The 281,622-nt window shown below is 46.6% G+C and overlaps 5 protein-coding genes across 9 annotated transcripts; all 5 read right to left on the reverse strand.

Annotated features, from left to right (window-relative positions):
• Nucleotides 1-227: 227 nt before the first annotated feature.
• On the reverse strand, nt 228-98,880 carry ARHGEF12 (Rho guanine nucleotide exchange factor 12). 3 transcript variants are annotated; one of them, XM_054005738.1, is made up of 41 exons: nt 97,573-98,880; nt 60,227-60,250; nt 59,357-59,445; nt 57,684-57,740; nt 47,155-47,253; nt 46,577-46,626; nt 45,599-45,656; nt 44,658-44,836; nt 44,024-44,101; nt 43,286-43,405; nt 42,064-42,198; nt 40,212-40,283; nt 38,421-38,513; nt 37,671-37,781; nt 37,213-37,311; nt 35,728-35,770; nt 35,181-35,286; nt 34,387-34,524; nt 33,835-33,867; nt 32,765-32,879; nt 32,146-32,251; nt 31,592-31,804; nt 31,045-31,177; nt 30,699-30,734; nt 28,709-28,863; nt 27,901-28,047; nt 27,036-27,121; nt 24,955-25,080; nt 24,047-24,161; nt 20,174-20,274; nt 19,931-20,008; nt 17,346-17,421; nt 16,777-16,944; nt 16,103-16,190; nt 14,023-14,112; nt 13,802-13,881; nt 13,199-13,408; nt 10,723-11,205; nt 6,471-6,781; nt 5,476-5,548; nt 228-4,665 (listed from the first exon to the last, which is right to left on the reverse strand). In XM_054005738.1, the coding sequence occupies exons 1-41, from the start codon at nt 97,602-97,604 to the stop codon at nt 4,655-4,657; spliced, it is 4,617 nt and encodes a 1,538-aa protein (XP_053861713.1). In that variant the 5' UTR covers nt 97,605-98,880; the 3' UTR covers nt 228-4,654. The 3 variants fall into 3 exon arrangements, with proteins under 3 accessions (XP_053861713.1, XP_053861715.1, XP_053861714.1); XM_054005740.1 differs by lacking the exon at nt 97,573-98,880 and adding an exon at nt 92,743-92,803; XM_054005739.1 differs by lacking the exon at nt 57,684-57,740.
• Nucleotides 98,881-109,741: 10,861 nt separating this feature from the next.
• On the reverse strand, nt 109,742-120,105 carry LOC128823504 (TLC domain-containing protein 5-like). Of its 2 annotated transcripts, none has more exons than XM_054005829.1 (3): nt 120,040-120,105; nt 115,515-115,714; nt 109,742-113,359 (listed from the first exon to the last, which is right to left on the reverse strand). In XM_054005829.1, the coding sequence occupies exons 2-3, from the start codon at nt 115,711-115,713 to the stop codon at nt 112,821-112,823; spliced, it is 738 nt and encodes a 245-aa protein (XP_053861804.1). In that variant the 5' UTR covers nt 115,714; nt 120,040-120,105; the 3' UTR covers nt 109,742-112,820. The 2 variants fall into 2 exon arrangements, with proteins under 2 accessions (XP_053861804.1, XP_053861803.1); XM_054005828.1 differs by having other exon boundaries at nt 116,376-120,067.
• A 2,370-nt stretch (nt 120,106-122,475) lies between these two features.
• On the reverse strand, nt 122,476-129,501 carry LOC128823284 (TLC domain-containing protein 5-like). Its single transcript, XM_054005507.1, has 2 exons — nt 129,303-129,501; nt 122,476-126,762 (listed from the first exon to the last, which is right to left on the reverse strand). Exons 1-2 carry the CDS (start codon nt 129,499-129,501, stop codon nt 126,224-126,226), a joined length of 738 nt encoding a protein of 245 aa, XP_053861482.1. The 3' UTR covers nt 122,476-126,223.
• Nucleotides 129,502-145,877: 16,376 nt separating this feature from the next.
• Nucleotides 145,878-208,645, reverse strand: POU2F3 (POU class 2 homeobox 3). 2 transcript variants are annotated; one of them, XM_054005517.1, is made up of 14 exons: nt 208,576-208,645; nt 201,977-202,030; nt 201,136-201,204; nt 184,777-184,811; nt 165,906-166,010; nt 164,402-164,504; nt 160,679-160,761; nt 158,954-159,136; nt 158,371-158,512; nt 156,661-156,797; nt 154,490-154,651; nt 149,968-150,034; nt 148,534-148,666; nt 145,878-147,567 (listed from the first exon to the last, which is right to left on the reverse strand). In XM_054005517.1, the coding sequence occupies exons 1-14, from the start codon at nt 208,601-208,603 to the stop codon at nt 147,528-147,530; spliced, it is 1,341 nt and encodes a 446-aa protein (XP_053861492.1). In that variant the 5' UTR covers nt 208,604-208,645; the 3' UTR covers nt 145,878-147,527. The 2 variants fall into 2 exon arrangements, with proteins under 2 accessions (XP_053861492.1, XP_053861493.1); XM_054005518.1 differs by lacking the exons at nt 184,777-184,811; nt 201,136-201,204; nt 201,977-202,030; nt 208,576-208,645 and adding an exon at nt 168,130-168,229.
• Nucleotides 208,646-216,194: 7,549 nt separating this feature from the next.
• Nucleotides 216,195-237,325, reverse strand: OAF (out at first homolog). The gene is made up of 4 exons (XM_054005580.1): nt 237,069-237,325; nt 219,999-220,133; nt 218,034-218,214; nt 216,195-217,277 (listed from the first exon to the last, which is right to left on the reverse strand). Exons 1-4 carry the CDS (start codon nt 237,306-237,308, stop codon nt 217,003-217,005), a joined length of 831 nt encoding a protein of 276 aa, XP_053861555.1. The 5' UTR covers nt 237,309-237,325; the 3' UTR covers nt 216,195-217,002.
• Between the last annotated feature and the right edge of the window lie 44,297 nt (nt 237,326-281,622).

The following is a 281,622-nucleotide window of genomic DNA, read 5'->3' on the forward strand; positions in this document are numbered from 1 at the left end:
AACAGGGGGCTCTGCAGGGAAGAGCTACTAATCAGTAAGAACAATAGTGTTAACTGTGAGAAAGAATCCACTCCCTAAGCAATTGCATCAATGAACTCTGATAGGTTATTTGTACCAAATAAAAGCTTCCACTCTCCATCAAGTTTTCTCTTTGGAACAGTTTGTACTGCCAAGTGCCAGGCAATAAAAAAAAAACAAAAACAAAAAGCAGCCAGTGATGGACTTGGTTCCTTTAAGCTTATTTAATGATATTTGAATGCTTAAATTTTCTATTTCCCAGCTCCTGAAAACAGAAATACTTTTAAAATGACCAATATTTAATTCCAGAAACATACAACCTTATCCGCTAAGTCATAAAAGAGCTATTTTACAAACATACATCTGGATAATTAGAACAATAGAGTCTTTTCTTAGACATTCAAACATGATCAGTAAAAATACAAGATTATTAATAAAGATATTTTTGTATTTTTTTAAAGAATATTTCCAGATTTGTTTTCCTTCTTCTCTTTAAAGTAAATCTCTGTTAAGAGTACATGATTGTATGGTGTACAAAGAAAATAAAAATATTCTAGTAGGAAGAGAGTTCCAAAAGACAATTCAAAATAAAAACAGTGTGTTGGCTGTAGTATCCCTTTTGCAGTACATCTGCTTGTCAGTTGGCACCTGGAAAAGAAAAGGGATTTCTTGGGGGAGCCCAGGGGGGGCAAAGGAAATACCAATTACCATCAGCACTGAGACTCTAATCAAGGATCACCTACACAGGTAACTGAAACACCTTTTCTAGCCAAAGGGACACAGTTTCTAGAACAGTCAGTGAGTATCTACGTTTTATAGATGATGTGTTTCTATTGGAAACACTGGAACTAGGCAGAGAGTTGTGGTGTAAAAGCTGACCAGGGCATCTAGGCTACTCAGGCCCTTGGGTTTTCACACCTGATCCTCCTTTCTGATCCTGCCCCTTGGATGTTTTAATCTCCTCTCTCTACAGAGAAAGCAAGATAGAGAAACCTGAGCAAATGTGGCCTAAACAGTATTGCCATCTGCATCACTCCCCTTTTTGTGGGACAAGACACTCTGTTACAAACCCACACAACCCAATTCTTTCTAGCCCTACGAACTAGATCCCATAACACCAGATGAACACACTTCTCAGAAGGGACTGCAGGGTGCATTGTAGCAATCTTTCCTCACTCTCAAAATGAGAAACGCTTGGTCATCTTTTTATTTAGAAAGACACAATGATATCAGAGAACACTGTGCCCTGCTGTCCAATCTGAACAAGGGAACATACAATCACGGGCCAGGTCATCTCGTGCTTGACTGGAAACTGGAATTTACAGAAGGGATAACCCATGGCTACTGAAGCAAATAAAAATGAGAAAACTGAAAAGTGCATTTGAACGTTAGCCCACCCCACCCCACTTCAAAATGAACCATGCCTGGGATCTGCGATACAGTAGATGTGCTAGGGAGTGAAATGGAATCCCAGTGATTTCAGGTTACGGTGCTGGGGAAATGAAGGGATCCCTTATCCCTCACCAAGGAATAATGCCCTTAACATGAGATTGATCAATATGGAAAAACAAATAGGACCAAGCACAACACAGCATGTCATTTCACGTCCCATAAAGCTGGGTCTCCGTAGTGTACCTTCCTTTGCTAGCTCAAGAAGATCTCTATTATCTCTTCTATGCCACTCCTACCAGCCAAATCATCCCACAGATTCATGTGTCACCCCCACTACCACAGCTGAGAATGGGACCGTCAACATTCCCCCTTATACGTCTGGAGAGGTTGCAGAGACAATATCCCATCCCATCCCACCTCCCACTGGACTAAAGGCTATGGCTAAGTTAGCATTTTAGGGGAACTCTCCCACCTCTGCAGCCCCAGTAGTGGTAACCTGAGTGCAAGTCTAGATGACACACTAAGGTCAATCTCTATCTTCACTAGCCCTTCCACCACCGCCACCTCTGGTGGAACTGCACTGACACTAATAGAGTGGTGGGGGATTTCCCCCCAAATGCTAGCACACATAAGGCAGAGGAGTCAGATAAGCCAGGACATGGAACTGCAGACCATTCCCCACTAGGCCATCATTACACACTCATCTCTCCGCTGCTTATGCGGCATGCTTCTCACCATGAACGTTAGGCTTCCTGCACCGAGTAAGGAGGCTGGAGACGTCAGGAGCCACAATGGCAAAGAGCTTGGCCAGGACGCTCTCCTAGACCCCATCATCTTCACTGGGCTTTGAACCTGTGTTTGGACAACGGGTCTGAACTCTGTTTATTAAACGCAGCCCAAAGTAGGGCGGGATCTACGCTCAAGCACAGCTTGGACAGCTCTGGAAACGGGTTATAAAGGCTAGTGCGGCAGGGCTATAGCAACTGCTCCAATTCATGCAGCGGGAAAAATCAGCTCTTCCATCCATCCCTGTAAGAGAGACACACACCATGCTGATAAAGAGAAGAGGCTAAGGGGGAAGAAACAGTAGCTATCAAATGAAAAGGGCATCCAAAAACCTAAGCTTGGCCATGGACCAAGAGATCTTTGTGGCAGGATTGGGTAAAAGGGAGACTCTACACAGCATCAGGCACCATTTGCTACAACAGTTTAATTTCTGGGTTCGTTAGAGCAAGTCTAGATGTTTAAAACTAACAGCACCATATGGCTGGGGCTGGGTGCAGAGCTCCTGCTTGTCTGACACTGGAAGCTCTTAACGGATGCTGATCGTATGTTCACACAAGCGTAACCCAGGAGCCCCTAGCTTGGCACCAGTGAGATGCCACTGCCAGTCTAGAAGGTAACATTTGGGCTTGTGTTGGGAACGTGGGGATCCTGCTCGGGAAGTGTTCCATGCACTTGGCTTCTACAAGAGAATCCTCCCTGCTCTCCAATGGTCCCAACTTGTAAAGTGGATCCAAAATCATCTCTGTTCAACCTATAACAACTTGGATAAGCTCTTTTATTAAGGAAAAGGACAAGAACTGGCTTTTGCGTCACAGGAGTGGAAAAGCAATTTTGATCCTCTGTCATTAGGGATAGGGAAAATGGAGCAGGGAGAACGACCTTTCCACTGACTAAAGATATTCTCTGCACATCATGGTCCATGCAGTAATGCACACTTTTTTGTAATGGTTCTAAGAGGGGAAGAGGATTTATTGGCTTGGCACGTTATTCAGTTCCATGGTAAAAGAGTCTAAAAAATCTTGGGTACCAGGTGCAGAAAGAATGTGTCACACACACACTTTAAATTAGCAGTTTGTGATTCCAGAAATTTGAGAGACTAAGAACGTCCTGAACCAAATGTCCCATAGCAGGTAGTGCCCATCCTAGTACCAATTTCAGAGCAGGCACTATCAATAACCCGTCTGGAGTGTCCAGAGTTAGTTCTGTTATGAGCTTGCATTTTGCAGGGTCAGTCTGGAATGAAGTCCAACAGAAAACTGTTGGAACTGGCCTATGGGAAGTGCTAGAGAACTGGGTCTGGTTCCAGTAGTTCTGCCTTCTCTGCAATGCACCTATCTGAGAGCACTTTGGTACAATCAGTGCAAAAAACCCCAGAACAACCCCCCCCCCCAATAAAAATAAACAAGCCTCACCCCCCATGAAACTCAGCAAGACATACCTCCAGGTACTAACATTTACTGGCCCTATCATCAGCAGTACCTGTGGCTAACTCAAATGGCAGCCAACGTTCATTCAGTAGTGATTTAGTGAGACCCCCCCCACCTGGCCCACATTTCTGGGTTTGCATTTTTTCCTGCTTGATCCGGTGAACGATTACACAAGTGCTGGAGCTCCAAACATTGTTGATCACTTTAAATAGGAGACAATTATCAAAGCCAACAAAGTCAAGAAAAAAAATTAAACCCAGCTTTCTCCTCTCCCTGTCAGAGACCCCCAAGTCAATGAAGGGGACCGTCAAGGGGAAAAATGGTTTGCTAATTTCAAGTGCCTGGCTATTTAGTGCATGGAGAATTCTCATTGCACATGAGCTACACAGAACAGGCAATCGCTCCAAATGGCACCAGTTCACAGGCTGTTGAATGTAGCCCGTTCCCACCAAAGGTCGTAAGAACACCTTTGCAAATAACTCTGTGTGGCAGTTGGGTTGCCAGCAGGGAGCATGGAGTCCAATCCAGTGAAATCAAGACACAAAATACACCCCTCCCCCCTCCCTTCTCAGATCTGAACTTTGCTTCTGGAGCAGCGGGATCCAGAGTGCACTAGATTCCAAGGGCTAGAACGGTCACTACCCAATTAAAACAAAAGCAAATAAAAAAAAATTAAAATGTGCTTTTGATACATGGAATGAAGTCAAATAAATACATTGATTTTTAAATGTCTAAATACATTTTTATATCCTACACCCAAAGCTCTGTACATTTGGTTTGGTTTTTTGTTGTTGTTCTGAATCAAAAACAAAATTTCCGGTAGCAAGAGGAGGAGGAGAGAATGGAAGAGATTCCCTCACTGACAAACTAGTGCAGATGCCCCACAGGGAAATCACCCCATCCCCACTCTGCTAGAGCATGGTTAGCACTTGGATGGTCCACAGACAGAACGCTCTCGTCTCAGAGTCTGCACGGAAGCTAGTAGGCGCTGACGCTCTCATCCAATTTTCAGCCACTTCCAGAAAACGTGACTAACTTTTGTCTGAAAAGGAAAGAGATGGTAAGGGAAAAACAGGCCACAAGAGAAGTGAGCATCACGAACCCTTCAAAACGCACAGCCAATTCAAGACAGCACTGTTTGTGGGGATAACTGTGTGCCACAGTTGACTTGGAGAACACACCTGCAGGCATCACAGGAATCTGCTCAAACCAAATTTAAAGGGAGTTGTGATGGCTGCGTTACACCGTGTCAATGGTGTGCATGGTGCTTTACACACAAAAGTAAGAGGGGCCTAACCCAGAAGATCTTACAATCTAACTCATAAGAACGGCCACACTGGGTCAGACCGAAGGTCCATCTAACCCAGTATCCTGTCTTCTGACAGTGGCCAGTGTCAGGTGCCCCAGAGAGAATGAACAGAACAGGAAAGCATCAAGTGATCCATCCCACTGCCCATTCCCAGCTTCTGGCAAACAGAGGCTAGGGACACCATCCTGGCCAACAGCCATAACTCATCTGACTTCAGTCCCTAAACTGACCCGAACCCCTTTGAAAGACAAGCCGAACACCTTATTCATGGGCTTGCAGTGGGGAAAAGGAAAGTGGAGGAGAGCTGCCTCCAACTTCACACATCCTCAGAGAAGGCAATACATGATCAGCAGATTTACGATGTTGTGGAACCAGCAGCTTTCAAAAGGCTGAAGCCATAATGACATCTCTCAAGGCTTTTGTTTGAAAGATTAATAACCGGCTTTGTTCATTGTCCTTGGTGCCAGAGTTCAATGATATTTTAACATACGTTACCATTTAGAAAGAAGCACTGGGAGAAGGGACGATGTGTTGTTCACATACCTGAATGCTCATCTGTGGGGGCTGAGCCAGCCAACCTTTGGCGAAGGAGAGTGGTGTAATTTTCCTCAACTTCCTGAAAGACAAAACCCATGTGGCCCTTTATTTCTGTTCCTAATGAACCTCCAGAGCGCTCTTCTCTTAGAATAGGAAACGTTTTAGTGGCGCTGACTGGATTGTAATTACACGTTACTAAACACATTCCATCGTCAGCTCTCAAACCATCACTAGCACCGATGAGACGTTCCTCCATCAGGGAAAAGTCTGTACAATTCTTTATTTCTTTTGGATCTTGGTTACAGTAGAACTAAGCAAGAAAGTCCTCGGTTGCCACAACGAGCTGGCAGGTCTCTCAGCAACCAGTACTCCAGGCCCCATTTCTTTGGGATAACCCTCAAGATGGGATAGAGAATCCCCAGAATGCAAGGAAAGTGACTTGGAAATTAGTGGGTTTGAAATACTTACTATTGGCACAATGGGGATTTTGACTCTGTTTTTACATTAGTGTCAATAAGTGATAATTGGGTAAGCATTTCCAGGTCAGTTATTCATATTCCCCAGGTGGTGGGTCGACCTCTCCAATCCCAATTTTTGCAGCCTTATTCTAACACCCACTAAATTAAATTTCCACTTCTCATAACTTTGGAGAAGGTCTGTATTTCCAAATTGTCTGCAGCTACATACATTTAACATCTGCCCATATTTATATAAAAAGAAGAACAGGAGTACTTGTGGCACCTTAGAGACTAACAAATTTATTAGAGCATAAGCTTTCGTGGACTACAGCCCACTTCTTCGGATGCATATTTATATAGAGTTCCTGGTTTCGCCTGTCCCTTCCCTGGAGATCGTCCAAGGATAGACAGACGTCTTATCACAGAAGCACTTGTATTCACAACTCTGTACTTTTCCTGGTTTGCTTTCTTCCCCCAAGCTTGCTCCTTTTAAACACAGTGAAGGCGAAATCTGAATAATTCAAATAAAAAAATGTGTTGTACCTTTAAGTGTTCAAGGTCAGCCTCTATCTTCTGAATGTACTGCATCATTTGGATACGCGACTCTACGGAGAGATGGGGGCTCGGTGCATCGGAGCACAATTCGTCCACTGGCCCCCAGCGCGAGGCCATAAATTCCTCAGCAAACGGGGAGCTCCCTTCATCTGATTGGGCATCTCGTGGGGAAATCGGCTGCTGGTGTGCTGAGTCCAAAGAGGAGTGGCCGGCAGTGCACTGTAGAACTAGAGAGGACACGTCCTCATCTGTAGAGCTCTCCTGCACAGTTCCATATCCATCAAGGATCAAATAATTTCCTGTTAAGAGAACAGTTTTGTACTAGCACCACCAGGTCAATAAAATCGCAAAGAGTCACTGAACTAGAGAGACAATTTAATTGGACTTTAAAAAACGATAACTGATGAAAGCTTCATCTCTCATTGTATTTTAAAACCGACTAGATAAAGCATCAGAGGATACCCTGCAGAGCCCACTCTGAACTGGTTTGGACTAGACTGGTTCTGAATGGGGAACACTAGAGGTGTATGTAGGGTCTGCTGTTTGAGAACCATAGGATTAGATAACCAAATAGGGTTTTTCTATCTCTTGTTCTGCATTTCTCTCATGAGAAGGTATCTTAAAAATATTCATGTGCATGCTACTAATTACTACAATGGAATCCATGCTAGCCATCAATCATACTGCTGGGCGTCTAATTGGAATTCACTATTCAGTTTCAGAGATTTTTTTGCTAGGTTACACTCAAATTTAGATTGCTAATAAAAGGTTCTATAAAATATGCAGTATTATTAATAGAAATAATGGGACACCAATTTTTAAAAAAGGCTCCAGAGTTGACTGTGGCAATTACAAGCCAGTAAGCCTGACTTCAGCATCAGGCAAATTGGTTGAAACTATAGTAAAGAATGGAATAATCAGACACAGATGAACACAATTTGCTGGGGAAGAGTCAACACACCTTTTGTAAAGGGAAATCATGCTGCACCAATCTGAGTTTTTAAGAGGGTCAAGAAACATTGATCCACTGGATATAGTGTGCTTGGACTTTCAGAAAGCCTTTGATAAGATCCCTCACCAAGGCTCTTAAGCAAAGTAAGGAGCCGTGGGATTAGAGGGAAGGTTCTCTCATGGACAAGTAATTGGTCAAAAGATAGAAAACAAAGCAGTTTTCACAATAGTGAGAGGTAAATAGCAGGGTCCACCAAGGATCTATATTGGGACCTGTGCTTTTCAACATATTCATCAACGATTCAGAAAAAGGGTAAACAGTGAGGTGGCAAAGTTTGCAGAGGATACAAAATTACTCAAGATAGTTATCAAGAGATCTCAAAGAACTGGGTGACTGGCCAACAAAATGGCAGATGAAATTCAACACAGATACACACAAAGTAATGCACACTAGGAAATATAATCCCAACTATCCATATAAAAATGCGTGTCTCTAAATTAGCTGTTACCACTCAAGAGATCATGGAGCCATTGTGGATAGTTCTCTGAAAACATCTGCTCAATATGCATTAGTAGTCAAAAAAAGCTAACAGCGTTAGGAACCATTAGGAAAGAGATAGATAACAAGACAGTAAATATCATAATGCCACTATATAAAAACCCATGGTTCGCCCACACCTTGAATACTGCATGCAGTTCTGGTTGCCCCATCTCAAAGAAGATCTATTAGAATTGGAAAAGATACAGAGAAGGGCTACAAAAAATATTGGGGTATGGAACAGCTTCCATAGGAGGAGAGGTTTAAAAGCCTGGGATAGTTCAGCTTGGAAAAGACAACTGAAGGGGATATGATAGAGGTCTATAAAATCATGAATGGTGGGGAGAAAGTGAGTTAAGGACATGTTATTTACCCCTTCACATAACAGAAACCAAGGGCCAGTCACCCAATGAAATTCAGAAGCAGCAGTTTTTAAAAAAAACAAACAAAAAGAAGTCCTTCTTCACACAACACACAGTCAACTTGTGGAACTCGTTGCCAGGGGATGTTGTTAAAAAGGTCAAAATTATAACTTGGTTCAAAAAAGAATTAGAAGTTCATGGAGGATAGGTCCATCAATGGCTATTAGCCAAGATGGTCAGGGATATAGGGATGCATGCTCCAGGTGTCCCTAAACATCTGGCTGCTAGAAGCTGGGACTGGACAACAGGAGATGGATCACTTGATAAAATTGCCCTGTTCTGTTCACTTCCTCTGAAGCATCTGGCTCTGGCTGCTGTTGGAAGCCAGGCTACTGGGCTAGATGGACCATTGGTTTGATCCAGTATGGCCAATGTTCTTAATTATTTTCACGATTTGCATGTGCCACTGGAATTTTGTCCTTAATTTCTCTGCAGTGTTGCAGCTATGCTAGTGCATGAAAACCAGAAGTATAAATTGATCAGAATGGGTATATCTCGTTTCAAAGTCCCTGCTTAGCTAAGCAAAAAGTGAACAGTACAAGAAGTGAAAAATAAATTCGATTTTTGAAGATGTTGGTTCACTTAATAATTTAAAGTGCTTTAACAACATAGAAAAGAAGGGACTAGGATTTTCAATATATGACTGGATGGCATCTTTCAGCCAGTCAGAAACAAGCTCATCATACAAAATCCAATTTTTAAATGAAGTACATTTATGGATAAGGTGTTCCAAGTCTGACAGCTACTTGCACTGCAACAGGCACATGACAAATTAACTGCACCTTCATTCATAAAGTGCAGCACCACTACTTCAGATGCCCAGCAGGATCCCAGGGCCATCCATCACAGAACCTGCAAAGCCCCAGGAAAGCACGTGCAGCCGCCATCTTGGACTACCATTCTAATGAGACCCAAACGCATACAACCTCTCCTCATGGCTAAAAAAGATCTGTTTCAAGGTGCCGCTCAGGAAACCATTACTTTATATATTGATATATAAACAAGAAAAGCTTTCAAGAGCTGGCGACAGGGAGTTTGTGGAGACTATTACCAAGCAAAGCCAAACTGGAGAAAGTTCCTTTTTGAAGCTTGAGCAAGAAAAACCAAAACAGTGGCCGTAGAGTGACACGTCTCACACAACTGTAAAATCGCCCCTGCACAGTTATCCCCAGGGGTCACACATTTAAAGTGACAACCCTGTATATGTTGCATTGTTGAGACTCATTGTAGAGCACCAAACCATCATTCCTATGTCCTTTGGAAACAAAACGTTGTGTGTCTGTATTTTTTCGTATCAAGAGGCGACAGATAATGAGACATTCTAGTCCACTGATGATTTCTGTAGATGATCCAGAAGGATCTCTGTATACATGTAATCATGCCTCAAAGGTTATTTCTATACAACCAGGAGTGTAATCTGCAGCTTGGGTAGATGTTCCTGTGATAGCTTTAAGCTACCTCACTATAAACAGCGGTGAAGACACAGCGACATGGGCTTCAGGTGGGAGCTGTACAAGGCAGCCTGACCCCCTGGGTACATACACACTTTGCTTCCCTACACTGACACCCGCACCTCTGTGTCCTCATTGCTATTTGTAGAGTTTTAGCTAGATTTCAAATTACATCGCCAGTTGCCATGTAGAACATAGCCAAGTCAGTACTTTGGGTGTATGGTGGAAAAACATTTCAGGAAGGGATATATTCAAGAAGGTTATTTTATAAGTTTGGGTATGCAGTCAAGTCCCCGTGGTGTTCTGGAGAGAGACAGAGGGTTGATAATGGGAAACAAGGATATATTTAGAGACTTGGGAGAGGAGTTATGCACCACCATTTGATGGGAGTCTAAAGTGGGAGACTGGGAGGGTACAGCTTTGGAGAGGTCCTTGGTACACGGATGCTGTATGCAGACTGTAATGGAACGCTCTCCCTTTTGATGCACCTGGGCTAGAGCCAGGAATTCTCAAATTTCTTCAGCTGTAGCCTACGATAAGCTATTAATTTAGCAGTATCTCAGTTTCTCTTTTAATCAGCCACCCTTCAGGGTGTTGAGGTAATAATTTAGTTCATGTCTGTACATCACTTTTCAAGTGTAGAGGACTAGCTATTTTGATACGTCCAAAGCCAAAAGCACTTCTAAAGACCAGAAGCGCTATGTTTAAAGTGTCTTGTACTGAGTCAGCAAGGGAGATTCCACCAGGAAAGCATAATTGTGCTTCTTTTATAATCACATAGTTCCTATTCATTTCTGTCTCTGAACACAATCAAGTCTCTGGCATTTGAGCTGAACTGGCCATAACTCAACGTACTGTGTAAAGTGGGATAAGCTCACCTGAGATCCGTAAGTGCACCTCCTCATCCTCCTTCCTCTCCATTACTTCAGCTTCCAATGGGTTCTCATCGCTGTGGGCATCACGAGCATCAAAGAAGTGCTCTCCACTGTCATCAGCACCCACCCCTTCCAGCTCCAGGGTAGGGGTCTCCAGGTTCATGTTCACATGGTCCATTACTAAATTGTTACTAAACCTGGCGTCTCTAGACCCCAGCTGCACAGCATCCTGTGAAGCTGGAAACTCGGTTGAAGTCCGGAGGCCATAACAAGCTGCAGATTCACTAGTTCCTGTTCCGGGAGGCATCTGGTCTGTTCCAGGCTGCTGCATCTTGTCGTCAGAATGCTGCAGTCCACGCTGGATACCACTCTCTGCCTGGGCCCCCTGGGAAACGGTCCTATACCTGGGAAAACATCGCCAGTCTTCAAGGGTCCCCTTCTCAGCCATGCCCAGTTGCTGCACCAACAACTGCTTCAGCAAGCCCACTGAAAGGAAAGGAAACATGGAACATTCACTGAACTATAGAAGCCATCTCCGTTGTACACTCAGTGAGACGGATGTTATGATGCCTCTTTCTGAAAGAGTTCACCCTATGACCAGCTCTCTCACTGTTACTGTTGCAAAGGTGGGGAGAGAGATACAAAGAAATGGTTGGAGCTCTGTTATACTACTTTGCGCCTTACATCACAGGATCTCAAATCATTTCACAAAGGTGAACAAGTACCATAGTATTATCCCCAATTTACTGATGGGGAAACTAAGGCACAGACTGGTTAGTAGCTTAGCTAAAATCATCCATCAAGTCAATGGCAGTCATGAGGAGAACCCAAATCCCCTGATTTCTAGTCCCAACTGCTACATAATGCTGGTAATGCTGAGCGTGCCGTCCCCACTCCCAATCTGAGGTTAAAGGTGTATTGGGAATGTTTAAATTATCAGAACATTAACATCACAGGCTGAAGCAAAGATCCTAATGCAGATTCAAGGGAAATTACCTTTCCATGGCATAACCTTCTAGTCTAAATGCTAGGATGCAAACTCTCCCTACAAGTTCATACAAACATTCAGAATCTCTAAATTATATGGGAGATTCTGATTTGGTCTTTGTTCTATGATGCTTTAGTTCTCACTCAAACTACTTAAGAACTAGCAGGTATAATGCAGTCCAAGTGCTTCATGTAGCTATAAGTGGACACCCGCATAGCATTTCTCACGCTGTGGGTGTTATCAGTTCCTAAAACAAAGCAGCCACACAGTTGAATGGAAGGCACTTGCAGAAACCTGAAGTGACCCATTACTATTGCTAGAGGGCGTCTCATTAAATCTTAGCAGTCAGGACAGACATTAGATCACTGATGTTATCTAATGCACCATCCACCCCCCCTAGAATGAGCTTCCATTAACAATCTAAGAGCCCAAGCACTAGAAATACTTGAAAACACCTAGCCCTAGAACAATGCTTTGAATTCTGTAAAAATCTGATATAGTATGGCTCAAAAGACCCAGGATAAATCTGTTAGACTGAAGAGACCTGTGTAGAGGCTAAACTCAGTCAAATCACCTATATGCCTTGAGCTAAGAGGGTCAATAAAGAAGTGATATAGCCCACGCCCAGTAAAGTTCAGTTTTATTTAGAGGCACCACATCCATCTCAGAGTTACTAAGGAAACACGTTTGTGTGTCACCTGAACATCAGTAAGGTAGCTGGGAGATCATATTTAGGATCATACGAATGACCATACTGGATCAGATCAGTTGTCCAGTGTTAGTCCTGGCTCTGATACAGGCCAATATCAGACTTCTCAGAGGAAGGTGCAAGATATCTCAAAGTGAGAAAATATGGAATAACCTGCTCAAAGGGGAAGTTCTTCCTAAATCCCTCAGCTAGAGGTTGGTTTACAGCCTAAGGCATAAGGTTCTAGATCACTTCCACACACTTTTTTTCCCCCGAACCTTACTAATTTTAACTCTAGGTGTTCTTGTTATCCAAATATACAATCCCTTTCTGAATACTGCTGAAAAATGGTGGCCTAGATAATATCTTGTGGCAATGAGTCTCACTGGTTAACTGTATGTTTATAAATAAAGAAAAAACCTTTGTGCCTGAAACAATAATACTTTGCATATCATGCATCAAGCTCCCAAGTGTTACTCCATCTCCCCAAAGCACTTCATGGACAAGAATGAAGAACTCCTCATAAATCAGTATTATTATTCCAGTCTGATAGATGGGCACACAAAGGCAGAGGAGGACTTGCTCACAGAAAGAGCCAGCATCTGCAATATAACGAAGCTCAGAAATTCCTGATTTCTAGCCCATTCTGCCTTGGAGCCCAGATGGGAACATAAGAGCTTCTACTACAAACAGACAGAAAATACTATTTTAGCCCATGGGATCAAATTGTCCACCTGAAAATTCCCAGATCCAAATCAAGACTCATCAGGGCCACTTCTGTCCATAGTATCATAATTACTTACAGTTTCTTAACGCATCCAATGCCCACCGCTCTTCTGAGATCTGGAAAGGGACTGGTGGTCCGTAGCACGCAGAAGATTCTTCTGCCCGTTGATCTTTCTCAAAATGTGTTTCAGTCCCAAGAAGATCTTCTACCTCGGACTTCTCAGCCATGATTGCTGAAGGAGACTGAGTCTTCAGCATCAAGGGAGACTCAAGTCCCAAATCTTTATCTAGCCAACAGAAAAGACATAATCAAGTTAGATGTCCCACTACATATTCTGAACTACCTACAGGGTGAAAAACTAAACCACATGGTACTCTCTTTCACAAGGATAAATTTGAGGATGCGTATCTGTTGCATGGGCTATTATTTTTAATTATCTGAACCTCTGCAGAATCTCCTTTCCCTGCAGTTTAAGGGTAGCTGGGAAAGACTAGCAGGTATACCTCAATAGACTGGGTTTCACTCTCACAGGGCTTCTAGTGAAGGCTTTTCTGAGCCAAAAAAACCAAAAACAAAAAACCACACACCAACTTTCACTGTAGCAGAAAGATCCCTATAATGTGAAAGACAAAGCCTATCACTCTTATACTGCGTCCAGCACGCTGACTTATGCTGTTACCTGGACTCTGCATACCGCTGGCAGGGATATCATGCTGTTCTTCTTTCAGCTTCTGCTGCTCCTCTTCCTCACGCTCCTCGCTGCAGGAAGGGGAAAAAAGGACCGAATTCTGTGAATCCCATGCATTTCTACCACTCTAACAGCATCAACGCTTTGGTGATCCCATTCAGGAATAGACAAAAGCCACTGGAAAACCAAAGCCGAAGGTGATTTTTACTTACTCGCCAGGTCCCGATTGTGGTAATGGAATCGGCCTTTTAGATGCCTCGACTTTTACTGTCCCTGCCATCCGAGCTATCAGGTCCTGCCATCTGCGAGAGGCCAAAAATGAGAGACAAGACACTTGAAGCATAAAAGGATGCTATCTCATGTAAGGTTTTTTAACCCAGCTAATATAACTGTGGATAGTCTTAAAGGAATAGACATTTTTTAAAAATCCTGCTACATTGTTTGCCTCAACATCTTGTGGCAGCGAGTTGAATTCCACAGGTTAACTATGGTGACCTCACCAGATACAAGGCAGATGCTCCAGCCCTGAGAAATGAATGCAACAACCTCAGCAGAAACCATACAGATGCAGAAGTGGGAGATTCAATCCAACAACAACAAATGAAACCAGAAGTAGAGCACTATATGCAATGGACTGAAGCGAACCTATTCCGCGGTGAATTGCGGGTGCCTGGGATTTTGTCATTTTACACAGAAAATCAGAAGAGAGATTTTATTTTTTTCCATAAAGTTCTCAAGGTAACAAAATACACTAAAGTTTGGGGGAGGGATTCCTGCAGTCTTAATGTGGTTCTTTATTACAGGATTTCTATTGGAATGAAACCAGTTCTATGAATATAGCCCTAGAAGCGTGCTTGGTCTCCAGACTTTTTTTTAAAACTGAAAATGCATTGAACAGAGACATTCCTGAAAGGCAGCTCTAATTTCTGCACTTCAGATTTAATATTCCACTCAATGAACAAAAGCTTGGTGACACCGAAGAAGTCTGTGTTATCCTAATTGCACCTCACTTGAAGGAAGGGCCCACAAATTTCTTTGTCCACATTGAACATTTAAAATTTCTAATTAATGTTTTACCTTTAAAGGGAATTGCAGTGCTCGTTAAGAGATGCCAGACTGAATCCTGGGAACTGAAATTCTCTCTCTATTGCCAAAGAGCAAGTACAGCACGGACAGCAGCAGTGAAAACTACCTCTCTACACGCACCATTTATAAATTCGGTTCTGGATGATTTTCTCTAGGGGGCAGGGGTGAGTTCACCCCAGGGCTCAGTCAATCCTCTGGCCTCTGTGCAGAGACAGCAGATAACAGTGGCCAGTTACTGCCAAAATTGCTGGTAGTTCACATGTTGCAACACCTGTCCACAATGAACTTGGGTGAGACCCACCAACTAATCTCACATAACGCAGGCCACTCAGCAATTGTATGGCAAGTTTTGCTTACTGGAGATGAGGGGTCAGTTTCAAATCCCTAACATAGCGACAGAAGGCACATAAATCTCATTACCAACCACTAAGAAGCCATCAAGTCTCCCAGGGCAGTATTTTCCTGAACTACAATGGTTACAAGACATAATATAGGGGTACCAGAATGTTACTGATGCAGCTAGTTTCAAACTTTCATGCACGCGAGCAGTTTGTATCACCACCTTTGTACCAAAGCTAGCAATCCTGGATTTTACCATTGACTATGCATTTTATATTACTGATATACATGGCACTGTGCAATATGTACAAAATACCATACAAACAAATCCACACCCTGTGGTGTTCACAGTCCAGAGACAAAGCACTCCTATCAAAGGCAGAATGAAGAACAGTTCAGACAGGGACTTGAATTCATAAATTATAGTGCTTTTGAGTTTTCTGCCACTCTAACATGTCCCAGAATCCTGAGGGTACCCAGGACAGATGTTAGGTTCTAGGACTCTGCATAGAGATGCAGGATTATGTCATTGATTCATCTGACAGTTAAACCACGTGGGTCTCATTAGCCCCAACTCACAAGGATTTTTAAAAAAAGAAGCACTTGTAAGGCAAGAGAAGGGCTAGGAGTGAGAGATGAGACATAACCGGGAAAATCTCTAGAAACAGCCTGAGCTGGCAAAGAGTTATTGTTCTTTTTAAGAATTAAGGAAAATTCCCAATGGGGCGACAGGTGAGAGTTTTGCACATTAGCTCTGTGTGTGAGCTGAGCTCAAGATAATTCACAACCCCCTCTAAAGTGAAACTACTACTCAGATGTAAGATTTCTCTCTCCACCACAGCAGAGATAACTGAGCCCATCACTTACACAGTCTTTTCAGAAACAGTCTGTGCCACCAATTCATAAATCTGGGCGCCGTTTTCTGACATGGAGATGACGAAGAAAGCTTTGTTATCTGGAGAGACACAAGAGAAGAGTAATTTAATCTGATGCCTCGTCCTGAACAATTGTATCTCAAGTTCACTGAAACCAGGCAGATACCCATACGTTATTACCACCCAATAAGGTATACTGCAGGAAGATTCTGTGAAGTAAACCAGCAGGCAAACTACATAAATACAAAGAAGTTTCATTCTCGAACACAAATGGGACTCTGGCTTCCAGGCCTGACAAAAAATAGTTATTGCTCCTCACACCTCTTTAAAGTCGGTTTATTTCCCCTCCCTCTTCCCGGGTCACCTGGCATTTCTAAAGCCCTTTTCTTCTGGGGATCACAGAGTACTTTATTTTACAAACATTAACTAGCGCTCACACCACCTCTGTAAAGATACTACCCCATTTTACAGAGGGGTAACCGATGTAGGCAGGTTAAACGGCTCATCCAAGGTAACACTGCAAATCAGAAGTGCAGCTGAGAATTAAATCCAGGAGTCGCGACTCCCAATGTCCTGCTCCAACTCCTAGACAAAAACTTCCTTCCTCAAATGGCCTTGCCTTTGCATTCCGCTTACTCCTAAGTTTTGCCCATTGGTTGCACTGACCTGTCGCCACCTGGCGAACCAGCACAGTGTTCAGCTTGATAACAGGACTGAATGTGTGTTTGCTGTCAGAAGTGGATGCCAGGATCTTACTGTGACACCTCAGCACCAGTTTATCATCTTGCTTTTGCAACAGCACTAGAATATCCTCCAAGAGTAGCGTGTAGAGATCTGTAAAGGGCAAAAACAGGCCTGGAATGGGTTAACGAGTCACTCCCTCACATCACACCTCATGGCACATAAGGGGTAAAAAAAGGCTGTATTTTCTATTATATATATACAGAGGCTGTGCCAGCCTAAGCAAAGCTTGCAAATCTCTCTCATCAGAACCACAGCAGAGGGCTACAGATGGGACTGGCTCATCTCCCAACAGACTGCGGGGCCCCAGCATGGTCCTAATGATACTCAGACACATTTCAGATTTGACAAGAATAACTGAATCCGCTTGAGGAGCAGACATGAAGTCATACAGGCAGCGGTACAGCTCATAATTGGGAATCACAGCTATGCCACATCTTTCCCCCCGTTGGTCACAAACCCAAGTTTAAGTTGACTGGTGGGATAAGTCTCACCAATAGTCTTGTCCCGATTAACTTTCCAGGTCAGAGGTCCTTCGTGAATCATCTTCTTCTTGGTTAAATCCAAATTCTGTCAATATGGGGGGAGAAGAAAAAAAAGTAGCTTTCATATGGGGTTCACTGCATGGGAACTTTGGAGGTCAAGGTAAAAGGCACTCCTGTCAGAAGACCAGTAGCTGAATTCAAAGAAGGTAAAATGAGATTTAGAATCTGTGGTATTTGTGTGAACCTAGAACCTGTGGGTCGTTTCACTCTTCAGCACTCACTGACCTCGTGCCATATGAAAGAAACTTCTGTTTTCCCTGTTGTGAAAGGATAGGATACTCCCACCCTGTATCAGGCACAGGGGGATGTCAGGACTGTAAAGGGTGAGAGAATGGAAGCTTTATGTGTAGGCACCGGAACCAGAAGGCCATGCCCCCTCCTACTTTTTAACATGGGCGTAGTTTGAAAGGGCAGCATGCCCCCCCGAAACTGCAAGCCTCAAGCAGGCATGGAGCAGCGCCAGCTGGGGCTGTGCTTCACAGCGGGGGAGCTTATCACTGTTACCAGCTCTCCAGCCTCAAAATGCAGCTCCAGCCAACGCTGCTCCACGCCTGCCTGAGGCTTGCAGTTTGCGGAAGGGGGGGGCACACCGCCCCATCCCCTAAACTATGCCCATGTTAAAGAGTGAGGTGCATGGCCTCCAGTGCCAGTGCCCCCCTCCCATCCTGTACTCTTGGTGAATGTGATAACATGGGGTCTCCTGCCAGTGGCAAGAGGGGGTTGGGAAGGTGAATGGTGTTCCCAGGGATAAGTGGGGCAGTGAAAGCTTCTGGGTAGTCTAGGTAAAGGACAATAGGGGAGAGGCTGTGGTCAGGGTATTTGATGACTGGATTTAGCTTCTAAGTAGTGGGTGGATGTATAGCATTTTTAGTAGAGGGGACAGTTTGTAAGTCTATATGGAAAGTTGGGTTTGATCCTGTGGCCTATGGTTTTGAAAATTAGACACAGCATGAAAGTAACAACGTAAGACTTTCTGACACGCATGTATCTTCAAGGTATAATGTTCTAATGAGGTTTTGTTTGGACGAGGGATTTGTGTGTACAGCCTTACACAACCTCAGACATTTTCAGGGGAGGATTTTCTTTTACATGAAATTCTGAGGCCTTATCATAACAATGATGGTTTCCAGCAGTATTTTGGCAACAATTCATACAAATGTTTGGAATTTATATTTTACTTCGTTAATGCTTCAAAATGTGGACTGTACGTTAAGAGTGCCTGCAGCACACTCTGAAGAATGAATTGTTTTGATGATCTGCTGGACTTTATAACATCACTGAGTTATTCAGGGCTCCTGACAGATGTCATGGCTCCTGACAGATCCGCAGGCAAGCTAGTAGAGGTAGTAATTTTCATTAGCCATTCCTTCCAAGTTTCAGAGTTGATATCAAGATGGCAGATTTTATATTTCCATGATTCCTTTATTTCTTAAAGAGTTTGCAAGCCTTTTTTAGTAGGCTGGCAGATCATACAAAAGAACTTTAGGGTGAACTCCATGAGCCTTGAAACAAAAATACCTCTTTGGATATTATAACATGTTAGAACTTCCACATGGTCACTAACAGTGCAAGAAACAGTATATACTACTATGAAAAGATGAACGTTGAGTGTATATCCTGACAATTTTTTGTACATTTATACCAAAAGGTGCAGCCCTGTCATAGAATCATAGAATATCAGGGTTGGAAGGGACCTCAGGAGGTCATCTAGTCCAACCCCCTGCTCAAAGCAGGACCAATCCCCTGACAGGTTTTTGCCCCAAATCCCTAAATGGCCCTCTCAAGTATTGAACTCAGAACCCTGGGTTTAGCAGGCCAATGCTCAAACCACTAAGCTATCCCTCCCTCCCTCAATATCTGTGCCCCTTCCCCCTAAACCAAACTATATCAGAAAAGTTACAAGCTCCACTCTGAGACCTGCTGGAATTTAAACAGGACATGAAGCATAGCACTCTAGCACTGGATTTAGAAGCTCGGCTACCTATACCATTGGATCTTCAATGTGAATCAAGCATAGCTACAAGTTCCACTTGTGAAGCCAACAGAATGTCTAAGCTTTGGTTCTCCCAAAGGACTTCCTTGTTCTGCCAGCAGTATTCTGAAGTAGGAGATAACGTAGAGCTACCCCACCACGAGGTGTACATACTCTATTGGTTGTTTCAGAAGGGGATATAAATGCCGTAAACCAGTTCTCTCTCATGTGACATACAAGTGAAAAACCTCGTATTCCATAGCAGTATTGTTCCATGACATTTACAAGTTCCACAGACACTCTCCGTTTTGCAAGATCAAGTTATTAAATTCATGGAGACCTTCCAAGAGCAACCGGAGATTCAGGTTTTCATATCTAATAAATGTTCCACTTAACCTTTATATAAAATAAATTCACCTCTCACCAGAGACGCTTCATGAGAAGTTTCAAGTGGAATGAGTTTTTTTTGACTTTACAATAAAGTTATAGCAGGAAGCGTCACCAGCTTAACTACAAGGGGTCACGATCATGGCTCAATAATCACTTCCGCTCCATCACTCACCCTGATCTCATCCAGCATAGGGTACTCTGACTGCTTCAAGTAGGACAGGTCAAGGCGACGCTGATAATCTTCCAAACGCTGGAAGACATGTGATGAAGTCATGGTTATACTGGTTTGGGACAACTTGGAAGAGTCCAAGTACATACAGGTGACTCCAACCACAGTGCTAGCGATTCTGGATTGTTTCTCTTCATCTCCCCATCATCCACCCTTGTCCAGCCTTCTCATTCCCTCCCCTCCTACCTGCTTATTCTCAGATTCTTTGACCGCCTGGTTCACATAGTTAAGGATCTGACGGCAGTGATCCGCTGCTTTCTTCACTCTCTCCTTCTCCTCAGGCCGTTCTACAACAGGGCAAAGAAATAAAGACGTGGTGAGCTCCAGGGGAGGAGTAAAAGGAGAATTAATTAAGAACATAACATAAGAATGGCCATCCTGGGTCAGACCAATGGACCATTTAGTCCAGTATCTAATGCAACACATCGGCCGCCCCCAAGATCAAAGAGGGAAGCTGGACTTTGTAAAACATTCAATTAGCTTCATCACTTCACAGATTAATGATGGAAATAGCTTCACGTCAGAGAGATCTAGGTTTGGATCACATTGGACACAGGTCCATGATACTGATCAAACAGTAGAGGCGGCATTCTATAACCTTCCCTGCCCAAAACAGGGACACAAAGACTTTCCAGAAAGTTTCTCCACTTCATCAATTCCTGCCCAAAGGGAATTCTGAGCTGAGAGAGAAGTTTGCAAGAATTCCATTCTAGTTCCCAGAGAGGTTGATCAGGGCAGGCTGAGGGTCGGGGGAAGAAACAGGAAAGATGCATTTTTTTTTTCCCCATGTGCTGTCTAATGTTTAAAGAGACGGAGAAGCTGGCTCAGTGGTGAATGCATAACATCTGATACAACTACTCATACTTTGAAACCAATGTGAAAAAGTGATAGATTGTTAACAGCAAGTAAACATGACTAAATAATTAGAGAGAGTAAAAGAAAAACTGCAGCTTCTAAGCTGCAGCCTTTTCTATAAAGGACAAACATTTTAGAAATAGGGAGGGGAAAAAAAAATTCTGTGCAAACATGAAAGTAATACTATGGATCAGGTCTCACTGCAGCCAGCATCTGTTATTAAACCTTTGTTAAGAAGGGTGCACGTGGGATTACCACCAAGCTTTTGTGCAGTTTCCAGGCTGAGCTAGGTGAAAAATGGATTTTTCTGTTTGTTGACAATCAAAAAAAATTGTTCTGGGTCAAATCCAAAATGGAATTTTTTGGAAATTCTCTCCGAATCAGAGAAATGCAGGACTGGAAGGGACACTCACGGCATCCTCTAGTCCATCCCCCCGATGCTGAGACAGGACCAAAGTAAACCTAGACCATCCCAACAGGTGTTTGTTTAACCTGTTCTTAAAAACCTCCAATGACGGGGATTCCACAACCTCTCTTGGAAGCCTGCTCCAGCCCTTAACTACACCTTTACTATTAAAGTTTTTCCTAATATCTAACTTGAATCTCCCTTGCTGTACACTCAACAGCTTACTTCTTGTCCTACCTTCAATGGACACGGAGAACAACTGATCACAGTCCTCTTTATAGAAGTCCTCAACATATTTGGTGACTACTATGAGGTCCCCCCGTCAGTCTTATTTTCTCAAGACTAAACATGCCCAGTTTTTAACCTTTTCTCATAAGTCAGGTTTTCTAAACCTTTTATCATTTTTGTTGCTCTTCCATGGACTTTTTCCAATCTGTCCATATCTTCCCTAAAGTGTGGTGCCCAGAACTGGACAGTATTCCAGTGGAGATCTCACCAGTACTGATTAGAGCAGGACAATTACCTCATGTGTCTTACATATGACACTCCTGCTAATATACTCCAGAATATTAGCCTTTTTTGTAACTGCATCACATTGGGGATTCATTCAATTGGTCATCTACTATAACCAAGATCCTTTTGAGCAGTACTACCACCTAGCCAGTTATTCCCCATTTTGTAGTGCTGCATTTGATTTTTCTTTCTCAGGTGAAGTAATTTCCATTTGTCTTTATTGAATTTCTCCTTGCAGATTTCAGATCTCTAATTTGTCAATGTCTTTTTGAATTCTAATCCTGTTCTTCAAAGTGCTAGGAACCCCTCCCAGTTTGATGGCATCTGCAAATTTTATAGGCATACTCTCCACTCCATTAACCTACTCATTAATGAAAATAATGACTAGTACTGGACCCAGGATGGGACCCCAGTAGATACACCCTCCAGTTAGACAGCGAACCACTGATAACGACTGAATAGTCATAGAATCATAGGAGATTAGTGTTGGAAGATACCTCAGGAGGTCATCTAGTCCAATCCCCAACTAAATCATCCCAGCCAGGGCTTTGTCAAGCTGGGCCTTAAAAACCTCTAAGGATGGAGATTCCGTCACCTCCTAGGTAACCCATTCCAGTGCTTCACCACACTCCTAGTGAAATAGTTTTTCCTAATATCCAATCTAGACCTCCCCCACTGCAACTTGAGACCATTGCTTCTTGTTCTAGTCTTTCAACCAGCTGTGCACCCACCTTGCAGTCATTTCATCTAGACCAAATTTCCCTAGTTTGCTTATGAAAATATCATGTGGGACTGGGTCAAAAGCCTTACTAAAATCAAGATACATCATATCTACAGTTTTGCCTCTATCCACTAGGCCAGCAACCCTGTCAAAAAGGTAATTGGGTTGGTTTGGCATGACTTGTTCTTCACAAATTCATCTTTCCAGGTATTGAAGTTAGGCTAACTCCCCGGGTCCTTTTTGTTCCTCTTTTAAAAAAGAAAGTGACTACATTTGCTCTTCTCACCATCTCCATGAATGCTTCCAGAGAATTGCTACAGTTCCAAGATTGAGACAGCTAGTTCCGTAAGTATCCTTGGATGAGTTTCATCTGCCCAGGTAACTTGCAAAAGTCTAATTAATCTAAATACTCTTTAACCTGTTCTTTCCCTATTTTGGCTTACATTCCTCCCTCTTGCTAATATTTAAATTTAAAGTGGTCATCCCTTGGTTACTCCCTCCACCTTCTGAAACAAAAAGTTGTCCCCAATACATTCCAAGAACTTCCAGATTAATTTTCCAACATCTGTTTAGTTCAAGTTCCCCATTATTACCAGATCTTGTGTTTTGGATATTTATATTTGTTCCAATTTGAAAAAATTCATTTATATTTCAGGCATTTTGACAAAAGCAAAGAGGACAAGATTCACAAAACAGGGGAGGAGCAACTCCCTCATAACCAAGCATATCACTAGTGTCAGGCTACTCTCCTGGGATGTGGGAGACCTGGGTTCTGACTGATGTGGAGAAGGGACCTGAATTTGGATCTCTCACATCCTAGTAGAGTCCCTTAGCCACAGGGCTATGGGATATTCTGTAGGAGTCTTTCTTAATTCATCCCACTGAAGATGTTCCATGTTGTATAAAAGAAAACAATAGTCATTGGAGCAGAGATTCAAACTGGATTCTCCCACATCCTGATTAGAATGCTACAGTTATCACGCTAGAGAGTCCACTGCCCAAAACCAGAATGAAATTTTTCTAATCAAGCAGAAAGAAAAAAGGTTGTGTTTCAACACGACCATTTTGGTCACTTTTTGGTTTGGTCGAAACTAGTTTCGGGTCAATCAAATCTGCATTTTAGTGACGTACAGGTGAGCAAGGTTCTGCTGTGTGTATCAACGTTACTACAACCCTCTGAAGATTTAAAGGGTGGTAAGAGTAGCAATATTAGATTCAAAGTCTATCAACATCCAGTGTGAAGAGAGAACCTCTAACATTCACACTATTTCCAGAACCTAGGTATTAACATGACAAATATATTAAAAATGCTTATGACAGAATGTTTAAGCTTGCAGGCATCAAACCTGTTTTGAACCTTATTTCCCAAGTGCATGCGCTTTTCTCATAGGGAGTGGATATTAGAAAAGGCATGAGAAAGGGTGGAGGACACATGCTGAGAACAGTCACTGACCCATGGCAGTGAACCGTCCATTATACATACATTTTTAAGAGTCAGATTTGTTTGGCAAAACCGCCAAGATGCGTGCACAAAGATAATGGCTCCCTCGTGGAGATGCTCTACCTGAGTACTTAGCGATATTATCCAGCAGAAGGGGGTACTTAGTCAGCCTCTGCATCTCAGTGGGAATGATATCTTTCAGCTGCAACCGGCGACACAGTGGATTGCTCTCAGCATCCTAAAATTGAACAGCGTAATAATGGCATTTGTCATTTTTATTAAGACTATAATTACCTGAACATGTACCATCTATTCATCATATAAATGTCTATTACTTCACATTTCCGGTAATTAAATACAAGACAAGAAATGCCTAGATTTATCACTCAGACTACACAGCCCAGTTTCATTTGCAATTACATATAAGAAAGGCTCATCACAAAAGCAATGGCTTCCTTCCCTCATTACTTCACACAGGCTGGTACCATCCATAATCAATCTCAGTCACTGCCATATAGGGAAGACATCAGCTTAGTCTTTCACACTACGTAGACACTACATTTTTCAAAATTACATCAGTCTTTGTATTACCAGAGTTCCCATCCAGTGGTAAGGCAGATAATGCTCTCCTCTTCAGATGGCACACATGCTGAGATCCTTCCCAGTGGGATAGGTATACCACGTCTCTTGCATTCAGGGCGCACACCCAACTGTTTACTGGGCCCTGCTGTGCTACACAGAACCCCTGTTCCCAATCGGGTATGTGCACAGTGTAACAGGTATGGGTATCTAAGTCCTGTAACTGAACATGCTTCTCTCTACCAGCACATTATCTTTAATCCTCAACATTAAAGGTTCACCTGTCCAGAAGTAATTAACAGAGACAATCTGGTGTTGGAAATAATCTCAATCCAACAGCAATGTCAGATATAATCCTGCTAATTGTATTAACCTTATTTACAGCCCCCGGTTATCCTTCACTGACCATCATCCCAACTTGGGACCAGTTCCAATTTTTGAGTGAAACTCACCTGCACAAAGGTTTGGAAGCGAGAGTCTTTCTTCTGCCGTGATTTGATCACCTCTAGAGCAAAAGGCTGGTTACTACAAAAGGTGGCAGTTGCGTGTTTCAGGTTCTCCTCGCCTGCTCCACTGAACTGTGCCAAGAAACCCAGAAGCCAAATTTAGACAGAGACAAACTGGGCACATGAGCTCTGGCACATGCTGGAATTGCTCTCAGAAAGCAAAAAAGCTGCCCAGACCCCCAAAATAGCCATGTTTACACCTCCTTGTCTCTAACGGATACAGACTGCCTTTAAGGCTTCTTCACCCCAACCCGCCGAGGAACCCTTTGCAGCTGAGAAGATCTCCGGTTAGGCCTGCTTTTACACAACCCACTTTTCACAATCACTTTCTTTCTATCAATACCAAAGGCAGAAGGTACTGCAAGGCACTGAGGTCACTGCTGACTCAGAAGAGGACACAATGCCATTGCTTTGTCCATCACGCCATTGAGTCAAAAATCAGCCTTGGTGTAAGCAGGTACAACTACACCGATTTAAATAATGAGGGACGAATTGGACCTATTTTACTTTGCCATTGGCCTGTACATGCAAGTCCAGGGTTGTCTGTGAAACCATGTGGTTGGGCCATCCACTACAAGCTCCCGGGATTCAACATGTGATCTTATTGCCTGCCCCAAACTTCTGCAGTGAGATGGCAGGTTGAGTTGGGGGAAAGAAAAAAAAACACAAACAATTAGCAGGGCTGATGACTGCAAGAGACTGCGCTGCAAACCCCTGTATCTGCTCTCCTTGGCACTCACCCTTGAGACAGCCTAGGGGTATGTCTTCACTAGCAACATTAAAGCGCTGTCGCGGCAGTACTTTAACGTGGCTGTGTAGTCGCAGCACCAGCGCTGGGAGAGCGCTTTCCCAGTGCTGTAAAAAACCACCCCGCAAGGGGAGTAGCTCCCAGTGCTGGGAGCACGGCTCCCAGTGCTGGTGCACAGTCTACACGGTCACATTACAGCACTGAAACTTGCAGTGCTCAGGGGGTGTTTTTTCACACCCTGAGCGAGAAAGTTGCAGCGCTATAAAGTGGCCGTGTCGAAAAGGCCACAGATTCCCTGAAAATGCCTACTACTTGGAATGAATTCCTGTTTTGGGTTTGCCCATTCAGCTGAAAAAATCTCAAGGGACTGCATTGGAATGGTGAAAAATGCCCAGCCTGCTGACATTCCAAGCCTTCCATCCACACACTTTAAAAGGTGACCTGCAAAGGAAAGGAACATGTGCGCAATTTTTTGCTTCTTTACAATAAACAGAGGAGACCCAAAAGGTTTGGGGCTTCCCTCCATCTGAAATAGCAGGCCTACGTTGCCTTCTTTTGGCTAGGGGAATGGAGCTCTGGTGGGATGAACACATCACAAGAGACTGAAAGCTGAACAACTGAAAAGGGAAGGAGTTTTAGCCAAACTCGGAAACTCTAAATTAAATAGGTTTCACAAGACAGCAACAGAAAGTCTGACCCTCGGGATACAAGCATTTTTTGAAGGACACAAACACTCCCAACTCCTTCCACTTGGGTCTGAGGAAACTCCCACTCCAATTGTCTAGTAGTTTTATGAATCCTCCAGCAGAAATACTTTATATTCTCAATATTTCCAAGGTAAAAATATAAGTAATCCAACCACCCAGCAAAAGCCATTCATTTTCACTCACTCACACACACACACACACACACACACACACACCCCTACACCTTTCTGTCCTTCACACATAATAAAGAAGCAAAAAAGGCAGACAAGTTTTCCCCACTAAGGAGGTCACCTTTAAAGAAATGACTCACGTATTTATCTTTAACTGAATAAAAGCACTCCACTAGATAAAGCACTCTGCAAAAACTCCATGTTGAGCTCCCTCCACCTTCTCACCATCCTGTGTCCCCACCTCCATATCAGCGCCACAGAAATAACCAATTTCAGATATTACGTTCTTGGTGGGTGCGAATTACACTGGTTTCCCTGGGGCTTTATTTACTATGGTTATTGGACTCTCACTTTCAGGAATATTTACATTTCTGAACAAAGAGAAAAAGAAATTCATCTTACCCAGGTTAGCAAGTCTTCCCCAATCTGATCAATAACAGAGGTCTCATTCCGTTTACGGACAGCTTTCATCTGATCATTCAAACCAGCTGGAGGGGGAAAAAGGCAAAAGAAGGGATAATTAATATGATCTAAATTGGTCATTTATTTCAAAATGCAAACAAACCAAAAAGGAGACTGGATTCGCAATAATCACCCGGCAAATTAAAGTGAAACAAGAGAAGTGCTAGATGGTAGGCTAATATTGATAAACAGGAATCATTAATAAGAATGAACAATAACCACCCACTCCAAGAATTTTCCCAACATTACTTTGTCTACTTCACAAGGAGGAGAGGGTTAATGCTATTCTAATTTTAAAATGTGGGGAAACAGACATAGTAAGGTTACAGCGAGTGGCTTGCCCAAAATCGGTGATACAGCTGGAATCCTAAACAGTCCCTTGCTCTAACCACTAGGAAACCCTGCTTTTCAGAAGCATCAGCATCCAAATATATATTGCTCCTTTTAGTAGCCCTCTGCCTATTATCCTCCTGGGCAGCACCTGTCTGGTTAGTTTTTTCGCACGTGCCTATGAGTATTCATCTCAGTATTGCTCTGTTTATGAAAAAGGGAGCGTACATCACCTCAAGACAGCTTGGGGATGTGGATGAGAACAAGAGTATCTGGCACCTTGGCAACAGATATGCTTGCAAACCAAGTGTGAAATGATTGCGTGCACGTAATTCAAGTGCTGTGTGTGGATGCTCACTATGTGCCGATATACTTATGCATACTTGCATCAGCAAGCATGTATATCTCAGATGTGTGCATCCATCACTGCTGTCGTGAGGCTAGCAGAGCTGAAAGGTGCCTCATCTGCCCTTACTGTGGAGCAGAAGGATATCCTCCAGGTTTGAAAAGATTTTGCGCAGGTCAGAGGGGGTCAGGATGCCTTCACGGAGTACACGCTGGTAGAAGACCTGATGCAGCACCTTCAGCGTGCGGACGTGAGCTCGCTCAGTGTAGAACAGCTCTGAAGAGAAATACGGGATTATTACTCATTTAACGCAGGAACAGTGTGTGGATTCCAATATTGTCCATAGCAGGAAGCCAGAAACTGCCAGCAATTGAGTTACTTAATAAATTAAGCAATTTAGAGAGCACGTATTAACTCTGGGGTCAGGAACCTGAATCTGCAAAAGTCTCTCCCCTCATCGGTGCCGTCCTTGCTGGCCCAGATTCTCGTGTACTAAGAAATCAGAAACCATGCTCCGTTACCCTAGATACAGGAACATGCAAGGAAGCAAACTTGTTACTGAATTAACCATCTACTTGGGGTAAATTTTAACACCTATCAGCTCACTCAGTCACACACAGAGCTCTGTAGACTTGTATGATTTGAGATCAAGGTGAAGTCTCCATGAGTGTGCTGGGATAGGAGCCATTCTCTTAGATCCTGCTTTTTCCAGCAAGCAGTATATAGTCCTCCCTGCCTCTTTACTCCTCCAAGCATGCTGTAAGCTGGTCCTTGTTTTGCCATATAAAATTGCTTGCTCTGCTTTGGGACTGAGCCAGTCTAGCATCTCTGCATGTTACCTACTGATAGATCAACTCTATACCAGCAGTTTGCACCTGCTTGAAGTTTGAAGGTTCCAGGAGTTGGTGGGTCAGCAAAGAGACACCCATGAACTCACCATTAATCACTTCCTGGCGTTTGATTTCGTGGGGTTTCAGCCCCAGCAGCACCTCTTGGCTCACCAGCTGCTGCCAGTTGGGAGGATCAGTCTCAGTGTCAAAATCAAACAGCTCATCCTCGCTCTGAATATCCCCAAAGCCCACACTGTCCATCCTGAAGGGAGAGAACACGCCAGTCAGACGCCTTCTGATTCAAGCACCAACACAGGGAAGAAAACGGCAAAGTGGAGGCAGAGGGGGGGAGAAACAGTTGTAAAATGTTAAGAAATACTCAGGGAAGCTGCCAGAAGCCTTCTGGTTACAGATGCAGTTTGGTACTTAGCCCTTTTACGGAGACCTTTATCTAAGGCTTAGCATTCACTCTTACAACACCCTCTGCATTGAGTATTATAATCCCCATTTTACGACATAGCTACACAGAGGTGAAGTCATTTGCTCAAGGTTACATAGTAAGACAGCAGAAGGGGAGTGTGTGTGTGTGGGGGGGAAATCATCTCTTCCCTCCATCTGCAGATACTACCACAAAGATTTAGGGCTTGTCTACATTGGCAAGTTTCTAAACAGAAAAGCAGCTTTTTGCGCTCAAACTGCAGATGCGTACATGGTGCCGAGCCACTTTGTGCACAGAAACTTCCCAGTTGCAGCGCTGAAAAAAACAAAAAAAAAAACAAAACAAAAAAACACACACACACCCCAGCTCAACAAGAGTCATAAGGCTATTTGTGCAGAGGCTCCAGCGCTCTATGGCCAGTGTAGACACTTGATTGCTTTCTGTGCTGTAATTTGGCCTCCAGAGCTGTCCCATAATGCCTCAAGTGACCGCTCTGCTCATTGTTTTTAACTTGGCTGCCTGGAGACATGCGCCCCTCCCCTTTCAATGTGGAATGCTCATGCTGTTGAACACAGAGGCAGGTGGGCATGTGTGTGCACGAGAGAAAGACGGGGGCTGATGTCGGGATTTCCCCCTCCCCCTGCCTCAGGACTGGTTGCTTCCTGACGCTGTCTGAACTTACAAGACAGCATGCTGCCAAACTCTGTCCCCCAAAACACAGTCTCTCCCCTCCATACACCCACACCCTCCCTGTCACACACTTTCCCCCACACACTGCAGTTGAAAAGCAGCTGGCAATGTAGTAGGCAGGGCCGGCTTTAGCTTTTTTACTGGCCCAAGCAAAAAAAAAAAAAAGGGGGGGGGGGGCTGGAATGTGCCGCCCCTTTCAATGGGCCGCCCCAGGGACGTTCTTCCTCGTCTGGTGCCTGGAGCCGGCCCTGGTAGTAGGATGCCCATGGAACAATTGGATTGGGAAACCTGCATCATGTGTCACTGTGCTTGCCCCATGGGGCATTGCAAACCCTTCTCAAAGCACCTGGCGGCCAGTTGCACAATGGAATAGCTATCACAATGCACTGCTTTCTTTGCTGTTGCAAGAGCTGCTAATGTGGATGCGCTCCAGCATCACAAGGAACGCAGTGTGAACAGGCAACAGCGTTTTAATAAAAGTGGTATAACTTGTGGCGCAGAAACTTGCCAGTGTAGACATACCCGTAGGAACAGAACCCAGTATTCTTAACTCCCAATCCAACCATTATAAGCAGTGGTAATAATAATTAGTGCTTTTCATCCAAACATCACACAGCGCTTCACAACGTGGGTATTAATAACCCCACTACCCAGTACTATTATCTAGGACGGTCATTGAAGCTATTTTGAACAGGGACAGATTACAAATATCACTGAGCTCTACTTTATAAGAATGTGGCTGGTGGACAGCACACTTGACTGGCACTCGAGACCTGGGTTCAAAGCCCAGGTCTGCCACTGGCCTGCTAAGTGCACCTGGTCAAGTCATTTCATTTCTCCATACTTCAGTCACCACCCTGTGGGAAATGGGGATAACTATGCTGACCTCCTTTGTAAAGTGCTACATCAGGTATTACCATAAAGTAAAGTAACGTCTTTAGTTCCAACTAGTTCACAGCCATACTCACTTTCGGAAAGGTTTTGGTGTTCCCAAGTCAGCTAATCTAAACAAAAACACAACACATTACAGGATTAACTTGAGTAATGGGATTTCATTCCATTCAGCGGAGCTCCAGAGTGAAATCTTAAGGACTGGTTTGTGTCTCTAGCCAAACTTGACATTCTAGCCCTGGTGCTGAAGAGAGAGTCTTCTAGTACAATTATAGTGGGAGGAAACTCAAGTTTCTCCCCCCTTCTCCCCTCACCCCGCCCCGAATAAATGTTCAAAATAGGCCATGCTGCCAATGTTGTTCTATAGACCCAATATAATTGCTACACCCTTCCCAGCTCCAAATAACCTGTGCCCATAAATACCTATCAAGTTCTCCTTCCTCCTCTTGCAGCTGGTCCAGCGGAGGGGATGGGAAATCAAAGATGGTGTTAGGTGTGCGGGGCGCGCCATCCATAGAGTCACTAGGAGGTGGAGCATCTCCAGACTGCTTGGGGCCTGAAAAAGAGAACGGTCAAGGGTTTCCAGGAAAGATCAAAACACAAAACTAGTGTTCAGAGCTCTCTTGGAAGCTGAGGGGGGACAAAAATAAAATAAACCCAACAATTCCTGATCTTTGAAAGAAAGAAGCCTTAACAGAGAAGCATTTAACATTGCATTCATCTGTTTTTGCAGGGCTGGGCACTTGAGCACTGAAGTTGGGGCTATTTCTTCCTCAGGATGATCAAACAATACAGAATTTGGAAGCCACATTCAAGGACCCAGTGACATAACTCAGCACAGATCACTGAACACGAAGAGTCAGCGTCTAAGGGCCTCAATGTTAGTAACATGCTCTTACAATGGGATGGCAATTTGCACATCCTGTCCGCAATACAGCCTTTAACCCTCCCCACTCCAGCATCCTCTCACCTGTCTCGCTGTCCTTGCTTCCCTCCGGGGAGGTAAAGGGCCCCATAGCTAAAGGAGACATAGGATTGGCAGGAGGGCATGTAGTGTCTGTACCATCGCTGGAGGACCCACTCTGGCGCATCTTGACCAAGTCTGGCGGCTCTGGACTAACTGAAGAGGCCGTGGATAAGTGCTTTGGATGGCGCTGCTTCTGAATTTCCATGGCTCTGCCAACTGAACAGAGAGAGACCAGACAGAGATTGCTGGAGGCCTTCCTGTCTCCAGAAACCCTCAGAGATTTCAACAAATAATTTCATTAGCTTGCTTTGTTTTTTTAAAATCACATCTCAAACCCAATGAGTCTCCAGTTAACGAATGGCTACTCAAGCTCTGATACGAGGATGTTGTTCAGAGAGTTTCTTTAGCCGACATCTAAAGTACTCTGTGCATTGTGGAGGTCACCTAAACAGATTTTAAGTCTCATTGGGGCATAGGGTGACGATGGGTGCAGAGACCAACTGATTTTTCAGACAGACAATTAGTAAGCAGAACGCACATTCCACAGTCCAACATACTTGCACTGCTGTCATGGCGACTCGGTCTCCGTGGTGGTCCCAGGATACTGGGGAAGCCTCTCCTCTTCACTTTTTCCTCCCCTTCTTTCTCTTTCTTTATACTTTGCTGTGGTTAATCCGCAACCAAAGAAAAACCAAATGAGTAACTCATTTCTTCAGGAGTCAGTTATAACTATACCTGCTACTACCTCAGAAGTTCAAGATGGTCGAGACCTATTCACACCAGTTGGTCTATCCCTATCCCTCTCTGTCAGCGCAGGACAGTTCACACCAGTATTTCGATTTCCAGCAGAGAGGAGTGGTTTCTAAGGGTCATTTCCTTACCCAGAGCTTTTATACGACTCGAAGTATGAGAAGAGGGTGACCAGGAGTCAGGCAGCCAAATGAGAGAGGAACAAAGCTAACGTGTCAAAACATAGGCTCTTAAATCCATCTTTAGACACCTGACACACTGGAGTGTGGAGCAGCCCCAGCTCCCACTGAAGCCAATGGAGGCTGCAGACACTCAGCACCACTGGAAGTCATGGCCACTTATATTTAGGCGCTTAAGTATGGAGTCTTACTTGAGGCACTCACGTTTGAGAAGGTTGGCCACAGACTCCGGATGTGCCGCTCTTACCTTTATCTTTGGCAGGAAACCAATACGTCCACGCTTCTGCTCCAGGCTCCGGGACTCCTTGACTTTCACACCCAAATATTTCATGTAGGTGAGAATCACATACTGCATGGTTGAACTGCAAGACAAATAAAAAAAGAGAGAGGGCAACTGGTAAAAACTGAGATTGGCAAGCCTCTTAATTAACAAGCTGGCATACAGAGGTTAACAACTGATTTTCTAATTAAAATCCTTCTCTGGCATTGGGGCACCAATTCCTTTTGATGTGACAGTCACAAGAGACCAGAAAACACCTTGCCCATCATAGAATCTGTCCTCTTGCAAGTGCAAAATATAGTCCCAGATACCTGCTGACTGATACATCCTCTGTAGCAGTGGTTCTCAACCAGGGGTACCCGTACCCCTCAGTGTACTTAGACCTCTTCCAGGGAGTACATCAGCTCATCTAGATATTTGCCTAGTTTTACAACAGGCTACATAAAAAGCTCTAGTGAAGTCAGTACAAACTAAAATTTCATACAGACAATGGCTTGTTTGTACTATACACCAAAATGTAAGTACAATAGATATATTCCAGTTGATCTATTTTATAAATATATGGTGGTAATGAGAATGCAAGCAATTTTTCAGTAATAGCGTGCTGTGATATTTTTGTATCTGTATGTCCGATTTTGAATGCAAGTAGTTTTTAAGTGAGGTGAAATTTGGAGGCAACGTCAAGACAAATCAGATTCCTACAAGGTGTACCGTAGTCTGGAAAGGTTGAGAACCACTGCCCTGTAACATCTAGGCAATTATTCAGAAAATGTTTCCAGAAGTTCTAGAACAGTAAACATACTAGTAATACCACAATGCAGATAAGTCTCAGCTGCAGTAAAACTTGCCCCGATACAGTAAGGCTCCATCCAGACTGATCTCCGACGGAGAGCACATCTAGAAAATGAAGTTTGCTGCTACAGCCAGCAGAGGGCTATCTTGTCCTGCTCAGCAAAAGTCATACATGGAGCCAAGCGACAGCACTTAGGTGAGGTGATCTTAGTCCACATGCAAACTCCACAAAACTGGTACATTACCTCTTGTCCTCTTCCAGAGGCTGAGAAGTCATCCTGAAAATGAGAGAGACAGTTTAAAGAACACAAACCAATCCCAAGCAAAAAAACACTCTCAGTCAAAACAATCCAGCACGACAGCACCTATTTGTATAGTGCCTCCTCCTTGAATCCTAACAAACCCAGCCAAACTCCATAGGGAGAAGCCAGTAGCTCTTCTAAAAAAATCAATTCTGAGGCTGCAAGTTTCTTTGAGCCAACTAAAAAAAATTCTGGGTCTGACACTCGAGATGCCAAGAATGGAAGCCCTGGAGCTGCTATTTAATATGTATTCCAGGAATAAGCAATTCCACTACAGACTATCTGGGGATATTTGCTCTGGATTCATTCTCTGATGGCCACCATTATACTGATGGGTAATCCAACAGCTGCCAGAAGCAAACTAGGGAGGAGGGGAAAGGTGATGACCCTGAATTGTTTTCAGTTCTCAACTCCTTTGCTTTGCTCTCATCAAGCCTTGAGTGGATAGAAGACAGTCTGCATGTTACCCCCACATTCACACACGCTGCTACTTACAACACCTCCTCAATTTTTATAATTATCTGCTCCGCACACGCTCGCTCTCTCTCCAACGTGATCCGGTCACGGACACGTTCTGCATCCAGCTTGGTCAGTTCATTTTCGGCCAGCGTCAATCCCATGCTACGCTTCTGTCTAAATAAGGAGAAAAAATAACCCCATGAAATAACATACCTGGGTGATGTGAACAAATGGCCTCCCAGCATTCAGAATGCTCGATAGTTCCAGTCCCACCTCTCCTACCAAAATGTTATATGGCCTTGGGAAAGTCACTTCACCTCTGTGCATCATTGGCCCAAGCAGTAAAGCAGAGCCCATACCACTTCACGGAGCAAGGAGGCTTCACAAACTGCAAATACAGCTTCATGAAACTGTAGCCTCTTCTGAGGTCAAGGGAGGCAGCCAGACTGCTGTACAATAAGCTGTGCCCCACATAGGAAGAGGCGGAGACGGGCAATAATGGCCAAGGAAGAGAGGAAGTCTGATCTGAGCACTGTGCACTCAGTGTCTGTGCCAATACAGAGGCCATTTGAAGAGCCCAGGGCTGGCCTTCCAAGCAATCACAGATTACCATGCAATTGCTCTGACTACACACAGCAGAGGAGCAAGTGAGCTCCAAAATTCTAGAGTATCCCCACAGTGACTTGCTAACATGGAGGATTCATCTAGGCCAAAGACGAATTACCAAGTCCTGGAAGTTTGAACTTCCCTCCATATTAACAGAATGTTAACTCGGAGCAGGGATGAAGTTTAGTGCTCAGTACAAACTGCAGTAAAAAGAGTCTACATACCTGAAATCTTCCAGATGCCTCTGGACATCTGGATAGACTTTATCTTGCATAGTTTGGATATAATGGCGGTGCAATTCCTCTGGAATGAGTTCTGGCCTTCTTTTTTCTGCCGGTGAAGGGAGGAAGAAGAGGCGGGGTTTCACTTTAGAACACTGTATTACAATAGTTACTCTGTATTAGGAGAAAGCCATCCACATGAGCTCTTCAGTCTACGTAGCAGTGACCTTTTACCTCCTGCTGTCTGCCACGTGAAAGTGCATTAAGCGCCAACAGCATTGGCTATACCCAATATCACACTAAACAAATACAAGATGTAGGTGCCCACGCCTCCCATCTAGCCATATACCAGAGCGTATAGAATGTTCTTCCCAATCAAACACCAACACGACCACCTACCTGTCTCTCCAAGTTTGACATGCAACACTGTCTAGGTGTCAAACACACACCTGAAGACATACCCCCAGAGAGATTTCTTTAAGAGATCCGTTAGGACTGTCTCAAACAGTAGGATCTATGCCAACGGACACTCAGTATAAAAGGACCTTACCTAGATCAATAGATATTTCATCTGGAACTGGAACCTTCAGATTCTGAAAAAGGAAAACAAATGTAAGAGTGAGACCATACGAGACAGGCTCTTCTCTCCCCATAGGCTGATCAAATCGGAGCACTTGCAGGAATCACAAAGGCAATTCCCTCTGCTCAGGACATATAGATTCTAAGGCCAGAAGGGACCATTGTGAACCCCTAGTCTGAACTCCTGTATAACACAGGCCATAGAGTTTCCCCAAAATAATTCCTACAACTGATATTTTAGATAGCATTGCACTGTTACTAGGTGCATCATGGAAGTGGTTTCACCTTCCTCCAAGGCATGTGGTACAGACCCCTGCTTTGGGCAGGATATCAGATGAGCCTGTCCATGGGTCTTATCCATTATGGAAAAATAGAGGCTCCTCGTCTTCGTAAAACAGATGCTAACGTGGGAATTTTGTGCAACTGTCGCATCAATTTAAGCGGCAGAATCCAACTCTACAGCAACGGATGACTGCCCCGGGTTATCTTGGATGTCAAACTCATTCCACTTCCTATCAAAGGACATGCTGCTCGCAAATCAGGGGGTTTCCAGAGTCCTGAGGTTGTGGCCAGCTTTATTCTCTTACTTTCAGTGCTAAGATTTTAACAAGGAACTACAGTAGTTACAGGAGACATATGGAAGAAGTGCCTCTGCCTGCGTACAGCTTTGGTGGGGGGGAAGGTTAGAAAACCAGGACTAACTTGATTTTTTTTTTGTTTAAATTACATTTGAAAAATCTTACTTCCGTTTTCAGATTTCTGAGCATTGGTGGCAATGCTATGACAGCACAGTCAATCCAGCCATTGAGTCGTTTCAGTTTACTCAACTATAAATAATGATCATACATTTTAAACTCGGCCGAAGTAAATCTCAACCTGATAGACCACAAATGATAAAGAACAGGGAAGCCATATATAATGTATAATGGCTGCGAGCAATAGATGAAACACTATGTAAACCCCCAGAAGTTTGAGGCACTGGAGAGAAGGCTGTATCAGCTTTAATCCATAGCAACAAAGAGCACGTGCACAGTACATGTCTGTAGTGCTTTTCATTGTGAAGCTCTAGTTACACACACACACACACACACACACACAGCGCCAGTGAAATGCAGCACCTGTAGGTTGGAAATCACCAAATAACTGGAGTGCAGAATACTTTACAATATGCGCAGAGTGGGGACCAAAGGGAGTTCTGGCCTACTCTTATGAAACCGGTCATGTGATCTTTCAGGAAGAGAGACAGTATTCTGGTATTTAAGACCCCCACAGACAACAGCTTTTACCCCAGAAAACAGAAGGCTAGGTCTACCCGGCCTGGATACGAACGAAGGTTCCACAGTGCCTATAGCATTTCTAAGAGCTCTCCAGCACATCAGAATGAGTAAGGTAAAAATCAGTTCCTTCAGAGTGGTTGCAGGGGGAGACAAAAGGGCACACTTGTCTTGGAACCTACCGCAGCTCGGTCCAGGAAGAACTGGTTAAACTCAAGGAAGACACGACGAGTCTCTTTGGAGTTGGTCTGTTTGTACAAGTCCGTGTAAAGATAGCAGAGCTGGAGGAAAGAGAGAGAGAGAGTGAATTTCTACCTGTGAATTTCCTCCCAAATGTTCAGAGGAGATAAGCCTCTCAAAACTCCAGTTACTGGCGAAGAACTTGTAACATGGCTGTGCTGAAGAGATGAATCAATACTTTTAGAGGCCATTTTATTTATCTGACATTTCCCTTCATTTATTCAAAAGCTTGACACACGCATGAGAGGTGAACCTTCACGCGAAGAGAGCTTCATTTTTCTCACTGCCAAAGCAGCTGCACTATCCGGGATTATGTTGCTTAAGAGAGAGGTGACTCCAGACCACTCAGGCCAACCCCGTAAATCTGGCCCAGCAGAACCATTCCAGAGTGACATCTTACCAGCGTTGCTGGGTCAAACTGGGACACCACATGATGCAGGAACACAGCCAGGTGAGCCGGGCGAGATTTCAGCAGCTCGATGTTCTGGAAACAGCTGCATTGCCCATTAATCTGTAAAGACACAGACAGTCCATTTCAATTGCACACAAAGGCCTGTGAGAAACCTGGAAGGCTTCTTCCCAGTCGAATGGCTTCTCCTTTCTTTGGTAAGCAACAGAGCAGAACCAGCCTAACTCCACGACTCATGGACTGCCATTCTAGCCCTTCAGGAACAGCTCAGCATCAGCCCACTTCCTGGTCTTTTCCATACAGTTTAGTACTTGAAAACACTTTCACACAAGACATAATGGAACAGAATCAAGAGCAAATTACTATTAAAACCCTTGAGTACAAAGGTATTAGAAGAGATCACTGCTGAAGCAACACTGCAGTTTACAAAAAGCCAATTAAAGCTAGGCAATACAATAAAGCAGATTAATTTCTGGTGAGGTTAAAGTTATGGGGAAAAGACAGGATAACAAAGAATCACAGACTATTTTAGCGCCAACTCTGAAAGTGCCATTTGCCGTTAGTTAGGGCCAACAGTGACAATGAATCCTCTCTTTTTTTTTATTAAAGTTTACTAGACAAGAACTGTCTGCTAACAATATGGCATGACGTGGTCATAACAGAGGCATAAGGAAAGTGTTTAGATGCAGCTGTGTCCCATCCCAAAGAAATGGCTTTGTGACAGAGAAGAGCGATACCCACCTGCTCCTGTTCAGTGTCAAAGTCGTCATCCTCTGCTCCGATGATCTGAGGTGCCATGCGGGAGGAGGGACTCCCAATACTGGATTGAGAATCCTGGGGTGTTGAGAGAGAAAAAAAAAATGCAGAGAGGTTAATGTCTCAGGGAAGGTTTCTCTTTGGCAACCGCCTATAAGGAGATTATGACAGTTTCATTTTTAAACAGTCACTCTTGAAACTCAGTCTGGTCTTTAGACCAAACAGCCCGAGTTTAAACTGACCCAGGCCTTCTTTCTGATGCAGCGAATGGACAGGACCCCTGGTCCAAGGAGGGCCCCAATCCTAAGGGAAGCATTGGAAGGACTTTGGCCCACTGAGGCACCAGAAGAACAAAAGCCCTTGTTCTGAGCTGAAGCTGTGATGAACTTGTGATCACAGAAAACCCCTGGGGTGGAGTCTGAAGGACTTTACACTGGTCAGAGCCCTTGGAGTCAGGGGGCGATCTCTGGGAAGCTGATTATCATGCATGTAGGTTCTTTTATTGTTTATAATTTTTCTGTAATGCGTTTACCTTAAGAATAAATGTGCTTGCTTATAAAGTGCTATGTGGTATCTTAACTATGGCAATTATACAGTTTACTGTCTGTGAGGAGAAAAGACAAGCAGGCCAGCTTTGAGCTGGGGAGCTCGAAGTGTAAGCAGGGAGCTGTGCAGTCTGGAAATACTCCAGTCAGGAGGGAGAGTGGCGCAGGTCCCGTCCCCCCCGTCCCGTCCCCCATGCAAGAGAGCTGTCAGCTGAGGAGCCTGGAGCCTACAGTGGGTGCCCTTGCTGGACCACAAGGGGGAAATGCAGGTTCCTGAATTGTGACATTAGGATCTTCCCCTTTTAAGATAAGAATGCTCAGAAAAGCCACAGTTAATAGGTTTCAAACCCACATTGAATGGCCTGTTTTTGTATTCTCTGAACGTCACCCATCAAAGTGAGAATACCTCCAACGAGGCATGCGGTGAGGTGGTATATGCCTAGCAACTTCTTTCTGAAAATGGGGGCATTTGACTTGCAGCAGTTCCCAAACTATATCAGGTTTCAGAGTAGCACCCATGTTAGTCTGTATCCGCAAAAGGAACAGGATGCACTCTGTATGCATCCGAAGAAGTGGGCTGTAGTCCACGAAAGCTTATGCTCTAATAAATTTGTTAGTCTCTAAGGTGCCACAAGTACTCCTGTTCTTTTTGCAAACTATATCAGTTCATGTATCACCCTCTTAAACTGTTGCGAACTGAAGGAGCATCAGGCGGACATATCGCCAGTGGTGTATGCACCACAATTTGGGAACCAATTGAGAACTAATGGGTAAGAGGCATACCCTTTAGAATTCTTCCTCAGGAAAATTATTCATTCGAATAACCAATAACTACTGCTGACAAAAGTTTCTTTTCCCCATTCACAATGACATCCCTGAGGTCCCAGTTACACAGTGATTGAGTGTCCCAAGGCAAGAAAGCCTTCCTCCATTTAGGGCGGGGCTGAAGGAATACAGACATAGGTGACAGCTCCAGCCATTTGAGAGACAGTTGTTTTGCAGCAGATTATATACTTCTGATCCTTTAATGGACCCCCTTTTAAGCTCCATAAATATTTATTTGGCCAATTAAAGTTTCCTGCACAATTCTTAATTGCATTTTATTTTCTATGGCAAAAAGTCAATTTGTGTTCCATTTAGACAACAGGGGGGAAAAAAAAAAAAAAGGATTTTAATGGACTCATTACAGAAGCAGCAGCAGCTATGGTCACACTGCTGCTTTTGGACTCACAGTATCTTGAATCTCACTCTTATCAGGACTCTCCTCCAGGGAAATCCGTTCCTTCAGGCCACTCCGGGGACTCTGGGAAGGAAGGAAGGGCAATCCTGGTGAGTATCAGCAGGCTCAGAAAAATAAGAACTGTAGAGTAAGTTCTTGAGTAACAGACAAATTTTACATGGCTCACATTCAGTGGATTGCTAAGTAGCTGCCAGAAATAGCCAAGAAAAGTTAAACCCTAAATAGACACCCATAGACACACTATCTAAAACCAGTAACTTAATATGTTTCTAGGACACATGAAAGGAACTGAGTAAATTAAGCTAATATTGACAGAATTTCTTTCCTTACAAAGGCTACTACCTCAAATGGTAATTTTGCCCTGCCTAGTCCCCTTAAAATGCAGTTCTCACTGATGTTATATTGCAGTGGTTTTCAACCTTTTTTCATTTGTGGACCTCAAACATTTCAAATGGAGGTAGGACCCATTTGGAAATCTTTGGCATAGTCTGCAGATCCCCAGGGGTCTGTGCACCACAGGTTGAAAACCACTATTATATTGCATAAAAATGAGAGGGAGCAAACCGACTATCTTGATCTTTTTCTGGTCCCTGTTCCTTTAATTTCCAATTGCAGATTGAAACCCCACCCAGCTAGACTCCTACATCATCGCTAATAATCAAGAAGAAAAGGGAGAGGGGGCAGCTGAGATTCTTCAAGCATCAAACAACAATACAATTCCCACTCTTCCCTGATCCCCGCAAAATAAAAGGAAACCCATGCCACAGTTCCCTTACTGACAATGGCCTTCCACTTAATAGGTGAAGATTTTGAAGCCTGTGAAAACAGAAGGGGATAATGGAAACTCATTTGCTACCTTAACTATAATAGGTGTGACTACTGCTGGCTGTCATTAATAAAAACAGACCCCCTTCAAAGCCTTGCATTTCTTGGGCTCAGCTCCCCTGTAAGGGTGCGAGAGCCCCACGGCCCACCATTCCCCTCTATAAGTCAATTTTCAATTCTGCAAAGATTGTCTGTTTCAGGAGTTTTTGTCTAGAGTTTTTATAAAGTCTTCTTTCAACTTTACATTTCAGTGAGATTTTGTTCATATAAACCTAAAACCGGAAACTCAGACTACAACTACATGATTAATTTTTCATGGCAGTTTTCTCTCAGGGATATCAAATTATTTACAGAACTATCAAACCTCACACAACCCACTAGGAGGTAGAAATCATCATATCCCCAATACACAGCTCAGAAAAATGGCCCATAAGTTCTATAACAGCCCCAGTCCCAATTCCCCAGTACTAACCAGACAATGCATTAATTAAAGGTTAGGTGCTAAAACACTGCAGCAATGGGGTCTTATTAGTACCTAGATAGTTAGCTGATGGATTAATAAAAGAAAAGACTAACTACTGGTTAATGACTGATGTGTATCTGGTAGGAGTGATGCTTTTCCTCACACTCATGGCAACTTGCCCTGTGACTGTCTGAGTCATTCTAACCACATACGGAACATTAACGTGTTCTTCCAGATACTGTAGTTTGTCTCATTTCTGTAAGACACTGGCATTCATCTTTCTCAGCCTGGTAACAGGGAATGTGCCAGGAAAACCCAACCCTGAAAAACATGGTATTTTCCTTCCCCAGTGCCTCAGGGAAGACTAGCACTGCAAGCTTCCTCACAACAGTGTCTTTGGTACATCCCTCAAAGCGCTGTCCTAGTATTGTGTGCGTGAGAGAGCGAACATATGCATAACACATGGAGGACAGAGCTGTCAACCTAAAACCCATTATGGGAAAAACAAAACGCAAAAGGGACAAAGGTGGAGCTTCGGAGCTACCCTATACTCACATCAGCAATGTCACTGTTCGGCCGTGAGCCGTCACCACTGCTGTAGTCTATTTTGCTCAGCCCATCCCCACTCTCAGCCTCTACTTCACTGATCTGCAGTGACTCCGTCACAGATCTGGAGGCCAAAACTCCATCCTAAGAAAGAGAAAATGTATTAAGAGACTGCCCGAAGCAGGGCAATGAGGTGTTTAAGGAGTAGAACACTTATGATGATAAAGCCCTGGCTGGCATAATTTAGCTGGTCCTGCTTTGAGCAGGAGGTTGGACTAGATGACCTCCTGAGGTCTCTTCCAACCCTAATCTTCTATGATTTTATGACTATGATTAGCAGGTTCAAAATTTGACCTAATCTGCTTGATCTATAAAACTCCACATTTTTTAAATGGCGGTAGATGCTTTTCTAAGCAATAACATCAAGAGCACGGTGCTCATGAACAGCCTTACAACATGCAATGGGGAAAAATTTGCTTCTACTGGTCAACAGGCAATGGGGAAAAAATCCCTTCAGTAAAGACACTTTCTATTTTAGAGCTTCAACTAATTTATTCTTAACTATAAGGATAGAAGAACAAACATAAGAACGGCCATACTGGGGTTTGACCAAAGGTCCACCTAGCCCAGTATCCTATCTTTCAACAGTGGCCAATGCCAGGTACTTCAGAGGAAATGAACAGAACAGGTAATCATCAAGCAATCCATCCCCTGTTGCCCATTCCCAGCTTCTGACAAACAGAGGCTAGTGACACCATCCCTGTCCATTCTGGTTAATAGCCATTGATGGACCTGTCCTCCATGAACTTCCCTAGTTCTTTTTTGAACCTGGTTATAGTCCATAGGATAATTTTACAGATTTCATTTCACTTTTACTTAAGATACAGAAATAAGTTAGAGATCAAATCACTAACACACAATTAGATCTTATTGCTTTAAACACAGCCTCTCAATCTCCTAGGACACAGAGCAATGGTGCATTAGAACTATCATATCCACCATATACAGAACCTGTAAGTTATCAACTTTGTGAGCCTAACTGCAAATAATAATTAAAAAAAAAAGTCACTTATGCCTGCATCTAGACAGCTCCTGAAAGTAGGTGGTGCAGATCTGCTTGTGGAAATTGGCAAGAACATGGCAGGGAACACCCTGCTCCCACCCACATACAACTTTCCCTACAGCACGTCCAGCTGGAGTTGACGGACAGGATTCTCAACACTCCCATTACCTGAGTAGAGCCAGTGGCTTTGGACAGCTGCTCTTGCAGCTGAGGGATGTGCTTCTTAGTTTCCTGTATCTCCTTAAGCAGGCGCGAGGTGGGCGCTCGGCTGTAATCTTCTTGCAAGGACTGAAAAGTTTAATGAGCATTTGGTGAGCTATCCCTGCAACACTGATGTCTAGAGCTGCAGTCACTGACTCATCTGCATATCAGCGATACGTCTATTAAATGGAATTATTTGTACATCCCTTGCTGTTGCAACTGGGTGCTACAGCACCTATATTAATACAGAGCTCCTCCCTCTTCTCCCCGACCCAACTGTAAGAAAAAATTCCCCGTCATAGCCATATTCAGACAGACATTCACATAGTTGCTCAACTAAAGAGATGCACCTTCTACCATAGCCAGAGGTAAGCACATTTGGAGCTTAATCCTGAGAAGTGCTGCAAACCCACAACTCCTGTTTTCTTCCAAAAGACTCAGATGCTCACATCTCTCAGGATTAGACCAGAGGGGATGAGATGCACATAGAAGCCTCCCGAAGAGAAGACTTCTTCCACTCTTAAGCATTCAACTGTCAAGCATGAGCACCTTGACAGGTCTCTGCTGTTGTGCTGGGATAGAGGCAATCTCTTAGGCAGTCATGTTACAGACCACATGGAAAGTGATCAAGACAGTACTAATGAAAGATTCAAAAGCTGGTCTCTATTTTCAACTCTTCCCTCTGCAGACCCCGCTCTCCAGTACCTGCAGCCGCTCCTGCTCTTTCTGCAGCATCTTTCTCAGAATCTCCACTTTCTGGTTATGAACAATATTGTTCTCCTCCTGGGAAAAATGGAGAAATGTTAATGACTTGGAAAGGAAAATATGGAGATGCTCACTGACCCCCCATCTTAAATATAGAATCTCTACACACCCTTCCAAATGGGTTCTTAAGTTTCCTCAGGTCATTATCCTACACTGACCGTATCCACCCGCCTCTCTATCTGAACATAGTTGCCACAACTCTTTCTTAAAAGTGATTCACCCAAACCAGTTACTCATTTTCTCGTCCTTAAACGCCTGTTTCTCTTGCAGTTGGATGCTAATAAATGTTATGGAATGATGGCCATTGCTAGAGCCGGCCGTTGTGCAAACATTCATCACACAATTTTCTTAGCAAATCTCAAAGCGGACGACACTGCCCTCCTGCTATTCCAGCCCTGCTCTCTCAAATAAGACATGATGCTTAGCTGAACGGTAGTTTTGCCATTGGCATGTGTCCACTATGAATACAAGTTCCATTTGATCAAGAATGGAAAATAGGTCTCCAGAGATTGAACATTAGCATATTTTCCCATTGCACAACCAACCCTGCTCCAAAAGCCTATTTGAATCTTACCCCCATCAGCACCGGGCTAGTAATTCTCTCTGCATTTCCAGATGTGCCAGGCGAATGGGGAGATGTCATGATGGGAGACATATGCCCAAATGCTGCTGGATCCACTTCAGAATCAGCTAATGGAATCTGGGACGACCCTGGTGGGCGCCCCTGCACAGTGAGAGCTACATAGGAACCCGCTGTGCGGAGAAAGAACAATTTGCATTTCACATACATTTACATTGGACTATTCATGGCCCTTTCTGTCCCCAAGAGACAAGCAGCAGACTATACTTCATCTGTTAATCTGTCCAATGGTGTTTACTCACACCAAAGAGCCTGAAAATGCTGTTAGCTCCACTCGAGAGATTGCTTTTAAACTTCAGGTAGCCCAAAAAAATCAGTTAAGCAGTGACAAAATACTTTTTTTAGTCTGCTAGATAAATGTATGTTTAAGATAGATGTCTGTAGTCACCAAAGAATTAACATGGGCTACATTGGGAAGAACTAGTAACATCCCTTTCCTGCATGAAGGAACCAGCCCAACTCCACTACCCCTTTATGACAATCTGCAGGAGATACAGCTCGAATGACAACTATTAGTGACATACAAAGACACTGACATTAGAGAGGCAAAACAAGGGGAGATGCAGGAGATCGGTTGTGGGGGGTAGGGTAATTTCAGCCATTGGACAATGGTAGAAAAGAGTAAAATTCCATAGCTGCTGAAGTATGGATTAAACCTTCCCCTGCCCCTCAAAGCTATTTCAAACTCCACTTCACTATCTCTACTTTGAACGCACTCAGCACTATCAGACAGGTGGAATAATGGTCAATAGCAGAGCTTGACTCCACTAGTAACTGCCTGATGGCTGAACTGGTAGTTTGACCTCTTAAACAGTCATCCCTTTAATGGTTTCAAGGAGTGCACTGAAAATAAGCAACAACCTGCATTGACTTACACTTGATCAGCTTCACCACATCCCCATGGTTTGAGTTCGTTACAAGGGTCCCATTCACCTAGGGGAGGATGGGGGGTGGGGGGGGAAGAGGAAGAGCATTAAACTTTTTGGTCTCTGACCTTGGAGAAACTGCTTCATCATGTCTCAACACCAACTCAGAGAGAGAAGCAACTAGACCCATGTTTGCTCTCACTTTCTTCATGCCCTTTAATGTACTAACCGGATACTCCCACCTTTGGATGCCACACTACAGAGAAAATCTGATAAGCCCTCCCTCTCACTATAGACTTGTTAAAAATGCAGCGTTGGTTTGAAAGGAGAAATATGATGCTTCCTCTATGCTGATGAATCTCATGCACAGGGAAGCAGAAGCCCAGTGCACCAGAGCAAATCTAGGTGAAGAAAATAGCAGGGAAGTACAGTAAAAATCTAGCCTTGGCTCATTTAACTCACTAGTTAATTCACTTGGGGTGAAATCCCAGCTGGATCAGAGTCAGTGGGAGTTTTGCCATTGACTTCAATGGAGGTAGGATTTTTTGCACTGGTTCCCTGGAGAATTTCACAGCCAATACCTAGGTTTCTTATTTGTTTGATACCAAAAGGGAGCATGGATTTAGGATACATGGGGAAATCAAAAAGTGTGTTCCAATTTACAGCTAAGTATCATTGGCTCTCCCTCTTGCCACATTTATTGGCCTTTCTATGTATGTGAAATTTGAACCATTTGAGGCATATAAGCTTGCAGGGGACATTCAGAAATGAGAGTCATCTCCATTAAAAAATTATCATCTGCCAACAGACATTACACAGTTACTGGCTATCAGTGAAATAAGGAAATAGAGGATTTCCTAGATCTAGTATATAGTAGTAACTGCTATTAACTTTTGACAAATGCAGATGTTTTAATGGGGACCACTGAACTGCACATTTCTCTAATGCACGTGATCCATTTCACTGAAAACACTAAAGCACCCTTACCTTGATGATTCGATCACCTGTCTGCACTCCAGCCCGCATGGCTGCTCCATCTAGAGAAGGAGAGAATTAGTCATTTACAATTGTATCTATTTCGGCTTCCAGTAATTTTCCATTTCAGTGACTAGAGAAACGTCATCCTCTTTCTAACCCTGTGCAAAAACCATTCCTCTCATACTTGCCCTAGCCCCCTCTCAACTCCCCCAGAACCCAGGTATCCACAGATTACAATCTCATGAGTCTCCAGATTCCAGGAGTTATGGTTTCACATTGCAGGTGACACATCATGATCACAATCCCACAACTTTATAAACACAGACCTCATTTATTTCCTGGCCTGCACAGGATATGAAACTGCTTCTGATTAGTTCAGACACTGGAGAGGGGAGGCCCCATGCAATCCAGCAATGCAATGCTACCCTTGTCCTCATGCATCTGATCATCCATCTGTGATGGCTACAGCTCCTTGCCCTGGAGGATTACTATTCGAATCTTCTCCCTTCCCCTCTCACATGCTCCCCTGCCCTAGACAGAAGCCCTGTGGACTGCTGTGTGCTAGCATATTTAGCAAGTTAGCTTACCTTCTTTGACTGACTGCACAAAGACTGGATTGTCTCCACTAACTGTCAGCCCAAATCCATTTTCATCCCGCTGGATGATAACGCAGCGCTGAACAAGACCTGCACAAGTAAGGTGGGGAAAGGGGAGAAGAGAGAGAGGGGAGAAAAAATACAAAACGACACAAGCTCGGCATCAGTCCAGAAGCTTATTCTGCTAGAACACCGCAAAGCACTGAATGAAACCTGTACTAGAAGACACAAATAGGGCATCAGTCCAGAAACAGATAAGTATGTCAAGACAGGTCAAGCTCACTGAATTGGTTACACGACACAGATATATAGCAGAGATGCAGACAGCTCTGGCACATCAGACGAGACTGGAGGTAAAAGCGACCTTTAAGGAAAGCAGCTATGAACATGAATCATTGTGCACAATCGCCTTCTCCCCACCCCAATAATTCTCTGTACACCACCTGTATCCGCGATAATTCTCTAGGCACCTGGCAAATATAAACAGTACCAAATATATTTACATATGACCAAATTAACACACACAAAAAACACAGATAGCTCAAACTAAAGTCAGTAGATTTGATTTGTAAAAGTTTATAGCACAAACAAGTCTTCATAGAAACGTAGGGCAGGAAGGAACCTTCAAAGGGTCATCTAATCCTTCCCCCCCATATTAAGGCAGGAGCAAGTAAACCTAGAGCAGTGGTTTTCAACCGGTGGTCCCGCAGACCCCTGCAGGTCTGCAGACTATATCTAAAATTTCCAAAGGGGTCTGCACTTCCATTCAACATTTTTTTGGGGGGAGGGGGTCTGCAAATGGAGAGTTTGAAAACCACTGACCTAAACCATCCCTGACAAGTGTTTGTCCAACATGTTTTAAAAAACCTGAAAACGATGGCGATTCCACAACTTCCCTTGGTAGCCTATTCCAGAACTTAACTATCCTTCTAATTAGAATGTTTTTTCTAATGTCTAACCTAAACCTTCCTTGACGCAGATTAAGCCCATTACCTCTTGTCCTACCTTCAGTGAACGCAGAGAACAATTATCAGGGGGTAGCCGTGTTAGTCTGTATCTACAAACACAACAAAGAGTCTGGTGGCACCTTAAAGACTAACATCCGAAGAAGTGAGGTTTATACTCACGAAAGCTTATGCCCAAATAAATCTGTTAGTCTTTAAGGTGCCACCAGACACAGAGAACAATTGATCACCATCCTCTCTGTATCAGCCCTTAACATTTTTGAAAACTTATCAGGTTCCCCCCTTCAGTCTTCTTTTCTCAAGACTAAACACGCTCAGTTTTGTTTTGTTTCCAACTTCTCCTCACAGGTCTGATTTTCTAAACCTTTTTTTCCTTTTTGTTGCTCTCCTCTGGATTCTCTCCAATTTGTCCACATCTTTCCTAAAGCCTGGCGCCTAGGATCGGACACAGTACTCCAGCTGAGGCCTCACCAGTGTCGAGCAGAGTGTGACAATTACCTCCCATGTCTTACATACAACATGTCCCTTAATACACTCCAGAATAGTAGCCCTTTTTGCTAATAGTTGACTCATTCAATTTGTGATCCACTCTAACCCCCAGATCCTTTTCAGCAGTACTACCACTCACCCAGCCAGGTATTCCCCATTCTGTAGGTGCACATTTGATTTTTCTCTCCCAAGTGAAGTACTTTGCACTTGTCTTTATTAAGTTATGTCTTGCTGATGTCAGCTCAATTATCCAATTTGTCAAGGTCTTTATGAATTCTAATCCTGTTCTCCGAAGTGCTTGTAACCCCATTGGCACATGTTATGAAGATATACTCTCCAGTATTTTTATGAATTATTCGGACAATGGAGTGAATAGTACCAGACCCAGATCTGACTCCTGCAGGAGCCCACTAGATACCAATGGTTAGCTGTCAAACCAGTAGAGTGTAACTGCTCTATTAAGTATGGTCTTTCAACCAGTTGTGCATCCACTTTATAGTAATTTCATCTAGACTCCATCTCCCTACGTTGCTTACAAAAATGTAGGACTGTGTGAAAAGCCTTACTAAAAATCACGATATATCATGTCTACTGCTTCCCCCAATCCACTAGGCCAGCAACCCTGTCAAAGAAAGAATTAGGTTCCTTTGGCATGATTTGTTCTTGACAAATCCATGATGGCTACTCCTTATAACCTTATTATCCTCCATTTACAAACTGATTGTTTAATAATTTGTTCCAGTATCTTTCCAGGTATCAAAAGTTACGCTGACAGTCTATAATTCTCTAGGTTCTCTTTGTTCCCCTTTTTAAATATAGGCACTATGTTTGCCATTCTCCAGTCCTTTGGGTCCTCACGTATCCTCCTTGAGTTCTCACAGATAATTACTAACCGTTTTGACATTGCTTCACCTAGTTCCTTAGGTACCCTAGCATGAACTTCATCAGGTTGTGCCGACTTAAATACATGTAAGTAATCTAAATATCCTTTATCCTGTTCTTTTCCTGTTTCATGCCTCTCTGCAAACAAACTACCCTCCCTCTGGAGCTGAAGAATCCCATGGGGTTATTCAACAAGGCAGAGACAGGCCAATAGTAGCAAAGACAAGAGCCATGTCTATTTTGGCCTGCCAGCACTCAGAAACTAGTAATATCCCATTTCCCACTGCGTTGCAGAGTGATCCTGTGATCAAAGCACAGGGCCAAAAGCTAGGAAGTTCTAATCTCTGCTCTTCCTTCAATTTGCCGCAAGACCTAAGGCAAGTCACTTACTTTCGCTGTGCTTTAATTTATATCCCGTCTGCAGATTTAGAAATACAGCTGCAGAGATTAATTTGTTTACATTTGTACAGCATTTTGTGGAGGTAAAGTGTTATAGACGTCCAGTGTTCTCTTGGAAATGGAATCAAGAAGAACCAGATCCCGCTCACCTGTGAAAGTAGTAAGTGGCCCATTCAGTCCGAGTTCTCTGCTCTTGGTACCAATTCATGCTAATTGTGGCAAGGGTCTCTGATAAAGACACCTGTGCATTGAGAACCAAACTCGCTTTATATACTCCACTGAACAACTTTAGATTACTAAAGAGACGAGCTTCATCAAACTTGTGATCTCGCAGTCAAAGGTTCCATATCCTTTATCCCATAGCCAATCCTCTGAGCTACCCACCACCCTTATTAGTGAATATATAAATAATAAATAATAAACTAGCAGCTCTTTGCATTAGACTACATAGTCTTTGCGGTGGAAAGTGCGTTTCCCTGAATGTTTGTACAATGCATAGCACAATAGGACCCTACTTTGATGGGGGACTTTGGCTCTTAGTGCAATACAAATAAATAATCTTTAAAGCATTTTACACTCTACCAGCTAACAAAACAACGGGCCATCCTTATTTCCAATCACTCATTCTACTTGCTCATTTATGCAGCAACACCAGGCAAAACTCTTCTACAGGGAGCCAGTGGGGGAATAGGAGTTTCTTTTCCAGCATCATTCAGTGATCTACACTGTGGATATTTCTTGTGGGGAGGGAAGAAGGGAAGGAATAAATAGGGCGATGAAAATATGATCCCAAAAGGAATTTTGTTTGAAAGGATGAGCGGTAGGAGGGTGTGAAGGAAACCTTGGACCTGATCCTGGTCTCTCTCAACTTCTACATCAGCGTAGCTATCCTAACTTCACTGGGAGTTAATCCTAATGTAAATGAGGAGTATAAATCAGAACACGCTCCACCCGGTGTGGTCTGTGGTGCTGGAACCAGTGAAGCCTTCTACTCACATCATAATCATCTAGCAACAAATCCTTCCCTCCCACTGTAAAGCCAAAGCCCTTATGTTTTCCTTAGTGACAAGCAGCCAATTGATGGAATGGAACCAAGAAGGGGGAATGAGAAGCGGGGCTAAAGAGAAGCACTAAGCTTTACACCCCTCATTTACTTCAGTGAAAGAACCTCCCTTTCTTTCCCTCACCTCCAATTTCTCTACGTGACCAATCTTCTCTAAGCCTCACTTCACAAGAATGATGCCCCAGGGCAGGGTGTAGGAGAGGGAACATGTGCTATTTCAAACAAACAGCTCTTGTTAAAATCTGCTGCCAGACCTTCAGATTTTATGAGTAAGAACTCAGGTAGTCCTTCTACTAGTAAGAACCTTCCTAGTTTAAAGGCAGAGTATAGTCCTGCCAATGCATTGCCCCTTTATTTCCTGCATAGGTTGGTTTTATTTCTAAAATCAATAATACTGGAGATGGTTGTATTGAGGAGTTCTCACCAACTAAACCTGGTGCCACATGCAGAGTAATATGTAAGGGAGTGGCTAACCCAGTATAGCAATTTCTATGCCTGTGCCAGGGAGGGGAACAAGAGCAAGACTCAATTGCACTGTTTCACTTTGCTCTGGCAGGGACAAAGAATAACCATGTAAAAGTTGGTCATTTGTTCACTTCTATTAACTAAAATACATTAAACTTAAACAGCTCAACTAGGGAGTTCTAAGAAAACACCGGTATTCTGTTCTTGACTCCTGTATCTCTGTTCTTATGAAACTGGGATCTCACCACAATATCGGATCTTGCATTGGATACTTAATCCAGTGGCATACAACTGATGATCTGGAGAACTGTGACTGACTGGAGTTATGGAAAACCACACCCAAGACGTGTTGCTGGTTGTTTTCAAGGAACTGTTGCACTGTAGAAGTGGGCTGTAGTCCACGAAAGCTTATGCTCTAATAAATTTGTTAGTCTCTAAGGTGCCACAAGTACTCCTGTTCTTCTTTTTGCGGATACAGACTAACACGGCTGTTACTCTGAAACTTGTTGCACTGTTGTGACTTAGCATCACGAATTCATGAAATATCATAATGGAAATGTTGTAATGAAATATTAGAGCAGCACACCTTGATTATGTGGAGTCTGTAGATTTAGTGCGACACAGAAAGAGCAACAAGTTAATTATCACTGACAAGTTAATAATGAAGTGGCAGCCTTCAGTCATCTCGCCCGCCTTTATAGAATTCATTCCAATCCTTGATGTTTCTATTTCCTTAGTATGAGTCCATGCTTAACAAGGTGTCTCAAGACCTCACTTGGCTGGGAAGATGGAGGCTGCAGAGGACCAGGTTATACTATAGATCAATAATTACACTTATCACCAAGAGAACCCTTGCATCCCTCAACAACCAACCTCATTTCCACTCTAAGCCAGCAGGGGCAAGAAGTGAAAATTAGTCTGCGCTGGGGAATGAAGAGGTGTCACCTCAACTGCAATTTCTGTATTTATTTCATATTATGCAGTTCCCAGTGGGGACTTTTTTTTTTTTTTTTTTTTTTAAAAGGACAAAATTAACTGAAGAAAAATCCTCTCTCATACCCAGTATGGGATGGGAGTGGGGGGGAGGAAGAAACAAACAAAAAACCCACTAACCTATTGTGCTCTTGGCCTGAGGCCATATCATCTCAAGAAGATATTTTAGTTAAGCAGGTTTGAGCTCGGCCCATATATTAGAAATGGAGAGTTCCAAAGAAAGCCTAGACACTAGCCATTCAGTAGGTGGCACTTTTCCCTCCGATTCATTACCAGACCAATACTACAATTCTAAGAAGTGCTGCGATTCTGGAGGTGCTGTCTTTTGGACGACAGGAAGAGTCAAGGTCCTAGCTTTTCATGGTCACTGACATTTCATGGTACTTGTAAGGGTGTTTGACCTCTGACCGTTTGAACCATTAACTTTCCCTCCTACACATTATTATACATGTGAAAGACTGCAGGAACAGAACAGCTCTATTTCACCACCCAGGAACAGCGAGTCTGATCCATTAGAGAAACTCTAAAGTGTTTTGGGATCTTTAAGAGGGTACGGTTTTATAGAAGTGTTAGTTATTACTCGAGCTGGTTGGGAATTTTCTGCCTGACTACTTTTCTGGTGGAAAATGAAGGTGGGGAGGGGTCAGCAGCAAATCAATATTTTTCCAAATTTTGAATATTTCAGTTTTTGAACGGACCCAAAAAGTTTCATTTTGAATCAGTTCTACATAACATTAAACTGTATTTGCCTATCAGCACATTGCTTTACAGGAGCTGTAATAGTCCTTCAGGAAGCCCAGTCCACAGGCAAGAATGGGAGTCTAAACTACATCTTCCATAATGCAATGCCGATTTCCCTCACATTGAGTGGTGGTCATGGGAGTCACATGTCGCTGGGTGCATCATGGAACTTGACCCATAAGGGAAAACGGGGGCATCAGGCTCCTGAACTACAACTCCCATGATGCAATGCATCACAGTGGGAAAAAAATGCAGTTTTATATTGAACAGACTTGAAACAAAGTTTCAGGTAAGTTCAACAAACCGAAACCAACCATTTTGATCTCAGGAATGATTAAGTGTTTTGTTTCAGTCAAAAATGGCAAAAAATTCTGAATTTCCTTTCCACAGAAGATTTTGAAATGTCAACCTTTTGTCCCAATTTTGCAATGAAAACAAATGTTGGAATGTCCCACAGGACACAAATACTGCAAGATCAGAATTGTTCAGAGATTCTTCCATTAAATAGGAAACAGAAGTCATTCCTCCAACTCATATGGAAAGGTTAGTGCAATATACAATGTCTTGATAAGACTTGGTATCAATGGCATTGAACACCATTCACAATGTTAGCCTGGATATCCTTACTATATACAGGCCTGGAACTTTTAATCATTACAAATAGGAGCATCTGCTTCCATGGAAACAGCACATTCAACCCCTGTGGCCGAGTGCCCCATTACACTCCAAGCCATTTCTGGCCATTGTAAATGCAATGAGGAGGGGTTTCCAAGTGTCCTTTCAAGGCCTCAGTGGCTGGAAAGACAGTAGCTGTATCATAAAGTCACAAAGGCTTTATGGCTCCCTACACTGGCTTCCTATAGAATCGAATCAAATTTCAAGGTCTCAGTCCTTATGTTCAAAGCACTCCATGGCTTGGCCCCAGAATATCTGAAAAAAATCTCAAGCTTTGGGACAGACCGTGGTCGACAATTATGCTCCCTTGGTACAATGGAACTCTCGATGATAAGAGTAAAGCTTGTCTGTGCAGGAGACAGAATTTTCTCCAGCGATGGTCTAGGACTGTGGAATGAACCTGTCCAGGGACCATCACAAATCTCATTAAATTTACACTCCTAGTGCAAGGTGCATTTCTTTGACCTGCCTTCGCTAATGAAAACCTAGCAACAGGTACAACTGTATAAATACTTTTTAAAAAGACACCACCAAAACAAGACACTCCACTGCACACCCTTCTCCCTAGGGGAGAGGATAAAAAAACAAACAAGACGAGACAGATGTGTAGTCACGTGGCTTAATGCACAACTGGAAGGTGCTCAGATAGCCCGGTGACAAGCATTGCATAAAAACCTATAAAAAAAATAGGAGGGACTAAAGTGAACGAAACAGGAAGAGTGAAGAAAGAAGAATGCTCTAGGGCTCCATCAGGCACATAAGGATAGAAACTATTTCCAAAAGAAAATTAAATGAAACCACCTTCACATCCTAAGAGTGGGAATGAGAAAATTAATCCTCAGTGGGTCTAGTCTGCCGTATGGAGCAATGACCTGCAAAAACGCCCATGTCCTTAAATGTACAAGAAAAGATTTTGCGGGAGAAAAAAATTAAAGGATGTAAAGAGAATTCCTGTGATCACAAAAGCTATTTGCCACAAACTAACTGAAAAATTGGCTAAGCTAGCTGGCATGGAGCCCAAGATCCTGATTGGTAATTTTCTATCTAAAAGCAGTTTACATGACTAAAATTACACTTCATGAAAGACCTAAGAGATGCGCCAAAAGATTCAGCTGCATTCTAATAGCACTGAGCAGTACTAGGATACAGTTCTCAGACCACACCGGGAATCTTTCACAACTTCCCTGAATACACAGACAGGAGAAGGGTAGTCCGATTTATGAAGCAGAAAGTCAAAACATTTTAAGTTAACTCTATCACAATCAATTTCTAGTCATGAGAATGGTGTTGCCTGCCTAATTCCCCAACCCACTGAAAAGAGCTGCTCAAGGACTCTTGGCTTATTGCTACTTCAAATAAGAATTTCAAGAGTTACAAAGAACACACACATAAATGAAAGACGCACCTCATTTTCCTGTTGCCACTCAAGAGATTGCTATTACTAAGTGCCCAATGGCAAGCCAGAGACCGCATTAACAAAAAAAAAATATTAGTTCAGTATTTCTGCTTGTAGGCTCTTAAAAAGTTTGGTCCCATCCAAAGCAAACAGCAGGCTTCTCCACACGTATCACAGGGCTGGGGAAGGTAGAGAAAGAAGAGAGAAGGTAGGGTGAGGTCCAACACAGCAAAAGGCCACTGGAAAGGAAGGAGGACTGGAAACTGTTCGCCTAGCTCCTGGCCACAGACAGAACATCTGCAGGAAATTTTGGCGGAAGTAAAGGCTTAAGTCAGGAAGTCATCTTTCTCTATGAAGACATGAAAAGCCAGGACATTGTACAGAGTGAGCAAGTAGTATAAACACAGATACATTCCACTAGGCATACCAAACATTTCCTGTAATTAACAGGGAACAGTCTGACTATGTGATGGTTAAGCAGCTTTAGACAAAAGTTAGTTGAGGTTCAAGGTATTTGGATACGACCAGCATGGCTGCCGGGTCACTAGCTAGCCAGCGTTCACTATGGAGAAGCCCTGGCTAGCTAGGAATTGGTAAAGGGTTCCACAGTATTAGTTTGTCAGCTGAAACATTCTAAAATGCTTATGTTTGGCCTTCAGGCAAGTAGTTTGCTTGTTCCTTCTGGAGATGGAAGATGTGCATACAGCTACAGCAGGGCAGGCCTGACCCAACATCAGCTTCCAGCTGCATCTAAACAGCCCACACTCTCTCAAGACCAGCTTCAGATCCCTAAGGAAGGTGGTGTAGCAATCTGGGGAATAAATTTGTCTCAAACTTATGATTTTTTGTTTTGGGAAATATTTATGATTTTAACTTTCAGTGTATATCAGAACCCCCTTTTTGGTAGGGGAAACAGACTGTCTGGGAAGCTGAAACAGGGCCATCAACACTGGACAGTTCTATCCTGACAGGACACTAGGATTGCTACTGGTAGAGCCACTGACTTAGCAACCTCTGCCTGAAAGCAAATAGTGAGAGGTCAGAACATGGAAAATCCTCAGTGGACGAACTGAAAAGGTGTCTCCAACTTCTTTTAAAGGGACTGGCTCCTTTGCTTAGAGCATGTGTCAATTTCCAAAAACAAGAGACAGGGAGGATGGTGGCAGGAGAGGCATGCCTTTTCCAAAGGACTTTTGGGGTGGGAGTGGGAGTGAGGGATTGTATGCTGGCGTTTGTTTTGCCTAGATCCGTAACTCTCCTGCCAAGACTGAAGTAAGAGTGCATTGAAGAAATTCCTGTGCAAAGCCTGTGTTCCTTACTTTGCCTACCATATGCCCCCAAAAAGTTAAATTACAAATCAGAGCGGCCACAGGAGGGGAAACTCTGGGGGAGCATGCATAAGCAACTCTGAGGTTTGGAAAGTCTTGGTACTGCTCTCGGGACTAGGGCAATTGCACTGCAGAAAGCCAAGTCCCAAGGAAGGATTTCAGGTACGGAGTCTGCACCCAGAAGTATTCCCTACAGGCTCAGAGCTAGAGACAGCGCTTTTCCTGGGCAGCTCCAGCTCACTTGGAAGCATGCAGGATCCAAAGGTTGGTCCACTTATCACAGTCGGGTGACTGTCCACTACACAGCCGCAGCTAGGTCGGTGACAGACTGATAGTCTACCATCCCTATAGGTCTCAGACTCATACCAGCTGTAAGCCCAGCTTACCTTTTGACTACCGATCTCTTTAGGAGTGCTAACAACACCGCAAGCCACAAGCATACTCTGCAGGTGCAAGGGAGGACACAGTCCAAAGAGAAGCACTCCTGAGGGAGGCTAGAAGGGAAAGACGAGCAACCATGGACTATGCGGTGAATGGGCTTCCTTGAAAGATACTCTGTCATTGCACATCTCGGGGGCGAACTGGGAAATATAAGAAGGGGTGAGCTTTTCCTGGCAGAATCATGTGCTGATTTACATTGGCCTGAAGACCCAGAGAACACAAGGGTGCAGCAAGATGGAAGTTCAAGGGATGCGACCTTACCAGAATGAAGCAAATAGAGCCAGCTATCCCAGCCAGCTCAACTTTCATGGTTAAAACAAGATGCAGACAGTTCTGCATCAGCACCACACGCTGTAGAGTCCAGTCTAACTTAAGTGTGTTGATACACCGCCATGACTATTTGGTGGTAGAGAGATTCTCCAAACACAGCAGGTCCAGCAAGTTTTCCCAACTGGTAACAGAAGACAGGAGAATATAGAAGACAGTCTACACTTCCTACACATGGGTTATTATCCAGCGATTACATGCTTGCACATCTAAACCACATTAAAAACCCAGCTTCCCTCTCCCTGCTGCAAAGCAAGCCATGCAGAGCAAGTAAAAGGCAAAGGCCTCGGGTGCACAGGCAGAAAGCATGGAGCAGACAGGAAAGATGCAAGGCTGGAGTGGCTGCTTTAGCTTACCATACGTCTCGGATCTACTCTCCTCCGAGCTAGACTTTGTCTTCTTGGAGGAGCTATCTGCACAAGAGCAGGAGAAAAGGAGAAAGAGAGAGATATAGAAAATATGGAGACCAAACATGAGAAAAAAAAACTTCAAGGAAAAAAACAGAATGATTTCTATGATCAGGTTAAATCGTGCAAAACACAAATAGGGTATGAACAACACATAGGTGATAACACTTGGAATAAGTGTGAATAATGCAAGTGTGAACAACACGGGTAACCTCACACTGGGAGGGTCTATCACAGAAGACAAAGTGGAATAAACCAAGTTCTCTCCTATGCCAACAAGTGAATTGGAGAAGTTACTCTAGATAAAAGTTTTGGGGTCATACAGACCCCAGATCAATCATCTTTACCATAAAACAGCTTGCATAGATGAAGGTGCACAATGCTTGGAATCCATCCTTAGAAAGGCATGAGTGTTATGGAGGCTAGAATAAAGAGTTTATCTACCAGACTAGACCACAGATACATTAATGGTAGGGCAGAGCAACAGCCCTTAAAAGCAAGAGAATGGGTACTGGGATTAAAAGGTCCCAGGATCATCTGCTTTGCTTTCCAGGCAGTCAAATTCTAAACCTGAAGTTCAAAATCCTGTGACCTTCTCCCACGCAACCCAAATCAAAATATTTTACTTTTACCTAGCCCTAAAGAGAATTGAGATACTCATTCAATTCCCACCACCCCTGGAAAAGTTCACATTAGAAGCCCATTTTAAATATATTTGTTCTGCACACTAGAAAGGAACCACACAGCTAGTGGCAGAAACGTTACAACAACATGGTTTGCAAACGGTAGCTTGATCCACTCTGTGCAAGAACACTTCCTTCATATCCCAGTCTACAAACTTCAGATTCTACTCTGACCTGTTCCACAGTCCCTAGGGAATAGCAGGACCAGGGTGCACAAACTTGAGAAACACACTGCATGGGACCAGCAGGCTTACACGCAAGAGCCTGTCAGACAGTTTTAAGAACACACAGCAGTCACTGGGTTAGTGGTTTAGGGGGAGAGGAAATAATCTTTGCATGCAGTCCAGTGCCCAAGACAGCATTAGACTCTGAAACTAACAAAGATGGTCCAGATTTCACAGAAGGGCATAGAAAGAGGAGGAAACAGGAAAAAAAATTGACACCACGTCCATCAAAATTAAGTTTTATTTAAAAATTTGAGTTCTTGAGAGTGCAGCTTCATCCTTAAGGATGCAGAGAAGGTTCAAAACCCACTGGGACTGGAAGTCAGTTGCTGCTGTGACCACAGGACCTTTTACATATTCGCATTTCCTCCACCAAGTAAGACCAGCCACAAGCTAAAATATTTGCTTCCTGAACATTTGGGCTATTTATTTTATTTCTTAAAAATACCACACAATTTAGGTCATTTACTGGGGTTACTAGTCTAGATTTAGTTTTGCACAGATGAAAGCCACCTTGTGCAAGGTCATGCCAAATTCAGTCACCCACCTTTGCTGCAAAGTCTGGGTATAATATTGAAAAGGGGGGAAAAAAAAGCTTTGCAATCAAATAGAGAACAATCGCTCCTGAACATTACGCCTATTAGCGCTCATTTACTCCAACCCCCAATAACTTTTAAATCCTGCACTCTCATCTGGGAAGTTTTGAAGCCTTTACCTGTCGGATCGAAGTCGTGTGCACTACTGCAGCGTTCAACCTTCTGTTTCTTGTCAGCTGGAGTCTCTCTGCTCAGAATGCTGCCATGCCTATGTCAAACAAAAGCAACTGATTTTGGATCACTTCACCATAGGACCGTCGGTTATAGCTAAAACTTTACAAAGAAACTGCAAGTAGCCTCAGTTAAAAACAAACAAACAAATACTGAGAAGACATGAAGCAACATTTAAGTTAACAAAGAGACACCAAAATCTGAAGGGGAGAAGAAATTTTCTCTCCCTCAGATAAACAGTGCATTTAACCTTTTACCTTTCCAAGCGTTAAAAACAATTAAGGTTATTGGTCATGTAATAATTCGCCAAATTTCACTTTAAAAATGAAGCCAGTTTATAATTTACAAAGGGGCAAAAGAGCATCCAAAAATCATCAGTTCCCCCAACCCTGCCTTAAAACGTCATTTCAAAATGGAGACAGAGATTTAAAACAAAAAGCCTTCATGCAGCAAGAGTTCGTGTATCAGGCTCGATCCTAGAGTCACATTCTTCTAGGACCATCTCAAATCCCAAATAAGTTCAGTTGGTGTGCATAGCAAAAATGCTACAGAAACTGCAAATGGTAACACTAAACCATGCACTATAAATGTCACCAGCTATATTTTGAGCACTCAGTTCCACTGATTCCAAGGCCAGAAGGGACCACTGTCACCATCTAGTCTGACCTTCTGTATAACCACAGACCAATTTGTGCACTTCATTTACTTAAGTGAGCTATGGACACTGCTCCAAATATTTTTTTAAAGTAATTTTATAGTGCAAAAATGTCATCTTGAAGCTTGCAGTACAGTAGGCAACCAAAACCCCATTATCTTACCTTGTAGGTTTTTTGAGAGGAAACCTGAAAAAAAAAAAAAAAAAAAAAAAGTGTAGTGAAATACATTTTGCTTCTTAATATCATAGTTAACGTTAATAAAGACATTCTGCATGTCTGTAAGACGTCTGCCTTTCGTAAGACGATCCCCAAGTCCTTTACCTTGCTAATTGAACAACATAACTCCCTCTTCACTATGCTCATTTTACAGTTGGGTAAACTGAACTAAAGGAAGTTTAACATTTACCCAAGGTCTCACAGCTAGCCAATGGCAGATTTGGGGTTAAAACCCTTGAATCCAGTACCCCAGGCCCATTTTCTTATCAATAAACACCATACCTCCCAGAGCATCTTCTCATAAAAGGAGAAGAAAGGGTGGAAATCAGCAATTTAGACAATGAGGCAAAGCAATCAGGAGACCTAGAGATTCTGTTCCTAGCACTGCCACTCAATTCCCACGTGTGACCTTTAGCATGTAACTTAACTTCTATGTGCCTCAGCTTCTGTATCTGCAAAATGGTAATAATACTTCCTGAACTCTCAGCAGTTTTAGGAGGCTAAATTCAATACTGTTTGTCAAGTGCTCTTAGATTCGTGTCTGGAAAGCAGTACAGAAGTGAAAAGTAGTATAGTAAAATGGACATAGATCATTTAAGGTTACATTTTGTCCTAAATTATTTTTCTCTGTTGTTACTAGTAACACTTAGGATTACAATAAATGAGAGATTAGAGGTAAATATTTTCCTCTTTTTCCCCCCCATTTGTTTGCTTTGTGCATTTGACAGCATTTAATGTAGAGTCGGTTTTTCCTGTTTTGTCTGAGTTTTCCACACAGCAACAGAAGAAAGGAAAAGATGACAAAGAACGAAAATGTAATCAAATAAAAACTGAAAGGCAACACTTAACTGATTTTGTTTTATCTAATAGATTTTTATTAAAGACTAGCATTTCCAACCTCAGACTCAATAAGCAAGTTGAAGAACCCTGAGCCCATCAAACTGACTGACTGGGCCACATTCAGAATCAACCTCCTCTCCCAAATGGTTTTCTGGACTAGCAAGGAGTCTCCCCACACAAGGCGACTATTTACAAGCTGTTTCATGCTTAAAGTTTTCCGTTTCCTAAGGAAAAAAGCAGTTGACCACCTGCTTTCTGCCCAATACCAAATGCATCTCCTGTGGCCTAAACAGAAGTGGTGCCTTTACACACCAGTGACATCACCACAATTACTTTAAAATGGTAATTAAATTCAACCTGATCTTATCACTCACCTAATCCCTCTCTTCAGGTGAAAGGAACCCACATAAAAGATGTACACACACAAAATGCTCACCACCTGTGCCAATCCTCTACTCAAGCACACTGCTATAAACAAATCCATCCCTTCCCACAAAAGGGTGACAGGAGAAGAAAAACTGAAATTACAACTCTCCAAAAGGAGCACATTTTCCATTAAAAAGACATACATACACCAAGCCAAACACACTGGCTGTAAATACAGCAACAAATCCAAATAAGAGGCTGTGAAGATCTAAACACTGAGAATGCAACATTGGCTTCTCCTTCCCCAAAAAGTTCAGGAGATCCCTTGCTTAAAATTTAACCACTGTGTCCTATCTGAAAGGACAAAATAAGAAATGCTTCCCCAGCCCAACCTCTCCCCATTCTGCTCCACCTGGACAGTTCACCCTCCCACAGGTGTTTCAGGCAGCTAAATCTAACCTAGTCCTACAGATTCAGTGATAAACTGAGCTGCAATAACAAAGGGTCTGACTCAACAGTAGAATGAGCAGACAGTGGATCTAGGGAAGAGCAGGAGGGGCAAACCATTAGCTTCCCAAAGCCTGATGCAATAATAATTTCTCTTACAAGAACTTATAGTATCACAGGGTGTGTCACAAATATTTGAGTGGCATCTGATAGCTGAGGCACCCAAATTTATATTGTTATAATGAGTTTTGCAAAACCTAATATTAAATAGAAACATTTATATGAAAACAGTTTTCCCTTACAGTGTTTCCAACTCAAAACGTAACATCATACTAGTGCAGCCAGAAAGCGAAATAGATTACAAAGCAAAATAAAACTAGCTCTTTTACGGTTTTATTTTTTGCACTTCTCATTTATGCTGTTCGGCGGAGAATAGAGGAAAGTAAATTGAGTTTTAGTAATGTAAAGTGCTATGCTACAATTTGTTTGTTTTCAAAAGAAGTCCATAACATGTATTCAGGGTTTTCCTATCATTAATTAAGGCCCTGATTCAGCAAAGTTCTTAAGTACAAGCTTAACTTCAAGCACATTGAAGTCAGTGGAACAGCTGATGCACTTAAAAGTTAGGTATGTGTTTAAACACCTTGCTGAATCAGGCAGGGTGCAAGCCTCAGAGCTTTCCTATATGACAAGCGATTATTATCCAGCCTTTACAATGGGCCTGTTCGTCCTGGCAGAATTGCTGCCAGAGAAGAAAGCAGATTGGTTTCTTTTCCGTGGGTTTCAGCACTAATTCTGGGATCGCACGACCACAGTGTTTCTCACCTTTAGCCTCTGTCTTTCCCTCATGAAAACTCCACTCTCCAGAACAATGCCGCATGCGTCAAGGGGTGCACTGTTCCAGAAGGATTCTGGGATAGATTCCCGGAAGCTCCCCAGCCACTGGCTGCAAGCCAATTTCCTGAGTTTCTTTTTTCTCTCAAAAAGAGAGGGGGGAGGGAAGCAGGACAGGCAGCAGGTCATGATCACAGTGAAGCCTCTCACAAGCCTACCAGTACCCAGCAAACTCTCTAGAAATACAGGGAGAGACGAGGAGACCTCAAAGTTCATTCCTCCAGTGTACAATCACTGCACTGCTGCCTTGAATTACTGAACTTTACTTCAGAAGCAGAAGTGTCTAGTCAAGCTAACAAACCAGGACTGCATAGGAACTTGGGTCTTCGTGTTAGAGCTGAACCAGAGATAAGCTCCCTTATATAGAACAACTCTGAACAAGCCCTGAAGTAGTTCCAGACCACTGAATTACAGACCCACAGAAATTAAGGGATGGAAGAAATCTGCGGAGTTTAAGACATTCAGTAATCAGACTGGGGAGCATTCAGCACAGGCTAAGTTTCTACTTTTCCCACATGCTCCCACTGTGAATAACTCCTAGCATTTCTTGGTTTGCTGAAGATATCCTTCCATGCTTAAAGACCAAATCACTTCTGTACTATGGTAATAGGCACAGTATAAGAAATTAGACTGAGAAATGATGTATCTTGAAAGTACATCAAAAGAGATTCCAGAATGATGCAGACAGAGCTGCCACGTGACGCAATAAGATTTGAAATATCTGATTTTCTTGCACTCTGAGGTACCTTCAAACATGTACCAGGAAGCATCAGAAAGATCTCTCTTTCAGGGAAATAGGGAGGAATGGTGCTTAACTGAGAGAAAAAAGATAAAGCACTAAGTGATTACTATAACCTTATTTCTCTGCCAGATGCCCACCACAGTGTGCAGGTATTCAGCAACTGTTCACATACTTAACTCAACTCAATTTTTATTTGATGTTCACCCTTCATCCTACAAAAGCCAAAAAGTTGTTCAGAGGTAGTGCTGAAAGCTCACCTTGAACTCACCCCCTTGTACCCAAATAACACAGTAGATTGTGCATTTCACCTACCACTGCAAACCCACTGCAGGCTGAGATTCAACTCCAAATCTGACTGATAAAAAACCTTTGTGGACATTTTGTCTGAAGTGCCGTTGTGCATCAGCACATTTTCAAACTAGTCGTTCTGCCCTCTATGACTCCCAAATACCAGAAGTGATTAAGAGCTATATCAAATTTCATTTTCAAGTAATTTAAAATCACTTGATTTATTTGACTTAACGCGTCAGACTATTAAAAAGGATGCCTTTATCAGTCCTAAGTATGTTAAGTTAAATAAGTTCAGTAATGAGCAATTTGAACAAAAATACACAACCTGCAATACTAGAGACTGAAAATTACACTGCTCCAAAGTATCTCCCTCACTTACACACACACACTCTCTGCATTGGACCAGAGCCTAAAAAGCACCACCTAAGCCAAGAGAAAAATAATAGTTTTAAGATTGTGTGTGTCAAAACACACCAGGGCTAGGAAGGATTCCCAGCTTTCCAACAGTACAAAGCATTCCATTCTAGCCCTGAAGGTTGAAAATATATCAGGCCATAAATAGCACATTGTTCAGAGAACCATGTCGGGTTTTATTCCGGCTTGATTTCTAGCAAGATTTTAGTACCTGCTTTCTCAAAAACTGATGAAAGAAAAATATTTTGATTCAAACTTGGGCCCCAAACTTAGAAAAACATATGTATTTGCATAACTTTAGCCTCATTTACTTCACTCAGCCTACGCACATGCTTAAAGTTAAGCTTGTGTGTAAGTTATTGCTTGCAGGATTGCAATCAAAATTATACAGCTTGTGCTGGTGTGAGTAATTTATAACATGAAATTTGCTCAACAGGGATGAGCAAAAACTGCTTGCTTGACAGAAATAATCTTTAATTAGGAGAGGAATAGTAGCATTGAAAGCATTATGGTTACTTAATAGTAGTCATTTAGAAAAAAGTTGCTTTTTGCAGAACCCTAAACAGGAAGGGGGGGGGGAGAAAAGAAATCATAAAGCCATCTTACTTTTTCTCATGGAAAAAGTGCTGAAAGAGAAAAGGGAAGAAAAAACAAACAACTCCAAGAGTTGTTCTGCTCTAAAAAAAGGCTACTTAAAATGGCACATTGTTACCCAGTGATAACCTGCTATTGGGTATTATTAGTCAATAATGGGATCTCTGTACATATTTAGGAGTCGCATCTGCTGACTAACAAAACAGTAAGTTTTTCGTGCTCTCTTTTCCATTTAGTTCTGCAGAGCAACCGCAGCTCAGAGATGGAGCTGGATTCTGTTCTGGCTCATGTATGCACCAGCACATCTGATCATTAAGATTTAACAGCTAGACTAAATTTGACACTCACACACCCATGCCAGACCACTGAACAGCCTGCACCATCTTTATTACTTGTGTAACTTCGTCAGACACTTCAAATTTGACTCTCAGACCCCAGATCGAGTATACAGTGCTGTTGGTCAGGAAAAAGCTGTATTTTAACTTGTAAACTGAGCACATCTGAACTGGAGTCTTTGAGCTATAACAAATATGGAAGACTGTGATGCCATTTCATAGTCATTTTTCAGAAACAAAACAAAGACTTAAAAACAAAAACAAAGATTTGTGCTATTCTCACATTTTACACACACTCTCTAAACTGAGGAAGGCATTTGTTTGTTGAATTTCAAAGCCCCGAGAAGACGAGACTTACAGGATAGTGCCCACACGACCTGAACTACAGCAGCACCATTATGACCTTAACATACAGCTTCAGGCAGTCCTCTGTCACAACAAAGTTGGGTGAACATGTTCTGTACAAGAGGGATGGCTGAGTAAGAGGAACTGATGAGATTGCAAATGACAGGCGGACAGAGAGAAATGCAGATGTGGAAAGTGGCCAGCTATTAGAAACCAAGAGAGAATGCAGAGAGAAATATGGCATTTCAATGCACTACCCACAAACCCCTGCTGTGACCATATCAGCTTATCTAGGTTACTTTCACTAGACACTGCTGACCCAGTGCAGAAACCATCTATGGCTTAGAATGTATCCATTTAAAGATCAGTTTCCTAGGTGCAGTGTCCCCTTTGCCACCATCACCAACAAAATGTTGTGCTCTGCTTAGAGTTGTGGGAACCATGAAGTCCTCTCCTGAACAAAATCTGACAGCCCTTCAGGACAAGGGGTTTCCAAATGCAGGCTGCAGAGAAGAAACTGAGCTAGAAAGGGTGACCAAGTGATGCACATTGCTAGGACCCCTTGCAGCCATATAGAACTCTGGTACACTTGCGGTAAGGGGGAGGGAAACTGAACTGGGTGATCAAGAAAAACATCCATGTTATTTTAGTAGGAGTTCAGAGCAGCAGCCACAGCTGACAGAATGACTCATGGAAGAATTGCTCATGGCATTATTAGCTTTAGATTACTGACAGTTCTGTGAATGGATCTAATCTGCACCTTCAATGCAGGAACATAGGAAACTAATGACTGAAGAAGGCCGGAAAGCCTGTCTAGTTCAGTCCCCTAGTGCTGACCCCACACAATACTCTTCCCCCACATGATCCCATCAGCTCCAAAGGGAGTTTTGCCCAAGTAGAAAGCCAGTAAAGAACTCAGGATTTAGCTCATAATATTTTTAGTTCTAGATTCCACTGTGTTTTGCTTTAATATGGTAACATTCCTGTGGAGTGCTGCAGTGATCTTTTCATGTTATGCCACTGAGGGTAGTTTATGCATTTTTAAGTTTCAAAAATAAGCACCTCACCACCATAGTGACAGGCAAACTATAAAAATCCCACAATAGCTTTCCTGAAATGCCCATTATGAGTAAAGTTAAAGAGACTCTACCAATGGATGCTAGTATTGTTTTGGCAGCAAAACTGGCAGGAATGAAATAAGCAAAAATCAATCAAAAGTTAAAGGCAATAAATAAATATACCTTCCTCAGAGCCTTGAAAGCTACATGACTGTCTCCGATGGATCATCAAAAAAGGAGAGATTCCCAAAAGGTGGGGAGTCCCCACGGGAAAAGTCCCAACACCAGTACTAGCAAAAGCACCCTACCACTACAGGGAGGTATAGTCTCTGATAAGTAGGCTCAGAACATTTGGGATTTTCAAAAACAATGCTGCTGGCAACTTTGGAAAAGTGGTTAAACTGGCGCACGCTGGGGGTGGGAATGTTCATTGCTGTGCAGCAGTGCCCCAGACCTTGGCAAGCTCTCTCTCTGCAGCTGCCAGGAGATATGGGGAGGGGCTGGGGGGGGGGGGGGAGGGGAGAGAAATAGAACAGGCAAAAAAGAAAAAAAGAAAAAAAAAAAAAGGATGAAAGAACAGAAGGGAGGCATCAGTGCTCTTCAAGAACTTAATGTAAAAAGAAAACAATGCCTTGGTTTCCACACCAGGAGCTATATGAAAGATACTAACAATGCTGGTGGCATATCTTTTGCCAGCTTTGGGAAATAACAGTATAGATAGATGTATTCAGCTCTAGAAGAGGTGTATAAATACATGGAGAAGGAGAGAGGGGCTAGTGGAGGGGTGGGTGTCCAGAAAATACTGATAACTTATTGCAGTTTTGCAACTGTTCTTAGTCTCTTCTCTTTGGGCAGCTTTCCAAAGTGTGGGTTAATGTTTCTCAGAGCAGTATGGGTTAGGGGAGGGGAAGGGAAAAGCATCTCTAGGGAAGTTTCATCCACAGTTCAGCCATTCAGTACCACACCAGCCAAGTGCCTCAACTCTGTTCCATGACACAAGCGTTTGGATTTTTCCAAGAGCTGATGTCAGGGCTTTTCACGGAGAAAGAACTGCATTTACAGGGCAGGCAAGGAAGGAGGGTTTCCCCAGCAGCTATTCTCAATGTGGCCTTTGTGCTGTTCTGCTGCTGAAGCCAGGACCCTGCGAGAGAGCTTTTAGTCACTGTAGAAATTCTGCTAATAGGAGGGGACATTTTAATCAGACAAAACATTTTCAGCACCAAATACTGTTCTTCCACGAGCGCCTGACTTCCAAGGTTTAGAAGCATTACAGTTCCCCCATCTACAGGACTTGAAGTTACAGTCCTTTACTAGCACAAGGACAACTATTGTCTAGTATCTGCACTATTGGGTAGGAACAGCTATACAGAACACAAACCATAACTACAAAATACAAGAGATAGTAATGTAACAAACTGCTCAGTTTTCCCTCATCCCTGAGGCTTTATAAATGAAGCCTGAAAACAAGAGATTCAAGCAACAGTGTCAGGTTCATCTAGGGGAAATGATACATCAGAGATCCACAGCAAAACTCCATTCTGAAATCATTCTGGAGCAGAGGCTCCCAAACTGTGGTCCATGGACTACCACCAGTCTGTGGAGCCTAACCCCAGCATGTGCAACGGGGTAACCAGTCACGGGTGACTTGCTCACCTTTTTTCCGGGGGGGGGGGGGGGGGGGGGGGGGGAGGAAGAGAGAGAGAGAGAGAGAGAGAGAGAGAGAGAGAGAACACAGATGGAAGGGGGTGACAAAATGAATTAAACACACATGATCAATTATTTTCAAAAAAGGACAACTACTTTCTTAAAATTACTTTACCTGAAAGAAATTGCTGTAGCCAAGACAGATGTTATACCACTGTGAACTGGAGGGCAAGCATCCACAAAATTTGCCCATTTGCTGTATGCATCCATTGCATTGCATATTGAACCAGTAAGATAAGAGGGCCAAGCCCTTCAAATCCAGGAGTGAAGACTGTGCTTTCTTAGGCAAAGATTCTCAGACCTACAGAATTCATATTCGCACTTACTTCTTAACACCAGAAGTCAATTCTATAGTAGCCGGTTTGGTCCTATTAGAAAAGCTCTGAAAAAAGCCTTTTTTCATTTGAACTGCTTCTTGGCACCATGAGTTTCTGCTTGTGGGGAAAAGCCCAATTTACACCTCTCAGGAACACAACCAGTACCTTGTGTTGCATTTTCCTCCCTCCAGTATCCAATAATAAATAATTTAAAAATTTCCACAACCACAGATGGCCCCCCTGCACAAAGACCACAAAGCAAATAAGTTCCTTTAGATGACAGGGCCAGGCAGTCCAAGTTAGCTACAGTTTAGAAAAGCAGGTTAATTACCGTTGAAATGAAATGTTTGCTTTGCTTGACAATAATAGCAATACAAAGCTGGCTCACAGGAAACTCTCCTCTGCTACTCTTAGTCTTTAAGGTGCCACCAGACTCCTTGTTGTTTCTGCTACTCTCACACCAGCACCCAGCCTACACCTACCTACACAGGAACAAAAACACTATGCCAGTCGGTTTTATTCTGCTACACCAACCATTGGAAATTAACATGTTCAAATGCCATGGGATTTGCTTCCACCCAACACATGCACAAGGGCTTGGAGATCAGTCATGTTGCCTCAGTGTATCATGCAGCTTTCGTGTTGCATTAGAGAGACAGCCTAGTTTCCTTATTAATGCTGTATCTTATTTGTGGCTGTGGTAGACTAGCAGCACGTGAAGACAGCTTTTAAAATAGCAAAGACATGGGTTGGAAGGAGAAAACATGTCACATGTAATACCCCATATTTTGGAAGCCAAATTTTCTATATACTGTCTCCAAATATCAAATTTTGCTTTTGTGATTGTGTACACAAAGGTAGAAGCAAGTCTGAAGCCCCTTTGAAAATCTGTCTCTGAATACACATCTCATTAGGTAGTAGGTTTTTATATATATATATATATTATACACATACACACACACACACACACACCCACCCACCCCCCCCCCTACGGCAGAACAAAACCACACACAGACAGTACACTCTACAGACTCATTCATCACATCTGTCCTATACGAAAGTTCTAGCCACCAGTGAGGAACTGAGTCTGTTACCCAAGAATGGGTACACTCAGAGCAGCAACTAACAGACCAGTCTTGCTTACGGTTGCCAACTTTCTGACTGCAGAAAACCGAACACCCTTGCCCTGTGTGCCTGACCCCGGCCCTTTTCCGAGGCCCCACCCCCTGCTCACTCTATTCCCCCCTCCCTCTGTCACTCAGTCTCCCCCACCCTCGCTCATTTACACCTGGCTGGGGCAGAGGGTTGGAGTGCGGGAGGGGTTGAAAGCTCTGGCTCAGGGTACAGGCTCTGGGGTGGGGCTCAGGCTCCGGGTGGTGCTTACCTCAGGTAGCTCCCAGAAGTGGCAACATGTCCCTGCAGCTCACAGGTGTAGGCTCAGCCACAGGGGCGCTGCGCAGGAGTCTCACCCGCAGGCCACCCCTGTGCCTAGGGGCCGCAGGGACATGTCGCTGCTTCCAGGAGCTGCACGGAGCCAGGGCAGGCAGGGAGCCTGCCTTAGCCCCACCAACTGGACTTTTAGCGGCCCTGTCAGCAGTACTGACCAGAGCCACCAGGCCCCTTTTCAACCAGGTGTTCTGGTCCAAAACTGGACGCCTGGCAACCCTAGCTTGCTCCCACGGAAATTCACGGGAGTTTTGCAATGAATTTCAATGGGAGCAGCATTATGCCCCTATGCACAGGGACTTTTCAGCTCAGAAAGCTCGCTGACATACGAGCCTCAGCTCTATTTCCCCTATCCTATATCTAGACACTGGATTATACACAAACACCATTTCCCAGGGTTGCCAAATTATAGTAATATTTATATATTTTCCATTTTCAAAGTGTGACTTTATCTTTGTATTTATTGTCTTTCAGATACTGGTTTTTATTTTTAGAAGACTTTATTTTAATAAGTTGTTTTTCCCCCTTGCGATTATAAATGCACATCTAACTTAACCACAGCTTAATTCAGACATTTGACTGGAACATTTCCTTTGGTTTGGGAACTTTACACTATTTTTGTCAAAGTAGCTCAATGACACCTTAATTCAGAGAGTCAAGTTTCAAGGCCAGAAGGGACCATTAGCTCATACTGTCTGACCTCCTGTGACAGACCACAGAATTTCCTCCAGTTACTCTTGAACTGAACCCCATAGTTTATGTTTGACAAAAGGCATCCAAGTCTTAATTTGAAGACATCAAATGATGGAGAATCCATCACTTCTCTTAGCAGTTTATTCCAACAGTTAATGTAGGTTATTGGTCTAGTACCTGCTGGCACATCAGAATTTTTGTGCCAGCCAACCTGGGACTGCCTCTTTTCAGCCAAAGGGCAACCAAAGTAAAATGCATCCTCCACCATGCCCAAGCCCCAATCATAGAATATCAAGGTTGGAAGGCACCTCAGAAGGTCATCTAGTCCAACCCCCTGCTCAAAGCAGAACCAATCCCCAGACATTTTTGCCCCAGATCCCTAAATGGTCCCCTCAAGGATTGAGCTCACAACCCTGGGTTTAGCTGGCCAATGCTCAAACTGGACATATACTGCTCCACCAGCAGAATCTACAGCTTAGACAGTCTTGGGAATCATGACCACAGCGCTCTCTAACCTACAGTGTGGGTAGTAACACTTCAGTCCTACCTACAGCTTCCACTCTACTGGGTCCAAGTTACTGACAATTGTAGAAGACTTCTGATACATCTTGATTTGCAGCCCATTCTACTACTGGTGAAATTGCATTGGTGGTGAGTTAATGCTACAAAGTTGGCTAGCACAGATGCAACCACTGAGGGAGACAGAATAAACGAGACTGTCATTTGTAAGCCACAACATTTGAGATATAAACCAAGGAAAAAAAAAAAAAATCAGAAGTGAATTACATCTCTTTTTTTTAATCCCGCTAACGTCTCATCCTATTTGCTTCAAGACTTTCCAGAAAAATTTCTACCTTGGCACAAGATCACATGAGACGTTTCAGACAGATTCTCTTAGCTCTGGCAAAGGGAAATAAAGTAGGGTGTGTGTGGGGGGGGGGGGGGGGGAACCACACCCCACCAAGCTTATGCTGTAAAACTAATTTCAATCTTAACTATAAAGACAATAGTGGCTCTCCCTGGTATCTTATATTTTTGTATAGCACCTACAAACCCAAAGGAACCAAAACAAATGCACATAATATGCAAACCTTCTATCTTCCACACCACTGATATGCAGCCTGAGCTAGAAGCCAAGAAGCAAATGACGCACAGCATACTGCATGCGTGAAGAGTGCAATTTCTCCAAGTGTATTTAAGCAAGGCTGTGCTCCCTCGTATTTCATATTCCCCTTCAATTTGTTCTTACAGAGAAGTTTCAGTGCTGAATCTATGACAAACTACTGTCAGAAACTAGATCAAACACAGGTTCTGGCTTCACTGCAGGATCAAGTCCAGTGTCTTCGATTGTGAGTTGGGAAGGGGGAAAATAGAGAAACCAGTCTAGTTCAATAATAAAGCCATGAGGTTATAGTAACATCCTTTGGGATGCTCAGAAAGCATGTGACAACAACGTATCACCAGAGGTATAACCATTATACTTCTTAGGACATTTTTATATGAATATTCCCTCCCCTCCACCCCAAATTCTCCTGTGAAGCCATCTTAAAAGAAAGCCTTATTCCTGAGAAATATACCAGCTGTCGAGAGGTGGGAGCAGTTACATTCCTCAAGTCTCATGTCAGCAGGATGGAGATAATCAAACCATTTAAAAATCGCAGTGTCTGCTTCAAGTTTCAATTCAAGCTTGGCAGAATACATTAGTCCTCAGCACTTAATCCTTATTAAAGGCCCAGTGCAGTGGTAAGTACTCTCAACTCTCACTGACTTCAGTGAGAGAGCAGAGCTTGCAACAACATTCAGGATCATGTCCCAGTACTTCTCAGAGCTGCCTCTTCATGCCAGGGCCACCTAAAACATTGCCTTTCTAGGAAGTTCTCTTTCTGGACAGAAGCTGAGTGCCTCTTTTATAGCATAGTCCATCAAAGGAAACGCAGTGATGTGTTTTTCACACCATCTTCACCCTTCACGTCTAATCCCAACATCCATACATTAATAGATATGCTCAAATGGATACAATGAACCTCCCAACGCCATCACAAAGCAAGACAGTAGTGTCTTCATACACATCATGGTGCTGACATTACATACTGAATAAATAGTAAAATTATTCAGATTAATGCTGTATGAATTCTGTACCAGCAGCATTGCCCTGAACAGTCAGCTCAGCTCTCTTCCATTGCTGCTTTTGTTTTCAATAAAACCAGACCCGATTATAAATACAAAAATGGAAATATTATAGGAAAATATTTAAAACATCATCATCTCCTCTAAAATGGTTTCGCATGCACTGAGTGGGAAGTAATTCATCACCGCTCTCCAAAAGCATCAGATTATCCAATCTCACTTCAGGTAGATCACAAATGCTGGTAAGGAGGATGCTGCTAGCATGCATAAAGGGATGCAAGCAGTTCAGCATTGAGGAGTGCTGCCTACATTTTTTCCAAGACCTCTTTTCTAGCTGTCAAACCCTTTGTTCTCAAGCAGGCGTGCAGTTTCAAAATTAGTGTATTTAAATGGTAAATTAAAATACAACACAAAAAAAGAGCAACTGCAGGATCACAACAAAGGGGAAAGGGTTATTTCCATGCACAGTTAATTCTCATCAATATTACAGGAACATTCCTTTTCCCCCTGCCCCCGGCACTCAGACATGCTATTTTCTAGTCTCTCACCATATTCACATAACAGAGAGAGGGAACAAAGGCTTCCAGACATTACCTGGATCACAGGACAAAACAGCAGACAAAGGAGATCTCGAAAGGCTCATTACCACGGAGTAGAATATCAGGCCCAACTCCTCTCCAAAGAGCACAAGCTACCCCTCATTTTTGCCTTCTCTTTTTAAATGCTTTTTTCTTGGAAAGGCATTTGATTGTTTTACTGACCATCTGAGGGATGGGAATAAACTCCACCTCTTCTCTCCCATCTCCTCCCAACCATCATCAACAGAGACCCAACACTGCGCTACTAATGGACAGGCAGAGAACAGCATCCACGTACTCTTCTCTGGGAGAATGCATGCAGCAGGGCAGCAAAGGAGGAGAGCTGGGGTTTAAAACTCAGCATGTCCAAATATCCTGGGACCAAGAGGGATATTAAAAAAGGAAGTGTCAGATCACTCTACTGAACCTGGTAACTTAAATATGAAATGATGCACTTGTACAAGACGCTCAAATAGGGCTGCGGGGGTCTTGTCATCACACACAGCTCTGCCTTCCCCCCACATGCATATCACATGATTTATTTTGTTTACAGACATATTTAAAAGGCACCCACCCACAATGATACCTGAAAGCACAGAATTCTTCTTGGAAGAATGGACCTTCCCTATTGTTTTCAAGAGAAGGAGGGGAATAAAATCGTGTCTCTCTCTCTCTTTTCTGGAACGAGAGATCAGCAGGTCAACACAGAGGGCAGCAAGCTCGCTGCCCTTTTGGCTAGATGACTGGCTCAGCCCTAGGGAAAGAAAGTAGCAGTGGGATGGAGGGATTGTTTTCTTTTTCTGCCCCAATAACCTAATTAGGTTCCCGAGCAGCGCTAGCAGGATAGAAATTTCTTCACGCTACACTGTCTGTTTGTGTTTGATTAATGTAAATCTTCCCAGGGCTCTAACCATGCCACAGGCAATGTGATGGCCAGCGCTCCATTAACAAGCATCTACGCCACTGCAGACAGCAAGAGGAGACAAGGAAAGGGAAACACTCATTTAAAGCCTTTCCCTTGAAACCGTCTAATGTCACTAAAGAGGTTATGATAGTTTGCTCTGAATGCTGTTCCTAACTCAACTCCACATATTTCCCGTGTCACTGTCAAAAAGATGGAACTGGCTAGAAAAAGTGGTGAGCAACTTCACACACACACACACACACACACACACAAAAATCAAAAGGCCCATTCACCACAATTTCAGTGCTCCTCAGCCCAGTTTGTGTCAATACCAAATTGCACTGACCAATTACAGTCTGACAAAACCATGATCTCATCATGGCTACAGAAGGAATTAATGTAGGAGGCACAGAGCCAAAAGAATCCACTCCTACCTCTAAATCTATCTGTTCCACAGCTCTAAATATGCAAAAAATTCCCACCCATACATTCCCAGGGAATGCATTTTCCATGCTTCTAGATTTTTTTCCTGTGGTTTTCATTATAATTTTCTAAAGATTAGTGGCTGTACTTAGCGTGGTCTTCAGCTCGGAGACATGTGTGTGTCTCATTTTTGAGAGATTTCACAAAAATAAAAAAGACTCCAGCTCTAACAAGAGGGAAAACACAAAAGGTGGCCAGATGCTCAGAAATTCACTGGCCAGCACCTCATTGCACACAATCCCAGTCTACCCTAGAGAGCAGAAATGAAACAGCCAGTAATGTTTAACCTGTGCTCTTCAAAACACAAGTGTCCCAAGATATAATGAAATGAGAAAAAACAACCAAACAAAAACTTTTAATCCCAAAGCAGAGCCTGCACATCTACTTTATTCATGCATCACGTGTGCCAGAGAGCCACCCTTCCCTTCAGAACTGGAGCAGGGTGTCAAAAGACAGGCTATTTTTAACACTGATTGTTTGTTTTAAAGTCAAGAATTCCTAAATCTCCTCACTCCCTCCGCCACGCCCACTGACATTTGGATTAAAATCTATGCAGTAATAGTAACACCACAATAAGAGCGAATTTACCAAAAATACTCTCTTCAAACATTGATCCTAATATTCAACATCTTTGACTTCACCAAAGAGTTATCCTGTGGAAACAGTCACAGCCTACAGTAGTAGAAGCAATGTGGTCTAGCAGTTAGAGCCTAAAACAACAAGTCAGAACTCAAGATCTATTCCAGTCAGTACAACTTTGACCAAATCATTTCACATCTGTGCACCTCTGTTTGCCTAGCTTTAAAATGGGGATATGTACATCTGAGGGTTATTTGAGGTTCAAAATGTGTTTACAATCCTACAAAAAGCGCAACACTGGGAAGTATTATTACAACCTTGCAAAGCTCTACTTGCCCATTCACACAGGGGAATCTTTCTTTTTTAAAAAAATCATTATGTAAAATATTTAATTTTACATCATTAGTGTAAGGGTCAATAAGCAGATCTTATTCCAATCAATTATTACTATAATTCAGTGGTTACATTTTCAGGCCCCACAAATCAAAAAGCCTGTGATGGTACCAGGCCACAGGAAAATATTGAATTGTCTTTTCAGTCTGATCCATGAACCCTAAATGCTTCAAAACTACACAGCGTAATCTGTAGTCTATCAAAACTGAAACCCCCCCAAAATACCTCCTTATTTGAAAAAGTTAGATGAAGTTCAGGAAAAGTGGCAAGTAACACAAGCACCCAGGAAAGGGTCTATCATGGGAGGAGATAGAAGCTTTCAGGGGATTTGAGCACAGGATAGAGTGACAACATCTTGGAGGGTTATTACAAGAGAGAGGAAGACACTGGATTAAAAGAGAGAGGACACATGCAATTCTTGAACTCAAAATACAACGTGCCCGATTCTCATTGACACAAAGGCTTATTTTACCCTTCCAGAGCAGAGCAAAGAGCCTTCGCGTAAGTAAGAATCCAACCAAGTGTGTTCAACACATTCTGAAGTACTAGATTACCAGAACCATGTTGCTACCTAAAGCTACAATACACTGGACAATTTTTGGAACCTAGTTCCCATCCCATCTGAAACAGCCCAAATTTGACAACTTTCAGGACATGTGAGGTTCCCCTATATACTCACTGGGGGGGGAAAAGGGCAAAAAATCGGAGATTTAATGGGGAAAGTCAGCATTACCCGGCTTGATTTTTATTGTGATCGGTTATATTCATTTTAGGGGTAGGGAGTAGCTGACAGCTTTACTTCTGGCTGACATTGGCAAGAATTAACCACAACTTTTGATTTATAACAATATATTAGCTTTCATCACAAAATAAAGTGATTAAAAACTTTTGGGGGAATAAAAGAAGCCCAGAGTGTTCTTTTCATGTTTTATTGCTGCTTCGGGGGATTAAGGAAGATGCCAGGATATGGTGTAAAATGAGGTGATCCAAGAATGAACATTCACACACCCCTTGCCTTATCCAACAACCCTACTCCCCAATAGCTCCATCCACTGGTGCTCTCTGGGCCAAATTAAACCTCTCAATCATGCAAAAATCTGATTCAGCAGCCCATGGTGCCATGGAGCAAAGAGGTTCAGTGCAGCTAGGTGATAAGAGAAATTAGCGATGGCTGTGATTTATTAGATCATTTAGTCCATGTCCGCAAACTCTGCAGCGTTGTTCTCTACAATCTAATGGTTTCTAGACCCCTGAGGAAGAGAGGGAAAGGAAAGAAAGAATGAATGAGGGAAAAGGGATGCTGCTCTCAAAAATAAGGAACACTCCCCCCTAAACTCCAAAGTAGATGTTGCTTATAAGCCTTATAAGTTAGCCACATTCTATTTTCCTTTTTTTTTTTTTTTTTTAAATCTTTCTGGCAGTTGTTTACGTATTTCTAAAGAATGGGGTCAGTGGTATCTGTGGCTCAGTACCCATTTTCCATAGATCACCCCTCTCTTTGTATGTTATTCTACATCCAATAACTTTCATATTGGCCTTCGTTTCTCCCGTCACAGCCTTTACTGATGATGAGACGCTTTCCTGCTCAGGCACACGAGACATGAACCCTGCAAACAACAAGCAGAACTCTGCCTGTTTTCCTAAGAAACAGCGTTAGCAGCTCTCTGCTGGTTAGGATGGGATATGGTAAATATTTATGCGGAATTCACAGACCTTTACCCCAATAAGGAGCCAAGCATGGGAAAAGAGCAGCTTCCCAGAGCTCCACACAGCGGATGTGGAGAGGTCCCCAAGGAATGGACTTCACATCTGAGCAAAAAGCTGCAGGGGAGTTCCAGTTCTGATCACTCATGCCTCTAGCTTGCCTTTTACTACTTTCTGCTGGATTTCTACCAACGTTACAGCCCATAAGGCTTGAGTCTGCATGGTGCTGAGTGTCTTCAGCTTCCATGCCACTGGAGAGGGCTCAGCACACATCCCAGAATCAGGCCAGTACTGAAGGAACATAAAAGTTCAGTCACAGCTGTGTCCAGAGATTAAAAAGGACTTTGAAAAAAATTTAGAGCATGCAGAAAATACCCCCAAAATAATATTTGAGGACTTGCCGTGAGATACTTAAAGAGTTCAATCTGTTTAGTTGATCAAAAAGACAACTGAGAAGTGACTTGATTACATTGTACAAGGACCTTCATAGGGAGAAAATATTGGGTACAAGGGCTCTTTAATCTAGCCCAGAAAGACAGAACAAGAACCAACGGCTGGAAGCTGAAGCCAGACAAATTTAAGTTAGAAACAAGTCACTAATTTATAACATTGAGGGAGATGAACCACAAGAACAAATTACCAAAGGAAGTGGTGGATTCACTATCTCTCAGTGTCTTCAGATTGAAACTGGATGACTTTCTGGAAGATCTGCTTTAGGTAAACACAAGTTACATTTCAGTCAAAGACACGTTATCAGGCTAAATATAGGGGTAACCGGATGAAATTTCATGGCTTTGGATATACAGGATGTCAGTGTAGATTATCTAATGGTCCGCTCTGGCCTTAAAAAAAAAAAAAAAAAAAAAAGTCTATGAATCTATCAGGGCTGCCAACAACAGAACTCTATTTGGTAACAAGTCACCACCACTAGATAATTATCATGATCAGCTCGTTTAAAAAGAATGGAGAGAAGGTAACAGCACTAATTTGCTCAGTAGTGAGATACTGAAACATAGTGGGGGCTGAAACAGAGTCAAGTATTTGATTTTAAAATGTTGTGTCTGTTAGAAAATCTCCAGCTGAATAAATGATTAAGATTCCAAGATTGCCATAGTAACAATATTTTTTGCAAAATCCCATCTAACTCCCATATTCTCTACCACCACTTGGGACTGCAGCTTAAACTTGTATCATTAAAGCTCATTCAGAGCTTTAAAATGACACAAAGCTTGCAGGTTATCACAGCATGTGCTGGTAGAGATACCAGTATTCAAGTAGTCAGCAATTTCTTAAGAAATAAAAATTCAAGTTACAGATGTGGAAGACTGAAAAGTTCAAAGTGGCTGTAATGAAGAAAAACCTACAAGTAAATAGAATTGTTTAAAAATTATGGAAGGATAGGAAATCATTTTTTTTTAAGTCTATAAAAAGCCTTAAGACTAGAATGTTATTGCATGGTAGTCTCATTAATGTATAAAACATTTACTTTTATGGCTCCATCTCCTTTAGTTATATCACATGTGATGTGGGAATTAGACACCTGTATTTCCTTATCACAGTAGGAATGGAATAAAATTTATAAGATCAAAGACATGGATTAATATCTTTGATTATATAATGCACTGTGGCTCCACTCAGGGTGAGAAAAGCTGGTCTATTAATAGCAATTCTTGCATCAATGGCCAACAAATCACTGTCATTTATATTGACTATTTGGGTGCAAGTGATTGACAATCGTAAATGGCCTCAAATAAAGCTGGTTTTGCATACTTAAAAAAAAATCAGTAACTTTAACACAGGCTGCAGTTTGATATACTATTGAGCAAGGCTTTAAAAGGTCTTGTTCTGTAAAAACGATGTCAGCTACAAAAAAAAAAAAAAAAAACCTTCTCTCAGCAGGATGCTAAGCAACTTCACATAGTTCACAAGACCAAGTCGATCTTTTTAACATACCTGAGAGCTCGTGTGCTTTTAACTATGAAGAGAGGGAATAATGACTATTCAAAATGCTACTGATGAGTATCCTCAGCAAATATTAGAGACTGATTCCCACTCCTTTTTGTTAAATACCGTTGGGTTATCAGACAGTATAGAAGAGTGCTTGGTTCACTAAATTTTCATTATTTTTCCACACACGCCGTGTTACATAAGATGCAATAGAGCTTTTAAACAAAAGAAGTCTGCATACTGCATTCAAAACTGTATTTTTCCAGTACCAGACACATACAGTACAACCACCTTTTTCCCTGTGCCACTGCTGTTTGTAACTCAGCCTTAGTTTTCCTTGATGCGTACTATGCCTTTGTCCCTCCCACCTCACAGCACTGCAACCAGTACTCCTCCAAAAAGATGGCTTCTGACCACAAAGACACAAATGCTGCCACCATTGCAGCTAACATCCAACACACTTGTTCCATTACCTTCAAGTCACTTCCTTCATGCCACTTGTAGAGCTGTGCACATTTGAAGCATAGAGTGTGAAATGTGGAGCTAACGTGTCCTCTGTGCCATGCCTTCCCCCTGCCCCAAAGAGGGTATCACTTCCTTTAAGATAGCTGCACCCCACTGCAGCATCCCATAATCCACACTACGGAGAAAGCAAACATTTTTGGGCTCTAAAGCACTGCAGCTCTGCCACTTTTGCCATACTTTTTAATGACAGCAATAAATGCCTTGCTAAACAAACGAATGACAGTCAAATATTCTATTTAGGGATTTGAAACTTGTTGCATGACGTGGTACTTAAGTCAATCAGTCTGAGGAAGTTCAAGACAGAGGTCTCCTCCTAACAAACTTCTGCAAGTTTACAGTAGACAGTTTCTAGAGCGGGTCAGGTAGAAGCAGAATGTTAAGATGCGACTATTGAGCGCTTATATGGCCTTTCATCAAAGAACCTCAAACAATTTCTAAAAGGCAAGTTTCTAGTTCCACTTCACAGATTGGGAAACCGAGGTCCAGAAAGGGGAAGCAACTTGCCCAACATCATAGTGCAAGTTAGTGGCTAAAGTGGGAATAGAATCCAGATTCTCAGTCCAGTGCTATAATCACTCCCCACATTGTCTTAAATCAGTACTGTAATCTAGCAAGGACACTAGGAGAAGACCAGTGCTGTAGCCTATGGATACAGAAAATAAACTCTCAGAAGGTTCAGACTGAGGGAAGAAAAACAAAAGGACGCCTCAGTTGTATGCTAGAGATAGGCACTGGAGTATGGGGAAAGATGTAGAAGTCTCCAGGTTTCAGATACAGGAGAGGAGTCTAGACAGTATTTAGGGTCTCAGTGTGGAATGAGGCCCCTCTAGGAGGGCTCTAGAGTGCCCAGGTGTTTTGGTGAGGGCCCAGCGTCACGATTCAACACATGCAATGGAGGAGCGTGCCTGTAGAACACAGTTCATCTCAAGTTACCAAACAGCCAAAGAGGCAATGAGAGAAGAGCAACCGGATGCAGGAGAAGTGCTACACAACTAAGACAACTTCTCAAGGGAACTAAGTAAGAACCCAAAGGTCAGAGAAGTTGGAAACAGGGCTGGGGAGGGGGGGGGGGGGGGAGAGAGAAAAAAAAGAAGAAAGCACATCTGAGCTGAGCACTCACAAAAGGACCCTATTTATCATTCACCTCACCGAGTGATTCACCAGGCAAATCCACTAGCTGTACTCAGTAAAACCCACTTTCTGGGCTCCTTCGAGACAAGCACATATCAGCCAAGTTAGGATTAGACTGGCAAGACAGTCTACAGAGCCAATCGTTACAACACTGAGCTACAGCTGTCTCTTATGCATGGCTGTGTTAACTCTGAACAAAACCTGCAGTGCTAAGACATTTCCTTTCATGTAGTGGAAACCTTGAAGCTGTGTCCATGCTGTGGCTGAAACTGTACTAACAATAACTGTGCTTAAAACTTACTACTAATAGATATTAAACAGAATCTGCTGATCTGAGGGAATTGGGGAAGTGCCCAAGAGTACTAGCCTCTAACCTCTCAAGTTCCAAGTCACACAGCGGGCTGCTTTAGGGCACCTCTATGGGGATTTCCTAAGAACAATGATAATATCTTCAAATTTTAGTACAAATAATGGAAGTTTTTTAGTGCATGAAAAGAAAGGAGCTGAAAAATTATACAAAGTCAGTGACAAACCAACAGAAAACACAAAGCTCCTAGAAGCACAAAGCAAAGGATTTCCCTCCAGCATGACAGCTCTAACTCGACTGCAGCTTTCACTTGCCTGGGCTGGCTTCTGATGCAGGACCGTGGTATATGCAGGGCTCCATTTAAAAAGGTCACATTTCCTTCCTTGATCTTTTATCCTGACCAATTTCAAAGAGGTATTAATATTTTAAAACCATTTAGTATGCAAATTTCTGTTTACCCTGTTTTCCATGTTTGATAGTTTCCAGCAAAACTGCTACAAGGAAGACCAACCAGCTGTTCTAGGAATAGAAAATTATACCAGATCAAGGATGGGTACTTGCTAAATTCAAGCTGAGACCACTGCTGAAGCAGCATGCTAAACTAAAGGAACCAGTGACCATTTTATAGATCGCTATCTCATGAAACAATCAGAGACAGAAATAAACGCTGAAATGCCCAGTTACCCCAATGGTAACATCCCCTCATCCAGAGCAAGTTATCCAATAGCAGCAAAAAATCTCGTCAGAAATAAAGAGAGGATAGGAAGACAGACAGACAAAGGCATGGTTTTAAGATCCAGAACCTCGCTACAGCGCCAGCCAGCGTTAGAAGCTCTTCAGCAGACAAATACAAATGCTTTCAAAGCGAATAAACTTGTCCAAACACTAGTTATGGGCCAATGATCAGAAAGAAAAAATCTTGGATCCTTGTTCTCATAAGATTTTTAAAGGATTTTCTCAACCTATTATGAAATCTCTCCTATCTCAGTCTCCACCCCATAGTATAAATCAATACAGGAGAACTGTAGAGGCACCAGAATTTTGACTCCATAAGCAAGATTAAGTATTTTCCCTACTGTCATTACAATCTACCGCTTAGGTCACTAAAGCGTTGAGTCACACTTCCAACTTCAGAATGCAGCGAGATCGACACCCCAAGGCAGCAATGTCTGTATTCGTACTCCCAGCCGCTGAAAACGCAGAGATCCATCCCCCAGGGCACGAGCAGCCACATTCACCTGCTTACCCCCAGGATGCAACAAGAACCAAACACCAGTGCTGACATTTCGGGTTCCTATATTGTCTGGAGACACTGGGATCAGGCGATAGATGCCCAAGAACTAATTTAATTGTTTTATCACTCCTGATGCTGCAAGGATTACAATTTTTTTCTGCACTGACAATTCCCTCTTTGTCCCAAGCCAATGAATAGTCTTTTCCAGGGCTCTCCAGTCCCCCCTGCTACAGCAGTGGGAAAGATTAACATGTCTCTAGCACAGAAATGATGCCATGGCAAGCAGTCAGGAAAAAAGCAGGGGGGGGGGAGGGACGAGGTGTTAGGGCTTGTCTACATGGGGAAATTTACTAGCATATTTTTACTATGCTACCTCTATAATTATACTGGTATACACACCTGTGTGGACAAGCTTATTACAAAAAAAAAAAGTGTACACAGGGAATTATACCAGTATAATTATACTGGTAAATTTCCCTGTGTAGACAAGCCCCTATTTTAATAGTTCCTGATAGATGATTCATCTGTATTTTTAATCTTTGCTCACTAGCAGAGAATTGCATTCCCCCCTCCCCTTTGCAAGTTTTTCCTATTTTAAACTTGGGAGGAGCTGTCCTCAAACCTCAATCACTGAGCCAAGTTTAGACCAATAACTGAGATCATCTGTCAGCTAGTATTTGATAATTAAGTTTATATTGTTAACTACAAGAGATTATCTGTATACTTCAATGTTAACTTTAGATTTGTGATTGCATCCTGTGTCATGCCAGGACACAAACCCAGCTTATCTGCTGAAATGCTCTCAAGGACACTGGTCATAGGTCTCAGATACCTGTATATTTGCTAGAAGTCGCAACTCTCCAAACACTATATGGCTGCATTATTCAAATGCCAGCAAATAAACCTCTCTCTAATTCCCACTCTGCCCTGGCGCCAAACGTACATATTATACAACCAGGGGAAGTTGCTCACAATCAAACCTCTTCAAAGGATGAAGAACGTTGTGTTCCACAGTAATGTGCGAACAGCTGAACACATTCTTCATAGGTTATTGAGACAATCCAGATTTCCACATACAGGCTATCAAACACAGGTCAGAAAATCAGCCGCTAATGTATTGACAAGGAAGAAAGGAAACATTTATCTTAATTAATTTATGAATAGCCTGCATTAGGGCAATTTCCCTACTTTATTTCCTGCTCAGACTTCTGAAATAGTCTGATTAAATTATTTATTCTAACGGCAGTATGGAAGTTGGAGCCACTTGGTTATTAAGTAAAAGTGCTTTAATCTAAAGCAAGTATCTCCAAACCTAATGGAAGAGAAGGGCGAGGGGAGGGCAGCCTTAGAAGATGAAATTAATTTGCCAGTGGGAGTTTGTTTCTGCACATTATCATTCCTCTGAACTGAGCTGACTGTCATCGAGAAACAGATCCTGTGTCCGTGGTGGTGGTGGCTGGAGTCTCCTCATCACTGGAAGAGGACAGCCCCCAGATTTATGTTACTGCTGTACCAGATTCACATAGTCACTGAAATTCTGCACACACAGCTGGGGAAAGGACAGAGACCAGGGAAGAATGAAGGAGAATGACGACATACCTCTAAATGGTTACTACAGAATTTAAAGAAATCCACAGAACACACTGCTACCACTGTAGGCCCCAGGTATTTGAGCAAGCCCTTCATATGTACAGACATCTGTACAGAGTTTATCACTGCATTATCTAACCTCCTCTTCTATCTACCTCCAAGGCAAACTGAGATTGACCAAATGGTTTCTGCTCTCCATTCCAAAGTCCTGCTTCGATCAATTTAGGGATAGGGACTTCCATAGATGAGGTCCCTGAATACAGAACGCCTTGGCTGAAGATGTCCACCAGAGTTCCGTTGTGGCTCTCTTCAACGCTCGTTGCAAGACTTCACTGTACCTCTGTTACTATATTTACTTCCTTAATTGCCTGTTCCTTCGCCATTATTTCCCTCCTTGCCCACTTCATAGATGGTTGTATTGGGGTTGACCTCAATTTTGATTTGAAATTATGCTTTTGTTTAAAAAAAATACAAAAACAACAACAAAAAACCCACACACCACACAGTGTTCCAGAAGAGAGCTTTAAAATAAAAAAGCCCAACTTGTTACTGGAAAATTTTTCCACCGTCCACCAGAAGCTTCAGCAGAGAGAGAGAGAGGCTGGAGTTTTAAGTCAATGGGGTGATCCTCTGCAATTCCTCTACAGCTGATCCAGAGACTCCTAATGTTTAATATCTCAGGAAGCACAGGGTAGATCTGAAGGAGTGGTTTCCTCATAACACAAACAGCGATAGGTGGAGCAGGAACTTAAAAGTGCTTCACAAGCACTGTGACGTTCTTGTCAGTGGAATAAATAAGCAGCCTTGACAAAAACAGCCTCCCAGCAGCCGTGGAGCAATTAATGACAAAAATGGGATTCCTTTCAACTGGCTGAATTCCAGACAACAAGATCACTGAGAATTGAGAACTGCCTGCACCACAGACCTGTTGCGAGGTTATTTCCACCACCCCCACCACCCCCAGCTTAACTGCCTGCTTCTGCTTCAGCAATGACCTAGGAACACTGCAACACTGCTGGGAGAAGCAGATAGGAAGAGTCTTTCTGAAGGAGGCGGACTGTCAAAATAAACACTAATCAGAACACTAACTATTCCCTCTTCTTTTGGCACCTGCCTGCCAGTATTACTACAACCCACAATTGCAAGAGTAGTTGTAGCCAATTGCAAAGCGCATTTCAGACTCCCAGGGAGGAAGTGTTTAGGGCTTAGAACAGAAGGACTGGGAGTCAGGACTCCTGGCTTCTATTCCATGCCCCAGTCCGTTTCTTGCTATAAAATGGGATTGATTGCCTTGTGTAAACAGCCCTAGATAAAAACCTCAGTATTATTAATATACCTTCACTGAGCCCAAAACCCAATGATAAAGTCTACTGGAAAAAGAGAGAGAGACAGAGCTAAAGATGTGTCATATAACATGCATAGCTGCAACAACATTGGTGAATGGCTAAAGCAAACAGTCTTACAATTTACAAATGATCACACTGATTTTAAAATTCAACCTTCCATATTTTGAAGGACAGACTGGCATGCTTGCTTTCTCAAGTCAGAAGTTAAGGAAGTTACTGGGTGAACCAACCACTTACAGTGGGCTGACATCTTCCTGAAAATCCAACATATAGATTTAACCCACCTGAGCAAAGAATTTACACAGGGATTAACTAATAACTACATGCACATCTATCACATCATTCAGAGGAGCTCAAAGCACTTGACGTTATCCTGTGGGGTACAAGCTTATCCCCATTTTGAAATGCGGTACTGAGGAACCGAAAGGTGAAGCAGCCTTTATCACACAGCAAATCAAGGTTAGAACTGGGAACAGAAACTAGGTATTGTGGCCCCTATCCCCATGTCCTAACTACTACAGGAATGCTGCCTCCCACTACAAAGAGGTCTGAAGCTCAGTGGTAAAGAAGAAGCCTCTGACAGTGTTGTTAACTTCATCAAGTCTCTGTGCACTTTGACACCTTCATTGCAGCATGGAGTGACAGAATTAAAGAAAACCTAATTATAAATAGCTAAGACTATAACAGGCTCTTTCAGCAGCATCCCAAGGGCACCTTATTCCACCAGCCAACAAAAATGGAAATGAAATGTTGGTAGTATGTGTACTATCAATCTCTAAGATCAGATCATCGCCCACAAGAACCACTTCCGCTGCAGAAACCACAGCGACTACACAGGGCAAACCACAACCTATCATTCCTGTGTTTCTCAGCAGATTGCAGGGGCAGATCACCAATGTGAGAGTTACAGATCACCAGTACAGGATTTCTATAATTCTTATCTTTGGGATACAGAATGCTCTGATTCTCACAGATGAGCTCTCTCATTGTCCTGTTGACCTTAATGAATTCACATCACACTGGTTCCTCCATACACCTCCTTCAGTTTCCAGTGAAACATACCCTTCCCTCACCACTTTTCTTCCAGAAAGCAGCCATTAAGGTCCCCATCTATACAGAAAAATTCCCGGTAACATGGCTGTCCAGCCTGGAGCAGAAGGGGGGATGGGGGAAAGAATGGCTGAAAATGTTTTGAGTTAATCAACAATTCAGCCCTGGTATAAGTGAGTGTAAATCCTAAAGAAGCCATTGGTGAATTTGGTCTCTGGAGTCAACAAAAATTTCCAACAAGTTTTCCCCTGTCTACACAAGCCAGCCAGAACCATGCTACCAAAAGGACTGACCTTGAAAACCAATGTATGACACAGGAAAGTATTTAATATCAACAATGCCCAAGTGTCCCCATGCACTAGTGCATCTGTTTAAGCCAGGGCAAACGGAAAAACAAAAAACACAACTACTGCCAGAAGGGACTGATGGTTCTCAACACCACCATGCAGCCCCCTCTGGGCATGAATATCTACCCCCACATTTCAAACAGGCATCTATACACTTCCATGGTGTTGCTGAAAAACACAACTGAACGTTATGAACCTGAAAGGAATGTCATGCTCCAGCAAATTCTCTTACCTTAGATCACTGGTTCTCACCCTTTTTAGTTAGGGCCTGCTGTTGGGAATGGCATAAGGGCAGCCTCTCCTATATCCTATGGTTGCTTCCTGTTCAAGTTTTCTCTCACTCATTTTCTATCGGTTTTCATTATCTTTTTCTTGTTCTTCTTTTGCTCTTTACTTTTTTTTTTCCCTAACCGCTTCTCCTTTCCCCATCTCTGGTAGCTTCTATTTCCTTCCCCCTTCATCAGAAGGTTATGTGTTGCTGGACATGGGATAGGACATCTATTGGTGCCTCTGCAGGAGTGCGGAGAAAGGACACTTGGTCTGAGCCTTCATCCCAGAACATGCAGGAGCAGTTGCCAACCAGCTACATTAGGGAGCACAATCACAGCAGGAAGAGAAGACTTGAAAGGAGCCACCTGACACTTTATATGGACCAGCAGGTTGCAGCATATGCATGCAGGTAGGTGTGCTGCCGGATTGAAGATCCTGCACCTTACTTTGCACTGTGCCCCTCCTGAATGGGTCTAGTGCTCCCTCAGTGAGATCTGGCCACCTCCCTCCAGGCTGGGAAACACTGTCTTAGGTCAGTTCATGCCTTCCAACCTCCTGCCGGCAACTATGGAATTGTTCAAAATTCCATGAAAGCATACTTAACTCCTCATAGGCTACAGGCTTCTGTCTCTCTACACTGGGAAGTCACCCAAGTGCTCTGGCATGCAACTGCCTGCAATATCACGAACCAGGACTCAGCGCCTACAGACGAACTTCAGATCAGTTTCATAGATAAACAGGAACTGTGTTAGCTGGACTGGTGCACACAGCTTTAAAGAGAAACATTACTTAGATAAGAAGAGTCAAATTTCCCCCATCTATTTCTTCAAGTCTGAAGCACACACTTGAAGAGCTCAGAAGCGGATTGAACCAACTCAAATGTCCAGCCCCAGCAAAACTACACCTTGTTCATGTGGGTATAAGCTAGGCTAGATACTCCATTGTCCTGGGATTCTCCCTTTGGCAGCTAGCACAAATCCTGCAGCCTCATTATCTGCACCAAGGCAGGCCCTTTTGGTTAATTCACACCTCCCACTTCATGCCACATCTTCTACATCACCAGTGAGTTCAGACCATAAATGCCATAATTTTGCTGAGTTGTTTAAACAAATGGGAGATGCACTTTGAGCCTCTACAAATCAGCACGTCCTGTTGCAATCCATAGGTTCACACAGTGGACACTGTGTTTCTGACAGACACAGCAACACTTCAGCAGGACACTTGACAACACGTAACTGACAAACACAATAATGACCCTGATTGATGAGATTACCCAGAACTAGATTAGAACTTGAACTGTCGCTAATGTGTGGGAGCCCACCTGCAATAAATCAATGCCTTTTCCAGCTTGGATACTCAGCCCCGTGGACAACACTGGTCATTCGTGGTCTCAGTTTTGGAGAGTGACTTTCTTAATTCAGTCTAATTTACACGGAAGAACCCAAAAGTTAAAGGATCCAAAAGCAAAGCTCAAAATAGCTCAGTGGACAAATTCTAAGAGTTTGCCAACAAATAAAAGCAGCAACATCATGTCCATAGGGTCAAACATTGCTAGGTGAGCTGCACAGATATGCAAGACGACCAGGTTCCTGCCAAATGGGCTTACAGACAAAACACAGACGGGGAAAAGGGTGGGGAAAAGGGATGCAGCGCAAAAGGAAGGGACAGAAGTGGGGATGTTTGGCGCACATTTTGTTTACTCCACAGTTTGTGTTTAATACCATTTGTTTTGGTTTTACTAGTTATAATTGTGTTTACATTTAAATGTAAACTGAGGACAATGCCTTTTCCTGCCATGCTTGTTTTAAAAATATACATGGTTTTATTTTATTTTTTTTTGTTTAACACAAACACAAAATTAAAAAACAAACCAACAGTCTCTTCCTGCCTTTTTCTTTATTTGCTCTTCTGTTCTAAGCCTGTTGCTTGATTTCTGTAGCTCTTGGTGGCCTGTTTTGCATTCTATGCCTTCCCCCTTTTCATTGTTTATTACATCTCTATATGCGTTATACCCCTTTCTTGTTTTACTTATAAAAAGCCTTGCATCCCTTCCCTCTCCTCCTCATTGTCAGGCCGCTATTTTTACGTGGAGACAATATCTGCATTCAGTCTTTGGAATAATTAAGGGCCTTAGTTTTGTTAAAGTGAGATTTTAAATTTGATATATGTTTTTAAAGCCTAATGGTTATTCCCAGGACAGGATTGTAGAGTGACAATACATGCAGAATTGCCGTCCTGGCTCGAAAAAAGGGTTTGTCTCTCTGAATTCTTATTGGCCCCTCTTACATACATAAACCCAGACCTTGCAAAATAGATAATGGGAGGAGGGTGTTCTTTGGCCTGCTCTACATGTAAGAGTTAGGTCAACTCAACAACAATGCTCAAGGGTGTGAAATATTCATACCCCAGTGCACCGTAGCTAGGCCGACCTAAGCCCTGGTGCAGATGCAGCTTCCATCAACCTAGCTACCATTTTTGTGGAAGGTGAAATCTGTACAGTGACAGAAAAACTCCCTCCTCTGTCACAGTAGTTGGCGTCTACACTAGGACACTACAGTCATAGTGTAGACATGTCTACACTACGGCTGTATTACATGGCCTTAACTGGGAGTAAAGCTTCTGAATTTTTAGCAATACTAATAGGAGGCTGCTACAAGAAACTCACTGATGATGAGAAAATGATCAGCGTAACAAACGCAAGTTACATATCACCATGCAATATGTCAACTGCATTATGTTCCCGAATCTAGAAGCACAAGGAGGATATACCAGTATAATCCTTATTAATAAGAATTTAGTGCTGGTGAAAGGTAACGACTTGACAGCCCTGGAGACTGAAGGCTTCTTTTTATGCACAGAGCACCAACACCATCTGCAGCAGAAGTCCAAACTTGTACTTGAAACATCCCTGCCAATATATTTCCCCTCTAACCCGAGAGCCACACCTTAAGGTACGAGTGGGGAAATCAGTCCCTATTACCAAGGTAAACCATGGCCTTGGTCCTGATGCTGTTAGTAGAGTGCCTGGTTAGTGTCAACTGTGCTGATGGTTTTGGAGGGTTGGTTTTTTGCGACGTGGACACCTGTCATAGCTCGAACGATGCTACTACGAATATTGTGGATAGCAATGAAACTGTCCAGACTCATGTCAAATCCACTCTGATTCTGCTTGGGAATGCTATGAGCAGCTGCAGAAACAGACACCAAAGCTCCTCACTGAATAGGAAGACCCATAAAAAGAAGGCTGAAGTGGTGAAGTAGAGTTGTGGACCCCTCATCCTGAAGCATTCAGAAGACTAGGACACAGAGGGGCATGAAGCCATCAGTTCTTAGGAAACTCCAGCTAGTAACGAATTCTGCAGCACACCTCCCTAGCAGCTTAAGCTATTGCAAGCACATCAAACCTGCCCATCAGTTTCTCCACTGGCTTCCGACAGAATATGGACTCAAGTTCAAGGTCTAGTTCTTACCTTCAAGGTGCTCAATGGCTTGAGCCTAGCATAACTAAAAGACTGCGTAAAGCTCTGGAATGAAGCTCATGGTCAATATCTCCACTCCACAGGCACAATGGCACTTTATACCACATGGGTAAAGTTCATCTGTGCAGGAAACAGAGCTTTCTCGGGGGTTGGTCTGACATTGTAGAATGAAATCCCACAAGCGTTGAGGACTCTCACAAACCTCACCATCTTCTGCTCCAAGTGCAAGGCACACTCCTGCTTCCTGCCTTCTCTAACACAGTCAGAAGAGAGCGGACATTTAAAAAAAAAAAAAAAACACACACACAACCATCCACACCTTCCCAAAACAAAACACTCCACTGCACATATCCTCTCCCCAGGGGAGAACTGTAAGAGAGAGAATCAACCATACATGATAGGTCATGTCATCTAATGCACTGCTGGAAGGCGCTCAAATACTATAGTGATAAGAGCAGCATAAGAATCTTTTTAGACTAGATGAGATAGGGGTGGAAAAGTGAAAGAGTTCCTCTGTCTTCCAGAGGCCATGGGGAGTTTCAAATTTATTCCACACTATAAGCCAGAGCCCCCTAGCAGGGTCCAAGGACTTCACCTGGCAGGAATCACAGCAGCCGGGTATGGGGCTGGGCTTCTCTGGACATTAACGATAGCTCTATCATCCTTCAAGTCTTTTTTTTCTACCTCTGGCTAAGTGGGGTCTGGTCAGTGTTCCAGGCCCTGATTCCTGCAGACCTGAGCTGGATGCAAAGAGATCTAGAAGGGGAAAGCTTTACATCACATCGCAATTCCAGAGCCATTCAGACCTCCCTAAGCAGCATTCATTTATGTCACAATAGGAGTTACTCATAGAGAGAATTATAGATCTTTGGCTAACACATTGCATGCTATTCCTGCCTCCAGCGAAATAACCACAATAGATGTTCCCAGCTCTATTAAAACTAGAAAATCAAGCTTGCCTCACTTTCAGTCTCTGTAGCAAAAGACATTGTGGTTCCTGTCTATCCCCTAGCCAACAGCACACATCACAACTGGCACCCTATCCCGACAGCTTCAATAAAAGTGCAGAATACAATAAGCAAGCACAGAGACTATCACCTCATACTCAAAATGAAATGGCAACAATACTGGACAGCACAAGAAAGCTTGCACCAATGCCTGTATGCAACTGGCCACCCTATAACTAAGAAGGAAGGCTTCAATGACATCTATCTTGTGAGAGTACTAGATTTAAGGGACAACGTTGAAAAAAATAAATGAAATGAACACTGTGCAAATTATCAGAGGGGTAGCCGTGTTAGTCTGAATCTGTAAAAAGCAACAGAGGGTCCTGTGGCACCTTTGAGACTAACAGATGTATTGGGAGCATAAGCTTTCGTGGGTAAGAACCTCACTTCTTCAAATGCAAGACTTCCACTTCTTGCATCTGAAGAAGTGAGGTTCTTACCCACGAAAGCTTATGCTCCCAATACATCTGTTAGTCTCAAAGGTGCCACAGGACCCTCTGTTGCTTTTCACTGTGCAAATTGTTAAGTGTAGCTAGCTATTCAGTAACACTGTTGCAGAGAAGGCCCTGAATTTCAGAGAGAGAAAGAGGAGGAGGGGTTATTTTGCCACCATTTGGCTAAAAAAAAATAAAAAAAAAAAAAAAAAAAAAATGTCCCAACTACCAAGGGGACATCTAAACACTCAGAGAGGGGAAGCACATCTAAGCGGATTAGAAACAATTAAGGTTTACTTTAATATCAAGTGATGAGGAAAAAAAAAAAACAACAATTAAAAGCTTCACAAGGATAATTATGTGTAAATTATACCCCCTCCCCGCCTTATTTTACAATTATGGTAGCACAGGCTAGGGCACTATTATAAATAAAACCTATTTGACAGCAATCGCATAGAAACACGGACACTCACTTCTTTCAAAATATCTACATTCTTTACAGTACTTGAGCCACCACACACACACACACACACACACACACCTGCACAGTCCATGTAACCATGCAATCTCCTTGCTCCAATATGGCTGGAGCGGCTGCAGGAAGAAAAAATGTAGGAACTGGGTTACAAAAAAGGAAAAACAACTACATCCAAACGTTTCTGCAGCATTATAAGAAGCTACAACAAGGTTCTGATAATCATTAAGTGACCAATCACAGCCTGCAAGTTGCTGAGTTCCAACCCAGTCCCAGCAGTCCCTGCTAAGAATAAAACCCTTATCTTGCTCAGCCATGTGTCGCCTGCCACAAACGGCAAGAGAGCTACGCCCAAAGCCAGCCTGTTTGATTTTAGTTTGAGTCAGAGGGACTCTGAAGAGCCTACAACCCTGAGAGAAACAACAGAAGGAAGAAACCCAACACACACACCCCCATCTAATCTTAGCCTGGGACTGACCCGACAGTTGGAAACACTAACAGAATATCACCAAGCCAAAACCATTCAGTACCAGAACAACTGTGACAACTCGGCAAGGAATTGAATAAACAGTGAAAGACTGGAAGCAATGGAAGAGCTAAATATGCACAGCCTGGTTAAAAGATAATTAAGTGAAGGGTGCATGATCATTTCCAAGGATGAAGGGTGCGAACACCAAGGATGAAGGGAAATTGTTTCATATAGTCCAACGGGTGGCAGGATTCAATCACGAAGAGAGAAAATCTAGGCTGTTTAATAGTCTCCCAAAAGAGGAAGGGGAGGGAAGCCTTGTTTGGTGTATTTAAGCTTCTGAATCCTTCCCATGCCATGAGAGGTCATTTAGGGCACAAACAAGGTGCCATTATCCCTATCTATCTTGGCACACTCTTTGCATGTCCTCTAGTTCAGTGGTTTTCAAACTGTGGGTCATGACCCAGCACTGGGTTGTGGATTGTAAGGCACTGGGTCACGGCGGCTCTGGTCAGCACCACCGACCGGGCCGGTAGAAGACCCATCAGCTGTGCTGTCCGGCTACAGCAGGCTAGTCCCTACCTGTTCCGACACCGCGCTGCATCCCGTAAGTGGCCAGCAGCAGGTTTGGCTCCTGGGGGGTGGGGGTGGGGGGTCAGGGCTCCACACGCTGACCCCACCCTGAGCACGGGCTCTGCACTCTCATGGAGCTGGGGGGAGGAGGGGGAGTGCCTATGGAAGAGAGACTCACTGAGCCACTTGCATACCTCCACCTAGGAGCTGGACCTGCTGCTGGTCACTTCCTGGGCTCAGTGTGGTCTGCAATGTCAGGACAGGCAGGAAGCCTGCCTTAGCACCCATGCTGCGCTCCTGACCAGGAACCACTTGAGGTAAGCCCACGCTCCAATCTCCTGTTCCAGCCCTAAGCCCCCCCAAACCCAGAGACCCCTTCCTGCACCCCAAACCCCTCATCCCTAGCCCCACCCAAGCCTGCACCCCCAGCCCAGAGTCCTGCCCTCCTCCTGCACGCCAACCCTCTTCCCCAGCCCTGAGCCCCCCCAAACCCAGAGCCCCCTCCCAGCCCTTGAACCCCTCATTCCCAGCCCCACCCCACAGCCCTTACCCCCCACACCCCAACCCTCTGCCCCAGCCCTGACCCCCTCCCACACTCCAAACCCCTCATCCCCAGCTCCGTTGGGTCATGGGCATCAAACAATTTTGACAAATAAACAAATACACCAATTTTCTTCAACTGTGTCGCCAGGAAAAAAAAAAAGTTTGAAAACCACTGCTCTAAGTCATTAAATCCCGCAAATTCTCTCTCCAAGTATTGTCTGACACAAGGATTCTTTCAGTTGCCCCCTTCTCCAGTAGTCCAATAGCACAGATGCTCTGGCTTCATTCTTAACATGTCCCAGATATTTCCATCTTCTTTTCAGGATAGCTTTGAAGATAAGGAGTTAACTTGCTGACCAGTCTCAGGATTTGTTATAAATTCATTTAACTCAACACCTAGTGTTTTCTTGAGACACTGGGGGAAAATATGCTAGAAAATGTCCTGTAGGAAACACTCCTACTTCGGTGGGTTAGAACAGATGCAAAACACCTCTGATTAAACAGAGCTGGGCTGATGGCTTGATGCCTTTTGAGAGAGACCGACATCTCAAACTGGGCCAACACAAATTGGCTGCATTGCATACCTGAGCAGACCCAGATGCAGTTGCAGGAATATCTGGAATCCTCCGAGTGTCTTAAACAGAAGGAGCTATGGGACAAAGAAAAAGGCGAGGGCTGGCTGGTTTTTGCAATTTGGCCTGTTGTCACTGCAGCAGCGCTGAAACTGACTATTCCCATCTTTGGCCTAACTTGTAAACTAGTGCCAGAAATGAGATCAACAGCAAGAGCTGTGAGCACGACAGCCAGTGTAACCCTGCACAAAAAGATGTCAATCAGATATCACAAATAAAATTCAAGGTGGTCACTGCTAAATCAGTTGGGGGTGGGGGAGTGAAGGAGAATATACATATGGACAGTAGATCTTTTCCCTAATAGGTATTTAAGAAGCGATCAGTATGCAAAAGGCCCATAAACACAAACTGAGAAGGATGTTGGCTCACAATGCCCTCCCTGCTATGTTCATGTTTCTATTTGGCACACATGTGGATGTCTGAACTTTTAAAAAGGCACTCCATGAAAGAGTGAAAAATCCAGGCTAATAAACATCACTGGCAACCAGAAAGACTTAAACCCGGAATATGCTTTTATATTCTGTAGGCCTAGTGACCTGCACTTAGGCTGCACCTGCTTTGTATTCCCACAATTAGCAGCAAGACATAAAAAGGGAATATACATTTCTTTAACCTAATGGCACAGAGAGCCTTTCACCGCTAGGTTGCCAGGACAGGGTGGCCAAAAAGACCACCATTTGAGGGTGTTTGGTGCCACATATGAATGAATGCATGCGTGGTCTCATTCCAATTCCTAGTGAGCGGATATCCAGATCACGAGAACACACCGTCACATTTGGCACTTTGTCAACTGTCTCAGCCAAGGAACAAATGGGCCATGAAGACTGAATTACCCTCTCGCCATTAGCTCAAGGGTTCCTCCGGGTCAGAGGTGAGGCAGAGTGGCAAGGCAAAGGACAAGCCTCCCCAACCTGCCATCGCCCATGCTGTACTCGGTCATGATAGAAAGCTTTAGTCTCCAGGGCTGTCAAGCCAACCTCTTTTCCCAGCATTCATATTTTTATTCACAGCTTTTAATTGAATACTGCACACAAACATGCCTGGGACATGACAAAGCAGCAGGAAGTGGAAGTGCTTATGTTTTTGTACTGGCCGTTCTAACTCAGTGATGGAAAATATTTTTTGTTTTATTAACAACCAAATCCCCTGCCTTCATGTATCCCCTTCACATTCAGCAATTGAATTTCTTTTTTGGTGTGAAGAGCCTATTGTCCCTACAGAGGTGCTGGAACAATTTTTTTTTTTTTTTTTTAAATAGTGGGGGTGCTGAGAGCCACTGAACTGAACTGTGTATGGTGTAAACCTAGATCCAGTACCTAGCTATCCCTATGATGTCTTTTAAGTTGTTTTAGGGAAAGCATTTATTTGAAATATATAGGACAGAACTCTCCTTGCTGTGTATGAAAATGGTACGTTACAGCACTCATAGAAATATGCAATTCAGTGTTAATGCACATGCTCTGTAAAAGAAAAACAAGTCAGCATTCACAGTATAGCGGTTACAGTCCCACCTATCACACTAGAAAAAAATGAATATTGCAAAAATTAATTGCAAATGCTCAATATTCTGAAAACAAACATGATAAACAGAACATAGTGGACCTGATTCTGGTTTACATCAAGGCCCCTTTATGCTACTCAGGCAGTTTAGCACCCATTAAGGCCCCTTTACACTCCTAGAATAGTGTAAAAAGGCTTAATGTACATGAGAATCAGGCTCAGTGTCTCTTCTACCCACCTTTGGAATCTACAAGATATTGGAAACTGAATCATGCTCCTGTCTCAGCTGCTTCAAAACTGATGTACAGATCACATGAGGCCCAAGTGGTCCAAACCTCACACAGTTCTGCTATCATTTTATGTCCTCGCTTCCAAACACACACACCTATGCACTAAAATAAATTATCTTGTCTGAAAACCTCAGAGAAGACATTTTTCCTGGGTTGCCTAGAAATGGAAATACAACTTAAATGCTCTCCTTCCTTCACAACATGCTACTGTCTCAGACGCATATGGAAAGTTTGTGTGGAATTATCCAATGGCTCTTATACCATCCAAATCTCTCCTAACAGAGAGCAACATTCCAGCCCATCCCTGAAGAACCCAGTAAAGATGAAAAGGCACAAAAACTGCCAGAGAGTAAAATGATGTTTTACACAGAAGCCAAGAGAATGAAGAAGTCACCTGAAGGAGACAATTGGAAAACACCACTATGATACAGTAGACACCTGGGCAGACATACCTGTTGATCAGGTATGGATCCTGTCTTCACCTGAAGTGACCTTTCCCTGAATGACTGTAACTTGCAGACCCAATAAAGAATAGATATAGATATATACATACACCTAATACACAAAATGTTTGTAGCCTAAATTACATCCCCTTGCCAGGAAGCCCCAACCCTTAATTTTACCTGACTGTCTTGGGTACTTTGACCCTTTAACTCTGAGGCTGAAAGAGGATCCCTTAATTCCTACAGGTATGGATTAGCTGTTTTAAATGTTGGGTTAATTTCAATTGCTCAGGAATATTTACTGATTCCAAAATCAATTTACTCCCACTTTCCTGATCCTGTCAACCCCTCCCAACCTTTCATGCTGTCACTAAACCCAAAAAGAAGGCCAACTTTGGAGCAGGGAAACGGGTTTTTTGTTTAATAAAATCCTGTTTCATACTAACCTGTCCGTGATTGTGGACTGTGTGCCACTCATTGGAGCCCTGGGCAAGGAGTCGTCTTTTTATCCAATTTGCATTTTACTCTTCTCGCAGGGATCTCCCCACATATGTTGCCCCCCACACATAAAGCAGTGTTTGAGATCCAGCCTTGCTCCAGAAGAGACATGCACAGAAGGCAAAGTCAGTTCAAAAACACCTTCGCTCAGTCAACCAGAATATCCAGATCAAAGGGACTCTTAAAAAAAAAAAAAAAAAATCCAACACCACACACAAGTTCTCCCAGGGGCAAAAATGTCCCAAAAGGTAGAGAAAAATCTTCAAACGTGATAGATCCTCAGAGGGTCCGAACCTTTAAATGCCGGGGAAAGGGTGGTTATGGGGAGATCCTGATTTGAGCCCAAGAGACGCCTTTGTTAACAGGGCCCTACAAGGGTATCTGGTCCTCTATTTACCTTCCCTGGGGTGACAGGGCTCCACTCCCAAACCACCAGGGTGGGTAATCCTATGGATTATGGGGGGTACTTATACACACCCTGACCTATAGGGAAGCCTCCACAACCCCCTTATGGGATTATACGGGGTGCCCCGCGACCGGTCACTCTCGGGGTGCCCCCTCCGGACGTCGGGGTCCCTTATCTGGGGGTGCCGGGGTGCGGCTCACAGCCCCCCCGCGCCCGCGGCTGCCTCTCCTCCTGGGGGCGCAGAGCGGGGCCCATGTCCCCCCCGAGCAGCGGCTGCCGGTGTCCCCCTAGGGCTCCATCTCCTCCAGCCGGGCTGGGCTCCGCTTCCCCTGCGGGGCGGGGGGGGGGGGGGTCCCCGGGTCAGGTCCGCTCCGCTGGCCGGGATCTCGGGCCCCGCCGCCAGCGGGGTCCCCCCGCCGCTCCCCGCGGTCCGGGCCCGGCTCGGTAGCGCGGCCCACTGGGGTCTCTCCGTCCGGTCCCCGGATCCTGGCCCGGTTCGGTGTCCGGTCCGAGCGGGGTCTGGCCCCGCGGCCTGGAGGAGCGGGGTCTCCGGCCGCTCTGTGCGGCCCCGGCCCGGTTCGGCTCTGCGCCCGCTCCCAGCTCGGGGCCGCCGCCTCGGCCGGCCCGGTTCGGTTCGGTTCGGCCCGGTTCGGTTCGGTGCTCTCGCCGGCCGGGGGGCTCGGGCCGCTCCGGTTCCGCCCGGCTCGTCCCTGGCCCGCTGCGGCTCTCGGGGCTCCGGGCCCGGCTCAGAGCCCGGCGGGTGTCGCGGGGGAGCCGGTCCGGTTCGGGTCCGGTTCCGATCCCCCGCCCCGGGCTGCGGCGGCTTTTTTGTGTGTCTCTTACTTCTGGGAGCCGCGTCACCCTCCCCCCCCCCCGCGCGGATCCCTGCGCCGATCGCCTCACCGCCCTGCCCGGCGCCTCCGCCGGGAGCTGGGCTGGCAAAGGAGTCCCTCGCTACACACAGCCCGAGAGAGAGAGGCGGGGGGAACCCCTTATACACACTGCAGGGGATGCCAAGCTCCCCTACCCAGCATGCTGCAGAGGAGGGACACGGGAGCCCCCAGTGCACAGTACTGAAGTGGTCTGAAAGAACCTCCCCCATCCCTAAAGCTGGGTAGAAAAGGGACCCCTCCCCAAGGCAGTGCGGATAGGGAAACCCACGACCACCCCAGTGCACTGAAGAGAAGTAATCCCTCCACCCCAATGCAATGCAATAAAGCAAGGGTAGTCAAAGGTGCACATTTCTTGGTCAAGGTCTAGTCCAGGTCAAGACTCCAGAGAAAATAATAATAATAAAAACCCAATCATGATAATAAGGAAATAAAAGATGTCAGGGTCCATTCAAAAGCATCTGGTGGTCCTGATTTGGCCCATGGTCCACCTATCAACTACCCCTGGAGTAAAGGCATCCTTGCCCCTGAATGCACTCCCAATGAAACAATGGGCAACTGAGGCATAGTATCTAAGACCAGAAGGTACCACTAGCACTGAATGCACTGAGGAGAGGGGATCCCCCACCTCAATCATATGCAGATATGGACCCCCACATCCCAAATGCCCTGAAGCAAAGGGGATTTCCCCCACCCCAATGCAATGTAGAGTCAGAAACTCTCCACACCCCTCCGGAATGCACTGAAGAGATGAGATTCCCTCCCCTCTCCGCCCCCCCATGCACTGAAGAGCTGGGATCTTCCCATCCTAATTCACTGCAGAGATAGCTGCCCCACCTTATCCCTAATAAAGGCAAAAAGATTGACTTCGTGATTTTTTTTTTTGGGAGGGGGGGGGGAAATCGGTGCCTAGGAAACTCTTTCCCCTCCCACTGATGGGCAAAGTTTTCAGACATAAAATAGATGCCTAAAGTTAGGCTCTCAATCTCCATATTTAATGTTGCTCCCATTGAATTGAGTTGGAGTTGCGAGCACCTCTGAAGAATCAGGCCCCAAGGTGTCTCAGGAGGTGGGGAGTGCCCAAAACTGGAGACACCCTGAATCAATTACCCCCATTGGAAATAGCAGCCTTGATGGCTTCCCAGACAGTAAATGGATTTTCTTTCCTATTCTAAGAGCTAAGTATTAATAGCTGTTTCCTTCCAGTGAGCTGTATTACCATTTGCTAAAAATATTTCTCTTGCCGCCTTCAAAGCTCTCCCTTAAGCTACACTTCATCAAACTATCCCTCCTTTCCCCATTTCTATCCACCCACACCCTCCCTTTTCTGAACAGCTACCCTATGCTTGGTTTTGTCATGTCTTACGCAGCTCATTGGCTCTTTGGGACAGGGAGGGTCTATTGCTGTAGCTGATGCTCTGTAAAGTGTGAAATTGTGGCAGTGGAGAACCATTGTGTGATAAGTAAATACATAAACTAAAATAAGAGGGTACCCATAGTACCAAAGTAGGAATGGGAATAATAGGATGCTGTAATTACCAGAGCTTTTTGTGGCTATACATCACAGTGCTAATGCCCCTCATCTGGGCATATCACATTTAATCAATTCTCGGCCCTTGCAGGGGCTTTGGTTGCACCTTGAGCCCTCCTCTTCTCGGCAGATGACACCTAATAGTTTTGTTGCCTGAGCGGTGTAATACTTTGGGCTAATTCTGGTTTGGGGGCTTGCTGGGAGGGTGCAGGGGGTGGTAGTGGCCCGTGATAAACAGGAGGGAAAACTGGATGAACTCTAGTGGTACCTTCTGCTCTTGGATGCTTGGTTTTCTGATTGTTTCACTGGGAGTTATTCCTGTGGGTGGGGAGAAAACCTACTACTGCCCCTAGACCAGAAGGGAGCTGTGCACCCTCATCCCCTACTAAATATTCCAGTTAAGGGCCTCACCCTGCTCCCATTGACATCAAAGGGCACAGGATCAAGCCATAAATTAACCCTAATGCCCATTCTCACAATTAAACTTTCAGGGACATGGTTCTCCCTCGCTTGTTTCCCAAACAATCCCCATCTCTTCAGTCCCTAAAACTACAGCTTCCCTGACACATCATTTTATGGTCCCCCCAGCATTTATAGAATATACTAGGCTTGGGGAGAGGTTTAAAATTTGCGCATCAGTTTGCCCACCTGGTCCTGTTTGTGTCTAAACTCTATTGTTAATGTCTGGTAGCACAGACTGTACAGGCAGCACACCATAAATAATAACAATAAAGCCAGCAGCTGAGTTCTGTATTATCTAACCCTACATACCCACCACTCCTCCTCATCCCCACCCCTATTGGTACCAAGCGTCCACCCAAGTGCCATGTTTTTAAGTGCCAAAGATTATTACCCCTATACTACAAGTTCATGAAATTCCATTACCATGTGTCATATTGCCAAGGATTCAAGCTATTACCATATTACCAAGGGGCAAGAGTTCATGCAATATGCCATGGGTGCATGGCAATGCTCCATTAGCAAAGTTTGGTGGCAGCACCTAGTCTCCCACACTCAAGATCTTAGCAGCAATACTTTAGTATCAGGAGTGCCTATCAGTCTTTTCTTACCAAATGCCACAGGATTGATGTACACACTGTTTTGGCAAGCATCAAACGCTCGTGGCGAGGCCAAAGCGACTCAGGACACTGGCCTGTTACCAGATCACTAGGGATATAGCCCAGTGCCCTGCAGTAAATAAGCTACAGTACTGTTTTACCTTGTGGTATAACGTTTTTCACCAGGGATCAGGTTAGCGTGAGCCAAGAGACCGTATTAGTGTCTAATTAACTTCTTCTTTCAAAACGATTCATTGCAAGAGGGGAAGTGGGGAATGAAACCATTCTCTAGATGATGCATGACATTTGCATAGGCACGAAAAAGATCTATATTTTCCTTGTGATTTCCTTTCAGCTGATGATGCGGATGTCATGATCTTAGAGAAGGTGGGGTTCTGGGAAACCCCGTGCCTGATGTCAGGGCTGGTAATTGCATATTAGGCTGTGTTGTCCTTTTATTTTATTTCTTTAACGTATTTTATTGTGCATGACAAAATAATCACATTACAACAACAATTAGCAAGAGGAAAACATCACCAGCATCATAACCAATCTCAGAGGGCCATAGCCTCCTTGCAGATCAATCCATACCTGGATCAATCACTCGCTAGATCTTTAAGTTGGTCTGGCTGGATTTTCATTTTTGGCCCATCATTGGCGATCTTATCATGCCATCACAGCTTTTGGCAACCACAGTTGCTGGCCGGGTAGCAGCATTCCTGCTGAACATGCTTCGTAATTTGCTGGTGTTCCATCTTAATATGTCTGTAACAAGAAAGTGTACACACACATACAGTAAGGATTATTACAGCCTCAGCTGGAATAAATCTGCATAGGTCCATCCAAATCAATGAAGCTAAATTGATTTACACCTGCTGAGGGCTTGCCTCAATGTTTAAAAGAATCATTCTACAAACACACCCCCACGCTAAAGAAGAAGTACGAATTTCCATGTAAGACACTGTTCTCTCCTAATGGTTCACATAGACATTTTAATTTTTAATTCACCAATTAAGAAGGGAAACATCTAATCAGAACAAGCCCTTATGCAAGTACTGTTTATCTTTTTAGCAAATGTTGATTTTGTTAGGAACCAATGGTGCATGCCTTCAAATGTAACGTTTATTAATTTAATACCTGTGTTTATTTATGAGGTTTCTGCTGCTTGAGCAGTTTAACAATGTGAAATCCAGCAGCTAAAATCAATAAGCAATTACACTGTGCACTACCAATTAAAATAGATTTTTTTTTGGCTATAAAAACCTCACTTAGCCTACAATTTACAGTTAGTACCGTCATAGAAACATAGATTAGAAACAGAAAAGGGCTATTAAGTTATCTAATCCATTTCTCCAGGGCAATACAAGGTTGTTCTGTATAGCATATTCTCCCATGTTCAGACCAGAAGTAAATGTGTCAAAGAACTGGGAACTTCTTTCATTGAAGGATATGTGTCCCATGGACCAGAACTCCTCAGCTGGTGTTGCAGTAAAGCATGGTATAAGAAGAACAACTCCTCTGAGGCCTTTTATATTGGACTCCTGGAAATACAAACGCAAGTCAAAATGGTTACGCAATGTTTATTTCTGGAAAGAAAAGAAAGAGATCCAATCTACCTTACTACAATGGCTCACACTAGGAACCTGTTGCCATCTGCTGGAACATCCCAGCATCACAATTCCCACCTGAAAACCTCCCATCTAGCCAGGGGACCCATTTTAAAAGGAGATCCACACTTTTGCAATGAGTCTTTTAATCAAACTTCAGATTATGGAGTTTATGGGAAACCTAGTCAGTGCAGTTCACGAACACTCTAGGGTTCAGCTCTGAATTCACTGGGCCAGACCCTCAGCTGATGTAAATTGTCATGATTCTATTGACTTCAACTGAGCAAAAGCAATGTCCACAAGTTGAGGATCTGGTCCATTGTGGTTTGGTTGGTGTGCCTGTGTACATTGTGACCTTTAAGATGCCAACTGCCCCTACACACAATAATCCAAACCAACCACAAGAGCAACTTTGGGAGAATTATTTGAGCTGGATCTACTTACATGAGTAGTGAATCTGGATCAGTAAGTTAGAAACTTTTTTTGGAGGTGGTAAAAAAGTCAGAAAAATAACATTTTGCAAAGTTTTTCCCCAAAAAATCAAATTTGGACAAAAATTTCATTTTTTAACTTTTTTTTTTTTTTTAATAATAGCTCTATAGCTAATTGGGGAAAAAACAGGAAAAATGTGCAAAACTCTATTTTTATGTGCTGTCAAAATTCTAATTTTGAAGAATTATTTCTCCCTAACATTTCAGATGTTGAAAATTTTTGACCAGTTGTAGTTTCCTTATTTTTGGTAGCCAGTATATGCCCCTGTCAATTTGGCTGAGGTATTTATAACATTTCTGGCCATTTCCTTTCCACCGTTCATTGTAGAATAAATATAAACATCTCTTTCTTTTGTAGGTCTGTTTGGTTGTCTTCATTTGTATTATTCTCAAAAATATTAAGAAAGCGTTAAATTAAAAAAAATCAGCATAAGGAAGCATTTCAAGCTTTAACCTTGGCCTTAGTATAAACATAGCAAGAAGTTTAATTAAAGAGATTCTGTTTATGAGGAATCTACGTCCTCACATTCTGTACATTTTTAACAGAGAGAGTAATTAACCATGATATGATGGTTTCTCCATCACTTGCAGGATTTAATTCAAGACGGGGTATCTTTCTAAAATATGGTCTAGCTCAAACAGAAGTTATTGCCTTCAAGGAGAAATCATGGGTGAGGTTCCTTTGGCCTGTAATTACTGGAGATCAGACTACATAATCATATTGGTCCCTTCGGTCTTAAACTCTTTTAATCCTAATTCCATTTAGGGTAGAAGCATGTGTGAGATTTTGAGAGGAGAGAGGTTTACCCCTACCATCCCCAATAATCTATGGGATTAAGGCCTCAGCTGCCGTTAGGTGATGGATTTAGAATCGGTGATAGAAAACACTGATATTTTACATTTAAATTACACCATTTATTGCAAACTATACACCGCACCAGTTAAGTGCAGCAGTCTCTGGCCGGTGACAGCTCTTTGGGACCCTCCACAACAGAGTGTGAAGGGGAAATTCTGCCTCTGGACACCAGCGGAAACACTTAATATTACACAATGTGCCTTAAGCTTTTAACACTTAAGACCAACAGAAAGGGCCTTGGTTTCTAAGGCCTCATCCTTGACTTTTTAACAGTCTCATGTAAGAGTCTCCCACACACTGACCTTAAGTTGTCAAGGAAGGATGAAAGGCTGAGGCAATGCTGCTAGCATTTCAACCTGCTATGCCGTGAAGTTTACGTAACACAGACTGGATGCTTAGATAGACCGTCCCCAGCATTCTCTCTGGCTACAGAAGTGCACCCAAAGGGAACATAGCATGAGGATCTGAAACAGAGCAGCTAGGCAGTCAAGTCAATCCATTTGTTTCAACTTGCAAACAGATCTATCAGCAGCTCTTTAGCTATTTTCACTTTGCAATGCAAGAATCCGCCGTAGCTGAATCATCTGCTGCCAAGCCAACTGCTCCCCACAAATCACAATGCTGGGTCTTACCAACCTACTGATTATGTTTAAAAACATGGACAGCAGTCCCTTGACTGTAAGTGGAAGCTCTCACCACAGCCTGGCTTTGTGGCATAGAGCAGTAAGCACTGCCTTTCGCTGGCTCCAAAATGCAATTGATTATATTAATTTTCCACGCAGCTAGCTAGTTGCCCCCCTGTTGGGAGTAGGTTAAGGCTGGTTTTGCTCTCACGCTTAGCACAGCTTAAATCTTCCTGCCTTATTGATTTCGGTAACTGTCTGAGCTTCGATTAAATCGAGCTCACCTGTGCATTATCTAATCTGCTCTGAGCTAGGGCTTGGTTCAGTATTCTTTGATCCCAGGGAACTTACTTGGGGGTTATATCCTTCTGAGCCAGTTGGGAATTTACTTTGAACTTGGCCTTTTGCTGAGATTTACTTTCTGAGACAGCTTTAAGCTATCTTCGATGCTATGGCCAGAAGCAAGACAGCCATGTATCTAATGAACCTAACTATCAAGCCATCCACAACTCAAAAGGGGAGATTCTACAGCCAGACATTTGGCTGTTGCTTTTATCCTCATGTTGACCTAGACAGGATCTGTTTTAGAAGCTGATATGATGCCTGATCAGTCACTATTAAAAGCCATTTTGATGCAATCAGGAATTTGGGGAAGGGGATGGGTGGAAGTGCTATTGTGCATATAGCTATGTAACTGATTTTTTTTCTATGCTGCACCTTTAAAGGGCCAATGGCTCTGCTGTCAGCAGCAAGCTATTCTGTGTTCATTTCAGCACACACTGCTAGCAGAGACATACACAGGAGTGGTCTATGCTTCAACACTTTATCAGCAGACTATGTTAGTTAGGAGTGTGATTTTTTCAATCATATGACGATGGTGGAAAAAGCCATAGTGTAGATGCTGTTGTGGTGGTCTAAATGTGACTTATAATAGTATTGCTTATTATAGGTCCCAAACTAAAATAAACTATACTGGTTTACACATTTTTATATGGATAGAGCTGTGTCTACACTAGAAGGGTTTTGCTGCTTTAACTACACTGCCATAATTAAAGCAGCAAAACATTTTAAGTATACACAAGTCTCCACACACTGTGCTTTCTGTCATGGAGCCGTTCTTTTTGTTGTCTTTTAAGGGCTCGTGCACATGGGGACGCTCAGGAAAATTAACCCAAATTAACTTTTAAAGTGGATTAGTTAAACCACATTAAATCCTTATGTGAACACAATGATTCAGAATTAAAGTGGCCTTCATTCGATTTTTATTTCCAAACTTTCCCGAGTGTCCCTGTATAGACAAGCCCTGAAATCAGCATGCTTCTGACTAGAAGTGTGAGTTGGCTTGTGTTGTTGTTGCAGAGCTGGAAAATAATACTATCTCCAATCATGTACAAGGACAGTCAGATGTGCTGGAGGGGTTGAAACCTTTTGACAGGAGTCTCAATTAAAGACAACACTGTACTTGTCAGGAAAGTTATCCCAAAAGCTATACCTTGAGGTATTGGGGATGGCATAAAAACTGACAATTTCTCCACTTCTGAATTAATTCTGAATAAAAAGTTCCTTTCCTTCAGGGGGGCTGAGAGCCATTGAACCAAACTGTAAACACTGTATATGATGGAAACCACTTCAAACCAGGGGGTGCAGGAGCATCCTCAGCACCCCTAATTCCAGCATCTATACTCTCCTTTTAATTAAAGCATTTTATGGTCATCTTAGTTAAAAACCTTCTAATAAGCAACTTGAGCAGGTCTGTATTTAAGGCCCAATTCTGTTCCCACCAAATCAACTGCAAAACTCGGATTGTAGTGTGATGGGAGCAAAGTCAGGCTCATGCACATCAAAAGCAAACCACTCCTAAAATGGGAAGAGGATTAGGCCCATAAAAAACTAATTCCTTCTATGCTAATTCACTAGAACACATGCACACTATGATTTAGAAGGAGAAAAGTGCCGATACATTGGGATAATCAAAAGAGTCCCTCCTTGCCCAGAAATTGCTCATGCAACTCAAGGCTGACGCAGACAATTTCTCTCTTTGCAATTTGATTTCTTTGGAAATGGCACCAGACTTTGCAATTTTATTTCCAGCCAAGCTACACAAAGTCTGGAAGGATCAGAAATGCATTCAGGACTTTCATGAGGCTTAAAACATTCTCTCATCTTTCATAGCCAAGAAACAGACCTGCTGACAGTGCTGGTATTAAGTCTAGACTCTAACGTCTTAAAACATTCAGCTTTTTCATCAGTGCCTGGGCCACTGTTGCAAGGGAATAAAGCCCTGAATATTATAAAATACCAGCCTCTTAAAACATAAATATGGGGATCAGTTACAGAAGTATGGCAGAGGATTGAAAGGGAAGGTTTTATATATATGTATGCTAGGGCCAACAGTGGTAATTTGGGTGGGGGGGGAAGGCTTTTTAAGGCAAATGGAGAGGTATAAAATGAGATGGGTTTCAGCAGCATTGGAGAACCCAGTGTGATCCATGAACCCCTAAATGCCATCTGGGAAGGGGGTTACAAGAATATCCGGATTCTGGTATATACATTCTGGTTTACCAAAGAGCATCAGGTGAGGTCTTAAATGAAAGCCAAGGTCACACTGATTTCACAATGATATTAACAATGTATGTACAGATACCAGGTCAAGAGTTACATACGTCTACTGAAAATGTGCTTTAAAGTCTGCATCAAGGCAGAGTTGACAAACAGGTTTTCTGCCAGATAAAATGTTTTTTGACCGGTCTCTCTGTCAGCAGGTAAACTAAGCATTTTAAGCCAACACAATGGCAAATTATTTACATGTGAAATCAACGGGGCGGGTGGGGGAGATGTGAAATCAACAGGGAGGCAGCACACTGGAGAATGAGCCACAGGGAGGTTAGCCTGTTGAGTTTAGTCTCTAGAAAGCATGTTAGTTTTGTTTTATATGTAACTGTTTCCTTCCATTATCCATACACACTCTCTCTTGAATAGTTGATAATAAGCTTGTTGTTTTCACTATAACTATATCTAAGTGCTGTGATGTTAAGTCAGGGGCTGACCCTGAGCTGAATCACACAAAGCGGGGTGCACCCTGTTCCCTTGGTGGAGACAAGCAAATGTAGTGTTTCTGTGGGTGTTCAGTGGGTAAGAGGCTGGACACCTCAGTTCCAAAGGGGCCCAGGGACTGGAGTGCACTGATTGTTAGCCTGCATGGCACAGTAAGGGCTGGCCTAGCCCAGAGGTGAGTGCATGGGTAGCTGACAGGCTGCTGGCGTCAGGGAGCTGATACCCGTTAAGCACAAGCAAGTTTTTCTCATGCTGGAGACGGCGGCGGGGAAGGCTACAAGGTGACTCTCAATCCTGGGTACCCTGAAAACTGTCACACCCACCGCTTGCTTGCATGTTCCCCCCACCAGCTCAGGGCTAGATTCTGCTCTGTGCCTCTTAAGAGGTGCCACACAGACAATAAAGCCCGGGTGTACGTCATCACGCCATCTTTGCACCCTCCAGATTCTGGGCCACTGAGGAGGCTGCAGTGGCCCCCAGCATAAGTTAGAACAGCCCCGAGGAGTGCTCAAACACACAGCAGCTTCCTCAGGGCTGTCTACGGGCCGTGCAGCAGGCAGCCCAGAATTCACATAGTGCTGAATGCGACGAGTACGCTCATCCTCGAGGCTGGGACTTGCAAGGGTCAAGGCGGCATAGGGCTGCCTGCCTTGGATCTACACCAGTGCTGTGCCAGGGGAATTTGCTCCCAGTTGGGGCTCTTCCACAGCGCTACATTGCTGGGGCAGCCTGGGGGCCAGAATCCCCCCCTCCATATGCTGCGGTGGAAAACCTCCCGAGTGGGCCCAGATACCTGTAGATGGCCTCATTCATTCTGACCAGCTTTGGGACCTTTATTCTCTTCCTGAGATGAGCCATTCTCACTCCTTGTTTTCTCTCCACAACACTCCTGTGACTTAGGCTCTAGCCTCCTTTTACAGATGGAGACACTGAAAGACATGGAGGTAAAGGGACTTGCTCACAAGTCCCTTAATGAGACACTGGCAGAGGCAGGATTGCACGTCCAAATACTTGATCCATTGATTGGTGGGTATGGATCCCAAATGCTTTACCCATCCAGCGGTTCTCAACCAGGTGTCCGAGGCCCCGGGGGGCCACGAGCAGGTTTCAGAGGGGCCGCCAAGCAGGGCCAGCATTAGACTCGCTGGGGCCCAGGGTAGAAAGCCAAAGTCTCCCTTAAGGGGTTGAAGCCTGCGCCCTGAGCCCCACCACCCGGGGCTAAAGCCAAAGCCTGAGCAATATAGTTTAACGGAGGCCCTGTGGCACGAGGCTCCAGGCAATTGCCCTGCTTGCTATCCCCTAATGCCGGCCCTGGCTTTTACACACCAAAAAACAGTTCATAGAATCATAGAATATCAGGGTTGGAAGGGACCTCAAGAGGTCATCTAGTCCAACCCCCTGCTCAAAGCAGGACCAATTCCCAACTAAATCATCCCAGCCAGGGCTTTGTCAAGCCGGGCCTTAAAAACCTCCATGGAAGGAGACTCCACCACCTCCCTAGGTAACGCATTCCAGTGCTTCACCACCCTCCTAGTGAAAACTGGCAGCCAGTATTTTACCTTCAAAAGAAGAAACTGCATTAAAGAGAGAGAGAGACTCGGTTCCTTGTATAGTTAAAGTGTCTTTATTTTATAAAATGTAATAGAAAGCTTCTACACCATCCACCGGTGGAACATTAATAATTATTACACAGTAATTCAAACACAAGTTAGTATTTCACACTGGTCCCACACATCTGTTCCAGACACCATGGGTTAGCCCTTCTACTCAGTGTAATTTGGGACATTCTCTCCCACCATGTGCTTCACTCAGATGGCAAGGTATCTTCCCTCTCCCTGGGTCCATGATTCTGCACTTGTGCCCACTGCAGGCACTACAAGGCCTTTGCTAGAAGCATTCTTGCCATCTCTTTTCTGCAAAGCCACTGTCAATTACTCTTTTTGTCTTCGGGCACCCCTGTATAACATTCTAAACAGCCTCATCAGAGGCTCTGCAACAAGTCCCCTTTCTGCTCTCGGAAGCACAAATAAAGGAACTCCTTGGCCATTACAGCTCATATTTTTCTAAGTGCACACCGGCTCGTGCAAAGTGCCTATCTAATTTGCACGTGCTACTACTTCCACTGCACGCACCACCATGGCTACTCGACCATTTGTGCATGTAACGGCATCAACTTTGAATGCAACTGCACACCAAACTTTTCTGAAGATCTAGGTCTCAATCCAAACCATCAGGTCTGCGCATGGAACCATTCCTGGCCGGCAATTAGAACATACCAGGCTCAGCTTTCTTCTAAGCCTACTTGAGACTCCAACCTTCAAGCCTTCCCTGCACAAACCCTTTATTGACTGATGAGAGGTCCACACAAAAAGATTTTCAGGTTCAGGCCCACTGCAGGAGGTGGTTGAGACTCCAGACATACTCCTGTAGTCACCACGTGGGCAAACAACCCCACCACCCTCGCTTTAATCAAACAGAAACTTTACCTGAGAAGAGATTGCAGGACTGGCCCCTAAATATATTTCCAGTTCACAGTAGCAACTGGTACCTCTCAGAATCCTGCCTGTAAACACTGTTCAAAAGCATCACATCCCTCTGGGGTTTTGTGATTTGAGTAAGCCAGGGATTGAGAAGTGCTATGTTTGAGTTAGAAAGTTTAGTCCCAGTTATAATTCATAGTTTATATACCCTGGGGGAAAGTTCTCAAATCACAGCAGTAACACTCTACACTTATACAGCACTGCTCACCAGAGACCTGAAAGCACTCACCATAGGTGGGTAAAGTGCTTTACTGTTGATAAGCCTCAAGACACCCCTGTGAGGTAGGTCAATATTATACCCATTTCATAGATGGGTAAACTGAAGCAAAGAGGTCACATGACACACAGGTCAGTGGCAGGGCCAGGAATAGAACCCAGGAGTCCTGATTACCACTTACCTGTGCTAACCACCTACCTCCCTTCAAGAGTGAACATTTGTATCACTGCACCGAGCAAAACAGGTGGAGTTTCCCTTTGAGGGCTGGCCTGCCCTTCTGTCAGCTCTGTTCACCTGAAGCTGGCATGTGGCAATTCGCTTGTCAGTTCTTTGGTTGCAACAGGTGACATCTACAGGAGAACTGAAATATGAACTGTAGATTCGTGCATGGCGGAATCCACACGTAAAAGGGCCAGGATCAAAACCAAATTGTGCTTAAGAGACTGCAGCGAGACAAACACAACAGCATCTGAAAACTGGAACACAGTTTCCCCAACACAGCAGAATCTGTGCATGGGGCCAATGTCAGCAACACAGCTTTCCTATGTACAGGTCAGCCGGCTATCACAAAGGCAACACTAGGCCAGATTCTGGTTTCAGATACACTGGTTTAAATCCACAGTGGAAATGCATTGCCTTTACTCTAGGTTAACCAAGGTCAGGATCTGGTTGTTACTCTGCGAGCTGCCAGTCTCATCCTACTTAAAGATTTAGGTTTTTAAATGAATTTACTGCTGGAGAGAGATGTTGGTTTGACCAGCCTTAACTATGTCATTTATCCACAAGTTAGAGCACGCTAAGCAGCAAAGCAAGCTTCCTCTGTGCTATCCCCTGTCCCTGGACAGATGGGAAACATCGCAAAGGGGAATTCGGTCTCCATGGGCAGATCAGCCCACCTCCGGAGACAGCCAGCAAGTGGGGCAGTTATAGCCCCTTGCTGATGTGGCTTTTTGTGATGGGAGCAGTTAGACACCTGACTACTGGAGAGGGAACCGAGAACAACATTGTGAGTATCGTTTTTAACGATCAGGGGTGGGAAGGAGTGAGCTGGGGGGAAAAGCCATTGTAAGCTCTTCGCGTCAGAGACTGCCTCAGTGTGTGTGTTTGTACAGCACCTAGTACACCGAGGCCTCGATTCTGGGCGCTACTGTAACAGAAATAACAGAAATAAATAAATTCATAAAGAATTACAAGCAACCAGAAGAAAAATAATACTGACTCACTTGCATTCTGGCTCAACCGCCAAGCTTCTCTCTTCCAAAGGAAATGCCAAGATAATAATAAATATCTACCACATTTTGCATATACAGACCCCCTTTTACCCAAGAATCTGAAAGTGCTTCACAGAGGTGTGGATCAGCCTCATTATCCCCACTTTACAGATGGGGAAACCGAGGCACAAAGAGAGCTAAGCGACTCACCTTGCGAGTTGGTGGCAGAGCCAGGAATCCTGACCCCTAGTTTCCCCACGCCAACCACTAGACCACACCTCTTCTGAGCAGGAAATCAGAGACACACTAGGTGCGTGCACTGTGCAGTACATTGAACACGGAGACCTAGTGCTTGATCTTATCTCCTTCAAGATTAGATCAGTGCTGAAGGAGTCAGCCACTAACACTGCAATTTACACCTGTGCTGATGCACTGGCAACTGCTTTAATTGTAAATTAAGCCCTTTCCCCACTCACGCAGTTTGCTATATGTCTACATACGTACAGCACACCTCTAATCCAGTCTCTTCCAGGTAACACTCCCCAGACTCAATGCATTGATGGTGTAACTCCACTGACTTCAATGGCGTTACACCAGGGATGCACTTGGCTCAGTTCTCTCTAATGTTAAATGGCTCATCTCCCAAGAATGACCTTCCAGTCCAGGGGCTCGATCCCCTTCTTGCAAGATCGTGAACTTGGAGTCCGCAGGGTTAATGACTCTTCAGATAGCCGTTTGTTTCCGAGTACAGCTCCTCGTTCCTCCGGCTCCTCCAGGCATGGTACTTCTTCATGCTTTTCCTCCTAGCGAAGCGGCAAATGCTGACCATGAAAACCCAGGAGACCGCGTACATAATCACCCCCCCCACCTTAATGAACCACCTGGGCTTGGGTGACACAAGCTCGCAGTACATGAGCCAGGCCCCGACCCCGATCCGCACGCCCGTGAAGAGGGCCACGAAGAAGAAATCCACCACGTCCCCCGTGAAGCTGTGGTAGAGCCCCATCTCCCGCAGGAACCAGCGGGCCTGCAGCAGCGGATTGGTGATCTCGCTGCCAAAGATGACGGCGTTGACTTCAGCAGCCGACTCACCCAGGGCCAGAGACACTGTGATTCCCAAGATGCTCACCATGTGATGGGCCAACATCAGAGCACCCTCCGCCTGGAAGTATATGCACCAGCCCAGGTCGAAGAGGAAGTAGCCCAAGCTCAGGCACAGCCCGTGCACCTGGAGGGTTGTGTTCGGGGACCCTGGAAAGGAAAGACACCAGCTGGTACATTAAAGTGAGGAGACGCCAGGCAGGCAGGATCTGCAGAAGGGGCAAGGTGTTCTCCTCCAGCAATGGCCGCTTCGCCTGGCACTGAGCAAGGGAAAGCTGAGGAAGTCACAATAATGGCCTCTATGCTTGCAAAACACCTCCCATCCCAAAGGAGCCCAGAGAACATTACAGAAACACGCCCCCCCCTCCATGAATCACCTCCCTACCAAATGTAGCAAGGCCTCCTGTGGAGGGCAGAACTCAGATGCACGCTGGCACAGAATACTGCAGGGAGCGGGGAGGAAAATCCTCCCTGTAAGCGACAGCTCTCCTCCACCATGGGGAGCGATGACATTCACAGCAGACAGGACCGCAGCTTTTAAGAGCGGGGCCACCTTGCCAGTATTCAAACCTGTGGTTCCAGAGGGTCATAGGCCTGACTCCCCGCAGCACTAAAGCCTCTTTACACCAGTTAGGTTGGCAGAAAGGGGTTGCAGGGCAGAGACAAGCCCCCCTCCCCCACACACCCTGGGAATATCTCCAGTGCAGGGACCTCGTATGACCAGCATTGAGCTAGCAGCTCCCCTCCACAGGAGTGCCAGGTACGGGGCTGTTCTGGCGTGGACAGGCAGGGGCAGAGGGGTTGGGAACAGGAGGTGGGATTTTTATGTCCCCATTATTCTGCATCCCTGCAAAAATGCCACAGGGGCCTTTGAAGAAAGAGCACAAGTTAAGGCAGCCCTCTCACAGATGCACCAGCTGTACTGGCCCCTGGCAGCCTCTGACCAGGGGAGGCAGAAACTGCGCCCCACTCTGTCCCTGCACCGGTGCATGAAGCTGCCCCTGCATATTTGGAAACTGATGCCTATAACTCTAGACCATCCCCTCTGCCGGAGTCACACTGCTTATAAATGCTTACCAGACAGCTACTAGCCAGAGGCTGATAGGCGAGATGAAGGTGGAACCACAACAGCTATGTTCAGAGCCCTTTCCCCTGCAAATCACTACCTGAAATCCTCTATGTCTGAAATGGGGAAGGAAGTCCTGGGATTCCTACTAGGGCATACCAGCTGTGGGTTCAGAGATTTGATACATTAGAAGCCCCCCCCAGACAGCTGCAATCTAGCAGGACCTTCCTTCTCTCTCTTCCCATGTTAGGGAGGAGTTCAGTACTTTCTCTCTCACCATGATCAATCAGCCAAGGTTTATTTGTGTCCTCCTTTGTGAATAGCTCCGGAGCCTCCTCTACCACTACGCAGAACTTTTCCAAGTAGCAGAGTGAAATTAACAAGAGGTTGTTAAGTTTCACTGCAGCTGCTCATAATCTTGTGGGCAGGGGTGAGGAGTGTCAAGAATTCTGTCCATTTCACACTGCTGTTGCCTAGGCAAAGCTATGAACAGCAACAGAGGCACTTGGGCTGTCTATCTGCACTCAGGCAGGCAGCACTGCATTGGGTCACATTTGGAAGACTGTCTTTGCAACCATAGAAGCTTTTTTTTTTAAAATGGAGGTTTATATTCTTCAGAAGAATATGAAATAATCCCCCTCCCTGTACAAACAAATCAGGGTCAGTTTCCTACTCACTAGCAGGTTTCTCATATTCCTCACATGCTTGGTGAGTGGCAGCTTTAGTGCAATAATATTACTTTGCCCTCACACCCATTTCATAAGCCGTGTACACCAGTTACACGCTGAACTTGCCCCAGAGGCTTCCATGGGATTAGCACCTACTTACTTCAGTCTGCTTTGGGTGCATAAATGAGAGATCCCAGCCTTGAGGAGTTTAAAATCCCCAGCAAAATGCACAGATACAGTGCAAACAAAGGAACAGGGAGAGTTAGCCATAGCCAATCTGATGGCAGGGCAGGGGAGAGAAGTGGGTTTGAATGAAGCCATTCCAGAGGGAGCAGGCTGCAAAGAGACTCAGAGTGAGACCAGAAGAAGGGGACAAAGGGAGCACTAACAACACTAATTAGATTCCTCCCTTCCTGGCACCAATTACATTTGACTGGAGATGGAGCCCAAGAAGGAAACAGCCAGCAAGATCCACTGAGGAAGATGGGTGGGCTCCTGTTGCTCAGAAGACACCACTCTCTGCCATGACTCATGAAATCAGTAGCCTGAGGGCAAAACCCCCATAACACACCTGGGTGAGTCAAAGGCCAGGGGCCATCGATAAAACCAATGTAAGCAGAGAGGCAGGTGGCGAGGACACCGTGGGTCAGAGTGACCAGCCGGCAGCTCCACTCATAACTCCTGTGCTTATACCGATGGCAGAACCAGGTGTAGAGAGACAGCCAGGAGATCAGACTGCAGGTCACCCGGAGGGGCATAGAGGCCATCATCCTAGGACAGGGCAGGGAGACAGAGAAAGATTAGTTAATCTAGTCACATGCAATGTCAATTGGCTCCATCACATCATTTCCAGACTTACCACTAAGTTGCTCTGACAACTCCTCTGTATAAATTAGTATTTTCTGCTGCTTGTTATAACAAATTATTTTGAAGGCACCTGCTGCCATAGCACCAGAGCATGCAGCAAATCCTATTAGAGCTGCCACCTTCTCTCCTCCCCTGCCTCAGACAGAACCATTTTACTCAGGTAAGGCACCATCGCAGGCAATGGGCTAGAATACAATAAGTAGCAGCCTCACCAGCTCTCAAATTGCTTCCCATAAGAGGGTCAGCATCATAATCTCCATTTTTCAGATGGGGATCCTGAGCTACAGAGCGGTGATGTGAATTACCCCAGGTCACACTGCGACTCATTGGCAAGGTTTGGAATGTAAGGTCTCTTGCCTCCCAATTCTGGAACAGGCTACCATCTATTGCCAGGGAACCCTCCGTGACTCTGTTAGGAGGAAGCCTGTCTGAAAGAAGTGTGTCCTGCAGAGAACCCCAAAGGTGATGAGAATTAGACCCACTAGGAGTGAATTCCAGTGGCTGGCCCAATATTGAGAAAGCAGCCCATGGGGAGTGCCAGCTGAAGCAACCTCACCAGTCTTACCTGTTGTGGGGAGGTGTGTTGTGAGAGATGCTCTTCTAGGCCACTAGGTCCTAGCCCAGTTGGGTCCTTAAAGACCAGGACTTGGAAATGGACCCATTATCAGACTGGCAGCCAGAGTAGAGTGCAGAGCACGGGTGGGATGTGTTCTCAGCCATCTACTCTACTTAAGTGGCAGGCTCCTGCATTCTGAAAAAGTTTTAAGACTGAGCTCCAAGTATAAGAGTCATCCCTGGGCCTCAACTCTTCTCCTCCCGTGCCTTCTGCGCCTGAAAGGTCTGCCCGTCACATCACCTGCCCTGCTTTGTAACATTGCTCATGGAGGGCAGCATCTCAATTCCACCTCTGCTGGAACAAGAGAAATATTTTGCACTCCTACAGGACTTGCCACCTGAGGAGTGCTGCCTGTCACAAACATTAAGCAGGCCTTCCAACACTTCACAATACCCATTTCCAGATGTGTACACAGGATACATAGACATGGGCAAGAATTTCACCTGACCCCTATAATCTCCTTCCACTTTGACTATTGGACCACCTTTCCCTTTTGAGTCCTAGTTCTCCACATTCCAGCACACCCCCTTTTCTCACATACGTAAAGAAGTCTGACCACATCACCCCTCTTCTGACAACCGGTTCCCCCTTCATCTCAGGGCACAGTTCAAAATTGCTCCTCATCTATTTGAAAACCCTCTACCAGATCTTCTCTGCTACTCACCTCAGTTCAGCTAGCACCCGGCCTCTTCTGTCTCTTCAGCACTGCTGGCATGAGCTCCTGCCATCTGGAGCAGCCTCCCAGGATCGCTTCGCCGATTCTCTATCTAGCTTCAAATCTCATCTAAAGATACGCGTGTTTTCCTTTGCCCTCTTTGACTGCTGTGGGTTTTTCCCTCCCTCTGATAGTTAATGGTAATTTTGCAAAACTAAAGCATTTCCTGGATACTTTGTGTGAAAGATGCTCAACAAAACAAAGCTGCCTTTTAAAACATGATAATTACAGATTTTTCTTTAAACACACGCACTCCACATGTGTAACTTCATAGGTACCGACATGCTGTTTAAGCCTCTCCTTTAGTGGTGTAGAAAGTAAGCTCTGTTTTAAGAGCAACTTACAATTACTGTGCACTGCCACAGCTGGTGGTGGTCATATAAGGCAGCACTTGAAAGGCGAACAATCTGTGCAACCCATGGGAAACTATCCAAAAGTGATCCTACCCCCAGCCCAGCTATCCCTCCTTATTTGTATTACAATAGCGCTGAGGGGCCACAGACAGGTACTGTACAGACAAGAATACAGCCTCTCCCCCAGAGAATATACAATCTAAGTGCATGACAGAAAGCAACATGTGGATGAGAGATAAACAGCATGGAGCAGTAAGTAAGTAATAATAATACATACTTGTCTAGTGTAACTCTTATCAGTAGATCGCAAAGTTTAACATAAGAAGGAAACATCTCAACTCACCCCTGCTTACCCATCCTGCTCACTGCACCCAAAAACCGCTCACATTGGTTCTTCCTGTGACCCTGAACCCACAATCCTTTGCAACCCCCAAAGCATTGAGAGGATAATATGGATATAAGGAATAGCCAACATGGATTTGTCAAGAACAAACCATGACAAGCCAACCTAACTTCTCTCTTTGACAGTTACTGGCCAAGTAGATGGAAAAAAGCTGCAGATGTGATATATCTGGATTTTACTTAGGGGGTTGACAAAGTGCCACATGAAATTCTCATTAGCAAACCAGGGAAATGTGGTCTAAATGAAAGTACTGTCAGGTGAGCACACAACTGGTTGAAAGACCATACTCAAAAATCAGATCAACTGTTCGCTGTCAAACTGGGGGAAGGAACCAAAGGGGGACTCAACAGGGGTCAGAATTAGGTCCAGTACCATTCAATATTTTCATTAATGCCTTAAATAACAGAGTGGAGAGTACACTTACAAAATTTACAGATGACAGCAAGCTGGGATTTCTCCCATTGACAATCCACGCCTAAGTGACTTAGAATCATAGAAGATTAGGGTTGGAAGGGACCTCAGGAGGTCATCTAGTCCAACCCCCTGCTCAAAGCAGGACCAACACCCAACTAAATCATCCTTGATTTGGCCAAAGTGTCACAGAGATTGCATGGAGGAGTCAGGAATTAACACTGGATCTCCTGAATCCCATCCCAGTACTGTAACCAGAAGAAAGACCTTCCTCTTCAGGATAAAATATATCATACCAGGGAGCTCCATCTCCCTACTGCTGCTCTCCCGCCTCACCACAACATCCTCCAATTTACTTTACATTCAGTCTAAACTCAAAATGTTAGAGGGTGAAGGAGAGTTCACAGTTTTTCCATCTCTCCATCTGTTATAGCAGGAGCTTTCACACTTGCTATCTGGTCACCCTACCAGGAATAAATGTCTGATCCAAAGTCTTGGGAATAAATGGGTGCTCCTGTTTCTTTTGAATGGGGCAGGTAGCTATCACTCCGAGATATTGCTGAGGGAAAGGGGGTAGAGAGCTGGGATTAGTGAGGGCCGAAAAAACTCTAGTGGCACAAGGCAGGACTTGTCCATCTAGTTTGAGTCTGACTCTTAGCTCAGAGACCAGGGCTCACGCTTTCCCTACATGACATGGAAAACAGCAGAGGGGGCAAGAGAGGAATGAGACGAAATTGCACAGAAAGTTGAGGAAGGAATCTTCAGGGCATGAATCACCTTTGGGGCCAGCCCAGAGCCTATGGAAAGACCAGCACTGAATAGAGCGAAATAAATGTCATTCCCAGAGGGAGCCTGTCATGCTGGAAGCTGGCCAATACCATTCGGCTCGTCCTAGCACCAGGCTGAGCCGGAGGATGCAGCCAAAATAATACACTGGGCAGGGAACACGGCACAGACAGGCGGCACCTGATGAGCCTCTGAATAAGCAGGACGTTGGAATAACATCCCGACCCGCTGAGCCAGGAGAGAGTTTAGGAGCAGCTGATCACTGTATCCTGCGTGATGCAAGGGGCAGCAGAGCTGGATCTCCTCTCTCTCTCCACCCCGGGGGGCTCCCCAGTCTCAACAGGAAGCAGCTCCCAATGCCGAGGGTCTCTTCCCCCAACCTGTACTAACCAGAGCTGAGAGAGATGGGGAACTCCTTATTGCCACCCTGCGCCCGAGCAGGATGAACTAGTGTGCGCCTCCCTTGGTCCGGAGAGATGGGGACCCCCGTGCACCCCCTTGAGCCGGAAAGCTAGGGACCCCCATGCGCCCACTTTAGTCTAGAGGGATGGGGCCCCCATGCATCCCCTTGGTCCGGAGAGCTAGGGTCCCCCGTTGCGCCCCCTTGAGCCGGAGAGCTAGGGACCCCCGTGCACCCCCTTGGTCCGGAGAGATGGGGTCCCCGTGCGCTCCCTTTGGTCTAGAGGGATGGGGCCCCCCATGCACCCCCTTGGTCCGGAGAGATGGGGCCCCCGTGCACTCCCTTGGTCCGGAGAGATGGGGGCCCCCGTGCGCTCCCTTGGTCCGGAGAGATGGGGACCCCCGTGCGCTCCCTTTGGTCTAGAGGGATGGGGCCCCCGTGCGCCCCTGGGTAGCTGAGTTCCATGCGCCCTTGTCCCGGGGCTGCCCGTGCGCCCCAGCTGGCCCGGAGAGTTGGGGAGTCCCGGGCGCGCCTGGCGAAGTTACCTGGCCAGAGCTCCAGGCCTCAGCCGGGATCCTGCTCAGTTCCTCCGCCCCTGTAAGCAAAGCGTCTCTCGGTAACAGGAACCACAGAGCGCCGCGCAGGAGGCTCCGGCAGCCGGCTGCTGACAGAGAGGATCTCGGTTTAGGGTCGCCTGCTGGTGGGGAGGACGGACGGCAGCACGGGGCCGGCGGAGCAGAAAGTGTGTGTGTGGAGAAGAGAACAAACTCCCTCCAGACCCCTATGTACAGGGGGGATTTATTTATTTTTTTAGCGAGGGAGGGACAAGAAACACAACCACCCCTCATCTGCCCTTGCCCGCAGTCTCTCCCAGCGCACAGGAGGAGAGGCTGTGACTTATATTGGCATGATGTAAATTACAGTACTAGCACCCCAAAGACACCCCCTCTCCGAATCAGGGCCTTGTTGTACTAGGTCATGGAGGAAGCCATCCCCAGGCACAAATGGAGGCAGGGAAAGAGAATTACTTGACCCACTCCACTCTATGTGCAGATCCACAGCGTGGGGAAGGAGGGACCACTAACTCCCACCTCTATGCAATACACTGACCTAGTGAATGGCTGCATTACTGTCTCACCGGTGGGGGAACTCTGCATCCGCTCAGATAGCTGATGTTTGCCAGAATTTGGGAATGGGTGACAGGGGATGGATCACTTGATGATTCCCTGTTCTGCTCATTCCCTCTGGGGCACCTGGCATTGGCCACTGTCGGAAGACAGGATACTGGGCTAGATGGACCTTTGGTCTGACCCAGTAGGGCCGTTCTTATAGCAACGACCTCAGCTGTTAGTAGGGACGGTGCTAGTTCAATCCCAACAAAACAATATCCAGCCACCGGTCCTTACACAACAATTGAGGCCAGAGGGGGAAAGAGAGCCATACACCCTAACCCCAACGTCACATGCCCAGATCTGGGGCAGCTGAGCATAACCCCCTTTCTGACCCTTCTATCCCACAGAGATCCAGGCAGCACAGCACAAAGATCCATCCAGTGATGATAAAACCTAGAGCTTTGCTTTGACTGGAAGTTCTTGGGGCTGGAACTCCTTTTCTCCTTGATGTGTGAACAGCACCTAGCCCCACAGGCTGCTAGATCTGGAACTCACAGCCTTGCAAACAGGTCCCTACTGCACTAGGCAGATCTGCTGTTGTAGTTCTGCAGTTTTAGCTGCATCCACACTGCAAAATAATAGGGCTTGGACCTATATATGTAGAATATTAGGGTTGGAAGGGACCTCAGGAGGTCATTTAGTCCAACCCCTGCACAAAGCAGGACCAATCTCCAATTTTTTTTTTACCCCCCCGATTGAACTTACAACCCTGGCTTTAGCAGGCCAATGCTCAAACCACTGAGCTATTCCTCCTCCCACACAGCAGGACTCGGGGACTGATGACCTCCCCACCTCCTTCCTCACCCTGGGTCCTGTGGGCTTGCTGACCGGAGTCAGCCTGATTTGTGTGTGGAGAAAGGACGACTTGGGTTCAAACCTGAATCAGAGCCCAGACTTGGTGTACAGTGTACACAGACCCCTAGAGCCCTGAGTGGGGAGGGGAGGGGGCAGTAGATGATCCTACAATACATGTAAGTTATTATAATGTAGATCATCTGCCTCTTCAGGGGATGCAACCATGAAGATTGCTGTACAAAAGGGTCTCCTTTGTATTAGGTTGTGAAAATGGTGAGCATTGTGATTTTTTTTAAACCACACTGAAGAACCCAGTGGCCTCTCAGGCTCATCACTGTACCCACAAACTCCTCCTCAGGGTAGGGTGTATGTTTCATGAAGGAGAGAGAGATGAAAGCGGTCCCCCCACAACTGCCACAAGAGAGAAACATTTATGAAGCTTTACCTAATGATACATTTAAGGCTGGCCAGGTGTGGTTTTTGCTGTAGAGCATGGCCCAGGTCCCATATGCACTGTGCCGTGCATTATGTATCACTCAAACTTGGCTTTCTGGTAGATCAGGTATAGGCTCCTGTTACTTCAAGCAGCTCATAGTTTAGGGGTGAGGAAACTAAACCTCCCCTGCAAGGGAACCAACTTACTTTTCCCATACTGCTTTTTCCCCATTTCTACATGCTTGAGCCTTTGCTGCAGTAGGCAAGGCCAGTACAGACCCTAGGCTCAAATCCTGTTTGAGAAACTATAACAAACTAGCAGAATCATGACATTTGATCTGCTGCTACCAGTACCATAGATTGCAAGAATCAGTGTTGACAGCCACAGCCTAGGATGTCTCAGTGCATTGCTTTGGAGGACTCAAGGAGGAAGACAACAGCACTGTGAGTGGCAGTAATACAGCAGGGTTAAGGGCCCAACTGAGATCAAGGCCCTCTATCAGCCCAGGTGCTGCAGATAGAATCTTACTAAACAGGACAGACAGAGGACATCTTATACCTACGCAGGGGAGAATGCAATTTTTGATTTTTTAAAAATAATTTCAACAGATGTTTATTTTTAAGCATGAATTTACATTTTCACAGTTGTACAAAGTTATGATTAAGTTTTTTATGTTTATCAAATTTTCACAGTTGCAGGAAATTAGGAGGAATATTTTAATAGATGATGAGATTCAACAAGTGAACGCTTTATAACAGGTAAAACACAAATGGTCAATCTCACATCAAAACATACAAAGTCAACATCCTTAAATTAAGCTCTGAAAAGTTCTCAAGCAGCATTTCTCTTTGCCTATCTATAAATTGATTGTTATGGGTGGAAATCAAGTATCAGAGGGGTAGCCGTGTTAATCTCTGTTAGTCTCAAAGGTGCCACAGGACCCTCTGTTGCTTTTTATGGATGGAAATGTCAGCTTTGGTGTAGTCAGTGAAATTGAAATTTACCAATAAAAATCTAGTTCTTCCAAGCCTAATTATACTCATTTTATAGATGGGGAAACTCAGGCACAGAGAACAAGTGACTTGCCCAGTGTCCCATGGGAAGTGTGTGGCAGAGCCAGGAATTGAACCCAGATCTCTAGAGTCCCAGGACAGTCATTTCATCAGGAGACTGTCCTTCAACCTACATTTTAAACTTTTTTCATAATACCAGTTAGCATGAGGGTTGCAACATGCACAGTAATAGAACACTGGATTTGTTAGCCTGCAGGACTTATAAATCTCAAAGATACTTCTTGTCAAACAGTGCGAAATGTTTATGGGTTGGCCCCCCTCAAATTACAAGCCGAGTTAGTTGAAGATTTCTGGGCACTTCCTTTTGAAAAAAAGCCTGTAGTTTTATCTGCCACGTATCCCATTGTTCTGGGGACCAGCTTGTTTTTATTAAGGATCAAATCACTCAAAACAATAGCAGATTTAATAGTGATTTCAAAACTATCAGATCCATCAGCAGTTGCTAGTTTGGGAAGGGGATGGTGTATTACGAGACTTCACCATCTTCTTACACCTGCAAGAGAATATGGAGAACTATAAAGGGCTGCTAGCACGAGGACATTGGGACACAAAGGCCTCTCACATAGTCCCTCTTTTTAATGTTAATTGAGTGTCCCTTCCAAAGCATTTTACCATGTTTTCCTAAAAAACAGCCACCTCTAGGTTGGAAGTCAGCAGTGGACCACAGGGCACACTCAGAACAAGAAGGGAATTTTAGAAGACCTCTGCTTTAGGCAAAGAGCCATATGACCTTTCCTCCCAGTAAGAACCTCAGTTTAAAGGTCTCATCTAAGACTCCCCCCAAAACCTATACACACACTGCATAGTGCTTGCTCTAAGAACCATATTGGCCCTGCTGAGGAACTAGTCTAGGTGTCCCAAAGCTGATGGTAAGAGGCCTATCTCCTCTGTCCTTTGGGTGACTAAAAACAGGCTGGATGCTTCCTAGTTTTATAACCACCTGTTTCATCCCCTCCACCCGTTCATCACTACAGCAACATACAAGTAGACACTTTAGCCCATTCTCCGGAGCGTGAGACACAAAGGTCTCCTTGCTTGAGATCCTGTATCCCTTGGACCTGCCAAACTTTTCCTCTTCCTTCTTCTCCTTTAGCTCTTCCCAGTTGATGGTTCTGATTAGCTCATCAGCCTCCTGCCTAATTAAGCCATTGAGCACCCATCTTCCAATCAAGTCCACACCCAGGGGAGGGGAGGGAAATAGCAAATACCATAGTGGTCAGAGTGCTAGCACTTGGCTCCTAGTCCTCTGTCACAGAGATGCTTTGGCCATTAAGCCATACCCTACAGACCTGGACCCAAAGAGGTTCTGGAGTACAGCAGCTAGAAGGTCAAGGCAATGCATTTGCCTTAGGAAAGAGGTCAGCAAGCAAGCCACAACTTGAGTCACAGCAGTACTGGGTCCTACCATCCCATCCCGTGTTTAAAGAGAGACTGTGCACAGCAAATTTATGCTACAAAAGACGGTCACTTTATTACAAATCTTATCAGCCTGAAGCATTAATAATCAAACTCAGGCAAGGAGTTCATGCCTCATGCTAGTCTGTCACACAGCCTTAGCATAGCCAAGGACTCCGGCTGACTTGCATGTGTATTTCCTTGAAGATTCCATTTGTATTTCCAGCCATAACGCAGTCAGAATAAATTTAACCACCTTTGAGGCTGCACCTTCCATTGCTTTTCCTTCCAATTCCCCTTTGTTTTTCATCTCTCCTTGCAACTGCAGGTTTCCTTCCTGCCCCCACGAGAGTCTCCCCCCCTTACTCTCCTTCACTGCCCCACCTCTCACACATGTGCATTCCCCATCCCTGAGTGCACCACTTCCCCCACCCTCAACCCCAAGGCAGATAACAGCGCAAAGTGGGGCAGCCACAATAGGCTCCCAATAAGGGGGTGAGGGGTAGAAGACCCTTGATCACCACAGGAGCTGTATTCCCCACTATAGTATTTCATCCTGCCTTCAAACTCCCCCAGCAGCAGTGACACGATGGCTTTGATAGAGCAGGGGGAAACTCACCCTCCCCAGCCTGATGAAATTTCAGAGGGGGCAGGGAAATCAATCTAGGTAGCCTGAGGCCAACACCTGGCCATTCGTCAGGAGAGGTTTTACAGCAGAGCTGAAAAGGGAGCTGCTGTCTCCGGCATAGTGCAATCCACACAGTAAAGCCAGAGGGAAATCAAGTGCAGGGAGATTAAAACATACTGGAGCCCACTGCGACAGATCCAGGGCAGGGCCCGGGAAGGGGCACTGCATTGAAGCCTACACACTTGCACACAGACATTTAACTGTCACACCTGCAAAACAGTGTCTGGTTTTCATGTGACTTTAGCACTAATGAAAGATTCTGGCTTCACACCTCTGGAGATGGTTCATGTGCAGAGCAAGTATGGCATCAGGACAAGATTCTCCTCTATTATCCTTCCCCTGAAAGGATCCCTTTAGCAGCAGGGTGAGGGGTGGGTTTCAATCTCCATAGCCCCTTCAATCCATTGTCTTGCATTGCCGAGACGGCCAACGAGAACCATTCCATAGGAACACCTCTCTATAAAGAAGTGTACTGAGCAGATGGGCCCAATTCTGATCCTACTTTTGCTAGTGCAACGGCAGAGTAACTCCACTGAAGTTACATTGCTACAAATAAGACCAGAATTGGGTTGTGTGAGAGTATAAATACCAATAGCAGAAGCAAGATGAAGGGGGAAGAGGCATTTCATGAAAAGCAACCATGCAAAGACATTGCCTCAGTTATTAGCCCAACTACAGTCCCATCCCTTCAAAAAACAACTTTGCTTCTAAAGATACCAGGCTCAACCACAATAAATACTTGGCATTCGTGCAGTGCCTCTCGTCCAAGTGTGCATTATGTTATTGTGTAGCTTGGGAAAGACTCCCCACAGACCTACTGCCTCTGAGAAGGAAGTTGGAGTTACAAAGTGTGCCTGGACTGTGCAGTTTGCCTGGAGCAGACTGAACAGCTCGAGTGGTATCTAGCCTCCCTTTTGAGACCACATCAGTGCTGGAGAAGTTAGTACCGTCACACCCTTCTGTAGGATTCCCTTTCCCCATCAGCATTTGCTAGACACATGCAGCATCATCTGATTCCGGCTCATCCAGCTCGTGACAGCCAATACTAAACGGTCCATTTCACATTATTGCTGGTGTTGAACAGTTCTCGCTCTCAGAACTCGACTGCCCAGGGCAGGATTCCCAGTCCCTTATTGCCAGGTTAGACACATTAGTCCATTCAGCTCAAGGTTAATGAGGTGTCAGATGCCCATTTGTTTTCAGGGGCATGTCCCCGCCGCTCACACTCCTCCAGGTATGGTACTTTTTCAACACTTTCCTCCTAGCGAAGCTGCAGATTTCGATCATGAACCCCAGGGACACTATGTACATAGCCAGGCCTCCAGCCTTGAGTAGCCATATGGGTCTGGAGGAGACAATCACAGAATACATGATTTGGCCTCCCACCCCAATCCGCAGCACCATAAAGAGAGCCACAAAGGAGACATCCACCACTTCCCCAATGAAGCTGCAGTAGTGCCCGGTTTCCCGCAGGAACCAGCGGGCCTGCAGCAGCGGGTTGGTGATCTCGCTGACGAAGACAATGGCATTGATTTCGGTGGCTGACTTGCCGAGCCCCAGCACGAGCACCATGCCACAAATACTCAGCGCGTGATGAGACAGCATGAGATCTCCTTCTGTCTTGAAGTACATGCACCAGCTGAGGTCAAAGATAAAGTAACCCAAGGTAAGGCACAGCACACGGACCTGGAGAGGCGTGTTTGGCGTCCCTGAAAGGAAAGACACATGCATTAAACTGAAAAGAGAAGCTCCTAAGGGCTCCATTTCTAAAAGGAAAGCTACACAGTGAACACACAGTAATACAGTTCACCAGACTATGAAAAACAGTGGCTGCTCACTCAGTAGATCTGCTCTCTGGGTGTATGCAGAGTCCGAGCTGCCAATTTGAGTGCATAAGACACTCTCCCCCAGATTTACTACTTCTGAATTCCATTATCACAGCAGAGCCTACACAGCTCAAAGAGAGCTGAAGTCGGCTCTGCCTCGTGCATCGTTAGTAGAACAGTTTGCTTTGCAACTGGAGAGAAGGTATATTCTGCCAATGCAACAACATAGGTATAACTGAAGGCAAAATCTCCAATGCACAAGTCAGAAAGAACCCAGCTTGACTCTCAGATCTCAGGTTACATCTGCAGGCAGCTGGCAGGTAGAAAGATATTTTACCTTGTAAACTTAGCAAGTATGACTAGGAATCTTTGAAAGACAATGACCTTAAATAAATAAAGCAAGACAAAACCAAGCGAAGGACCCAAACTGTCCTCTAATCCCGGGCTTGTTGGATGGGAGGGATTTTGTCCATCAAGAGCCCCCCCACACACACAGTCCCTTTTCCCCATTTCTACAGTCCCAAGTGTATAGCCCTAAACGTCTACCGTGCTGCACGCACTAATGGTAGCAGATGTTTCTGGGTCAAATTGAGAAGGCACAGGCTGAAGAGGGGGAATGGAGGAATGTGGTAGCCCAAGGGTTCCTTTAGGCCACTTAGCAGCCCAGGATGGACTCTTAAGGGACTACCAGACAGAACACCTGTGGTGCCATATGCTATGGACCCCACTCCTCCCATCCCTGGCATACCCACAGAGCCCTATGCGATGTTTGTGCTGGGGAATTCTTCCCTGGCAAGGTGCGGGATATGAATGGCCTCTAGAAGCCGGCTTGGAAAGATCAGATTTTTAATCCGTAAATGTCGATTTCACTGTACACACACAAACCAGTGGTGTAGCCAGCTTTTAAGAGGAGGGGGAGCAAACCTAAAAAAGGTGCCCCCCCATTAGCTCCTCCTCCGGCCACACCCTCCCTTGGCTTCTCCTCTGGCTGCACCGCTGACCGCCCCTCACCCCCCTGCTCCTCTGGCCGCACACCCGCCACCCCCCATGGCTGCCGGCTGGGCTGCCGGCCGCCATGCTGCGCCCCCTTGCTCCTTCGGCTGTGCTGCGGGCGGCCAGCCTGTGCCCCCCCTTGCTCCTCCGGCCGGTGGCCGCCTTTGGGAAAAGGGGTGAAGGGAAGTGGCTGCTTCCCCTGCACCCCACTAGCTACGCTACTGACCCACCAAAATTTTTCCAGCAATAATAATTGAAATGTACAGATAAGGAAAGCAAGAAAAACGCTGCTTGAGAACTTGTTAGAGTCAAAATCCAGTGATTTAAACTTCTGAATTAGGCTGGTTACAAATGGACCAGTGAATGAATAGTTCAATCAACAAATAATTTCTGGATTTAGGATATTTATTTTTTATATCTTGACATGGGACATGGACACTTTGTGGTTTTTGCAGTATTGTTGTAGTCATGTTGGTCCCAGGATACGACAGCCACAAGGGTGGGGGGAGGGGATATCTTTTATTGGACCAATTTCTGTTGGTGAAAGGTACAAGCTTTCAAGCTCCACAGAGCTGTTCTCCAGGTCTGTGGGCCCTTGAGCTCTATGGAGCCCAAAAGCTTTTAACAACCAAAGTTGGCCCGAAAAAAGGTATTACCTCACCTTCTACTGTCATTAAATAATTATCTGACCTCCCTACATAGTTGCCCACAACTGTAAAAATTTAAAATTTATAAAAATACAAAAAAAGCTTAAAAATGAACCATCGATATTACCCACCAAAATTAATCAACACTGAATTCTACCAAGCCTATTTATAAGCCACCAAAGCAGCAGGGTTGCGCATGGGGGAGGGCAGAGTCTATCCCCACTAGAAAGCTCTCTCAGTTTAGGGGCCTGATACTTTAAGTGACAGTCAGGCATTGTCTTCACGCTAACAGCAGGAACCCCACCGACTTCCAGAGGATGAGCGAGACATGCAGGATGAAGTCAGAAATGGGAATAAAGAAAAGAGTTTCTTTATTCTTGATGAAGTCTAGAAATGTGCACAGCACTTTGCCCAACAACTTAGCCAAGGCCCCACCCCAAGGAATTTCAGCATACTGCTAAGTACAACAGGGGGAAACAGTTAAAAAAAAAAGAAAAGAAAGAAAGCCGGAGTGTGGGGATAGGCAGTCAGGGATTGCAAGAAAGAGAGATGGGTCTCAAGAAGGTCACAGGGGCTTGGCCTACAGGTGGGCAAAGAAAACGCGGCTCCAAGTGTAGATGGGAGCATGAAAGAGGAAGACCTGGTGTAGACAGCAAGAGATAGCAAAGGGAGCTCTAAGGAGAGAGAACTAATCCTCCTGCACCGGTCTCAGGTAGGACAGAGACACTACCTCTTTTCAGTGAGAAGATCACTTGTCCCAGGGCAAAACTCCACCAAACATACCTGCGTGAGTTAGAGGCCAGGGGCCATCGATAAAAGCAACGTAGCCAGAGAGGCAGGTGACAACGACCCCATGCATCAGAGTGACCAACCGGCAACTCCACTCGTAAGTACGGTGCTTATTCCAATAGCAGAAACAGGCGTAGAGGGAGAGCCAGGCAGTCAGGCTGCAGGTCACCTGGAAAATGACGGAGAGCATCATCCTAGAATGGACAGAGAAACAACACTACTGGTGAAGTAATCCGTCTAAAAAGATCCCCACCGTCACAGTTAGCACTGATCAGCACCAGCTGCTGCACCCAAGGACTCCGATGGAAAAGACTCACAGAACCATCCTCAACCCTGTACTTTCGTCATCATACCCAACCTTTTTCCCCCCCCTCCCCGACATAGGCATGTTTACCAGTCAGCTTCTCCACAGGCCCGTTCAGGTTACTGAAATTTAAAGAGGTTTCACAAACAAGCACCTCACCCATTTCAAGCTGGCAAACAGAGACACAGAAGATGGGCACAAAATCCCCGTCCCTGCTCGCCCATATCTTCATGGTGCTGCTGCCCCTTTTTTGGCATGGCAGAGCCAAGTGCTCACACATGGTTGCGGGTTTATTGGAGAAATCATTGTGTGTATGGGGAGGGCGCCTGGAAGCCATTCCACTAGGTACCGCACCAACCCACAAAGACGGTCCCTGCCCCAAAGAGTTTACACTCTAAGACTAGAGACTACGGGTGCCTACCACTGACAGGGAGAGCACAAGAAAATGACTTTTTTTTTTTAAATTGATCCCATGAGACTCACCTTACCTCATCAACAGGAGGCAAAGCCAGATCTGCTACATCCAACGCCTAGACTTCCACCACTTGCCTTAAAGTCTATTAGCTGGCTGCTTTAACAGATCACTAGCCTCTGTGGATCAGCCAGCACGTTGCATGAAAAGTAGCCGGGTGGGGATGGTTTGGAGAGGAGAGAAGAGGTTTGACTGCGACAATGAGATAACTAGCACTCTGCGCGATAGTAACCACGTCAGCACAAGCCATGGAAAAGCCTTAGGTAAGCGGAAGGGTGTGTAGGGCGATGGGGACACAAAGAGAGGAGATGGGAAGTCAGTGCATGGCTGGGTGCAGACCTATCCTAGGGAGTAGATAGCTTAGAGGGAGAGGCAATTCCTAGGGCTTTCCCCCTTTAGGGTGAGCAAACAGTCACAGCAAGACACGCCACCTGCTTAATCGGGCATTAAAAACTCCAGAGCCATCCCTGGGCCAGAGCACAGCGCAATGAGTTGAATGCCATTCCCCTACCCACCACCATCACCCCCATTCCAGCTCCTGTTCATATGGGGGAAGGAAGGCACATGGGGGACCTGATCCAATATCCAGTTATCTCCATCCTCCCCTGCTGCTGAGCCAGGGGAGGGATGGCGGCAGCAGCACACCCTGGTTAACTTACCAAGAGCCCGGGGGTGCCAGGAACCCAGCCGGGCTGCCCGGGAGACACAAGAGAGCTCCTGCCTAGGACAGGCAGGGGGCTCTGCGGGGGCAGCAGTGCAGACTCCCCACTCCCTAGAGCGCTCCAGGAGGGTCTGAGCCCCCAGCCAGGACACGGAGAGCGGCCGCTGGGAACCCCAGCCCTCCGGGAGAGAGCAGGAGTCTCTTCCAGGCAGCCCCAGGCAGGGGTGCTGGAATTAGGGGTGCAGCCACACCCCCTGGCTGGAAGTGGTTCCCATCATACACAGGGTTTAGTTTGGTTCAATGGCTCTCAGCACCCCCGGTCCCCTGCATGGCCTCTAACGCGGGGAGCCCTCGGAGTGCGGGCTCCCCAGAAGTTACCTGGCTGGTCCAGCTGCCCCCCGTGCAGCTCAGGGCCGCCCTCTCCAGCGCTGCGCGTCCGGACGCCGCTGGCCTCCAAAAGCCCCGGCGGGGCTCGCAGCTGGGAGGAAGGCGGCCGGGGTGGAGCTGGTGCAGACACAGGTTTTCCCCACTCGGGTCAGCAGCTGCGGGCAGGGAGAACTGAGCGGGGCAGCAAAGGGGCGGTCCTCTCCCGACCAGTAGGAATGGGGCTCGGGGAGAACTCCCCCAACAGCTGCCCGGGGGTGGGATTAGTTACACCCCCAAAGGGTGCCCTGATCCGGAGAGCGAGGAGCAAGACCGCGCCCCCATGTATTGATATTGGGGAGGGGGCGGGGAGAAGGACTAATCTCTACCCCCCCCCCCGCCTATCATGCTCAGATCTAGGGGTGCGGGGCTTGGCAATCGGAGACACCCCCCCTTCACAGCTCAGAGGGGGAGTTCCCCTCCCTGCCCCCGCAGCTGCGATGGGGTTACCAGCTAATGCCCCCTTTGATATGGCTTTATTTCGTGCGGTGTTTCTCATCCCTGCCGGGGGCAGGGCTTTGGGGTGTGTTGTTTACTGGGCTACATGTGGGGCAGGAACTGGGCTGGCGTCGGGCTGGGGATGGGACAAGGAAAGTGACCTTCCCCTTGCCCTCTGCCCCACATCTCTCTCCAGCTCCCCCCATCCCAGTTTAGAAAGAGGGGGCGAAACACACTGCTCATGGGTTTCAGAAAGGGGGTGGGGGTAGGCGGTGGAAGGAAAAGAAGGCGGAGAAGAAGAGATGGGGGAAGAACGCAGGGAGGGAGGAGTGAGAATGTATTTGCTCCTGGTGGAGGGGTGGGATCTCTTGTTATTTTAATAAAAAGAAGAACAGGAGTACTTGTGGCACCTTAGAGACTAACAAATTTATTAGAGCATAAGCTTTCGTGGGCTACAGCCCACTTCTTCGGATGCATATCTTCTATATGCATCTGAAGAAGTGGGCTGTAGCCCACGAAAGCTTATGCTCTAATAAATTTGTTAGTCTCTAAGGTGCCACAAGTACTCCTGTTCTTCTTTTTGCGGATACAGACTAACACGGCTGTTACTCTGAAACCTGTTATTTTAATATGTTCCAGGAGAAAAACAGATGTAATCACTAGTTTGTCTGGCTGGGGAGGGGAGGAACTGGGTCCATCAGCTGGACAGGCACTGGTTAGAGCTGTCAAATTTTGTCAAAATTCCCTCCCCCCCCTGGTTACTATTATCTGTCTGACTTTCATACAGACCATGGCCCTGGGTATTTCACAGGCAATGTGAACAGATGCCTGGATCCATAAGTAGTTTCCAAAGGGCCCCTCCAGCTTTCATGAGGATGTGTTGAAAACTAGGAGCTCTGTTTCCTCTGAGAGCCAGGCCATTCCACTGTAGTTACCCTGTGCCAGGATGGGGCAGTAGCTGTCTGCCTTAGGTACTTCCGTGGGACCCTGGCACCATAGTGTCTGAGAGCTGCACTCATGTCTGTGCCACTAGGGTGCTTGGGGGGGGCACAGCCTAGAGTCCCGGGGGGCACTACTCTGATTCTTTTCCAGTGAGTTGTGGGAAATCTTGTCTGTCCTGGGCATAGGGGAGGAAGCGTGGGAAGGCATTGGAAAACTAGCAACACTCAAGTGATTGAACCTGGGTCCTCACTGCTGCGTGGGGATTACAAGCCAGAGTGTGAGCAGCCCTCCGGCTTTGGCCTGTTCTGCAGCCCCCCCACACTTGGGGAAGAGGTTTTGTGTGTGGACACGAGGGGCAGAGGGGCAACATGTGAGTAAGAACCTATGTTAACCCTGCAGTGAGGATAAACCCTAAGTGACTTGCCCACGGTCATAGAGAAAGTCTGTGGCAGACCAGTGACTTGAACCCCACAAGTCCCAGACCAGCACCCTAACTCTGGGACCATCCTCCCCCTTCTCATCAGGACTTTTAAGGGATCCTGGTGTAAACTCGAGGGGGAATGTTTACTCTGAGAGAAGTAAACAAGGGAGTTATCAATAAAGAAAACAAAATAACAAAACGTGAGCAAAGTGCCCACACCGTTCGCAAGCCTGCTCAGGCATGGCCATGCTGAAAGAGCAGCTGCAGGAGGGGACCCTCTTATTAGTTATTATGTAAACAGCCAACTTCTAGGAGCCGCGTGGGTCTTCACGTGGAGAGTTTGCAGCCTCACCCGTGGGGCTGTGCAAGTGAGACAAGGCTTCTAGGGTATGTCGATACCTAATCACAGGCTGTGAGTGCAGCTGGTGCACACACACCTGAGCGTGCTTTAATCCAGTTAGCTCTGGTTTGGGAGCAATGAGGCTTCAGTGAAGTCTAGCTGCCTGAGCAATTCCCCAGGGTTCTGGCTGGGCTTGCACAGCGTCACAGCTCTGGTACCTGAGCTAACAATGTAGATGTACCCTGAGACCAGAGATTCTCGGGACTTCTTCAAAGTTGGAGAACATCTCAAAGTCTGGGTCCTGGACACCTCCCTCCCTTTTGCAGTCACGTGAACATCCCCATGGCTGCCACAGCAATGGGAAAGTCACGATAGGGCATAAGAGTTTAAATGTAGTTTTTAGCTTCTTTTAATGCAACTTAGCAGCTGGAAGCAAGGAGAAGGGCCAGCAGCGTGTGACAGCGAACACCCTACAGACCACCCGTCAGAGGTCTGCAGAGCACAGTTTGGGGACCTGTCTGAGACAACAGCAGGATCGGGAAGAGAGCTTCCTACAGAAAAACATTTCACACAGAGCAGCTCGGTGTTGAATGATGTTCAGGGCTGCCCTACCTCAGTGGTCTTTTCCTCAGAGGGCTCTTTAAACATCAGCTGACTACGCATGCGTATATAAGCTTGGAGTAGCAGCACACCCAGGCACCCACAAACACAAGTCCGATGGAGCTTACCCAGATGTCTTTGAAGCAGAGGCTCAGAGTACAGTAGATAGTTCACTCTTTCCCACCTTCTGGGATTCAGGTCACTGATGCATCCGTCCTGAGAGGTAGATGGGGAATGAATCTTTCTCTCTTCTCTCCTTGGAGACAGGTGCTGGGACAGAGGCTATTGCCAAGACCAGTTTCAGGCATATGGGTTTCTCTGGGCAGCTAGTTCAGGAGATGGTTATCTGAGCTCTCCTAGCCTCTGCACCCTGAGCAGGTCTGTTTGTGGACGTTTGTCCTCTGCATTTTTTAGATGGTATTGTAGGTGGTGACAGGCAGGCTTGTCAAGCTGGAATTTCCTGTCCCGTGCGCCGTAGTCTGGGTCCAGGATACCTAAAAAGATCATCTAAAGACCCCGAAGGGCAGGTTTGTTCCTCTGGCACAATAGAACTCTCAACAATAAGAGCAAAGCTCATTTGTGCAGGAGACAGACCCTTCCCTAGGGGCAGCCCAAGACAGTGGAATGACTTCTCCCTGGAACTAAGGACCACCCCAAACCTTACCACCCTTCACTCCATGTGTAAGGTACATTTCTTTGACCTTGCCTTCTCCAATATAAACACATAGGGGTATATTTATTCAATTAAAAAAAAAAAAAACTCCCAATACAAGCCACTCCACTGCACACTCTTCTCCCTCTGGGGAGCATATAAAAGCAAACAACACATGACCGATGTGTACTAATGTTGCTTAACGCACTACCAGAAGGTGCTCAGATACTAGAGTTATCAGTGCAGTGTAAGACCCTCTAAAGAATGGAATAGAACCCGGACCTTGCTGAAGGCGAGTGCTTAGAATTGTTCGGAGAGAGTTTGGGAATAAAAATCTTTCTCCCTAGCACTGCTTATTAAACAACAGGACATGTGTGTTTTCCCCAGTTAGTTCAAGGCACCTAAAAGATTCCCTTAGATAGTGTGTGTGTCCATAAACATAAATGACCAGTTTTATGCTGTGAGCTTTCCAGAGCGCCTTTGTTTAAACAAAGTTATGTACAGCACCTAGCACACTGGGGTCTTAACCTTAGTGAGGGCAGTAAACACTAGTATAATACAAATGATAGTATAGGAATACTATTAGCCAGAGTTTTTGGCTAGCCGTTCTTCACAATGAGAGTCATTAACTTCACAGTGAGAGTCATTAACCACTGAGACAATTTACTTCGGGATATGATGGATTCTCCCTCAATTGACGTATTTAAATCAAGAGTGGATGTCTTTCAAAAAAATATGCCCTAGCTCGACTACAAGATATGGGCTTGATGCAAACATTACTGGGTGAAATCTATGTCCTGTGTGATGTAGGAGGTCAGACTAGATAACAATAATGGCCCCTCTGGTCTTAAAATATATGAATCTATAGGTTTGTTCTAGATTTTCACAGATGAAAATGAGACTGGAAGCTGGTGCTTTGTTTAGAGTCTGTTCAAGAAGCTTGCTTTCTGTAACCCTAGCAGTTCCAAATATATGGGAAATTCATCAGGCTATGGCTCAGATCCTTAACTGGGTGTAACCAGCTTACTCAACTGACTTCAATAGAGCGATGCTGATTGATGCCAGCTGAGGATCTGGCCCTACATTGAGAGAGTAGCCGACACAGGTTAGAACATGGGGAGCGTAATGCAGCAGTTTAAAGTGTTTTTTGTAAGGACGTTGTAGACTTGGGCCTGGTCTACACTAGGCGTTTATGTCGAAGTTAGCGCCGTTACATCGAATTAACCCTGCACCCGTCCACACCGCAAAGGTATTTAGTTCGACATAGAGGTCTCTTTAATTCGACTTCTGTACTCCTCCCCGACGAGGGGAGTAGCGCTAAATTCGACATGGCCATGTCGAATTACGCTAGGTGTGGATGGAAATCGACGCTAATAGCTCCGGGAGCTATCCCACAGTGCACCACTCTGTTGACGCTCTGGACAGCAGTACGAGCTCGGATGCTCTGAACTGCCACACAGGAAAAGCCCCGGGAAAATTTGAATTTGAATTCCTTTTCCTGTCTGGCCAGTTTGAATCTCATTTCCTGTCTGGACATCGTGGCGAGCTCAGCAGCACTGGCAACGATGCAGAGCTCTCCAGCAGTGATGGCCGTGCAATCTCAGAATAGAAAGAGGGCCCCAGCATGGACTGATCGGGAAGTCTTGGATCTCATCGCTGTGTGGGGCGATGAGTCCGTGCTTTCCGAGCTGCGATCCAAAAGACGGAATGCAAAGATCTACGAGAAGATCTCTAAAGACATGGCAGAGAGAGGATACAGCCGGGATGTAACGCAGTGCCGCGTGAAAATCAAGGAGCTGAGACAAGGCTACCAGAAGACCAAAGAGGCAAACGGACGCTCCGGATCCCATCCCCAGACATCCCGTTTCTACGAGGCACTGCATTCCATCCTCGGTGCGGCCGCCACCACTACCCCACCAGTGACCGTGGACTCTGAGGATGGGATAGTGTCCACGGCTGGATCCTCGGACATGTTAGCGGACGGGGAAGATGAGGAAGGAGATGAGGAGGACGAGGCAGTCGACAGCGCTCACAACGCTGATTTCCCCGACAGCCAGGATCTCTTCATCACCCTTACAGAGATCCCCTACCAACCCTCCCCAGCCGTTACCCCGGACACAGAATCTGGGGAAGGATCAGCCAGTAAGTGTTGTAAAAATCTAAACATTTATTTGTAACAGAACAGGAATATTAACAATTTAAAAAATGGGTTTCTCATGATTAGTTTGATTAGCTTAACGGTTCAGTCATGGGCAGTGCAACTATTGAAAAAAAATCTAGCAATGTCCGGTTTTGCATGATTGTCCTGCCCAAGCCGCTCTACTGGTTAGTCACTGCTACAGCAGCTACAGTAAAATGCGGTCTATATGTCCGGGGATGGAGCAGAAATCCTCCTGTGACATCTCGAGGAAGCTCTCCTGGAGGTAATTGGAAATCCGCTGCATTAGGTTCTTGGGGAGAGCGGCCTTATTGGGTCCTCCGTAGTAGGACACGTTGCCACGCCACGAGACTATCAAGTACTCTGGAATCATTGCTCTGCACAGCATGGCGGCATACGGCCCTGGTCTTTGCAGGCTTTCCCGGAGCATTCTCTCTTTCTCGCTGTCAGAGATCCTCATGAGGGTGATGTCGCTCATGATGACCTGCTTTGAATGAGGTAGGGGAATGTTAGTGTTGGGACTGCTTTGCCGTTCCTTTACAGAACTGTAACCGCTGGTTTGCAGCCACGCGGTGGAGGCGGGAGAGGGGCAGCCGAAAGGGATCGTTCCCGGGGACAGCCGCGAGGGTGTGGGACAGGAGCAGACTTCCTGCTTGCCGAATTGCTGGCAGCAGGGACTGACATTGATTTCAATGTGAAATGAGGCCATTGCTAATATTAAAGTTTTAAGCTGCCACAAGTCTACGGCTTACCATGTCTGCCTGCAACAGAAATTCCGTTCTCCTGAGAGGCTTCTCAAATGTGCTGTAGAAGACCCCAGGCACTGAATGCGAAGGCCGAGAATTCGACCTTGTGCTGAGTGCGCATGTGAGAGGTGCTGTGCATGGTCTTGTTAACAGAGAAAGACTATGTTCTTTGTTCACAACTACATTTATCTTTCTGAGGAATTCACTCCCTTTTTCCCATTCCCACAGCCCCATCTGCGACTGTCTCACAACCTAGCCTGTCATCACACTCCCAGAGGCTAGCGCGGATTAGGCATAAGAAGAAGAGGACACGGGAGGACATGTTCTCGGAGCTTATAGCCTGCTCCAGAGCCCAGGCAGCACAGCAGACCCAGTGGCGGGAGAACTTGACCCGAATGCACCAAGCCAACATGGATCGGGAGGAGAGGTGGCGTCAGGAAGACCAGCAGGCGACTCAAACCCTGCTTGGACTAATGAGGGAGCAAACGGACACGCTCCGGCGCCTTGTGGATGTTCTGCAGGAACGGAGGCAGGAGGACAGAGCCCCGCTGCAGTCCATCTCTAACCGCCCTCCCCCGCCACCAAGTCCCATACTCCCCTCACCCAAAGTGCACAGAAGGAGAGGCGGCAGAGTCCCTGCTAACTCTCACTCCACCCCTGCAGAGAGCTCGAGCAGCAGAAGGCTCTCATTCCCCAAAATTTGACAAGTTCTTTCCTTCCCGCCTGACACAAGCCCCCGTCCAAGTTTCACTTTCCCAGTTCCATGTTTGGTTGATAATAAAAAATACGTTTCTGTTAACTACTGTTTCCATCATGTTCTTTTGCAGGAGGGGGGGATAGGGGGTTGGTAATTCGACAGGACAGTCACCTTTGGCAGGGTATATAGTCGGGGGCAGGCACAGCAGCAGGGCACATACATAGTGCAGTGATGCAGTGACTAGTTACCCTGGTTAGTCTGGGAGGTTGTTTTCATGTTATGTGGTGGGGGGTGGGTTGCTCTGTGACTTTGTGGCAGGGGAGGGCAGTTACAGATCTTAAGCGGCGGTCCTTAGGCAGGATCACAGAGCCACACAGCAGGGGATCTGTAACCGTCCTCCCCCTGCCACAAAGTCACATAGACCCCCCCATACACACAGTCCCTATCAGGAGGGGTGACAGGCTCCGTTGAAACAACCATCCCACCGCAGCGGAGCCTGTCAATCCTTGAGTTTAGAAGCTGCATTCGCGCCACTACAGTACACCCGCTCCGCACCACAGTCTGCGTCCCAGTTTTAAAAAATTCCCACGAATACAGTATTAAAGAAAACGGTGTGCTTTAACAAAGTAGAACTATTTTTATTTTGAAATGTGTGTTGGAAGTGGGGTGAAGGGGGTATGTAACTGGATAGGATAGTCAACATTAACTGGGCAAAGAAATGGGGGCAGGTTTAGCTTCTCAATACACAAACTTTAAAGTCACAGGTTACCCTGCTCACTCAGGAACTTTGCTTTCAAAGCCTCCCGGATGCACAGCGCTTCCCGCTGGTCTCTTCTAATCGCCCGGCTGTCTGGCTGTGAGTAATCAGCAGCCAGGCTATTTTCCTCAACCTCCCACCCCGCCATAAAGGTCTCCCCCTTGCTCTCACAGAGATTGTGGAGCACACAGCAAGCTGCAATAACAATGGGGATATTGGTTTCGCTGAGATCACAGCGAGTCAGTAAGCTTCTCCATCTCCCCTTGAGACGGCCAAAAGCACACTCCACCACCATTCTGCACTTGCTCAGCCGGTAGTTGAAGAGTTCTTTTTCAGTGTCCAGGGCACCAGTATAGGGCTTCATGAGCCAGGGCATTAGCGGGTAGGCTGGGTCCCCGAGGATGACTATAGGCATCTCCACATCCCCAAGAGTTATTTTGTGGTCCGGGAAGTAAATACCTTGCTGCAGCCGTCTAAACAGACCAGAGTTCCTGAAAACACGAGCGTCATGAACCTTGCCCGGCCATCCCACGTAGATGTTGGTAAAACGTCCCCTGTGGTCCACCAGTGCTTGCAGCACCATGGAAAAGTAGCCCTTTCTGTTAATGTACTGGCTGGCCTGGTGTTCCGGTGCCAGGATAGGGATGTGAGTTCCATCTATGGCCCCACCGCAGTTTGGGAATCCCATCGCTGCGAAGCCATCTATGATCGCCTCCACGTTTCCCAGGGTGACTACCTTTGGCAGCAGTACATCAACGATTGCCTTGGCTACTTGCATCACAACAACCCCCACGGTAGATTTGCCCACCCCAAACTGGTTCGCGACTGACCAGTAGCTGTCTGGCGTTGCAAGCTTCCACAGGGCTATGGCCACTCGCTTCTGGACAGTCAGGGCTGCTCGCATCCGGGTGTCATTGCGCTTCAGGGCAGGGGACAGCAACTCACAAAGTTCCAGGAAAGTTCCCTTCCGCATGCGAAAGTTTCGCAGCCACTGGGATTCATCCCAGACCTGCAGCACTATGCGGTCCCACCACTCAGTGCTTGTTTCCCGTGCCCAGAATCTCCTTTCGACGGCATCAACATGACCCATTGCCACCGTGATGTTCTCGGCGCTGGGTCCCCTGCTTTCTGAGAGGTCTGTGCTACTCTCAGACTTCAGGCCATCACCGCGTTGACGTAGCCTCCTCGCCTGACTTTTCTGCATCTGCCTCAGGGAAAGGTGTATGATAAGTTGCGAGGCGTTGAGAGCGGCCACAACTGCAGTGATGGTTGCAGCAGGCTCCATGCTCGCAGTGCTGTGGCGTCCGCGCTGTCACTGACTAGAAAAGTGCGCGAACTGATTTCCCGCCGGCGCTTTCAGGGAGGGAGGGCGGGAGTGATGGACGGATGACGACAGTTACCCAAAAGCACCCTGGACACCTTTTTTTTACCCAGAAGGCATTTGCGGCTCCACCCAGAATTCCAATGGGCAGCGGGGACTCCGGGAACTGTGGGATAGCTGACCACAGTGCACCACTTCCAATGTCGACGCTTTCCCCGTTAGTGTGGACTCACAAAGTCGAATTACTGTCCTTAGTGTGGACACACACGTTCGACTTTGCAATATCGATTCCAAAAATTCGATTTAAGTAAAATCGAACTACTCTCGTAGTGTAGACAAGGCCTTGGAGACCTAAACTAGATAAAGGGTCATATACTCTGGAAATTCCACTGACTTGAGTGAAGTTGCTCTAGATTTACAAATGTATAAATGAGAGCAGAATTTGGACTTGTCTAAATGGGGAAATTAACCAAAATTGCTTCCCTTTTGTTCCAGAACAAGAGTGTCCACATGGGGAGCTATTCTGGAATAGCTATTGTGCTTTAAATTCACAATTTACCTTAATCTGAAATAACTTTCAGGTCATAGACAAGCCCTTAATTTCTCCTTTGCACACACAAACAACAGATTAATAGACTTGAGTGCCCACCATTGGAAAAGCAGGTCCCCTTTAAGGTGTCTGAAGTTGGACACCAAAAATCGAGGTACTCAAACTCACGTGTCACTCTTGACAATCTTGGCCCTGTTACAAGAATTTTTTTCCATATCCCAAGGCAGTAAAAGTCCCATTGACTTCAATGGGGCCAGGATTTATCTGTCTTTATTAACGATTATTTATATTACTATAGTGCCCAGGAGCCGTAGTCATGGACCAGTGCCCCATTGTGCTAGATTCTGTACAAACACAGAACAAAAAGATATCTGCCCCAAGAGCTTACAATCCATCTTGTAGACTGTAAATTCTCTAGGGCAGGGATTGTGTGGGTTTCCGTGCTTTAAAGCGCTGAACACATTGCTGTTATTACAACTGAGGTTGGGGCTTCATCATGCTAGGCACTGTACATACACATAGTAAGGGACAACCCGTGCCCTGAAGAGCTTGGAGTCTGAGTAGACAAGACAAACAAAGGGTGAGAGAATAGAAGCATTATGTCCTCCGTTTTACATGTGGGAAATTGAGGGCCCAAGAGATTAAGTGACTTGCCCAAGGGCACCCAGGAAGTGGCAGAGTCACAACCTGAACCCAGATCTCCCAAGCCATGGTCCAATGGTTTAAAGACAAGACGATTCTTCCTGTCTGGTAGCCTTTAAATTATAACATCACTTTCATAACAGTAGTAACATTTTAAGTCTTTGTCTTACAGAGAAATACTCAAATCGCATTCCCATGACATACTTGCTTCCATTGTGTAGTAGAGTAAAATGAATGTTTAAAAGGCTACGCATCCTACAGTGGGAGGAGTTTGTGCAGCTCCCTGTATATCAGCGGAATGACTAACATCTGGTGCCATTTTTGATATGATCAGAAAACAGTCATCACCTTTGCAGACAGGAAGACTTGTTGGGTCAAGTCACCTCTTTCAAATTACAGAGCAGTATCTAGTCACCTTTGCCACATTTTACATGGGCACGACTACTGCTTGAAATCAATGGTAAACTTGGTCCAGGCCAAATTCTTGTTGTCTTTACTCAGAGTCTGCAGCATACCCAGTGCAAATGGATGCCTGCAGATCATGTTTAGTTTTGTCATTAAAGAAATTACCTAGATATTTCCGCCTTTTATCATACTCCCATATTTTGTTGCCTGGAGCTTCACAGGCATTCCTGAAGAGCCTAAGAATTAAAGGCCATAATTCTTCCTAGTATATAGTTCTGTGAGTGTGTCCCCTTTGGGTGTGGGGGCAGGGGGGGAGGGAAGAACCTTGTTCCCAAGCTCCGACATCCTCCTCATTTCTCCTGGTGCAATTCCGCCTTTCCCAGGGCCTGAGCCTGTGAGGTCTGAAGTTCACACTGTGAACTACCTAGCAGGATCGGGCCTCCAGGACATATGGTAGGTGGATCATTGTAGTCACAGATCTATCGGCCCCATCTCTGATCCTCTCGTGGACCATCACTTCTCTACCCCAGAACTCCCCCGCAGACTGCAGTACCAGGAGCCCCACAGAGCTGTAGTGACATGCAGGGGTGCATGCATTCTATATATTGTAGGGTTTGGTGAAACTTTTCCACTAACATTTCCCCCCCACCCCCCCGATGAAAAGCTGGGTTTTTGAACATTTTCATGGAAGGCGTCTGCTTTCTTAGATTTTTTTTTTAAGCTGACAACTTGAAACCCAAACATTTTTCAGTTTTCAGCCCAAAATGGTTGGCTTTCAAGCAGACCATTAGCATGTGTTTGGCTTGTCTGTTCTTTTTACAAAAAGTCTCAATTTTCTGCTGGAATAAAACCCCATTTTCTGACCAGCTCTAGTGCTGCATCTGCTGGTCCTATCGTCCTAAAGTCAGCAGACCCACCGCAGCTCTGCAGGAAGTAGGGGTCAGGGTGCTGCATGGATGCATGCAGCACCCTGATGAGATTTTGGATATTGCCTCATTCTCTCATTAACACCGTGCACCCATCCTATCCTCCCTAACATTCCATCTCAGAAAAGGGAAGATTTTTAGGGCTGTCATTTTCTACATATTTGTACAGTGCCTAATGCAAGAAGATGTTTACCTGTTAACCTCTAGGCACTACCACGATATAAACATTTAATAACTTTTGGATTTGTATTAACTCTCTTCCTCAGGATTGTGTTTTTGTTCTGAATTTGTACCACGCTTAGCAAAGTGGGGTCACGGTCCAGGTCTGGGACTCCTAGGTGCTATGATAATATAATAATGATAAATAATTCTGCAGCCAAAACAGCTATCGACTGCCCAGCCTGGATTGACTAAACTGTTTATGTGAAGCTGATGGAAATGAATCAGGTCAACCACTTAATTATAATGTTGTATGTAATCTAATTATGAAGGAAAGAAAACAAAGATCCTGCCTGTGAACAAAAGCAATGAGCACACTCTGGTGGTGTATGTATGCACATTTAAAATTTTTATTAAAGTTAATGTTTAAAATTAAATATACACAAGTTAAGAGAGAAGGTACTGTACATCTGGGGTCCCTTGAGTTATGAGGGATTACAGCAACAGAGGGTCCTGTGGCACCTTTCAGACTAACAAAGTCTGTTAGTCTCAAAGGTGCCACAGGACCCTCTGTTGCTTTTTACAGATTCAGACTAACACGGCTACCCCTCTGATACTTGAGGGATTACAGGTATCAGTTACAAGGATCACGAGAGACGTACATATCACATAACCAGCATAGACCCAGATTGGGGTGCGGGAGTTTTTAGAGCGTCAGTGGATAAGTGGGCTCGGGTAAGCCACCCATGGAATGTATTAAGAGTCCAAGTCAGTATCGGTGTCACGAATAAGTACATGGGTGGGGTGTGTCCCTTGGTTCGTCAGGGAAGGAAGTGGGTTATTTCCCTGGTCGGCGGTCTCCATTACTCAATGTGGTATTGACGGTGTCCTGTGATGTGTTCTGTATAAATGTCTCTGAACTACATGATGGTGTCAGACACCATGAGCTGTCTCATGAGCCGGGTGTAGCATCGCTCAACTCCACACGCTCTCATATATATATCTTCCAAAACTAGTCTCAGCCATATATTATGCGGACAAAGTCTCCATTGGGGGCAGCATTAGTACAGGATGGTTGTGGGTAAATTCCACCAGGTAAATGTGTATGAAAGAACTGCTGAACAAGGGTTCCAAGCTCCCTGGCACTGAATGGGAAGAGCAGGCACTAAGAATCCATCAGGATTCAGCTCATAACTTCTGCCTTTGTCCACGTAATCTTTACTCATTTCTCAAAGTGGTGACCCCACTCCAGGGTTGAAAGATCATGCATTTTAATGATGGAGGTAAAAATACTCAGGTTTCCAGTTGCTATCTAAATGTACTTGGAAACACATTCAGATTCAAACACATCTATTATAAGCCCACTAGCTAATCAGGCATGTTACTAATAATGCATTAAATGTGGGAATTTGAAAAGTGCCTGCATGATTTAGGAGCACAAGACCCATTGAAAAATGTATTGAAGTTGGATTTTCAAGGTCAGTGCTGTTTGTTACCTTTTGCAGCTCCCTCATCTTGGACAATGGAACTAGGTTAGTCTATTTCACTTTTGCTTCTGATCAGTTTCACTGTCAGGTTCTCATGAATCAGCACAAGGCTGCAATATTCAGGTGGCAGATTCTTGCCAAGAGAACTATTTGAATACAAACAAAAAGCTGTTTTCATTGATGTTTTATAATAGACTAAAAATATTTCTGTTCATATTAGGTTTCCAATGAAAATAATCAAAATGCTAGGCCTAGAATGCCTTAGAGTGTCTCTTTAACAGAGTCCCATGTGCAAAGCAGAGGGCTCATTTGTATCAGTCATAGAACCAAGTTCCCCCCGTATAAAAATATACTGTGGTATTTTAGTTATGGCCTCAAAATACAGTAGTTGACAACAGTGTGTCCTGTAGCATTCTGTAGGATTTTAAATTGTTAGATGTCACCTTTACTAGTACTTTTTGTCCACATTATAGTCTTAAACCCATAAACACTTATGCACCAATCCTGCACCATCAAGGAGGGCTTGGTGACTGCTGCACCTAGTGAAGGTAATGTGTTTCCACACAGGTGTTCTGTTGTGCACAGTTGGGGCCTTATGTTTAGGCATAGAGCACGCTATTGCAAGAAATCCCATTGAAGCTAATGGGACAATTGACAGCAGTAAGGGTGGGGAGTATTTGCAGGATAATCCTCTGAGGTCGAGCCATGCAGGTCACAGCAGGGTTTAAATGCAATTATTAGATCATAGTTAGAGTGCGGTTTCCTTGACCAGTGTAGAGTTTGTTTTTCCCTAGAGAATCCAGTGGTTAAATAAATGTCCCCTTTGTCTCTTATAGATCCATTTGTCTAGTACAGTTCTGGGGAAAAAAATCTCTTTCCATACTGGCAAGGGCAACTATACAAGGACTCCGCTAGCAAGAGCCACTCAGAAAATTCTAGCCATATTATGCAAGGGGCCATAAGTAGAAAGTTTTCTGGACATATTGACCCGGATTTCTCTTCTGCCTTTTTACCAGTTGTATATAGGTCACTGAAATTAATGGAGTCATATAGTTAGAAGGTAGTGGAGAATCAGACCCAAAGATTTGGGGCCATATCCCCATCTGGTATAAATAAATGTATCTCCATTCAAGTTAATGGATGAGATCCGGACTTTTATTAATTATTCTTATTCTTATTATTGGAGTTGGTTGAAAATTTTCCAGTGAAACTTTTTTTCCCCTGACAGAAAATGCCTTTTTGACCAAAATGAACAATTTTGCAAAAAAAAATTGTTTCAATTTTATTTGATTTTTTTTTTTTGTTAAAAAAATTACAAATAGACATTTTTCAATTCTTTGGGGAAAAAATTTCATTGGAGGGGGAAAAAAACTCTCCACTCTTTATCCCCTTTTTACTTCAAAATATTTTGTTGGGAAAAAAATGAAACCATTCACAGAAAAGTTTGAATGAAACCATTTTTCAATCAGCTGTAGTTATTATTAGAGTTTCTGGTTTCAGGGGGAAAAAAAAAACCAATGAACCAGAAAATTACAGAATAAGGTTCTATCAAATATACACAGCTGAAATATACAACGTTCGCAGAATTGAGTTCTATGTGTGGAAGCGATTGAGGAAACCCTAAAGATCCATTAATTCATTGTGGGGTACAACCCCAGAATGTAGAGCCTTTTGGGGAGCTTTTAAAAACAACATTGAATCAAGGAAAACAATTGTTCAAACCACTAATGAAACAGGATTTTTACTCCTAAAAATGTAGCTAGTGTTTGCCTAAAAATAACCATCAGATTATCAGAAAAAGAAATAGAATTAACATTGCAAACCAGAATGTCTATTTACACTTTATGAACCAGAGCGTCAGCTGGTGTACATCACTGAAGCTCTACTGAAATCATTGGAATTATGACAATTGACACCAGCTGAGAATGTGGCTCATGACTTTGTAATGTATTTCATGTCTTAATTCTACTCCACAAAATGAAATATCTGCTCCTTTCAGATAGATGAGCTGTGAAATAAGCATGATTTCCCTGTTGATACTCTGTGAAATTTGTTACATTTTCTATACTTTGGTTTTTAATGAAATTAAACAATACACACTCAGAAAAATAAAATCCTCAAAATTCACACCTGAGTTATACAAACTGTCCTCCCAGGAATGGAAGAATATACCACAAAGAATGGGAAAGCTATTTACATGTTAATAATTCAGCCAAAATGCTCGGCACGTACACACACACAGACATAAACTTAGGCAGGTCTTGTTGTTTGGTAGCTGATGAAGCCCAATGGATAAATAAGAGGGAAGCAAAATAAACATGAGGCGAAATCCTGGGGCAAAACTCCTGTTGGCTTCAAAGGAGCCAGAATTTCACCCATGATGTCTAAGAGTGACAGCCACCCAGGGAGCAGTGGGGCAAGGATTGGAACTGAGCGATGACCGGAGCAGTGTCTTTACAAATAAGGTGCTTTTTTTTTTTTTTAATGGAAGACAAAAAGGTAAAGAGGCACCTGGCTCTAAACATTTAAAGAAAGCAAGAAAAGAGCTTTAGGAAAGGGGCAAAGCATTGAGTAGGTTGAGCAGGGAATAATGCACAATGACATTAACCTGGGAAGTCGATAGGATACCAAAGCTCACATCTAGATGCAGGCCTTTGGTGAAATGACCGTGGTAACCTGGGTTCAGTTCAGGGGTTTCTGGGATGTGGGTGCGGACGGAGGGGTGTGGGTTCAGATACGGCACTGCAGACCCTTCTCATGGGAAGCTCTGAAATGAGCTAGGAGAAGGAGGAGTGAGATATGGAAATCCATCCAGATTAGCTATTGCCAGACAATACAGAGCATCGCGGAGATCCGCACGCGTTGGACAGTGTTTGGTGCCGCTATGGCTAAGTGAGGGATTGTTTTGGTTAACACCTAGAAGGGTGTTAAATTTCACTGCTGGAGTTGAGAATCTCCTGGGAGGCTCAGTTACAGCTCGAGTCTCTAAACAGTTCAGCTGTGCTGGGCTCCCATAAGCAAGACCTTCCTTCTGCTGCACTTTGAAGGCACCGTCGCTCCAAACTTTGGTCCATGGCTAGAAGTCAGGGCTCCCTTTGTGCATGATGGAGCAATAGCCTCAATGGAGGTAAGTGGGTTGATTCCATCGGTACCAAGATCTGAAAAACAAAGGCAACAACAAACACGAATGTACCATTATTTTCCTTTCCCCTGAAACGGGAGCCCATCATTATTTCATCTGTAGCTCTACTTAGCCAGCAACCGATCCTCTAAACCAACAGGGGGTTCACAGCAAAACTCAGGGTGGGTTGCACTATAACCAAGCCAGTCTTCTCTGAATGGCCAAGAAGCATCTGCCATGCTCAGATTTCATGCACGCGGAGTCACAGGGGCAACGTAAGACCAGATCCTGCCTCGTTGCAGGTGTACAGGATCAGAACAAGTTCCTCCATGATTCAGGAGGTACAGCAGCTGCTGCAACACCCAACACGCTCTGGGTTTGCTTTCTGCTAACTTGTCGCCGCTGTCATGAGCAATGCTGGTTGGGAGCAGGAGCAGCAGTGACCCGGGGAGGAGAGGGACACCAGCAGCAGCACTGAACTTAGTAGCGGGGCATGTGATGAGAAACAGCTAGAAGGGCTTCGCCCCAAAGCACGGGGAATCTGCTGGGGACAGAACAGACAAAGGAAATGTATCCCCAGCTTTATCTGTGGGTGGACACAGCGGGTCAGTCCCTGGGAGGGCAGCTTGGATGCAGAGGAGAGGGTCTAAGTAGGAGCAACAGCAAAATAAATCTTCTCTTCCTCTCTCCTTTCCCCCACTGTGCCTACCACATACAGGAGGAAAGCATCACAGCCCCCATACCTGCTCACATGCCGAATTTTTGCTAGCAGGTGATTTCAAAGAAATGTGGTCTTTCCTATAAGTCTGGAAGCAGAAAACAGCCATTCCCCATGGACTCTCAGAGTGAGCATGAAACCACCACAATGGAATGACCTCATCTAACTTGGTTTTTCTAAAGGCCATCACTACAGTATGCAGCGAGCCCTGAATGTTCTTCTCGAGGGTCCTGTTTGCTTCGCCATGCCCTGGGCATTAGTGCCAGGTGCTCCCCATCGCCTTACCCAGAAGGATTGAAGTTGGACGAGTTCATTGTGGCTTTGGAGTTGCTCTGGGATGCGCTGGGGCTGCTGGCATGGAGCCCTGTACTGGGGGATGAGGGCCTGCTGGTGTTCCCAGGGGAACACGACGATGTTACTGCACGAGAAGAGAGACAAGAATGAGGCTCACCTCTTCTTTCTTACTGGGGAGCAGGCGCATCTGTCCCACTGCTCTCCTTATTCCTTGGCTTGCTGCAATAGCGAATGCATGTTAACCGTGCCCTGGTCTGACAAGCTAGACACCCCTACACAAGAGGTCAGGGGGCATCCTCCTTGCAGCAAAGCACAGCGACTGGAGCACATGGTTCCTCCAGTGTGAGATCTGCCACATCTCTGCTGAAGAGACACCAGAATCTTCCTCCAAGGACACACCCCGTGGAGCGTGTTCCCAGCCCCAAACCCTCTGCCAGAACTTGGAGGCAGCGGCAAGGCGGGTGGGAGGGAGGCAGATGTGGGGATAGAATGGAAGGAAGGAAGGAAGGAAGACAGCAGAAGGAAGGGGGAGAGATTGGGTGAGAGCAGGTGAAGGAGTTTAAAAAGATAAATAAATCCAGGCTGGGGAGTTGAGTCTTGTTCCAAAGCCCTTCACATTGGCACAGAGAGACTTGAGCCCCTATTATAATTATCGTCATCATGCCTAGGAGCCCCTAGTCATGGAACAGGACCCCTCTGCGCTAGGCGCTGCACAGACACAGAACAGACACACAGTCCCTGCTCCAAAGAGCTGACAATCTAAGAATCAGACGAGAAATAGATCGATCCGGAGCCAGCTCCTCTCAAAGTTCAGGAGTGTTTGGATCCAGGGTTTTGCTCTGGTCTCTTCCATCCCTAGATATCAGCGTTTGCCTGCGAGAAGACAGGAAACATTCCGCCCCGGGGGAATTTCCTCTACTTGGCCAGAGTGAAGATGCGGATTCTACCATCTGCACCCCTCGCTGCTGAACTGGTCGTGTCAGGCAGCTAATTGCAGTCAGACCAGGAGTCCATCTAGGATGGGCTGCAAATGTCAAAATGCAAGCAGCCTTTGGATCAAATATAAGGTCTAAGTACTGATCGGCGGCAGAGCAAGAGGGAATTTGCTATCAGTGAAGGAAAGGAGAGAGCAGGGCCGGCTCCAAGCACCAGCCCAGCAAGCAGGTGCTTGGGGCGGCCAACGGAGAGGGGCGGCATGTCCCGCTCTTCTGTGGCAATTCGGCGGCGGGTCCCTCACTCCCTCTGGGAGTGAAGGACCCGCCGCCGAATTGCCGCTGAAGACTGAAGCGGCGGCGGTAGAGCAGATCGCGATCATGGCTTTTTTTTGGTTTTTTTGGTCCACTTTTTTTCTTTTTGCTGCTTGGGGCGGCCAAAATCCTGGAGCCGACCCTGGGAGAGAGGCATCAATCCTTGAGCCAGGCTTACCTGTCCCAGGCATGGTACTGTGGATTGGATTGACTGAGAGGGGGCCCAGGGAGCCTGAGGTAGACACCTGGAAGGGAACAGAAGCCAGCAGTGAATTAGTGACACACAGTTATTAATAAGAACATAGATCCCGGAGTGCCATTCACTTAGTAGTACACACCGTCACGGACTCACCTCCCATTCCCACAGGAATCCCTTAGTCTACTGTACACACACCCACAGATTTCTTATCCAGATACAGTTCAGATTCCCACATTAGTATTGCGAGAAAGGCGCACCATTCCCCCTGGGCAGCATACTGGACTGTGCACCTGTAGACACCAATCCCTTCATCCCAAACACACACAAACACGGGCTCACTCCAGGGCTGGGGCTCTCAAGTTTTTTCACAGTGCGGAGCCGATCTCAGAAGAGAGGTTGTCTGACGGACATCTCCTCTCCCATTAGCCGTCCCACGGGGTGGTTCCCCACTCACACAACGTTGCGGTGGTACTAGAACGGTTGCTTGCATGGACACGTTATGTTTGGAAAATCGTATTTTACGTATTTTAAGTCGCCTTTCCCGGGATAGATGTTCTGGTCTGTTCCAAAAGGCTACGAGCTCCGGGCCTGAGTCTCCGTCATTTACATTGGTGTAACACGGGTGTTATTCACAGCGACGTAGCTCCATTGGCTTCCCTGGAGTTACCCCGGAGTCACACCCGCATAAGTGAGAAGAGAAGCAGGCCCACAGTCCCCTCTGCTCTTTGTTTCATCCCCCCCTCCCACTGCTTCTGTTTGTCTCAGCTGGAAACCAGGAAGAGAACCAGCACCATATAACCAGGCAGCTCGCTATGGATCTCCAGCAAGGTCTTGGGACCCTTCACCAACCACAGTTTGGGAACCTCTAATCTAAGGGAAAGACAAGCAGAGGGCAACCTCCTTCACCAAAGGATGACAAGAGACCCCTATCTACTAAGCCGCTGCGTTCCGCAGAATCTACACACACTGCCCCTGTTCTAGGATTCCCACTCCCAGCCATAACAAATCAGACCAGGGGGGCATCTAGACTGTCTCCAATAGTGGCCAGCACCAGATGCCTTTGAGGAAGGTGCAAGAAACCCTGCAGTTATGGGATAATCTGTCCAGGAATTTTTCCCCCCAATCCCTAATATTTAAAAATTGGCTTATGCTCTGAAGCATGAGGGTGTTATAAGCTTTGGAATTGGGCGGTTTGCTTGTTTATTTTCAAACAAAAACCAATGTGCACAAGTTTTTGAAAACACTGGGTTTTTTTGTGGGGGGGCGGGGGGCATTCTCTGACTGGCTCCACAGCTCAGTGGAGAATTTTTTCATCAAATATATCTTCCAATGAAAAACAAACATTTTCAGGTAAAAATTGCCAACGTTTTTTCATGGTTTTTGACCAGCTTTGCTCCCTGCCTCTGACTGGCAAAGCTAGTCCCATTTTTCTGTTTGGGCAAAATTCACCCCAGTGCAGGGGGACTAGAAGCGCTGCTGAGGATCTCAACATGGGGCTTAAATCTGGTCTACACTACAGTTAGGCTGACAAAAGGCAGCTTACGTCAACCTAACTAAGGAAGGGTCTACATTAAAATTTCTCTCCCACCTTGCCTGCTACACCAACTTAATAACTTCACCTCCATGAGAGGCATAGAGTCGACGTAGTTAGGTCAATGCAGCGTCACTGTAGACACTGCATTGCTTACATTGACTGTTGCTGGCTTTCAGAAGCCGTCCGACAATGCCCCAAACTGACAATTCAATCAGTGCAAGTGCTCCAGGTGAAGATGCGCGCTGCTGACACAAGGAGCAAAGTGGAGACACACACAAGCGATGTAATTACTGCGGCAATTGTATGCAGATGTAAGTTAGAGCGACTACATTTTGGAGACGTGCCCTTATTTTCAAATTCTGTTAATTATCTGTGAAGAGACTTGGAGGTTTACAAACCTAGACCAAGATTTTCAAAAGCACTGAGCACATCCTTTGAAAAATCAGGGCCCTTCCAGGTGTCTCAAGTTGGACGCAAAATCAGAGGCATCTTTAATCACTAGTCACTTTTGAAAATCGTGGCCTCGTTCTTAACGACTTCACTGAATTTTTTTTCTTTTCAGGGGGCTGAGTTTTATTGCCTGGTCTGGGGCTAGCTGCCATTTAAGATTTTTGTGGCTGTAATTAGTTTCCGGGAGGGAGGGGAGATCTATGCCTGTTTTTATTTGTATAAATTTAATCAAACAAATATAACAAATTGTTTGGCATGATCAGTGAATAGCTCGTGATCATACTTCAGCCAACAAGTTCATGGCAAATCTACTCACAAAAACTATTGCTTTGAATATTTATTGCTTGCAAGTAGCTTGTCCTGCTGTGCAACTGATGGCCAAAAGTCACATGGTATTTTGCTGCTCCCTGACTGGATGACTCCCAAACCCACTGAGATTTCAAGATGAGACTGTCCCTTGTGAATACATAATGACCGCCCTGCCCCCATATGAATCCCCAGCAACCTTCAGCACCGCAGAATAGACTCCTGCCACTTGAGCTCAGCTCATTAACTGGCAGCAGTATTTGGCTGTACCCACTCACCAGCAGATTACAAGTATACTATTGAACGAATATTTGTGATGCTCTCTCTTTACACGATCGCCCTTTCCAACAAAAAATCACTCATGAAAACATTCATGGACAGTGACTAAAAGAGGCCACTGATACCGTCAAAGCTAAGGCGCTGAATGAGTGTTTGCAGACACTTCTGCAGCAGGATTCACCTGATACTGTAGCCAGGCCTATTAGACTGTCGACAAGCTACAGACCTGCCTTAATAGGAAACCTCTGGGTGCCAAGTCAAAGCCCGCAGCTACTGAGGTGGGCAAAGAAACAGGGAGTGTCTTTTATATGCAGTGCCCCCCATACTCGAGAGCAGCTCGTGCTCTGCAGCGAGGCTACATAGGATTGTGCCACCTCCCCCTGGCACTGCCATGCACTCCGAAAAGCAGAGAGCCCTGTCTGCACGACAGGCTGGGAGCGGTTATAATGCTGCACTGCCAGGCTTGGCGAGGGGCGAAAGAAGCTGCAGCGACGGGTGCCGCCTTCTGGTCTCAGATGCCCTGACCCAGCAGCGCACTTACATACGTGCTCAAGTGCCACTGAAGTTAAGCACATGCTTAAATGCTTTGCTGAACTGGGGCCAAAGGGGAGAAACATCACTCTAATCTGGGTCGTCATTTGTGGCTGAAGGCTTCACTTCCTGATTGGATGAGAACAAGTCCTGGAGCAGCTGTGTTAACTAACATGATGTTGAACACGACTTCGTGGGCAGTGTCACATAGGCAGGGACTAGCTCTGTTTAACATCCTGTGAGCCGGTCATGGTTAGCCCTATGTTTCTTAGCTGGGTTTACCCAGTACCAGCGGGCGCCTTGAACAGGACTTGGCTGTTTAAATTGACTGCAAAGTCACATTTAACATCATGTTAGTTAGCACGACTTCCTCAGGGCCATGCTCTACCACATCCTCATTTTCTAATCCCTTGTGTCTTGCTTCTAGGTGGCCCCTTCCATTCTCCCATCACTATAAATTCTCCAGCCGCCACCACCTAATCCCATGGCAGGAGGGAAAAGGGATAGACTGGTGGACTTGTACTCCACCCACTGTTCCAGAGCAATTCAGTGTTTCTTCTCCAATGTCCATTGAGATGTAAACCATCATCAGTAGGCTTCAGAGTTAACAGCCCACTGAGATGAATGGAGGCAGTTCTCAACTCTCAGAGATATAGTTTAAAACTCAGCCTCCATTAGCATTTGAAAACTTTTCTTTGCAACGGTAAAGGCTAGCAACATAGGGCCAGATTTTTAACTGGTGTAAATCAGCCTAGCACTTTACTGATTTACACCAGCCGGTGATCTGGTCTTTATTTTAAAAAAGAGCATAAACAATTGCATTCTACGGAGAGGGATGAGACCATCAGACAAGTGCAGCCTGGCATGCTGAATACCAGCTCAATCCATCCCCTGCACAGCAACATCTCCCACACCTTTCCCCTGGAGGTGCTGGGGAATCAGATGGTGTTAAGTCCATCAACAGTGCTCTTCCCACTGAGTCAGCGGTAACCAAAGCCCAGCTAGAGGGAACTGCACTGCAGGAAGTGAAGCTGATGATTCAGTAGATAGCACTCCTCCCACTGAGTCAGTGCTGAGCCAATGCCTCTAGGAGCCTCCAGGGTGCTGTTGAAAGTGCCGTATTTTTGGATGCAACTTAAAACGAAAAAAAGTCTTGCCCACTTGTTGTCAGGGTACTAGCCCCAGGAGTATTTGGATAATGGCATTCTGATTACCTAACCCTCTTGCTTTCTGTTTCATCTGTAAAGAGTTTGGGGCAAGGCACGCTTCCATGCCCTACAAATGTACGAGATCATCTGTTGCTGCCTCCTTTTCCTGCAAGCCACGTGTTTCCCTAGTACCCTGCTACGCTTGCTGCCTTATGGAAAGTAACCGGTACCCCCTTGGTCCACCAGGTCTCACCAGTCTGGAGTTGTAGATGGGTGATTTTATAGGGGATGGCACTGGACAGCTGATCCGCTTCTCCTTCTGGCGCCGGTTACAGAACCAAACCCGAACCACTTCCTTTTCCATGGAGAGTTGCTCTGCTATCATGGAGATCTCCTCCGAGCTGGGCTTGGGGTTCTGGTAAGAGAGGACATTACGTGAACAAAGAAAACTCTGTAGAACTCATTTTACACTCTCAGTGGGCTGTATGATCACCTGCTGTTTGAGTGGCAAGAGGAGAGGAATCTGGACTTGGCTTTTAACTGGGGAGGGGAGAAGATTTGGGTTTCTCTATGGGAAAGGGTAGAGATCTGGTGGAAGGTCCACGTTTTGAGTCACACTGGTGAACATCTAATGGAGTCAGTGAGGATGCACAGGTGTACCCTCTATGCATATAAAGCACTGAGCCTCAGATCAGTATTTAAGGAGAAGCTGTCACATAAGGAGAAGCTAGGAAGCATAGTCTTGCAGTGAAGGCACTGAACAGGGATTCAAAAGATCTGGGTTCTACTCTCTAGATCTCCCTCAGACTTTGTGTGACCTTGGGTGAGTCACTTAATCCCTCTGATCCGCATTTATTAAAATGGGGATAATGAAACCTCCTTTCTTCCCCCCCCCCAAGGTTAAACTCTTTGGTGCAGAGATACTCTCTATATGTTTGGACAGCACCTAGCAAAAAGGGGCTCCAATCTCAATAGGACCTCTAAATAATAAAGAAAACAACAGCTTAACACTAGGATATTGAGAAAGTTTCCCCTTTCTAAAGGAGCCCTAGAGCAGGAAACTCCATGTTGGCCAAAGTGGGCATGTTCCTGATAATTTGAGAGAGGCTGTCTATTGTTCTTTCACCAGCCCTAGGAGGATAAGTTTGATACAATCAGATTTAGGGCAGGAGGAGGGTAAAAACTGGAGCCCGTTGAAAATTTTCCATCTAAATTGTTGTGTTTTTTTTTGGAGGAAAATGGCATTTTCAACTGAATATATTTGTTGGCAAGAAGTGTCTGCTTTCTGCAGCAAATTCTGATCTTTCTTTGAAAATCTGAATGTTCTAAAATTGAGAAGTTTTGATTCTAAAATGTCACCATGGTGCCACATGGGCACTGCAGTTCAAGTGCCTTGTGCTCCTATCCTCCTCTATGGGCTGATCTCCCCAGCTGGAATTTCATCTCCCATGATGCACCATAAGACAGCCATAATACCATGGTGCATCATGGGAGATGCAGTCTGATAGGGAGCTCAGCCTATCAAGGAGGATGGGAGCCGAGGCACCCAAACTACAACTCCCATGATGCCCTGTGGCAGTACTTCAAATTAAAATATTTTGATTTTTTTGCCAAAAATTCAAAATTGTCTGTGGAACAAAATACCATTTTCCAAATAGCTCTAGTAAAATCTTCTTCTCTCTTTCCTAAAGCACTTACCTAGCTGATAAATAAGAGATTTTTTAGTTTGTTGGCAATTCTAAAAAATTGAAAAAAAAAATCATTTTGGGTCAAACCAAAACAGAATTTTTTTTGAAATTTTTGACGAATCAAAGAAATCGAAACATTTCTTTCAATCTGAAATGAAACACTGCTTTTAGATGTTGAGCATCTGACATTTTGAAAATTTTTAAAGTAAAATGAAAGGAAATTTCTAAACAAAAAGTCATTTCCGATCGAAAAATTGAAAACTTGGCATTTAAAACAAAAAAGTCCAAATGAAGCATTTCTATTTTTTCTTTTTTTTTTTTTAAACCCAAACAATCTGCTGAAATTGACATGCATTCGTGAAATATTTTGGTGTTCCCAAACCTGCCTTTTTCACCAAGAAAAGTTTCTAAGAAAAAAAATCCTGAAAGAAAAAGGAAAATGTCTCTTAGCTTAGGCCTTGGCTACACTCGGGACTTCACAGGGCTGCCGCGGCTCTCGCAGCGCTGTATGTACTCCACCTCTCTGAGGGGAGCGAGCGTGCAGCGCTGCAGGCTCTGATTACGCTGGCGCTTTATAGCGCTGTACTCGCTGCGCTCGGGGGGGTGTTTTTTCACACCCCTGAGCGCAGCAAGTTGCAGCTCTGTACAGCGCCAGTGTAGCCAAGGCCTCAAGAACTAGTAGGCATTTCGTGCTGGGAGACAGAGCTCACAACATGTGGTAAGATTTTCCCCTCACATCTTGAAATCTCTTCTCCAGCGTGGAACGAATGTTGGTCTCGATGCTGGTGCGTTTCTTTCTCTTCCGCCCGAACATCTCGCTCACCGAAGGGTAGGAATTAGGGGTACTCACGGAGGAGTCCAAAGGAGTGGATTCTGGGGAAAAAGAGGGAACAAAGGGATTCAAGACGATTTGGCAGCAGATATGTTCACGTTGTGAGGTGTTTTTTTCTGAAGCTGACCACCTGTGACAACCTGCTGTCCTTGAAACTGAAAATGCCAAGGTTTGTCCATGCCCCTGAGGCAAAAATGACTAAAGTCTGCAAAAGGGCCATCCCAGAATCCCGAGTGTTGGCAGCAAATGTACTGAACATACGCCAGACGGTCTTAAGGACCTAGCTAGAGATCACTCCGCGTGGTGCTAGGTCCGCTTAGGGTTTGCCACAATGATCATGAAGATTTACTCGTGATTCATTGAGTTTTGCTCCTGAAAGCTGGCTGGGAACCACTACCCCTCCCTAAACACGTAAAAGATCCTGGCTCAGAATACTCTATCGGAACCCCTCCTTCCCCAGTGGTAACACTTTTAATGTTGCCCAAAATAGCCCCAAATCCCAGCTTCGATTGAGGCTGGTCAGAAAAGGTGGAGTGAACGTTTCTCCCAAATATTGTTTTCCACCTTTTTGGTGATGTTTCCTAACCAGCCACCTTGAGCATTACGTTTTCAACTGTCAGAAACCGGTGTCGCTCCACTGACTTCAATGGCGCCATGCTGATTGACACCAGCTGGGGATCAGGTTGGGCGTTTCGCCTCATGTTGCTGAGACATTCCCTGTTGCAATAAAATCAGCTGAATGTGTCCAGGTCACCACTGGATGGAATGTCACAGTCGCTCAAGTATATGTGGCTACAATGCCCCATAGTAGCTTTGCAGTCTATAAAGGATACATAACATAGGACTGCAGTGCTACAGGTAATAGGGTGTCTCTTGATAATAAATATCTAGCTCTCATAATCATGGTTCATCAGCAGATCTCAGGGCACTTTATAAAGGAGGTAATTCTCAATATCCCCCATTTAGAGATGGGGAAACTGAGGCAGAAAGTAGCAAAGGGACTTGCCCAAGGTTACCCAGCAGAGTAGCCAGGAAAAGAACTGAAAATCTCTTGAGTCTGAGGGCTACACGCTGATCAAAAGAGCACACTACTTCGCAAGTGGCTGGAATAATGGGATGCCCTGTCTGTGTGGCTTAGCTTGCAACACCATGATAACCGGCGATGGGTTCATGATATTCAGGGCCGGCTGCAGGCACAAGCAGGTGCTTGGGGCGGCCACTCCGGAGGGGGGCGGCACGTCCAGCTATTCGGTGGCAATTCGCCGGACGGTCCCTCACTCCCGCTCGGAGCGAAGGACCTCCCGCCGAATTGCCGCCGCAGATCGCGATCGCGGCTTTTTTTTTTTTGCCGCTTGGGGCGGCAAAAACCTGGAGTCGGCCCTGATGACATTGTCTGTGACCCTCCCTTCTCCCTGCAAGTGTATGCCATTGGTGAGTGCATGTTACAAGTCCCCCTTGGTGCCCAATTCCCAGAGGATAGGAGCCTGTGACTGCCCCAGTCTGGGAGCTTGAGCTGTGGGAGTTTGTGTTTTTTAGCTCTGGAGGTGCCTGGTTCAATCCCCGCTTTGTTGGCCAAGATGGCAGCCTTCACTCAAGCACGGCGTTGTGCCTTACCTGCATCGCTCAGCCACTTCTCCAGCAGGGGCTTGAGCTTGCACATGTTTTTAAAGCTCAGGTTGAGAGCCTCGAAGCGGGAGATGGTGGTCTGGCTGAAATCGTTGCCGTACAGCTTACCCATGGCCAGTCCCACGTCGCCCTGCAGTGGGAACCAGAATGAAAGGATTCGCTGAGAAAATTCACTCCCAGGTCACTTCTACTGTAACAGCAAACCAGCTTCTTCACCCAGTCTCTTCCACCACTAGGGATAGACTCCCAGATCCTTCCTACACCCCAGTACACACCAAAGAGGCTGACGGTAATTGTTACGCTTGGTTTGAGGTTACAGGTAATGTATCTTCAGGAGAGGTTTGTTCATCCATTGTTCATCTGTGCTTTCAAGGTGGTGTTCCCATAAAGTGCACATCTGTACAACTCCCCTCCATGCCCACATCTGCATCAAGCCCTCCCTTCTATACCCACATCTGCACCCAACCCTGCCCCTCCTCTTCATGCCCACATCCATACCCAATCCCCCCCCCCGCACCTTGTGCATCTCACTATTAAACCACTCATCATCAGACTGCCTTTTGCCCCTCACCTGCGTGAACCCCAGTTTGATTCGCCTCTGCTTGAAAGTCTTAGCAAACTTCTCCAGCTCCTCCAGGTCGCTGGGTTCGTCTGATACGGCCGAAGACGGCATGTGTTTTGCAACTTGCAAGTGCTGTGGCACCTCCAGATGGGGCTCTAAAGACGGCCCAGGGAGCCCTGAACGTCCCACTGCCTGTTAAAAACAAAACCAGAGTCACGACAACGGAAAAGCCACAGGATTTTCTGCACTGTCCTACCATAACAAACGTTGCTTGGTGTGGCTGTGTGCTGTTAAACAGCTGCCACATCCCACTGCTGAGGAGGCTGCATGTCAATGATGGGCAAAATGATCCTTCCAGAAAAGCGTGGGATGAGAAGGGTAAGTTGTTTTAGGGGAGGTGGGCTCAAAGTTCAGGATGTAGGTTGGGCTGCTATAATACAAAATCTAGGTCAGTAATGGGGAGCTGGCATTCATTGGGGGGAAAGTCTATTAAATAACAGCAAATACCTGGAGTGAAGGGTGGGTATTTAAAAATGAAAGGCTGGACCCTTGACTCATCTGATCAGCTGCAAAAATCAAGGGAGCAGCTGTTTGAGTTACTAAGAAGGGCAAAGCTTTGTGGTTTGGGTGGTGACTTTCCAAACCCTGGCTGGGCTGACTTTGCGTCCCATCCGAGCCCCCCGCAAGCCTGGCGTGGCCTGGGGAAAAGGAAGATAAAAAGGTTTCTACAATAAGGGTTCTGCTTGATGCCTGTGGGGCGCAGGCCTGGGGAGTATTCAGTTTGCCTGATGAACGGAGGAAGGTTTTTGGCACCCCATGTAGTCACCTATGGAATTCCATTGCCTGCATAGAGAAGTGACCAACCAGAACCTGTACCTCCTCAAGAGCACTGCCTTGGTATGATCCCACTGAAGGCCGTAGAGACTTGAAGGATTTGAAAGAGCAGCTGGGAGGGGTAAATGGCTCTCTCCAAATGGTGCCAGAAACTCAGGGCACAGTTGCCAAGAGCCCACAAGCGGGAATGAACAGAGGCTGCCGCAAAGGCAAACAAGTCATCAAAAGCAGATGCAGACTAGACAGGAAAGTCTTCAGAGGTTACTACTATTGTTTACATAGCACTTGCATCAGGCCAGGTGCTTGACGAGGCTGTAAAAGACACTGGCCTTGCCTTGAGGAGCTTTATGATCTAAGCAAACACATGCAGGGGCAAGGAAGGGAGGCAATACGATGCAGTGGGAACGAGCGATGAAGTGCCCTGCAGCTGCAATTGAGATTGTACGGGGGCGTTACAAGCGCTGTGGATTGGGGGTGGGGAATAGGAACTTGTTGGATTCTTTGAAGAATGACATCTCACTGAGGCAAAGGCAAGCCAAGGGCTTCCCGGCCTAGGGAGTGGTTTGGAAGGGGTCGGAGAAGGAGATGGAAAGACGGGACGCTTGGGTGGAGCAATACATCCACAATCAGAAACCAGCACCCATCAAGTGGCACGGATTGTCCCCCTTGCTAGCAGCCTCAGCCAAGGCTGGAATGAGCTATGGAGATGGAATCCCTCTCTTGCCGGGGGGTGGGGTGGGGTGGGGTGGGGATATTCACCGATAAAGGTGAATCCCCACAGCCTGGGCTGCAATCCACTTCCTTGGCCCAAATCAGCTGCGGACCCAAGTTTGCTGTTGACGTGATGCCCATAATCAGTTTGATCCCGCTTCCAGCTGAGGCAGCCAGAAAGTAGTTTACCTGGGATGCTAGGCTGGGTCCAGGCTGCGAGAGGATGAGGTTGCTCTGTTGCTGGGGAAAGGAGAGAATGTTTGGCTGCAGAGCTGATGAGAGAGGGAGAGAGAGATTCGATTAGACTGGCCTCTCCTTAAATATCTAGACAACTCTGTATCACACAGCACTGTCTCCATAGATCTCCAAGGTAAACATCATCTGCTCCATTTTACAGATGGGGGAACTGCATAGCATCATAGGTGTGCATAGCTTTTTGGTACCTGTGCTTAGGTACTATGGGGATGGGAAACCTAGAACTGTTAGTTAGTAGATTTCTGTGCTTTGGTGCTGAAAGTCCCTGCATTCAAACCTCGGGGTATGTGTCGGGGGGTTGTTACATGAGCACACCACAGTTGAATCATTGCTAGATCTTGGTACTTTAACCTACCAGGCCCATCTCCCTCCTGTTAATTATTATAATACTCATCACATCACATCTAAAATCTGACCAAGCTCTGTTGCGGTTATTGGGCCTAAATATTTACCCCTAACTGTAAGCTCAATTGTAGAAAGTTTACAAGGTGTCACAATAACTTATCATTTTTCGCCTGCTTGGGAATTAACCATGGAAAGTAGGTCAAGAAAGAATGTTTTGAACAGGTGCAAGGAAACCAGACACAGAGACCGAATTAGTCCAAACAGAAACAGATCTACTGATAAGATACAAGGTTGAGGTTGGACTTAATAAACAAGATGATGTGGGTCTGGAAATCAATGGATCAAAATTGGAGTGGCAGACACTAGGCCTAATAGGTGGACACAGTAATGAGGGGGATGAATTATGCCTCCCACTTTTCCCCCTTTTTGGGGTTCTTCCAAGGAGACTTTGGAAATTTGTTTTCATCCCAACGCATCTTCACTTCCGAGCTCACATCTTGCCCTGGCGCATTTTAACTCATCTCATCTCCCCCAATCCCAACACAGAGGGAGTGGATCAGACAGACGGATTTTCTCCCCGAGAGGAAGACCATCAGGCCTTGCTCTTGTTCAAGGAACCTTGTTTTTCACCTGAGAGTCCTGAAAGCCATTGTATCATCATGACACCCCGTCCTCAGCCAATCAGTGGGGATATCCAATTGCCAGTGCCACAGAGGCATGCAAGATCCTGTTCTATCTCCCTTCTCTTTTGCGTTACTCTCTGCCCCACTATTTCTTTCCTCCTATTCTATCTAGGGTTGCTAATTTTGGCTAGATGGATTCCTGGAGGATTCATCACATGACATAATCTTTAATTTAAGATTAATCTTTAATCCCTGGGGGGCTGGCAACCCTAATCCTCTCTCTGACTTTCTCGGCTTTTCATTGAATCCTGAAATCAACTCCACTGCATCAGCACAGCGAGACAAGATGGCCACAACCCTGCTCTGTCCAAGGGGAAAGGACCCAACCAGATGATGTCCCTGACTGGAACGTGAACCAGGGTCCAAGCAACCGGTGTCCTGGTCAACCTGCCAGCCAAAGCATCTCTTAGTAATTGACAAGCTGTCCAGTGCTCCAAAAGCTTCAACCAAAGCCATCGTTCGCTCACCTTTTCTATCCTCTCTCTTCTCCACCTTGTGTCTGCCTGTCTGCTACAAACAGGAGACGTGAATACCCTTCACACAACAGGACTGACAGCAAAATTAACTCTTTCTTTTTCATCCAAGGTCATTAATAAAAAATGGGAGACACTGCCTCCCAAAGCAGAGCGACAAACACGTTTTGATTAAGTTTGTTTCACATAATGACTTAATTTCAGTGTCCGTATAAATGTTTGTTTTGATTTCTTGAGTTTGGTCAATAAACTTTCAAAAGAATCTTTTAGGAGGAAAGCTTTTGGGTGCTTGCCAAGAAACAGAGTAAACCTCTGTAGAAATTCCCCCGAACCTTTGTATCACTCTTGTAAATGTCGGACAGGGAAAGAGTTTCGGACACCTTTAACTCTTTTGACCCTTGAGATTAATACAATAGCTCCTTCGGACAGAGACCTGGTCCTTTTCCTTGACCATTAAAACACCTGACTCATTTGGGGCTCTGCATAAATCATAATACTGTCTTGCAGAAATCAGATGATGAGGATAGCAGTACTTGGCTCTTTTACCATGCTTATTACCTCCATGGTGCTTTAACAACCTTAACTAATTCATAAGACAAAGCTCTGTGGCTTCCGGAAACTGGAGGAGACTCACTGTATTGATTGTCTTCCTGGAATTTAAATCAGGTGCTTAACATTTAGATTTATAAAATGTACACCATAGAAAGAATAATCTGCTTGGCTCTGGTTGTGCATGTCTCCAGGTTTATTCACTGGTCAAGGTTTATTCACTATTGTTGTAAAAGCAAAACACATCCCTTCCCCCCATAACCCCAGAAAAATAAAAGCTTGTAATGAGGAGGGAAATTGTACCAGAGATGCAGACTTGTCAGGGATTGATTCAGAAATCACTGGGTGAAATCCTGCAGCCTGTATTATGGAGGAGGTCCGAATAGATAATCATAATGGTCCCTTCCGGCCTTCAGTTGTATGAGCCTATGAGTTCAACATATCAGGACCCAAGAAATCTTCCCTACTTTTCTCACATTTAAACGCAGGGCTGCTTTCTGGCATGATGCGTTTCCTATCGCACATGAGTGCGTTGGTACTGAGAGCAAATGGTTTAGTGGTAGATTATTCCAATCCTACCTGTTCAGGATAATTAGTTTAGTAGATTATTGTTACATGTACAGCAAGTGGTTTTTTGATGTATTACTCAGTAGCACTTGGCAGAGATAACGGCTTAAGAGCCATCCGTGCTAGACAGATTGTCCACTCAGTCTAGACAAATTGAACTAATTTTCATCCAGAGTTTATACACTGTTGTACTCTAGGCTCATGTGTTTTAATGTATCTGTGGCCCAAATCCTGCAATCGGTCCATGCAAGGGGGCCTTTATGATCACTGAAGTCAAAAGTTACTCAGCATGGGTATGAAGCTCCATCTACGTAGATCAGATCGTAGCCTTGGGACCTACGTTTGTCCTTCCATGACCAACACTGGCCCAAGCCATGTGTAATGCACATCTATTTTTTAAAAGCTTACCTCTAAAAAGAATATACCGAAGTTAGACGCTAGAGCAGGTTCCCCATAAGAATGAGGCTCCTGGATGTTTCCATGTCATCCTGCCTGAGACTAACCCAACGAGATGCAGTGCTGAATTTCAACGGAGAGAGGCATTTCTCTGAGGCATGCCTGAGATCAGTGCACACAGCCCCTTGGTGGCGCTACTGCTGCACAGAAGTGCAGCTGTGGGAGAATCTCCCCAGCTGCATAGCCGAGAGAGGAGAATTCCATCACTGCGTGGTTTAGTTTAGTTTGCGTTTTGGTTGGAGCAGCTGCCTGGTGTCAGGGCTTTGGGGTGGCTTCAGGTATAACACAGGAGAGGGAGCTGTCATGCAAGAGAGAGGGCGAAGGGGAAAGTTTTGGCAATACAGAGAGGCATGGTCAGTAACAACGGGAGCAAGCCAGTGAACCAGTTTCTGCTCTTGGTCACCATGGCCTAGATCTGGAGTGACTCTCCTGACGTCAGTGGATCGATGCCACTGAGAGATCAGTGCCTGGCCCTGGATATCACCAGCCCATCTAGTCAGGGGTGGGTTGGTTCTTGAATCACTGTGTACCTACCTGTGTCTCCACTGCATTAATGATTCTAGTGAGCACTCTATGGCTCTTACCTTGTTGCCCAGCCTGGGCCTGAGAGAGCAGGAACTGAGGAACTGATTGCATAGGACCGGGCACCAGTACAAGCTGCTGCAGGGTGTGAAGAGAACTCATATCCTAACGAAGAAACAATGCAGATCAGATGCATCTGTCCTGCACACAGTACTCACCCCTCTCCCCAATTCCCTCCCTGCTATAAGTAACACTTAACCCCTCCCCCCCCCGCTACCCTCCCTGCCCCCATTTCTGCCTTCAACCACAATAGACTGCAACTCAGGTAACCTCACCCCCCCCCCCCCACACACACACACACACCTGAGCGCCACAGCCTTTTCCAACACTGGCTTTTTGCTTAAATGTTTTTTTTCCGTTTTTTGTCAAAAAAGCAAACTCCCAAACTATCAATTTCTCCCTTTTTTGTCTATTGACATTTTTCAGTTTAAAAGTGAAACATTTTGGTTTTCAGTTGCCAAAAAAAAAAAAAAAAAATCAAACAACAATTAAAAAAAAATCACTGGGGAAGGGGGAATGTTTCAGGTTTTTGACAACAACTCAGAAAGTGTCAGAAAAAAATTAAATAAAAATAAAAACAAACAAACAAACAAACAAACAAAAAGTTCAATTTTGCATGGAAACCAAATCCTCATTTCCCAACTGGATCTCTAGAGAATCTGGGAAGGAGCGAGGCCCAGGGCTGTGTTAAGTATGTCCACTTGATCCTAAGAGGATCCTAAGAGGATCCTAAGAGTTCTTGCTTGATGCTGCCTGGGCAGGTGAGAACTCCCAGCCCCGCACTCAGGGCTCTGACTGAGGAAAGAGGAGGCAAAAATCTTTGTAGTTCCTACAAACTCCTCAATCACAACATTTCCTGATTATACCACCATGGGTCCCAGCTCTGACTCCTTGTGTGACTTTACAGACAGGAGGCTTGACTTGGGGTGGAATTCACAAGGTCTATTCACCATCTAAGCCCATAAGGGTCAGATAACCAAGTCCTTGGCACCCACAGTTGGGGTCAGAATTTCAAAGGAGCTCAGCAGCCAACAAGCACCCAGTGTGATGAGCTCTAAAATCTGGCCCCTGTTTTGAAGCATTGTGGGACCATAAGTGGTGCCTACGCCTTGGGCAAGGGCTCTGCTCAGGGGTGAATTTCACCCTTTCATCTTAGGTGCAAACATAAGGGAAGAGATTTTAAAAGGCACAAATAGCATTTGGGCATCTAACTCCCATTGGAAGTTAATGGGAGTTAGGCGCCTAACTGCTATTTGGGCCTTCGAAAAATTTCCCCCAAGGAACACATTTCGTCTCTGGTGTAACTCGACCAAAGTCAGTTGAGTGACCCTAAGGATGAACCTGGCCTTCGCAAAGCAAATTGAATCAGGATTCACAGTGTCTGACTCTGGAAGCCTTCTCCATTGCCATACGAGCACCTCTTTAAAGTGGCTTTCAAGCAATGAGTGTTCCAGAACCAGCGCCCCAAAGGACTGCTGGAGTTCTTGAGGCCGCTAAGCCACTTACCCCGGCGATTTGGCTTCCAGGCATCATTGATGATCCTGGTCCTAGGTGGCCTGATCTGGGCTGTACCGGAGATTGCAAGGAATCACTGAGATCTTCTGTTTTAATCTGCAGGGGAGAGGAGACCAGTTGTATCAGCAGGAAGCATGCATAGATGATGTGGAGTCAGAGGAAGGTGGAAGATTCGGGAAGTTAGCAAGCTTGGAGTTTGGGGCACCTGGGTAAGATCCTTTCTATTGTACCTGTGCTCAGCATCCCACCAACAGTGAAGTCTAGTAATGAGAGTCAGGACTCCTGGGTTCCATCCCTGGCTCTGTAGCAATGTCTGTGCATTTGGACAAGTCACTTACCCACTCTGCTTCAGTGTCCCCACCTGCAAAGTGGGCATAAGTCTACTGACCCACTTTGCCAAGGGGAGGGGTGAGCTGTCCTTAATTAAAAGCCCTCTAATTAAAGCATTTAAGTCCCGCTGACTTCAATGCTGCTTCGAGTCAAGCACATGCTTAAGTGGTCTGCTGAACCAAGGCCCTGAAACATTTTTGGCTCTTGGAAGAAAAGCACCAGGAAGCAAAGTCTTATAACAGGCAATGCATAGAAATTGGTGGGGTGGCTAAGTCGCTAATCCCCTTTCTAGGGGCTGCTTCAGCTGCACTCCACTGCATTTCTGGCTACAGGGCATCTCCCTGCAGAGGTGGCTATGAGGGTGCAGGGAACAGGGAAGAGAAGAACAGGTGGTGGTACGATTAAAGCACATGAAAATCAGCACCATTTAGGAGTGGCTGCCAGCTTTGAAAGTTCACCAGTCCCGGCACTAAATCTACTTGCCCGCACGTCACCACTGGTGATAATGGGCAAACAAATGCTATTTGACCTGCCTAGCAAAGGAAAACAGTGATTGGCCAGCATTTTGAACACCGTATTGGAGTCACCCCTGGAACCTCTTGCCCTACTTTGAAGTCCAGGCAAGACTCAAATCTAGATTTCTAAGACAGGAAAAATTCACCAGGGATCAGAACTGGAGCTTTGAGTTTGTTCCGTTCTTTGGTCTCCAAGTTACTTTTAATTCTTTCTGCTCCAAAACAAGGCAAAACCCATTGTTGCTTGTTGCATTGGGTGTAATTTGTCACTGGGACCTGGCGCCTCCATGGGATGGACAATAGGATTTTGGAGAACAAAGGAATGCTCACACATAACCATGGCAGGCTGAGTGGAATAGGTGCAACATCAGGTTAGGGTCTTGCTCATCCTCAACTGGGAGGACTGTATCCTGCATTTGTAGGGAGCAGAGAGAACTTTTTGGCCTCATCGAATAGGTCTTTTCTTGAAATGGATCCAAGTGGCAAAATTCTGATCCAAAGCCAAACCTTCCCCAAGCTGGAGGGTGCTTGGATCTGGGGTTCTAGTTTGGGTCCTTTCAAGTGACTGTCCTGATCCAGGTCTAGTTTTTCCCCAATGCCATGAAAACCCTGTGCTTTGGCTCGGGGTTGTGGACTCTCTCTTAGAATCTGGGATGGATCTTGCTACCAGCGGTAGTTAATGACACAATCCAGGATCACTGAAAAAAAACAAAACTTTTTCATTCTCCGGTATCCTGAGATGCTAGTGCAGAGAGTGAGTAATATAGCCTCCTACCAGCAGAGAGAGACAAGCAATGTAGGTTTTCCCACAAACAATGAGCAAAGCATGCATTTTTCAGTCGAGATGGGCTTTTGTTACAGATGGAGGAAAAACAACTAAGAAAGAACAAATATAAGAGTCTCCAGGAGGGAAAGAGAGAGAGAGAAAACACAATCTCTCTCTCTCTCTCACTCTGAATTGAAGCACAGAAATGAAGCTGCCCCCGTCAAGTTTAATTTACACATTTAAAGGTGTAGTACACAAAAAACAGAATGACGACATCTCTTTTCGGTAACATGCTATAGCTATGCATAAAGCTTACTGCGCAATATTAACCCCTTCCAAAGACAGCTGAGAATTCTAGTTCTTCCCCACCTCTCAGGAGGGAGTGATCTTCTACTAGACAGATGGTAAAAACTTTTGATCACTACCAATCTGGGCAGTGTTTGACTGGTGACCATTAAATGAAAGGCCCTATGGAATACATCATTTCCTCTCCTCTGAGCCCGCCACTCCACTTCAACCCTTTCACCCTCTCCAAGTTCTTTCCCTCCTGAAGATAGATTTACCAGAAACAACCACATATATATATAAAAAAAATTACTCCTACTTGCAATTGTTACAATTAAAGATCCAGCAAATTGGCAAGTGATTCATGTGTCTGTTGCTCACGTGACTCAAGATTCCGAATCCAATCAGCCACCGAAAGAAAAGTGACCATGCCCACACAAAGACCGAGGTGCTTTCTCCTGCCTGATCCTGATCGGAGCTGAGCGTTCAAGAACCACAAGCCATTTCCAAACTGAAATCAATTTTTACAGCTGCCAAACGGAATGATTTGGAAGCGTTCCAGGAAGAAAAGGGTGTGTCGCCGCATCCCAACATCACATAACGTGAGATCAAGAGGTGGGTTTGGCAAAAAAACAAAACAAAACAACCAACAACAACTGATTCCCAATTTAGAAAACAACATCACCAACAGCTTGTCCCCCACTTCCTGGAATTCGCCAGCTTTCTCCAGAGAAGATGGGAGGGACCCTGGGTGTAATTAACCAACTCTTCTCCATTGCACCTTATTTCTTTGGTGTTAGACTCAAATTTACTCCATCCCTCCCCTGCATACTGGCTGCTTCCTATCTGTTTACTACTGTATCTTTGGGATGTATCCAAGTCACAAAGTTTGGGGTGTTTATGCAGATCCTTCCAACTTTGGAAGGAAAAACTTCCAGAGAAAACTTTACAGGATTTCTAATCCCAAGCATTCAAGAACTGCGAGTCAGGCTGATATCACAGATTTTTTAAAATAATATTCCCCCCCCCTTTCTGGTTTCTGAGTGCACCTAGGTCATGTTTTCAAGCCTTTTCACCAGACCAAGAGGGTCAGAATTTCACCTTTTTTTAAAAAAGCAGAGATTCTCATATAATCACCTGACTCCAGAAGCTAGGACTTTCTGAAAAATCAGCAACTATAAGGAGACCCATGATAAAAGTCAGTGTCTCAGCTCTTGTGATTTTAAGCCAGAGAGCAAAATGAAGGTCAGATTGTGCTGAGTTTCTCTGGGGTCTTTGTATGGAGGTCAAGGTAGACTGGGACAAGTGAACAGAAAGGTGGCAGGGAGACGGTAGGTTTCCTCCTCTCCTATGTAAAATTCAGGGAAATGATGCAATCTGCCTCGGTAAAAATGCAATTGCAGATTGCACAGCAAACTATTAGGCATATACTCACTGTGCACCGACCCAGGAAGAGACCCTGCAGGGGGATGAAACAAAATGACGTGCCACAAACAACAAATATTATTGATATATAGATCATGCACACTGGGAGGAGGGACTAGAACTCCATACCTTCATCTCCAAAACCACAGGTATCTACCAATTGAGCTAAAGGGGATCTCCTAAAGCTAGTGAAATAGTAGGGCAATTATCCTCTTGGTGATCCACTAGAGGAGGACATAAATACACCACATGAAGCTACTGCATTAAAGGATTACTAGGGTGCAGGAAAGGAATTGCTCCTGCAAATCTAATCTAGATGTTCTCCCTATCTTTACATAGTTTGGTTTGGGACTTCTGACCCCAAGTAAAAAACAAATGGAGAGCAAGCTGGTGTAAAGGAAGTCCCTTCCCTCATTGGCTGGTTGGTCCCTTCCCTAGTTGGCTGGTGGGTCTGCTCACTCTGACAGCCAATTGATGGGTTTCTTACCCAATCCTGGTGGAAAAAAAAAACCCATAAACAAAACAAAAAACGAATTGTGGGTGATGGAAAATGATCAAAGCTGTTCGGCTCACTTGCGTAATCCATTGGTGGAAGTTATTACATAAACATTTCACAAGACAGAGAATTATGGCGAGAACATCTCCCAACCTGCCTGCAATTACTGCAAACTCTTCCTTACCAGTAGAGAGAAGGTTAAAAAAAAACGAAAAGAAAAAGAGAGCACATCTGTTTTGTAACAGATCTATAAACATTTGGCAAAGGCTCACCTCATGAAAACATCCTGGAGACATCCTGCAAGCTGTGAAAGACCAAGCTCACGCAAGGCGGTTAGAAAAAAGCATGCTAGCAGCTCAGATGTTACAGTGATGAAGGCTATGTCAGTAATAGGTAGATGGATAAATAGCTAGGCAGGCAGACCAGCCCCACATTTGGTCTTATAAACTGCATGTTACATTTCCATAGGGTAAACTCAATACCCACTGTCCGCCTTCTTGTCAAAGAAAGTCACCTCCTCTTCCTCAACATTTCTGATGCAACGTGATTGCCCTCCCATCCCCCTCTTGGCAATGTGGGTTTATATTTACCAATAGCGAGGAACCCTTTAAGGGGTGGGTTTGACTGAGCACCCTCCCAAATCTGGATGCTTCTTCTAACCACCCAGACTCGAGTTTCACCCTAGACTGCATGTGTGTAGCCAATCACACCGCATATTACACATACACTACACATTAGGCAAAATGGTAGTCAGGTAGCTGAGAATGTTTTGGGAGAATCCACCTCAGGGTGCTGTGAGTGATCACACATTTATTATGTAGCTTAAATTTAGACTGTAAGCTCTCTGAGACACTGACCTCTTCTAGTTATCTAGCCCACAATGCTGTTGCATCTCAGCAACTCACAATCATTAATAAATTTATCCTCACAAGACCCCAGTTGAGGTAAAGTTGCGTTATTATTCCCATTTAACAGATGGTGAACTGAGGCACAAAGAACTGAAGGGGCAGATGTTAATTCCCTCACTCACACGGAGTAGTACCTCCCTCCACAGATGGTCTCACTGAAATCACTCACAGAGTAAAGTGCTACGAAACCCGAGTAAGGGTGTGAGAACCTGACCTTGAGTGAGCTGGCTATGGTCACGCAGGGAGTTTGTGACAGAGATAGGTATCAAACACACAACGCCCCGGGTGCTGCTTTAACCACAAGACCACCCTTCATGCCTTGCCTGTTATGTGTTTGTCTGTGAAGTACCTAGCACCTTTATAGGCACTATGAAGTATAAATAATAGCAATAATATCCCCATATACTATTCTCAATTAACAGATGTCAAGAAGTCAGGAACATAACATACATTCAGTGCAAATCCCCCACTCTAAAACTCTACATGTGTCCATGTTATAGGTTGGTAGGAGGTTTAGGAGCAGGATTTGCAAAGGCTTTCAGCACAATACAGCATTCAGAGTTAGGCCATTACTGAATGCTTTGGAAAAACCCATCCTAAAGGTCAGGACATTTATGAGTTATAGTTTCCTTCTCAACCATAATGCACCCACATTGCACCTCTGTGTTATTTTTGTTTTATTAAGCTGGGCCTAATCTAATATTGCTTACAGCGCAAGATCAAACCCATGCTGTTAATAGTTATGCCTTAATATGCAGCTATCTCATGGGGCTGTGGGAATCAAAACTTTAAATACACAAAAGTTACACCTTAAAATGTGTTATGCGTAACTTTTCATTAACACACATTTTTGTATGGAATTTCCTTAGTGTTGTTTTGAACAGGAAAAAAAAATAAGGAAAAGAAGGCGTTCCCTCAAAGCAATGAATTACATACATCAAAACAAACATGTGTAGCACAGGCCAATACAAATGTGGGAAGAAGCAGAAGGAAGGAAAGGAAAAAAACAAAAAGGAAGGGGAAAAATAAACAAAAAAGAGCAAATGAAAAACGAACAGTTTGAATGACTGTGTTGACTTCAGTAGCTGCTCAGGCAGATGTAATTGTGCACAAATCACTAAATTAAAGGGTATTGTGTTTATTTCAACGTACCGTATCCCCAGATACACAGGGGCTCGCGAGTGCCTTTATCTGGAGATGTGTATTTGGAGAGCACAGATTTGGCAACGGATGAACTCTGCATAGCCAGGATATTCTTTACAACTGATTCTAAGTTATTTTATATCTTGGCCAATATTGCTTGGAGTTAGTCCAGCTGCTTTCTCCACCAAAATCCACAGACATGCTAAGCCAGTGGTTTATCAAATGAAGCCAGTTGAGTTGACCGAGCAGCAGGAGACTCAGAGATGTGTAGAAAACCATACACTGAAATATTACATTTTGATTTGTACTGTGTACTCCTCACGGAACCCTGGCGACCCGTTCCTTCCTGGCCTTCCCCTCTCCCCAGTCACCCAAAATCCAGCCACCCAGAGCCAAGCTTATCTTCATTTCTTGCCCTGCGGCCTGGGTCTCCTTCCACCGCGCAGCACTGCCCTCCCCCCTCCACTCCCTGTCCTTTCTCAAATTCAGGCTCTCCATCTTCAAAGCTCTCCAGAACTCCACCCCTGCCCACATCTTTGCTTTTCTCTCCTCTGCCCCCTTCCTGGGCGGTGTCCCTGACTCTCTCCTGATGAATCCCTTTGATCTATTTCACCCACTACAGACCTCTTCCATGCTACGCTGCACACTTGAAAGGACTGCTCCCATTGAAGTCAGTGGCAAAACTCCCCCATTGATCTCAATGGGGCCAGGCTTGGTGCTTTAACATTTCCCGAGAGAGTCCTCATTCCAGGGACCATTCTGGCTGGGATGACCCTCCTCTGTTTGTTCTGTATAATGCCTCCTGGGCCCCAGGGCTGCCAATCAGGGTAGGGACCATCTAAAGTGCCACCCACTGTGCAGCACTGATGTCCGCAAATCAATCATCCAGGCCGTGGGCAGAACGGCGCCGGCTTGGCATCTGTGTAATGAGCTGTGAGAACCAGGTTTAGCCACCCCCACGACTGCAAGGCGCCTCGTGCCATGTCCCACATGAGAAGGAAATTATCTTGGCATCAGCAAGAACCTGGGACTGCGGATGGCCTAGTCCCGGTTCGACAGTGTTCCGTGATTGGCTCAGGCTAGTTTTGACATCGCTGGGAGGAATCCTGTCCCAACGCCAGAAGGAATGGGGACATGGGAACAGCAGCCAAAGGGACTGTTTTAAATACATACAAGGAAGATAATTAAAGCAAGATCAGCTCTACCTTACAATGTCATTTCTCTTTGCATTTCGGGGGCGGGGACTTTAGTGCAGACTAATGATCAGGGTGAAACCTGATTAGAGGAGGGAGCTTGGAGCCAGTACTCCTGGGACCTACTTCCAAATTGGCCACGAACTTCACTTGGCTAAATCACCGTGCGACAAATTTTCCATGGAAGCTTGTTGCTTTCATTGGTTTGGGTGTCCAACTGGAGCCAATCCCCGGGCCTGATTTCCAAAGGTGCCAGACACGTGTGGCTCCCACTGATTTCACAGGGAGTTCCGGCTGCCTGGCACCTCTGAAATATCAGGTCTGTCGTCGGGCATCCCAAATTAGAGGCCTTGTTTGAAAACTGGCGCCTGCCCCCTTTGTGCCTCGACTTGCCTTCTGAAAAATGGGTGTAGCACCCCTCCTTTCCAGGGTGCTGAGAGGCCTTTAATTAATTAAACACTTGCCGATGTGTCGAGATCTTCAGATAAAAGGCCCTAGAGAAATGCAAAGCTGTGTTATTACTGGTGACGATTGTGTTAGGAGTCAGCACAGCTATTTCTGTGCATTTTGGTTCATCCAACTCAGGGCTTTAGAAAGAGGCTGGCAATCTAAATAGCCCCTAGATAAGTGTCCTCTGTGCCTCTGAGCTTAGCTTTTACTGTGCAAACAACTGGTATGTCCCAGCAAACAGCTTTCTAAAGCCAGGCCAGCCCACTACAAGCTTGGAAAAATATTTACTCAAGGATTACAGGAGTCCACTGGAGAAAGGAATTTGCGTGCACTCTGCAAATTCACCTGCTGGTGAATGGAGAGGGATTGGACTCTTGCTAATGTGTTTGTATGTGTAGCAGCAGCAGCTCCTGAAAAGCTGGGTCCTGCTCAGAGTGCCTGGGACAGGAGTGGCCGTATAGAAGATACCCCAGGGAAGGCTCCATTTCTGGGTAGCCTGAGACTGGAGACTAGGTGCCACTGAATGGGTTTGGATAGAGTAAGAAGTGACTGGAAGCTTTTTGAAGGTTTAAGGGTTTGGTCAGTGGGATATTGGGTCTTTGGGTAACTGGTTTAGATCCAGCTCAAGTCAAAAAGGACCATAAGTTGTTACCAGCGGTTTGATGGGTTTGGTAGGTCTCATTCCAGCCACAAGTGGACAATATGTCCATGTCCCCCAAACCACTTCCACAGTGAACGTCCTTCTTGGCTGTCTCAGCAGAGGCACCAAGAAGAACGAGGGGCCACCTAGACCAATGTCCTGTCTCACTGCTGGTGGCGATGGGGTCCCCCTAGGACAGGGCTGCATCAAATTAGCAGGCAGCGGTTGTGGGGCCAGCAAATGGGGTTGGGGTTGCACTGCCATGGCCTATGCTGCAGCTGCTGACTGAGGCAAAGTCTATACTACAGGTGCCACAGCGACACCGCTACGGTGCCATTAGAACGGCTATCCTGGGTCAGACCCATGGGCCATCTAGGCCAGTATCCAGTCTCTGAAAGTGGCCAGTGCCCAGTGCCCCAGAGGGAATGAACAGTGCAAAACAGGCCTGATGTTCACCAGCTCTACCGTTCTGCCTCTTACATGCCAATGATGTTATACAGTAGATTCAGGTTGCAAAAGAGCATTTGGCATTTGCTTTAGCGCCTCTGGTTCTGGCCAAGGAACCAAATCAGAGACTATGAGTAGCTACCATCAGCTTCAGCAGACGGCTTGCACCCTGAAGGCAAAGACTTGGTGACTATGCTGGGAACAGCTGCAGTGAGAAAAGGCTATTCTCCTGGGAATTTTGGCCAGGCTAAAAACCCTGCACCCACAACATGAATGGTCCAATTTTGAAGACTTGTTTGTGGCCTGGGGAGTTTCAACAAACAACTTACATTTTAGGGGCTGATACAGATCATTGGAAGTTCACCATAAAGGACACCTTCCACACAAGAGGATCAGCACTTTGTTCCACCCTGGAGGTTGAGCTTGGGCCAGAATCACTCCTACGTAAGGATGAGCCATGTGCCTCATTCTCCTGTACTTCCTCCCCTGGCAAAACACCCACAGACGCATATGGGAGTGGTGGCAAGAAAGAATATGGAAGGGTGGGCAGTAAGCACCCCATGGACAGCCAGAAGGAGAAGTGGGACCCCCTTGGGTGGGGGAAATGGGTTGGGAAAAAAGCAAAAAGGTGATTCTAGCACTTCCTCTACCAACATAAAAGATTAACAGTGGTTTGGGAAAGAGGACCCTCTACACACATGACCTACACCAAACCCTGTCATGTGTAGAAATGGAAGAGTACCAGGGCCGGTGCAACCCATTAGGTGACCTAGGTGGTCGCCTAGGGCACTACAATTTGGGGGGCGGTGACCGTGGCGGTATTTCGGCGGTGGGTCCCTGTGGGGGGCAGCATTTCTGGGCCGGACCTTCTGCCACCTAGGGTGGCAGAAAAGTTGGCAGCGCTCCTGAAGAGGACAATACCTAAAGCCAGATCTTTCTCTGGATACTTTCCCCAGTGGGTTGCATTTTGTAGGAGAACCAGCCAACAGATACAGGTCAGTGTTAGAAGCACAAGTACAGGGAAAGTTGGGGAAACTTGAAAGGGGAAGGGACAGCCTGGCGTTCAGCTCATATTCTGTCTGTTAATACAGATGTGGAGAGTACAGCTGGTTTCGAGCCAACGAGGTTGTTTTCCAAAGTGGTCCCAAGAGAGGCAACGCAAAACTAAGTCCGGGGGTGACACTTCAGGGCAAGGAGGGAGAAGAGAAAGTGAAATCTGAGCTGACACCTGGAGGGAAGAGGAAAACAGGATGCGAACTGACACCAGACAGGAGGGCAAATCGGGGAGGGGATGGAAATCTGGAGGGCAGAGTGAAACCTGAGCTCAGCTGATACCCGCAGGGGAGAGCAAAGGAGGAACTGAAATAGCATGTGGGGAGTACATGGTATTGGGTGGTGGAGGGGGAGAGAGATAAAGTGAAATGAAACAGGATGAGAACTGCTCCCTAAGGGAGGGAAGCGCAGGTCTAGCAAAATTATTATTAATAATAATAAAATGCTTAGCACCTTGCGCCTTCAAAGAGATTTATGGGAGGAAGGAGATTCATCTGGTTAGATAGCAGGGCTCTGAGTCACGAGATCTAAGTTCATTTCCCAGCTTTGCCACAGACTCTCTGTATAACCTTGGGCCTGATATTCATGACTGCCACTAGTTTCAACGGCACCTCTGAAAAAAAATCAGTCTCTCTGTGCCTCAGTTTCCTCATCTGTGAAATGGGGGTAATACTCCCTTCTATCTTTCAGGGCTGTCCCGGGGCTACACTAGCCAGCAAAGTGCGGTCAGCTCCTTGGATGGAAGGTACTACGCAAGGGCAAAGCGTTATTAGTGATTTTTTTTTTTTTTTTTAAAAAGGCCACCAGGAATTTCAGGTCTCAGGTGGAATTAGCCCAGCCTGCCATGTCAGTAACAATGTTATTTGCAGTGTTGTCCTCGCTGTGTTGGTTCCAGGATATTAGACAGGCAAGGTGGGTGAGGTCAGATCTTTTATCGGGCCAACTTCTATTGATGAAGCTTCTTGTCTTTCACCAACAGAAGCTGTCCCGATAAAAGACATGACCTCACCCACCTTGTGTATCTAATGTCAATAACATCTTGCAGAACATCAGCCCCGAAATCCTTCCCGTTAGAAAAATCAGTGTAAGACCCACCCGTTTCCCTCAATGGCACCTGATTGGAGACTCACCTAAATCTCTACAATCTAAGTTCCCCTGACAGGGCTGGCATGTGAAATCTCTCTCTCTTCCCGCCCCCAAATATGAAGCACCACTCCCAGATCAAGCTGTCATCTGAAAGACTAGAACTTTGATAATGGTGAAATTCACCCCTGTGCAGAGAGCTGTTTGCCCTAGTTTGAGGGGTTAAGTGGAATTTAAGTAGCACACAGGCCTTCTGCACAAGGGTGAATTTCACACTAGAGGAGCCTTTGCTTTAGAAACTATGGGAGGGCTTTTCAAAAGTGCTCCGTGCTAGCCTCTCTCTGCTCCTGCAGAGATCATGGGATGTTTTACCATTGTCTTCCATTGGGAGCAGAGTTAGACCAATCCCGAGTGCTTTGGAAAATGCAACCCATCATCATCATGGCCTCAGTCAGCCTGACCTAGTGGACAAGAGTACGGGACTGGGATTTAGGAGACCTGGGATCTATTCTCAGCCCTACCACTGGCCTGCTCGGTGACTTTGGGTAAGTCACTTCCCTTCTTGTGCCTCAGTTTCCCCATCTGTAAAATGGGGCTGGTGACACTGATCTCCCTTTGTAAAATGCTTTGATATCTACTAACGAAAAGTGCTAGGTATGAGCTAATTATTATTGTTAGGTCTTTTTACCCTTTGGCTGTCAGTGGTTGCTACCCTCCCAATGCTACCGCTCCAAGCTATCCCCTCCTTCCAGGCGCTTCCTTCCTCAAATCAGGAGTGTATCATCAATATTACAGGGGAGAACATAAACCAGCAGCAGAGCTCTCAGTTATTCCCAGCCCTGGATTTCCAGTGCCTTCTGGTGCCTGCCGCATGTCTGTCATTTACATTGCAATCTCCTTGGGCAGGGATAGTGTTTATATTTGTACAGCGCCAAACCCATTATTAGTACTCAACATGTGACATCTTATCTGCAGGAATTGTCTACTCGGATGAAAGGAAACCAACATCACACTCCCTGATACTTCTATACCGACTCCACACTGCTGTATCAATAGACGTTCCAACCTTAGCTCCATTCAGTCTCCTGCCACCCCATCAATAGACCCTAAACTTGCCTTGAAAGGTCCCTTGGCTCCCTCTGCTGGGAGAAGGGGGAAACTGAGTCTCCTTTCTGTTCAGGGCCCTGTGTGTCACCCCTCTACCAAGCAGATATTGGGGTCCTGCAGGTCAGCTTCCCAGTGAATGAGAAATCAGTGATGTGGAGTCTGGTACATTCCTGGTGTAACATAATATCTACAGAGTGTATTACATATGTATATAGCCTAACGCTATATATTACATTTACATGGTACACACCAGTCCTTGAACAGAGGTGGGTCAAAGTGGCATGCAGGCAATCCCCACTCTCAGTCTACACCCCAGTACCCTGTTCCCAGAAAGCAATTTTGTCCCAAGAATTGACTCTAGTCAGAAAGATTAAGTCAGAGAGAAAATTCTCTTGCTGTTTGCAACAGCTCCCCTGCAAAGTCTCCATCACAAAATTAACAATACAGCATTTATTTAAAGACTGAACATTGCCTGAACACTAAGAGCTTGCAAGACGATGCGTAACAGCACTATCTGGGGACTCCCGCCACAACATATGCATGGAAAAACTCCCCCAAGTATCCATGGGCTTTGGATCAGACCCTTTGCAGGCGTATCTGTTTGGCTTTGTGCCAAGCAAATTGAGTCCAAACCCAGTTAGTTTGAGAAAGAAGCCATGTTTGCTGAATCACCCAGTTCCCTCACTGACACACTTTGGGAGACATCCCACACCCCAGGGAGAAAGTTTATTGCTTCCTGTTTCCCTGGATGTAAACAGGAAGTGGTTTCCCTGGATGTAAACAGGAAGCAACCAGCGTTAGACTCTTCAACCAAAAAGCCAAACCAAACAGGCAAAGCAGGGCCGCCTGTCTCTCTTTCTCTCCTCACGCCATATATAAACACACATGAAAAACTACGTTGAAAGGATGTGATTCAGGTTGTGACGTTAAGGGCTCAAAAGTTAGGAATTAAGGCTGCCCAAGAGAGGAGATCAGAAGTTTTAGATGATGTGAGATTTCTCATCTCCAGAAATGATAAGCACCCAGAGCTCCAGAGGAAGACCGGAGCACAGCAGCTGTTAAAATTACCCGAAGATGTGTTTAGATCCAGATTTCTTCAGCTCAAATTCAAAATCCTGAACAATGGACTAAGAGCTTAAGTAAAAACAAAATCAAAACCAACCATCCCCCTCCCAAAAAAGCCACCATCTGATTTTTTCATGGATACTGGCAACAGAGACACCATTTTAGGGGCTGACCAAATGCCCATTGAAGTCAATGGAAAGACTCCCACTGACTTCGGTGGCCATTGGATTAGTCAGTCATAGAATATCAGGGTTGGAAGGGACCTCAGGAGGTCATCTAGTCCAACCCCCTGCTCAAAGCAGGACCAATCCCCAGACAGATTTTTACCCCAATTCCCTAAATGCCCCCCCAAAGAATTGAACTCACAATCCTGGGTTTAGCAGGCCAATGTTCAAACCACTGAGCTATCCCTCCCCTTCCAGCTAACATCTAGGTGGGACTGGACAAAAATGTCACATAACGTTGGCCCTCCAGTTCCAAACTGGAGTAAGTTATGGATGGAGCCTGAACAGAGAGAATCACAGAAGTTACAGATGAAGCAACACTTGGCCTTGCTCTCATTGGGTTCGTCTGCATCAGAGAAGTATTTCAACTGTACATAACTGTGGCTACCACAAATCAGCACATCTACATGTAACAATGCTGTTGGCTGGGCTGTCACTGGGACTGAACTCAGATTCCAAAAGCACAAGCCGCTACCTAGTGAGATAAAGGACTTACAAATTCTGCACATGTTCTAGGAGGGACACAGAGCCACGCTTCGTTAGCATGTGTTACAAACATCTGCTATTCACGCACATATATAGATAGCTGGTTGTTACCAGGGCCGGCTCCAGGCACCAGCAGAGCAAGCATGTGCCTGGGGCGGCACATGCTAAGGGACGGCATTCCGTCCGTTCTTGGGGCGGCAGAGTCCGGGAAGCTTTTTTTTTTTTGCGCTTTGGCAGTTCGGGCGGCGGCAGTCCGAGCGGTTTTATTTTATTTATTTATTTATTTTTAAAGCTTGGGGCGGCAAAAATGGTAGAGCCGGCCCTGGTTGTTACCACACTGGACTCTACCATGTTAGCAGACATGACTAATGTCAAAACCTACTATAGGTGCTGGAATTAGGGGTACTGCCGCACCCCTTGGCTTGAAGTAGTTTCCATCATACACATTGGTTCAACAGCTCTCAGCACCTCCACTATCCAAATTGTTCCAGCTCCACTGTTTGCAACTATTGGGGGAAGGATCAAACCTATTATGCCGGACACTTTGCTGTTGTGGGCTTGTTTCCTACTGTATATTATTGTGGCAAGTGTTTGAGCTTCTCTGAGAGACGAAGAAGACAAGCAACTGTTCCACAATAAAACGGGATGGAGAGATTAATGAAAGCATTGATGATGCATACCTGTCCGACATTCTGATAGATGCCCATCATATTGGAAGGGGTATACATGGAAAGTGATGACCTGATGTTTAATCCCCCCCCTCCACCCACCCCCCCAGTCATTACAAAGAAATCCTGTCTAGATGGCTTGGCCAGCACTGGGGAGTCTATGGGGAAACAGCCCATTGCTGAGTCTGCATTTCTGATGTAAATCATTCAGCGTAGTAGGGCCCAATCCAATGAGGTCCAGGGCAGCCTCTGGATCTGATCCAAAGTCTGGTGAAATCAATGAGAGTCTTTCCATTGACTTCAAGTGGCTTTAGATCTGGCACAACGTACGTTCGTTGCCTATTTCTATCTATGGAATTTTCCCTTACGACGAGTTCTGAGCCACTCAGGTGATCCCTTTGGCTCACAGAAGTTCCCTGCCATCAGTTCTGGAGTCCACAGAGTTGGAGCCACAAGGCTTTTTTGTTTTTAGTGTGGTTTTCCAATGGAAGATAACTGAGCGTGTCAAGACACCTTTGATGGGGAGGGACTGATCCACCCAAGCCCAGATGAGCCAAGGCAAACAAACAGATAAATGGCCCACTCACACCTTCTCAGATGGAAACCACCAGGGCAAACCCTGAGGGGCAGAGAGTGCAGTGGGAAAGGGGAAGGACGAGAACAGCCTGTCCATCACCAGGGTGATGAATTTGCACATATGCAACATCTGCTCAGATCCCTAATGACAGCCCTGAGATAGCCCCAGCCTCTTATGGCTTTCCCCTCCCCAACCCTATGGCTAGAGGCCAGAGCTAACTCACAAATCTGCCGCCTCCCACATCTGTCTCTAGGCTTCCACCTCCTTTGGGCTCTGAGGATCTGATCCAGAGACCACAGAGGTCAGTGTAGGAGTCTCTCTCATTGACTTCAATGAGCTTTAGAGAAGGCCCTACAGCATTTTAGGAGCTGGGATCTACAGTGTAAGAAGTGCTGACTCTACCTGCCTCACCTGAGGGTTTTGACCTGGGACTCAAGATTCGGGGGGATTTCTTAACATGGTCTTCAAAAATCTCTGGACAATCAGAGATGCCATGGCTGCAGATGCTAGGGCTGTTGATTAATCGCAGTTAACTCATGTGATTAACTCAAAAAAAGTAATCGTGATTAATTGCACTGTTAAACAATAAATGCCAATTGAAATTTATTGAATATTTTTGATGTTTTTCTACATTTTCAAATATATTGATTTCTATTACAACACAGAATTCAACGTGTACAGTGCTCACTTTATATTATTTTTTATTATAAGTGTTTGCACTGTAAAAATGATAAACAGAATAGTATTTTTCAATTCACCTCACACAAGTACTGTAATGCAATCTCTTTATCATGAAAGTGTAGCTTACAAATGTAGCTGTTTTTGTTACATGCCTGCACTCAAAAACAAAAACATGTAAAATTTTAGACCCTAAAGTCCACTAAGTCCTACTTCTTGTTCAGCCAATCACTAAGACAAATAACTTTGTTTACATTTATGGGAGATACTGCTGCCCGCTTCTTGTTTTCAATGTAGTCTGAAAGTGAGAACAGGCGTTTGCATGGCACTTTTGTAGCTGGCATTGCAAGGTATTTACATGCCAGACACGCTAAACATTCGTATGCCCCTTCATGCTTCAGCCACCATTCCAGAAGACATGCTTCCATGCTGATGGTACTCGTTAAAAAAGTAATGTGTTAATCATGGATGGTGGGTGAAACTTCCCCTGGGGGAGGCGAGCGCCTTGTCCTGCCTCTTCTGTCCATGGCCCCGCCCATGCTCCATCCCTTCTCTGCCCCAGGCCCTGCCCTTGCCCCCTCCCACCGCTGACTTGCCGCTCACCTCTTCACCCCCCCAGTAAAGTCCCCCCTCCACTGACCTCCTCCCCCACCCGCCTGCCGCTCGCCAACCTGCTGCTTGCCTCCTCACCCTGCTGGTGATCTCCCTCCCCGCCTGAGACCCTGCCCTTCTTCACCTTAAAGCACTAACAACATTCCCTAAGGGAACTGAACAGGCAACAGCTATAGATCAATTGCCAGATGGATTCTCCTCTGCATGGTAGGGAGTTTGATCGGTGTATACTGTATATAGAGAGTCGTGGCTTTTCACGCCACCTGCGCCAAATTGAAGCCTAACCTCTCCTTTTGAAAAAGCCTGTCACTGACAGCCTGCATTATGGCAGTAGTTTAATCACCTCTCTTACACACAATTCCCTGCCAGACTCCTTTACTTAAACTGGGTTTGAATAAAACGCTTAGATCAAGAATTTGGAAACGGTTTTTAACCCCAAATAACACATTTTGCTACAATAGAAAAGACAGCTGAATGTGGCCAAAGGGAAAGGCTTCCTGGCCGTTGGCAAATGCCTGTTAAATGGCTTCATTACCACTTTAATGGCCCTTTAACAGTTTCAGTGATTGGCTACAAGATCTCTGGAAGGCTTTTTCACCTGTGTAAAAGTTATTCAGGGATCCCCTCCCTATGCCTCCTCACTCCCCTGCCTGCCACTCGCATCCACACACACACACACACACACACACAATGTGGAGGGGGAATGAGGAGGAGAGAAGCTGCAGGCAGCTGTGGGGACCTCCAAAAGGGGAGTGGAGGAGCAGAGAGGAAGAAGACGGATCAGGTAGCAGCAGGAGTCCCTGGGAGCCTTGGGGAAGGGTCAGAGCAGGGAGATGAAGAGGCGGGGTGGGGGGGTCACCACAGCCCTGGTGTGGGGCGGCAGGGACGGCTGCACTAGGAGAGGCACTGCCTCCCCTTGCCTATTATATCGGCCACACGTGGCGTTAATTAAATTTGTGACTGAACTCCTTGGAGGAGAATTGTACATCCCCTGCTCTGTTTTACCCGCATTCTGCCGCATATTTCATGTTATAGCAGTCTCGGATGGGGACCCAGCACATGTTGTTTGTTTTAAGAACGCTTGCACTGCAGATTTGACCAAACGGAAAGAAGGTAGCAATGTGAGATTTCTCAGGATAGCTACAGCACTCAACCCAAGGCTTAAGCACCCAAAATCTGAGAGGGACGAGGGGTGGAGCTAGGGTGACCAGATAGCAAGTATGAAAAATAGGGACGGGGGTGGGGTTAATAGGAGCCTATATAAGAAAAAGACCCCAAAAATCAGGACGGTCTCTATAAAATCAGGACATCTGGTCACCCTAGGTGGAGCATGCTTTCAGACGTCTTAAAAAAGTAACACTCCGACGTGGAAACTACAGAACCCAAACCACCAAAAAAGAAAATCAACCTTCTGCTGGTGGCATCTGACTCAGATTGTGAAAATGAACATGTGTTGGTTTGCTCTGCTTTGGATCGTTATCCAGCAGAACCCGTCATCAGTTTGGACGCATGTCCTCTGGAATGGTGGTTGAAGCATGAAAGGACATATGAATCTTTAATGCATCTTTCACGTAAATATCTTGGGATGCCAGTTACAACATGCTATGCGAACACCTGTTCTCACTTTCAGGTGACATTGTAAACAAGAAGTGGGCAGCAGTATCTCCTGCAAATTGTAACCAAACTTATTTGTCTAAGCGATTGGCTGAAGTAGGACTGAGTGGACTTGTAGGCTCTAAAGTTTGACATTGTTTTATTTTTGAATGCAGTTTTTGTGTGTGTATATAATTCTACATTTGTAAGTTCAGTTTTCATGATAAAGAGATTGCGCTACCGTGCTTGTATTAGGTGAACTGAAAAACACGATTTCTTTTGTTTTTTTACAGTGCAAATATTTGTAATAAAAAATAAATATAAAGTGAGAACTGTACACTTTGTATTCTGTGTTGTAATTGAAATCTATATATTTGAAAAGGTAGAAAACATCCAAAAATATTTAAATAAATGGTACTTTATTACTAACAGCACGATTAATCGCGATTAATTTTTTTAATCACTTGACAGCCCTAGCAGATACCACAACCAGGAACCTAACATTGATTACAATACAGTGGCAGGGAAGAGTCCAGGGGAGGGGGCAAAGGAGACAGTTCTTGAGACCCACTCCTGTCCAGATTCATTCACTTATATCTGGAAATAGATCTTTTAAAATATCAGGGCAGTCTATGTTTGTCTGATGTTCCTGCCCCCTGCTATCTTGCAAAGGGAAATCTGCAGGGGAATCTGTGGCTTTTCAGCTCCCCATCCCAGGAAAATAATACTGTTGACCCAGGCACAGCCAGAACTCAAACCACCCTCACCAAGCCTGTCCCTCACACTCAGGTGCATCGGCCCCGTGCACCCAGACACGTATGCTCTGGGCGGAGGGCGACAACGTCACACACAATAGAACGTTTGTGGCACCCTGGAGCCGAGGCTGGATTCTCCCTCAATGGAACGAAAATCCCTTTCATAGCATGATTAAAAAAAAAAGTTCACGTGGATTTAAACAAAATCTTAAATCAACAAATGGACTATGGACTAGACAGGCCAACACAGAGAAGCGGCATCAGTCATTCTGACCCACGAAGGACAGTTCCTGGGGACCCAACGAGATCAGCAAATGCAATGACCTGCCTTGCAAAAGGAGAGGAATGTTTGGTAGATCTTACCTGTCTGTTAAAGTCCAGCCCATTTCGTTCATTTCCTACAACAGAGAAGAACAAAAAAGAATGAACCTTGGTGTTGCTATAGCACCTAGACCCCCCACCAGGCCTCATTGCGCTCGGCCCTGTACAAACATACATGAAGACCCGCTCGTTTCCCCGACAAGCACACCGTTCAGTGCAGGACAAGATGCAACAAGTGAGCGTGACAAACAAAGGCAGGGAGATGGGGCGGCAGGATGGAGGCAATGAAAATAAGACCAGGCAGTTACAAAGGTGGCTGTTGCGCAACTCAATGGTTTCCGAAGGTACCAAATCTTTACTGAAATAAAGAGAACCAGCTCTCCCCGGGTGATGCCCCCACTGCGCTGTCACGGGGGAGCTCAGCAGAGGTGGGGCTTGGAGCAAGCAACATCCTTAGAGGTTACTGAGGGAGGGTGTTCCCTAATCCCTGGCTTTCCGACAACTAGATAGCAAACGCAGAGAAGCTGTGGGAGAGGCTGGCAAACAGGTGATGAGGCGGTTCACCTGCAATTCTTGAGGGAATTTGTGGCCCTGAATAATTACAGGAGATCTAAGGGAATGGAAGGTGCTGTGGGGGTTGTGCTAAAAAAGGCGACTCCTTGATTCAAAGGCAGCTAGGCAAAAGCAAGGGGAATCAGACAGGATCCAACCCGAAGATACAGCACAGGCCTTCACTCATTTCCCTTGGATGATCAACATCTTACCCGCTCCTCACCCAAATCCCTGAGTTCATTGGAACTTGGACTCCAAAACTGGACATGAATTTTCAGCCAATCTCTACAACGGCTTGAGCCAAACCTCCCAGAGCAGGATCCCAAACATTAGAGAGTTCAGGTCCTGGATCCAAATTCTCCAACAAAAGCTCATGTCTAATCCATAGGTGCCGCCATTCTCAGCTTCACACCTTCCTCCTCCTGCGCTTTCCCTCCAAACACAGGCAGCTGTGTCTGCCTAGCCACTACCCGTCCCTTTCTGTTTTGTTCCTTCAAGGTCTTTACAGGCTCTTGGACTCAGTTATCTCACTATAAAAGACACTAGCTGGGAGGGAGGGTTAGTTTTTACAAAACATCTGGGCTTGGATTTGCAAAAGGAGCCTAAGGGGATTAGGCACCCAATGGGAATGTCAATGGGCATTGGGTATCTAACTCCTTTTGGCTCCTTTGAAAATAAGTTTGAGGTTAGGCAAAAAAAAAAAAAAAATCTTTCTTCCATTTATTTAAGCCAATGATTTCCCAAGAACTACTAATATAAATCCATGTTTCTATCTAGTTTCGATCTACACAGGCTTGCACGATTGTAGTATCCTCTTCAATCTCACTAGAGGAACATGCTGCGCAAGCAGTAAGGATCCTTGTTTGAAATCTAGTCTTGCCCAGCATCAGGCAACCAGAAAGAAAAGCACACGAACGAGTCAGATCCTCAACTGCCGTCAAACACCCGCCGCTCCATCAGCTTCAGTGGTGCTTCCCTGCTTTAGATCAGCTCAGAGCCTGGCTCTTGGGTAGGGTGACCAGACAGCAAGTGTGAAAAATTGGGACAGGGGGTGGGGGATAATAGGAGCCTATATAAGAAAAAGCTCCAAATATCAGGACTGTCCCTATAAAATCGGGACATCTGGTCACCCTACTCTTGGTGCTCTGCCAGATTCCGAAGGAACCTAAACCTCCCAAGCCTGGAGTTCTGCTCTAAAGCTGGAACCCTTCATTTCCAAGCAAGGTCTGAACTGGCAGAGTGAGTCCGGCCCTCTTTAATCATGAGGGTGTGTGCCAAGCTGGGAAAGCGCCCAGTACTGAGATGAGGGGCTGTCGTGCTTTGAGAACGTTTCCTCCCACCCTCAGAGTACTTCCCCCAACTCCCACTTTGAGGGTGCTCAGGTTGGAAGGAATAATCATGGTTGGCTATCAGTAACACTTCAGGCGAACAGCCAACTCCTCTCCCTGGTTCACCTGGCAGCCAGCAGGTATGTGGCTGCTTTGCATAATGCTGGCACCAGCTCTGGTGCGAGTTTGCCTGGGGAGGTTTCTCTAGGGATGGGAGGGGAGAGCCGCAGCAGGGTTCCGGCCGGATTTTTTGCCAGGAGTGTTTTGTTTACAACCGAAAAGTCAAACAAACAGCGTGGTCAGTTCACAACCAATGCAACCCCTATTCGGATCCTTGCTGTCACCATCACAACCAGCACGACCCCCATTTGGATCCCTGGTGTCACCATCACAACCAGTGCAAAAATATGTAGGCACGACAGAAGAGATCATGCTGGTGGGGGAGAGGCACTGTATGTGAAAGAAAGCATAGAGTCAAATATAGTAAAAATCTTAAAAGAATCAAACAGTACCACAGAAACTCTAGGGACAGAAATGTCACGCTTGACTAATAAGAGTGTAGCAGTGGGAATATGCAATGGTGACAGTGACTGAAATACTGAAGGAGAAGAGAGAGGCTACAAAAACAGAAAACCCAATTATAAGGGAGGATTTCAACGATGTCGTCTATGAGCATGGCACCTCAGGATGCGATAAAGAGATAACATTTCTAGACACCAATAATGGCTGCTTCTTGGAACAGCTTTCCCTGAAACCCGCAAGGGGAGAGGCAATTCTTGATTTAGTCCTAAGTGACGCACAGTATCTGGTCCAAGAGGTGAATATAGCTGAACTGCTCGGTAATATCAACCATGATGTAATTAAATTTAACATCTTTGTAGGGGGGAAAATACCAAAGAAACCCACCACAGTAGCATTTAACTTCTTTTTAATTTACATGTTATTAGCGTCCTCACTTTTGTGTAGTTCAAAAAAGGGAACCGTCACAGGAGTGAAATGCCTGCAAGCCATATGGAAACTTTTAAAAAACACCATAATACAGACTCTAACTATACATACACCCCAAACAATAATTTTCTTTAAAAAAAGTAAGAGGACAAAAAATGCCACCACGGCTAAACAACAAAGTAAAGGAAGCAGTTAGAGACAAAAAGGCATCCTTCAAAACAGCAATTTTGTTGAGTACATCAGAAGCAGGAAGCCTGCCAAACAATCCATGGGGCCACTGGACAATTGAGGTGCTGAAGGAGCACTCAAGGAAGACAAGGTCATTGTGGAGAAGCTAAATGAATTCTTTGCATAGGTCTTCATGGCTGAGGATGTGAGGGAGATTCCCACACCTGAGCCATTCTTTTTTGGTAACAAATCTGAAGAACTGTCCCAGACTGAGGTGTCATCAGAGGAAGTTTTGGAACAAATTGATAAATTAAACAGCAATAAGTCACCAGGACCAGATGGTATTCACCCAAGAGTTCTGAAGGAGTTCAAATATGAAATTGCAGAATTACCAACTGTGGTATGTAACCTATTGCTTTAATTAACCTCTGTACCAGATGATTTGTGGATAGCTAATGTGACACCAATTTTTAAAAAAGATTCCAGAGGCAATCCTGGCAAATACAGGCTGGTAAGGCTAACTCCAGTACCAGGCAAATTAGTTAAAACTATATTAAAGAACAGAATTACCAGAATACATAGATACGTTGGGGAAGAGTTGGCATGGCTTCTGTAAAGGGAAACCACGTCTCACCAATCTACTAGAATTCTTTGGGGGTGTCAACAAGCATAGGATGGGGTGATCCATTGGATATGGCCAGTGTCAGAAAACAAGATACTGGGCTTCTCTTGGGGTGGCTGGGTTGCATCCCTTTGCATTTTAAGCTTCTCATGTGAGGCAGTGGGCATGCTGGGTGAAATTCTGTTGCTGTTCCCCTGTTAAAGCATAAGATCGATTACTGCTAACTCCTTGGGTTAGTTAGTCTTCTCTCCCTTTTCCCTTCATGATGAAGGAGCTGGGTCAGGTCTACGATATGGCTAATGGGCAGAGATGTTTCATTTGCAGAATTTCTCTGCCTCTTAAACTTCCTATTTGTGACAAATAGAGAAGTACAGGAGGCAGCCAGCTCTCGCGGCAATGGAGAGAAAAGAAATCAAGAGTCAAGAAAACACAAGCTATAATTACCTCATGACACAACAATCAATCTTACAACATCTTCTGAGACCATGCGCTAGTCACCTACAGGGGGCATCAGTTTGCCAAGAAAGCAACCTGTTGGCAACATACTGATTACACGACCAGGGTTGTAGACAGAACCCATCCCCCAAAACCTAAATTAATTCACCCTACATTTTGAGTGAGCTGTACAGAATGGAAGGGGATTTGGTCACTAGGAAATTTTGGACTTGGACTGCACACTAATGGCAAGTTAAATCTTTATAAGGAAGAGCTGGGGAATTCACTGGGGGAACAGATTTTCCATGTGCTGCTTTGGAGAATTACGTTCTGTGCAGTTGAACAATGAAAGAGGAACAATGTCAAGGAAGGAACAATGCCAGACACACGTTAAGTGTGCTAGCTGCAATTATTTATACAGTAAAATGTCATTACAGCATCACACGGGGGCAGTAGGAAGAAAATTATTGCAATGGGATGATTTATATATTGGAAACAAATGGTTAGGAAATTGGCTTGGTCACATTAATTGACTGTCTATTGACATGATTGCTGCTCCCATCAGCTCCATCATGTCGACTATCACATGATATTCAATGCTCACTCAGCAGTGGGGAAGGAAAAGCCCCCAGCAACAATCATTAGAGCTATAAATGGCATTTGAGTCAGATGTTATAAAGGAGCAAAACCTCTTAGCTGCATTGAAATGGACTCTTCTATTAAGCATCAAGTTAAAAGTAACTGAACAAATAAAATGTTCCTACTTATGGTGACAAATGAATTTGATGGTCAAAATGAAAAGAATGGTAAAAGTCAAATAGGCTCCTGGGTATTTACATTGGTTTGTTTTTGCATCTCACTCAGCTTAGACAATTCATAGAGTTTAAGGCCAGAAGCGACCATCATCTAATCTGAATAGGCAACAGATTTTACCCAGTGATTCCTGCATCCAGACCATCAACTTGTGGCTGAGCTAATACCATCACCTAGCTGTCATACAGCATGTTCATCTGTAGATCTCAAAGCACTTTACCGTGGAGGATGTCAGCATCATTATCCCTATTTTACAGATAGGGATACTGAGGCACTAGGCGGTGACAGGATTTGCCCAAATTCAGCCAGCAATCCAGTGGCAGGGCTGGGACAGACCCATTGCAGCCCATTACGCTATACATTAAGCCAAATTGCCTCCCATAGAGTATCGCTCTAAGTCAACAAAGTACTGAGACAACAGTCTCCCAGGGCACTCCCTGCTGCTAGTTATTTTCACTTTCCTGGTCTCATGCATTAGAACAAAGAGGCTATGTTTGAATGGCATCTACACAAGGGAATGGCTGGTTTAAACAAACAAAAATGCAGGAAAACATTTCTATACATATTCCATTTTTGTTAACGTTCATTAATTTATAATCTACATATAGGGCCAAATTTGAGCCAACCATCCCTTGAACATACATTGTAAGCTCACTGGGGAAGAGATGACCCATTACTATGCCTTTGTACAGTTCCTGGCACAAGGGGACCCAGATCTTGATGTCTCTGGATGATAGCCGAGTACAAATAAGTAACAGTACTAATAAATGGTTGGAAACTGATGCCATACAGTACAGCTATATCAGTGATAACCATGTCAATCAGGGATGTTACATTATTTTATTTCAGAGTAACAGCCGTGTTAGTCTGTATCCGCAAAAAGAAGAACAGGAGTACTTGTGGCACCTTAGAGACTAACAAATTTATTAGAGCATAAGCTTTCGTGGACTACAGCCCACTTCTTCTTATTAGGTGTATTGTGGCAATGCCTAGGGCCCTGGTCCGGACCAGGAGCCCCTTGTGCTAGGCGCTGTACAATCACAGAGCAAAAAGATGCCCCAATTTTACTATTCTGTTGCTAAACATAAAGGGACAGATCCTCAGTTGGTGTAAATCACCTTACCTCCAGTTACTTCAATTAATAGCCCAGATTTTCTCCTTCTGTGCTGGCTGTCGTGCACCACTCAGGCATTGCTAAGTGGCAGAATCTGGCCCTAAATGGCCAGCAGAGAGCATCCTCAGTGTGGGGGAGAAATCAGCTGGCACCAAGTGGTATCGTTAGCTCCTACACCAACTGTCCCACACACATCATGGCAGTATGCTGGATGGAGTTTGCCTGTGCTATACAATTTACAGCTTGCATATGATCCCCTAGAGATCATATCCAGTTGGTGTAAGTTTAAGATGAGGGACGGGGCTAGAGCAAACGTGCCAGAAAAAGCAGGGAGGCATAAGTTGCTGCTTGACAACCCCCTTTCAACCCCTGCCTGTGCCAGGCATATCTCCGTGCAAAAGACAACCCGGGCTACTGTTTCCACAGCCAGCACGATTAGTAGTTGGTGCACAGGGTAGCTAGCTCTCAAAAAGGGCACCAGAGTCAGGAAAGAAACACCTCCTCGCTCCTCTCTCCTGCTGTCGGGAACGTGGCTGCCTTGCTGATGAATAATCTTATTGACTGGAGTGTTGGCAGACCAGCACCTGCCACTCCCCATTAATGGTCTGACTCTTGGAGTGCCTTTAAAGCTTCCTCCTTTACATGGCCAGTCAACCCAGTGCAGGGAGATGCGCTCAGGAGCAAGGCTGCAGGGTGGCAAGGAGAAGGAGAGACAGATGCTTCCCTCCCACATTATCCAGGCTGAAGGAGTTCCCCAGGGTAGGAAGGCAGGACAGAGGGGTGAGCAGATAGTAGGTAGGGATAGGCTATGGGAGAAGAAGAGAGAGGAGAAGGTGAGTGAGATACCAGGGAGGGGCAGCATAGGTCTGAGCAAGAGGAGTGAGACACCAGAGAGCGGTAGGTACATTCGATACTGCAGTCACTACTACGGGGGGCAGAGGGGGTGAGGGTGGCATGCTGCGCTTACATCACTGCATCCCTGGTTGGAATCACCCCCTCTTCAAGGTTAGATTTAAGAAACATGTCTGGAGGGATCCATAGGATTCTTGAGGAAGCCGGGCAGGGCTTCGGGTGTCAATTAACAAATGACCTAATGGACAAACCTGGAGTCTGGCTGGTCTACATGGAAGAGATGCTACAGGTGTGAATTCCAATCGATTGATGTAACTGGTGCAATACACCCTCCCACCCCCCAGCTTTTCCCAGGGCTGAGAGTGGCCTGTTTTGGTGGAGCTAAACCCATTTAGGTTAAAAACTGGTTTAAGTTAAACCTGTGCACCTCTCCTGCGTAGACAAACGCCTCGGAGAACACCTGTCTCCACGTCCCTCTCCTGCCAGATAGACCCACAATCTCCACATGAGGGGAGGAGGCAGGGGGACGTGGGGGGGAGACGCAGGCAGGTTCCAGAAGGAAACCCCCCAGAGCAGGACTTGTTCCCATGGGCACTGTTTCGGTTTGCAGGGGTAGGGACAGGAGTCTGGAAGAAGAGGCAAGCAGGCCTGCCCTTCCACAATGCCCCTGCTCTTCCGAGAGCACAGGGTGTCCTCACCCCCCTCTGATAACGTCCTGATTAGAATAAAAGCAGCCTTTGTCCCCCTCCTTTTGTCCTCTCCCCTCCTGAGGATGTAAAACCCCCTAATCACCTTCATTTGAATTTCAAATAACCCCCCTCCTATGCCTCTCCCCACACCCCAACTGCCTCTGAGCTGGGCTTATGGAAATTTCTCCTGCCTCAGACCCAGCTGCACTATGGAAATCAGCAGCCGTATGCAAATCCTGAGCAGGCCCCTGCGCCCTAGCAACTAGCTGTTTCACTGCTGGCTGTGTCTGCCTTTATTGATCTGGGCCCCGCCCTGGGGCTGATCCCTCTGCGGTGCAGGGCGGAAGAGGCAGAGGAACTCATTGGGGTGCTGAGGGGAGTTGCACGGGATGGTGGGATGGGAGCCCCTTTGCACTACCCGGTGGACTGAGAACCCACCAACTCACTTCACAGGAGTCGTCGTACCGCCATCGGGGAGTAAGAGTCTGAGAGGACTGTTCCCTTGGCCTGCATTTGAACCACGGACCTAGAGGTGGAAGACTCCCTACCCCATTGAGTCTTGAGCTAATTAGCTTTACATTGACCCTTATTATGAACAGCAGCACCTTCGGCCCCCAACAGCTATCAGGGCCCCATTATTCTAGGTGCTGCTCAGACATTAAGGGGATGTCTGCACCGGGTCTGTATAGATGGACCTTCCCTACCTTTGACTGAGCCAGCTGGGTAAAACAGCAGCGTAGCCATGGCTGGCTGCCTGAGTACGTACCAAGGGTCAGGGGACAGGATTGTACGTGGGCAGCTAGCAGGGGATACACCGCTATATTTAGTGCACTAGCTTGATCAAAGCCAGCACGTGTATGTCTTCCTGAGCAGGAAATTCCACTTCCAGCTGCAGTATAAGCATAGCCATAGGGAGACACAATCCCTGCCCCAGAGAGTTTACAATCTAACTAGACAAAAGGAGGGAGAATGGTTTATTGCCCCATTTTACAGATGGGAAAACTGAGGCACTGAGCTTACCCAAGGGAGTCTGTGGCAGAGATGGGGATTGAACCAAGCTGCCCTGCCCTCTTTGCAAGACCATCCATCCCCTAAGCACCCAGCAGAGTCGAGAGAGATTAACGCACTTGGGACTTCCAAAAGCAATTACGTGTGGACAGTAGAGAAGGGGAGAGCTTTTGGCTTGTGAGGTTTTTGCCTGGTGCGGTGGCTTTGGTGGCAGAGATTGTCTCCCATCTCAGGAACTGCCTCCAGTCTCTTGAGTCTCCTGTCAGTAAAGTTTGGGTGATAGCCACCCTTTTGGCCAACAGCCTGGAGAACACCTGAGCTGAAGCTCCCTAGCTGGGGCTGTGACAACTCACATCGTCTGCAGATGGGCACAGAGGAGGACCTGTAACCCACACTGGGCAGTGGGAGGATGTTGATATGAGGCCAGGATAGGATTCAAGAGGGAGAACAGTGGTTCCCAAATCAAGGGAAACAGTCTCCTCAGGAGCGGATTATCAGAGAGGTCGGGCACCTGTAATTCATTTGCCTTGGACGCAAGGTGGGGTGCTCAATTGGCCAGATCTTTGCTTGGGCTCTTGGAAGCGCTTCATGGGGAAAACAAAGACACACGGGTTAAATAACTCAGCGTGTGGTCTAAGTCAAGTCCTCAGCAGAGTGAGCCAGAGAAGCCAGGACCTCTCACTCCCAGTCCAGTTTTCTAACCGGGCCACCTTGCTCCCAAAGGTGGGGCCGCTGCATTTCACAAATCTGGACAATTTTTTTTTTCTTTTCTGGAACTGAGCTTCAGCACAGCAGCACAAAGCCATGCAGTGAGCCATGGACTGTCCAGGAGGGCCCTGCAGGGCGCACCCGAAGCTGGGAAGAATGGGCTGCAGAGGGCTCCGCTGCTTTGTCTTCCTTGTTCTAGGATGCCCACGAGTTGTGCTCGCCCTGGTCTCCGGTGAGGCTGTGCAGCTCCCCACTTGCCAGGTGGAGCGGGGTGGGGATGGAAGATGTTCCCAGTGCCTGCAGCCATTCAGTTGCTGACAGTTGTGTTTGAAGTGTTTCCCTGTTGCACTTTTGTTTAAACCTTGGCTTCCCCCACCCCACAATCCCGACTGAGCTCCAGCGAAATCAAAGTAGCAGCTCTGCCTGGTGTGACCCACAGTTCTGATCAGAGCAGATAGTGCACAGCAAAGGCCTGACACGAACAAAGGAAGGAGAAGTTTCAGAGTAACAGCCGTGTTAGTCTGTATCCGCAAAAAGAAGAACAGGAGTACTTGTGGTACCTTAGAGACTAACAAATTTATTAGAGCATAAGCTTTCGTGGACTACAGCCCACTTCTTCGGATGCATATAGAATGGAACATATATTGAGGAGATATATATACACACATACAGAGAGCATAAACAGGTGGGAGTTGTCTTACCAACTCTGAGAGGCCAATTAATTAAGAGAAAAAAAAAAAAAAAACTTTTGAAGTGATAATCAAGCTAGCCGAGTACAGACAGTGTGATAAGAAGTGTGAGAGTACTTACAAGGGGAGATAGTCAACGTTTGTAATGGCTCAGCCATTCCCAGTCCTTATTCAAACCGGAGTTGATTGTGTCTAGTTTGCATATCAATTCTAGCTCTGCAGTCTCTCTTTGGAGTCTGTTTTTGAAGTTTTTCTGTTGTAATATAGCCACCCGCAGGTCTGTCACTGAATGACCAGACAGGTTAAAGTGTTCTCCCACTGGTTTTTGAGTATTTTGATTCCTGATGTCAGATTTGTGTCCATTAATTCTTTTGCGTAGAGACTGTCCGGTTTGGCCAATGTACATGGCAGAGGGGCATTGCTGGCACATGATGGCATAGATCACATTGGTAGATGTGCAGGTGAACGAGCCCCTGATGGTATGGCTGATGTGATTAGGTCCTATGATGATGTCACTTGAATAGATATGTGGACAGAGTTGGCATCGGGGTTTGTTACAAGGATAGGTTCCTGGGTTAGTGGTTTTGTTCAGTGATGTGTGGTTGCTGGTGAGTATTTGCTTTAGGTTGGGGGGTTGTCTGTAAGCGAGGACAGGTCTGTCTCCCAAGATCTGTGAGAGTAAAGGATCATCTTTCAGGATAGGTTGTAGATCTCTGATGATGCGCTGGAGAGGTTTTAGTTGGGGGCTGAAGGTGACAGCTAGTGGTGTTCTGTTATTTTCTTTGTTGGGCCTGTCTTGTAGGAGGTGACTTCTGGGTACTCGTCTGGCTCTGTCAATCTGTTTTTTCACTTCAGCAGGTGGGTATTGTAGTTTTAAGAATGCTTGATAGAGATCTTGTAGGTGCTTGTCTCTATCCGAGGGATTGGAGCAAATGCGGTTATATCTTAGAGCTTGGCTGTAGACAATGGATCGTGTGGTGTGTCCTGGATGGAAGCTGGAGGCATGTAGGTAAGTGTAGCGGTCAGTAGGTTTCCGGTATAGGGTGGTATTGATGTGACCATCGCTTATTAGCACAGTAGTGTCCAGGAAATGGACCGCTTGTGTGGATTGATCTAGGCTGAGGTTGATGGTGGGATGGAAATTATTGAAATCATGGTGAAATTCCTCAAGGGCTTCTTTTCCATGGGTCCAGATGATGAAGATGTCATCAATGTAGCGCAAGTAGAGTAGGGGCGTTAGGGGACGAGAGCTAAGGAAGCGTTGTTCTAAGTCAGCCATAAAAATGTTGGCATATTGTGGGGCCATGCGGGTACCCATAGCAGTGCCGCTGACTTGAAGGTATATATTGTCCTCAAATGTGAAATAGTTGTGGGTGAGGACAAAATCACAAAGTTCAGCCACCAGGTTAGCTGTGACATTATCAGGGATACTGTTCCTGATAGCTTGTAGTCCATCTTTGTGTGGAATATTGGTGTAGAGGGCTTCTACGTCCATAGTGGCCAGGATGGTGTTTTCTGGAAGATCACCGATGGATTGTAGTTTCCTCAGGAAGTCAGTGGTGTCTCGAAGATAGCTGGGAGTGCTGGTAGCGTAGGGTCTTAGGACAGAGTCTACATAACCAGACAAGCCTGATGTTAGGGTGCCAATGCCTGAGATGATGGGGCGTCCAGGATATCCAGGTTTATGGATCTTGGGTAGCAAATAGAATACCCCTGGTCGGGGTTCTAGGCATGTGTCTGTACGGATTTGTTCCTGTGCTTTGTCAGGGAGTTTTTTTAGCAGATGGTGTAGTTTCTTTAGGTAATCCTCAGTGGGATCAGAGGATAATGGCCTGTAGAATGTGGTGTTAGAGAGCTGTCTAGCAGCCTCCTGGTCATATTCCAATTTATTCATGATGACGACAGCACCTCCTTTGTCAGCCTTTTTGATTATGATGTCAGGGTTGTTTCTGAGGCTGTAGATGGCTGTAGTTTTTTTTTTTTTTTTCTTTTTTTTTTTTTCTTTTTTTTTTTTTTTTCCTCTTAATTAATTGGCCTCTCAGAGTTGGTAAGACAACTCCCACCTGTTTATGCTCTCTGTATGTGTGTATATATATCTCCTCAATATATGTTCCATTCTATATGCATCCGAAGAAGTGGGCTGTAGTCCACGAAAGCTTATGCTCTAATAAATTTGTTAGTCTCTAAGGTGCCACAAGTACTCCTGTTCTTCTTTTTAAAGGAAGGAGAGGCTCACCTAGTCGTTTCATGACACCGTATACTGGTGGTTTAGACAACCACCGGACGGTGCAGCCCTCTGCTTGCTAGCTTGGAGAGCAGGGGCAACGCTGATTGGTGCTGAGACCCCTCCACTCCCTTTGGAATCAACCCGATATTTGCTGGCATGGCCTGTGTCAATTCCCCCTGTACGAACTGGGCTCAAGATGCACCAAGGGACAGGCGGGAAAAGGAGGAGATGAGAGAGAAAGACGCACGCAGAAGCTCCGCTCCCTCGTGCTGCCTTCTTTCTCTCAGAGAAAAGACACACTGTCTCTCAGCCCAGACCAACAGATCCAGCACACCAGAGGGGTCTGTCCCCTCCGCTAACCCCCATATTTTCGTTTGCAGCTATCCATCCCCCCCCCCGCTCATTTCAGGATTATGATGATTTCATTTAGTATTTCGACAGCCCCACAGCCGTGCCTTACAGAAAAAGACAAGGGAAGTCCCCAGCCCAGCCGGGCGATGTTGCACACACTTATTCCATTAGAGGCCCCAGAGGAGGGACTCCATCGTAGTAGGTACAGTACAAACACACAGTAAGACGCAGTCCCAGCCCCTATGAGTTGGCCATGTAGCACAGCCCTCGTTAGCATAGGCGCTCCATTGGAGTCAGAGGAATTACTCCTGGTAGTAAGCGTTGCAGGATGGTCCAGTGGTTAGGGCACTAGCCTAGGTCTTGGGAGACCCAGGCTTAATTCTTGGCTCCATCACAGACTTCTTGAGTGAGCTCAGGTAAGTCACCGAGGGTACATCTACACTGCAGCTGGAGGTGTAATTTACAGCTCAAGGAGACATACACGTACTACCTTTAGTTGAGCTAGTGCACGGAGAGTAGGTCTACACTGCAATAAAAAACCCACTGCTGTCAGGTGCTAAGCACTCTCACCTCCTGTTAGCACTAAGGGGAGCTGAAGATGCACCCAAGTGGCTGGGGGTAACACTGAGCGGGTTGAAATTTTTGAAGTTTTTTTGTTGCTGTTGTGGTGGAGAAGGCAGGAAATGCCTTTTTTAAAAACAAAACTTTCTCATCCCAAACTGTCGACATTGTCAAAATGGTTCCTCTTGCATCAAAAACGTCATGCTTTTTTACAAAATAAAAATTCAAAGGGGTTTATAGCTAAATAGTTAGCACCAGTTTTTGGAGGGGCTTTTGGTAAAGGAAAAATTTCACTAACTTCTTTGGTGGGGGAAATAGACAATATGTAGGAAATTTTGAAAAAGAAAATAAAAAAATGGGTCCATTTGGAACACTTCAAAATGAAAACAGATTAATAAGTTAATATTTTTTTCCCCCTCAGTGAAAATAAAGCATCATATTTCAGCAAGTTCTGGTAACACGGGGAAAAGTCATGAGTTATGCTTTTGTTGACAATTCCCATCAGAGCCTTTAGCTTTGTTTTTTAGATCTAGAGCCAGATCGACCGAGATATTTGGATGCCTGAAGAGGCAGATACGTGCCTAACCTGCTTTGGCACTTAAGAAAGTCCCAGATGCCGTACTCCCATTAAAAGTCAATGAAAATAAATGCAATTCCCAATAGGCACCTATCTGCATCTTTAGGTGTTTGTAAATCTGGCCCTAGTACTTTTCCATTCTTTATAGTTACAATATTTGTAGCTGGGTAACTCTTCCTGGGAGGAGACAAGATACCTGGGGGGTTGTTTGGTTTGTTCCAACTTATTAGATCTTTTAAAAATGGAAGAAAACCAGCCCTGAATTAACAAGCCTTTCAAAGGGGACTTCTCCATGGGGAGCTCGTAAGCAAAATAAGTTACTATTATGAATAGCAATAGCCCTCCCCTGGCAGCGTGAATCTGTGAAAATAAAATGAACTTTTCAGGAAGTTCAGTAAACGTGTCTGGTTATTTATTAATTCACAGAATAAGAGCTAAAAACAGTTTTTAAAGAATCAAATATAGGCCAGATCCCTTCAATTGGCTTAGATCCATTGGCATCAGCGGAGAGATCTGACACACAAAACTTAGCCGGAAAGCCCGATCCCGCGCTGAGCACCCTTATAGTCTATTGTGGTTTTGGGGAGAAATGGGGGCCAAGAGCTCTTAGCAATTCACAGGATCCAGGCTTGATGGCTTATTGTAGCAGGGGCAAAGGTCTTGGGGGACAACACTGAGAAGCTAGGTTTCAGGGTAGCAGCCGTGTTAGTCTGTATCCTCAAAAAGAACAGGAGTACTTGTGGCACCTTAGAGACTAACAAATTTATTAGAGCATAAGCTTTCGTGGGCTACAACCCACTTTTTCGGATGCATATGCATTATGCATCCTTATGCATCCGAAGAAGTGGGTTGTAGCCCACGAAAGCTTATGCTCTAATAAATTTGTTAGTCTCTAAGGTGCCACAAGTACTCCTGTTCTTACTGAGAAGCTAGAATTTCACTGCAGTATCTGCTCACATGTTGTCTCAGTCTCCCCTTAGGCTGTTCACTTCTAAAGACCCTGAACATAGCAGGCAGCTACAGAGGTTGCATTAAGAGAGTCTCTAAAAAATTAACAACCAATTTGTTGCTTCTGACTGAACAGAAGCATTTCCTCCACCACTGAATACAAGATCTTTACAGATTTTTATTTCTCTACATGGCTTCAAGGCCCTTAAAGCAATATTCAGTCAGCTCCGATTATTCATTCATGTTTTTTTAAATAAAGGTGCTTCACCTGTGCACTTTCACTTCCAATTCAGCACTATTTTCCTGTTTAAATACTGCTAGTTACTAAGCTAATTTAAAATGAACGTATTATATCTAGTGAGCTCAATTCTGATCTCAGCTATACAAGTTTCATATCAATTCAACACCACTGACTTCAGCCGAAATTACTCTGCAATTAACCAAGTGCAACAGAGCAAAATCAGGCCCAATCACTGTGTAAAGAACGGATACTAGAAAGAGAGCTTGACTCATGTAATGAGCTAAAGTTCCCCGGGCTTGAAACAATTAAAAAGAGATTGCTGCTATCTTCCAGGAAATATAGGGCCAGAATTTCACAAGAGTTGAACACCTATGTAGACACCATAACAATGGGCCAGATTGGCTGCGCATTGGATGCAGGGCTGTTTTGAATATCTGGCCCACATTGTGAGCATGGAACACTTAAAAATCTAGCCCTGCGTTCTTTTGAAAATCTGGGGTGAAATCCTAGCATCACTGAAATGGGACTTTTGACATTGACTTCAGTGAAGTGAGGATTCTAACCCTTCCACATAGAAATTTGCACTAACTAAAGGAGGCGTTCCTGGCTAACCCGATAGAACTTTTCCACTTCTGAATAAAGGACTAGTTCGCGTCCTATTATAATGCAATTATTTTGTTCGCATTTGAAACTCTCTTTTGTGGTAATGCAGATAGAGATTCTTCACTGACTTCCGCTGCAAAAGAGCCCTGCACATTGGCTAGGTGATGTCATACCAAGATCTGTGGAATAGCTGGCTATGTCACAACGGGTGCTGCTGGGTTCTCAGAACGTTTTGAAATTTTGGTGCACATTTTGACGCCTAAGTGGAAGCAGAGCCCTTTTGAAAACCTGGCCCCAGTTGTGAGTGCCAAAGACCCAGAGCTCTTTGGAATCTTTGTCCTGAAGTCAAAGCCCATTATAGTCAATGGGAACCTGCTTGAATATTGTAAAATATGAAAGTGACACATCCGGTATATTGCACACTCTCCTCCAGTGGGACTGGAGGATTCGGTACAAATCTGTGTTAAATTTGCATTAAAAAAAAAATCAAGCTAAAGGCCCCGTTCATCAGCAATCCATATTCAGGGAGCACTGGAGTAAAATGAACACCAGAGTAATCCCTGTTGTTACTTTACTCATTCCAGTGGCATATACACCAAGCAGGAATGTGACCCTGGGAGTTTTGTCTGCGTAAAGACTCCTGAATAGGCCCTGAAATACAATAAAGAGTTATCTGTGCAAGGGTGGGTACTTCAAGATTATATTAACACTATTAACCCATTTGACTGCCCATTGGATCTATTTCAGTGCTTAATCATGATGAACATTACTGAGCTTTGAACTGGTGAACAGCTATTAAGAAAAGATCTTTCATTCCCACCTGGGGGTGAGCTCAGATTTACCCCAGTGTGAATTCCTGACCAACACACAAGCTGGTTTGAGGAGTCAGACGCAAAGCACAGAACACAACATCCAACAACGCATGCCTCCCGCCTCGAGCACCCCACGTCCTGGGATAGTCTCTTACCTGGTTCCACTTGGTCGGGTTCGTTGCGCGCTTCTGTGGAGTCTGCCACATTGCCACTCATCTTGAGTGCTGAAAAGAAGGCACAACTGATTTTAATAACAGACCCAGGCACACGGTGGCTTCCACTGAACAACACAAATCAATGTGTAATTACAATAAGCCATCAGACTTTCAAATTCTTGCTTCCTCAACATAGAATATTCATCAGCTCCGAGGATGCCTTTTCCCTCCTGTTGCTCTCCGCATTTCCCTCATTCCTTTCCCCCTCCTCAATAGACAACTGTGCTTCTCACCTTTTGCGTCGTTCATTTCTGGCATCAGAGTGGCAATCGGGGTGCGAGCTCCCCTTTCCTTATTGGCCTCTCCCCAGAGTTTATTACACCGGTTTCTTGACTGAGCTAACCAGGGAGAAAGGACTCCACTGTTGCTCCTCAGTTTGGGGCACAATCACTGACTCTCCTGACCTCTTTCCCCCTCGCCCATTGTTCATTCAGCAATGACAATGCGTCTGGTGCTGTACAAAACATACAGTAAAGATGGTCCCTAAAGAGGCGCGCACAGTGATGATGAGATGGAGCAGAAGAGGGAATACTTTAGAGGGGAGTCTCTCGCTCTCCTGCCAGTTACCTCTCCAATTCAATTTGCCTCTCTCCGTCCCACTCCCACCTTGATCACGGCTCCCCTCCAAACTTCTCCTGCCCCATGTTTGTTCTTTAACTTCCAAAAACAGAGTGTGCCACTTCATGGCATAGTGACATCCCAAAGACAATCAGAGCAATCTGCCATCTAACTCCAGCATTTCTGCCGGAGCCCTTTTTATCTCAATAAATCAAACATTTACCCTTAAAGTGACAGCTGCCACCACGCCTGAGATCAGAACCTTCTTCAGGGACAGCTGAAAGAAAGGGAAGGGGAGAAATAGTCAACTTTGCCCTAACTTGCCGTATAGGTCGTCTTCTTATTAAAGAGCCAAAGCACAGAATCAGTTGAAGAAGGAAGAATACTATAGTCAAATTCACATGGACTCCCCCCTTTCCGCCTTCCAGGAGAATTTTAACTCTTTCCAACCTAGCTGGACAAATAAAAAAAAAAAGAACAAACTGATTAATTTGCATAGGCTTCCAGCAGCCAATCCCCATTGAGGAGATAGGCTGATTTGCATGAGGTAATACCACCACCATGTGCAAGCTACATGCACCCATGGTTTGGCCTGGATAAAAGAAGCAGGTGGAAACCTTCCCCTTAAAGAGACATTGCCTGAATCAGGCAAACTTTTTAAAAAAAACATAAACCAATTATTTTCATGCAGCAAGGAGAGAGAAGAAATCAATACTGTTTTCATATCCACTCCCCTGTGTTACTAATGCTAACGCTGCTTGACAATATTCCAATGAAGCTTTTATTTTTTCGATAGAAAATGCCTTTTTTGACCAAATTTAAGTTTTCTTATTGTGGTCAACATTTTTCATGGCCAACAAAAGGTTTCAAAATGGAAAATTAGATTTCATTTTGGTGGAGGAGAAAAGTAACACACACACTTTTAAAGCTGTTTTCTACCGGAATAAAAGTTAAAAAGTGGGCGGAAGGGGTTTCTTTCTTACCAAAACTCCATTTGGGCCTGGATTTTGGTTGGGGTCTTTAGGGAATAAGAATATAACCAATTGTACTGCCGTCCTACCCAGAATCCCAGGCTGAGATTGAGGCAACAGCTGGTTGAGAAGTGTTTTTTACTCCCATGAAACTTATTGACAAAAAACAAAAACAAACAGATTTTTGTTTTGTCAAAAAAAAAATTTTTTTCTTCAAAAGTTTTTGCGGTTTCATCAAAACAAAAACAATAAAGCTCCCAAAACTAAAAACAAACAAGCAAAAAATGGGTTTTGCATCGACCTCCCCCCACCACCCAAAAAATTAATCCAAAACTAACATGGAAATTTCCATTTGGACAAAAATGCCGTTTTTTTAAAACAGTTTAACCCCCCCCCTAAAAATGCCTAGTATTTCTTGAGCATCCAGGACAGTGGTTTTCAACCTTTTTGCGGACCCCTAAAAAGTTTTGAATGGAGATGCAGACTCCTTTGGAACTCTTAGACATAGTTTGTGGACCCCCAGGGATCCGTGGACCACGGGTTGAAAACCACTGATCTCGGATGTGGATTTGGATTTTGTGTGCAGCAACGTAACTCCATTGGGTTTAGGAGAGTTACTCCTTATTTACACCAGTGGGAGAGAAGATTCAGGCCCTCTTGTAATTTTTTGGGCTCGGATGGCTGGTTCCAGCTGCAGTGCTGCCAACTGTCATGATTTTCTTGCCAGCTTTGTGATATTGGCTGCTTCTGTTAAAGCCCCAGCTCCTGGACTCAGGTAGTTTTCAGAGATTAAAGTACATTTCTAGCCCTTGCGGTTGAGAAGCAGAAAATGTGACACCCCTCCTACAGGCTCAAACAGCAAAAATCGAATACCCTCCCCCCTCCCAAAAACCACTTTTTTTAATCTTGTGGTTTTTAAGACGATCTCATGATTGTTGGGGGCAACTGGCTCCTGATTTTTGGAAATGCTGCAGCTGACATCCTCGAAGGATTCCTCAAAAGCTGGTGAGAAATAAACCCAGCTGTAGATGGCTAATGAGATGCCAGTCTGCTCTGTGCAAAAGGAAACACTTATTTATTTACAGCTTAAGAGCCCTCCCAATAAAAATGTGACATGATAAAACATAGACACATCAATAAACTTGCAGCAATCAATTCCTCCAGATAAAGTCTGCTGCTAGACTGGAAGCCAATTTAAATTCATAATCTTCCTACGGCTTCGTGTTTCCACTACAGCTTTGCTAGGTAGGACATTTCACACAGAATAAGCAGGGTAATAAAAATAAATGGGGAAAATGATGATGTGGATCTGTTTTAAAGCCCTCAGCTACTGGGATGTCCTGAGTTAAATGCAGTCACTGTGGTCTACTTTACACTAGAAAAGGTTTGCTGGCGTAGCTAAATGGATATAGATCTCCCAGCAAATCCTCTTAGTGGAGATGCAGCTTATATGCATAGTGCTTTTGCCAGTCTAGTTTATATCAGATCTACAAATAAAATAAGCTATACTGGCAAACACTCCTTTTTGCTGGTATGACTGTGTCCACTTTGAACTGCATGCAAATAAAGACCAGCAAGAGGTGTAGCTAACAGGAACAAACAAGCCAGGGGGAGAAGTGTCTTATCTGAGGGTGCACTTCAAAGGTTCACTGGACTAGTACTGGAGGACAAGTAACACATTTTGGGATCCAGGCATTGGGGAAACCTCTTGACGGGCCTGGGATGTTCATGAATGCTTGGATCCTGGTTGACTGAAAACTAGCAGCTCTTCCAAAGAATGACTCCTTGGGAAAAAATCTACTTTGTTATATAGGAAAAGAAACCACTGATAAGCATAGCCCTTGGATTGCCGTTTGCCTGTGCAACTATTTCTATTTCCACTTATAATTCTTACTCACTAGAACTCTTAAATCTTAACTTTTAGAACATAAGAACGGCCGTAGCGGGTCAGACCAAAGGTCCATCTAGCCCAGTATCCTGTCTACCGACAGTGGCCAATGCCAGGTGCCCCAGAGGGAGTGTACCAACAGGTAATGATCAAGTGATCTCTCTCCTGCCATCCATCTCCATCCTAAATTACTTTTAGTAATAAATTTATGATTGTTTCACTATAAATAGATGCCAGTGCTGAGACATTATAAAGGACCTGATCCTGAGTTGTGCCAGTCACGCTGCGTGTATACTGCTCCTACAGGCACAGCTTACCTGGTAATTTCGGTGAGCGGCCAGTGACAGGGCCTGGCCACTGCAGGGAGCGCTCTGAGCACTCAGGGGATGGGCTGCTCCTATCATTAGCTTATACAGAGAGGGGGTGGCCTGCGGGGACCTGGAAGGCAGTGCTTGTGTGACCAGAGGCTGCTGGTTTCAGGGAGCTGAGCTACAAGGGGCAAAGATACGACTGCTTCATGTTAGAGGCAGGTAGTGGTGGGGGGGGCCTTACAACTCTGGGGAGCATGACAGGTGCTGAGCACCCACAACTTGCTCTAAAATCAATGGGATTTGCATAGGTTCAGTACCACTGAGAATCGGCCCAACCTTATTTAGTGAGGTGCCTATATATGGATTTAGAAGCTGCCTTTAGTACATATCCTGCCCCCGCCCCAATAGAAAACATTGGCTGTGGATGACAAAAAAAAAAAAAAAATTAAAAAACATCGAACATACTTCCTATCATAAATGGTATGATTCTCAGTTGCTGGAAGTTTACTGATTTCAGGGCAGTTACGCCAGCAGGGAATTTGGTCCAAACCTCCGTTTGGACAATGAAACTAGCCTCATCAGTAGAGCTGGTTGGGAATTTTCTGACAAAATGTTTTGGTGGCAAGGCTCATGTCTGATGAATTTTTCCAATTAATTTTTTTTTTTTTTTGCAAAGAGTTTTGAAGTTGTCCAAGCATTCTAAATGAAAAAAGGCCCGGTTTATGGTTCCTTGCATTTTGAAATTTAAGCTAAATTTCAGTTAACTGAAACCAAAACATTTCTCAACATCGGGATATTTTTGAGATTTCAGATTTTTTGTCCTAATTCTGGATGTGCAAATTTTTCAAAAAATCGGAAAAATTGCTGAGAGGTGGGAAAGCAGTTTCTTGCCCAGCTCTATTAGTGAGTTTCACTTCTGTATATAGCCACTTTCACCAGCTGTCTCTCCTGCCCTACATTTCTGCAGAGTTTGTGCTGCAAACCTTACCAGGGAAGTTTTCCATCCAGACAAAAACAAACAAAAACAAAGTTTTCATTGGAATTTAACAAGCCATCGAGACATTTCTATAGATCATAGGTTTAATAAAAAAAAAAAAAAAAAGTCCTACTAAAACCTATTTGGCTTAAATGAGACTGGCTGGGGATTGTTTTTAAAATTAAAATGATACTTTTTAAAGATCTTTAGATCACCCACAGATTGGGCGTCAGATCCTCAGCAGGTATAAATCAGTGAAGTCAATAAGTTATGCTGATTGAGGCTCTGCCCCAGTATATTTAGCCTGAAAGTCAAATCTCTTGTTATTTGGAAAAAATCAGTTTCTCGCTCACTTACTTGCCGACACACAAGTCTGTATTTGGGTGTTTTTATTGCAACATTCGAATAGCTCAAGGACCGGTGCAGTGTATAAGGACGACAGAGGCCCCTGCTTTATTTCAGGTCCCTGAATCTTCATCAATTGCTCTGGAGAAGCAAAGAACCTCAAACTGAGTTCTTGGTAGGTGAAATGTCAGACACTGGTTCAAAGTCCATTAAAATGAATGGGAGTCTTTCTAGGGACTTAAATGGGCTTTGGGGCAGACCCTTAATTTGCCTTTAATTTCCTCCATCAAGGCTTTTGATCAAGCAGGGCTATCTGAACAACCTGCAGCATCCATGACACCACAGCATTCCTGAGTCAAAAGCGGAGAGTGATATGATGGAGTCAGCAGTCCCTTCTGCTCCCAGGACTGTGAGGTAATGCTAAGTCACTCAGACTTCAGTTAGTTTGTCTGGCAGCCCGAGAGAACCACAGGGTCAGGTCTGCCTCCAGCCACCTCAATAAAGAATCCATCTTCTACTGACTGCAACCAAATCCTCCCTGCTCTCTGCGATGAAAAAAAATGAGCAGGGGGATCTCCTGCCACACTCTGAAGGCTGGGAATCTTGACTGGCGCGTGCAGCATTTCATTACAGTTCTGGCACAGGGCACGTGGGACGTTCACAATGTAAAGAAAAATTGTATCTAATCATAGCTCAGAGAAGGCGTGTGTGTGTGTGGGGGGGGAGATAGTAGACGGGCCACTGATTTTTGAGGGCCTTCCCTTTTGGGGCATGTTAAACACCTTGGGCCTGATTTTCAAGGCACTGCTGAGCATGTCTGCTCCCACTGACACCAGTCTGGGAAGCCACTGAGTGCTCAGCTCTTTTGAAAATCGGGCCCAAGTTGGGAGCCCAAAAATCCATGGCCATCTGTTAACATTTGGCCCCTATGACTGGGCAGGGTGCTCAGCCTGACCCCAAGAGCATGAGAGGGTTTGGAGGGGGAGAAGCCTGCCCCGATCAAACATATCAGGCCCAGTCCAGCCTGGGAACAACAGCATGGACTTCGATGGAGCTGCTCCCACTTCTGCCACGACAGAATCTGTCCCCCCTGGGCTGAGTGGGTTCACTGAACTCTGTTTCTCTCCTGCTCTCATAAACCCCTGCGTTTAAGACAACACCCCCAACCCAGATACTCTCACAGCCGTGTCACAGTGCACAACAGTTGGCTTGGCAATCTCCTGTGATGGGGGGGCCGTGTTGACACCCACAGAGATACACACACCAGAGTGCCCCATGGCGATAGCTGCACAATGGACTGACCCAAAGATGCCTGGGCTCGCATGCAGACACTAGCCTATACCCTGATGCACACAGCTCTCCACACCAGCAAAGAAATGCACCCCCAGATTATATATGCCAGCACACACGTAGACACGGACATATGCTTGCGTGGACTCCAACATGCATACATCCTGCCCGGGCTCTGGGGGCTTGTCAGGGCTTGTCTTCACTGTAGAGTTAACTTGAGCTTTGCCCCTAACTCGAGTCCTGTCCACACACAAACCCCCTAAACTCGAGTACAGCGGCGTTTCTAATGCGAGCCGGATGGCCTGTCGGTGTGGGGACAGGCTGCAGCTCAGGTGAGCACAATGCCTCAGCTGCTAACAGCCACGCTGTGCGGCTTGAGGGTTATTTCCCAGATCTACACTGAGAAGTTAAGCTGAGCCAGCTATGGCTGAAAAACACATGCTCCTGAGTGACCCAACCCCCGACACAGACAGTGTTAGCCATGGCAACGGAAGAACCCCTCCTGTCTCTGTAGCAGCTGTCTACACACAGAGGTGCGAGGGCAGCACCGCTGTAGCGTTTCAAGTGTAGACAACCCCTCAGAGCAGCCATCCTCTCTGGAGAGGAGCTCTGCAGTGTAGACACACACGTGAGCCCCAGCACGCCCACCTCAGCCAGTCAGGCTTTTGCCTGACATTCCCTGCTCGTTTCCTTCCCCCTCAATGACTCCTGTCATAATTTCCCCTTGCCTCATCCACCCAAACGCCCCCCTCTTCTCCAGTCCCCCCATTCCTTCTGTCTTCTCTGCCCCCTTTTCTCTCTTCAACTCTCAGCAACCAAACCTGACCCCCCACCATCCTTCAACGGCCCCCTCCCCTATATTCCCTAGGAGCTGCTAACTCATGGCATGCCCATCCTCAGTGTCACCACCTGCCTCAACGTGGCAGGGGACCAGATTCAATGGAATCGTGTCCCAGGTGCCCCCCCCCCTTCCCCCAACTTGACTCCAAAATCTCTGCAGCCTGCTGGGTTACACCAGAGACCGTCCTCCCTCCCTCTTACCTGTGTGCACAGACTCCAGATTCACCATCCTGCTGGTGGGACAGACTCCACAGCGCGCCCAGCCTCCTGCAGCCAGCCCCACACTGGCCTGTGGGGCTGCCAGTTTGCCCCCACCTCTGAAGCCGGGCTCAAGTCAGCTCCAAAGCACCTACACCTGCATTGCCCGGCGACACACTGGCCCAGGTGAGCATGCTGTGCACTTGTGGCCACGCCCCCCGCCCCCTGCTTGGCAGCATGCTGATGTTCTGAGAGCCTGGCACGCAGCCCATGCAAAATGCCAGGATTTGCATATTAGTAACTCTGGAACTGTTGAGTCCCTGCAGCACTAAACAGGGGGTGGGGTGCTCGGGAGAAGGAGGCAGCCGTCTCCATATGCTCAGTGCCGTGTACACACCTCGGAGCACCTGCCTCCCCTCCCCCTGCCAAGTCTGCAAAAGAAGGGGCTTTGCTGAGACTCGGCCATCAGAGAGCCCTGGATCCCTGTAGGAAAGGAGATGGGCTCCCTCCTACCTCAGTGCAGACAAGAAAGGCCAAGACACCTGCCTTGGCTTGCTGGATGGAAGCCATCAAAGGACAGAGAGCCAGGATTCTACCTACACTGCTGCTCAGCCCTTAGATAAGGCTTTTGATCTTCTAAGCCCTGAACAGACACGGGTCCCCACTCCCACCATCGGATTCAAGGATGTGCACTCCTGCGCCCCACGGGGATCCGTGTGGGCGTGGGATCTGCCCAGGAGCCGGGCCAGGGTAATTAAATTAACCCTGCAGAACCAGGGTAAACAACTCATGAACCGGCATGATACGCATCTGTACAATGGGGAAAGGGGGACACAGAGAGACAAGATGACTTTCCCAAAGAGCTGAGGCAGAGACATGGACTCAGGAACTCCTGTCTGTCAGACGTGTGCTCTGTCCACTAGGCTATGCTGCCTCTCTATGAGGCCGATACCCTTCTTCCTACCCCCCATCCACGGAGGTACTTACACAAGGAGAGTGGAAAGATAGAACCACATTTGTCGGGTGACCTCGCAAGGCCCAGATCCTTCTCTCGCTGACACCAGATCCCCGCTGATGTGACACCATTGACTCAAGTGGAGTCACTCCACATTTCAGTCGGATAGCAGAGAGCAGAATCAGGACCCCAATGGGTGCCAGCCCACAGAGAACTCAATCACTCGGCAACCTGGATGGGCCCACAACACTCATTGAGGGTTCACACGCTCCCCTCAGTGTATGTTAAAGGCCCACAGCAGGCTTAGAGGGTCACCTGCCCAGCTCTCTAATCTGGAATTTCAGGGAGCTGGGAGTCCCGCCATGAAGCCACCCTGAACTCCACTTCCGGGCAAGCCTATGCTACAAAATTAAGTCGACCTAAATTATGTCAATGTACAGCCACCGCCATCATTGAATCGGTTTTACACATCCACACTACGCTCCTTGTGTCGGCGTCACCAGGCGCGCTCGCACCGATTTAACTGCCAGGGCGGGGCCTTGTAGGACAGTTTCTAAAAGGCAGCAACAGTTGAAGTAAGCAACACGTGTCTACACGGATGCTGCATCGACCTAACCTCGTTGACCTAAGTACCACGCCTCTCGCGGAGGTGGCGTTATTAAGTCGGTGTAGTGGACGAGTGACATCGGCGGGAGCGACATTTTAGCGTGGACCCTTACCAAGTTAGGCTGACGTCAAGTGCCATATGGCGATCTCGCTCTGGAGTGTAGAGAGCCCTCAGAGTGTATATTTGCTCCCAGAATTGTCTGCGGTCTCCTTTCCTCTCTGCCCCCGCCTGCACCACTCCCTAACCCAGGTCTTCTGATCTAAGTGCTCTCACTCTTTGTAGCTGAATGTCTGTGCTCAGATCTGCCCAGGCCTCTGTGCCGGGAATCCATCCTGAAAAGTGTTTACGAGCTCTCAGGAGCTGCCAGGTGCAAGCTATCACACATCCATTTCTCTCTCCCTAGTCCACATTCTGGAGCACTCAGCTTTCCCACATGCCGCACTTCCTGCTCCCTGGAAATACTGGTTTCTTCTGGGGATAGGCGGGATTGTTTTGCCCAACAGCCAACCCCCCCTGGGTTTAAGAGCCTGAGTCAGTTTCTGCAGCCGGGAGAGACGGGGAAAGAATGGGATGGTGCGGGAATCCCCAGGGGAGGGGTGGGACCACAACCAAGCGTGTGAACGAAGAGACAGAGAGAAAAACCGGGCAGAGAGATGGAGGGTGAAAAGCAGAGGGGAAGTCGGGGTTGGGGAGGATGGAACAATTCTAAGGAGAGTCTGTGAACATTTTCAAAGCTGCAGGGCAGAAGGGAGGCTCAGATCCATATTTAGGTACTCATGGGCTGATTTCAAAGGGGAGGGGCCCTTCCTGCTCCCATTAGCCCACATCAGAGAGGGCAAGATCAGGCTGCCCCATTGCTATCAGTGACGCCAATACAACATGTGTGACTCACCCCCACATCTCGGCCGACACCAGGAACCTCCCAAACTAAAAGCATCAGTCTCCACTGCTGGGAGCTGCTCCCGACTTGTATCCTATGTGGATTGGGCACAGAGGGGGACACCGCACATGCTGACCAATGGATTACACATGCAGCCTTCCCTTACTTGATACCAAGAGTTTTTGTTGGGAGCTCCCTGCTGCTGGACACCCAGCCATCAGCTCGTAGGGGGTGGGCTCCGTTCTGATGCTCTCTTCTTTGATCCTTTGCTCCATAAGCATGCAGCCACCTCTGGGGCTGAACACAGCACCAGAACACAGTCTAACTTGAGTGTTAACACCATGTGCTTCTAGCTGGACAGATGGCCTGGCCTGGGTGACAGACTTACTTCTGTGACCCTAGCCTGTATCTCAGGTGCATCTGACTAGCTAGCTCCCTCCTCTCCACCTTTCTGGGCTGTGGCACAGATGCAGAGCACCTCCTTATGGTCCCTCGGGAGACTTTTGATGCTTATTCTGCAAGCGATGAAATGAACGTACATGAAAGGCATTGGAAATTCCGCAATGACCGGAAAGCTCAATCTTGGAGTTTGCATGCAGCTTGGGAGATCAGAAAAGACAGGCACTCCTGGCCTTTGGTAGGAGACCCCCCACTGGCTCCTCTGATCGACTTGGGAGACATTTATGGTCAACTGAATGACAGCGAATTGCTCTGACTGGAATATAGGAGGAGGGAACCAGCTTCAACTACTATTCCCACTGACTGAAGAAAAATGCAATGTTCCTACACTGGCTCAGTATTTCGTTAGACTTGCATAATATGAGACATGTGACAAATCCTCAGGTACTGGGATGTCCTGCTATTCAGACTGAAGGTAAAAAGCCCTTTTCTACTGAAATTTTTTCCTTACTCTGCTTTCATTGTTCAGTATTGTCTTGCTTCCATTCCTTCATCTTATCCCTTATGGAAAAACTCCATTTTCTACCAGCAAATGATAACTTTTCTATAGTGTTTCATAGTCATTCTATACCACTAAATGAAGAATTGTATCCCGGCTATAGAATTCTACAGGATAATTACAAAAATACTCAGACTAGCTGGTCACAATAGTTCCCTCTGACTTTAAAAACATACGATTCTATGAAGAAGAGCGTGGATAGAATCCCTTTTTCTTATTCAGGCAGTTAGAATGATTTCTAGTTGGTTTCACCCTTAATGAAGTCCATGGCCAACATTGTCACAAGTAGCCAGTGATTTTTGGTACCTCAGTTTCCCAGGGCCCAAACTTGAGGTGCTGATCTTAAGAGATGCTGAGCACCGGCAGTTCCTATTGATTTCAAATGGAGTTGTGATGCGTAGCACTGCTGAAAGTCAAGATGCAAGCTAGGCTCAACTCCCTACTCAAGGGGCAGCATGTGAGAGCAATGGGCACTTTGGAAAGCTTGGCTGCATAAGCCATTTAAGAACATTCTTGAACTTGTCAACATGAACATTTAGTTCGTGGCAAGCTAGGTGTAAATCTACCCCACACTAAAAGGCCCCTAGTGATTTTAACCTACTCCCATTTCAGAGCGGGAATGGATTAGTTTAACCTATTGCAACCTAACCTTTGAATGTGCTTAATAGTTTATATGATCCACTCGTGACCCTAATACAAAGCATTCTTTAAAAGAACAGGATTGTCGATGTTGGGCAAAACAGGGCAGGGTGAACGCACTGGGTGAATTACATCTGCATGAGATTAAGACCGTCTTTCCAGCATAAGAGGGATTTGCTTTCCCACGGTCCGTTCTGAATTCTAGTGCAGATACTGTTGCCAGAAATCAGTAGCCCTTCTTCTGTGGCCTCTGTGAATGACCTATCCACACTCATCATTGCTTGTGCTTCTTTCTCTCCACACACCAACAGCTATTCCTCCTTTGGATAAACCTCCTGGTATAATGCTTGGTTTAGAGAGCATGGCCTTTCACACAGGACCTTAACTCCAAGCCCCAGGTCAGATGTGCGTGAATGTTAAAGATATCCGGATGCTTTTCCGCAGAGCATGGATTTATCTTATTATTCTGAGCCAAAACGTCCTTCCACAGCTTGCGGTGTGACAGTTTGCTCCTGCCAACAGCTGCCTTTCAGTAATATTGACTGTACAGGTGGACTGTGCAGTACTTTGGAAAGAAAATATTTGTACCAAATGCAATTTATTTCTCTACTGGATGCATTATTCCCATTCTTATGGGGACTGGGAAGTAGCAAGAGATCTTGCAAAGATTGGTGAGTGTCTTTTTAATTTGGAAAGTGAAGGGGGAAAAAAAAAGTCTTTAGTGCATGGGGTTTAACTTCAGGTTGCACTGATTGAATTTTCTTAACTGGGAAATGTATTGCCACAAATGCCCTTCCCAGCTGAAAAAGATTCTTCCTTCAGCTGCACAGATGTTTTCCTAATTCTCAAGGCACAAAGCAACTGAAGTGCTGGGGAAATTCAGGCCAGCAGCACACTCTTGTGGAGACTTCCAAAACCACACTGCAAGCCCCTTGCTCCATTTGTCTAGCTAAAGGAGACAGCAAAAACCTTTAGGTAAACCAGGGAGCCAGCTTCCCCAGCTCTGGGGCTAACAGATTGCAGGGGAGCTATGCTAATTTACCAGAGCCGAGGATCTGGCCCCTGCTGGTTTCCACCCCGTGGAGCATAACAGTGCAGGTTGACTTCCAAGCAGCTCTTTTGGAAGATCAAATGGTCTCTGGCTACATAGCCCCACCCCAAACTTTTGTTAACAGAGGAGATAGCATAGATTCCTGAAACCCCGTTGATGCCAGATTAGAACACACTGCAAACAAATACATTGTAGAAACCAAAGTGGTTTAAAGTCAGTTTCCTTCTTCACTTACCTACCAAGCCCCAGTGTGGGATTTCCTCTGCTGCAGGTAATGGAATCACTAAAGCCCACCACAGGGTGGTGGGAGCAGCTATTTGCCTTGCTACAGGAACTGAGAATGTCATTAACTGTTGCACAGCAGCCTGAGGCCCTAAACCCCAGCCTCAGGCAGTTAAAGGTCTTTCAGATCCTGGCAGAGTGGATGAGGTGTCCCTGTATTTGGGCAGGGAGCTGTGATCTCAGTTATAGGGGAAGAGCTCACCTGTAAGTGCAGCCCACTGATCTCACACATTCAATCAGTAGCACAGCTGGGTGCTTTGCAGCTCTGAATCATCAGTCTAATCCTGGGCCCCTGGTCTGGAGAGGGGAAGACTGAGCAGCACAGGGATCTCCAACAGGAGGGAGAATTTCCTTTCAGCAAGATTAGAGAGTGAGCCCATTAGCCACTGACAGCCAGGCACCATCCCGCCACCCCATGGGGCATGACCAGCAAGATGGTGGGAGAGATGGCAGCAGAGGGGCCACAACACCCCCATAGGAAAATGTATGCTCAGATACCCTAGTGATAGGTCTTCTAGGAACACCCGAGAGAAACAACCCCAGCACTGCAGAGTGGTATGGTGCCCACTGATATGAGGATGGTGCCCAGGAGGGGACATCACTGCAGAGACCGTTCCAGTGCCCCCACCGCCCAGTGGGGTTTAACTCTATTGCAGCATGGCTGAAAATCCACCGGTGTCCCTGTGGGATGGAACAGCAGAGCCATGTAGGTTTCCCAGCCCACCCGTGGTAGGTGAGGAACTGGCAGCCCCAGCCAAGGGCATGGCTTAAACTCCCTTCAGCATGGAGGGAGGCAATCCTCGGATGACCCCGTAGAACAAAGGGCAGGAGTTCAGGAAGCAGAGAATGGAAGCCCAAAGGTGGAAGAGGAACAGGCTGGCCATTCAGACGGTCTGTGGCGGAAGACAAGGGACGGGGGCAGACACTTCCGGAGGCCCCAGAGGCTAGGCAGCTGAGCTATCGCACAGCCTTGCTGAGAAGATAAAGGATTGTTCTTAGCCTGCCTTTCTCCAGAGGGAAGCAGCAGCCCAAACTTCTCCCTGCACCAGTCATAGGATCGTGGTGCTTTGAGATGGGAAAAGCCTAATAAGCCAGAGCCTTCATCCCCCACTGGGCACATCAACAATAGACAGGACTCAGCTGTAATGAATATAAAGGATGCTTTATTGAGGCTGCTGGACCCAGGCAGACCCTGGGGTTCCTCTCTAGCACCCAGACAGCTGCCTAGCGTCATCACACCAGGTCTCCCTGAATCCTGGCCTGGATTCAGCAATCATGGAAGGGACTGCTGAGTGCACTGCTGGAAATAGACTAGTTCCACCTTTGATACCACTGGAGTTTCACCATAAGGAAGCAGCCCTAAATCCAATGGAACCAGACAACAGGAGGCGGCTCAGAGTGAGTTGTGGAGACGGTTGATGCTAGACATACACCTACAAATCGATGTATCTATCTTACAAATGATAAATAATTTGCTTTAAAAATCTTTTCAAGTTTTTCTTTTTTTTTTTTTTTGGTTTTACTTCATGTGGCAATATTTTTTTAAAAAAAAACCTTTCCCATTAAGAGATTGATACAAAAATAGTTCTATGAGCAAATTAAAAAGAAAAAAAATTCTCAAAATAGCTTCTTTTTGGTCTGAAACGCCTGGATTTTAGGCAAAAAGGCACATGGTGGAGGGTGCAGAGCAGGAGGGGTTAGGGTTAAAAATTGCAGCTGCTCTAAAGTGCGTGCGAACCCTATGAGTATTTCCCCCTCATGCTCCAGCCCTAGGGAAGGCAGAATACAGTACGAATACTCAGCGAGCAGGGAGCGCCTTTCACCTGAAGATCTCCAAGCACATTACATAGGAGCCAGTCTCCTCATCCTCCCCACTCTTACAGCGAGGAGAACAAAGGCAGTGCCGTGGCGTGACTCACCCCAAGCTCACACAGTGGTGGGAACAGAATCCAAGAGTCTCCCCATCCCCAGAGATCAGCACCACCTCCTGCAAAGTGAGGGGGCAACCCCAGCCTGGGATAGGTCATAGAATGTCAGGGTTGAGGGACCTCAGGAGGTCATCTAGTCCAACCCCCTGCTCAAAGCAGGACCAATCCCCAGACAGGTTTTTGCCCCAGATCCCTAAATGGCCCCCTCAAGGATTGAACTCACAACCCTGGGTTTAGTAGTCCAATGCTCAAACCACTGAGCTATCCTTCCCCCCAATCTTCTCTCCCCGTCACAATCACACTCTTGCAGGGGTGGGTGTGGACGGATCTTTCTTAATAGGAAGCAAGTGGGACGCAGGAGCCTAATCCCCAGCAGGGATGGGTCATGAGAACAAGCCAAACCAGAGACTACTTAGAGCCCTTCACTTTTTAGGGGCTGAGGTGGGGTTTACAGCAGCTCCTGCTACATACCATTCCCTCCTCCAGCCAGGGGGAGGGGGCAACATCCAATGTGACACTAGGACTAACCACAGCAGGGCTCTTGATTTGTGGGCCTTGGACCACCCCTTGCTTAGGCGTGACCCCACAAACCATCTGGCCCCCTTTGGTGGCCAATGCTGCTCTGGTGTCGCTGGAAGGTTGAAGAGGCAGGGAAGGGGTCGGCGCTCCACCCCCTCTGGTGGCTGGGTTTTTTTAAGACAAAACACCAGGGTCACATTTTGGTGGTTGAGAGGCTACAGTTAAAATGGCTCCGCCCTTGAAGAGGCTCTATCCTGGCATCGACACCCCAGCTAGTCCGTCTCTTCCCCAGAGCTGGGCAAACCGGCTAGATCAAAATGAACCCCTTCCCCCCACGAAAGCTCCTCCCCCGCCTCCTTCCGGTCCCAAATTGCCATAGGTGAGCGATGCCCATAGGAGGTGGGCAGGGCACTCTTAATGCATGGCAAGCGGAGCCAATTTTCACAGTATGAGGCAGCATTAGGGGCCCCAGGGGAGTGGGAAGGAAAGAGGCATACACAAATCCTTCATGGCACAAGGCACCTCCATGGCCCGTCTCCCCATCCAGGCAGGCAGAGCGTCACAGCGGGAGGCAGAAGAGATGCCGCTTGGAAAGGCCTGGCCAGGGCCTGCTAGGTCTCCTCGTCCCATAGGCACAGCTGCTTCTGCGGCACGTAATAGTCAAAACCGTAGCCCTTCTGGCAGCTGCGGATGCCGCACTTGTAGGAGGAGACCTTGCCGCTGGCATCGCGGCTCTTGCAGTACTTGAGCATGCAGGGGTACCACTCGATGCTCAGCGAGTAGCTGCAAATGCAGGGCTTCCAGCGGTCCAAGCACAGCTTGCAGCGCTGCAGGTCGGGCAGGTCGGCCGACTGGGGCAAGACCTCGAACATGGAGCCATCCACCCCTGTGGGAGGAAAGGGAGAGACAGGCGCATGGCTTAGGACGCTGCCTCCTGCTGTGGCGGGTCGGTGGAGAACCATTAGGAGACAGGCCCATACAGAAGCAGGCAGGCTAGGTGGCTCGGGGGGCTGGGAATAGGCGATGGTGCCTTAGAGGGGAGAAGGCCTAATTCAAATCTGGCCCGGATTATAGGTAGTGACGGAAAGTGACAGGCATCAGCCCCTCTATGAAATGAGGTTTGTGGGGGCTCAGCCCAGTTCCCATTGCCAGGTGTCCACATCACAGAAGCCGGCACTTTAATTAGCACTAATCGCCTTCCCTGCACTTGGCTTACGGCCTCAGCATAAGTCACCAAATGTTCTTCTCATGCCCGGGGACAGGATCTGGTAGTTGTGCCCAGGCAGGTCTAGGATGTGGAACTAGGTGGGGTCGTGGGAGGAGCAGGGTCTCACACTATGGAGATGTGGCCCCAGAAAATAACACGCTCAGCTTGGATTCATTAGAAGAGCAGCATGTGAAAAACAGATGTGTAGCAAGTTAACCACTAGTCCTCCCCCAGGCAGCGTGCAAGGGATCTGTGTGCACCCAGTTATCCACCGGCGTGCAAAGGATCTGTGCGCACCAATACTCCAGCTACACATGCAAGGGATTGATGTGAACCAGATTATCCCCCAACAATGCAGAGGGGGAGATCGTAGTGGCTTGCAGACCGGGTCGCACTCTTACCGCTAGCAGGCCTAGTGCGGAAGGAGATTCTTACCTTTCTCCAGCCAAAATTTAACGTCTTCTTCTCGGGTGTAAATAGCCTCTTTGGCCTCTGAGCAGATGTTGTGAATGTGGGGGCTCAGCTGAGCCCCTTTGCTGAAGTTGACCGCTACGTCCATGTTGAGATGTTCCAGCCCACGCACCTCCTCCGCCTGCCGCACCGTCTTGGGGTTTTTCTGGCGAGGAGAAAGTTACATCGACTCTAATTCCTGCTGTATTATGGGTAACAAGTATGATCAGTGTCTTCCTCCCCTCCCCCCCAAATTAGCTTTTTTGGGACATCAGTATTTTATGCAAACCTAAGAAATAAGCATGCAGCTGGCCTGTCTTGTGCTGGGATTCCCAGCTGATCTCCAAGCTACGCCAGAGCTGGGCCTGCCCGGCACTTGAATGAGACTCCAGAGAAATTCCAGGGGCTGTTGGAAGTGCTGGCAATTCAGTAGGTGGTGCTCTTCTCCATGAGATGGCATTGAATAGACACCTCAGTAAGGAGCACGGTGGGTGCTGCCTATTTAGAGGGGGGGCAAAGTGGAGGTCTTGGCCACTCCTGGCCACAGTTGCTCTCCTCCTCCCAGCCTAGGGTTAGGGGCAGCCATTGCTGATTGGAGCATGCACTGGGAAGTGGTGACTGTTGGCTGGGCCAGTGATCTGAGGCTACTAAATTGGGACCGGTACCTAAAAAAGGTTAGGGGCCCTGACTGGCTTTTATCCCTACAGGAAAGCACATAGCCCCAAGAGTAGGGTTACCATTCGTCCGGATTCCCCCGGACATGTCCGGATTTTTGAGCTAAAAATAGCATCCGGGGGGAATTTGTAAATGTCCGGACTTCCCCGCCCTCATGCAGAGTGCGCGCGGCTGACAGGGCAGCCGGACGGATGGTGCCACTTACATGGGGCTCCGACAGCCAGAGAGAGCCCCTCCTCCTCTCCCCTGCAGCAGAGATCACTCCCTCCCTCCCTCCCTGCATTCGCAGATCGCCTCCGGCAGTCTGGAGCTCCTCCCCTGCTCCTCCTCCCCTGCCAGCCAGCCTGCCGGGACAAGCCTGCCGGGACGAATGGCTCAGACCGTTCCTGAGCACGTTCACAGAGACTTTAGGCGAAGGCCAACAACAAGGGGGCCAGGGGGTCGGAGAAGGGGCAGGGAGGTTTTGGAGGGGGCAGTCAAAAGACGGGGGGGGGGTCGGGAGTTCGGGGGGGGCTTTCTGAGGGAGGTGTGGATAAGGTTTTGGGCAGTCAGGGGTTAGGGTCCTGGGGGGGCAGTTGGGGGAGGGTCTTAGGAGGGGGCAGTTAGGGGATAAGGAACAGGGAGGCTTAGGTAGGGGGTGGGGTTCTGGAGGGCAGTTAGGAGCAGGGGTCCCAGGAGGGGGCAGTCAGGGGACAAGGAGCAGGGGGGGGTGTTTGGGAGTTCTGGGGGGAGCTGTCAGGTGGCAGGAGTGGGGAGAGGGATCGGAGCAGTCAGGGGACAGGGAGCAGAGGAGTTTAGATGGGTCGGGAGTTCTGGGGGGGGGGTCTGTCGGGGCGTGGAGTGGTTGGATGGGGCGTGGGAGTCCCAGGGGTCTGTCTGGGGGTGGGGGTGTGGATAAGGGTTGGAGCAGTCAGGATATAGGTAGGGGGTAGGATCCTAGGGGGCCAGTTAGGATGGGGGGAGGGTCTCAGGAGGGGGCAGTGAGGTGACAAGAGGCAGGAAGGCTTAGGTAGGGGGTAGAGTCCTGGGGGGCAGTTAGGGGCAGGGGTCCCAGGAGGGGGCAGTCAGGGGACAAGGAGCAGGGGGGAGGGTTGGGGGCTCTGAGGGGGGCGGGAAGTGGGGGGGGCACGGGCGGGGCTAGGACAGGACAGGGGCGGGGCTAGTACGGGGCTCCTCGTCCTCTTTTTTGCTTGCTGAAATATGGTAACCCTACCCAAGAGACCAGGGATCACATATGGGGGAGGCACCAGGCCATCTCGTGGGGCTGCCCCTCACCTGCCGCAGCTTCGCCATGGACTCGCTGGGGATGATCTCATTGCGGTGAAGCCGTGTGACAAAGCAGAGCGCCTGGAACTGGCTTTGGCCCCTCTCCAGCTCCCCCAGGATCAGAGCACGGAAAATCTTCACCTCCTGACACAAAAACAAACCACAAAAGGTTGACCAGCGTCCCCCAGCCCGAATCCTCAGGGACTGGCAGGAGAACTTCAGAACTCCTACAGGGGAGAAGGGGCATGATGGTGCCTCACTGGGGGAGAGACGTGCATGTCGAACCACCCCGTTCCTTTTCCTCCTTCCATTGCACATCTGTGAGATAGTCCCTGGTGCTACGCGAAGGAGGAGCAAAGAGAAATGGGCTTCCCTCCCTGAACCACTCAACCACCTGCAACCCATTCAGTGGGACACTGTCCCCCTTTAGCAGTGGCGGGGCTACAGATAGAGGTCGATGAGCATGTTGCAGCCCTGGCTAATAGCGCTGGCTCTTTTTGCAATAGAGGCTCATGCCTTTAGCTCCAGAGGTCACAGGTTCAATCCCCACTACCGACAACCCACCCAGCAATGCAGGGAATTGAAGTGGGTTCAAAAACTTTCAGCCAAGGCGTTAGCGGGTTTATCAACCGCTATCTATGGCCCAGCCACCACTAGAGGCCGACAGAGCCCCCAGTCAAGTGTGTTACACATACACCTCTCTCATAGTATGCCTTTTCCATACCAAGGAGTGACACCGACTCTCTAGGGATCACCAGTTTCTCCTATGGATCAATGATCCTCAGCTTCCCCCATCAATAGGGGGTGCTCTTGCATCGAGTGCCCCATTCTTTCCTGTTTTGGTTGGACCCAGAATGCTGTGTTTTGGCCCTTAGATAGGGGAAGCTCTCCCTGTGGACCCATCTCCTTCCAGGAGGGGATGCTATCCTGAAGAGAACCCAACCCCACTGCTGTTTGCAGCAGCATGGCTTTGACTCGGAGAAGCAGCAGTGGCCTGGAAGGGAAGGAGAGGGTTAAAGACAAGAAACGGCTCCTCAGGGGGGTAAATGCCAGCAGCTGCTTCTCCTTCCAGCGCCTGTAAAGAAAATGTCAGTGAGGTGGCAAGAGATTACAGATTCCCTTCTCCCCTCCCACCCTTCTCTTCTCCACTGAGACAGAGTTATTGATGGCCTTAACAGCAGGCTTCATACTTCTTCCTGTTACTGACATGCAGCCGGTCCTGGCAGTAGCCAGTGAAGTGTGACCAGAAGGAAGTGAGTAAGAGACTACAGCGAAATGAAGGGAGAGCGAGAGAGAGAAAGGACAAGGAGTGAAAGGAAGAGAGACAATGGGGATTAGATATACCCCACTGTTGTATAGGGGGGAACCCACACTTGCACCTCTGGGGATGGGATGTCTCAATCCTCCCCATCTCTTCCAGGAACAGACACCTCACTGCTACACCCCAGACCTGCACCACGTGGGAGGACACCCCATTTCCCACCTATCACTGCTCATGTTGCACCCCAATATCCCACAGATTATATCCTGCTCTTGCATCTCCAAATTCCCCACCCATATCTACTAGGAAAGGACGCCCTCACTTCCTGCTGCCTCCAGACAAGTACATCCTCCACCTGCATCCCATCGCAGAAGAGAGCAAGGGGAACAGGCTGTGGGAAAATCTATGGATAGCAGCAAGGGGCGACAGAGGTTCCCTCTGGAGAGCAGCAGGCAAGTGGATGTGGAGGGAGGTGGGTCCTGAGTCATCCAGAGGAAACTGGAAAGCAGAACTGCTGGATGCACGTACAGTGGAATTGATGTTGCTATGGTAGAAATGGCTCACAGGAAAGCATCCGGCTCAGTGTCCCTTGGGACGTCACCAGAGACCCATGAGAGGGATGAGTCACCTGGTCACGTCTCAGCAGCATCAGCGAAGGGGAAACATTTATACAGATTCCATGAACCTCCAGATCTGCTATTCCAGCAGCATCCATTAGTTACAGCAATAGACACGAACCTCTGCTGGGCATCAAAGATTATTTGTTCCATGGATGGAGCAAAGGCACAAGGTGCGGGTGGGGAAAATCTCATTGCTAGGAAGGACCAAACTAAAAAGTTGAATTTCACTCCCATGACGCAAATCGTGTCCCAGCCAGGGGAATGGGATTCTTAACGTGTTACAAAAACAAAAATAAAGAAGCCAGCCAACCCAACACCAGCGTCCAGGCTGAGAGATGTTTCCAACGTCATCACTTTAAACAGAATACAAAACTGAAAGAATTTATGACACTCATCCAATAGGATTACAGTATGCAAATTAAACCGGCTTTGCTACAGGGTATCAAGCCTGTGGGTCACAAATCATCCTTGCCAGCTAAACCACACAGGAGTGGCCATAGGGATAGAAACTGGGGTATCCTCCCCAGGCTCTCAGGCATAGAATGCAAGCTGAAGGAGAATCTTCATTAGCTGGCAAAGCAAATCAAAGATCGCTCCACATGTTTGCTACTCTGTCCACCTAAGCCAGCAATGCTCACACGTTCATGGAGCTGCCAACCCATCTCTGGAGTCACCACCTCACTGGTTTGCAATGAGGGCTCAGATTGCTTTGCAACATTGTCCACAGCCCCTACACCCCCCAAATCTGAAGAGATCTTTTCCCACCCACTCTCTGCTCCTAGACCTGTGGAAGGGGCAGAGAGCAGGTGGGCTGGGGGAAGGACTTTTTGGCAACATGGTCCGTCTTCTGGCCCTTGACAAATCCTTGGGGCTTTCCCTGGGGGCAGCTGCACCCAGGGGAAGATTGATGGCAGTGTAGCTCAGGCAGAGTGGTGCTACCGAGGAACATTGGAGAGGTTTGCCACTTAGTCTTCCAGTGGGTTTTGAGCATCTAGAATCTTCACACCTCTGGGCTGGACGGCACATTGAATTAGCACTTGAATATGTGATCCCTGCAGTAAAGGCCTGATCCAAAGGTCAGGAAAATCAATTGAAAGATTCCTCTTCCCCCCTCCGTCCATTGGCGTCAAAGAGCGGCCATTCCTTGCAGGAGGGACAAACACCTGACACCACATCCTGCCTCTTCACACTATGTACAAACCGAGAGGTGCATTTTTCCTCCAAGTTGCTATCTTTGAGCTGTAATCCTAGCCCTGTGGGGGCAGCTGGTCACAGCTCCCAGCCATCAACAACTAAAAATACCATGGGCCATCATTGCAGCATAGGTCCTCACCTCATCAGCAAGCTGTTAAACAAGGTAAATCCCCTTCCCCTCGGCTCTCAGTGCACAAGAAAAACCTTTGACCCGCTCTTCCCAGCATGACAGCGCCACACTCTATCTACCGTGGATTCTGCTACCCTGATGCTACTCAGGCTCCTCCCCACCCACTCCTTGGCACTCGGCATCAGGACGTGTGGGGCTACGGGCCAGCCAACAGGATGCTCATCTCTGGGCCCTACAAATGGCAGAGCAGAGACGAAATTCATAGATTTTAAGGCTAGAAGGGACCCATTATAACAAATCTCATCTGACCTCCTACATAGCCCAGGCCAGAGAATTCTAGCCCATGATTCCTGCAGCTAGGGCCTGCATCTGGTTAAGAAGTCATCTGTGTGTCAAAGTTCAGCTCAGGACACCAGCGCTTAGCTACTCCACTGAGGCCTCGCAAAAACTTTGTTCTAGAAGAAAAAGCTCTCGGGGCCAGAGCCACACCTGGTGTAAGTCAGAACAGGCTCCATTGACTTTATGAAGCGATGCCAATTTATGCCATAGGAGGAGCTGGCTCTTTGCTTTGAGGGCAATCAAGTCCTTGGCGGGAGGGAGAGGTAAAGGGGATTCATTCCTTTGGAACATCGCTGGTAAGAACATACTGGATGGAGAGAGAAAAACGCCAGCTCCTGAGAAGCAGGAGGAAAGAAAGAGGCAGGATACTCTCCATGACAAAGGCTCTTTTTCACGTTTTGGCATCACAGGGAGATTGGTAACGGGAGATGCAGGAGCATTTCACTGCCGGAGCAGCAGCATAAATCCAGCTCAGGCTGACAGAGACCACCTGACAATTGTTTGGTGGCCTGTGTGAAATGATCGCAGTCCAGTCCCTAGGGGACGGATGTCTACATCACAAAAAACCATCACATTGGAAACTAAATTAACGCCCACGCTGGGCACTTCAGCAGCGAGGCCAAGGACTGAATGGCTCATGGATACGGAATTCTCATCCATAGAGGAGGCTCTCCCAGGTCAAGATGGAGGTACGTTAGCGGGCCAGTGTGTGGGTGGGCTGGGGTGGAAAGCTTGTTTTCTTTGCTGTATCTGTTCTATAGACAGAGATTCTGTGTGTCCTGGCTGTTAATCTGGCACCATCCTCCAGAGCTAAATTCACTTACAGAATGAGTTATGTCACAGTGGCAGCATATCCCTAGCAGAGGAGTGGAATACTACTATTCACTTCCTTTGGAATCCACCGAAGAACACTGCGGTTAAGACCAACCTCCATGGGAGTGTGAGCAGAAGCCGCACTGACCAGGAAGAGGGACGCCAAGCTGCTGAGAAGACCTTTCCCCCTTAGGATCTCTGGGGTGTTCCTACCTGGCTCACAAGGTTTGGGACGAGACGTCCTTTTGTCCAGAGCAGGAATCAAAGCTCTGAGCAATGTCCTATCTGGGGCTACCATCTGGGCCAGTTCATACATTCCTCAACTTACTCACTGTCTCCTCTCCCACCTACAGAAAACAAAAGGATGTGGAATTCAGGGCACATCTGGACAGCTGAAAGAACAGCTGCAGATTGAGATGTGGCTCCCTTCCAACGCCGGAGCAGGGATTTTGCTGGGTGTACTTATTAAATGGAAACTGAACAAGAGAAGCAGGAAATAGAGGGAATTTAAAAGAAAAAAATATCCAATTAGTCCACAAACAATCATTTTTTATCACTGCCTCCAGTCCTTGGGCTTGACTGGCAACCCACCCCGCACAGGGGATACCCCTGAAATGACTCTCAGTGGCTTTAAAGGCATCACTGAGAGCTAGAAGCCGCTGTGGTCTTTTGGGTCTTCAAGAGCAAGATTTGAAAGTATCTTTTCCAAAATAAAAGTCAGAGCGCGATGATCTTTCCTGAGATCTGGAATTACAAGCCTAAGGCGATGGATGAAGCAGCACAAAAGCGGGGCGGGGGAAGTAGGGTAGAGGGAAACTGCCAACATTTCCAATTTTAACCCAGAAAAAAAGAAAGGATGAAATTTGCACAAAAATGTTCGTGGGGGGAAAAAATTCATCCTGTTTTTCAATTACTCTAATGAGAAGGGTCTTGTCTAAACCTGGCCCTGGTGGTACGGCCCAGATTCACTGGAGAGTCTTCTAAATTTAGGCCGAGTGGTTTTGATTTGGGCTCTTCCGCTTTGATCTCCCACGACATGCAAGGCCGAGTGAGGCTCCAGCAAATAAAAATGAACCACCCAACAGTCCCAAACAGAATGATATTTCACTTTAATTTACTCGAGAAAAATGAGACCCAAGGCTGACAGCGAGCCAGCCACTTTTTTTTTTGCCAGACAATGAAATCTGAAAATTTAGCTGCCCATGGGCAAGGGATTAGAAAAAAATTACATCTCCAGGTTGAAGGTGAGTTTTGCAGACTGACATGGAGATCTTTTGGAACTGCAGAATTCTTCTTGATCTACCTGCCCAAAGGTACGTGTACCTCAATAACTGGGTCTGGTCCATGAGTCTATTGCTGCTTTTAACAGCTGTAAGCCATTAGCAGAATTGGATGAAGCTCATGATTTTAGCATTGATGGTCCCAGGTTCAAACCCTGCCGTTAAACGAAAGCAGGAACAGTTACACAAATGCACTGGCAATCTGTGCACCTGGGCGTGCTGGAGGAGCAAGTTCAGGGCTGGTAGAAGCAGGCACAACGTCACCCGACCCAGTGGTATAGGGTTGAAGTCAGTGGCATGAGCCTGCTTACACCTCAGACAAATTTAGCCCTGATGCCCAGGAAGAGGGGAAGGGAAATGTGAGATGACACTAACACGTAGGGCTGGATTCTGAATCAGTCTACTCACCCGTGATGCAATCCCATTGAAACCCCTGGCATGGGGGGTAAATCAGTGTGGGTTTGACCCCACACGGACACACAACCGGCTGGAGTTGCAGGAGAGTCGGGGCCGCAAACTAACAAAGCCTCCGGCTCTCTCAGACCCTGTCTCATCTTGCCTTGCCGGCATCATCCTCAGACACACACTCCCGGGTCCTCTCCTGCTGCTATTTGGTCTTCCTGTGTGCAGCGTCAATCTATTTCCCCTCCTCCCTCCCCTGCGAGCTCGTTCCCATCACACCGGAGAGTCTGTGACCCAGCCCCGCCGCCGGAGCCAATCTAAATATTTATCTACCCGGCTGTGTGCACTCGGTGATTTATAGACCGTGGTCTCCATGTGGCCAGAGCCAAGGGAACTGGAGGGCCTCTTGTCTGGATCGCTGCAAGCATGTTCGTTAAAGGGGCTCATAGGTGGGACAAAAGGCTAGGGACGAAGCAGAGAAATAGAAAAGTGGGGGCGGAGAGAAAGGAAATACAGGAGGGCCAGGGAGATCCTGCAGCAGAGAAAGGAGGAAGAAGAGGGATAGAGAAGAAGGGGGTAACAGGGCAGGGAAATGGGGCAGAGAGGGATTGGGAGGAGGAGAGCAGCGGGAAAGGAGATCACACAAGAGGGGAAGTAGATGCAGGCAGGATATCCGAAGGGGTCTTCATGGATTAACGGCCCCTTCCATTGTACTGTCCATGAGACAACAGCACCGCCCTCTCCCGTCCCTCCCTCCCCCACCGACCTGCATTATTCCCCTTCCAGAGTTCTCTCTGTGAACTCTACATGCCAGGCTCGGCGAAAGCCCTGCGCTCCTCTGCCAGCCCTTCCCTCCCCCAACACTCCATCAGCAGAATCGGAAAGGCTTTAGCCTGACCGCCTGAGATGGATCTAAATAAACCACGTCCCACCCACCGCCCCTGGCTTCACTGCGTCAGAGACAGCAGGACGTCGGCCCTGCATGACCTCGCCTGCCACCATCCAACTCCCACCCCGGAAGTCTCAGAGTCTAGAATGACGATCCTTGCGCCGCATTGGTGACCAATTTCCTCACAGCCGTGGCTGCCTCCTGCTGGGCTCAGGCCTCTCGGCTATGGTGGCCAAGTCTTCACAGTGAGCCAGCAGGGAGACCTGGGCAGAATCCAGGGCAGAGAGGTGGTTAGAGCATTAATGCTCCGGGGGCATGTCTACACTGCAGCTGGGGGTGAGCCTCCCAGCCTGGGTAGACAGACTCATGCTAGCTGGACTCGAGCTTGAGCATTAAAAATAGCAGCGTGGATGTCGTGGCTCTAGTGAAGACTCGGGCTAGCCACCCGAGCTCAGACCCAGGAGGTTGCAATGTTCGCACTGCTAGTCTTAGTGCGCTAGAGTCCTCCTTGTGCGGTCTGTCTGGGAGGCTGCAGTGTAGACAGACCCCATGAGAGCAGATTCTAGGTCCTAAGCCCAGCCAGCGTCACCGCCTCGGACCTCCCTTCACTCTTCCTCAAGGGACGCTAGTTGTCGCAATGAGACCCAATTGATAAAAGGTGGCAGAGCCCCGGGTGCAAATATACCCCAGTAAGAGTTACTGGGAAACACTACTGTAGTATTACAGAAGTGCAGAGAGCGGTGATGGTAATTTCTCCTCCTCCTGACTGCAACCCCAGCCCCCTCACTGCCGGTCCTGCCAGAGGAGTGAGGTGACTCAGTGCTGAGTGAGTTCCTGGCCAAGTCAACGGAGGGCACAGTACGGTTACCAACCGGGGATTTCTGTAAAACTTCCCAGCATGGGAACAAGTTCCAACAGGACACCTGAACCTCCCCAGATACGTTCTCTCAAGGACTCTCCACATTAACCCTTTCAGGAGGTGCTGGCAACCCCTGACCTGTGTGTCTGAACCTAGGGGTGGTTAGTACAGTTACTACCATTGTTCAGATTTTGGCTTCGCACTGCTTGGTGAAGCTAAAGAACAGGCAGTCCTAGAGCTCCTCCTAACTGCTATACCGAAGCCGCATCCTTGCCCTGGGGGGGAAGCCCTTTTGCCCAATGAGAAAGGTGTAGCAGGTCCCCCAGGCACAGATGTAGCCCACCAGGCCAAGAATGGGTTAACGTGGGCCTGCGAGGCCAGTTATGCCACCTGGAGGGACAGCCACGCTCAGCTGATCATGAAATCCACCTGGGCAAGAGCAGGCTGTTTCTGATCAAGAAGGAAGTTTGTCTCAGAAGGGGGCTCCAGGGAGGGAGTCTGCAGTCATTCTCTGGGAGCAGAGACGTTGGGAGGAGGAAACCCAGGGGGAGAATGAGCCCAGGGATCCTAGCCCTGAAAGAAGGGTCAACGCAGAGAAGTTGCAGGGAAGAAAGCCTGAGAAGTCTGGGTAGGGAGAAGCCCAGGGAAACTGCAGCAAGGGGTAGAAATGTGCAGTTTGGCTGTTGGTTACAGGATTCCTGGGCTGGAACCTAGAGAAGAGGGAGGGCCTGGGTTCCTCTACCAGCCATTGGGAAGGGGGCATGAAGCCCCCTGACAGGAGATATGGATAATTCAGAGCCCAGAGGGATGCGGTGATCACTGGGCCCAGAGTCAGGGGCTGCAGACCTGATATAAGGTTTAGGAGTCCTTTGGGGGACTTTTGTTTGTTGAGCTTTGTTACCCCAAAATGGGTGGACGTTAATATCGTGACAAAAGCCGGAGAGACAAGTTACAGAAGAGACCACCCCAGTGATGGAGTGATTGTCAGCATGGGGCATCAGAGGGAAAGAGAGCTGCCCCACCTGGCCACAAGGAGGGGCTCCTACAGTGACCGAACCCTATTACACTCCACTAGAGGACTTCCAGTTTGGAGGAGCCCCCTTGTCCTCCATTTATTCTTTCCTCATTCCATCTCCTTGCTCCTCAAACCCGGCCTCATCCCTCTCCTACAGGGACCATCTTCTGGGATGAGAGGGCAATTCAGGCTGCTTTTAGGCCTTTCCCAACAGGGACTAAGGGCCAAGCATGACTAGATCTGAGCTGAACTTCTCAGTTTAGGGTGACCAGGCAGCAAGGGTGAAAAATCGGGACGGGGTGGGGGGGTAATAGGAGCCCCCAAAATCAGGACTGTCCCTATAAAATCGGGACATCTGGTCACCCTATCTCAGTTCCACGTTGAGTGGAGCAAACCAGTCCTCAAGAAACAAAAGCTTTTAGGACAGTGATTCACATGCTTGGCTCCTATTGAGCGCAAAGGGGGACTGCGTACGTCCACACAGAGGAAGGAAGGTGATTAGGGTGCTATCCAGGGACTTGGGACACCTGAGTTCAATCCCCTGCTCTACCCTGCTTGACCATGGGCAAGTCACCTAGCCACTCTGTGTCTCAGTTGCCCATCTGTAACATGGAGATAAAAGCACTGCCCTGCCTCACAGCAGAGTTATGAGGATAAATATACCATGGGTTGTGAGATGCTGAGATACCAAGTAAGTACCTAATTAGGCTAGGTCTACACTACCCGCCTGAATCGGCGGGTAGAAATCGACCTCTCGGGGATCGATTTATCGCGTCCCGTCGGGATGCGACAATCAATCCCCGAATCGGCGCTCTTACTCCACCAGCGGAGGTGGGAGTAAGCGCCGCCGACAGAAAGCCACAGAAGTCGATTTTGCCGCCGTCCTCACAGCGGGGTAAGTCGGCTGCGATACGTCGAATTCAGCTACGCTATTCACGTAGCTGAATTTGCGTATCTTAAATCGACCCCCCCCTGTAGCGTAGATGTACCCTAAGATAGGTAGATGCAAAAGCAGAATTTGGCTAGTGTAGTGATAGTGGGTGTTACTCTTCTATCACGTTCTCCAAGTAAAAATGGTCTAACTGGGTTGTGTGGGTAAAACTCAAAGCAACCAGAGTCCCTTGTTTGTAATGGAAAGTTGGATCAGTTACTGCAAAACTGAAATAAATAGCACTTAGCACTTGCACGGTGCTTTAGGTTTCCAAAACACTTCACAAGCATTAACTGATGGATCATCATGAAATCCATGTGAGGTACTCTAGATAAGAACAATGCTTTACAAATAGGGACTTTGTGGTTCAGAGGTTAAGGCCACATTTGCAAGCCTGGTAATTTCAGATGCCTCCATTTTTGGTGCCCCATAATGGGTCTGGTTTGGTAAGTAGGGAGCACCTGGAACTCCAAGTGAAGTCCATGGGAACTGTGGGCACTCAGCACCTCCCTCTCTCTCTCAAAAAAAATCAAGCTCTAAACATCTGATGCTAAACACCTAAAAGATGAGGAATGCACAAATCAGTGGCCCATGGCCGGGCAGTCAATCAGTGGCAAAAGTGGAACTAGAACTCAGGAGTTGTGGCCTTCCAGTCCTGTGCTCAGCTTACCAGACCAATAAACAGTATCAGATAAAAGTGAATCATTCTCGCTGTTCAAAAGATCGGCTCGATTAAAATACAGTGTTTTCAGACTGTAGCACTACCCCTCAGGATAACCACCAACTCAGAATCCTAGTGAACTGCCCCCCTCCAATACCAAATCCCTAGAAAATCCGTATTTTAATAATGCAACATTAAACTCTTTAATGTTTAACGTCACAGAGGAAAACCTGTGGAGAGCTTGAATCGTGGTTTCTAGTCTGCCTGGTTACAACTCCCAAATTACTCCATCCCTCCTATGGAGAGAGTTAAAAAGCCTCCTATTATCTCACAGTAACTTGCAGGGAATTGGTGTCATCTGTTCTCTGATGGAGTCCCAGGGCACCGTTAGGAAGCCTTTGAAAAGTGCACGCAGAACAGCACGGTTCTGCATCTTGGGTTCTGCTGTTGAAAATCCTGCCTCTGCAGAGATTTCTGTGAAACAATGCCTCTGAAGCATGGAAAAAGATCCAGCCAGAGAGCTGGAAATCACATCCCAGGACAGAGGCAATTATAGTACAGGGCCGCTAAATGGGAGAGGGTCCAGCCAGTGACACCGTGCATTCTAGCAGCCCAAGAGCAGGATTTATAACGTTGCTACGCATTCTCCCTCTGCAAATGGAATTAGGGAGGCTCGGGGTAAGGCAGTGCCCCTCGGCTTGAAGTAATAATAGAAAACCAAATGCATGGCTTCCATCATATGCAGGGTCTATGGTTTTGTTCAATGGCTTTCAACAGCCTCACTATAAAAATCGTTCTAGCACCCTGCCTATGCCTGCTGGTCACATACACACACAAGCAAGGGAGTGAGCACACCCCAAAGAAAGCAACAGCCTCCTGCCCCAATCCTTACCTGTCTAAACACCTTATAGCCCCCAAATGCAACACCTGGCTACAGGTGACAAATTTCCTAGGGGAATACAGGAATCGCCAGGCTGGATCAGACCCAAGGACCATCCAAGGCCAGGCTCCTGTGAGTGACAGTGGCCATCTCCAGCTGCTTCAGAGGCAGGTGCAAGAACCCTGCAGTAGCAGATGTAGGATGAACTGCCCCCCACGCACTTCCACATTAGATCTCATCCTCATCTCTAAAGTCAGAGGCCAGCTTAAGCCCTGAAGCAAGAGATTTAATATCCCTTCCACGATTTTACCAGCATTAATTAGGATATTCTTGATATCCACGGGGGAGAAAATTTGGGAAGAGCGGGTTTCCCAAACTGAATGCATAAACTTTTGGGGGTGGAGGCTGTCTACTCCATGTTTGTACAGCACCTGGCACAATGGAGCCCGGATGTGGCAGCAGCCTTAAGCACAGACACCAATAGTAGATTCAATGTTCTCATGCCTTGTGACACGAGGCAATCCAGCATTTCCACTGTCTGTCTAATGCCACATTTCTTGCTCCAGTGGAGTCTGCTTCCATGACAGTGGCATCTTTCTCAATGGGTTTTTTTCTTAGGTCATCTGTTGTCCTTCTCTTTTCCGTCTTCCACCACCTGGTATCAAGGCAAGGGCTTGTCTAGGAATATGTTTTTTTCCTGACATCTGTACAAGATGCCCAAACCACTTCAGCCTTCTTTCGCAAACCATTGTCTCTACAGTTTGTTGGCCACTCCTTTGTAATACATCAGCATTAGTTACTTTATCCCATTAGACAATACCAAGTGTTCTCTGCAAGCATCACTGATAGAATGCGTTAAATTTCCTGTTGTAGGCTCCTAGCATTTGCCAAGTGTCAGAAGCATATAAATATAGGTACCAATCTGACACTGCATAATTTTTGTCTTGGTTCTTGTGTGAATCTTCTTATTTTTTCCAAATAATTACTCGCCTTGAATACAATACCAGCAGCCTGTTGGCAACCTGAAGTTCCTGGCATCGCAAGGGTTAAAATCGTCTGCCCTCTCCACATGCAGCTCCATGCACTAATTTGCGAGTAATTATAAGGACAAAGAATTACCTGCATCCTTGTGCTGACTCCAACATAAGCCACCCACCTCATTCCCAGACTGCAGTGTGAAAACCCAACCACTTCTGCAGAGATGCTGCCAGGTTGTTGTTATTTTTTTTAAATAACAACCAGCCATAAAATAGAAACAGAAATGCTTCATTCCTTCAAAAATGCAATGAAGTGAGGTGTTTATTGTTACTTAAGCAATTCCCCTGCAGTGCTAAAAACCCAGACATCTCAGGCACCGGTGCCTGGTAATAAATACCAATACACACTTAGGGTTTACAGCACTTTTCACCCATCGCTCTCAAAGCAGTTGATAAAGCTGGGGAACGCATTATTGTCCTCATTTTACAGAAAGGGAAACATAGAGGTGCAGTGACTTGCTCAAGGTCACCCAGCAGCTCAGTGGCAGAGCCGGGATCAGAATCCACACGTCCGGAGATGCAGTCTAATGCCTTACCAACCAGAGCCCGCCGCCTTGGAGAACCAGAACATGAAATGAACCACACTCAGAAAGTCTGCTTTAATGCCATGTATTTATCGCCCAGATTCTGTGCTGCTCCAATGGCCAGTAAATCCCCGAGCAGCCCCATGGCTTCTCTAACTCATTGCTGCCTACAGACCGCTCCACAGCACAGAATTGCTGGAGCACAGAGTGGTGCAGCTACTATCCTTCCAATCCCTGACATGCCTCTCAGTGGGGGTGGGCAGCAAGATAGCACTGGGGGTGTTTCCCTGGGTGCTGCTGTGGCCAAGAGTCGCAGTGGGTGGGAATCGGATCATGGGTTTCATTGGCAGGATAAATGAAGAGCAAGAAGTAAACTGAAGTGGCAAAAGGTCAACTGGATTTATAAAATACTTTCAGTTTCAATCCTCTATGGGAGAAAAATTCCCCGCATGCAGAAGCGGCGGGCAAGCACCACTAAAGTCCCATGTCCGGCCTCAAGACAGGGCATAAGTGCAGTTAAGTACTGCATAAGCCTCAAACCCCTCTGCATTAGGGTGAACATCACGCAATTAACACAGGGAAAGAGCTGGTTGAACAAATGGTTTTCATGTTGATAGTCATATCACAGCAGATACCAACAGATTAGATTGTGCAATAACTTCCCCGGGGACAGTACAGGCTTGTTCCCGCCAGTACAATGCACAGGTCCAGTCTCGTTTTGAAAGTCCCAAGGGATCAAGCTCATATTGTATCCCTAAGGAGATTATTCTAGAAATGGTGCTTAGGTACTTATATGGCTTCCCATTAGCACGGTATCTGTGTGCCTGATCAAGATTGCAAGGAAGTATCCCTATTTTACAGATGGGGAACTGGAACACAGAGTCAGTGGCAGAACCAGGTCCCCCAAATCCCAGGTTGGCACCCTAACCAGTGGCCATCCTTCCTCTAGATTTCACAACCTACCATTTTCCATCAACAGATGGGTGGGGAGAAGGGAAGCAGGATTCTTCCCCCGCACAAGGCAGGGAACTGGAAAAATCATTTGTGTGAAAAGCCAGCATTTTGGCTGCATTGTAACCACAAAACTAGACCGAAAAACGCAGATCAACAACCCTATCGGCATTTCCAGAGGAGAACAACGCAAGGGCTTCTCGCCGGCAAGGGGAAGTTGTGAAACACCATGGAGCAGGGCACCAGAGCAGAACAGAGTTAAATGTGGTAATGGCTGTGAGAGGCCAGGAAAACAGGTCTGGATGGGATCCCCAGCAGGCAGGCAGCTCTCATGGTTACTCACGGCATTGTAAATTCTATTTCTCAGGTTGTTACATCTGGCTGGTTTTTTCCCCTTTAACCATGTTCCAGCGAAGCCATTTAAAAAAAAAAAATTACATTCCAGCTCTGAGCTGATGTCAATTAAGAACTGTCCCGAGTGCTTTGAGTATGGGGAGAGGTTTTCTTGCAGGTTTCAGATTTGCAGACAAGTCTCACGTGCAAATCTTCAGGAGAGATGAAGGGGTGGGGAGGGATGCCAGAATGAACAGCAGCATCAGCACTTCACCACGTGGCATCCAGAGCTCCCATGGGGGTATCCACAGCCCCCGTAGTCTGTCTAGAGGATCTGGAAAGTGCATGGATTTTCCTTGGCAAAAAAAAGTGCAGTGATACACAATTTGGACTGATTATGGATTTTAACTCCCTTCTCCGAGCTTCCCAGGGCATCCCATCTTCTATGTGTCTTTTACAGTATAAGTTCCTTGGGGCAGGGGCTGTTTACTTCTGTGTGTTGTACAGCACCCAGCACATCACTGATACTTAAGTGTAACTTATTAGTGCTGAAGAAAGGTGCTGGCTTGGCAGCCTGGTTGAGTGAAGATCTTTCCCCATAGCATGGACAGCAAACTTCCCTCCTACTACCATCACCTGCCCATTTGCCTTATCCCTGACATGGAGAGACCATTGTTAGAATAGGATGTGATTTCAGATTCCCTGGTCCATTTAGTTCTTGCAGAGAAGAAGGTTAACTTGTGACAACTGAGGAAGGAGGTGGGTTGAGATACGGACATGTGCTCCAAGGAACTGGGCTGAGACCCTCCAACTCTCGAACTGAGGCCGTTTGATAGGCTGGAAAAGAGACTAAGAAGGGACTTGTGAGCAAATGTTGTATTGGGGATGGGTGCGTGTGTGAGAAACTCTTATACATCGCTGAGCATGGAGGTTTAGGGGGTGATGACTGCCCATATAGATAGCTGCAAGACTCCAAGGCTCTCAGCAGGTCTGGGCAGGATACCCATTACAGTTTAGATATTAGTTTCCTTTCACTTGAAACCAGAGTAAACAGTCCTGAAATAAGGACTGGGACAAAACAACACTAACCACCCCAACTGATCACTACACAAAGCAGTAAAGAGAATGCCGTTTCCGGTGCACCATTTAGTGGAATGGAAAATCCATGGCATCCGCTCATGCTCTGCACAGACTCCAGAGAAGTCCATCTAGCACAGACAATCTCTTCTGCTGCAATGTGCTATGGGCTCTCACGCTTCATCTCAGAGAGAATGGTAGCTCCCCTGCATAGACTCCCTCTTGTACCAAGATGCGGGGGGGTGGGAGAAGGGGAAAGTCACCCTTTCCTTCAACCAACATCAGAGTTTGTCCCCTCACCCTCACTGCAGCTGCAATCCTGGAGAGCACTCCTCTGCCCCCAACTCACTGGCCAGTCCTCCAACACACCCCAATGATCCACCCCACGTGGAGACAGAAATTGCTCATCCAATTCCACAGAAGGATGGAAACACCCCAAAGTGCTGTTCTACCCAGAGACGACCCAACCTATAAAGGCTACCCCACAAAATAGAAGGAAGGCTGTATCCTACTGAGACAGAACCACCCCTCTCCTCCAAAAGATAGAAGGGATCCCATCTCACTGATTGAAATACCCCCAGCTCCTAAAGGCAGGGGAGATCCCATCACTCCCAACCACAGATAAACACACCTGCCACGCTGAGCTATCAATAGGACAGATTCAGGGAAAGATAAGGCATTGGCCTAGCTTCCATCCCTGGCCCTGCTGCTGTCCTGCCTCAGAGTCAAGTTCCTTCTCTGCTCCGCGCCTCAGTTTCCCCCAGCTATAAAGTGGGGGAATGACATTCATCTGCCTTTAAAAGAGCATTTAAATTTATAAATGAGAACCACACTGGGACCTACCCTGGCACAGAACTTGTACAAACACTACTCCACTCCATCTCCCCCATGTAAAGCAGACTCCTGACTTGCCACTCCTGCCTGAGAATCTCTATAAACACAGAACCGCTCAGCTCATTCCACTGGTCTCCCATGAGAAGTCATGTCCAGTGTTCCCAGGCTGTAGCCCTTTGATCTGCTCCATCCCAGCAGGGAGGCCAGATAAACAAAATACACTCTGGATTATCCATAGCTCCTCTCCACAGGGCTGGGGGAAGAGGGAAAGGGGGAGGACCATTAGCAGCATGTTCTCCCAGGCTGATGGGATGGGGGCAGTGTCCCCTGCAGGAGATCTGGCCTCCATCCCTTACTCCATGGTGCTGAGGAAGGGTCAAGTCCATGGGTCAGATACCCAAGAGGTAATGGAGATGTGGTGGTACCAGAAGGGAAGAGGACAGTCTGCCAGCAGTGAGACCCTTACCCATCTCCATTCCCTGCTGGGCTAGTGGAAAGGAGGGGACACAGCCTCAGCAGGGGGCATTCTCCCCAAGCCCCGGGAAGGGAACAAAAATCTGCTCCTCTCTCCCTGGTTTGGTAATGGGGGCAGGGCCAGCTCCTCAGCCACAGAGGAGAAAAGGTCCATGCACCCCCCCGCCCACACACTCCCATCCTTCTGCTACAGCTACTGAGGGCTCCAAAGGTGCCCCAGCCCATGTGGGGCTCAGCTCAGATTCCCCAGCCCAGGAGGATTCCCGGTGGGGGTAAGCTCAGAGGTCACCAAATCCCTCCCCATTGGGACACACCCTGGACCCTGGGGAGTTTAGGACCCATTCCAGCCTCCCAGACCAGATCCATTATTTTCTGGAAGCAGGGAGAGACTGAGCCCCCCCATCCCGGGTCCTGCCCCCTTTGTGGGATCCAAGCTCCCCACCCTCTGTGGGGGTCCGAGCCCCCCTTCCCCCCATCCCAGGTCCTGCCCCCCTCTATGGGGGTCCGAGCCCCCCGCCCCTCATTCCGGGTCCTGCCACCCTCTGTGGAGGTCCGAGCCCCCCAGCCCCCCGTACCTGTCGGAAGTCGGCGGTGAGGGTGACGAGGGTCCCGTCCCCTTTGCGCAGCTCCAGGCTGATGCAGTCGGCGTCGCTGTCCGCCTGCAGACTCTCCTCCGTCACCTGCCCATCGGGCAGCCGCACCCGGACCCGCAGCTCGGACAACGCCCCGGGGCCAGCCCGGCCGAGCAGCGGCCCCGGAGCCAGCGGGAGCAGCAGCAGCAGCAGCGCCGAGAGCCCGCAGCCCCGAGCGCGCATCCCCGGCCGGCAGCGGGAGCCAGCCCCCCGCTTCGCCCCCTCTGCAGCCCCTAGACTCCCCCTCTCTCTGCCTGGGCTCCCCCAGCCAGGCACCCCCTCACCCCGAGCTCGCCCCAACGGCTCCCGCGACAACCCTCCCCAAGAAGTTTCCAAACTTTGGCTGAAAGTTTGGCAGAGCGAAGAGAGCCCCCGGGTCTGGGAGCTCCCACCCTCCGCCTTCTCCACCCCCTGGAGCCCTCTCCTCTTACCCCTCTCCGCCTCTCTCCCTGGACTCTGGACAGCACATGGGCTGCGGCTTGCACGTTACACCTTCCAGTGCACCGGTGGAGTGGCTGGCTGGTGCCCACACGGGGTGCCGGGGGCTGGTGCCCAGATCCTTGGCAACCACGTCTCCTCCTCGTGCCCTGCTACCCCACCGTGTCCAGCCTGTCTTTTCCCTCTCCCCCCGCAGCCCTGCCCCAGCTCCCTCTGTCCCTTACTTGGGACTCTTTGATTCTGTTTTTCTCTTTTCATTCAATCTCCCCCCCCGTCACTTCCTTCACTAAACACAACCCACAAGAGACCTGGCTTAAAGAGACAGTGCACCTCCGCCTTTAAAGGGCCAGTGCAAGCCCACAGCTGCTCCCCAGCTGGGATCCCAAGTTGCTCATGCAGCCAAATTGGGACGGGGGGAGGTTGGAAGGGAAAGAGAATAAAGCAGCTTCGTGGAACAGTTCGTTCCTAATTACTATCTCCTCCAAACACCCCCACTCACCCTGTCATCTGGTTTCATGCTGGTGTCATGATGATTTACAATGACTGGGAAAATTTCCCCTTGTTCTCAAGTCAGGGTCCGTCCTGCAAGTTTATTTTCTTTCCTGCAGCCAGAAATTGGTTCCCCCGTTAATTCTGAAATGAATACTGTGGAGAAGCTGCAGTTAAAGACAAATCCAGCAGAGAAACCAAGAAAAAAAAGTTATTTCTAAATGTGCAGTTGTAAATTGGCAAAATTACTATGAGGTACTGAACACGCGAACCCTTACTGTAGACAAGGCGCCAAATTCAGAGGTCTGTGCTGATACAAATTTGATATATTCTAGCCCCTGCAGTGTGCATCTTACACCAATATAGATTTTCTCTAGAGTCCCTTTCTTACGTTCACCCCCACTTACCAGAACGTATAACCCACAAGCCTGCATGTTGCTTTTGAATCTCCCATGGACTCATGCCCTGAATTGGTTACAGTGTAAGCCTCTAATTTGGCACTCAGTTACACTCAGTTTTTCAATCAATTCCAGATGGGCAGACGTTCAAGCCCATGCAGAGCCTCGTTGATTTCCTGGAGGATCTGACTGCAGGATCAGGGCCTAAACTCGCATGAACAACATTCCAAACAGAAGGCAGGGAGCTATAGCTAGAAATGGGAGAAGGTTTCAATCTCAGACCAGAACAAAACTCCAGAGTAAAGATCCTGTTTTGCCTTACTGTAGCCTCCTTGCAGTCAGTGAGACAAAGATAGCCCGCATAGAGGAGGACAGCCTACTACTGCTACCATTTACTCTGTTAGTTCAAGTGGTAGATGTCTGCAACGTGGATCTAATGGTCCAAACCTTGCTGACAACTAAAAGTGGGGGTCAGTAATGTTCCACATGATGGAATTTCTGAAAAGGTAGCATGTGATCATGTAATGAAAGGGTGCATTATGATGCATATCCACAAGGGAGCTGAATTAAGGGTGCACAGGCAACCTTAATTCTGGCATTTCCTAACTTTTGAATGCGTGACTTCCCAACCTTAATGTCCTAACATTAGATTTGTAAAAACATATAGGCCTTAAACTGCATTCCAGTAGCACGTAGGAACCCCAATGAGGGATCATGGCCCCATTGTGCTGGGTGCTGTACAAACACAAAAATAAAGTTTGGCCCTACCTTGAAGAGCTTAAATAGATGAGACAAACACAAATAGAGGCACAAGAAATGAACAATCTAGAAGCACAGAGCTTGTAAGTTACTGTTCCTCTCCCATTCTCAGGCTGCCACCGCTAATCTTTTGCCCAGTCCATGCTCCAAACAGTGCCCTTTTCCCCACAGGAAAACAGGAGTTTCTCTGATTTACACTGGTTTATGAGAGATCAGAATCAGGCTTTTTCGCTCTCTTTTAATCTCATCTTGAAGTAAGTGATCAGATTCCAGAAACCATTGGAGTCTGACGTTTATCCCATCCATCGATAGAAGGGATAGCAATCACTTCCCATTCACACACAGTAAGACACGATGGTTTCCCACAGTGATCATAAAACCAAAGTCTTTTCAAAGACAGAAGTAACAACAAACTAGGCAACTGCCAGAGTGAGGCTCTTTGTGGTGACTGAGTTGCTTATTCTAGGAAAAGGTCCCTGTGAAGATTCCTGCTCTGTGGAGACAGTCACAAGGCTATCAAAGAGCTGGGTAGTGCAGAAAAGTTTTCTGCTGCCTACTTCAGAAGTCACAGCAAACTAAAGCCCACTTTGCTCCTGAGTGAGCGTGTCCAGGTGGGGATTTAATGCACTTGAATTTATATACATTAATTTCACACCTTAAATTGATTAATCTTAACTTTCCTGAGGCAAGGTAGACAAACCCTTTAACAGTCCTAGCCAGCCACTCTCATTTGCGTAACAGTCCATATCTCTCATTATCATAAATGCAAGGAGTAGTTCACCGCAGCAACTAGAAAATGGGCTGGTCCTGTGTGAACGGGCTCTAGTGCTGCAGGGGGTTTGCCGGTCTCTGAAGACACATGCGGCCCCATGCCTCTCTTTCATGGCCCGGCTGTCACCTTTCATGCACCTGCTGTCCCTTGTCTTGACTGCTGTCAGCTTATTTGCCTCCAAAACGCTGGATCACGCCACTCAAGGTTATGAGAAAATGCTACTTATGTCCAAGAAATGAATCTCCCAGCATTTTAAGTCTATTATGTCCTCCATTTAGGGGTCTGGTCTCCATGTTGGGTCTCAGCAGACAGTTAAATATCCATCTCTGAATCACTTCTTTCTTTTAGTGGCTGCATAGCTCTATGTATATTCTTTTTTCCCCATCAGTTAAATAAATAAACAAGAAGAAATAATAACACCTAGCTCTTCTATAGAGCTCTTCAGAGATTTCAAAGCACTTTACGAAGGAGGTCAGCATCATTATCCCCATTTTATGATGGGAAAGCTGAGGCACAGAGAGCATAAGTGACTTGCCCAAGGTTACCCAGCAAGTCCGTGGCAAAACTAAGAATAGAATCCAGGTCTCCGGAGTCCCAATCCAGAGTGCTACCCACTAGTCCAGCAGCATGAGCCATGTGGATTGGGACTTGCATGCAGCAGCAATACAGCAGCTAGGAAATCTAGGCTGTCTGGATGAAAGTCGCTCCCATGCAGAAAGCCAGCCTCAGGTCTATGCAACAATGAAGTCTCATTCAAAACAGAGCTGGAGAGTGCATAGTTCTCATGCTGGCCCTCTGCAGAAGGGTGAATTCCTTCCCTTACTAAGGAGGGACTAACTGGCATAGATCACACCTGTCCCCGGCTCTATAGTACACTTTCTCCAACTTCCAAACAGAATCTGAAATAGTGGCTGACCTTTGGAATTGGGTGTGAACAGAGGCGTCTGCCAATGCCACTTCCCTTCTTTACTTCTGCTCTCAGTCACGGTCACGCCCATGCAATCACACTGAGTGCAGGGGAACCATTGACCCAGGAATCTTGGCCTGGATCTCCAGGGAGGCTCCATTTTGAAGCCAGGCTTTAGGTTGTACCCAGGTTAGCAGGTTCATCACTACCCCGAACTGAAGTTAAAGAGCAATGAAAAGAGCCCAGTTCCATGTCACTAAACAACAACAGGGGGCGTTTCCCCATCCGCCCGCCATTCTGGAGAGCAGGGAAACAGCACATTTCAAGGCAAGGAGGTTATAACAAGGAGACACGGGGCACAAATAATACCAGCTTTTGCTTTATTCTTTAGATTTGATTTACTGGTCTTCACATGCTCAAATACATGCCAGTAACCAGTAACCTAGCCTTTGCTCTGAGGGAGAAAAGAACCTTAAGCGGCTGCATATGGCTGTTTCCTAGCACTTATCAGCTAGTCACAGAGTCTACAAGGCTTAGGTCTAGATGGTCTGTACATGAACAGGAAGATGTGAAGACTGGGGGAGTGGACTGCAGACAATGGTGCTAGACTCCTCCTAAGGAGAGGAGTGGGAAAAGAGCAGGGTCATGATCCCACTCGCCTTCATGCTGGCTAGCTGAGCTGGGCCACCATTGAGGGGTGTGACTGCATCATGTGCCCCTGGAGAGGGCACAGTGGGGGCTGCTCAGGCATGGACTTCCTCAGGGCTCTTGGGGGCACTGTGTCTGCTTCAGGTCTAATACCTTGGGAGCAGCCTCTGCTGTGCACCCCTTGCTCCTACGCCCCCCTCGCCCAATGGAGGCAGCATCTAAAAGCCATTTAATCTCTGAGGTACAAGAGCTCGTCAGACACATGGGAGACATCCTATCATGCAGCATGCAATCCTTGTGCCCTGCCCTGATTGCTCATCCATTTAGCTGATATTTCTAACCACCCACTTCCTCCTCCTTCACTGGGCACCTTGCCCTTAGTTGACTAAGCACTTTCCCCTCCTGCTCTGGGCTCATCGGGCTTATTTCTCTTGCACCATTTGAGGAGAGTTCAGCGAGCGGCCACACAAGGACACTCGGACTTTGGGATCACTTTTTCCTCCGGAACTTTCCCTAAATAGCTGCACTGAGCTACAATAGATTTAGGACAGGAGGACACAGATGAGGGGAAGAGAACCCAAGATTCCACTTTGCTGGAGATTTGCCATGCCCGGTTCCTTCACTGAGCACGTGCTTTGGGTTGCTGAAAGCTGCTGGCTAGGCAGCCCTGGAGGCTCAAAGTCCTTGGTACATCCACAAAATGAAGGGGTGAGGAGGGAACTCTCTATAGAACCCAAGTAAAGGGCCCATTCTCATGGACATATGCCTGGGAGCAGAAGGCCACTGAATTCAGTCCATATACTAACGACCTGGACTGGAGTTGAACCAGAGACTGGAAGGTGAAAAATTCTCTATTTTAGTAGTATGGCCCTGAGGCATCTACTCCATCATCCCCAATGCTTAATTTGTAATGAAAGAGGTGCTGGGGCTCAAGTGATTTTTTTTACTTTCATAACTGACATGACAAGCACAGAGGTGCCGGGGCGGTGAACTGCCTAGAGGTGCCAGGGCTCAGCCCTGGCACAAATTAAGCACTGCTCATCCCTTAGCATCCCACTTTACAAAGCTACCTGTATGGTCTATGTAAAAAAACAAAAACAAACTGTCTTATTCCACCAGCACACTGGGGCCAGGTTCTGACCTCAGTTACACTGGTGTGAATCCAAACTTACACAAATGTGTGAGTGAGAACAGAATCCGGACCCTTCCATATTTCTGAGTCACATCTGCAGGTTTTACTGACAAATGTATCTGGTTCTTGTTACGATTAGCAGCACTGCGGAGCCAACAGAGCGATGGGAGGGCTAGCTGGCTTCTCTCTGACTTTGGGCCACATCAAGCGAAGTCCTAGTTATTACTGGTGATGGTGGCAGAGGTGACACAAACACAGCTTGATTTGCAGATCCCATGTAGAGTGTGCAGATCTGGCAGTCAGTTTAAATCCTGTTATGGAAGGAAGCAGAGTTCAAGTTACTTTTCATAAAAATAAATTCACTATTCCTTTAGAATGTTTTTCCCCGCCCCCAATTTGCTTAAACATCACCTACAAGGTTCCCAGAATGGTATTTTCAAAATGTTTTCCTGGCTCAAAGCAGTGCCCCGTTCTTTGCATCTCTGACCTTTCTACCAACCTACTCTGTGTACCAGGGAAGCAAAAGGTTGAGAGGCATAATAGAGCAGGAGCAATTAAATGAACGCTTTCTGGGAGCAGAGGGTTAGAAGACTAGCTGAGTGCTTAAGCCTCCGTAGCCAGAGGTCTCAGGTACAGAGTCTCTGACAGTGATTCTGAAGTTCTGCTGTTTGTTTTCAGAAGTTGCAGTCTCACATGCTGGACAGGACAAAAACGTTCCAGGGCATAATCCTGATCTCATTGCAGTCAGACCTGCAGCTGGGGTAAGTTGGTGTAGTGCCATTCTAGTCAATGAAGCCCTGCCGATTTACATGGGCTAAGGATCTGAGAGACACACTGGAATTTAACTGCTACTGCGTTTGACTTCAGTGGGAGTAAAAGCAGACCCTAGACATTTGTTTAAAGTCTGGCCATTTTTAAGGTCCAGCCCTGTAACCCTTGCTGATGTGAGAAGTTCAAATAGCTGGTTCATCCCCACCAGTGTGATCAAAATTCGGAGTCCTGCTTTTGATGTGCTGCCGGGTGTGATGCACCAAGTCGAAAAGGCGTGCTCTGAACAAGATTGCATAGTGTATCGCTGAGAACCCCAGGGGCCCATCTGGACTAGGGATCCCAGTGCTGCTAACACTAGTGCAGTTGAACTGGGCTTAGCCACAGTGGGAAATGTTCGCAAAATTCCCCTCGGGCTATGGAGACCATTCCCATGAGTCAGGACGCCCGGTGTGAGTAAGGGCTGCTTTGGAAAGGGAGCGTAGTGAATTAGCATTTCAACCTTGGCTATAGCTCCTGCCTCCTCTTTGGAAGTCTTCAACCACTTCAGGCCAAACTACACTCACCGATTTCAGTGCCCTGGTGTGTCACTGAGAAATGGATATGTCCCTTTTCCTGCACAGAACAGAAAACAAGAGCAAAGCATGTGCATTTCCTCAGGTCCCTTTCCCATTGCTCATGATGAGAACTTAGGCCTAGACTCTTTTCTGGTGTAACTTCCATTTTTTGGGTGGGAACTGAATGTAACTTGCCCCTCAGTGGAACAAATTCAGATCAGTTACACCTGGGCAATTCTACTGGCTTCAGTGGTTCTGCACTGGTTTAAACAGGAGATTCAGACTCTCTCTCCCCCTCCCCCCCCCCCGTCTGCTTCTGTTCCACTCAGGCAACTCACTCCTCCTTTCACATCTGGATCTGACTACCAAACAACAGTCTTTCTGTAAGAGTGGAACTGCCGCCCGCCCACCTCCCCCATGGCTGCATGCTTCAAAGACCCGGTGGGGGGTGTGCAGGGGAGGGAAGGGTAAAGTGTGTGGGGAGAGGGTCAGAAGTCTAGGCAGGTGAAATCTGTGTCTTTCTCCCTCCTTAGCCCAAATGTGTGTCTGTCGGTTTGATGGCAAATACTCCCACGCTCCAAACAAACACTGAGTTACCCTGGTGAAAAACAGCCCCGTTCAAAACACACGTGCCAATGTTCTCAGAAACAGGACAGTCTTCCTAAAAGATATACCGGTCCTCTACAGCAATGGTGCGGGTGCCAAGCAGAGTAGAAACCTTAGCGTTGCCTGTGATGTTGGGACTGTGAGATTATTTGTTTAAACATCCTGCATTCTCATAACACTATTTGCAGTTTACAGGCAATGGAAGTCTTGTTGACACTGGAGGTTTGCTTCAGTTTCAGGCTCGGTGCAGCTGCAGGGGTGCAAACCCCTAATGTAAACAGGATATGCCACAAATTGTAGTGGTGCAGCTTATTCCAGTTTCAAGCAGGGGCAAGAAGCTTTGGTGCGAACTCTGGCTTTTAGCATATCTACAACAGGGTTCTGAACTGGGGCATCTAACCCAGCAGCTGGGTGCGGATGGCTGAAATCCACCGTGTACAGAAAGTCTTGGAGGAAATGTAACTCCATATGATGCAAATCTCACAGGAGCTAGAAATAAAACTGCATGTCACCAAAAAGGTCTAGGAACAGCTGTTCCAGATCAGACCAATGAGTCTCCAACAGTGACTGACACCAGAGGCTTCAGAAGAAGTTACAAGATATCCTGTAGTGAACGTATGAAATAACAGCTCTTAGGGGAAGTTTCCTGCTGACCTTTGTTAGTCAGAGGTTGCCGTATGCCCTGAAGCATGAGGGTTTTGTATCCCTTCTGTTTTATTTCTTTGTTTCATGTAACTGTGGAGGGACAGGATATGTAAAGCCAGGTCTTCAACTGGTGTTAACTGATGTTGCTCTGGTGACTTCAATGAAGCTATACGTCTGCTGTTTATGTCTGCTGAGCTTCCGGCCTGAAGCGTCACCTGAGACAAAGTTCATTTTATGCACTGGCCAGCAAGTACCTTTAGAGCTAGACTCAACACAAAATGGGGACATGAGAAATATTGGAAAGTCTCAGGAAGTCTAATAGTATTGCACTCATCACCATAGTATCTGAGCACTCAGTGGGAGACCTTGTGCCTGGAGGATCTGGTCCTATTCTCATTTATGCTGGTGTAAATCTGGAGTGACTCTGCTGAAATCAGTAGAGTTACATTGGAGTAAACTCTCTGAGGATCAATGGAAAACCAGGCCTGGGTATTTGCTGGAATGGGCCTAGAAGTCTCTAATTGGAAATGACCAAAGACTAACTAACGGGCTATCAATGTTAACTTAAGCAATATATATTTAACAAAACTGGATATAAATCTATTCCAAGCAAGAAAAGCCTAATAGAAGAGCTACTATAAATCAAAGTGAAGCAACTTGGAGTCAGAAGGGATATAAATCTAATTACATGGTATAAATCTAACAAAAGTAATATACTGTATATCCAACCAAAATGATATCCATCTAAGGAAAGCAATGCAAATGCAACACAAGGTCCATAAATATAATGAAAGCAATATATAGGTTATAATGGAAGCAATCTAAAACCGAACTTGAGTGGTATAAATATAACAAAGAGCAACATAAACCTAATCAAAGTGATTTATAAAATGGACTTTTTGAAAGAAAACATGGCCAGCAAAGGATTTGGATAGCTGGAAAGAGGGGCTGGATGGGTTTACTAGCAATAAAAACATCTGCAGCTATGGAGGATAAAATAAGATTAATCATCTGTCATACTACAGGGCATTAGCCAATTGCAGTAGGGGGCAGGAAAGACTCACACCCCACTGTAGAACACTGTCTAATTCAGGCTCTATTCTGTTTTCTCTGAGTGCCACAATGGGGTGCAGAGGAGATGAGCATAATGGAAAGGGATAACAACAAACGACTCCAATGCTTTTCCCCTGAAGAGCTGAAAAATCTCTACAGCCACTAATTAATTTAGCCTTTCGGGAGATGCCTGATTAAATGGGTGTGTATGGGAAAGAACCCAACCCAACGTGTATGCGTGGACTTTATTAATCCTAATACATTCATCTTGGATGTTGCGAGTTCAGTGTGTGTTTACTGCTGACTCTTGTAATGTTTGCACATGTAATTTGAATTCACTTGAGCCTAGAGTGAAAGGACAGGCACATATCTTGAAATCCAAATGAACAGACAGACACTTCTGTAGGGTAGGTATGGTGGCTGCCATCAGAAAATCAACACTGCAAACAGTTAGCCTGCAGGGGAGGCAGTGTGGTCTAGTGGTCAGGGAGTCAGGACTCCTGGGTTCTATTCTCACTCTGCTACGGCCCAGCTATATGATGTTGGGCAAGTCAGTTCCTCTCTCTATGCCTCAGTTTCCCCATCTGGAAAGTAGGGATAATGATTCTTACTTTCATTTGTAAAGTACTTTAAGATCTACAGAAGAAAAGTGCTATGAAGAGTTATTTATTGAGGGATATGTGAGACACTGCAGTTCCCTCCTGTGATACCTTCCATTACCAAATGCTGACTTTTCATGATGATCACTACTTTCATCTTAGTTTTATGGATATGGAAACAAAAAAAAAAAAAAAAAAAAGAGGGCCCGATTCACCATTATCCTGGATCTTTCTTTCTTTCACTACGCCTATCACCAAGGTTTCCAAGTAGCTACATTCCAAGCCATCATTTATGCCTTTGCAAAATAAGTGTAAAAACTACCAGGACTGAATGGTAGTGTTTCACACCCACTGTGCACAGGTATTAATGATGTTATTGACTCCATGAGGAGGAGCAAGGCAGGGGAGAAAAATCAGGCCCAGAGAGATTAAGAAATTTGCCCAGGAACTCAACCTCAGATCCACTAATAGATCCCATATCCCCTGACTTCCCATCCAATGCTTTCAGGCCTAGACTCTTCAGAGGATTATTAGCATATTTTCACACCCGTCCAAATTAGCTTTAATTTTTAAAGACAACAATGTTACGGAAGCACTAACATTGTACGGACCACATCTTTGCACCTGTGCTGGTAGCATTGCACATTTGCATTTGCAAGCCTAACAAAAGCAATCTAATGGGAAAGCAATACAAAGTGATCTCTCTTTTAGAACTCCCTTTCATTGAATCACCACAATAAGCCCCTACAGGGTGTGTATTTAGTTCCTGCAATCACACAGTTTGGGCTGTTGAAGGCATTTTTAGCTTTCAGCCTCCTGCCCTATAACACACCCAAGGCATATAATTCCAGAGCAACAGGATACCCCCTGCCATGTCTCATTGCTGTACATTGGCAGTATAAGTGTACATATAGCAATAGCAGTCTCACTAATGGGCTGTCCATCCGTTATTCTCCACGTTAGCAAGTAAGGCATTTGGATTGACATCCTGGGGTCTTCCTATATTTCTCATCTCATCCCGCTTCTGTAAGGTCACATGGTTATCTCCTATCTCCCCAGAATCTATGGTCACATGGTATAGTTCTCCAGGATTGTGTTGTTCTCTTCTGCAGTCTGTTGTGACTTTAACACAGCTGGGCAAAATATTTTTATCAATTTTTTTACCCTAGCAAAAAATGACTTTTTAACTAACAAAATCTTTATGAAAAAAATGTCCATTTTAGTTGGGGGGGGGAAAAATCAGGTTTTCATTGAAACAAAAAAATTCTGAACATTTTTCATTTTTCAGTAAGTGACACTTTTTGGTTTAAAAAATCAAAACCTTCTGGTTTTCAGTATCGATCGATTGATTGATAGAAAACTGGGCATCTCCTCTTTAACAGAAACATGACAAATCCAGATGAAAATCTTTCACTTTTGTCAACATTTTTCATGGGGAAAAAAAATAAATGCCCAGCCAGATTTTCTCCTCAATTAGTTGCACTTCTAGGCATTTAACTCTAGCCAAAGGGCCCTGGCTGGGATGGTTTCTGAAGTGCAGAGAGGAGAATATGGTGAGTTCTTGTGTGAGGGATTTTATAAGGCTTTGTCTGAACTGAAAGAAGAGGGTATTTTTACTATGGGAGAACTGAACTATGTGAAAACCACTTGTCATCAGCCAGGTCCACACTACAAAGTTTTCTCAGCATAGCTTTGTCAGTCAGAGGCATGATAAAACCACCCCCATAAGCACAGGCAGACCCACAGAAGAGTGCTTCTGTCAGCACAGCTCACATTGTTTGGGGAAGTACAGTAACTATGCTGTTGGAAAATCTTCTGTCAGCATACACTGCTCCCACAACGGGGGGCTGGGCTGGTTTAGCTATCCCGCCCGGCAAGGACAAAGCCTTCATTGGAACAGATAGCTTGAGTTCGTACACTCAAGTTACTCAACTCACGCTAGCTCGATTGAGCGTGGAATGCTGGGAATTGTCTACACCATGGACGTGACAATGGCATCGCTATGTAGTGTAGATATTATGGGTGAGTTACTACAGTGATGGAAAGGGTTCTTCCATCACTAGTAACTCCACCTCCCCGCGTGCCGATAGCCAGGTCCACAGAAGAATGCTTCCATTGACCTTGCTGCGTCTATACCGGGGTTTAGGATGGTGACGACACTCGGGGGTGTGGATTTTTTGCAACTTTGAGTGTCATTACTATGTCAACCTACGTTTTACATGTAGACCAGGCTGGAAAGTGACCGCACTGTGAAACACCACGAGCAACCGACTGGCTGGATTAGCAGAATGATTGCATTAGCTGCTGAGGAGTTGTAACTCAAGCTGCAGCATCCCCACTGCATTACTAGTTCCAGCATCAGCACCACTTAACTCAAGCCAGAGATTGCGTGTGAGGACGGGTGCCAAGTTAGGGGCAAAACTCGAGTTAACATCAACACTAGTGATGACTAGCCCAATCAATCTTCACTAGGATTTGAATCGGAGTTACTAACCCTTCTTTTTTGTTGTTTGCAGTGAAGACCAAGCTCACGATTGTACATTCTTTGAGGCCGGAGCTGCCTTTTTGTGCTGTTTGTACAGCTCTCAGCACAATGGGGTCCGGGTCTCTGACTGGGGTTCTTTGGTGCTACCACAATACAAATATAATAAATAATAAGTAGCTTTGCTGATTTTCATCAGAAAATTGAATTTCAGAAATTTTTCAACCAGCTTTGTTCTAAACTCTCCGAAAAATGAGGTTTTCACATCTTATTTTGAATGCTCAAAAATGGTCCCATTTGGTCGTGTTTAACTTAAAAATCTGACCCTTTCACTCCAAGAAACTGTCTTGCTGTCAAGCAAAAAAGTGCCACATGTTTTTTGTGTCATTTCAAACATTATTTATGCCTGAAGAAAAAAAAAATCAATGCTCATTGGGAAACCTGCAACAGTTTGAATTTAATTTTTCCCAGAGTGAAAAAAGCCCATTTTGTGGGAACTTTAAAAAACAACAACAAACATCTAGATTGTGAAAGAGTCTGGAAAGAAATAAATTTTCCATGCAAAATTTGGTGCAAATGTGTGCAGCACCTCCATGAAACTCTAGTGTAAAATGAGGGAATCTGTTAAACTTGATGTCTCCTCAAACTCAAAGATACTTTTTAAAGACAGGGAAGCAGGAAATCTTATTCATGGCATCTTCAGACTCACACATTTTATTTTGTGTGCCCATATTCTACATGGTCTTAAAGCGCTTTATAACTATTCCTTAACTAAATTTTACAACAGAAACCATGTGATAGTTGTAACTATTGCTCCATTTTAGAGATGGGGAAACTGAGGTGCACCGAGGTTTAATTAAGCGAACATGTTCAGAAGGGTTCACGCTAAGCCTCAATTTTGAGTGCACCTCAAAAGGTCCAAATTACAACTGAAATCAAAGTGACCCGTGGGCTTTCAGCACCTCTGAAAGTTAGGTACAGGTTGTCACAAAGTCAGGGAGACAAGACACGAGCGAAAATGTGGCTGTTAGTTACTTGACCAAAAAGTCTCACAGCAAATCAGTGTTAAAACCAGGATCACACCCCAGGAGATCCGATTCCCAGCTCCCTATTCTATTCACTAGACAATGCTTCCTTCTTTCCTAGCCCACGGCTGTAACTAACCACCCCAAGCACTCAAAAGATAGCGAAGAGGCTCAGTTGCACTCTCTATTGCAGTGGTGTTAATTACAGAAGTCAACCGAGTTACCACTATGGACCAGACTCTGATCTCTTTACTGAACAGTATCTCACGCCACAATTAGTCCCATGGAGGAGATCAGAGGAACTACTCATACTAGTCACGGTGAGCAAGACTGTCAGTATGCGCCCTATGGATTTACCCCAGTGCAAATGAAAGCTGAATTTGGCCCATTGCCTTTTGCCAAGATTCACAGCCGAAGCGGTTTCTCATCCAGCATTCGCTGGGGGCATTGCATATGGAATTAAGGAGAGGTGTCAAAATAGTCATCAGGATGTAATCAGCACATGAAAGCCCAGAAGCACCCAACGTTATCCCTTAGTTAAAACTTTTCCAGTGGACGACATGAGGATTAGGGGTCCCTAGGGACTGCACTCTCTGTCATTCCACATGCTCAGATATAAAGCCTTGTGCAATCTCCTCACTGGCAGTTACAAAGCCCTAGCCAGGTCTACGTCCTCACTGACAGTCCCAGACCTGTGCTGGGCAGTAAAGCTCTCTCTGCTCAGTTATAAACCCCTGAACTATGCAGTGACTTAAATATTTCTAATAGTTTCCTCTGGAAAAATTCTGGGAGGTCTGTGGAGGGCCCTGGAATAGAAAGAGCACATCTGTCAGCGTTGGACCCGAGCAGAGCTAAACCAAGGAGCCAGAGATGCTGAGGATCTGGAGTCTCTCACGCACAGACACAAAATCATACCCGAATGCACACTGCAAGACGCAGGCCCCCACCCCTTGAGAGACATGCAAGTACACAGATACTTACCGAGTCTCCCACATGCAGTGCACCAAGATACACACGCTGCACAAGGAAACACACAAACAGACATACTCCAAGACACATCTGCTGCACCCTGAGCTATTCACGCCACACTGAGATGTACCCACCGATGAGACACACAATATGCACACAGCCTTCCCCTCTGTATAGCAGTCATTCCCTCAGCCACTGTTATGAAAACATGCCATTCACTTTTGTATTGCCATGTTGCCAATCCCAGCCCATAGCCCAGGTAATGGCCCAGGCCCTACGCTAGAGCTCTCTCCTCAAGTTAAGCACTGCTGCTCCCAGAATGGGGATGGCCCACCATATCTTCTCTCCCAGGGAGTGGCATACGCCTGCCTCTTTTCCCAAAGAACCTAGGTACTGCTAAGCATAGCTCCTCCGCAAACCCTTGGGAACAACTACCCAGCTCTACCAGTTGGGGCCAGCTCCCGTGCCACGCTGCATCTCCTCTGCGAACGTACTAGCAATTCAGACGTCCGGCAGCCCCCTTTTCCAGGCACAGAATCATTGTTTCCAAGCCGGCGGTAATGTGAATTCATCCCGGGAGGCCTGGCTACCTGCAAAATGGCAATAGCCCAGCGGTGCTAGCAGCAGGTCAATACAAGCAGGGATTGTACCAGTGACATCTCCCTGCTGTAGAGTCCATGTTGCCTGGATCCTCTTGTGCTTAGAGGCTGGGAGCGGGAATGGTGGCACTGGGGTACTAGTGCGTGTGGCTCAGACGTGGGAGCTTGAATCCCAGCATTTGGACGTGGTCCTGGGAGTGGAAGAAATTGGGAAACTCTGGTTGGGGAGCAGAAGGGAGGGAGACTGGGGAAATGAGGACACTGTCAAGAGGAAGGGCACGCTGGCTACACCTTAGCTTTCTCTGGGTGATGTCCCGCTAGCGGGACACGCTGTGTGCTTGGTACAAGGATAATCTGGGCTTGGCACAAAAATGTGAGGTCTTTGGGGCAGGTTCTTGCTGTTCTGTGTTTGTCCAGCACATAGCATAGTGGGGTCTTGGGCCAGGACTGGGGTTTCTTGGTACTCCTGCAGGCCAAACAGAACGATCAGGGGCTGTAGAGAGAGATTTCATGAAATCTATAGCTTGGCATGGTGACCGCCAGTGAGGACGACGATCAAGGAGAGACCTGATAGGTGTACCTGAAGAGAACGACACCAAGGGTCCAATCTGGCACCCCTGCCTCACCTGAGTGCTCCCAGTGACCTCAGTGGGGACTGCTCCCATGAGTGAGAGCTGAAGGATTGCACACCCAGGGGAGGGACTGGATCCAGATAATTAGGAGGAACAGGATGCAATTGAGAAAGGGGACTGGCAGAGACCAGGATGTGGGCAGTCATTCCCAGTGGTTAGAGCAGGAGTCCGTGGTCAGGAATAGAAGCCCAGGGTCAGAGTCAGAATCAGAAGTCAGATGCCCAAACCAAGGGTCAGAACTGGAGTCAGAGGCCAGCTGCCAGAGCCAAGGGTTGGAGCCAGAGTCACAACTGAGGCATTGGAGCCGAGGCCCAGAGCTGGGTTACCTGGAGTAAGGCAGGGCTGGATCAGAGGCGGGAGCTAGCACAGCCATAGGCAAATGCTTCTGGTGGCCACCAAACTGCTGCTGCTGGGCTTAAAAGCTGGTCTGCTGATTCTTCCTAGCAATCAGGCAGTGTAGTCAATGAGGCAGCTGACTCCAGGCCAGCTGTGCTAGTCAGGTTGCCTGGAGACTGGTTCTGCTGCTGGCTTTGATTCCTGACAGGGGCATTTTGGGCTTGGCGACGTGCATGGGAAAATTAACCGGGAGTTTTTCCAACAAAACTTTTCTAGGATAAAACCAAAACCAAAACCAAACCAAAATCCACTTGTCATGGAAACATAGAGATGTCAATGACATTTTTTGTTGAGAAGATCCAAGATGGAATTTCTGTTCAAAATATATATGAGAGACACGCTGCCCCAAGATAGCCAAGAGCCCAGTGATTAGGACACTCTTGCAGGATGTGGAAGACACAGGTCCAAATCCCTGTGCTGCCGGATTCAGAGTCCATGTAATCACCAGGTGGTTGGCTGTTCTGGGGTGGGTCTCCCCTTCTCTCTCTGCCGACTTAAAAAATTCAAACCGTCTAGTCTCATTTCGATGCAGAATGAAAACAACTGTCGAAACCTGGACATTTTTTGCAAAATAGAATTCTTGTTTTCCGGCCAGCCCTGTGAAATAGCTATTGTGGAATAGCTCCACGTGTGGAATAGAAGTCACTTGATTGCAAAATAACGACGGAGCTTTCAAGGTGGAGTAATTACTCTGGAAGAAATTCACTTTTATTTCAGAAGTTTCCACACTGGGAGCTATTTTGGAACAGGAATTCCCGTCAATTGCCCCATCTCTCAGCTGAATATCAGACAAACCTCCTGACAGCGAAACACGGAAGATTGGAAGTTTCTCCCCAGAAGACAGAGTGGGAACATTTAGAACCCGACAGGACAAAGCAATAGGACCTATGCTGTAAGAACAATCTAGCCCTGGGCTCAGTTTTCTGCACATGCATGATGGGACCAAAGCTGGAAGAAAATTATCTGTTGAAACTTCACCCCTCCCCAGGGCACCAGCTTAACAAGCAGGTGCTTGGGGCGGCCAAGGGAGAGGGGCGGCACCTGCGACAATTCGGGGGGGCAGGTCCCTCACTCCCTCTAGGAGCGAAGGACCTGCCACTGAACTGCCACCGCTGCTCGCGACTTTTTTTTGTTTTGTTTTGTTTTTTTGTTTGCTTGGGGAGGCAGAAATGCTGGAGCCGGCCCTGCCCCTCCCCCCTCCAATAAAAATAGCTTTTAGAGTAAATGGGAATTTTTGTGAAAATATTTCTGTTTTGGTAGAAAATTTGGGGTTTTCACACACACAAAGTCCCGTGGCCAAAAACTGAGATTATTATTATTATTTTTATATTGTTTTGCAACCCTCCTCCTCAAAAAAAAACAACAACAAAACTTTAAAGGAAAACACTGATGAAAACAAAAACATTTCTACAAAAGCAAAAATGTTCACAGGGGAAAACAAAACACAAACAATTCCTGACCTGCTCCAGATCCCATTCAGCAGCTGTGCTCCCCCCCCCCGACCTCCGTGAACCTGCAGACCTGATCCTCACTTCTGCAAAAGCCCCTTCACTGCTTTAGCACAGCAAAAGGCCCTTTAAGCGGGTGAAAACAGCCCTAAGAGAATAACCCCTGTATGGCAGCCTGCCCTGCCAGTGTGGAGTTGGTATAAGGGCTCTACACCAACTCAGCTCCAGCCCCAGGTGTAAGGGGCAGGTCAGGAAAGGAGAGAGGCATGGCTGGAGCACACTGCAGGACATCTCTTCTCTACTTCTCAGGGTATGTCTAGACTGCAACCACCGGTGTGACGTACCCGGAGCTAGTCATAATCTAGGTAGCTCGGGTCCAAGAGCAGCGAAGCCACGTCAGCACAAGTTTCAGCGTGAGCTAACCCCGTGAATAATTACACAGCATTTGGGGAGGGTCTGTATAGCCAGTGCTGAGGTTCGCACTGTTCTGGGACCCAAAGCTAACTCAGCGATGTCAACTCAAGCTGCAATCACACCCTGTGACTGCAGTATAGACATCCCCTCAGAGACTGTGCAGGGTCTTGTCACAAGGGTATAAGCTAGAGCAACCCCAAGGCTGCTCTATTTTACACTGGGGGCTGCACAGCCCCAGAATATTGGGAGCATATACATGGGTTCAAGTCACCTTCACTCCACTCACCCAGCGGAGCAATGAGGATCGGGGACCATTGACTGTAGTGGAGGTACAGCTGATTTATACTGGAGTCAGTGAGAGGAGAACCAGGATCCCAAGTCCTTTTGAAAGAGGAGGGGAGCCCATGCTGAAATAGGTCATCGCCCAGATGCTGTAGGGTTAATCAAAGGCCTGGGAGGGGCATAGCTGGGTCAGTTCCAGACCTCGCTGCTTGCTTAACTGATTGATCGCAGCTCTGGCCTAACTTTTGTTTTAAACTTTCCTGGGTGCTGCCAACAATCCAGCCAGCTGGAGACTATAGAAAGAAATCGCCTCCAGGCTGGGTCTGTGCAGTCTGTCACCCCCTCCCTGCCCCTGTCTGTTCCAAAGACCTGCCACTCTGGCTGCAGCTCCCAAGTCCCTGAGTCCACGTGTCTCACCGCCCCCAGCCCATCTCTCTCCCCCTCCGTGCTCAAGGTCCCACCCCCATCCATGTGCAGAGGAAGCTGGAGACTGAACAAGAGACAGTCTGTTCCTCATTGAGGTCATCCTGCAGCTCCGAGCTTGTTGCTGATGTGGCATTTTGGAGCTGGAGCAAAAAATCCCTTCATCACCGTTCAGCTGGCCTTGATGCCAATGCTCCTGGGAGACTGAAAGTGAGAGACGCACAAGGCCAGCAAAGGAAACCTAATGCTGCTAGGTCCCCTTCTCCCCCGCGTGCTCCCCCCCGAACTCCCACACCATACACTGGCAAGCAGCCAGCCAGGAGCTGGGCCAGAGTTTCTGAAGAGTGTTTTCCTTCTCTCTAGTCACTTACCAAGCTGTCCCCCCCACCCTTTTTTTTTTTAAAGCACCTGCAACCCTTGTCCCCCTCCCCTCAATTATTTCAAGCTCAGGGGCTTCCCCACAAGCTCTTATCCTGCCTCCTTCATTTGTGATCTCATGCTCCCGGTGATTCAGCAGAGCTCCCCTACTGCCACGGTGTCTCCAACAGCCCTGCTTTATTAAGTGCAGCTGTTGAGTGTGGGTCAGTTTCACAGATTGCAGTGAAAACTCACAGCTGGCTGAGAACTCCCTGTTGCTTTCCCTTCCCCTCCCCCACAAATCTCTATCAAGGGGCAGGGATGTAGGGAGGGAAAGACCAAGGGCCCTCTATGAACTGTGTCGCTGGCTGGTCCACACGGCAGAGCACCAAAGGCAATGTTTTGCCCTCAGCCTCCTCACTGCAGAAAAGAGAAGAGGGAGCACATGGAACAGTTAGCTAAGCAGGCGAAGGCTCTCTCTGCTAGGGCAGGAGACACTCTTCCCACACTGGGCTGAAGCCATTCAAAGTTCAGACCTGGATTCTCCAGATCCGCATGTCAAACACCCCATAGTTTGAAGGGGTTCAGATCAAGGAGCGGTGTGGTTTGGGGCCTACCTTTATGTTGGACCAACACTTTTTACACGGAACGTGATGCATAACACGACCCTTCACGTGTCTGACGCCCGTGGAGGGTGAGCGCCTGAGAGGAGCACAAAACAGGAATGAGAGACTGAAGGAGCTACTGCTGGGAGGAAACTTCTGTCCCCACTAGCACTCCAAGGGCATTGGCAGAGCAGCTCACGTTGCAGGCAGCCAGAGGACATTGCTGAGAGGAAGCTCACAGCACCAGAGTCCTTTCGACTGTACTTGGCACCTTATTGTTTTCTATAAGCATGTTGTCCTGTCCTGCGTTTGTTCACCCCTGGGTGCAGCGGGTGTGGGTTGTGGGTCAACAGCCCTGGTTCTGTATTACACAGGTAGAAATGGCCACACGAGGGGCAGGGGCCCTGGCTGACCGTTAGCTAAGGAAAAGTGTATCCACAGGAAGACCAAAGTGGCTCCTCTCAGTTTGCTTAGTCACTTGGAAGAAGGAGCCGGAATGGATTCTTGTGCTCACCTAGAGCTGGGGATGCCAAAGCGGAGCCTGGACCGGATTACTCTGCCCACCAGGCATGAACTCAGCTTGCACCCAGGGGAGGGGAATGTCAGCATAGAGTCTTAGCCCAGCTGGGATGGATTGTGGGCTCCAGTCTCTGGAGGCTGGATTTCTGGGCCCACTGGAAATGGATTTTCACAAGCCAGCTGAAAAGATCAAACACTACAGGCCTGACTGGTGGGGAGTTGGGCACCTCCAGCTCCATTGATGGAGTGGGTTCTCGTGGCTCAGCACTTGTGTAAATCAGGCCCTATTTGCCAAGAACAACTCCCTCTTTCTGACCCAGTAACTGGTCCCAGCGATCGGCCCAGGAGATTGGCCATAGCAGATCAGCGAGAGAGGCTGAGACTCACACGATGATGTTTCCAGACCATGTGTCCAGTTTGCGAAAGCCTCCTGAAAAAGCAGGTGTTCTCTGCCTTTTCCACAACACAATTCCCTTTTCCATACTGGGACCCTGTCCCATTTACTGATATGAGAAAGGCAAGGTGGTCGCATGCCCCTGACTCCTGTTTGCGACCCCCAGGCTTAGCACCCCTGCCCTAAACCATAGCTACGATCCGGCTGTTGGGATGGGTGGATCTGTACCAATACCTGGGGGACTGTCCTGAGATCTGAAGCACCAGGATGCCTCCTGGCCAGTTAATATCAATGATGGGGCCCCAAGCTACTGGTGGGCGTGGGGGGAGAGAGAAAGAGAGAGTGTATATGCGTGATATGTAGCTACACATGTGTGCACAAATGGAAATCCAAACCCCCCATCCTACAGCCACAGAAGATGGGAAGGGTGAGGCCAGACTGAGTTGCTGGGTCCGTGCAGGGTCTGTAGGGACAGGTCAGGGTAAGCTCTGGATCCCTGAGCGCTTGGCCATAGGCTGGTGTCTAAGGCTGGCCGTTCTTGGCATGGCTTCTCCTCCCAGCACCCATGTACGTGCATGAGAAGAGCTAGCTTTCGCCCTCTCTCCCTCTGCGAGCAGCCCGAGCTGAAGCCCTTCCCCGTAGTCACATGGGGAACATGGCTCTGTTTCAAGGGACAAAGTGCAGGAGTTTCTCATTAACAGAGAATGAAAACTGCCTGCCCTGATCCAGCTGCAGGGGGAGGCTGAGGAGGAAACCCAACAGACAGGACTGCCTCAAAATCTGAGCGCCCAGGGCTCTCCTTCCCCTACCAACCACCCACATTGGCAAGGCTAAGTCCAGGCCTGAGGTTGGGCTCTCCTAACTTCCCAAGGCCCCCAGACTATCCCCCTGTCCCACCCCCCCCCCACATTCCCTCAGGCTATGAGCTAACGTCAAGCTGCTCCTGCCCCCCGTCTTGTCCTGGACCCCCTCAGCTCAAAAAGAAATTGAGTTGATAGCTCTCAAAGAAGTTACCCAGCATGCAAAGCAAAGGCCTCCTTTTCCCCACCTACGGGCTTGGCTACAAAGAGCTCCTACTCAGTCAGCCAGACAGAAAACCCCACGTTGTTTCCGAGAGTGAAATAATCCCAAAGTGGATGACCCACGTGGGCCCGAGCAGGGAGTGGGGGCGAGACAGGGAGGGAATGAAACAGCCCTTTATCCCGTGTCCCAGATTCCTCCGGGGTCAGCACAGTTAGCATAGTTATAAAGGTCACGTTGCATAATGAACAGAAAGTGGGGGGTTCTTTTTGGTGGGCAGGGAGAGGAAGAGGAGAGGATTGTGGAAGAGACATTGGATTTGGTGGGTCTCAGTCCTTTTCCCACTGGAATGGGGGCCCCAACTGAGAGGCCACGAATGGGTCATAGGAGTGAACTCCCCTCTCACGTTCTAGATGTTATCCCTGGAGGGCAGGGCAGAGAATTTGGGTTCTTCTCTCACTTACTCCAGTTTTACACCAGTGTAACTCCATTGACTTGAGTGAGTTAATCCTGATTTACACGGCTGGAAGAGGCGAATCAGACCCCAGAGCAGAGGTGTGGTTTGGGGGAAAAGGGGCAAGCTGCCCATGCTGGGTCTGGTTGGTGGCTAGATGGAGGGCTCTGCTCTCCAGGGGATGTACAGCCAGCACAGTTCTTGGCACCAAAATCACAAACGTTTTTTTTTAAATGTGGGGATCTTGCTAAAAGAGAAAAGAAAATAAAAGATGGAGGAAGAAACATGGCGATAAGGAAGGAAGGGACAGACTGGGGAGACGGATGGAATACTCTGGTCATGTCACTCAGTGCACCGCTGGGAGGCGCTCAGATACCACAGTGATGGGCGTGGTACAATGCCCTGAGCAGACGAGAGCACTGGAATGGAGATGGTGGGATGGGGGATGGAGGGGAAGAGGAGACAGAGGCAGGGTGGGCGGCGGGTAGTGAAGAAGAGACAAAGGAAACAGATGGAAGTTTAGGAAAATGGCTGAAGTGGGAGCTGGGATAGGGCAGCTACGAGCGCTGCCTTCCTCCCGCAAAGCCGGCTTACTGCCTGGGTCTCCCGCTCCAGGAAAACCTTTGCCATTTGTTTCCTATGATTATTCACAGACTAGTAAAACAAAACCCATTCACCCCACCCCCAAACCTCCACAGCGACATCGACCAGACCTGGGAAGGAGCTCCCCAACCCTGGACATCCCTCCTAACCCTGCTGCGGCCTCACAAACCACAACCCCCCCTCATCCCTGGAGAGTTGAATGGGGGCAGAGCGTTCACACAGGTCACCCTCCCCGGAGGGGAGAGATGCAGTTCCAAGTTCTCTCCCCTAGGAGGTGGTGGATTTGGCCAGGGTGGCATCTATTCCCTTTCCACCCCCAAAAACTCTAGTTGAGGGTGAAGGGCAGGTCAGGAGAGACAAAGCCCTGATCCCATTGCCATGGAGATGTTAATTCAAGCCGAGTTCAAAGGAAATTGTTCCAGCTAAAGCTAACAAGCCTTGCCTGGCAGGAAAGAGGCGCTGTCAGATGAAAGAAGCCAGCCTCTCATAATAGGGGAAAGGGGGGCTGGGTCGGAGAGAAGGGACTTGTCTTAAACACACACGCAGCCTTGCTTGGGAAGTTATAAACAAGCCTGGCTTATTCCCCCACTTTCTAGCAAAACCCTCCCCTTTCCCCCTTCCAACGCCACCAGAACACGCTAGCCAAGGGCACAAAGCACCGTCTCTTCCGTGAAAAAATGGCAGCGGGGTTCGGGAACAGCGAGGGAGGCAGTGTGGTCTACTGCGATTGTGAGGGAGAGTGGGAGTTAGGACTGCTGGGCTCTAATTCCAGCTCTGCCCCAGAGTCCTTCAGTGTCCTTAGTCGAGTGGCTTTGCCCTTTTGTGCCTCAGTTTCCCCCTGTAAAATGGGGATGACGACACTGACCCCCACACAGGGGAACAGTGAGGCTGACAATTATTATTGTTACATTTGTAGCATCTACGGACCTCCACCAGGATCAGCCCCATTGTGCCAAGCACCATACAAATACAGCCGGTAGAATCCTAACTCCATGGAATTTTACTCCCATTGACTTGAACGGGGCCAGGGTTTCAGCCCTGGGGACTGATCTACTGGCAAAGGTCACATGGGGAGTCAGGGGTACCACAGAATTAGTCAGTGGTACCACAGAATTCAGGGTTAGCAGGGGAAGAGAGACTACAACTGCTAGCTAGAAAGAGGTGGAAAATCTATGAGTCACGGCAAGCTGTTCCCAAGGGCGGAGGGGTGACCAGATGTCCCGATTTTATAGGGACAGTCCCGATTTTTGGGTCTTTTTCTTATAGAGGCTCCTATTATCCCCCACCCCCTGTCCCAATTTTTCACACTTGCTGTCTGGTCACCCTAGCGGAGGCTGCACAGCAGAAGGGTCTCACCCTAGCATTGGTGAAGGGACCAGTGGAGTGGGGGAGAGATGGGCCGGAGAAAGTCCAGAGAGTGCTGTATAAACAAAGAGGGCAATTTTGAACCATGTCCCGAAATGAAGAGAAATAGCCCGTCCTCCCATAAGATCATTCACCCATGCCCTGCACCAGACGGGTGCTTGGAACATCACCTGTCCCAATCCTGATCAGGACTGACTCGCTTAGTCAGGTATGGTGGAGGTGGCTGCGTGCTGTGTCAGAGCAAATTCTCTGGCACTGCCAGGCATTAACTAGGGTAAAGACAGCCAACCCGTCCATCTGAGCTAGAATCTTTTCCTCCCCCTGCTTCTCTGCCACCAGTCTCCAGTTCCTCTCCGCTGGCCAGATGCTTCAGGATGGATCATTCTAAGGCTCCATCAGTCAAGCTTCAAGAGAGCTGGGTTATGGCAAACAAGGGCTCTCAGGGAATCCTCTCCAGGCCTTTGGGCACCAAGATTCCTACAAAGATACACCAAGATTCCTCCTGAGAAACTGCCGGCAGCTAATTTCACCTCCCACATCTCCAGGGAACAGAGCTCTCTGTCTACCTCCCTTTCCCATCGTTATCTTTCCTCCTTTTCCTCACTCTCGCTTCCCCAAACTCTAACCCGCTGCAGGGCAATGGCAGAGGGCACGAGAAATCGCTGACAGCCAATTCTGTGGGTATCACATCTCGCTTTCCTAGCGAGAGTTAGCTTCTCTCCCCACGGCTCCCCTTCCCTTTTATCTTCCCCTCCTTCCAGATGTGGGCCCCTAGGCTCTGCCAGAAAAACTACCCATCAAAGGAGAATTCCCATCCCACCCACTCAGGGAAGGGAAAGTGCTCTCTCTCTTTCTCCTCTCACTCCACCCCACACCTTCCACACGGTTAGAAAGAAGGGATGTGTCAGAATGGGTGAATGCCAAGTCATGGCCCTACAGAGTAAAATGCCCGAGTGATGGGAGGGAACTCAGGGCACAGGAAAAGGGCAGAGTTAGGTTACTATAGGCTACAGGTGGTGAACTGGATGCTTGAGAATGTGGAGGCGCCAGGGAAGGGAAAGATCAAGGGAGTTTGTTAAGGATGGAAAGAAGTAATGATTACTACCTTAATGATACTTGGCACCTTCTCTTGCCCCTCTCACCTGAGCATCCCAGATCCATTATGCCTCACAATCCGCTGGTTAATGTCCTAATGGGGAAACTAAGGCACAGAGCTGGGAAGATCACTCAGGAAGTCAGGGGCAGAGCCAGGAATAGAACCCAGGGTTAAATTCAGCTTACACCCAGATAAGTTTTTTATGTTTGTATCTTCCTGGAAGTTTGCTGCACAACACTACTTTATTTCTTAAGAGCCAGAACCTACTGTACAAGAACCGAGAGAGAAAGAGAGAGAGAGAGGAAACCGACTGCTCCTTAAGGCAAAGGGACACAACTTGCCCCATCTTGTTCTAGGCTGGCTCTTTGCAGACTGACAACCAATGAACTAGATCACACGCTTCCCCACAGAACCCCCTAGCTTGCAAGCAGCACCAGGAAACGTCTTAAAATTACAAGCTACCCCTCTAAGTTGTGGGCTGTAGTCCACGAAAGCTTATGCTCTAATAAATTTGTTAGTCTCTAAGGTGCCACAAGTACTCCTGTTCTTCTTTTTGCGGATACAGACTAACACGGCTGCTACTCTGAAACCCTCTAAGTTTGTAATGCTGTTTTCAATACACCACATCCAGGAGTCTTGACTCCCAGTCCTATTCTCTATTCACTAAACAACACTTCCTCTCTCTTCATTTAACTCTGCAATTGTAGTGTTTACATCTGTATGTCTCCAATCAATCAGCCACACTACTGGCCAAAAAGGTGAGAGTACCTCCCTAGACCCTCCTACCCAATGCATCACTGTGAATAAAATGCACCGTCCAGTTCTTGCCCTGATTTACAATTGGCACAAACCCACTGACTCCAATGAAGTGAGCCAGTGGTGTAACCAATGCATGGAAGAATCAACAAGCAGCGAGAGCTGGGAATGAGTGCAGTAAAGATCAAGGGGATGAAATGAACCTACCTGGCCACAGCTGAGAACTTACTAAGCTACAGGATAGGATCAGCAGGGTCAGCACTCATTTCTGTAAGCCTTATCGTCACTAACATGCTATGAAATAGCAGTTTGGTGGCAGAGCTAAGATCAGAATCCATGAGTCATAGCCCCCCATCCATTGTTCAGTCCCCTAGAACATGCTCTCTCCCTTTTGCAGAGGAGCAAGGGGACGGTGCATTCTGATTTGTGCTGATTGATCCCAAATGCTCAGATGAAAGGACTAGAATGATGCGTCAAGCATTTTAGGATGATGTTGTGATACTTGGGGTGTTGTTTTCCCTGTAGGCCTGAGGGAGTTCCCCTTTGTCTTAGGTCTTGTCTAGACCGGAGATTCCCAGCCACTGATGGCCCATCCGCACCACTGCAAACCCCTAGCATAGATGAGTGAAACTTGTATGGGTGCAATTTGAATCCAGGATGAACTGTAAATCCTGGCTTATACCGGTTTGCACATGCTACAGTAGGGGCTTGCACTGGAGGTAGCTTTGCCGATGACTGGAATTAGAGCAAATACACAGCGTAGATAAAGTCGTATTTTGTCTCTCTCTGTTCCTGACTCCTCTCTTTACCTGATGTCTATTTAGTCTATCCATCTAGAACCCAGCCTCCGTGGCATGTGGGTACCAGTAGAAAATGAAGGATCAATGTTTAACTGTAAAGGATCTTACTATTTGGCATTGCTTTTCGCTGCTGTTGGTAAGGGTTTGTCTAGACTGGGGAAAGTTATAGTGGTGCAAATGTAGATCCAATTACCCGTACAAAACGGGTTTGTAATAGTAATTTATCAGAGTAAATGATACTGGTGCAAGCACCTTCTTACACCACTGCATCAGCATAGCTTTCTCAAGGCAAAACTCCCCCAGCACAGAGTCTAAAGTGGACATTTGCCCCCCGCCACACTGAATTTGAGGCCCCCTTTTAACACCCCTCCTCCCCACATCTTTAAACCATTATTCCTTCAGCTTGCTGAAGCGGGAGCAGCGCCAGATTCCTGAGTGATACTGTTTGCTTAGTTTAGCTTTGGCTCGCAGCAGGAGGCGTTCTGCTGGCAGAAGGCACCACTTGTGGCCATATGTGGCATTATTTCTACCGACTTGGAAAAATATATGTAAAATACAAGTTGAGAGCGAGAGAGAGACACACAGCCAGAGATGGGTGGTAACAAACCCATCTGAGAAAGCAATCTAGTGTGGGCTGTGAAATAAATGATCGCAGCGCCAAGTTAGATGGACTGCAAGGGCTCTCAGCAAAGCTTGTAACGAGAGAAGAAATTGGACCAGCTTTTGGAATTGGTACATGGAAGCTTTGCCACCAGCTGGGAGGCTAATTTAAGTTATGGGTTTTTATCCTCCTCCCCTTCACTCCCGCCTTGGCAAAGCAGCCAAGCTACCCAGGACTCTGATCCTGCCAGATCTCACAGGCAAAGAAGGGTCAGGCTGGGTCACTATGTGGATGAGGAAAGACCAAAGAAAAGGGAGGGCCCGGTCTTACGCTGTGATTGAGAAGCCCCTGGCACAATGGTTGGGAAGAGTACTAACACCACCTGAAGCTCCCTTTATGATTCCCAGATCATGGGCTATTTGTGTCCTGATCGGGTCCCCCAGAAGTCTGAAGACTGCTGTAAATTACACCAGCAATCCCAATGAGTGGATGTGGCAGCCAGGGGTCAGTGCTGTTGAGAACCTAGATGGTGAGTTTTTTGGGTTACTGCTTGTCTGTACAGCACCTAACACTATGGAGTCCTGCTCCTTGACTGGTGCCCCTAGACACCACTGCAATAGTGTATCAGCTTTTCCCTCTCAGCCAGCGCCCCAGCGTGGTGCCAGGGGGGTGCTGCACTACTGGAGGTGCCATCTTCTGATTAAGACAAATCCATTGTCTGATAGGCTGGACTATAAAAGTTCCCCTGGAATGTCCTGCAAGGGCAGGAGGGTTAACCCTGGTGTCTCAGCCAGATTCAAGGGAAGAATGTGAACAAACCAGCTACGATGTGCTCCCATGGTTTCAAGGAGACATTCCCACAAACATCCTCCCACCTCAGCCTGTGGTAAGACTAAGTACCTGGTAGGTAGGTAGGGATGTGCGTGCCTGTGCTCTCACAGAAAGGGGATGGTATTGACTCGTTTCACTCTGCAAACAGCAACAAAAAATACTCTCTCTTAACCAGAACTCTGAAGGCAGATGCCTGGACTTGGCAAACACACTGCTGTTGGGAGCAGTTCGTTGGAAATGTTTACATTGTGTTCCTGAAAAATATGAGTACTGACTTGATAAGACATCACAGTATCCAGCTGGTGTCACTGTGCAGCGAGAGAGTGAATGGGTGGGTGGGTAGGGAGGCTGGCAGTAATCGCTTCCAAGGAATTTTGGAAATACCCAATACCTGATGGAATCTGGTATGTTGCATAGGCAATATTTGCTCTTCCACTGTCTTTTTTTTTTTTCCTGAGCTGCAGGGAGAAAGTTTCTCTGGCAGAGATGGTTTAACAGGATCAAGAGGTGGGTTGAACTTCTGCTATCAGCAGAAGGGTAAACATCCCAACCTCCCCTGACAATGGGCTACTGGGTGCTCCCTCAGGCCCATCACTGCATAGGAGATGGAATGAAGGCCTCAAACACCTGAGGAATCCCATGCAATCATAGGTACTTAATCATGGGGGACCTACGAAAGGATCTCTGCTCAGAGCTCCAGAGGAAGGGACCCCATCCCCCAAAAACATCTCCAGGTCCCTGACATTATGGCCCAGGAAAAAATACCGCACTCCAGTTTTGACTACTTATGGTTGCACTAAAAGAACAGGAGTACTTGTGGCACCTTAGAGACTAACAAATTTATTTGAGCATAAGCTTTCGTGGGCTAAAGCCCATTTCATCAGATGCATGCAGTGGAAAATACAGTAGGAAGATATATGCGCCCATTTTTTCATGTTCTCTCTGTATGTACATACATACATGTTCTCTCTGTGTATACACACACACACACACACACACACACAGAACATGAAAAAATGGGCATATATATCTTCCGACTGTATTTTCCACTGCATGCATCTGATTAAGTGGGTTTTAGCTCACGAAAGCTTATGCGCAAATAAATTTGTTAGTCTCTAAGGTGCCACAAATATTCCTGTTCTTTTTGCGAATACAGACTAACACGGCTACCACTCTGAACCCTGTCACTATGTTTGCACTGTAACTTCAGCAAGTTACCAGACTTGTCTTCACTTCTTGCCCTAAGCTTCTTCTTATGGGCACCATTAAACAGCATTGGTGTTCCACCCTGGAGCTGGCTGCAACATCTATGGAGGTGTATATATTTTATAAACGCACATGCACAAATTCACTTACACCTGTCAAATGCTCGGAGATCCTTCAGGATGGAAGGTGGTATAGAAATCTAAAGGCACTATATGGCTAATAGCAGTACAATAGAAATGCCTTATATATATTGAACCCTCTCTGTGTGTGTGAGAGTCACAGTGCACATGGAACTAGGGCAGTCTATAACGAATCTTGGTCCTGGGATTTGATCCTAGTTCTCAGCTATTGTTTACATGATAAAACCCAATGTAAAGAGCCACAACATTTTATCAGGAAACTAACCCCCTGACCTACCTGTGAGTCTCTGGGGCCCCTGTGGTTAGATGTAATTGATCTTTCTCATGCTGGGTTGGTTCCTGAGCAGAGACTGAGAGGCCCTCAGAGGGAGGCTGCCTGTCAGACCTACCAGATGGAACCACTTGTTGGTTTCTGTATGTGCTAGATCTGGTGGGTGGGGAAATTGACCAGACCACAGCATTAGAGCATCTAGCTTTTGCAAATGGCCAAACAGCCTATGGATGGGTCCCCTGCCACCACAGCTGGACAAAGAGCCCTGTCTCCATGTCCTGTTGGGCGCACTCCCGAGATAGGGCTTTCACCTTCAAACAGGACCCTGGCCCTTGAAGACCCTGATGATGTTCTAGTGGCTAAAGCACAGACCTGTCTGTCTCCAACACTGCCTCTGCGTTGCCTTATGACCTGGGGCAAGCCATGTCCCCTCTGTATATTTCAGGGTTCTCCACCAATCCGAGCAGGAGGTTTGGTGCAAGGCTGAATTCATTTACATCTGCACCCTGCTGCAAGAGCCTCAGCTGGCAGGCACTAGAGAAGGGCAAAGGCCACACAGAAAGCCAGCAAGTCTCTCTGGAGGTGCACTGCGCACAGCCTGCCCAACATTCACCACCGAAACCATGAAACCCAGTAATATCCCATGAGCTGTGCCACAAGAAGCCTGGAATTATCTAATGCCCTTTGTGCTGTGCTTTTAGACCAGCCCTTGACTCCTCCAGGATTCCCTCTTTGCTGGTATCATGCAGGAAGTCTGCCCAGACAACAGGATAAACCAGCAATCTGCACCCCTCACTCTCCAAACACATTCCCCCACCAATCCCGCATGTTGCAGAACTCTCCTATTTGATTAACAGTGGTGTAGCGCTTTCTGTGGGCTACTGGTGACACCTAGTGGCTGCTCAGGTGAATCCCAGGGTGTATACTCCCTAGGATGGCCCAGGCTCAGTGCTCTGTTGGAAGGACAATGAAGTACAGTGGTGGGTTAGGCTAATCCCGAGGCTGCGTTCCTTGAGGCTAGCCCTAGGCATAGGCCTCAGGCCGTTCCTGGGGTGGAGCGGGTGAATAGTTGAGCCCAAGGGGTGGCGCACTAGCCCTGTGTGGTAAAAGCAGAGACTCTGCTGGAGGGTTCTGGGGATGGACTTGATGGGAATTCGTCCATTCCTTCGGCTTTCTCAGGGACCTGGGAACACTGGACTCTCCCGTGCTCCTTAAGGTCCCCCCCACACAAACCAAGATGGTGCAGTGTTCACACCCCCCCCCCACACACACACCACGTTTCATCTTAGCAAGGTTAGCCAGCGTTCATGGTTTCCAGGCACTTGCGCACACTAGGGAGTTAGAGAGATATCCCACAGCCCTGTTGTGGGTCACACCCACTTCACTTCACAGAACAAGACCCCTCCAGGCAGCCCCTCGAGCATCCCCCAGAAACCGCAGCTAATGCAGAACATGGCCAATATTCCTACTTGCTTTGCAGACAGTGTATTAAACCCATTCTCCAAGGCTGCACTCATTCCTGGTTTGCAGCTGACTGCAATTCAAGACCTTGGCTTTGGACTATAAAGACTGAGATGACTCAGATCTTACTAGCTGGGGACACCCTCCAATCCTTATGTCTCACTGAGATCAGCTGGGACCCTTTGGCTGCTGGTCCCTAGATCTGGGGGCTGGAGGTCTCAGTGTGGAAGGGGCCTCATCCCTGGAATTCGTTCCCCCCATTGGTCCATCACCGCTTGAGGTTGGTGACATTCAGGGCAGTACGATATGTTCCATCTGTTTACTCGGGACAGGTAGAGCAGAACCGATGCGGTTCCACTGCAGGGCGGGGGATGAGCGTGCAGGGAATCCACACAGGGCACACGGTCCCTTCAGGCTCCACAGCACCATGGGGGTCTCCTGGGGCTGCGGGGAAGTATGGGTGCAGGCAGTGCATTGGCAGCTCCATGGATCCACTGGCCAAGCCAGAGCATCGTTCCTGCGAAGGCTCCAGCTGTCCTGAGGGTGTGGTGTTAGCTACAGTGCACTGGGGTGAGGAATGTGTGAAGCGCACCGAAGGCAGGCTGGACCTGGGGAGAGGACCTGGCCTTCAGGCTTTTCCCCTAGTGGGTGGAGTGGGACGGGAGGTTGCGGAGGGCTATTCGTTTGTACATTTAGCACAGTTGCTTCCGGGAGCACCATGGGCCCTGCTTTATAAACAAACCATTGCAAAGGTGGGTGCCTCTGGGGGTAGTTCTGCATTTCCTGCAGCATTCTCACCCACAGCTGGCAGAGGGAACGATGAACATGACTGGAACTGAGAATCGATGGCCAAAGCCCTTCAGGCAAGAGCCACAGGAATCTGCATCCCATCCCCTCTGCTTCTTAAACTTGCTGCTCGGCCACCCGTCCCTCTTCTCACTCGCTGACCAAGAGCTACACCTGGGAGGTTCTCCACCTCGACAAGATTGCAAGCGCTCCTCTTCGCGCACACACATTGCCTCTCTCCTGTCGCTTGACAGCACCCCAACCTCATGCAAGAAGGAGGAAGAGGAGAGCTGGGATAGACTCTACTGGTCCCACAGGAGGGGTAGTAAATTGGGGGTGGGGATGTGTCCCCATGTTGCCCATCCATGTGTCTTTCCCCTGGTGGCAGAGGTTACGTTCAGGTGGGAACATCATCCTGTGGCTGACAGGGTCATCCACCAACAGTTCAACCCCAAACCTCTCTTTTCTGCCCACAGCTTCTGCCCCACCTGGGTGGCACCCTCTTCACTGTGCAGGAATGGGCACTGAGAGGAAATATGGGGACTTACTTGGCAGGTTGGCAGCAGCAAGCAGTGGGTGGGGGAATGCATGTCCAACCTTGTTTTCATCTAAGGAATCAACACACCCGTGGCCAATCCTGCTTGTGCTCCCTCCTGGGCGTCAGCCAGTCCCATGATGCTATGCTGGGCTGAGTTCAGACTTGACAAAGCCTCTAAGTTAATTGCAATTAATTTAATAAATGACATCAGCTAGCCTGCACTCACAGCCAGCCGTGAGATCCCCACTGGGGCAATGGAGATGACACTGTCGAGCGTTGCGATGCCCATCCAGCCAGGTGTTCCTTGCACCTGCCCACGTGCTCCAGTGCTGCTTTCCCCTCCCCTTACAGATCACATTCCCCTGGAGCTGCAGTGCCTGCCAGCATGCATGAGATTCCTGTGGCGAACACACTCAGCTCCCAGGCAGCAGCGGGGGCTTGCAGTGCTTTTCTTCTCTGCGGTGAGCTGAGAGGTTTTGGCCAGGGCTGGTTAAATAAACGAAGGTCCAGCCCGCAGGAATTACCGAGATTTCAAAATTTTGTTTTGCTTGAATTGGGACGAATTGTGGAAATCTCAAGTTTTCCACAAAATGAAATATTTGGTTTTGACCTTATCCTTTTGACATATAATTAATGGAATATATAACATAACACTCGTCTAAATGTTTCAATAATGACAAAACGTAGAAGTCAAAACAACAAAGGAGAAATGAGACACTTAGATAATTTCCCATCAAAAATTTCAATACGTTCCCGCAAAACTTTTCAGTATTTTCCAGTGGAAAACTTTTCTAGCAGAACATTTCTGAGCACCTCTAGCTGCGACCTCTTCTGGTGTGGACCTTGCCAAAATCCTCTATACCTTCGAAACCTCCATTCTGGGATGCGGTTACTCTTGTAGACCCCAATGGATAGATAAGCTGGCATAGAATGCAGCAGCTTGAGAGGAACAGACTTACCCCTGTACTCAAGTTTCCCATCTGCTTCTCTGGACAAGCAATTCAAGGTGTTGCTATCAATCTCAGGTTCTACAGAGTTTGGGACCTGGCTAGCTCAGATACCCCACCTCTTTCTGTGCACTATTGCATTGGCTGGGATATGCGGAGATATTTTTGCTGTTTGTTCCTGGATGAGCGCTCCAGGCCGTCAAATAGAATACCTAGCTCTTATATAGCCCTTTTCACCAGTAGATCCCAAAGCACTTTACAAAAGGAGGTTAAGTACCATTATCCTGATGGGGAAACTGAGGCACAGAGAGGTGAACTGACTTGACCAAGGTCACCCATCGCCAGTGGAAGAGGCAAGAATAGATCCCAGTGTCTCCTGAGTCTCAGTCCAGTGCTCTATTCCCTAGGCCAGTGGTTCTCAGCCAGGAATACATGTATCCCTGGGGGTATGCAGAGATCTTCCAAGGGGTATATCAACTTACCTAGATGTTTGCCTAGTTTTACAGCAGGGTACATAAAAAGCTTTAGCAAAGTCTGTACAAACTAAAATTTCATGCAGACAAAATGAGAAAATAAGCAATTTTTCAGTACTAGCGTGCTATGATACTTTTTTTTATATTTTTATGTCTGATTTTGTAAGCAAGTAGTTTTAAAGTGAGGTGAAACTTGGGGTACACAAGACAAATCAGACCCCTGAAAGGGGTACAGGAGTCTGGAAGGGTTGAGAGCCACTGCCCTGGGCTACATTGCCTGCACCACGGGGGTGGGAGGGGACAGATTTCCAAAGCAGATTTGGACACCCCTTTCCCATTCGTTTTAATAGGAACTGGATGTCCAAGTCCCATAGGCAACTTGGAGCAATCTCAGTCTACGTTGATTAGCTTTCTGAGCCTTGTGCAAGGTGCATTTTTCAGCCAGGCCTTTCCTGTCAGAAGCATTCCAAGCAACAGATTAAGAATGCTTTGCTCCCTTTTAGAGTAACTTCCATTTGAGGGCTTGGAAGCTCAATAGAAACATTCAGGAATAAATCCTCTCAAAGACAGGAAGGAATTCTCATCCCGCCCACCCCATGGTGGAGGTGGGGAAATCAAGGCACAGAGAGGGAAAGGGGTTTGACAGTCAGCCAGCGCATCTGTGTCAGAGCTGGAAACAGAACCCAAGAGTCCGGATTCACAGATTTTCAGAAGAGGATGAATCTTTATGATCACCTAGTCCGGCCTCCTGTACAACGTAGACCAGAAAATTTAAGCCAGTGATTCTGAGAGCAGAAAGAATGATTCTTCCCTGTAATCACTCAATGGATATGTAGAGACCAGAGACACAATTGTTCTTGCCACCTGGTGGCCTGACATTGGAGCCAACCTCTCCAGTTAGGAGAAAGTGATCATGCCTCTAGGCCCCTGAGTCATATATATTACTGCAGAGGAGATTGGTCTAGATAAAAGCCAGGACTATCATGGTCACCAGCCAGAGAGTCTGCCACTGGCTATGTTAAGCCTGCCACATATGGAAGCCACACTTTGCTTTCCTATAGGTAGTAGGCCTAATCCATCCCCAATGGTAGCTCAATTGAACCAGGGATGAAAATTGTGTCATTTTAAACATGTGCCGTGACCAGTATCATCTGGTGAAACCTCCAACAAGGATGCCGACTCTTGCCTTTGTGCCAACACGCTGTTGTTACTGTGCCAGCTGCCACCATGGCAAATAGTAAGCATGGGTAGTGCCCGCTGCTATCTGGATGGCTGGCAGCACCCCATCTGTGGTGCTTATCAAAGCCAGAGCTGCTGTACTCCATGCTTCCCTGAGCACTTTGCTGTCTCCTACCCTGGGCCATGGACTAACTGCTACCATATGCACTGTCACAACGGCTTTACCAACTCTTGCCATGGGCACTGTGCCAGCGGTTACCCCAGAACCTGTGCTGCCACAGGCAAAGATACAAATTTAACAATATTAGCTATGTAGAAAACCCTGCCATGGGGACGAGATGGGCAATAGGACAACGATCAGCAAGGATACAGCTGACCCTTATTGCTATGGGCACCATGCCATCTACTGTCATAGGCAATGGGTCAGCCCCTGGCATGGGCTTTGTGCCAGCTGCTCCCACTGGACATTCCCTAGGCACGAGAACTTTACAGCCTGCCATTCTGAAGAATACCAGCTAGCGTCTGCTGGGACTGTGAGGGCAATTGCCCGCTTTCCCCAAGATTGATACGAGGCAGGAGTTAACCAACTAGATGATGTTGCTACAGGCAGGCTAAGCGAGCCGTGGGGTCAGCATCGGGATTGCTGACATAGCGACGGGATGAGGGCGTGAGGTGAATAACTTGACTGTTGGGCCGGAAGCAGGACGGGGGAGAGAGTGGCGAACTCCAGCTCTAAAGGAGGAGGGGGAGAATAGGGACGTGGGCTCAGTATCAGAAGAGCACAGTCTGAGCTCTTGGCTGCACTTTGTCATTAAGCCAGGGAGGGGAGGAAGGGGGGGGGAGAAATAAATGGGTGCTCCAAGGTCTGGGAGCACAGCACGCTTCCCCTCGTCTAGATGCAGCCGTGCTGCGAGAGGTGCCACATCCAGGCTGTCCCTGGCAAGCTGTGCCTACTCCATTCCAGCCCAAATGCCAGGCAAACCGTCCCATGTGGATCTCTCCTGTTGCTGGGTTCTGCCAGATTCCCCCACAAAGCAACAGCTGGGAGCCGGTCCCCTGTTCACGGCCACCACACTAAGGGGCCACCCCAACAAGAGCAGGAGATCCATACAGCCAGCCAGGTTAGGGACCCCTGAAGTGCCGTTTGAAATTTGACCTATGACACTGAAGAAAAGTTGAGCTTCATTGTACTGCAGCCTGGGGAAGGCCAACTTCCCCTTCGTTTCCCCCACAGCCTGCTGCTGCTCACTGGAGATAAACTGGCTCCCCAGAGACATTTCACAAGCACTTGTCACCACCAGCTAAACACTCATAAAAACCTAGGGTGAAACTCGGCCACGGAGGAAAAATGCTGATCAAAGCCAAGCCACCAAGCAAGCCTGGGCAAGGCATCTAAATGCAAAGCAGGGTCTTGCTCGCTCTCAAACACGCAAAAGGCTGGATTTGGATCTCGGTTTTACTCTGGTATCAGAGGGGTAGCCGCGTTAGTCTGGATCTGTAAAACCAGCAAAGAGTCCTGTGGCACCTTATAGACTAACAGACGTATTGGAACATGGCATCCGAAGAAGTGGGTATTCACCCACAAAAGCTCATGCTCCAATACGTCTGTTAGTCTATAAGGTGCCACAGGACTCTTTGCTGGTTTTACTCTGGTGTAACATCACTGACTTTAGTTAAGTTACTCCTGGGTAAATGAGAGAAGGATCAGGGCCCCCAATTCTTTTGCCTCATCTTCTTTTTACTTCCCCCCCCCCCTCACCCTCCATCTTCCCCTCATTTTTCCTCTGCCTTTTCTCCTTCTTTTCTTTTCCGCTCCCTTGGTCTCTCTCTCTCCCTTCACCCCTCTTCCCAGCTGCCCTAATTTTTCCTGCATTTACAATTTTTGTAGGCCACAGAGGGGGAAGGGAGAATAGGTTCTGAATGTTTGTCTTGCCCAGCCACAGAGCGAATAAGCATCCCTGTTTCAACACGTTTTCCCCATTTAACTTCCCGGGGGCTTTTCAGCCTGAAAACTCCTCTGAACAATGAGACGCAATAACTGAGCTCACAGCCCTTTAGTGTTTGCGTTGGACTCATTCCTCACGGCTCCTCTTGGCAAGGGCGTTGCGCACAGATTTCCAGTAACCCAACCACGACAGAAATCAAGATCCCCCTTCCCCCACCTCACTGACACCCCTTGCAGCAGCCTCAAAGCGGGGCAACATATTAGGTCCACGATGTGGCCATGGTATTGCACAGTGAATTTATGATGGCATCCTGGGCCGGCAGCCCTCGCTCAGACAAAGCCTGTGACCCCGACGGAGGAACAGAGAAGGTCCAGAACCCAGCAGATGAGCTAGAGCCAAGGGTTGGATGGCCTAATGGGGCTTTTCAGCGTCTACTGGACCTAGCCAGGCCTCCCCGACTCTGCTGCCCTTGGCAGGAGTTTGGTCTCTATCAACCAACAGGGCTCACGGGCCATTCAGCTACCTGCCCCATGCTGCTCTGCCTTACTGACGAGCTGGGTCCAGTCCCATGAGGCTAAAGGACGGCAAGCAGGGTGTGCAGAACAGCAGAGGGAGTTAGGAGGATGGCAGATGGAGGCTCCTAGAGGAGAAGGGATGGTGGACCACTAGGGGGTGCCAGCCATGGGCGTAATGATGGGGCCGGGGGAAGGAACCTGACTCCACAAGCAGGAGAAGCTCGTCATCTCCCCCCCACACACACACACGTCCCGAGCTCTGGATCAGCGCAAAGCATTTGCCGCCCCACTGCACGTGGCCCTGGAGCACAAACAGCAGATGCCTCGCTAGGATTTCCCCCTCTTCCCAAAGGGGCGGGGATGGAGCGCCACAGCCCTACCACCTGCCCTGCAACTGCAGACTTGCCAGCAGTGCCTCTCCCAGGCCTGACTGCCTCCTCCACACCGTGCTGTTCTGCTCAGGCCCAGACAGCTCCGGGAGGAGACAGCCACGCTCGTGTAACACCAAAAACAGGGCTACCAAGGGAATGGTTGCCAAGTGCTTGGCTGCTTCTGCAACTCAGCACTGCCCTCACTAAGCTGGGCCAGATTAACGCTGGGGCTTTAGGGGCTGCAGCCCAGGGCCTCAGGCTAAGGGGGGCCCTGCAAGCCCGTGAGCCGGATGCGGCCCACTGCTTCTTTTCATCTGGCCTGCAGCAAGTCTCTGCGCTGAGGGCTGGACACTGGTCCCCGAGCCTCGGCCAGCCCTCGGGGCTGGAACCACAAGCGCCGGCTCACCACGGCCCCTAGGCAAGGGCGTTCAGGGAATCTCTGCGCACTGCCCCCACCCCCAGCGCTGGCTCTGCAGCTCCCATTGGCCGGGATTCACAGACAATGGGAGCTGCGGGGGCAGCGCTTGTGGGCACAGGCAGCATGCACCGCGCAGAGCAGCCTGGCCCCTCCACCTAGGGGCTGGACATGCCGGCCACCCCGGGGAGCAGAGCAGCGCGGAGCCAGGGCAGGCAGGGATCCTGCCTTAGCTCCACTGTGCTGTTGATCAGGGGCCGCCAGAGGTAAGCGCCTCTAGCTCGGAACCTGCACCCAAATCCCCTACCCCAGCCCGGATCCCACTCCTGTGCCCAAACTCCCTCCCAGACCCCACACCCCCACCTGCACCCTAACACCGAGTCCCAACCCCGAGCCCCCTCTGGCACCCCAACCCTCTGTCCCATCCCGAGCTGCACCCCAATTCCCTGCCCCAGCCCTGAGCCCACACCTGCACTCCAAACCCCCAGGGGCCCCACAAAATCTAATAGCCCCGGGCCCACAGAAGAGTCCGGCCCTGTCACCAAGCACCAAATATTTCCAGGAAAGAAACCAGCCAGCTGCTAGGTGGACACAGAAAGATACAGATGGCCTCAGTGCACTAGGGACTCTCTCTCCTCTCTAATCTCTCCCTCTTGCCCTCCTTCTCCCTCTGTCCTGTTTTTGTCCTCCCCTTTCTCTCTACCTTTACTCCTCCCTCGACCCTCTCCCTCATTCCACCTCTTTACAGCCCGCCTCTCCTGGTGTGACTCACGCCATTCCCACTTCACCTTCCATCCCTGACTCCCTGAAGCATGAATCACGGCCCGTGTCACCAGCTTCACTTGTCTTCACTCCCCGACTTAGTGAGAGACTGGAGGATGCTGTAGAGAATGGAGATCCCCTCACATCAGTCTAGGGAGGGCAGAGCATTCTTTGCTGTTACCTCCCTTACTATATGTTCTATTATCAAACTCAGAAGCTCCTTCCTCCAGCTCCATTTGAAAGAGAGGGACAGTTTGTGTTGTGCTAGATGGATCCTTCTTCTATCAGACATGATGATGCATCCCAAGAAAAAGGACCCGGGGGACCAGGGATGTCCAGAGTTCTGTTCCTGGCTCTGTGACCCCGGGCAAGTCACTTCACCTCAGAGCAATTCAGTTTCCCCACCTGTAAACTGGGAAAATATTTCCCTGCCTTGCAGGGTTGTCATGAGGTTTATTTAATTAGCTAATGTTCCTGAAGTGCTTTGAAGATGTTAACCATTCTATAAATGCTAGGGAGCAAATTCGGCACAGGCTCACATCCTGGATGCCAGCCTCACATCCTGCATGGGGTTGCACGCTGATGCATAATGAGACCTTGAGGGGCAATTTTCTGCTCTTGGTTACATGCTACAAATTCCACGCACTGCAGAGAGAGGAGCTGCCCCGTAACTGAGCAGAGTTTAATCCCAAGGGATACTGTTATCGATCCTGAGCTCAGCTCAGAGATGATATAAACAGGGAGCCAGATGATTAGTTGGTCTAAATGCTGTAGCTTCCTTGGTTTCAATACTGTAAATTCAGTGTAGCCATTTCTTGCAGCAAGTGTCAGGATATTTATTGTTTTTCTTACAGTCCCAGCTCCTGGAGTCATATGATTATGGGAGAATCTCATCTGGCATTTTAATAAATACCACCACCACCTAGCTCATAATCCATAGATCTCAAAGCACTTTACCAAGGTGGTCAGGATCACTATCTCCATTTTACCCCATGGCTACCCAGCAGGTCAACAGCAGAGCCAGGAATAGAATGAGGTCTCCTGACTCCCAGTCCTGTGCTTTTGCCCTAGGTCACACAAACACAGCTGCAGAGAAAAGCTTCCAAACCTCACCAGACTGCACCCGACAGGCTCAGAGCCCCAGAAAGCACATGACCAAAGTGCAACATTTATTATTTTTAAGCCAATTTCATGATTTGGGGGCAGGGGCTAACCCAGGAGTTTTGAATGCTTGGGGGTGGCAATGGTATGAATTACACGGGTGTAGATTGCACAGAAAAGGAGTTTAAGTTGCTGTAAGCTGTAAAGGGTCCTGAATCCCCCCCATCCCAGTTACACGTAAATCAGGAGTCACTTTACTGAAATAAATGGGTGTTGCATTAGTACAAGACTGGCTTTTTGTTTTGTGTTTGCACCGCACCTAGCACAAAGGGGTTGTGGCCTATGACTGGGCCACTCCAGTGCTACCACAATATAACAAATGACTCATGGGAATGAAGACTGGTAAGCGTAACTTGCATTGGACCAGAACCAAATTCTGCTCTCAGGGACCTCTTGGTCCCATTTAAATCAATGAAAAGATTCCCGATGACTTTAATGGGACCCAGATTTGGCCCTCAGTTTCATCAGTGTCAATTAGTCAATGTCAGTAGAGTTTCTACAGTAGAGGGGGGAGAGATAGCTCAGTGGTTTGAGCATTGGCCTGCTAAACCCAGGGTTGAGAGTTCAATCCTTGAGGGGGGCCATTTAGGGATCTGGGGCAAAATCAGTACTTGGTCCTGCTAGTGAAGGTAGGGGGCTGGACTCGATGATCTTTCAAGGTCCCTTCCAGTTCTAGGAGATGGGATATCTCCATTAATTATTATTATTCTCTGGTAGAACTGAGCTCAGGTATTTGGCCTTCAGTGAGCGTGAAAATCGAGTAACTAATCTAAGCATTCTCATCCTCCTTTTAGTGACGGTTCCTACCACCCACACTCCATCCCCTCAATGTCACATTTGTTTTGCACACCCACAGATTACCAAAGTTGCACTAGTTAACCATTTACACCAATCCTGTAATTCACACAACTAATTTAGTCCTGCATCCCTTTGGCTTAGCTGCCTCTCCCAAGAAGGTACGGTTGACTTTAACGGGGATATATTTGGTCCATTTTTTGTTACAGATTGCTAACGTCAGGTTTATAATTAACCCCCCACTCCACGCACCACAGCTCACATTTTAAACAAGCCTAGCACTTGAGTCTTCTCTCACACAAGTTTTATGCTAGTGTAACTCCACTGGCTTCAGTGGCTTTATTCCTGATTTACACGGATGTGAACTAGAGTGGAACGAGGCCCCTGAACTGGTTTTACTTGCTGTAGTTTGAAATTAGGCACTGTACAATGGATCTAGGAAAAGCACTCTTATGGTCATGGATCATTACTATGTTTTTTGTTGGATTGATTTATACAGTCCCTGTTTGCAATATGGATTATTTATATATTTGTTCATCACAAGCATCCCTGAGATGGGGGCTTCTCTTACAAAAGCACATTGGTGTATCCTAGGTAAGAGACAGGTGTGTAAAGAGAGAGCACATAGTCCAGTGGTTAAAGCACAAGGCAGGCAGGCAGACAGGCGGTGTTCTGTTCCCAGCCTTGAGCTGCTGTGAGAGTCAGTGCAAGGGAGTAAAACTAAAACTGAAAATCAAACACAAGAAATGGGGGGGAAAGAAACCGATGAATAAAAATCCTAACAAAAATATGCTGAAAAAACCCAAGAGGCTCCATTTCTTGGCAGTCATGTCCATCAAAACATTTAAAACAATTAAAAAATAAATAAATCCAAATTGGGTTCACAAAACTCTTTAAAAAATAAAAAAGCCGATTTGATGCCATTTTTTCCAATTGAAAATTTTTCAACACCTCTGTTGCCTGTGCCTCAGTTTCCTTCAATTTTACACCTGGTTAGTAGCACTGACCTACTTTGCAAGGGTGTTGTGAAGCTGAGCGTATTCATGTATGTAAAGGGCCCAGAGTTCCTCAGATGAAAAGTGCTGAAGGGTGATTTAAAAGCTCCAAACATGGGTGTAGCCTGTGAGTCAGGGATTGTGCCCTGCCTTATTTATGGGAGAAATGGGTATACACTATCCCTAATGTGGTGTGTTATGCATGAGACAGAGATGCACCCTGCAGGAAATATTGGGGTGCCTTGGGCAAAACACACATGCACCCTAAACAAATATTAACACATCCTCCAGAAATGGGCATGTCTTTATGTAAAAAAAGGCGTGCTAACTCGGGTTAACTAACCCAAGTTAGCTAACTCAGGCTAAAATTGCAGTGAGGACATGGCAGCTCAGTTTTAAACTCAGGATAGCAGCTCAAATGAAAGATTGTAGGGAAGCCAGGGATTAAACTCAAGATATTAACTTGAGTTAAACAACGGTTTGCAGTCTTCACTTCTACCTTAATCAGAATTGGCTAATCTGGGTTAAGAATGTACTTATTTGCAGGGAGGAGCTAGTGTGCTAAAAATAGCAGTGTGGACGCTGTGGCACTGGTGGCAGGGTGGGCTATCCGCCCCAGTCCAAGCCCGCCTGACCCCCGAAGTCTGAGCTTGGGTGGCTGGCCCGAGCTGCCATGCACACTGCAATGGCCACACAGCAATTTTTAGCAGGCTAGCTGGAGCAGAGCTAGCGTGAGTCTGTCTCCTCGGGCTGGGATGACCCCAAGACACAGATACAGCCTGTAGTAACGCTAAGTCTATCCTATGAAAAAGACAGCTGTGCCCCCGTGGAGCAGTGTCGGTGCACTGGCCTGACTTGACTGAACTACTGGGGGGAGCTATAGCCCCCCCCACTGGGAGTCAAGACACAGCCCACCCTACAAGCTACCAGCCGGCGATTGCTATTTATCCTCAGAATTCCCCACCACCCTCCCAGGCACGGGCACTACTTGCAATCAAGCCCCTACAGCAGCTCTTAACGAGGTCGGAAAGACTGTGCCGGGCTCATGTTTCAGACAGGTGAGGACAGGATCGATCCACAGCAGAGGCCAAAGGTAACAAATCGGAGGCGGGTCACGTGTCGGCGAGGAATTTTCTGACCATCATTCAATGAAAGTGAGGTGCACAAATGGAAAAAGCAAAGAAGGCGGCTTTTTCCTTTAACCCTTTCTGCCATGTCCACTGTGAAACGGCAGCCCTTCAGAAGCCGCGTGGCCAGGAAGCAGGGCAACACAGAAGGTGAATTTAGCCCTCGCTCACTGGGCACGATACAGCTATGGTTACCAAACCAGGAGCACCCTAGGGGCTGACAAGGGCAGAATGGGATTCTGCAACAAGCAGCGGAGACAGAAAGGGGGTAGGCAAAACTGACACTACCCAGAGCTCATGTACAACAGCCAGGCAAAGCTCGTGATGCTTTTGGCTCAAAACAAAGAGGGCACTACCCACTCTGCTGACTCAAGGCAAGCACAACCCAGCATGCAGGAAGCTGGCAAGCAGATATAATGCAGGCCTGTCTGCTTTTGACTACTGTCCATTTGCTATGATCAGAATCGTTCCCCCTCTTTGCATGGATAGCAGTTCCAGGCACTGCATGATTCTGCAGGAACACATGATTCTGCGCGCGTGTAAAGGCATGACAGACACCATCTTGCCTGATGCACCAGGGTGTCAACTGGGGACCTCAGAGATGAAGAGTATGAGTTGCTGTCGCTTGAGCTAAAGAGCAATTGCTCCCTGGCTGGGGCTGTAACAAACTCATCTCCCCTGTGCTCATCAGACACACCCCTTTAGCCACAGCAGGTTTTTCCGCCCCCTTAAACCTCCCCAACTTTGCGACTACTGGTGCAGCTCCAATTGTGGTGGAATTAACGCGTACAAGGTCATGGCATTCAACACTCCCTCCTCATCGCCCAGTGCTGCCAACCCCAAACATTCAAAAATCAGGAGCCAGGCCCCCTCAACATACAAGACTGGCTTTAAAATCATGCAGTTTTATAAGACGACACAGAGAGTTACTCCGAATTGACATCAGCGGAACTGAGATCAGAATCTAGCCCTGAACCCTTTGCACTCCCTAACCCAGACCCAGAGTGGTAGAAACCAAATTGCCTCTTTCTGAGCTGGGTTACTGCATGCTATTGTCTTCATTCTTCAGCTTTAATGCCAGTTTGAAAAGCTCTGCATATATTTCTCAGTACGTGTGAGAACAGACTACTCCACCTTGGAAGGTGCCTTAATCACTTTCAGTCCCGCAGGGCTGTTTCTGAGATCCTTTCAGCTCGTAGGCTACCGGTTTGTTGCTTTTAAGCTTTTTCTCTCTTTGTCTCTCTCTGTATTGACAAAATCCTTAATTAAAAAAAAAAAATTGAGGACTGAGCTCTTTTTGGAATCCAGATCCAAAGTGTAGGCTGTTCACATTCAGAGCTTTGGTTCTCCCCACTACAGACCAGCTGCAAAGTATAGACCTTCATCTAAACTTCCTTCAGAGTGTGGGGTGCTTAGATTTGGGGTTCTGGTGTGGAGCCTCTCTAATAAAAAGTGTTATGGGGGAATATGACACTCCCATCCCAAAGTAATAACCCCATTTTAGTATTGAAACAAACTAAGCACAGACCACAGGCCTGCTGAACGCCCTTACTAGGCGTAAATCCGG

Source organism: Malaclemys terrapin, chromosome 15, assembly GCF_027887155.1.
Source record: "Malaclemys terrapin pileata isolate rMalTer1 chromosome 15, rMalTer1.hap1, whole genome shotgun sequence".
In the NCBI taxonomy this organism is placed as follows: Eukaryota; Metazoa; Chordata; order Testudines; family Emydidae; genus Malaclemys; species Malaclemys terrapin.

What these genes read in the sequence shown, in the direction of transcription:
- ARHGEF12 (XM_054005738.1), bottom strand. Translation starts at nt 97,604, where the DNA reads ATGAGTGGCACACAGTCCACAATCACGGACAG. An exon ending in TAATATCGCTAAGTACTCAG is followed by an intron (nt 20,275 to 24,046) that starts GTAGAGCATCTC and finishes GCCCTGTTGTAG; the next exon opens with AACGGCCTGAGGAGAAGGAG. An exon ending in AAGAATCTGAGAATAAGCAG is followed by an intron (nt 20,009 to 20,173) that starts GTAGGAGGGGAG and finishes CATGTCTTCCAG; the next exon opens with CGTTTGGAAGATTATCAGCG.
- LOC128823504 (XM_054005829.1), bottom strand. Translation starts at nt 115,713, where the DNA reads ATGATGGCCTCTATGCCCCTCCGGGTGACCTGCAGTCTGATCTCCTGG. An exon ending in CTGGCCTTTGACTCACCCAG is followed by an intron (nt 113,360 to 115,514) that starts GTGTGTTATGGG and finishes TTTCCTTTCCAG; the next exon opens with GGTCCCCGAACACAACCCTC.
- LOC128823284 (XM_054005507.1), bottom strand. Translation starts at nt 129,501, where the DNA reads ATGATGCTCTCCGTCATTTTCCAGGTGACCTGCAGCCTGACTGCCTGG. An exon ending in CTGGCCTCTAACTCACGCAG is followed by an intron (nt 126,763 to 129,302) that starts GTATGTTTGGTG and finishes CTTTCCTTTCAG; the next exon opens with GGACGCCAAACACGCCTCTC.
- POU2F3 (XM_054005517.1), bottom strand. Translation starts at nt 208,603, where the DNA reads ATGGTGAATCTGGAGTCTGTGCACACAG. An exon ending in TGGCAGCTGTCACTTTAAGG is followed by an intron (nt 201,205 to 201,976) that starts GTAAATGTTTGA and finishes CCTTCTTTTCAG; the next exon opens with CACTCAAGATGAGTGGCAAT. An exon ending in CTGGAAGCCAAATCGCCGGG is followed by an intron (nt 164,505 to 165,905) that starts GTAAGTGGCTTA and finishes TTTCTTCGTTAG; the next exon opens with GATATGAGTTCTCTTCACAC.
- OAF (XM_054005580.1), bottom strand. Translation starts at nt 237,308, where the DNA reads ATGCGCGCTCGGGGCTGCGGGCTCTCGGCGCTGCTGCTGCTGCTGCTC. An exon ending in TCACCGCCGACTTCCGACAG is followed by an intron (nt 220,134 to 237,068) that starts GTACGGGGGGCT and finishes TTTTTGTGTCAG; the next exon opens with GAGGTGAAGATTTTCCGTGC. An exon ending in CCATGGCGAAGCTGCGGCAG is followed by an intron (nt 218,215 to 219,998) that starts GTGAGGGGCAGC and finishes TCTCCTCGCCAG; the next exon opens with AAAAACCCCAAGACGGTGCG.